Source organism: Rhineura floridana, chromosome 1 (genome assembly GCF_030035675.1).
Source record: "Rhineura floridana isolate rRhiFlo1 chromosome 1, rRhiFlo1.hap2, whole genome shotgun sequence".
Lineage (NCBI taxonomy): Eukaryota > Metazoa > Chordata > Lepidosauria > Squamata > Rhineuridae > Rhineura > Rhineura floridana.
The window spans coordinates 87,294,736-87,583,093 of NC_084480.1; the positions used below are offsets into that span (position 1 = coordinate 87,294,736).

Sequence of the window (288,358 nt, forward strand, 5' to 3'; positions counted from 1 at the left end):
TTGTATTCAACTAAGTCCTACTCAAGGAGATCCAATGAAATGAATCAGCCTAAGTTAGCATGTTTGTTAACTTCAATGGGTCTACTCTAAGGAGGACTTATATTAAATACTACCTATAAAATGGATGTACATAGACAGTAAACACAAAACAAAGAGTGTGCATATTTGCGGTGTAATATGAAATCCTAGGACTTCGCTTAAGTACATTTACATAAAAGTAGTTAACTAGAAACTGTTGTTAAACAATGCAAAATAATGTCTCCGAAAAACAAACTTGCAAACTTCTTGATTACATATGCAAATTGATACTGCATTATTCATGCCATGTATCTAATTTATAGATCAGCTGGAAATCTAGAAACTAGTTCAATTTCTGACATATGTTCACTTTGGTGAAGTATAAATCATTACTGCTATTTAAGTTGAATTATTTCTGAAAACAGTTGCCTTCACATTGGCAAAGGGCAATGCAATGGCAATAACAATGATGATCTCACTGTGACTGCTCTTTAAATACAACAACCTGCCTGCACCCATGGATTGCTTGTACTTGGATTTGGCTTGGGCATTGCAGTGGCTCAGGAACCAATACAGCCTGATGCAAGCTTTTATTTGCTGGCACAGCAAGTCTTGGCATTGGCCTGTAAGCCAATAATTAAATACAAAACATTTCCTTTGGACAAAAATCCTTCATAGAAATTTCCCCTAGGACACTGTTACAGTGTTCAATAAAGAATTTTAATTTTCCTTTCCATTTGAAAACTGGCTTGTTATACACAAAATAAATCAATATTTTAGAAGTTCAGTTGCTGAATGCTCTGAAAGCAATAATATGATTCCAGTATCACACCTGGGGCTAGTACCAGAAGTAGTAAGGAAATTGCACAACACAGTTGAAAGGTACACAAGGTCTAAACAAAAAGAGTGAGCAAAAAATTGAGGTTAGAGTTTTTAAATATGTGATTATTACATGGGAAATGAAATATGAGACTTGTGATGGATGACCCCAATAATTTATTATCTTGGCAAGATGAAGCTCACTTACCCTAATAAAATGGGTTGCTTTTCACGATGTCAGACCACCAACACTTGCATTTGATAAATACTGAGATCTAGGTAGCTCAGCATTATTATATTAGGCACACTGTATTATTTTGCAAATTCAGAGTTGTCAGAGATTTCTATTTTAATAGCTGTGTTTTGAGAGGCATGCTTAACTTCAACATCAATCCTCCCATAATCAATAGTAGCTAAGTGCAAGAAGAAACTGAAATTCTTAGCTACCCAAACTGAGCAAATGATGTGAAATAAGCATATTCTCAATCTCCAACACTTAAACTGATAGTTGTCTAAAGGGTAGGGCTCAAAAAAAACTTTAACAGTCCAATCAAAATTCATCTAAATCAAAGTGCACAGATTATAATCTAATGTGCAGCCTGGTCCTGTGTTTTGACTTCAAAGTAAGCCCTATGGTGTTTTAGCTGTACTTACTCCCACATGAGTGAGCAAAGTACAGCAGCCCTTAGGGACAAAGTAGATGTGACATGGGAGATCCATAATTAGAATTGCTTGCAAGGTTGTTGTTTTTACTGATTTTAGCCCCAAATGGCTGCTGAAAAGAACAGGCTGGGATGGTTCATTAGCAAGCACACTCATATGATAACCCTCTTCAGGCATTTGTTCCAACTGCATGAAAGGGCCTGTAGCAACAAGCAAGTCTGTCCCATTGATGATACCACCACATGGGCTGGCACCACACCTAAGCCAACATGTGATTGGCTGAGTCTGAAGGGGCCCACCTTCATTGTGCATAAGAGCATGAGTACTGGAACTGTAGGTTCTTCTCCCCATCATGTAAATCTTATGCACAGTGAAGGTGGCCTCCTTCAGACTTAGCCAATTGTGTGCTGGCTCTGGAGTGCTGCCAGCACATGTGCCAGCACCACTGGCACAGGCCTAGTCCTACTTGTTCCCACAGGACCCTTTGTGTATTCAGAAGGAAATGCCTGAAAAGGACTACAATGAGATCCTGATGACAGATGTATTGCATCCCATCTAGTCTGACCATTCCATTGATGTGAGCAGGACTGACATCAGCATTATTCCAAAATACTTCCACATACCCAAATACTGATCTCTTCACACTGTGAGCTAGAGATATCTATGCTCTGGTCTTAATTAAAGCAGAAAAGGCATTTGTTCAAAACATTTTTTTCCTGGTCTGGTATTTTGCCTAGCACAAACAGCTATAAACAAGCTGTTTCATTAATGTTCTGAAAGCAGAGGCAAATACTTCTACTATTTATACGATAGCTCTGATTTTTGAAATTTTTACTTAAGAATCAATACAGGTTTACAGCGTAGCTTTGATTTACTGACATCCTGTAAATGGAATACTCTCAAACCATGCTTGGCCAAATCCATCTCTCATTCTGTTTTTTATCCAATTAAATTGCTTTTCTGTCTCATGAAGATTCTCATATGGATGCAGTTGATTGGAAGCTGTATTTCAATATGTGATGGCCTCCACTTTCTACTGTGTCTGCTGGAGCAACCAGCAAAGGAGGATGAGCTCCTGTGCCTTTAATGGCCATGTAGAAGAGTTAATTTGAGCAGGGGTCTCATGCAGGAAAGAAAATATGAATACTACTCTAATGCCATCTTAATTTATCAACTATTTTTCAAAAGGGAGAAATTATAGGATAAGAGAAGAGAACCAACAGTGTTACTTCAAAAAGCATCTGGAGTTTGTTTACAAAGTTTCCAGATGCTTTTCAAAGGTGGTGGTGGAGGAGGAGGAGGAAGAGAGAAAGGTGTGTAAAGAAAGGAAAATTCCACCCTACAGCACCTTCCACAGCAAAGGCCTAGCTGCTCATCACTTTATGGTATAATTATGGGTTCCCCAAAGAACAGGTGATCTCCAAGCATCCAGTGCTATCTTAAATTCAATCCACTGCTTTACTGGCAGGAACTCCATTTCAGATGTCAGTATTTACAAAGTAAGATTCTCAGCATTATTTCTAGGCCTTCTCTTGAATGTATTCACAAGTGAATAGAGTGGTAGGGAAATGGGTGTATTTTAACAGCATTTATTGTGCTTATTTTTTAAATATCACAACATAGCTATAGCAACACATATTTAATAGGCACCTTTTCCTAAGCAAAGGAATTTGTGCCTTTGGGATACATATCTGCTATGCATTTTTAATGCATGGGTCTATACATTTCATTGTTTATATTTAAAAAATAGTCATTCAGGGCACAATCACGTACTCAAAATCTACCAGCAGAAACCCCACTTCAAAATTGTATTTGAATGGGAAGATTGCTTCCTGATTGATACAGGGTCCAGCCATTTAGTATTGTGGACAGTCCTACTCTGAGACAGGGTGTGTGTGGGAGGGGTATTTATAATTGATATTCACTAATAGGCAAAAAACTTTCGGTTTAAGAATGTACCTATAGCCCACAGATATTTCTATCAAACTTTAAAAAGCAAGGAAATTGGGCAGCTATAGTGAATGCACCAGGGGAGCAGGAGACTTGATCTCCTCTCTGAGATATTGGACTGCCCTACAAATTTGTCAAAATGCAAACATAATTTGGGTTGGTCTTTCATAGTCCAATCCATTTCCTGTGTAGCTTGGAAGAATTTGGTAACATGTGCCTCTGAGCATATGGTGACTGGTGGCAATACCTGCCATCTCCAAAGATGGAGAATTACATTTTTGTATGTTTGTCAGTGTTCTTCTTACTTTGCTTCATTCTCATGTTACTATTGTTTCTACAGAGAATCTAATCTAGAAAATTTTATTTCTCTCATTATTCATCCTAGAAACCTGTGTCAAATTTATTTTTATTAATTTCAAAGCCTTTTTATTGGTCAGTGTCGTATGATGGTGAATACATCCTTTTGTGTTTCAAATTGGAGGTAATGTTCTATTTCTATTTTGGGTGCATTAACCGTTGAATCTGAAACTACAGTTTGAGGTAAAATCAGACTGATTACAATATGTTGCTACTTCAGGAATGACTCTAGCTGTTGGAAAAAAACAAACTTAGGCTGCCCAAGATGAGTGTTTTCAGCCTGCTATGTTTAAACCACATCATTTAAGGAAAAGTGGGCACAGTCAATTAAAAACATAGAGCACACCTATAATTTTGCTAGAATATATTTCACCTCCCACTCTTTTATCTGGTGCAAACTGAGACACTCCTTATGTCCACTGGAGACTATTCCGCAGAATAGTCAGTGCCATTATTCCACAATTATTTTTGGAGTTTTTTAGTGTAAATTTTCCAAAGTGTTGCTGTACTTCACATATTCACAGAAATAGAAGCAAAAGAAAGTGATTTCCTATAGGAAACTTCACTAAAATTGCAAATTGTCTTAATAATGTTGCTTCCTCCCTGCTAAAACAAGATCAGCACAGCACATCTCTTGTTTCTATTCTTTGGGCTGATTGCAGGTGTTGCCAGGATTCCCCATATGGTTAGAGGCACGTTACCAAATTCTTCCAAGCTACACAGCAAGTGGATTGGACTGTGAAAGACCAACCCAAATTGTGTTTGCATTTCTGAGGCTGAGAGGCAGTGACTGGCCCAAGGTCACCCAGTAAGCGTCATGGCTGTGTGGGGATTCAAACCCTGGTCTACCAGGTTGTAGCCCAACACTGACCTGGGGCAGGGGCATGGAGGGGAGGAAGAAGAGGGGAGGAGATTGGATAGGTGGACACTGGGCAGAGGGGAAGCCCCTTTTCTTTCCAACAGGAAAATATTGCGAACAGTATCATTGCTTTTCAGGGTTTCCCCCATCGTTTTATTCTACAGCAGGCACATGTAGCCTCCTACCCAAATTTAAACCAAAACTGTCCCTGGCCACATCCACACCAGGCCTTTATTTCACTTTGGACAGTCATGGCTTCTCTCAAAGAATCTTGGAAAGTGTAGTTAGTGAAGGGTGCTGAGGATTGCTAGGAGACACCCTGTTCTCCTCACAGAGCTTCAGTCAGGGCGGCTGACTGTTAAACCACTCTGACCACTGGACCTCTGTCGGACGAATAGCAGTCTTCTCTCAGCACCCTTCACAGACTACACTTCCCAGGATTCTCTGAGTGAAGCCATATCTGTCTCATGTGAAATCGAAGTCTGGTGTGCGTGTGGCCCCCTGAATAGCCAAGCCAAGCAGCTGTGAGTCTGGCTTTTAGAACACTGACAGTTGGTTCTTACTGAGCATGCCCAACATTATCATTCAGTTCAATGCAAAATGTATTAAATTAATTAAACATTAGCCATGCATTTTTTAAACTTTTAAACTGCAGAAGATGAAGGTCAGAGTATGGGGCAAGGTCAGTAACAAGCTTACAGGTCCTCTGTGAACATGGCTGAATTTTAATGAATTTCAACACATTATGAGAACTCTCAGAGAAAAAAATCCAAAGGGGCTCTGGTTTTTCTCTCTCTTTCTTTAGACTTTGAACTCTCGATTCTCTCTGACTATTTTGTTTATCCCCATGAAAATTGAGAAGGTTGTTAAGCAAGTGTTTCTGAGTTCAGGACGATAGGTTTTGTAAGGTTTTGTTCTAAAATGAGCTTATGGGAAGCATCTGAATGGCATGGGGGTATTTTCAATTTAACATTGCGGAATGTGAAAAATCCATGCTGGCTATAATATACATCCACTCTCGTGGCTGTATAATAAGAGCCAGCTAATCACTGCTATGCAAACCCAGCTTCTCCTGAAATTGGGGGAGGGGGACAGAAAAAGTACTGGAGAATATTAGCATGTTTAAACTACACACTTGCAAAGTGAGATCAGCATGTCCATCCTTGTTATGCTTTTGGGAAGAAGGCTAATAAGTTGCAGACTCCCCATTACACCATTAATTGCCCAACTCTCCCGTGGTGTCAGAGGAGACCAAATCTCCAAACACTTTGCTACAGAATTGCTCCATTCACTTTAGTCTGACTACTAGAGACTAGGCAGTCTGAGGAATGTAGCCTTAATGTGTAAAACTCTCAGCTTTGCATCTGCACCCAAGTGCCTCATTTGCAATATCAAACTGATATTTTGCTAGGATATGCAAGGAAAACTGTATAGCTACAAGTGATGGTGGCCTTTCAGCAATGCTCTTTACAGCAAATGCTTTAACTCCCACTTTAAAAACAGTGTGCAGACATCTAACTCTGAGATATTTACCTGTCTCCTTTCGGATCTCAGAAGGAGTTTCTGTTCATTTAACTGTCAGCGAAAGAAGCACTGTCAGTGCTCTAGTCACTTTCACTTATTAAAAGAGCTTTATTTTCCAATGCCTGGTCTTACTGGGGAGTGCTGCAAATAATACCAACACCAACCATACATTCTTATTCATTTGATTAATGTTCTCTATGCATATAAATACACAATGGCAATGACAGTCAACCACAGAAACCTGATGAAGGTGGCAGTGACACATCACAGGACAACTAAATTCTCTTCCCAACATCATTTAACCACTTTGAGCTTGTATGCAAAAATGGTTTTTCCCTTGAATCTGTCTTCAAAATCAACAGTCTTTGCATTCTTTTGTACTAGAACAAAAACTTTAAACGTGACAAGAAAGAAAATATAACCTGAATTGAAAAGAATCAGAAAGTATTGCTGCCAATGATCCCCAAGATCTCCTAGTACGTGATAAGTCCCTGGAATGTTTCCTAGCCCTATTGCAAATGTTCTTCTCACACATTCACTGAACATACTGGGATTGGGGGTGGGGGGCAGGCGGGAGAAGGAAGTTGGACTTCATTGCTGACCATAACTCTGACCTACACACATTCAGCTGGATGCATGAAAAAGACCCATATGTGCATAAGAGCTTCCATACAGTGCATAATGCACAGATTCAGAACACCCACTGCCTCAACTAAACTTGATGGAAAGTAAATATAGATCTTTTTCCAAGTTCCACCAGCACTCACATATTCCGCAGGAGAAGCCAGTCATGCAGATGTTGCACAGCATACACCAGTCCTGGCCACCTATGTGGTTCAGTGAGGATCAGCACAGGCTAGAGCATCTCTCTCTCTGCGTACTGGGATCCAATGGACTGAAACCTTTCTCATTGCTTTTTAGTCAATTGGTTAATAAAACAAATAAATCTGTGGAAATTTGCACAGGAATAAATACAATTATTTTCAAAGAAGAGGCAGTACACTTAGTTTTGATATGGTGCATGCACATGTTGCAGAAGCTGCATCGCCTCCTGTGGGAGTTGAAGCCAGCCTTCTGAACTTTTTATAAGTGCTTGCTGCCAAGTAAGATCTGTTGCCCACTTAATTGGGGGCAATTAGTTGATCAAAAGGGGGTTAACTGATTAATTTAACAAATTAATTGACTAAACTTGGAAGCTGTAATACCCCCACCCCCTAAAAAGAGAAAGACTCCATGCCCTCGAATGAATTCTGATAGTACTTATTTCCTCCTCATTATGATAATGCTATCATTTATAAAGACAACGCAGTAAGTGGAACCAGTGTGATTCTGCCTGGGTCATGTAGATCCTTGGCCAATTAACTCTCTGTTCCCCTTTACCACAGCGCTGTCTAGTCCCCTAAATTGAATCTATATGGATATTCCGTAAGAACACTTAAGTGTGTACTGGCCTGCACCCAGTATTATCAGCATCAAATTGATGGTTGGTAGAAAAAAGAAATTCTGAATGATCCAATTAAATAAATGCATTTGGAGGGAATTTGTGCCAGATCTCCCAAGGACAGGACAAGGTCCTCTGGAATGCTACAATATATCTTGAGCATATTAGGCCCTAACTTCAAAAGTCACTGCAAGCAAGTTACAAAGTAACCCCGGTCACATGCTCACATGGGCAAATACCATGCTAACAAGGTGGTCACAGATATAATGGCCATCAACTTGGATGGCTTTAAAAGAGAATAAATTCATGGAGGATAAGGCTATCAGTGGCTACTAGCCCTACCAGCCATGTTCTACCTTCACTATTGGAGGCAGTATGCTTCTGAATACCAGTTGCTTGTAACTGCAGGAGAGAGTGCTCTTGCACTCAGGTCCTGCTTGTGGCCTTCTCATAGGCATCTGGTTGGCCACTGTGAGAACAAGATGCTGGACTAGGTGGGCCATTGGCCTGCAGGCCCCTTCTTATTTTCTTAATAAGCAGTGGTTCCTATGATTGCAGTCACATTCTTTCCCCAACTGTAGTACAGTAGGGCCCCACTCATACGGCGGGTTACGTTCCAGACTCCCGCCGAAAAACGAAACCCGCTGAAAAGCAGAACTCCAAATGGCTCCTGATCCCCCAAAAAGCCTTAAAAGCGGAACAAGCGCCATATGAGTGGGGCCTTACTCTAATTGAAAGCCACTGTATTAGTGGAACACTGAAAAGCGGGGCCGTACTGTAGTTACAGGGATCAAGGAGAGGGGCTGAGAGTAGAAAGGGTGTGCTTTGGACTGGCTGAGCCTCTGAGTGTTCTCTGCTTTGCTCAGCCCAACCTATGCACTGCTAAAAGGCAAAAACACATGTGTTGTTGGCCTTAGGCCCTAATCATCTATGGGTCTGAAGCCACTGAAGCAGTGGGCAAGAGTTGATGCTTCTCAAAGTGGTACTACTGGAAGCCTCACAGGAATATCATGATTGTCCAGCTAAGTATGTACCCGGGGCTGCTTGTCTTTTTTAAGGGAAAAAGTACCATCAATTGCTTTTTAATTTGCTTAGTTTCCTTATGTAATGCCTTCTACACTCAAGAGATATTGCAGCATTCTGAAGGATTTTGTGCTGTACTTGAGAAATGTGGCCCAAACTCATGTTCTCTTGTTCACTTATTTCACACATCTGTCCAACATAAGCTGGGGGGGGGTGTTCATATGAAACTGCTCTGTAATGATTCCCTGACACAGGACAAGTCACAGCAAGTTTCAATACACTGATACTTCTCTGTTGTCAGGTGCCTACACTGAACTTTCCCTCCCGTCCTCACACCAGTTAAGGTGTATTTGTTGCTACTAAGCTCCTTTAATACTTGGATATTCAAAATGCATAGTGTGCACACCTGCTCATTTTACAGAACACTAAGGCCGCTTCTACCAGGCAGTTTATTGCAGACTCAGGGCTGCTCATCCATAAAAGTCTTTTGCAGTAGCCACACAGTGTTATCCTTATCAAAATGCCATCCCATCTTTCGCCAAGCCCCTGCTATAATCCCTGGTTACCATTTCTGCAGGGTTTTTTTTACTAATCAGATTTTTTATTATTAAATTTATATTCCACCTTTCCTCCCAGAAGGAGCCCTGCAGAAATGGTGAACTTGGATTAAATGGGGAAATAATATGGGACAGCATTGTGATGAGGATGATGTGTGGACAGTGCGCAAAACTTGCATGCATGAGCAGTGAGTTCACAATGAACTTTAGTGTGGAAGCATCCTGGGTGGGGCAAATTGGATTGCAAACTCTTTGCTAATGGGGTCCCACTTCTTTATATCAATTGAAAAAATAAGACCATGCATTTTTGTGAGCATGCTGCAGAGACAGCCAATTTCATTGGCAAAGACAGAACTAGTTCAACCGTTCAGAAAACTTTGTGCAGGAAACCAACAGAAAGATATGAGGGCATATCTATTGCTTCTGCAATATGGGGTAGGGGAGCAGGGGAAACTTGTTTGGGGAAAAATGGTTCAGAGGAGGGCAACAAGGATGAACAGGAGACCAGAAACAAAGCCCTATGAGGAGAGACTGAAAGAAACGGGGGCATGTCTCGCCTTGAGAAGACTGAGGGGTTGTGAGACTCACAGACAAGGTTTTTAGCAGAGAGAGAGAAACCTGAAGCAGAAGGGTTAAACTGTGAGAACAGAGTTCCAGACAATCAAGGTCAGTGTGGCTAGCTGAGTGTGTGATAAGCTGGGAACTGGCAGGATCTCGAGTGTGGGGGAAGAATTGTCAATGGAGGAAGATGTCTCTAATGTCTTTGCCTAGTAAAGACTCTTACATGAAACTTGCCTGGCCTGTCTTATTCCTGTTCTAAACGGTTCTTGGATCCATACCACGTCTCACCTACACACGCAGTGCGCTACAGGGGTTATGGGCCCAGATTATGAGGCGTTGTAGCGGGTTCGAGAGCTGGTGAAGTGGCGTTGTTGCAGAGAGAAACAAAACGCAAGTGAGAGGCAAGTAAGAGTGAGCAACATGGCTGTAAATCTGTCTTCCGGGATGCCAATGGAGAGACTGAATGCTGTAAATTACTCCAGCTGGAAGTGGAGAATGAGAGCTGTTCTGATTAAAGAGGATTTAAATGATGTCGTGGAAAAAACCCCTCCGGCAGCTCCTTCAGCAGCGTGGCTGAAGAAAGACGAGAAAGCGAAGGCTTTTATTACTCTGGGGCTATCAGATTCACAACTGTTGCTGGTGAGTAATGAGCCGACTGCTAATCAGATGTGGGAAAAGTTAAGAGCTGCACACGTACAGCAAACTGCGGGAAGCAGGCTGTGTTTGGCACGGAAGCTATATCAGATGCGTTTTACTGATGATGTGACTATGGAAGAGCATTTGGCTGAATTTCATAGATTAAATGCTGAGCTCCAAGATCGAGGCGTCCATCATGATGACTTGCAGATGGTTTATCTCCTGTTATCTTCATTTGATCAAAAATGGGACGTGCTGGTTGCTGGTCTTGGAAGTCAACCAGACGGGACTCTATCTTTGGACTTTGTGGAACAGAAACTTCAACAAGAGTGGTGTAGGAGACAAGAAAACAAGAAAATGGACTTAAAAGAGGCTGAGACTGTGTCTGTACAACAACGGAATCAAAGAAGCAGGGAAGAGACTAAAACATGTTATTTTTGCGGGTCACGTGGGCATATACAGAGACATTGTTTAAAGAAGAGGAATTACAGAGACTTTGAAAGTCAAAGGGCAAGCGTGAACTTTGTTTCTAAAGAGAGCAATAAACTGATTAACTCTAAGTGGCTTCTTGACAGTGGAGCGTCTAATTGCCTAATCACAGACTCTAGTTTATTTTACACTTCAAAGCCGACGCAGGAGAAGCTTTATCTGGCTGACGGATCATCTCAGAACGCGACAGCAAGAGGAACGCTGAAGATGGGTAATTTGGGAATTTTAACAGATGTATTATTGATTTCTGGTTTAAAATATAACATTCTATCAGTGAGAAAATTGGCTCAAATAGGTTGTAAAGTTACATTTGAAGGGGATAGATGTTTTGTGATAAAAGATGGCGAAATATGCATGCAAGGGAAATTACAGAACAACATGTTTATAGTTGAATGCAAGATAGATAAAGACATGTGTGCTTGGATAGCAGTAAATAAAGAGAAACATGAGAATTGTGTCCATGAATGGCACAGAAAATTAGCACACGGACATTTTCAAAAGATACAAAACACCCCAAAATATAGTCAAGATTTGAAGTTAACACACTGTGAGCATGTGGATGAGTGTGAGGTATGTTATAAAACAAAAATGACTGTGAATCCAGTAAATAAGAGCTGTGAAAGCACGACTTCAGAACCATATCAGCTTATACATGTGGATTTAGCTGGTCCTTTTCAGTGCTCAAAAGGTGGAGCAAGGTTTTATTTAGTGATTGTGGATGATTTTTCCGATTTACACATGTGTTCTTATTGAAAAAGAAAAGTGATGCAGAAGAGAAGTTAAAGGCATTCATACAGAAAACAGAGACACAACATGGGGCTGTTATCAAAAATATCAGATCAGATAGAGGAGGAGAATTTACCAGTAATTCATTTCAAACATATTTGGAAAAGAAGGGAATAATTCATAGTCTCACCGCTCCCTGCAGCCCATCCTCCAACGGCACGGCAGAGAGGAGGAACAGGTCATTGCAGGATTCATTGAGAGCAATGCTAGCAGATGCTGATATGAATAACACTTATTGGGGTGAATGTATACTGTACACTGTTTATATTCAGAACCGCCTAATGCACAGAACAATAGGCATGTCTCCCTATGAGAAACTGACAGGAAGAAAACCCAGGGTGACACACATAGAACGTTTTGGGGCAAAATGCTGGGTACATGTAGTAAAACAAAGGAGACATGGCAAATTAGGCTCAAGAGCTCAAGCAGGACGCATTTTAGGATTTCAGAATTCATATTACAGAGTTTGGTTACCTGAGAAACAACAAGTAGTGTTAAGCAGAAACATAAAAGTGATAGATAAACCTTGGAGACACAGCCAAACAGTGATCTTAGAGAGTGAAAACAGACAGGAAGCTGCAGATGTTCCTTTCGGGCAGCAAATTCTATTAAAACCTGCATTAACAGATTTGATTCAGAGTGGCAAACGTACTGTTAAAAGACTGAGAGGTGAAGACATAACAACACATGATACAGAAATGCCAAGTACGAGTGCTGGTCCAACTAAAGTTGAAAGTGAGGAAGAAATGGAAATAGATAATGTCAGGAGATCAGAGAGAAAAACGAAAGGTCAACCTCCTCAGAGATTTGCATTTAATGTTACACAACAGAATAATGAAACAGATGAAATTCCAGTGGAATGGGAAAAAGAGGGGCCTATAGATAAAGAAACAATGGATCTAATGTGGAAGTATTGTGTTGAAGAATGAAATGTAAATGTATCATCAAATAAAAGCAAACATGAATCTGTGAAACTTGTGTAAATAAAGAATAAAGAGAAACTGAACTGAACTGAAACTGTAAATAGAAACTGTAAGAATCCATGTACTGAAATGTATTTGTAATGGAAAGTTAATGTTGTAGAGATGTAATAATTGTAACTTGATGTTTTGTGGTCTGTAAGTCTCAGGTGGGGGCTGTTGGTCAGTGACGCAGGTTGTGAGACTCACAGACAAGGTTTTTAGCAGAGAGAGAGAAACCTGAAGCAGAAGGGTTAAACTGTGAGAACAGAGTTCCAGACAATCAAGGTCAGTGTGGCTAGCTGAGTGTGTGATAAGCTGGGAACTGGCAGGATCTCGAGTGTGGGGGAAGAATTGTCAATGGAGGAAGATGTCTCTAATGTCTTTGCCTAGTAAAGACTCTTACATGAAACTTGCCTGGCCTGTCTTATTCCTGTTCTAAACGGTTCTTGGATCCATACCACGTCTCACCTACACACGCAGTGCGCTACAGAGATATGATAGCACTCTTCAAGTACATGAAACATTGTTGCATAGAGAGGGCCAGGATCTCTTCTTGATCATCCTAGAGTGCAGGACACGGAATAATAGGTTCAAGTTACAGGAAGCCAGATTTCCACTGAGCATCAGAAAAAACTTCCCAACTATTAGACAGTGGAACCAATTACCTAGGGAGGTCGTGAGCTCTCCAACACTGGAGTTATTCAAGAGGCTGCTGGACAGCCACCTGTTGGGCATGCTTTAAGTTGGATTCCTGCATTGAGCAGGGGGTTGGACTTGATGGCCTCATAGGCCCCCTTCTACTCTATGATTATATGAATGGTACTCCTCAAGGGCAATTTGGGAGAGGAGCAATTTGGGAGGGTATTATGCCACTTTTCATTAGGCTGTCACAGTTTTAACAAAAGTTAAAAATAGAGACCAGCAGAGAAGAATAAGGTCATCAAGAAACAGAGAGACCAAGCAGGGTCTCCATAATTTTATAATTTTATAACACAATGACCACCACCGCCCACACACCCCTACCTGTTTTGAGATGGGGAAAGATGGGGAAAGTCAGAGGATACAGCTTGTGAATTTTATTAAGGCACCCCCACCCCACATAATCTGAGCACTAGAAAGGGCCAGTCATTGCTAAAGGATACTTCACATCATGTTGCCTATGTTTCCACCGTGGGTGACTCATATTTTCTGTAATATTTGAAGGGCATGTGCCTGGAAACACACCTTCAGAAGGAATAATCTTTTACAGAAAAGATTCAGTCAGTCTCACTGAAAACACAGTGATCTTTCTTTTGCTGCAATGTGTGAAGTATCCCTCAGTGGGAAAACTTACTCCTCCCACACCTTCAGTTATGGTCCCTTTTGAAGTCCCCCCTCCGCCCCGAAGTTAACACTTCCATGCTGATTTCAAGAGGCAAGGAAACCCAAAGAATTACTAGTACAGTAATAGTCTTGTTCTGCCCTCAAGTGGTCAATCCAGAAAGTGCACAATCAAATATCCAACTAATAACACATCAAAGGGCTTGTCCACACTGGAGTTAACAGTGTGTCCTCAGCTGTTTGTATTCCCATTTAATTTGTGTAGTTCACATGACATTACCCTCAATCATCAGTCTCAACACTTTCCCTCTGTAAACTTGGTTTACCCGATACAGGGATAATCCAATAAATTGGGAGAAGTCAAGCTGAACTGCTCCACTCGGTGCACAATTTGTTTGTGTTTGGCGATGGGTGGATCAGTCATCACTCTCTGCTACTCCCCTTTCCATGCCCACTAATTCCTCACTCATTTCTTTTCTGCCAATGCTCCTTACTATTTCTGCTAGGCATACATATTTCTTTTGATCCCTCGGATTTGCACAAAACTACACAAGCAAACATTAAAAATTTCTAAAGCAATATTGCTGAAAAATGTGTGCTGAGAATTCACTATTGCTTTGCCATGCTGTTAACTACTTGTAGCACGCTCCTGAACAAAGGAGATATATTTCTTTTGATTCCCCCAGATTTGCAGAAAACCAGAAAACTGCAAAAGTGTGTGCTGAGAATTTACAATTGCCTGATGGTGTGCTTATGCACACTTTCTGGGCGGGGAAATCATTTCAAAACTAAGGTGCATTCAGCTATCTGTGGGCATGCTGTTGGTACTTAATCATCCAATGAAGAAGGCGAGGGCAAACTCAAAAGGAAATGCCTGCTGGTAACAGGAAAGACTAAAGTGACTCTTCACATACAAATTCAAATACCTGTAGGTGTGGACTATTTCAGTCAAATTCAACACAGGGAGAGTGGATTAACCGCTAAATAATGCTGAAATGTGGACACGCCCCTAATAAATCAGGGCAGGTCAATGGTAAGGTAAATTAAAATTTACCTCCCGTACAGAAATACATTATAAAGGGGCCTTCCAGACATACTGTATATAGCACTATAGCTTCTGTTCGTTCCTATGTTTTTTGTAGCAAACTCATAGCAAACGATCAACAGCACCAATCACGTCACTGTTGTTGTTAGAGTGACAGCGTTTTTTCCTGTTGACAAAGACAGAATGCATTCAGATTGAGAAATGTTTTGTGGCTGTAATCACATCCCTTCCATGCTCTTGTTTTCCCAACCAGTAAATCTTGGAATTAGGAGCATGCACTCAGGGTACTGATAACCCTTTTGCAGGGTCGGTTTCTTTTGTTTTGGCATTTAACACCCAATATTCCAGAATTCTTCATGAGGGAGATTAGACAGCAGGAATTTCTGAAGTTCACTCTTTTGGATAACCTGTCAAAAAAGCCTGTTTTGGGTGGGGGAGTTTGCAGGGGAAATTGCTCAAGTCGCACACCCTGAACGCCACATAAAATGTAGGAAATTGTGCATATCATCTTCCATACAATGAAAGTATTACAGAACCATTCCAGATCATTTACAAATGTCAGATTTATTTATTTTTATATTGCAATAGAAGAAGTGGTTTTATGACTGCAGTATTCCAGAATAGCAATGGAATGATAATGGCAGAAGCATGTAGAAAAATCCAAACAACTTTGTAACTATGGAGCTACAAACAGTATGTCTTGGAGAACCCAAAGGTAGTTAAGGGGAGACCAGCACAACTCTGACTGGAACAACAGACAAATGTGTTGGTTTACAGCAGTTTTAACAGTCAAATGGGCTATAGCTGAAATATGGCTCCACTACCTGGCCAGCATAATAAAATGCCTCTTGGATGCAGTACCACAAATCTTTGCTCTCTCCTCTACACATATACTAAAACCAAGAGTCATTTGTTTTTGTAAGACTTGTATCACTTTTCCTCCAAGAAGGTCAAGGCAGGGTTCATAGCTCCCCTGCTTATTTTTATCCTCCTAACATCCCTGTGAGGTAGGTGGGCTGAGAGACAGCAACTGGTCCACAGTAACCTATGAGCTAAGTGGGGGATTTTAACTTGCATCTCTCCAGTCTGTCTCACACTCTGACCACTGCAAAATAGGCTAAGCTTCTACTAGTTTTCAGTCTGTATTGTCAACTGATCTTCATTTTTATGCTGTTATTTGTCCAGTCTTTAAAATGATGTAATAATTTTGAAAAATATATTTCATATTCAGAGGCAAATGGTTTTGCAATACAGATTGTAGAAGCCCACAGCTTGCTTTCCTCCATTGAGAAAACTGTTGCTGTATCATGACCACCTGTTTCCAGTTACTGCTCAAGAGGACCTGTCCTCTTTCCCAAGGAAACATACCAGTTGAATGGTGCCTTTGAATAACTTTAGAAATTGAATTATATGTGTACTGTGTAACCCCTATCTGTGCTTATGTTAACTCAAAAGGTTGATGAGGCAGGACTTACCTTTTCAGAAGCCAAATTCTTCAGCATGATTTTTTATATGTTTAGTAATTCCAGCTTTAATCATGACAGGCAATACTTACCTAAAAAGCATACAATTTCTGGGCTCCCCGCATCCTTGATGCTGGTAAAACATTACATTGGCTGCTTTGCAATTATCCAGTAAGGGAGCTATTTCAGTGACAAATTGTATATTTTCATCACCATGTCAATTTTGCATTTGAGTTCTTCAAGAACTCAGGTGTATGATATTTAGACACGAAGTTCATTTTTTAATTTGTTAATTAACTTGAAAACTTAATTGCCATCTTAAGAAAGCAATTCAGGCATCGCTATTGATCCAACACCTTCTGCAGTGGTGCAAAGCATTAAAACAGAATTTCCAAATTATCTCACGCATCCTTCCTATAATGGTCCATCACTCTGTCCTGTTCCCTGCTTCTGAGGGACATGAAGACACTTTAAGGCTGTTAGCATCATGCACCTCAAACTGTTTTGCCCACCTAATTGTGAATCTGCATTTGCTTTGCCAATGTTTTGCCTTTTTTAAAAAATAAACCGTTCTTGACTCAGTTAACCAGACTGACATCATTTCAAGACTTGTTTGCACCTCTTCTAGTTTGGGTCCAAGTTGAGATTCACCTCCTATCATTGGTGTTATTAAATCCAAAGCACACTCATTTATCATATCTAAAAATGTGTCACCTTGTTGCCTAGAGGGATACTTCCAGATTGGTGGACATGCATTTGATTTGCCACAGTATATAACGGAGAATGTTTCTCTGAAACTGAGTTATTTAGGCTTCAATGATTTAAAACAATACTATTATCTCTGTCCATTCTGCAAACAACAAGGGTTGCAGTTACACACACCCCAACACACAGGACAGTTGTATACATTTTACCCTACCAGTAAACCTCAATAAAAATGAGAAGCTGCAACAGAACCAGGAACAATGAAGATATTTCTATGCTTTCTTCACCTTCATCTGTACATTTTTCAGTACAGAAAGAGCATGAACAATTTCATAAGCTAGGTTATAAGACCTTTTGGAGACAGACAGGTTTTTATCTTATTTATACACTGCCCTGAACATTACTAACAATTAATAGTAATAATGCATTTATGCAGTTAATAAATAATGCAGTCTAGGGTTGTACAGTCCAGGAAACTTTGTACTATTTAAGGCCTCAAACAGAAAATTAAAACAAAAAGCCCATCCTTTGAGCTATGAATTTGGGGGTCCTGAAGACCAGTGTATTTCAGCCATGACTTCCCCAAGTGAATCTGAGTAAACTACTACTGCCCAAGTCTCAGCCTCTCCCATTCCGTCTGCAATAGGGTATAACTTAAATTTCAGCCACAAGTTGATTATGGCCATCACCTCTACAGTTTAGCGGTATGGGGAGAGAACAAAGCATTTTCCATCAGCCTGCCTGGTCAGTTGGCAAGCCAAGAACAAACCTTGACTTCAAAACATAATTTGTTTGGAGCAAAACAGAATAAATAATTTGGATGTAACACTACACCAGGGATTGCGGTTCATTACTCCCACTTGCTAGTGGAGCGGGCAAAGCAAGAGTGCTTTCCACATTCACAGTAAACGATTAACCATTGCTCACCATGGCATGCAAATGCACCCCCGTGTCATTAGGGTAGAAGCAATCAGTAAACAAAATACTTTTCCATCCAATCAAACCTATCAGATCCCTCTAGTTCCTATTTGCTAATAGTCCATGCAATTAAAATGAATAGGACTAAATTACTTTCCCAGCTGCTTGGTAGGTCAGTAAGGCACTTGAGGGTTATATGGCCAGATTTTCCTGGACCCTTTCTATATGACTCCCCACAATCCCAACTGATAACCAAAGTAATATTCAGCAGCATTTTCCTTAGCTGTGGGCAAATGGGAAATTTTCCTTGAGCCAGGAAAAAAGAATCCTGTACTGAAGGAACTCACACAGATTCAAAAACCAATGATGCCATGGAGGCTTCAGGAAAGCCTGCAGCTCCAATTTAGGGGCGGAAATGAAATCCCTGCCCACTGCATTCAGTGAATGGCCTGGAACAAGACACTGCCTCTCAGACTTAGTAACTCTTCTGCAAAATAGTAATTACTCATTTCATAAGGCTGTTGTGAGGAAAGACATGATAGCACATAAAACAGAAAAAAGGAAAATGCTAAAGGGCTTCAGCTGCAGTAATGCTATAGATTGAAAGTACAGCAATTTTGCTAAAACTATGCAGACACAGAGTGGCGCAGAGTGGTAAGCGGCGGTAACGCAGCCAAAGCTCTGCTCACAGCCGGAGTTCAATTCCAATGGAAGGAGGAAGTCGAATCTCCGGTAAAAGGGGTTGAGGTCCACTCAGCCTTCCATCCATCCGTGGTCGGTAAAATGAGTACCCGGCATACGCTGGGGGGTAAAGAAAGGCCAGGGAAGGAACTGGCAAACCCACCCCATATATACGGTCTGCCTTGTAAATGTCGCAAGACATCACCCTAAGAGTCAGAAATGACTCGCACTATAAGTGCGGGGACACCTTTACCTTTTATGCAGGCATAGATCTAGTCAGTACCTGCATGGGAGACAACCCAAGAATCCTGTTTATGCCACCATGAATTTTATGAAAGAAAGGCAGAGAATTAATATATTGGAGTTCAGTGATGAAACCACTAGATCAGCCTTCCCAAATCTTGCACCCTTCAGATAAAGATTTGGACTACATCAGCCCCCATGAACATGGCCAATGGTCCAAAACTTTTGGAGGTCACAAAGTTGGGATAGGCTGCACTGGATAATGTGAAAGAACACAAAAAGATGAGTCAACATACTTGCAACTTTATTGGACAATTGTTGCACAAACTTTTATTGTACTCCACAAGAAAGCGAAGTAACTGAAGTTACTGATCCTGACTGGATTTTGAAACAGTTGTTCACTACGTTCAATATATTGTTTGGGGGCAATATTCTTTCTTCTGCACCTTCTTAACCTGGAGGCCAAGCTAACTGGCGGCCACCAAGAACATGAAGATGTACATGGTAGACAGACTGACCACCATCTGGCCCTTCATTCACCACCATTCGGTATCCCCTAGTCAAGCCTAATTCAGCTGCACATTTCTTGCCCACAATAATTAAGTGTCCGAGAAGCTGAAAAAGAAAAGAAAAGAAGTAAACACACAGCCTTTATAGAGTAGCCAAAGCAGAAAAATTCAATCAGGAAAGTTTCAGATATTCAGTTTTCCTCACAGCTAATGTGGATTCTCATCAAATGTCAATTCACTTCCGGTCAATTTACCACTTTTTAAGCAATGCTCAAACTAGGACTCATATAGATCTTGCCTACAGCTAGAAAGATAACCTTCAAAGTTTGATCTAGTAGAAAATTGTTTTAGGATTTGTTTGCAAAGCTTATATAAACAGAATTTATTCTTGGCTTTATTGAAAAGCCCAAAAGCCCAAGGTAAAAGCCTTTAGGCAATACTTACAGTTTCATCAGAATCTTGCACTTGAGATAACTGAGCGATAGGCTTCTTGGGGACCACTAAGAAATGCGTTGGTGCTTGTGGGGAAATGTCATGGAACGCAAGGCACTGTGGCAGGGGGGGATGGCAGAAGAGAAGGGGGAAATAAATGTCTTAAGACACTTCTTTTAAAAGAATATATAATAAATTTTTCAACCAATCTTGATTACTCCAGTACTAGAAGCTATGTACAGGAAAGCTATGTTTAAAGTGCTCCCTAGAGCTCATTATGGGAGGCTGGACTCTCTTCCTAAGGCAGTAACTTTTTTATTTTGAAACATGGTTATCAATTCAAGCAAAATTGTGTTATTGTACAGGCTAGAGATACAAAAAATGCTGAGGCCATGGAAATCTGGGTTTTTTAAAAAAAGACAATGAAATTGAAATTTTGGCTAAATAACTTAGCATTCAAAATTGTACCATTTGACATTTATAAGAAATTTTGGAACACTTTTATGTGTGCTTTCAGGAATGATACCCACTCTCGGTACCCACACAGGATTGCATCTCAAAAGTATAAATGCAATCCTAGAGCCGGGGACAGAAAGGCAATTAAAATGCCCATCCTAACCCCTCTCAGTCTTGCGCTAGAAGGGGAGAAGTGCAATCAGGGGAATATTCTTGTAATCTATCAGTTTTGCCAGGTTTTTCTTTAAAATATCCTTTCTCTCCCATTGGAAACACACACAGAATTGGACTGTTACGTGATTTCCATGATTTTGATCACCTTGATTTAAAAATCTATCTGCCTTACAACAGACCCAAATTCTGCAGCTAGATATTTCCTTTAAGAGAGGGCAGGTTCAAGAATTACCACCATCTCATTCTTAAAAGGAAATCATGAAAGAGAATAGTGACCTTCTCATTTCTACACAAAGGCTGCATGCAGACATCATGCTATGGAAGCCGCTTTGAGGTCACCTGGTGATGAAAAGTGGCATACAAATATACTAAATAAATAAATAAATAATAAATCATTGTTTATGATTAAGGGAATGACTCCACCCCCCCCAATTCAGAGAAACTTATTTCCAAGTAGATATGTAAAGGATTGCACAGATATTTCAGTATAGGTTGCTGGAAAAAACAGTTGGAGCCCATAAAGAAATTGCAAGCTTTGCTTAGAACAGACTTAGCATCATAAATGATGACATAAGCACTTGGTCTCCAGAAATACTACAGGCTATATTGAGATCCGGTTTCTAGATTTTTCACACTGTTATTTATTACTCTTACAGCTGGCAGACAGATAGTAATTCTCATTAGTACAGCAAGTTAATCCAGCCTCCATAACTTCCCATGGTTAAAAGGAAAATCCTTTTCATTTGTCTAGCTCAGTAAAATCCTTTCAGTGTGAGGAGAATGCAGATTAATTAGTGGAGGCTAAAGGACACTCCAAATAAGCATTCTAGAATAAACTTTCTACTTAAACACAGCCTATAACTTGATATTTTGCCTCTGCCAGACATACTACACACTTCAGTAAAAGTTCTTTACTTATGGTACAGTTGCATAAAAAATAATTTTCATTAATATGGATGAGCCATTTCTTCCAGTTACTTAATTGCTATGTATTACTAGTGCTACATGGTTTGTGGTTTACTGTTGTCATGTAATCATTGGTTTGAAAAGTTAGTTCACACAACTACTAAATTACATTTTACTCACATATAAAGCATAATTTGACACTGGCAACCCTACCCATAGCAGAGTTTGGCAGCGCGTCCTTCTTTCTCATTTCTGGGCCGGAGTGGGCGGAAAGAGAAAAGAAGTACAAGTAATGCCCCCAAAGGGCTTTTTAAAAGGAAAGGAGGCGGGTGGGCGAGCCTTTTCCTACTTGAGTTTGTCTCTTAAAGATTAGTCATGGTAGTTAATTAGAAACTGCAAGCGCAGAGGCAAAGAGCGGTAGGAAGGAAACAACGCAGGAGAGCCAATGCCTTTAACACCTTCGTTAGAACTTCCCAGAGACATCTGGCCAGCTACGACTGGGAGAACAGCCAACCAGCCTTCCCTAACCTGGGCCTCTCCAGAGGTTGAACTACAGCTCGCATCACCCCCCACTATTGGCTATGCTACCTGGGGCTGATGAGAGCTGTAGCCCGAATCATCTGGAAGAGGAAAGGTCCCTGGATAGACCTTTGGCGTGCTGTCATTGCGCCACTTCCCGCACAACTGGGGTCAGCCTTCCCCACCTTCTCGTCCTCGAAGATGATCTTTGCCGGGATTTCTTTGCGGATGATTTTGCTAAAGATGGTATCCCCGCCCGGCTGGGCCACCTGCGCTTTGCTGATCTCGTCAGCCATCGCTCCGACTGCTTCACGCCCTCCTAGGCCGGCGCGCGTTCTTCCTCCCGGTCCTACCCCTGTTCCCGCTCAGCCAATAACAGGCTTACGAAGCTAACGAATCACTCGGTTAGACTCCTGTCGCGTCTCACTGCTACAACGAAGCACTTTATTGGCACGCAGTCCTGTCCCTCAATTTCTTCCCGCCTTTCTCGCCGTTTTCTAACGAGTGCCAATCAAGCTGAGCAAGCGCGGCGATAATAAAACGGAACTTGTATGTTTCGGTCTTTGTATAAAGGGAGAGGGGATAAGAACACAAGTAGTTGCAGTAAAAAATAGCGGTGTTGCTCCTAAACTATTTTGGCCTATATTAACTGCTGTAGCCATTTCCTTTTCTGTTGCCTATTCATCCGTCCCTTTATACTCTACGTCTTTAACCCTTCCCTTTTTAAAAAGAATTGGTTTTACATCATTTTCTTGTCTAAACTACAACATTCAGGCATCCCAATCAAAAGTGACACCACAGCGAAGGGGAAAGCAGCGTTTAACCTATTTCCCCTCACCCCATAGTCCCTATGAAAACCTCCCTCCCGCTCAGATTTTGCAACTAGCGAAAGAGACCTGGCCATTCAGCTTTATAGTGTTCAGCTCTGTAGGTGGGGTGAATGGGTGCACCGCCCCCTCCAGGTGATGGTGCTGTTGATGGGCAATGTCAAGGCCTTTGCTCTCTCTTCTTGCGTTCTTTATCTTTTTTACCTTGGTCTAGGTCCAGGGTCAGAAAACCCTTCAGACAGAAGACTCCTTAAAATAGACGACTATCTTCTCTAACGTAGGACACATAACTATGCTCCTCTTTCTGGGGATGTGATCCTACTAGGTCTAGTAGGAGTGTAATGCTGCTTGCTTATATTTATATTCCACTTGTATATAAACCAATTTTTTTTTAACGCCGTAAGTCTCTATGCTTTCTTTAGTCAAAGGAAGCGTCAGTCGCTCTACAACTTTCTTATGTTTATAGACCGACAAGTCCCTCAAGCAAAGTTACTTGAAACAGTGAACCAGTCAGCTGTGTCTATCTTCATGTTTCTAGCTCTATGGCTCTCGAGACATACGACTCTACTGCGGCGTGCTGTATACTCCTTAGGAGAGGAGATCGCTCATTTACTGTCGTCCACAAGGGTAGAGTTCCTATTGGCTCATGGGGAAGCGGTGGCGTGTAATAGTGGGCGTGGCCTCGACGTTTTCATGCTATTCTGCTTGTTTCAAGGGGAGTTACTGTTGCGATGAGAAACCGGGAGGTAAATGTGTGCGGTGTGTTCGCTGGGTTAGAGGGAAAGGTATGGTGTTTGTAATGGGTGGTAGCAGGAGCAGCAGGGCTACCCTTAGAGGATGAGTAGGCATATGTTGTTTTATCCAGTTGCATTGCCCCTATTGAGATGGGTTGTATTGAAAACAGTATGTACACAGTTGGGCCTGGGGTCCGATATACCTACCGAGTTCAGTGGGATTTACTCTCAGGTAAGGATCCCCTTTATTTGCTGTGGTCAAATGAAAGAAATTGGTTAAGAAGCAGAAAGCAGAGAGTAGGAATAAACGGACAGTTCTCCCAATGGAGGGCTGTAGAAAGTGGAGTCCCTCAAGGATCGGTATTGGGACCTGTACTTTTCAACTTGTTCATTAATGACCTAGAATTAGGAGTGAGCAGTGAAGTGGCCAAGTTTGCTGACGACACAAAATTGTTCAGGGTTGTTAAAACAAAAAGGGATTGCGAAGAGCTCCAAAAAGACCTCTCCAAACTGAGTGAATGGGCAGAAAAATGGCAAATGCAATTCAATATAAACAAGTGTAAAATTATGCATATTGGAGCAAAAAATCTGAATTTCACATATACGCTCATGGGGTCTGAACTGGCGGTGACCGACCAGGCGAGAGACCTCGGGGTTGTAGTGGACAGCACGATGAAAATGTCGACCCAGAAAAAGGCAAATTCCATGCTAGCGATAATTAGGAAAGGTATTGAAAATAAAACAGCCGATATCATAATGCCGTTGTATAAATCTATGGTGCGGCCGCATTTGGAATACTGTGTACAGTTCTGGTCACCTCATCTCAAAAAGGATATTCTAGAGTTGGAAAAGGTTCAGAAGAGGGCAACCAGAATGATCAAGGGGATGGAGCGACTCCCTTACGAGGAAAGGTTGCAGCATTTGGGGCTTTTTAGTTTAGAGAAAAGGCGGGTCAGAGGAGACATGATAGAAGTGTATAAAATTATGCATGGCATTGAGAAAGTGGATAGAGAAAAGTTCTTCTCCCTCTCTCATAATACTAGAACTCGTGGACATTCAAAGAAGCTGAATGTTGGAAGATTCAGGACAGACAAAAGGAAGTACTTCTTTACTCAGCGCATAGTTAAACTATGGAATTTGCTCCCACAAGATGCAGTAATGGCCACCAGCTTGGACGGCTTTAAAAGAAGATTAGACAAATTCATGGAGGACAGGGCTATCAATGGCTACTAGCCGTGATGGCTGTGCTGTGCCACCCTAGTCAGAGGCAGCATGCTTCTGAAAACCAGTTGCCGGAAGCCTCAGGAGGGGAGAGTGTTCTTACACTCGGGTCCTGCTTGCGGGCTTCCCCCAGGCCCCTGGTTGGCCACTGTGAGAACAGGATGCTGGACTAGATGGGCCACTGGCCTGATCCAGCAGGCTCTTCTTATGTTCTTATGTTCTTAAGCGGCAGTTCGCAAGGTTACACAAATTTAAAGCACGATCCTATGGATGTTTCCTCTGAGTAAGTCCCGCTGTTCTTTTTCCTGCGTAAATGAGCGCAGGATTTTAGCTGAAGACTCCAGTCGTCAACACAGTCATACGTAGGCGTAAGCCCCATTGAATGCAGGTGGGGAGGGGCTTATAGCATGCATACGATTGGGCCATGTAAGTAGGGTCATTCTGTTGAAGAGTTGCTGAACATAGCACGAATACTGTCCTTGCATATTTGAAAAAGTGAATGGTATTACTTTATTATTTTAGTTTTCCTCCCCCTCACTTGGTAAAGATCTGTGATACTGCATTTTGCAGAGTACAAGCGGGATAAGAATTCTTCTGCTAATAGAACGTAAAAAAATAATTCTATTACATTTACAGGTCTTGAAGCTTTTCAAATCTTTGCAGAGGACAAGGCAACAAGTTTTCAAAAATGATTGTAGAGCCCTAGAAGGTAAAAAAAACCCACCACTTTGCTTTCTTGTTAAAAACAGCTGTCTTGTGGCATCTTAAAGACTTGACTTCAGTTTGTTATGGTATAAGCATTTGTGGGCTTTACTGTAACAGGCAAACATGATTTCCCCTCTGGAAGTTGTTTTCTTGGTGGGTTTGTGGCATCTTTGCCAGAATAACTAACAGATTTATAAATAACCCTGCAAAAAGGTACTTTTCGTAGCCCTGCTTGGGGGTGGCAGAAGCTTGGAATGGAGGAAGGGGCTTTCATTCTCTGGCAGCCCCCTTGGTTTCTGTGCTGGGTGCAGAGGAGGGACTGAGTGCTGTATCCCTGCTAAACAACCCACTCACTCATCTGTATGTGGTTTATTGTTGCCAGTGGCAAGTACAAATGCAAGACTGGTAAGGAGGTGACTTCTTTGATGAGCTGTATCTGATCCTGAAGGCATTTGTGCCAGTTTGAGGTAAAGCAGGATATTCCTTACCTTCTGACTTGAGGATAACCATTTGAGACATGACAGATGTACCTGATACATGGTAGGAATAACACAAGTGTGCAAATGAAGCCTATTTGAATAAAATAAATTTAAATATACAGGAATATAAATTGCTACAATAGTAATAGAGCAACTTAGGCCTCTTCACCTACACAAATGATGCACATAAGTAGTAAAAAGAGGAATGTCTAATTCCTTGTACAAGTTTTTAATTTTAAAAAAGCGTAAGCCCTAAAACAAGGATCTTTCATTTGTCATCAGTTGTTTCATCGGCACTATCCAGAAAGGCAGTGGCCTTGATAATGAAACTTGGTACTTGGTACTTGGTAATGAAAAGCCATTCTAGTTGGGAGACAATCATTGTTGGTGTGTCTGACAGTCATAAATACCTTGTGATGTGTTCAGACCTCATCTGCATCACAACAGGCATGCAGTTGAAAAAATCTGTAAAGCTGATAGGAAAATGAAAATCATTACTGTATTGTGAAATGGGCTTCAGTAACCCTTCTGACACAACATTTGCATGCATTTCAGCATGTGGGTCCTAAGGGGAGGTTTTGAAGAAAAACTGCTGCCCTGCCTTCTGAATATATTGTCAGCAGCTTATCACACTGGTGTTTAAGCTCTGAATGCGATGCACAGATATAATTCAAGATGCTATTCTTAACTTACAAAGCCCTAGATCTAGACCCTATAATACTGAAAAGACTTTCTTCTTCCCTGTATTCTGTAAAACGACTCAGTTGATTATGCTCTTCTTTATTTTGTATGCCACATTAATGCAACAGAGGTATATATATGGGCTCCTTCTGGGAAGAAGGATGATATATAAATGTAATAAATAAATATACAATGTTAAGCAGACACATAAAAGGTTAAATCGTGTAGCCCCATTCCACCCCTTTGCAAGGTAGTTACTCAAGGATATTTCCTAGCAACTTTTTTACTTAATTTGTACTGTATGTGGATGATGCTGTTAATAGATACAGGAGCATTACTCCAAAGTTAAGCTTAGGAACAAGATGATCTAAGGGCCATGTTATTCCTATAGCATGATGTCAGTATAGCATATAATGAAGCAGTGCTAGTGACTCTTTCACAGATACAGAACTGTGTTCTTCTGAAGCCTTGCCTAACAAGAGCATCTTGTTGGAAGTGTTAAACATTTTTATTTAAGCTGCAATTAGCACTAAGCTAGGGAGTATTTTAGCATACTGTTCTATATTTGTGTGATGTCTAACTGATACTTGATACAGTAGGGCCCCGCTTTACAGCATTCCGTTTTCCGGCGTTCCACTGGTGCGGTGGCTTTCAATTAGGGGAATTCCCCGTTTTAAAGCCGATTTTGCACTTTTGCAGCATTTTGTGTCATTTTCGCGCAACGTGGCCCATTATAGTCAATGGGTTCTGCTTTACGGCAATTTCCACTTTACAGCGGGGGCCTGGTCCCTAACCCGCCGTATAAGTGGGGCCCTACTGTACACAGTCTTTGTCGCTAACAGTTTTTATTTATTTAAAACTGTGTGGGATAGAACCAAAACAGCATATTCTTCTTAAATCAATGTATTCTTCAAAGACTCATTTAAATTGAGTAGGTTTTGAATTTAAGTAACATGACAACTTTGATTTCTAATACTTTCTTCTATAGGATGTTTTATGTTCAACTGCACAATGGTTATAGTTGCATGAATTGCAACATGCAGTGGAATCTAACTAGATTTAAATCTATACACTGTGAAGAGCAGCATAAGATCGTAGTATCTTATATTAGCTTGTTGGGAAATGAGCTACTTTTTACCCCAATTCCAGTGCATGCAAATATGGCTCTGGTAATAGAATTATGACTTTCTGAATATCTGTGTATGTTATTCTACTGTGGAATCAGGTCAGTGACTGAAATAATCTGTTACATGTTTGCAAAAGTAGAAACTGCATATGACAAAATGAAGAGACATTAATCTCCCCACTTCTCTCTCTTTCTCCAGCTGCAAGACTTAAGATAAATGAACAATTCAAAAATAATAAAGATGAGACTTCTTCTGAAAGAATAGCGGAGGTACTTTAATAGAGATCCGTTCCTACCATTGCAAGTTTGAACTGGTTTAAAAGACACAGGTCCCCCCTTCCTGACTGCCTCTCAATTTCCAGGCTCCTTTGGGGTATATGTAGTGGAGAATTCTGAGTAAAACTACAGTATGTTCAGTACCCTGCAAGGGGGAAACCATGGCAGTGAAATTTAAAGCCTATAGCATCAATGCAGTCTGAGAAACAGATGGGTTTTTTTGCTACTGGAGCAAAGGACAGCTGAATAGAAAAACAAAGCTAAATTGCTTACAGTATTTAGGGTCTCCTTTAGGTTGGGAAACACATTTTTTAAATAACTTACTACTTCAGTTTGCTAATGAATTAAACTCTGCTGAAACATGAATTATAAATGTTCCATTTTGCCACCTGTGAATAAGTCTTCGCGATTTCCTTTCAGAAAAGATTTTCCATTCACTGAACTATTTCCTTACAAAGGCTGCCATTTATAAATATGGGAGTTCAGAAAGAAGAACTCTTAGTCAGAATGGCATTCCTGAAGGTTCTGTTGAGGAGAGCAAAATAAACCTAAATCTGCCTCAACAATAATTTGCATGTAAAGCTAGGACAAGTACTTTAATATACATACAAGATGAGTAAAGTGATATCTTTCATTGAAAAAATATTTGTAAGAGTCCACTTGCAGAATTTGGGACAGTGGAAGAGATCACCTTTTATAGCTTCCTCCACATAGTAACAGCTGTGTCTAAAACCATTTAAGCATATATATTTGTGCTTTCTAACGTGAGGTGAGCGAGCTGGCTCAAAGTGAGCCCTTGAGGATGCATTTGTGAGTTTTAAAATCTTAGTATATTTTAAAAAATGAGATAAGCTTGTAGCCCATGTCAGTTTTGAAAAATGTGATGACAAAAAATGTTAAGATTGGAAAAAGAAGACCAAAGAGAACTTGTGCCTTGCATTTTCTGGTGTGATTCTTTCAGTCAATATATCAAGACAGTTTTAAGTACAGTAGGGCCCCGCTTGTACAGCGGGTTAGGGACCAGGACCCTGCCATAAAGCGGAAATCACCGTAAAGCGGAACCCATTGACTGTAATGGGTCATGTCGCACGAAAATGATGCAAAAGCACAAAATCGGCTTTAAAAGGGGGATTTCCCCTAATTGAAAGCTGCCGCATCAGTGGAACGCCGGAAAACGGAACGCTGTAAAGCGGGGCCCTATCGTACCAACTCATTTCCCCTTCTCACCCCACTCATATTTAAAGGTAACCTTTTGGATTTGAAGCGCAACATACCTACCTCATCTGTATAATTTTCATGAGGTTGATAAAATTGCAAATCTGGCTGTCTGGAACTAAAATAAGCCAATTACTGTGCTCTGTGCCAAACAGTATAGTTCTGCAAGTGTCTGAGTTGAACATATTGTCCACAAATGTATGAGGGATTTTTGTCTGGCAGTCAAGGAGTTGCTGTGTAACTGTGTCTTACATACAGTGTGATGGTGGTTTGCTTGCTTTTCTAATAGTAAGTGAGGTATGTACTACTTTACAAGTCTTTGTTTACAGATAATTGTGATTAAATTATAACCATGTGTACTCTTAAAAACTTATGGTCCTATTAACGATGTATGCTAAGGGGAAAAAAATTATGTATTACATGGTTATTGCACAGTGAGAGAGCGAGCTGTCATTTAAAAAAAACAAACCTGTTGGCATTTTGGAAATCCCAACAGATTACTGAGGGATTTAATTGGAAAGGGGCCTTTTTGTCTGGTCTGAAATGGATGTTATGGTATATTGTTCCCAAATGTGGAGCTGCTTGAAAGTCTCATGCCAATTCTTGAAAATTACTGAAAGTAACATCTTTTGAACGCACCAGAGATGAAAGATGTCTCCAAAAAAAGAACAAAAAAACCTGCGGTGCCATTCCATGAATTCTATTTTTTCTTCTCTGAACAGCTTATAAAAATAGGTTCAGATGTAGAAGTAATACTCAGAACGTCTGTTCTTCAAGGCGTTCATGTGGATTCCAACAAACTCTGTAAGTAAAGAATCTTTGCTTTGGAAAGTTGTAAGTGCTTCCTGTCTGCTTTAACACTAACTACTGTAAACGTTGTACAGAATATCATACTTGTTCTTGGGTACATACCAATGACATGTATTTAGAATTGCGTAGCCTTTTAAATCATGAAACAAGGTTTCACATTTGTGGTGGTTTTCTTCAGTTTTTGTCTTCAGCTCTGATTATTGGATTATCTTCAGAATTCAGGTTCATTTGGATTGAGCAAGCAGAGACGCTGATTGAAGCAAGCAAAGTTGGTTTGTTTGTTCATATATTTATAAGCCACACTTTCATAGAATTACATTTTTTTTTTATTTGTTTCATTTTTAAACCGCCCATAGCAAATAGCTCTCTGGGCGGTGTACATTGAGGTGGCTTACAACACACAGAGACACAGTAACATTTAAACCCAATAAAACCATCATTAAAAATAATAATTAATAAACGGCTGTGAAATCCAGGTAGTTTCTGACACTTCTCACCAGGTAGCTTCCAACACTTTTTATCTGAAATAAACAGTAGAATTTGGGAGAAATGCCAATGTAATTTTGAAATCATCTTTTACTTCCACAAAAGAATGCTTGGGTTTTCCTAGTTCTGCCTGCAATCATGATTCTCTCTGCAGTTTATAAATGCATATTTTTAAATGCATTTGTTTTGTTTTGTTATTTGGGAGTAGGGCGTTGCTGGGTTTCTTAATATTGACAGTTGTTATACTTTCCCCACCAATACCATAATCGAATAGTGGGTGAGAGCCAATGTAATGCAAGCGGGTGTCTGCTCACGCAAGATTTTTCATTCTCCTTGCCCCTGCATGAGACTCCAAATTCAATCCAGATGACTGGGAGACTCTCTGGAGCAGATTTTGGGCCATGCGGGATATTTGAGGAGGAAGAAGAGAAACCAAAAGTCCCATTGCACAAGTGGGTAGACATCATTGGAAGTCACCTATTATATTGCGTTCGTTAGCTAGACGTATCAAAAATGGCCAGTTAAAGGAGAGTGTACATGTTTGCTACAGATTTCTAACCTGTACTTTCCATTAACATGAGAGATGTAGTAATATCTTGCATTTTAAAATAGAAATTATCATGTTTAAAACAAAACAGCCCTTTCAACTTAAGCTAAATGGGCACAAATCCAACTATAGTTCTTCACCTGCAGACTTCCAAAAGAGCTTTGCACTGGCAAGTTATAGTATTTCAAATTAATGCAGGCAGATAGAACAAAATAGGGCCTCCCATCATACCTCAAACTCTGTAATTGCAAATCTTGCTGAGCAGATGCAAGTAAGCTTACTGAGAAGAAAACAATTGCACTAGTATGTGTCCTATGTAAGAAGCTGCCTTATACTGAGCCAGACCATTGCTCCATCTAACTCCGTATTGATGCTGACTAGCAGCAGCTGTCTAGGGTTTCCATTACCTTGAAATGCCAAGGATGAAATCTGGGACCTTCTGCATGCCAAAATATGTATTCTACCACTGAACTGTGGCCTGTGTTTTATTCTTGCTCATAAGACTTCTTCCGTTGGGATACTTTTGAGCATGAACAATCTTTCTTAGGAAGGAAGCAGCACAGCTCCTTTTGTGTAACAAAAATCAGTTTATTTGAAGGAAAAGAATGTATCATTTTGTGTTGCCATGGCCAATGTCTGGAGCAAGATTAATATAATGAAAGACTAACATAAAGAAACATAACATGCCTCTGGGTTATATAAAAACTTGGCATGGCAGGGGGGGATTATGTTATAAAACAGGGGAGAAGATTTCAAGTTTGCTTAGCGATCATGAAACTTGTCAGCTCTATAAGTCATCTTTTTCTCATTGAAAGCAAGGTGGCTACTTTTGGGAGTAAATAGTTCAGATTTACCAGGCCAAGTTATTATCCAGTAAAGTTTATTTAAAATTAATTATCAGGATTGGTGCTGGAGATGGGTACCCCAATCCAAGCATGTTTACTCAGAAGTAAGTCCCACTCATTGGAATCGACCTGTTTTTATAAGAGTGCTTAGAATTACCACCTTACAGTGCAATCATAACCATGTCTACTGAGAAGTAGGCCCTATTCAATTCAGTGGGACTCTCTCCCAGGCAAGCAGGATTAGGATTACAGCCTTAGAAAAGCAATGAATTTCCTGTCTCATTTCTTTGGGCTGCCAGATTTCTCTTTAAAGACTTGCCATTTAGTCTAATGGTGCTCTATCACTGGACTAAATGATCATTTTTAAATGATAATTTAAATGGGGATGAAGCTTTCTTAGTAAAGATAAGTGTTGTGGGCAGCATCTTGTTAAACAAGAGGATTGTGGGGAAGAAGGAGGTTGTTTAAAACAATGCTGCACAGATTGTCAAGTAAAATTATATGTTACTGCATGGGGGACACTGGCTATTCAGCTTGCTTCTGCTTGGCAGATTTAGCCATTATAAGTAGATATTTCCTCTGCAGTGTCTTACCATATGCAGAACATATGTTAATTATTAATTTTTGAGTGTCTTTTTAAAAATGATAAATGAATTGCAATATTCTCTGAACAGCCTTTTTTATTTTGTGAATCCATGTGTGTTCGGGTACATCTTCCTTGTGTTTATTTATTTATTTAAAATATTTATATCCCGCCCTTCTACCCTATAATAGGGCACTCAGGGCGGCTTACAATAAAATCGAGCACGTACATAATAAAACTGTACACAATAAAAATCACAAAAACATTAAAATAAACTAAAATACATAAAATGCAATTAAAATACATAAAATTATTTATTTATTTATTGTATTTGTATACCACCCCATAGCCAAAGCTCTCTGGGCGGTTTACAGTAACTAAAAACATTAAAACAAATATACAAATTTTAAACACATCTTTTAAAAACAATTTAAAACACAATTTAAAAAATGTAAAACAATTTAAAAACACATGCTAAAATAATATATATACATATACATACATATATGCATATACAGGGAGTGGTACTGAAGAGACTACTGAGGTAAAAATTAACATAGAAGGCATAAAATCAGTGTCAGGCTCTACCTTCAGTCCCTCTGTTTATACTTATGCAGTGCTTTCTTCTTGATGTGACTGTAATTAAGTTTCTGGATTATTTTCTGACTTTACCTGTTTCACAACAGATTTGTGAACTTCACTTTTAATCTAGAAACGTTCCTGACTGACTTTTATGCTGTCCCTTCCCATCACAGAATCCCTCATTCCATACATCTATGCCAGCCTCTTTTTAGACTGTTATTAATTGCTGGTGAATTGCATACCTGTGGTTATCACAAGAGGAGCAATAACATAAGTTGGCAGAGTGCATGCTTTGCACAGAGAGACACCACTTGTGCAGACCACTTCCTGAGAGAGCCAGAGTAGACAGTTCTAGACTAGATGGACCAGTGTCTGACTCGATGCAAGGCGGCTTCATATATTTTTGCCTCCTTTTTATGTGAAAATCTTTTTGTGCCATAATAAATGTGTTGGCCTGTCGTGCCACAGGATTCTTTATATTTGCTGCAACATACTGACACAGTTGCCCCTCTGGAGATACTTTCTGCTGTGTTCTTACTCTTCACTTTATCCCACTTTAAACATTTTCGCTTTACTATATAAACTTTCTAAACTGTTAGGTGCCCCGTTGTTGGATGGTAAAAAAGGTAAAGGTGTCCCCGCACTTGTAGTGTGAGTCGTTTCCGACTCTTAGGGTGACGTCTTGCGACGTTTACTAGGCAGACTGTATATATGGGGTGGGATTGCCTGTTCCTTCCCTGGTTGGATGGAGGCACTATCAAAATGTTCTTTTTCTCTCCCCGGTCCCATTCATAACTTTCACTACTCTTTAAGTTCTTTCAGTTTATTTTCTTACTGTTTAACTGTCAAGTTTTTAAAATTGCTGTCTAGTTTGGTCTTTAATGTCTCTTTTCCTATGTCTGTGACTAGCCAGTTAGCTGCAGTTTTTCCCCAGGTTATCATGCTGTCAAATCAACTGTCATTATTCCAGTGTTCTAACGATTGCTCAGATCTTTGCCAAACTTCTCTGCGTTGATGAACTAAGAGTGGCTTTCTGTATATGTCCTCACATTTTGTCCTTCATTTTCCAACACTGTCAGTTTTATTTATCCTTCCGCACATGTTCAGAGACAAGGCTGTGAGCATTCCTGATGGTCTGTTTCCCCCTTCTGCCCTCTTCCCCCTTTTTAATCTGTATTCTCTTTAGAAAATATTGTTGAGGCTCCATCTGCACTCCACATTTAAAGCAGTATCATGCCATTTTAAACAGTTAGGGCTTCCACCCAGAGAATCCAGGGAACTGCAGTTAGTTAAGGGTCCTGAGAGTTGTTAGGAGACCTCTATCCATCCAGAACTAGAGTTACCTGGAAGGAGGGATTGATTGTTAAACCACTCTGGGAATTTCCCCCTCAGAATACAGTTTTAAGAATACAACTAGAGGTATTCTCCTATGTCCCACAGATTCCAGCTTTCTCCCTGGACCTATGCAGCTGTTGCCGGAGAGCATTATTTCACTGCCCTTTTGGTTTCCCTTCATGAACACCTTGACTCATGTTTCGTTTAATTAAACTTTCATTTAACGAAAGTTGCACAGAACTAATAAGTTAGAAGAAAATGCACTTGGAAGTTCCTGCCAAAACCTTCAACTGAAATGGATAAGGGAGTGTCTCCTTCCATACACTGCTGTGGGACTTCCTGAAATCACCTGTTCTTGCACTTCTGAACTCCAGAGCCCTCTTCAGGCAAGCAGAACGGAACATTGAGCATGAAACTCTGAAGGGAGCTTCTAATCTCATTTTGCTGAATGCCCTTAGAATCCTCTTAGCATTAGTCGTAGTCGACTTGGAGGCACATAACAACAGCAGTATCTGGGAACCCTGAATATGGAGGTTTCCTGATCACAGGGAGGCTTCTGCATTTCTATGTTCTGTTGTCCCAATGCTTAGAATCCCCACACTTTCCCCCTGTGTTTCAGACTGAGCAAATGGAAGGAATGGTCTAACTCTTACCATGCTAGCTTCAATTCCCACTGTAATCCCCCGTTTGTCCTCTCTTCTGAAAGCCAAAGCAATCCACAACACAGCCTCCTTAGCACCATCACTTCTCAGCCCTCCCTTGTGTCTTTGAGACAGGTTTCTAAAATTAAACCTCGACATTGCCATTCTGTTTGCTTTCTCAGTAAAATTCTATTTTGGCAAAGCTCTGGGCTATTATTAGTATTAATTGAATTTATATCCCACCCTGGCCTTGTCTCTGTTGCTCTCCCCAATACTTTATGAGGGCATGCACTATCCAGATTTCGATTCAAAACTGTTCATGGTGTACTTCTTTGGAAAATGACTCAGGGCTGTGGAGTCGGTATGGCAAACCTTCGACTCCTCTGTTTTTCTACTGTCCGACTCCTTCATAAATGGCAAGTGTATATTAATTTATTAATATAAATAAATTACTATTAATATTAAAATATTAATTTTATTTTGAACCCGGAGTCGGTACATTTCTACCGACTCCGACTTCACCCAAAATTGCTTCCGACTCCACAGCCCTGGAGAATGTGCTAGTTTCTAAAACAGCTATACTGGATTGCCATCAGCCTGTCCTCTGGCAGAATAGAACCAGGATAGTCGTGGGGAACAGTTCCCCACCAAACACATAAGAGCTAAATTCCCCTTCCTCAAACAATTCATGTTCTGGAAAGGCTTAATCCCATCACTGAGAGATAATCTGCACATTTGTAAAGAGATGTATCCTGAGCAAGAAAGGTAGAACAGCAGCCTTACAGAGGCTAAACAAAATTGGGCTGGTGTGTGTTGGTTAGCCATCCAGACCCTTGTGTACCCAGTCTTGAGTTTTGTCATGGATATAAATGTATTAAATACTTGAAGTACTTGCTTTACTAATGAACTTTTCATCTCTTGATTTTATTGTTGCTTTCTAAATGGCCCTACTTGCCCAGTCCTTCACAATAGCAGCAAAATGGATGTGTGAGTCAGTAGTAGTTAGCTTGTTGAATTTATAAGGAAACTCAGGTGCAGATGTCCATTCAGTTCTGAAGTTTCCTGTACATTTTTGGTTACTCTGTGAGCATAACCTGCCTCACAGGCTGGTGGTAAGGATAAAACAGTGTTCTGAGTGTCTTGAAGGTAGAATGGGATTAAAATTAACAAAAACTCTATTCACTAATAGGCAAAAAACCTATGGGGAAGCCATGACTGGGTATATTGGGTGTACAAGGAATAAGAAAATAACTCAGTATAACAAGCATAAATAACTCATATACATAAAGTAGAATTCACATTATAGCTCCCATTTCTCCAAACAGCTGGTCGGTTACCCTCACTTTCTCAACTGCCTACTCAGACATTTCTCTCCCATCTCCTTGGTAACCAGCAACACTAGCTTCAGTTCTGCACCCCTCCCAACTAGCTACTCCCACATAAGGTTTACTACAAACCTGTATAAAATATGCCTTTTCCTTCTTTGTGTCTTTCTTTGGCTCCCCACCACCACCTTGTTCTTTGGGGGGGGGAACCACCACCCTAAACCAGAAAGGGGTGGGGAGGTATGAGCACCCATTGTGCAACTCAACTCAGCGTATGAGCCATGCCACAGCATGTGCAGTGTACAAAGCCCTATACAGCTCGGGACCAGGATACCTGAAAGACCGTCTTACCCCTTATATACCCCGTCAATCACTGTACTCTTGCAGGTGAGGGCTGTGATGCCCCTATATTTATAATACTGTAAATATGGTAAGTGCGGGTTTATTAGAGTATATATGGTAAGTAGACTGAGTGAGAGGGGGGAGTACATGGGCTGGAATGCTGGAGAATGTATTATGATTGGCTGAGCGTTTGCGTGTCTGAAGGTATAAATGAGAGGATAACAGTTGAGAGAGTTCTGTTGGTGGTTGTTCTGAGGGAGGTTGGAGTTGATTTTGTGGGTTAGATTGGATTAGTCGGGTAGTGAGGTAGGTCATTAACGGCTAGAAACATAAAGAGTAACACATCTGATGAAACTATACCCTTGTTAAACTATACTTTAAGTAATCTTGTTATTCCTGTGTATATAAATAAATATTTCTTGGTTTACCTAATGTTTGATCCTTGGCTGGGTTACACAGACCAGAAGGGTGGGCAGGACATATAGCAAGGTTGGGAAACAGTATCAGTGGTGGCAGCGATGAAGAGATAGTGTAACATCATCAAGTATCCAGAACAACCCAGGGCTGTATTCTTTATAGGCACAAAGATACAGGGGGGTTGTGGCCTGCAAGTGCACCCAGACACAAAGTAGCAATAAGCCAGGAGGAGACTAAGACACAGTCTCAAGGCAATATTGTTTTACAGGAAGGTCTGGTGGTGCTGCCTAGCAGTGGGATCTTGAGAGATCTTTGCTAGAGCCAGTGAGAGAACTGTTTAAAAGACCAGGACCCTGAGGTGGGACCGTGACAAGGCGGTGACCACAGGAGGGGTCCTCACAAGGGCCTCCTGCAGATACCATCTTATCAGGAGGTTCGTTCCGCACAATATAGGAAACAGACCTTTAGTGTGGTGGCACCTACGCTGTGGAATTCCCTCCCCTTAAATATTAGGCAGGCGCCATCTCTGCTATCTTTTTGACGCCCTTTGAAGACTTTCCTCTTTCAACAAGCCTCTTAAGTTGAGACCTATCCCAGTCTGCGTCTGTATTAGAATTGGTTTTAATATGTTTTCTGTAATAATTTTTTTAACCCTTTTTAAAAATGTTTTTAAAGCTTTTTTTTAATGTTTTTAACGTTTTGTTTTAATGTATTTTAAGGTCTTTTATGATGTTTTAAAGTGTTTTTAGCGTTTCTGTTTGCCGCCCTGGGCTCCTGCTGGGAGGAAAGGCGGGATATAAATCAAATAATAAATAAATGAATAAATACGAAGACTAACAGTAGAGTATCCTCCATATAGAACCTTTTATATAAGAACACAGGTGGTTGCCTTCTACCTATATTCCTATACGTGGATTACATTTGTTTGTTCTGTACAAGAGCAATGCTGTACCTCTAGTTCAAGAAACATAACAAATCTTCCTTCTTGCATCAAGACATCTATACCTTGAAAGTGGGTCATAGCATTACTGATGACCTTTACAGGGCCTGGTGCTCTTTAACTGATGTGTTTATGATACCCCTCAAGCTTAAACAATTGGTATCTTGAAATCTAGCTTATTCGCCATTTGGCTGTGTACAATTTCCTTTCTAAACTAGTTCTCTCCTCCATGCACACTGAATGTTAGGGAGGGATCTTCCATTCCTACAAAAGCAAGAAGCAATTGCAACTGGTCTAGCCATAAATGTCTGTCAAAGCTAATGTGGCACATAGAGATTAGGGATCTGGCTTATACAGAGTCACACCATTGGTCCATGTAGTCCAGTATTATCTACTCCAGGAGCCACCACTCATGGCTCCCACAGGCCCCTGTGAGTGCTTTTGCATGTTTCTTGGCACCTGCAGGGTTCCATCTCCCCACTCCACTGAAATTAGATTTGAAAGAAGCATTCTATGGCATCCAGTAGGATAGGCTGTGTGTGTGTGTGCCCATGACAATTTTTCCAGTTTGCAAACGTGCCCACAGACTCAAAAAAGGTTGGCAACCCTTGGAGTACACAATACTCAACTAGATAGATCAGTGGCCTGACTGTCAACTCCAGGGTGTTGGGCAGAGGTTTCTCCCACCACCTGCTCCCTGATCCTTTTTTGATGGCAAGGATTTAAGGTGGGACCTTCTGTAACTTGAAGATGCTTGTTCAGTAAAGTTAAAATTTGTTTTTCTTTTACTACAGATACTCCACTGCAGCAGCCATAAGTTGTCAAAATCCCTGCTAATTATTTAGTGCTGTGTCTAAAATGTGTAGATGGTCCTTCTAATGGGCAGGATTCTTTTTTAAAAAACCTGGCAAGTACCATAATGGGGTGGGTGGGAGAATTGCTCTAGTTCTGCAGTTTATGTTGTCAAGGTGGATAGACAATTGTTCTTTTTTTGTAAAGATCATGTGGACTCCTGGGAGGAAGGGTGGAATATAAATTCAATATATAATAAATATATAATAATAAACACAGGTAATCTTCTCTTCCAGTGCTTATACCGAGAAAAGAGCTGCTGTTGGACAACATAACCCTGAGTGACACACCAAAGCAGAAGTCATGAATTTGGGCGAATAAAGTTTTATGGTAACTCTTAACTGTTGTGTAACTTTGTTCCTTGTAAACTTAGATTTACTTCCTGCACTATTCATTCTAAATCACAGGTGGGGAATCTTTGGCCATAGACCTAATTAGGCCTGGGCTTCAAGACTGTTTCCCCCAAATCACACCCACCTGCCGCAAACTTGATGTCAGGCAAGGCTGCAAATGCACAGTCAGGAACCTTAAAGTGCACTCCTAATTGTGCATTGGCAAGGGAGGCTTGATTTCACAACCAATAACTTTCCCCACCCTACTCCAAACAAAGTCCTTAAAAACAAAAACTTTGTGTATTTGTGTTCAAACTAAATGCAGAAAATATTGGATTTTGTTGGTAGATTCAGGAAATTACTGCAATTTTATTACTTTATGGGGAGAACATATTTTTGAATGAATTGAAACTTTCCCCAAGCCTTTCCATACCATGTATCTCCACTGGAAAAGATTTATTTTTCATATACTTAGAGTAGACCCATTTGAAATCAATGGATTTCATGTCAATTCATTCCAGTGGGTCTACTACCTATGATTTAACTGGATACAATCACTATGCTCTTCCTCTCCATGAAAATATGTTAATAACCTTTAGTTCAGAATTTAAAACTGTTTATTTTGGATTTTGAAGCATGGGCCCTATCAGTACCATATATTTAAAACACTCTTATATCACTGAATACTCATGGCTTCCCCCAAATAATCCTGGGAACTGTAAATTGTTAAGGGTGCTTAGAAGTTTTAGGAGACCCCTATTCCCTTCCCAGAGCTACAGTTCCCAGAGTGGTTTAGCAATCAATCCTCCTTCCCAGGGAACTCAGAGAAATTGTACCTTGGTGAGGGGAATAGGGGTCTGGTATTAACTCTAAGCACCCTTAACTAACTGTACTTTCCAGGATTCTTTGGGAGACACTGTGAATGAAAATGTGATACAATGGTGCTTTAAATATATAGTGCAAATGGAGCCATAAGTATCATTTTGGGAAACAGTGAAATAAACCCTGAAATACCTCAAATTGGAGACGGGAATACTAGCGGCTTTCATTATCCCAAATTTGGGTTGTGAGTAACTAATGCTCTGGTTTACAATGGTGATCTGCAAAATACAAGAAGCACCTTTAGTGATGGCTATAAATATACAAGAAAAACCAAAAATATGGGCTGTATTATACAGCCACAAGAGGGGCTGTATACTACAGCCACAAGAGGGGCTGCATACTACAGCCAGCATGGATTTTTCACATGCCGCAAAGTTAAATTGAAAATACCGCCTCATGCCATTCTGCTGCTTCCCATAAGCTCATTTCAAATATAAACTTTACAAAAGTTATGGTCCTGAGCTCAGAAATGCTTGCTGAACAATTCTCTAAGTTTTCATGGAAGTACACAAAACACTCAGAGAATCCAGATTTCAAAGTGTAAAACGAGAAAAAATCCAGATCCCTGTTGGTTGTTTTTCTGTCACTGGTCTCATAATTTGTTGAAATTAATTAAAAATCACCCAAGTTCACAGAGTACCTGTAATCCTGTTACTGACCTGGCCCCATACTCTGACCTTCATCTTCTGCAGTTTAAAAGTTTTTAAAAAAATGCCTGGCTGATCTTTAATTAATTTAAGAGTTTTACCATTGAAGTTAATGATCAGCATGGGCGTGCTCAGTAAGAACCAACTGTCAGTGTTTTAAAAGCCAGATTCACAGCTGTTTGACCTGGCTAATCAGGTGGCCATGCCCACACCAGAAATTTATTCCACTTTAAACAGTCCTGGCTTCCCTCAAAAGAATCCTGGAAAGTGTAGTTTGTGAAGGGTACTGAGAGTTGTTAGGAGACTTCTATTTCCTTGACAGAACTCCAGTGGCCAGAGGGGTTTAACAGTCAGCCCCTCTTCTGGGAGTTGTAGCTCAGCACCCTTCACAAACTCCACTTCCCAGGATTCTTTGGGGGAAGCCATGACTGTCTGAAGTGAAATAAAAGTCTGGTGTGGACAGGGCTGTGGAGTCGGAGTTGGAAGCAATTCTGGGTGGAGTCGGAGTTGGACAGTAGAAAAATAGAGGAGTAGAAGTCGAAGGTTTGACGAACCGACTCCACAGCCTTGGGTGTGGATATGGCCAGGGACAGCTTTGGTTTAAATTTGGGTGAAAGACTACATGTGCCTGCTTTTCATGATTGAAACCCAAGGCGGCTTACATGTGGTTCCCAGGTGGTCTCCCATCCAGGCACTGACCACAGCTGACCCTGCTTAGCTTCAGTAGGGTGCTGGCCTTATGTACCTTCAGACCATAGCCTGGGATATATTAACTCTTCTCCAACCCTGTGAAGAACATGTAGCATAGGCTCAATCCTGACTACCCTTTCCAGCTTGCCCTTAAGCAATGGTGGAGAAACTTTTTGGCATAGATTTGGTAGGACCACCCAAGTGTCAGTCATCTGGCATGCAGAGATTTGCACCTGTCAAAGTTGGCCCGTGGGGGTGGGGGGAGATCATTCAAAGGGCTTGCCCAGCTCTGTGCACGGCACTTCCCAAATGTCCGATAACCAATTGCTGGGTGTTTGGGAAGCACTGCTCACAAGACTGAGCAAGCTTGGCAGGTCCAGCACTTGGGGAACACCAAGCACAGAGTTTGCAAAGTGCTTTGCACCATAGGTGGTTTTCAGGCCCCTGGGAAGTGCTGCAGACAGGGTTTTGCAGGCGCTGCCCCTTTCAGCCAATCCCTATCCTTACCTGCCTTACACCTGACATTATATGATGGCAGGTGTAGGGCAGGTAGGTGTGGATTGCCCCAAATGACATCACAGGCCAAATGGGGAGACCTTGCAGGTCACCTGTAGCAATTCAGTTTGTTAAAATTTGTGATGCAGAAGAAGGCTGTGTATGGACTTTGCAGTGGACTATTACATACAGTTCTAGACTTGATTCTCAAACTTTAAAGATGCCATATCTGACCGTTACACTATTCTTTTTCAGAAATTTACCTCATAAATCCATATTTTCACCCCTAAAATCTAATATGAACTTTTATAAAGGATTCTCTGAAGAAGACAGTTTCTCCTGTTCAGGAGACTTCCCACATTTCAATGTCTGAATTTTGGATATAAATTGTGGATATTAAAAAATGTGGTTAAACTGGTTCCCATCCAAATCATGTTATTAAATGTGGTAGCACTGTTATCATTGGGCTCCTCCAATCATTTTAAGTAGAACTTGAATTGCATGATGTACACTTGGCTCTTCTAGCCAAGAGGCAAAATGGTGTGCACACTAGTATAATAAATACCATTGATCTGATCTATAGTACATCTTTTTATATATTTTATGAGTTTGTGGACCTTGCTTGATTGTTCGCATCGTGTGTATACATGCTCTCTCCTCTCCCTCCCACCATCATCATTGTAGACTAAGAGCGGAAATCTGTTCTCCATTTATTATTTCAATCAAATTTATATTGTTTTTTTCCTTTAATAGCAACTGCCAAATATGTGTGTGCTTCTTGCTCTTAAGGTTGTGTGCACGGAGGGACCAATGAAGGTGTTTTTTTTTAAAGCAATAAACTTTAAACCTAGGCCTGATTTGAGGAATATTTATACAGTCACAAGAGGGGCTGTATACTACAGTCAGCATGGATTTTTTCCATGCTGCTAAGTTAAATTGAAAACACCATGCCATTATGATGCTTCCCATAAGCTCATTTCAAAACAAAATCTTACAAGACTTATAGTCCTGAACTCAGAAACATTTGCTTAACAACCCTCTCAATTTTCTTGGCGATACGCAAAACAGTCAGACAGAACCAAGAGTTCAAAGTGTAAAAAGAGAGAGAGAGAAACCAGACCCCTTTTGGGCTTTTTTCTGTCAGAGTTCTCATAATCTGTTGAAATTAATTAAAAATCAGCCATATTCAGAGTACCTGTAATCCTGTTACTGACCTTGCCCCATACGACCTTCATATTCTGCAGTTTAAAGGTTTTTTAAATGCCTGGCTGATTTTTAATTAATTTAAGAAATGTAACATTAAACTTGATGATAATGTTGGGCATGCTCAGTAAGAACCAGTGTTCTAAAACCCAGTCTCACAGCTGCTTGGCTTGCCTAATCGGGGTCACACCCATACCAGACCTTTATTTCACGTGAGACAGTCATGGCTTCCCCCAAAGAATCTTGGGAAGTGTAGTCTGTGAAGGGTGCTGAGAGGAGGCTCCTATTCCCCTGACAGAGCTCCAGTGGCCAGAGTGGTTTAACAGTAAGCCGCTCTGATTGAAGCTCTGTGAGTTTCAGGGCTTCTCCTACCAACTCTCAGCACCCTTCACTAACTACACTTCCAAGGATTCTTTGGGAGAAGCCATGACGGTCTAAAGTAGAATAAAGGTCTGGTGTGGATGTGGCCAGGGACAGCTTTGGTTTAAATTTGGGTAGGAAGCTACATGTGTCTGCTGTAGAATAAAAAGGTGGGGGAAACTCTGACAAAGAATGATACTGTTCACAATGTTTTCCTTTTGGAAATGAAAGGAGCTTCCCCTCTGCCCAGTGCCCATGCATCCAATCTCCTCATCTTCCTGCCTTCCTTTTCCCCTCCCTGCCCCTCCCCCAGGTCGGTTTCACCTATCCTAAGCGTGATTGCAGAGGAGTAAATCCCACTGAACTCATAAAGCATGGAAATGATCAAACCTGCCCTCCCCTCCTCCTCCCTCTTATCCCCTCCCTCTTGCCCCTTCCTTCCCTTCCTTCCCCTCCCCTATTCCCTCCTCCTTCCCCTCCCCTATTCTCTCCTCCCCCATAGTTAGTTTTACCTATTCTAGGACTATGACCCGGGAGACCAGGGTTCAAATCCCCAAACAACCATGAAGCTCGCTGGGTGACCTTGGGCCAGTCACTGCCTCTCAGCTTCAGAGGAAGGCAATGGTGAAACCACCTCTGAATACCGCTTACCGTGAAAACCTTTTCATAGGGTCGCTATAAGTCGGAATCTACTTGAAGGCAATCCATTTCATTTTCAAGCATGATTGCAGAGGAGTAAATCCCATTGAACTCAATAAGCATGCAAATGATCAGACCTGCCCTCCCCTCTTCTTTCCTCCCATCACCTCCCTTTTGCCCCTGCCCTCCCCTTTCCTTCATCCCTCCCCCTCCCCTTACAATTCCCTCCCCCTCCATCTGCTTCCCTCTTCCTCTTTCCCTCTACTCTCCCCTCCCTGTCATGTCCAGGTTGGGGCTCAGGAGCCAGACCAGTTGGTGAAAGCAAATCAGTTTTTATTAAAGTAATATCCAGACAAAGACTACGCCGTCTCATGAAGTTTCACTACAAAACATAACCTGCGACTTGGAAGAAAGTTGACAGAACAAGGAACCACTATTCCCCCTGTCCCTTAAGAAGGGAGCAATCGAGCGCGAATTCTCTCACTCCGCTTCAAAGTGCTCTCATCCACACCCCTCCTCTCCCCCTTCTTTTGCTGCCTCTTTTGCTGTCTCCTTGTACATGGTGAAGGGGGTGCCACTGCCCCCTCCCCTTCTGAGGACTCTGCTTCAGGTATGGGGGAAAGCGGGGGGGGGCAAGGCCTAAACCATCTGGCTCCTTGCTTTTCCCTCGATCAGGAGGAGGTTGGATTCCCCCTTGCCCTCCCTCCTTCTCCAACTGCTCTAAGCTCGAAGGGGGAGGAGGCGTGGGAAGCTCACGGGAAGGATATGTGTCTGTTGGACATTCAAGGTCTTCGCTGCCAGACAGTTCTATCTCTGAGCTTCCCTCCCCCTCCTCTGCGTCTTCTTCATACGGCTCTGGCCAAAGGACCCCCTCCCTCTCCTCATCTTCTGAAGCATCAGGGCCCCAGTCCTGCATCCTGACACCATCCCCTTTCCCATGCTGTGCTCCCCCCCCAACTTGTCGGCTTAGGACGATGAGGGAACCATTGATGAAAGTTTTTTACTAAGTCCGGAGCATGGACATCGCTCTTATTTTCCCATGACCTGTCGGCTGGTCCATAACCCTTCCAGTGAATCAAATACTGTAGTTTATTACGCCTTCTACTTGAGTCCAGAATGTCTGCCACTTCAAACTCAGTTTGCTCATCCGCTATTAACGGCGCCCCTGGAGATTACACCGGTCTTAACTCGCTGGGAGGGGCTGCTTTCGTTAACAAGGAGCGATGGAACACAGGGTGTATTTTAAAAGTATCTGGCAACTTCAGACGATAAGCCACTGGGTTGATTTGCGCCTCTATTTCAAAGGGCCCCACTCTCTTATCCTGCAGCTTCCTGCATTTGCCCGGCATCTGGAGGAAGCGGGTAGACAACCATACCTTGTCTCCTATTTGAAGGGGGGGGCCTCCCATCGATGTTGATCAGCAATTCGTTTATACTCCGTTTTGGCCTCGTCTAATTGTTGTTTCAGTACCTGCTGCACTGCCTGAAGCTCCTGCAGAAATTCCCCTGCAGCCGGTACAGGCATACTTCCTGTACTGCTAGGGAAAGCTTTGGGGTGGAATCTATAATTAGCAAAGAAAGGTGTTTGTCCAGTACTGGTATGCAAGGAGTTATAAGCAAATTCTGCAAAATGCAAATAAGAGACCCAATCAGTCTGTTGGTAAGACACATAACAACGTAAATACCTTTCTAGAACAGCATTAAGTCTCTCCGTCTGCCCGTCTGTCTGGGGGTGATGTGCTGAAGAAAGTTTTAACTCCGTCTGCAGCTGTTTCCAAACAGCCCTCCAAAATTTAGCTGTAAACTGAGTTCCTCGATCCGAGACTAGGCTATTTGGCAATCCATGCAGTTGATAGATTTCCTTTATGAACAGTTTTGCTGTTTCTCTAGCTTCTAAGGCTCCTGAGCAAGGAAGGAAATGAGCCATCTTGGTCAATGAATCCACTATGACCAATATTGCCGTCATTCCTTGTGACTTCGGTAAATCAGTTATAAAATCCATGGAAAGGTCCTTCCAAGGTTCGGTCGGCGTGGGTAGAGGGTTCAGCAACCCTACCGGTTTTCCCGTGTCTGTTTTCACTCGCATACAGACAGAGCAGGATTTTACATAGTTCTCAATGTCTCGGTGCATTTGGGGCCACCAAAAATCCTTAGCCACATTCTGAATGGTCTTAAAGATGCCAAAGTGCCCAGCCGTGATAGAGTCATGACATTGACGCAAAATTCTGAGTCTTAGGTCCCCCTTTGGCACATATCTGGCAGCTTTAAACCACAACAGTCCATCCTTCCAATGGAAATTTACTTCTGAATCCTGGTCCTGTTCCATTTCCTGGATATATTGTTGCATGCATGGATCCCCCTGCTGTGCCTTCCTGAGCTCCTCTTCCCACGAAGGCTGGCATAATCCCAACATCAGCTTCTCCGGCAGGACAATGTACTGGGGGGGGGGCTGTCAACTTCATCTCCTTTGTATTGCGGTTGTCTAGATAGAGCATCCGCTCTCTGATTTTTTGCATGGGCATGGTAAGTAATCCTGAAGTTAAACCTGGCGAAAAACTGCGACCAACATATCTGTCTCTGGTTCAGCTTCCTAGTTGTTTGCAGACTTTCCAAGTTCTTATGATCAGAACGTACTTCTATCTGATGCTGGGCTCCCTCTAAATACTGTCTCCAATTCTCAAATGAGTCCTTGATGGCTAACAGCTCTTTTTCCCACACTGTATAATTTCTTTCGGCATCCTTTAATTTTCTGGAGAAATACGCACAGGGATACAATTCCTTCCCGTCCATTTCTGGTTGCAAAAGAACCCCCCCTATGGCTAGGTCTGTAGCATCTGCTTCCCGACGAAAGGGCCGGTAGGGTCAGCAAAACGCAAGATAGGCTCAGATGTGAATTTCCTTTTCAGTTCCTCGAAAGCTCTTGCTGCATTCTCTGTCCATTGAAACTTTCCTTTTCCCCTTAAACAGTCAGTAAGGGGGGCTGTTAGCTTAGAAAAGCCAGGGATGAATTTTCTGTAGTAATTGGCAAATCCCAAAAAACGCTGTACATCCTTCTTGGTGGTCGGCTGGCCCCAATCCAATACACAACTCACTTTTCCTGGATCCATCTCCACTCCTCCTGCTGAGATTCGGTATCCAAGGAAGTCCAAAGATGACAAGTCAAACCCACATTTCTCTAACTTGGCATACAAGTGGTTATCTCTCAGTCTTTTCAACACAGTTTTCACGCCTTGATCATGTTCTTTCTGGTTCTTTGAAAACACCAGAATATCATCCAGATAACAAATCACATACTGATCCAAGAGGTCTCTAAACACTTCGTTCATAAACTTTTGAAACACGCCAGGGGCCCCACATAGCACGAAAGGCATCACCAAGTATTCAAATTGACCATAGGAGGTGTTGAAACCTGTCTTCCATTCATCCCCCTCTTTCATTCGAATCAGATTATATGCTCCCCTTAAATCCAGTTTCGTGAAGATTGTTGCAGAACGCAGTCGGTCTAACAATTCCGGAATCAGGGGCAACGGATAACTGTTAGGGATAGTAATTTGATTTAATGCACGGTAATCATTACAGGGTCTGAGTTCACCTCCTTTCTTCTTCACGAACAGCAAGGGGGCCCCTGCGGGGGATTGTGAGGGACGGATAAATCCTCGCTTCAGGTTTTTTTCCAAAATCTCAGAGCCGCTCTCTCTGGCTCTGTAAGGGAGTAAATTCTTCCAGCTGGAATGCTTGCTCCTGGCACTAAATCAATGACACAGTCATAAGGGCGAAGAGGAGGTAAGGACTCTGCTTCCTTTTCATCAAACACATCCCCAAAATCTACATATTTCGAGGGAAGGGCCACTTCCTTGACCCCCTGCACAGCTGCTGCTAGAGTTTTTACGGTTATCTCTGGCTGACAGTTCTCGTGACAGTACTGAGAAGTGAACCATACAACCGCATCCTTCCAGGCTATCTTTGGTTCATGCTTTGCTAGCCAGGGCATTCCCAGAATCACATCAAAGTTCGAGAGATCTGACACATACAAGGAAATTAACTCTTCATGCCCAGGAATTTCTAGTTTCAATTCCTCCGTGGCTCGTGTCACTCCACCTGATTTCAAAGGTCTACCATCAATAGTTTCCACTGACAAGGGGGTGTCCAGTTTCCATTGGGAGATTCGGTAACGTTTTGCCAACTTTGCATCAATAAAATTGGTAGAGGCTCCACTGTCAATCATCGCTGTAGAGTTAAACATTACTCCTGTGGAAGTTGTAATCCGAATTGGCAGCACCAGTACCCCTTTTGAGGGGGGCTGTGCTACTGGAGGCCCTTTGTACATAGCGGCCCCCAGCCCTCCGGCCTGCACGAGAGCTGGGTACTTTAGTTTCCTGATGGCTCTGTTTTATCCCTTTTAAGTCTGCATTCTCTAGCTACGTGGCCTGGCTTCGAACAGTAAAAACAGACGTTCCCGACAACGCCTTTCTTTTTCCTCTTCCGACAGCTTCGGACGAGCCCCTCCCTGTCCTTCGCCTGGGTCACCTGGCATCCCTGGAGTGGAAGGGATTTTACTGCGGGATGCTGAAGCTGAGTACCTCTGTACATCCTGTTTCTTTTCCAGGTGTCTTCCTTCCAACCGGTGATTGATTTGCAGGCACAGCCTAATCAGCACAGGCAAGTCAGTTGGGGGTGTAGTTCTGGCCAGATCATCCAAGATCTCGGCATTCAGTCTACTTCTGTACATAAACATCAGGGCTAAGTCATTATAACCAGTTTCCTGAGCCAGAATTTTAAAGGCATTAGTATACTCTGAAACAGTTCCTTTCCCTTGCTTCAAAGCGCCCAATTGCCTCGCCACAGTCTCAGCTCTTTGAGGGTCCTGAAACATCTCGGTCATGGCTTGCATAAATCCTCGATATCTTCCTAGAATGGCATCCTTTCTTACCAGATAGGGAGTGACCCACTTGGCAGCTTCCCCTTCCAATAGACTGATCACGAAGGCCACTTTGGCCGCATCACTAGGAAACTCTACATTCCTAATGTCCAGATACATTTCACATTGAGCCACGAAAGTGGAGAGTTGGTCACTCTGTCCTGCATATTTAGGTGGTAATCCAATCGGGATCTTAACCACGGCGGCTGAAGGGGCTGTCCGCATTTGGGCTATCATGGATTTCAAGGTTTGGTTGTCAGTTTTCAATGCCCTTACTGACGCCAACAAGGTTTGGACATCTGCCTGTAAATCTGCAACATTCGTCCTCAGCTGTCGCACATCCTCTGCCTCAGAAGTGGGATTTGTCCCCCCTGCTGCTCTCTGTTCCATCTTGTCACGTTCAAGTGGTAGAAGCTTTGAGGGTGGGGTAGGTGGTTCTGTCAAACTGTCGTGTCCAGGTTGGGACTCAGGAACCAGACCAGTTGGTGAAAGCAAATCAGTTTTTATTAAAGTAATATCCAGACAAAGACTACGCCGTCTCATGAAGTTTCACTACAAAACATAACCTGCGGCTAGGAAGAAAGTTGACAGAACAAGGAACCACTATTCCCCGTCCCTTAAGAAGGGGGCAATCGAGCGTGAATTCTCTCACTCCGCCTCAAAGTGCTCTCATCCACACCCCTCCTCTCCCCCTTCTTTTGCTGCCTCTTTTGCTATCTCCTTGTATGTGGTGAAGGGGGTGCCACTGCCCCCTCCCCTTCTGAGGACTCTGCTTCAGGTATGGGGGAAAGCGGGGGGGCAAGGCCTAAACCATCTGGCTCCTTGCTTTTCCCTCGATCAGGAGGAGGTTGGATTCCCCCTTGCCCTCCCTCCTTCTCCAACTGCTCTAAGCTCGAAGGGGGAGGAGGCGTGGGAAGCTCACAGGAAGGATATGTGTCTGTTGGACATTCAAGGTCTTCGCTGCCAGACAGTTCTATCTCTGAGCTTCTCTCCCCCTCCTCTGTGTCTTCTTCACACGGCTCTGGCCAAAGGACCCCCTCCCTCTCCTCATCTTCTGAAACATCAGGGCCCCAATCCTGCATCCTGACACTCCCCCATGGTCAGTTTTACCTATCCTAGCCATGATTGCATGGGAGTAAATCCTACTGAACTCAATAAGCATGCAAATGATCAGACCTGCTTTTCTCCTCTCCTCTCCCCTCCTCCCTTCTTCCTCCCCTACCCACTTATTTCTGTTCTTTGGGCTGATTGCAGGTGTTGCCACCACTCACCATATGCTCAGAGGCACATGTTACCAAATTCTTCCAAGCTACACAGGAAGTGGATTGGACTGTGAAAGATCAACCCAAATTGTATTTGCATTTTGACCAATTTGTAGGGCAGTACAGTATCTCAAGAGAGGTCGGATCTCCTGCTCCCCTGGTGCATTCACTACAGCTGCCCAATTTCCCTGCTTTTTAAAGTTTGATAGAAATATCTGTGGGCTATAAGTGCATTCTTAAACTGCAAGGTTTTTTGCCTATTGGTGAATTAAATTAGGTTTCCCTTGTCTTGGTTCAAAGGGTATACAGCAGCGCCTTTTAAAATATCTCTTCTATAGGCATGAACATTCATTCTTGCTATATTTTTCTCTCTGAAAAATGCTGGATTGGTGTCAATTTTGCAAAGCTGAACTACAAGGGTTTTTATTATATCTGTAAATAAAGCAATTTAACTTCTAGTACTGGCAGTTCTTTACACTTTCTTTGTCAAAAGGGGAAAGATATTGACACTGGAAAAACTAAATATAAGGCCAACCAACCTTTGCAGGAAGAGCAGAATCCTATTTTGCTACATGGGATGACTTTTTTCAAAAAAAATCCTATTTCTTAGCATAAAACAGTTCACTCTATTATGATGAATGGGACATGCACATGCATAGTCATGACTGCAATTTCATATCTGTGTAACCTTATTGTAGATAAACAGGAATTAATGGGTGGCATCCAGCGATATCTATCCTCTTGTGTAATGGGACTCTTTACACCTTGACAGAAGCTCAGAAGAGAGGGAGCCAACCAAATCTTTTTAGGAAGGGAATGCCACAATCTGGGCACTGCAACTAAGAATGCATTAGATTCAGCACTTAATTTTTATACATCAGTGAGTTATGATGTAGAAGCCATTCTTCTAACTGTCCTAAATCATCCAGGTGTTGAACATTGCCTGCCTAGCTCCATTGTAAAATGGGTTCCATTTTTCATCGCCTTCATTCCTAGATATAGAGCACATTTGTTCAATGTGTACAAGAGAAGTGTTTCACATTCAGTTCCAACAGCCATAACAAATCTTCCTTCTTGCATCACATATCCATACCTTTACTGAAGACCCAATACAAGCAACAAGATTTATGGCGGTGCTTGTTTATTGGAGTGTTGGATTATGATATTTCTCAAGCTGAAATAATTCATTCCTTGAAATCTAGTTGATTCACCATTTGGCCGTGTGCAATTTCCTTTCTGAACTAGTTCTGTCCTCTGTATATGCTGAACATTGGGAAGATCTTGCTTTCCTACAAAAGCAGAAATCAATCATAACTGGTCTAGCTGTGAATGTCTGTCATAGCCAATATGGTATATAGAACTTGGGAAAATGTCTTAGTCAGACTATTGGATCATCTAGCTCATAATGCCTATACTGACTGCAACTTCACTTCAGGATTTCCCAGAGTATTTCTCAGTTTTACCTGCAGAAGATAGGAATTGAACCTTGTACCTCTTGCATTCAAGGCAGTTGCTCTACCACAGAGCTACAGCGCCAAATAAAATTGTCACAGTGTGTCTTCCAGCATAAATTATATTTGTTTTCTAGCACTCACTTAGAACTGAAGAGGGGGAAACTTACTATGATCAAAAATATTTCCAGTAAATTTCTAAATTCTGCAGTAAAAACAACTAGAAGGCAAATGCAGTCCTAAAAAAAGGATCACCTGTTAGGCCCTGGCCGGAAAATGGCCAGTTTAAGCTTTGTGTGTATGTCTTACAAACCTTGAGATCTTTAGTGGAGCTCACTGCTGTCATGATCACTTGTGATCTAATGATACAAGATGTGTGTCAGCAACCATTTTCTCAGTTTTTCCCTAAATGCCTTTTCAAATTTAAGTGGGAAAATAGAATAAAAATTGAGTAAAATATGTTAACGCTGATGATGTATTGTGAATGGAAGCTCTTCTTGCAAAGGGTGAAAGATGCCCCTCAAAAGCAGACTAGCTTGAGTGGTTTCATCTACATCCTTCGTCTACCATGCATTGGTGGTGAAGAGGTTTTGATCCATTTTAACAGGCATAATATAGGGTACTAAAATATGCATGATAGTCAAATAAGACATTCTTACATTCAGACTGTACTTTTAAATTTTAAAAAAGAACGCAATTGGTTTTTTAATTTGGGTGTCTCTTAACAAGACAACATGACTGGTTTTGATTGCCTTATTGTTGGTCCACATGGATACTTTCCATGTTTTGTGTTGCCTGGGTTGTTTCTCACTGGCCAATATATAGCCTGAGGTCAACTCTTGTGGTTCAGATATGGTGCATGAAATTCCATAGATCGGAGGGAGAGAGGGGAAAACAAACCAGAAGTATTCTTCCACGTTTCAGAGAATGTCTTGAGACAAACAGAAAATTTGCCAGGCTGTAACTTCACCAGTTCAAATGTCTGTGCGCTATGGCACCTCCAGCAAATTAGCTATCATACGACTAAGAACAGCAACAAAGTTATGTCCTGAGCAAGAATAATACTGGGAGAAGAAAAAGAGAGTCTTGCTGTGCCTCTGGAAAAGACCCTTGCAAGAGTTTCTTTTTAATTGGCATAAATAGTTGAATTATTGAATATGTTTATTGCTCCAGAAACCATTACAAAGAATTGAACAAGCATTAAAACCAGCTGCTGTATAAACTGCTAGGGCCTAAATAGTCAAGTCTTTTACTTCTAGTATTTAATCCTCTCTGCAGTTCAAGATTATTTCAATCTTGATTTTGGAGATAGAAAGAGGCAAGTGGTTTGCTTTGGAAACTTCTGTCAAAGAGACTTCTGTCAACTTTGCTTCTGTCAAAGAGAGAATGAATGTGAGCCTTGGTAGTCATTGATTCAAAATGGGCAGTTCACCAAAGAAAACAGAGCTGTGGCATGAACAGTAATGCAAAACAAATGAGAACATGAATGAGGATGAGAACATTAACATTCAGAGAACAGGAAAACAAGAACAAACCAAAGAATGCAAAATAAAGCATTGTCATCATGTTGCTTTTATTTAAAGAGGCTGGCTGTTCTTTCTTTCTCTCCCCCACCCCTGGCCACTATCCTAATAGTGCAGAGTGTGAATAATTCTATGGATGTTTAGCCTGAAAATCCTCATCCTTCCCTTCCTTTTTGGTCTCACAAGTAGAGGAATAGTTTCTTAGGGTGTTTTCTTCATTGTATGTCTCTGTACTTGTAACAGCAGGCTAACCAGACATGACAGTTAACTCATGCTCCTTTCTGGATGAAATCTTTGAGCAGTAATCCCAAGCTATGGCCAGAGGTGCATTAATGACGCACAAGAGGCCTCAAATGTGCCATATCTCAGTGGTGGTGCATCTGCCTTACATGCAGAAGGTCCCAGGCTCAATCCCTGACATCTCAAGGTACAACTGCAAGAGAACCCTGTCTGAAATCCTAGAGAGCCACTGTCTCTAGATGGGCCATTGGTCTGGCTCAATATAAGGCGGTTTCCTGTGTTCCTGTGCCTTGAAATGTGAAGTCACCATGCTGGATAGTAGGATAGCTACTACTCATGATGACTATGCAAATACCAGTTGCTGGGGAGCAATAGCTGTAGCGCACTATTCCCTTACGTTTCTGAGCTTCCCAAAGTCTTCTGCTTGGGTGAAATAGGCCTTTGTTCTGATCCAGCAGGGCTTTTGTGTTCTTAAAGAGCATTCTGTGCACTTTAAAGTTGGGAGGCTTTGTGCAGTATTAATTTGTGCCCCTCTTCTACACAAACTTCATGCTACAATGAGAGGTGTAGGAAAACGTTAGAAGTATTGCCACTACCCAAAAAGCATGGTCCAACTCCCATCCCTCTTCCTTGACACAGTGGACAAAAGGGAAGGGTAGGATACCTGGACGCAATGGCCTAAATCCAGACATAGGTATGGTACGCCCATTTAAAGGAGATGGGGGAGAAAAGGAAGTTGGCACTGGAGTTTCTTGTTATATGCCTGCTTCCCCACACACACACTCCACCTGCTTGTTCTGTATTTGCCACGTAAACCAGACTCTCCCACAGTTGCAAAGAGAACAATTGCCCTTTGTATAAAAGCTGATATATTTGTATGTATCTTGTAAAAGTGAAGTGTGCTTCCAGCTTTAATTCAGGGAAACAGAGCTGTTCTCTGGGTACCAAACATTTGGGACTCTGTCTTAGAATAAGGGTAAACCAAAGGTTGGGCTAAGGCCGGGACCCTTCCCAAGAAACTATAATGGACTTCACATAAGCTAAAATATACCTTCCAATGTAATTTACCAGGATCATTACAAAAAGGGGGTACATGCATGGGTCATTGACTGCAAAAAAAGTTGAATAGGTTTAGTTTTTGAGGTTTGGATCAAGAAAGTAATATCATTGCATGAGAGAGATCAGGAAGATGCTTTGGATACTATAGTAATGGCTTTGCTATCGCTAAGCAGAGCAAGAACTATTCAATACCAACATTCTCTTCAGTTCCTTTTTCATGCTGCTATAAAAATGTTTATTAAAAATAACACTAAATGATTGAACTCAAACTACTTTCATTAGCTAAAAGGGGAATTGGAAATGACTTTGGAGGCTACATGATGTGGCAAAATGACAATCAAAATAAAGAAGACTTACATGGCTTTAGCCTTTAGCGGGCTATTAGGTGATGAATGCTCATTGGTAGCCTCTGGCTAGCTTTAAAAACACATAGCCAGGAACAAGTCATTTAGCAATACTTGATAGCATAGCAACAAATCATAAGATTGACTCCCAGTTTCCACTTTTGCTGCCTCAAGCAAGTGATAAATGCATGCCTACCTGGTGCAGTAATGATAAAGAATTATTTAGAAATACCTGCCATCTGGCAATCAAAAGCTGGTAACAACATTTGTTCAGATTATGATTTATGGCTGTTGAAATAAACAGATAAATATCAAACACAATTGTAGCAAAGTCTCACACAGCTGGGATTGATAAGCGAATTTGATATTTCTCAAGTGAATATTAATATTAAACATTAGTGGTCTCCCATTTGGTTGAAAACTACTTAGTTTAGTGTTGCAGCAATTAGGGTGTATTCTGTATTCCTGTTATCTCTAGTTCACACCCGGTTAACAGCATATCTTCCTGTGTGTATAATGCACCCACACCTATGTGTGTATACACATATCTTACATTTCTTGATCCACTTCATGCATCTGGGGAACCAGAATGCCACAATAAAGTAGTTTAACTTTAGCATTTTAGGTAGCAAGGAGTGTTGTATAGACTGGATTGCAACTAAAATGGTCTCCATGTTATTCTCATAGGAGACCAATGGTATGCAACATGAACAGCCAACTGTATTCCCAGGTACAACACCCATTTTTCAGATAATGGTTTAAGGTTTGTCAGTATATATTGCCAATGCAAACTCAGCTTTTCATGGGTGGTCAGGCAGCAACACCTAGTAGTAATGGGATAAGGGATTCACAATTATGCAGCACATGCCTCCAGACACTACTGTGGCATCATGTATAAAAGCCCCAAAGAGTGGAATCTCTCTCTCTTAAAACTTTTGAAAACCCTCAGCAAATTTTGTACTGCCATTAATAAAAATTTGGCAGGCTTACTAGGGGCCAGATAACAATGCCTCAGAGGCTGATCCAGCTATGGGCCACCAACTGGCCATCCCTGATTTAGACACTTTTCATCTGTTAGAAACTCTGGACAACGTTCCAACACTCCCAATATTTATACAGCAAGTTTTTGTACATACGGTCTTCCTTGCCTCCTGATTAATGGAAGCAAAATAGATGGAACTACTTTAATATTCTAAAACGGAGCAAGATAACATTTCCCATGGTTGGCCTAGCCACAGAGCAAGCAAGACCTGCAACAGACTGTTGCAATGTAGAGGCACCTGTTCAGGGTTCCAGCCAACCATGCCCTCATCTAGGATATTCCATTATAGTCCCCCTGCCCAGTTTTCTGTTTCCCCCCCAAACAGTCAGCATTTCATGCCCTGAAAGCATGCCCAGCCATTATTGGGCTGATTTATTGTAGGGGGGTCCATTTTTGAGGGGGAGGATCTTTTTAGAAATTGTGCTTGAGCAAACCCCTAAGCTTGCTGATATTTCCCTCTTGTGCATAAGATTGTGCTGTTTTGGCCATATAAGGATCTACACTCAGAGAATGAGTTCACGGTTAGTGTAGAGGCCTAGGAAGGTGCCTGATTTGCCAGAAAACCAAGGGACACCTGCTTCACTTATGGAAATATCTTGGACAAAGAGTTGCTTCCTGCACCTCTAGAAGACATACATAGGGGGAGCCCAGCACCTTGTTAGTTTGGCAATATCCCTTGTATTCTAGGATATGTGATTGAGGGCCTTGTGTCTCCATCCTCCAAAATTAGGGCATAGACAGGAGGAGGAAGTAAAGTGGTGGCAAACATTAAAAATAAGGAAAAAAAGAGAATCAAAATCAACTACTTTCTCTCTGCCTATCTTGGCTTCTTAGACATAGTCATAGGGGATTCACCGGGTGGGTATGGGAAGAGCTTGGAAAAGTTACTTTTTTTGAACTACAACTCCCATCAGCCCCAGCCAGCATGGCCACTGGATTGGGCAGATGGGAGTTGTAGTTCAAAAAAGTAACTTTTCCAAGCTCTGGGTATGGGGAACAGTGTTTAATTGGAGGAGGGATGTACTATTCACCTTGAAGGAGGTGGTGATACTTCCCATCCTTGGACCCAGAAGCATTAAACAATTATCATCCAGTGGCAAATACCCCTTTTTGAACAAGATGCCAGATGGTGGCAGCACAGCTTCAGGCATGTTTGGAAACTGATTATCTGGATCCATTTCAGGCTGGCTTCAAGCCCTGTCATGGCACTGAAACTCTTTGTTACCCTGGTTGATGATATTTCTCAGGAGAGAAATGGAGTGTGACCCTGCTCATCAGCAGCTTTTGATACCATGATCAACAGTATCCTGGAGCAGCTTGGAAAGGTGAGAGTTGGGAGTATTTCAGTGGTTTTGCTCCTACCTCCAGGACCGTTTCCAGATAGTGTGGGGGGAGATGGTGCCATGGGAATTGTTGTGTGGCGTCCTGCAGGATTTCATCTTGTCCCCCATGCTATATGAAGCCACTGGGAGCTGTTGTCAGGAGATGTGAAGTGAGGTGTCACCAATATATGGATAGCACCCATCTTTCTCTGTTCCATCTGAATCAGGAGAGGAATCAGAGGTGCTAGACTGGTGACTGCAAGCAGTGATAGGCTGAATGTGGGCCAGTAAATTGAAACTGTATCCTGAAAAGATGGAGTTACTGTGCGTTCCAAGTTCTTAAGTCCAGGAGGTAGGAAGATGACCTGTTGTGGATGGGGTTGCATTTCCCTGGAAGAAGCAGATCTGTAGCTTGGAGGTAGTCCTGAATCCAGTGTTGTCGCTGGAGGCTCAGGTGGCCTCTGTGGTTAGTAGTGCTTTTCCAGCTATGGCTCCTTTCGAACAGAAATGACTTGGACATGGTACTCTCTGCTCTGGTAACTTCCATACTGGATTATTGCAATGGAACTGCCCTTGAAGACGACTCGAGAACTCCAAAATGCAGCTGCTGGATTATTGGTGGGGTTCCATTTAAAACTCACATAATCCCATTTTTAAAATAGCTGTTTTGGTTTCCAATTTGTTTCCAAGCCCAGACTCTCTTGGATGTTAAGATTGGCACAAAAGCCCCTCTTGGTAGTTTCACGACCCTCAAAAATTTGGGGAGTGGCAGCCTGGGAGAGGGCATTCTCTGTGGCATTCCCCAAGTTGTGGAATTCCCTCCCCACAGAAGTGTGCCTGTAGCTTCATTACACAGTTTTTGTCATATGCAGAAGTCACATCTCTAACCTGAACACCTGATATATATATTTAAGGACCCACCCTAAATTCTTGAATGTAATCTGTTTAATTATTTTTAATTTTTTTAAAATTGTTGTAATTTACCCTGGGACCTCATGGGGAAGGCTGGATAAGGAAATAAATAAATATCAATCCTACTGTTAGGCTGGTCAGCTCATAATAAGATCCAGGAGGGTGCAACATATTAATTTACCTAGGGCAGCCCCAAGCTCCCCATTTCCTTAAGATATTTATTTATTTATTTATTTGTTACATTTATATACCTCCCCATAGCCAAAGCTCTCTGGGTGGTTTACAAAAATTAAAAACATTGAACATTAAAAATTAATATACAATAGATATGACCTTACATATCTTGCCTTTTGTCTGGGTGTGACAAAGTTTTCTATGTGTGCTCAGTGTAGAAACTACAGTCCTTTCCTTGTTTCTTCTAGCAACTGACTTTTCCTAGGGTCTGTCTGAGGTAAAGTTGGTATCCCGCCTAGTTAGCTGATGCTTAGCCTGTTTGAGACTGACGCAAGACCAACTGATACAGAAAAACAACTAAAGGAAATGGAGGAGGTTATAATTGCTTCCTGGACCAAGAGAATGCACCCACTTTTTGTTTCTCGGTGAATCAGTTCTGGCGAATATTTAGCTTGTTTTTTCACAATGGGCTGAAACTGATGAAGCTACATTCCATACTACAAGTGTCTTCAGAAACAATTGTGGCTTCAAAAAGAAGCAGCCCCTTAAATCCTGTGTTTTAATGAATGTGTATACCTAAACCCTTCCTGCCCTTACTCCACACAACTGCGTGTGTCTCTTTCTGTCCACACAGTTTAAAGAAAACTTGGTGGAAGGGCATTATGAGAGACCTGAAATTGCTACTCTTTCCTTGATTACCAGGATAGCCTATGTAGGGAATAATAATATGGCATGACTGGTTTTCTCCCACCGCACTTCCATCTAAGCTGGGGGTGGGGTGGCTCAAGCAGCATGGTCAGTGGTCAGGGACGATGGGGTAAGTCCTGTCCCCCTAACCTTTTGATGTTTTTTGAGGGTGTCAACAAGTATGTAGATAGAGGTGGTCCAGTAGACGTTGTGTCCTTAGACTTTCAAAAAGCATTTGACAAAATATCTTAACAAAGACTACTGAGTAAGCTTAGCAGTCACAGGATAAGAAGAGAGGAGCTTTTTATGAATCAGTAACTGGCTAAGAAACAGAAAGTAGGAATAAATGGACAGTTCTCCCAATGGAAGGGTGTAGAAGTTGAAGTCCCACAAGAATTGTAATGGGGAGTGTTTTTTACCTTGTTCATAAAAGATAAGGGCCCTGTTCACACATATTCAACAAGTGTACAGTCTGTGTACCCGGGTACACAAGTAGTTGGGCTGTACACTCGTACAGTTATTCACATGTAACATTCAACGAGTGTACGGTCTCTGTTATATACAGTAGGGCCCCGCTTTACGGCACTTCGCTAATGTGGCGGTCTCAGTTAGACGCAATTAGACTAAAGCCCCACTCATACAGCGCTTGTTCCACTTTTGTGGTGGTTTTCGGACATCGCATCATTCTATTCAATGAGTTCCGCTTTTCGTCGGTTTTCAATTTCAGTGCGGGTCCCGAACATAACCGGCCGTATGAGTGGGGCCCTACTGTACACATTTGCTGCCAGGGAAAGAAAATGTACTGTACACTCGTACAGTTATTCACATGTAACATTCAACGAGTGTACAGTCTCCATTATATACAGTAGGGCCCTGCTTCTTGGTGCCCTGCTTTTTGGTGTTCCGCTAATACGGCGCCAGCGGAGCGATAAGCTGGAGGGGGGGCTGGAGCTCCCTGCACTCCAGCTGATCGTGCCGGAGGAGGGGAAGATCAGCTGGAGCATGCTACAGCTGATCTTCTCTTCTGATGCGATCAGCGGATTAGGTTCCAGACCCCCGCGCTGCAGCTGATGCACTTTCCGGTGGTTTTCGCTTTCCGGCAGGGGTCTGGAACCTAACCGGCTGTATGAATGGGGCCCTACTGTACACATTTGCTGCCAGGGAAAGAAAATGGCTTCAATGACACTTATTAAATGTCCCATTGAAGCAATTCCCTGCAAGGTGCCTCCAAGTTCAGGGGTGGTGGCTTGTGCTGCATTCCACCAAAGTACCCCCAACCTTGCCATCTCTGTGCCACTCCCATTCTGCCCCCCCATGTATCATTGCTGACCTATGCCATCAAATTATTGGAAGAGTCCTGGCTATATTTCTCTATTTCTGTTTGTGGCGCTATCCTGAAGATTCGGTGTTAGGGTTGCCAGGCTCAGGGCCTGAGAATGATTCTGTATCTTTAAGAGAAGAGAAAATTCAGCCAAGTGCAGGTTTTCTTGCAATATTGTAATGGGAAAAACCACAAGGTGAAATTCTCCCTTCCCCCTGCACAACTTTTAAAGATACAGAAGACCTCTTGGAGACTGGGCCTGGCAACCTATGAGTAAGTCCTATTGATCTCTATAGGACTGTATAGACATGTATAGGATTGTTCCATGAAAGCCTACATCAAAAACCATACATAGGCAATGAAAAATGCAATATTTTAATAGCTATAATTATGATAGTTACAGGCTGCTATTTTCTTTTTAAAAGTTGGTGTTTTGATTTTAAAAACTTAAGAATCTGCAGGAAAAATGAAAAGAGTAAAACTACATTCCCATTTCTGCCAAAACTCTTTCTATTGAATGTACCCCTTGACAGGAAACAGTTTCAGGAAGTATAACAGACCCAGCATGCCTTGCCTTGTTGCCAGTAAAAGGGAATTGCTTCAATGGCGCATTTAATAAGTGTCATTGAAGCCATTTTCTTTCTCTGGCAGCAAATGTGTACAGTAGGGCCCCATTCATACGGCTGGTTAGGTTCCAGACCCCTGCCAGAAAGCGGAAACCGCCGGAAAGCGGATCAGCTGTAGCGCGGGGGTCTGGAACCTAATCCGCTGATCGCACCAGAAGAGAAGATCAGATCTTCTCTTCCTCAGGCGTGATCAGCTGGAGCGGGAGTCTGATCGCGCCAGAAGAGGAGAAGATCAGCTGTAGCACTCTACAGCTGATCTTCCCCTCCTCCGGCACAATCAGCTGGAGTGCGGGAAGCTCCAGCCCCCTCTCCAGCTGATTGCCCCTGCTGGCGCCATATTAGCGGAACGCCAAAAAGCAGGGCGCCAAGAAGCAGGGCCCTACTGTCTATAACGGAGACTGTACACTCGTTGAATGTTACATGTGAATAACTGTACGAGTGTACAGCCCAACTACTTGTGTATCCCAGTACACAGACTGTACACTCGTTGACTGTAACGTGTGAACTGGGCCCAAAAGACGTCTTTTTTCAGGGTACCGGTACCGGTGAATCACCCGTACCTGTGATTTGAAAAATCACCACGTGTAGACTCTTTCTCAAGAGCAGCTGTACCCAGGTACAGGGGGCTTCTACCTGGTTACAGAGTAATGTGTGAATACCCCCCTACAGTTAGGAGTAATCAGTGAGGCAGCCAAGTTTGCTGAAGATACCAAATTGTTCAGACTGGTTAAAACAAAGAGGGATTGAGAGGAGCTCCAAAAGCATCTCTTCAAACTGGGTGAATGGTCAGTAAAATGGCAAATGCAATTAAATGTCAAGTGTAAGTGGTGGGCTCTCCAACACTGGAGGCATTTAAGAGGCAGCTGAACAGCTACCTGTTGGGTATGCTTTAATTTGAATTCCTGCATTGAGCAGGGGGTTAGACTTGATGGCCTGACAGGGCACCTTCCAACTAAGATCCAGTGAGTGGCAGCTATGAAAAGGGTGAATTCTGTGCTAGGGATCATTAGGAAAGGAAGAGAAAATAAAACTGCCAATATCATAACACCATTATATAAATCTATGGTGTGACCACACTTGGAATACTGTGTATAGTTCTGATCACCTCACCTCAAAAAACAGTGCTTATAAACGGTACCAGAGCCAGTGTGGTGTAGTGTTTATGGTGCTGGACTATGACCTGGGAGACCAGGGTTCAAATCCCCACACAGCCATGAAGCTCACTGGGTGACCTTGGCCAGTCACTGCCTCTCAGCCTCAAAGGAAGGCAATGGTAAACCCCCTCTGAATACTGCTTACCATGAAAACCGTATTCATAGGGTCGCCATAAGTCAGGATCAACTTGAAGGCAGTCCATTTCCATTTCAGAGCTTGAAGAGGTTGAGAAAAGGGTGGCCAAAATGATGAAGGTATTGAAGCAACTCTCCTATGAGGAAAGGTTACAACATTTGGGGCTTTTTAGTTTAGAGAAGAGGTGAGTAAGAGGAGACATGGTAGAGGGATACAAGGTTATGCATGATGTGGAGAAAGTGGGCAGATATTTTCTCCCTCTCTTACAATACTAGAACTCAGGGCTATCCAATGAAGCTGAATGTTGGCAAGTTCAGGACAGACAGAAGAAAGTACTTTGGTCAGCACAGATAAAACTATGAAATTTGTTTCCACAAGGTATAGTGACAACCACCAACTTGAATGGCTTTAAAAAAAGGTTTAGACAAATTCATATAGATAAGTCTTATCAATGGCCAGTGTCATTGACATCTTTCTGGTGTCAGGCAGACTTACCTTTTTTCCCAGGCATTTGATAGGTTAAGAAGATGATGTTTGTACTAGTGTGTTGCCAAAGCTTTCTGTGGCTGGGTGGGGGTGGTTGTTGTTTTATTATTATTTTGGGTTTTAACAGTGTGGTAAGTCGCTTGGAGACCTTCAGGCAACAAGTGACTAATAAAGCTAATAATAATAATGCTATGGGCTTCTTCTAGGAGGAAGGGCAGGATATAAATTTAATAAATAAATAAATAATGTTCTACCTCCACTGTCAGAGGTAGTATGCCTCTGCCAGTTGTTGAGAATCATGGGTTACACTCAGGTCCTGCTTTTGGGCTTCCCCTAGGCCTCTGCTTGGCCATTGTTAGAACAGGATATTGGACTAGATGGGCATTTGGCCTGATCCAGCAAGGGTCTTCTTATGAGGTGTTGTTGTTATGTGCCTTCAAGTCGATTACGACTTATGACAACCCTATGAATCAGTGACCTCCAATAGCATCTGTCGTGAATCACCCTGTTCAGATCTTGTAAGTTCAGGTCTGTGGCTTCCTTTATGGAATCAATCCATCTCTTTTTCTACTCCCTTCTGTTTTTCCCAGCATTATTGTCTTTTCATGTCTTCTCATTATGTGTCCAAGGTAACCTCAGTTTCATCATTTTAGCTTCTAATGATAGTTCTGGTTTAATTTGTTCTAACACCCAATTATTCGTCTTTTTTGCAGTCCATGGTATCCGCAAAGTTCTCCTCTGTTTCAAATGAGTTGATTTTTCTCTTATCCACTTATTTCACTGTCCAACTTTCACATCCATACATAGAGATCGGGAATACCATGGTCTGAATGATCCTGACTTTAGTGTTCAGTGATACATCTTTGCATTTGAGGACCTTTTCTAGTTCTCTCATAGCTGCCCTCCCCAGTCCTAGCCTTCTTCTAATTTCTTGACTATTGTCTCCATTTTGGTTAATGCCTGTGCCAAGGTATTCATAATCCTTGACAAGTTCAATGTCCTCATTTTCAACTTTGAAGTGACATACATCTTCTATTGTTGTTATTTTAGTCTTCTTGATGTTCAGCTGTAGTGCTGCAATAGTCCAACAATATCCGTAGGGCCATAGGGTCCCCACCCCGACTGTTGAATACTTACCCACTATAAAAATACTGGAGGGGAAGGGTTGTTCCACAGTCTTAATCCATCTCATCAGCTTAGTCATTCTTCAGCTTTTCCAGTTAACTAGCTATACTGTCATTTTGAAAAATGAAGGAAAATCACAAGTTCAGCAGAAGGATTGACTCCCTTCTGGAGTTTCTGTCTACCCCAGAAAATTTGCCATGAGTGTCTCTGGTGCTAACTTTCTCTACATGTTGAGATGTGGGGAGGAGAAGGAATATTGAGAAATTAATGTGAATAAATCTCATTGTTAACATTTGTCTGTAATAGTGACCTAATAGAAACAAATTAGGGAAGTATTTTCATGCTAGGTCCAGAATATTTTTGTAAATGCATGGTCTTGTCATAAATATCTTACCACTTACCTAATCTTTTCCTTTTGATAATATTCCCTGTCTTGAGAGATCCCCCACCGCAATCAAACTCCCATCAAATATCTGAAACCCTTTGCTTTGCTTTAAATCGCATACACACCCTTCACAGCAGTTCAGTGACAGCCTGCATTTGAAGATGCAGCCCTTTCACATCATGTATAGTTCTGCCCTCAGAAGTTGAGAAACCAACATTGCACAAGTTAAGTGAGAGATCTTGTTTGAATTAAGCAAAAGGTAAAGTAATGTATCTTCAGAATGTATATATAAACAAGATATTATTGCCTGTATCTTGGGCAAACAGTTTCAAGGGCAACACACAATTTATTGCAAAATGAAATCCATCTATGACCATTGAAGCCAAGGGGATTCATTGGTGAACACCAGTTTTTAAGACCAAGCAGCAACATTGGTAGTGGTACCCCTTTGTGTATCTGAACCTTGGACAGTGAAAATGAAGGAGATTGTTATTTTTCCTCTGCCTTAATTTTTAAGTATAAACTATATTTTTGCATTGCATTTCTTAAAACCTATTTTATGCTCAAGTGAGGAGGATAGATATGTGGATGAAATTTAAATTTTGCATGATAAAATATAAAGTGCTCCTTTGCCTACAACATTAGTGACAAATCTTTGTTTTCACAGATTGCTGGGGGACGGAGGTGCTGAATGATTTCAGTTCAAATTGAGGTAAAATCCACCACCATCACCCTGCAACCTCATAAAATTGCTTAACGTTAGGAAAAAGAGCCCCTGGTCCCAGAATTAATTTTATTTGCAGCTATTGGCTGTTCTTTTTCTCATTATTATTGCCTATGTTTGTTTCCATGGCCTTGGTACTATCTTTCTCTTTTACAGGAGACATGACTGCTGCGCTGCAAGATTGAGAAAGAGATAAACTGTAGGGATGTTCCTCTTGTCACACTTTAACAAGAGCTGTCATGGTCATTTTACAAAGCACCACAGACACACAGCAGCATGTTTAATGCTTAGCCATATTGGTGGGGAGGAATTTGCCTACGGAGACAGCATCCTAATATTTTTGCAGTTCACAGAAGGAATTCTAGATATAGCAAATTTTGGCAAATTGCTTGCTAAAAGCTCCTACAATAAGATGCACAGCAAACACATAATACCCCCAGTGAACTGCAAAATGATGCTAACAGTCCTATGTTACAAATTAATATTGGAACATACATTTATTTTATATACTGTATACATACTCACACAAACCCAGAGTGGCTAACATGCGCATAAAAGTGAAATAGTAAATTTACTTAAATTAAAAATGAAAATAAAATAGGATTACAGTTGATTCTTGACCATTCCATGTCTTGTCCTTATCCTGCTCAGCATACATTAAGAGACTTGGGAGGAGCATGCTTGGATTTTTTAATGTATCACTGCACATGCTCACAGAGCCTTATTCAGTGCAGCATATCAGAAATTAAAGTATGCCAAAATCTGTATGTGCTGCTGACATCCTCATAGCTTCCTGAGTGTGAGCAACAGCTACCTTCTCATGCCAAAAACAATTGAGAGAATCAGCATGCAACAAGGCATCTCCAACTCTGTCCTCAAACCCCAGTGCTCATCTGATGTATATGTCTTTGTATACAGCAGGGATAGCCAGTATGGTGCCTCTGCAGCTGGTGGGGGCTGATGGAACTTGGAGTACAAAAACATCTGGAAGGCACCATGTTGGTTATCCCTTGTACTCGGGGTCAAATCAAAGGTCAGAGCTTGGAAAAGTTACTTTTTTGAACTATAACTCCCATCAGCCCAATCTAGTGGCCATGCTGGCTGGGTCTGATGGGAGCTGTAGTTTAAAAAAGTAACTTTTCCAAGCTCTGTCAAAGGTCCATCTAGCTCTGCATCCTGACAGCACCTTGCCAAATTCCTCAGAGAACTCTACCTGTTACTATGGTCCATGTTTCCTATTTCTCCAGCAAAGTTACCTTGAGATTTGAAACCATAATTTTGGTTTGTCCTTTCTTACCTCTAAGATGGGGGTTTCTGGGGTCTTCCAGATCATCTCACATAATCCCTGACCTTCTGCTGTCTGGAGCTGATAGGAGCTGGAGTCCAACAACATCTGTAGGGTCACAAGTTCCCCAGCCCTGCTCTAAGAGGAGCACTGGTAATTCACAATAATACATAGGGGGGGAAACTAAGCAGCCCTCTCCAAGCAGATTATAAAGCGGTCAGTCTGTAAGCACTTTGAAAACAATGCAGTGATTACTAGAACCCAACATGGATTTGTCAAGAACAAATCCTGCCAAACTAATCTTACCTCATTTTTTGATTAGGTAACCTCCTTGGTAGACTGTGGGAATGCTGTGGACATATTTCTCGACTTAAGCAAAGCTTTTGACAGAGTGCCCCATGATATTCTGATTAGCAAGCTAGCTAAATGTGGGCTGGATGGAACAACTATCAGGGAGATGACTTGGATGAGGAGGTACAGGGAATGCTTATCAAATTTGCAAGGGATACAAAATTAGTAGGGATAGCTAATACCTTAGAGGACAGAAACAGAATTCAAAGTGACCTTGATAGGCTGGAGCATTGGGCTGAAAGCAACAGAATGAAATTTAACAGGGATAAGTGCCAAGTTCTACACCTAGGAAAAAGAAACCAAATGCACAGCTCTAAGATACTTGGCTCAGCAATATTACATGCGAGAAGGATCTTGGAATTGTTGTTTGATCACAAGCTGAATATAAGCCAACAGTGCGATGTGGCTGCAAAAAAGGCACATACTATTTTAGGCTGCGTTAACAGAAGTATATTTTCCAAATTGCGTGAAGTATTAGTTCCCCTCTATTTGGCACTGGTTAGGCTTCATCTTGAGTACTGTGTCCAGTTCTGGACACTTCACTTTAAGAAGAATGCAGACAAACTGGAACAGGTTCAGAGGAGGGCAACAAGAATGATCGGGACTGGAAACAAAGCCCTATGAGGAGTGCCTGAAAGAACTGGGCATGTTTAGCTTTGAGAAGAGAAGACTGAGGGGAGATAGGATAGCACTCTTCAAGTACTTGAAAGGTTGCCACACTGAGCCAGGATCTCTTCTCGATCATCGCAGAGTGCACGACACGGAATAATGGCCTCAAGTTGCAGGAAGCCAGATTTCAACTGAACATCAGGAAAACCTCCTAGAGTGATACGACAATTGAACCAATTACCTAAGGAGGTGGTGGGCTGTCCAACACTGGACAGCCACCTGTTGGGTATGCTTTAATTTGGATTCCTGTATTGAGCAGGGGGTTGATGGCCTTATAAACCCCTTCCAACTCTACTATTCTATTATTTTATGTCTATTAAGTGTTATTGCCATTTACAAAAATGTTAGCACCTTTATATTAAAGCCAGCTGGAGAAGACTGGAAGAGTACATCAACAAACTGATGGACAAGTATCCTGAAGCTTACGTTATTGTGGCCAGGGACTTTAATGCCAGAATAGGGCCAAATGATGAAGCTCTGTACTCGCATTTCCACCTTTACCAGCCGTGCACGGAGATGGCTCATCTTCTCCTTGTTAGACAGTCCAAGGACATGGGGTGCAATTTCACTGGGCTCTGCCTTTTGCAGATGGTTAATAGACTTGATATGGTTATATTGAATTGGGGTGTTGTAGGTGACAGATATGGTGAATATACATTTATAACGAGCCTTGGTGCTTCCGCAATCGACTATTTCATTGTCTCCTATAATTCATTAAACTTAGTGTCTAGTTGTAGGGTAGGCAACCGAGGAGAGAGTGATCATCTTCCTTTGTCCCTTTCCCTTAATCTAGGAAATCAGTTGGTTTATGCAGCTTGTGAGCCAATGCTAAACCTGGCTGCTGAACAAAGAGCATCGTGAATTAGATGGAAACCTAAGTTAGCTAAGGCTTTAACCGAGTTCTTATACTCGGAAGGTGCCCTCAGGCAGCGCAACATACTGCTTTCAGCGAAGTCACCTGAAATTGTTTTAGCTCAATACCAGTAACTGATTCGGTCCTTACACAATTGTGGGAGTTATAACAGCCCGGGTAGGCAACCTGTCACCCTCTATGACTCCAAACCTTGGTTTGATCAAGAATGTGTTGCCATGAAGAACACTCTCTTGGAAAAATATAAGGCCTATAGAACCCTTGATCTTTCGACATTGCCCTCAGAGTATCTGGTATTAAAGAGGAGATACAAAAGAAAAAAAGAAACAGGCGCAGAGGGCAGCTTGGCAAAATCTAATAAAATAATAAAAGGGTTGGCAGTCTAATCCTGTTGGTATGGGTTATCATATACTGGTTAGCTCCTGGGAATCCTACTTCCGAGGCATTTATGTCAAGAGGCAAAGTAGTGTGTGTATGGTGCATGAGGAGATTAATACTCTCCCGGAATGGCCCCCGGTTTCAATCTCTGAAATCATTACTCTTATCAATAAACTTAAATTGGGAAAAGCTCCCGGGGGTGATAATATCCCGCCCAAACTTCTTAAGGACAACATAGATTGGTGGGCACCGATTTTGGCGGCCCTGTTCACCTGCATTGACCAATCAGCACATATAACCGAGGACTGGAGGCTTGCCATTATCATACCTATTTTTAAAAAAAGGGAAAAGATCTGACCCTGCAAACTACAGGCCTATCAGCCTGCTGAGTATTATCAGCAAGCTCTACGGCAGCCATCTTATTGAGAAATTATCTAGCTGGATGGAGGAAGAAAACATCTTAGCCAATGAACAAGCAGGGTTTAGAGCAGGGCGCTCGACCATAGATCAGGGCCTTGTACTTCAACACCTGGTTGAAAAATATACATCTTCCTCAAGGGGGACGCTATATGTGGCCTTTATTGCCTTTACGTCGGCATTCGATTTGATCCCAAGGGATAGACTCTGGGGAAAATTTGAGGACACTAATATTGATAGGATACTGTTATCTCTAATCCAGAGTCTCTGTGAGAACACTTGCTTAAGGGTTAGATGTAATTGCGCTGGCCATTTGACTGCTCATATTCCAACTTTTAATGGAGTTAAATGGGTGTATTCTTGTTCCAACCCTTTTTAACTTTTACATCAACTCTATAGTCAAATGCTTAGCAGAAGTAAACTCCCACCCCAACTTGGCGAATAGATGCTTGTCCATCCTTCTTTACACGGACGATGCTGTACTTTTGTCTCTAACAAGTGTTGGTCTCCGTTGCCTTTTAAGAGCGCTAGCTTCTTATTGTAAAGAGGAATTGTTGGAAATTAATTATGACAAATCCAATATTCTAGTCTTTACTCAGAAAAGGATCAATCACCGCTGGCAAATAAATGATCGCCCAATTCAACAGGTCACAGCTTATAGGTACTGGGGAATAATCTTTCACTCCTCCGGCACGTGGAAAGCACAAATTAGTAATGCCATCGTGAATGCCCAGAGGAGCATTAAGGGACTACTTTCTTTTTTCTGTACCAAAGGAGGTTAATATATCCCCTCGGCCACGCAGGTTTTTATTGCCAAGGTGATAGCCCAATGCTATACGGATCACAGCTTTGTGCTTACGGTATTTTTGCCCCTTTGGAAGCTATACAAACCAAATTCCTTAGAAGTATACTTGGTGTTCCTAGCTGTGTCCCCAACGTAGTCCTACGTCTAGAGGTTGGGTTACCCCTTATAGAGTCTCGTCCCTGGATGTATAGGATTAACTTCTGGTTGAAGATGTTATTTGTCCCCCTAGGACTGGCACCTTTGACGCTAACAGATCCCTTCCAGTCTAAATGGAAACGAGCCCTGAGCAATAAAATCCATGCTCTCGGCTTTTCGATGGCAGCTGTCATAGACCTAGGGTATTCCAAGGCTAAAGCAGCTATCCTCCAACGAATCAGGCACATCGAACTGCAAAACAACTTAAGTTGGGCCGCAACATATCCCAATTTTGGGTTGAATGGGAGAGTTCCCCCCCCGCGCGAATTATTTAGTAAATTCAAATATTGTTAAATATAGAAAAGCATTTACGCTGGCCAGATTTAATGTGTTACCCTGTGCACTGCTGGATGGCAGATTCAAGAGAGTCCCCTACTGTGAGCTGGTTTGCCCTTGTGAGGAAGGGGAGGTGGAGACAGTAGGTCATGTCTTACTGTATTGCCCTTTTTACCGTGATCTTCGTCATATTTTTATTACCCCAATCCTACAAGGGCTGCCCTGGGGTTCTGATGCCAGTTATGTGCACCTTCTGCTGGCGGATCAGAACCCACTGGTCACCACTAAGGTAGCTAGTTTCTGTGCAGCCACTATTGTCTGCAGGAGGAAGTTATTATGTAGTGCATGACTATTTTAATTGTTATTTTATGATTTTATTATGATGAGTATTTATTGTCCAGTGATGCAGTGTAAAAGTGTTGCTGCCTTTGTTTTTTGTACAGTATGTATTATTGGGAGTATCTAACTTATTACTGCTGGTCTATGACCGAATTGAATAAATTCATTTATTCATTCATTCATTCATTCACCTTTATATGGGCATCACTGCCTCTTTTTTAAAAATGCTCACTAAAGTTGTGCCCACATATTTTTCTCGCATCAAGGAAGCCTTGCTGTATTGATTGTCTCATTTTACAAAGAGGACAGCTCCGAATACAGTTTTTATGTGCCCATGAAAGGCTGTTCACATAGTGCACACTGCATATTTCATGTAAAGTTGTAATGTTTGAAGAGTATGTTTTTACAGACTTGGTTGTTATGAGATTGAGGGCTTTGTTGCAGGGCAGAGTTGATTCCTGCAAGCCAGTGTGAAGGCGGTCCTACCAGGCAGGCTGAGCACAGGAATCTCAGGTCTTTGTCCTTACTTCAGCAGGGGGTAGCAATCTGAGGCTAGCATATAAATGGCCAAAAAAGAGGATACTAGTTTGAATAAAATTTGCTTATTCTGGTGAATATGTATTTATGCAACTTCAGAAATAATTAATATAATTTAAAGAACAATACAATACAACTTCAAGACTTCCATACAATGTCCCCGCTTTTCCTTAGGGTTGTTTACAAGAAGGAATGCGGAGAGGGAACAAGAGAGCCCCAATGAAATAGTCCATTATTAGGACGGGCCTTGGAGTTTCACCACTTTGATCCCTAAAAGCTGTCTTCCTTTCTCCATAGGGGTATTTTCCATACCCATGTTTCATACATACATCCAGGGCTAGAACCAACCACCCATGGATCTATGTGTTGATCAAAACATTCAGTGAGAGCTCAAGGGTTCTTAGACTTCAGAGTGACCCAACCAATTCAGGCCAGTCACTGGCTCCTTCTAACCTGCAAGGACTATGAAAGCTCGCAGGTCATGCTGGAACTGTGTGGACAAAACCACTGTGTCTATCTTCTAATTCCGAGCTTATGACACTCTAGCCCCAATGCCTTACTGTAACTAAGCCAAAGTTTGAAATAATTACAGATTTTCCCCTGCTTACATTCTCCCCCACCCTTCCTGTGATGTTTCTTTGTGTGTCTGATTTTAGATAGTAAGCCCATTGGGGTAGAGGTAGACCAGTTATACCTGTTTTTCCTAAAGCCCATGTACATAGTTGGCACAAAATGAATAAATAAAAATACCTTGTCCTTGGCCCTCCTAGAGCCTAGCATCAACAAGGGACTGGTGGGGTGTTACTGGCAGTTTCTGTGCTGAAACTAGGTCTAAAACCAGACTGAAATAGATTACTGTAGATAATTGAGCTTATCCAGCTGTACCTGGAGTTCCACAGCAAACACTCGCTCAAGTATCTTGCCCAGAATGGGAATATTTGTGACCAGCCAATAGATATTGTCATCTCAGGGGTCCAGAGAAGGTTTCTTTGAAAGTGACATCACAACTACCTCCTTCAAGAACTACTCCCTCTTGCAAAGAGGTATTCATCACATTCTGAAGCCAGCCAGCCAGCTGTTCTAAGCCAAGAGGGACACAGGCTGCTCATACAGGTAGCAGACTGCCTTCCAACAAGCACCTTGTCCACACCCTCTGTCTGTCTTGATCTCTCTAACCACATCATCTGCTCTTCGTCTGTAAGCAAAAGATCCATCCTCTGGCTTTACAGTAGGCTACAGGAGCTCAGTCTTCTAAAGTTACAGGTTACAACCAACATCTAAGGCCAGCCTGAATTATTTGATCAATGGGATAACGAAACATGGCTTTCCCAAAGGATCACAGTGATCTCCAGCTAGAGGTTATGCTGAAACCCAACATTCAGGATGGATTTTCATGTTACAGAAACAAAAGATTTCCTTAGAGGACTGCTACAATTAATCTTCGCTCTTCGCCATAATGATATAGTAAAGTATATGCTTCAGCACTAAGATAGAAATGTTGGAAAGCTTTAGGCATGTGTACGATTAGCTGATTGCCTTTGGCTCCTCCAAGCCAACTTTGCTCAGTCAGCAACTGGCACAAATGATTAGCCACTGTGTTTCTGGATATGGGTTTATTTTCCTCAAGGCAGCCCTGAACGCATTCATATTATTAAAGCTTATGATTAACATTAAAAATAGCTTTGTTAGCCTTTTATTAAACTATTTCAGAGTACATGTGGTGGAGAATGTATTTTTTACATAATAAAAATTTCTGACAAATGACGAGACATGAAGGGACCTTATTCTATTTTAACTCTACTAGTCTAACTTGCTCACCTTCAACAGAGGGTTTGATATGGATGTATTTATTTATTTGTTGCTTCTTGTTGTATCCCTCTGGAAACTTCAGTCCTAGGACCAAACCCAGACATTATAAGGGAAACACACTACCCCTATTTTCTCCTCATATGGAGTTGGGAGGCATTTGTAGGGGAGAATCAGTGGGGCAGGGTATGTAGTCCTCTCCCCACTCTAATTATTTCCTACAAATGCCCTCCCCCTGCCATTTAAAAAAAACCCTTCCCCCAGGTGGGGTTTGAAAACGCAGATGAGGTAACTAGAAAGAAATAATACTTGGAGCAGAGGGATTGTTTGCAGGAGAATGTCAGCCAGCACAAGAGGGTGAAATATTTATCTTCCTACCCAGTGATTCTCCCTTATTGTAAGTAGGGATGTTGGAGAATATTGATGAAAACAGAAAAGGAAGCAGAAAATGCTTCAGTCTGCATGTTCATCTGTGATCAGGAATGAAAATTGCTCAAGCAAATATGATTGGTATTCATTCACACCATTGTTGCTGTTTTTAAGTCCACAAACGATATGTAATTAATGACTTCGTAAACAATTTTTTACATTTCCTTTACATTAAAATGGATGTTACATAAATAGTTATGTAACTTGTGTAAATTACATAACTTACGTTAAATAGTAGACAGTGGGATGAATAACATAGTATTTGATGGAAATTGAACTGCAGCACACAGCACTGATTGTGACAAACACAGGTCAGAACAGAAATTGCTGCCTTCCTACATCCCTACCTACATCCCTAGGCTGCTACCACCATCACCCACATTCCTTATTATTTCAGCTTGGGACCATGCTTGTCAAGATAACATCCAGTAGCGCCCTCCTTCACCATCACACTACTTCACCACCACAATGTATTCTTTAAGTAATGGTCTCTTTCACAGTTCTATACCAATAAGCATATTGTTTATGATTGTGGCACCCCCTCCAACCTTTTGCTGGTGCTCAAAGCTCTTCCCCAATTCTGCCTACTTTAGTCATTTCTCTTCCATTTACAAAGCCATCAGTCCTGCCCAGCCAAGCTCCTTCCACCTGCCTCTCTGTTCACTCTGCCTCTTTCATCTGCTATTCTCAATATTGTCTTCTGTAGCCCATGAGTCCTTGGGCTGTACTGTATGTGCAAGAATCTGTCCTCAAGCCAATTACAAGCTGTGCCACCCTAGTCAGAGGCAGCATGCTTCTGAAAACCAGTTGCCGGAAGCCTCAGGAGGGGAGAGTGTTCTTGCACTCGGGTCCTGCTTGCGGGCTTCCCCCAGGCACCTGGTTGGCCACTGTGAGAACAGGATGCTGGACTAGATGGGCCACTGGCCTGATCCAGCAGGCTCTTCTTATGTTCTTATGTTCTTACAACCCTGTCATCGTAGATCAGCAGCCTGCAGCACATCATGCACAAGTGGACCATCTGCTCATCATGTCTGCTGTCTTGTAATGTCTTGCACTATTTTCATGTAGTGTCGCTTGAGCAGTATAAGGCCTCTAGCCATATATATTAGTCTTCTCCCTCCACCTGGGCAGTGCCATGCTGCTGCTGTGCAGCAACACACTTGCAGATAACCAGTGACTGAGAAGAAACTGGGAGAGAAGAAACCCCAGTGGCTTAGCTATGGCCTATATAGCGGAGATGGAGAACCTTTGGCTCTCCATATGTTGTTGGACTCCAGCTCCAATCAGCCCCAGCCAGTATGGCCAATGGTCAGGGATGGTGGTACTTGTAGTCCAGCAACATATGGATGTCCATGGGCTCCTCACCCCTGTTATATACCTTGAGGCACCCACTCCTGACCTATGGTCCATCCCTGCTGCCTGTCTCCTTCAAACCTCTTTAGGACAGATATGATAGTTGAGGGTGTAGCGTGTTTTTTCTATTAGACATTTGGCGAAATCACCAATAAAAATGAGCGGATGGGTTTAAAGTCTACAGTAAAAAGATTTGCTGGGCACTGATGGAAACTCATGGTGGTTAGTGTCAGGTTGATGGTACAAGAAATAGGCTTTCTTACTGGCTGTGTCTATCCAGTATAAATAGATGTCTTGGTATAATAACCCTGGCAATTATTTGCACAATCTGCTACTAAAATTGCACTAAAAAGGAGGTGCAATCCACACTGCATCCCATGACATGATGTCATCTATTGTTCCTATTTAGTGCTCTGAGTCCTCAATTCCTTAAAGTACAACATAATTTCCTCCAATTGTTCTGGGCAAAAGTCCTAGGCTTTCATGTATTAACCTGGGCCTCCCTCCTTCACTGCCTTTAGTTTATTTCACATGTTGTATTTGTGCTATTGCAATAGTGACAGATTCACCAAGACACCTTAATTTCTTCAGCTATTTTTTGTTTTAAGCCAGGGTGGGGAACTTCCAGTCCTCCGGGTGTTGCTGTACTCCATCAGGCTCAGTTAATATTTCCAATGGTCATGAAGGATGGGAGTTGTAGTCCAGTCACAGGTTTCCCAGCCCTGCTTTAACCAGAAGCCATACTAGTTGTCACCTCCTTCTGACTATTATGTATTTTTATTTATTACATTTATACCCCACCTTTCTTTTCATAATAGAAAGCCAAGGCAGCTTACATATGGTTCCCAGGCAGTCTCCCATCCAGGCACTGACCAGACCTGACCCTGCTTAGCTTCAGCAGGGTGCTGGCCTCATGTGCCTTCAGACCATTGCCTGGGACCATCTGTTTCACAATCTCATCTCAGCCCCATTTCATTTGGGAAGCACTTTTTTTTTGGCATATTGAATTTCATTTGTTGGGCCAGACCTCTAATTGTAGAAATTCAGTTCTCGATGAAGGACAATATATGAGTGGAAAACACAAAAAGAACTACTGGGACAGCAAGAGACAAAATGGCTGGACACAACCTAAGGGCACAACTAGATGTGACATGGAAGACCCATAATCAGAATTTCCTGTCACAAATAGGCCTGAATCAGGTTCGGATTCTGGTGCTTGTGAAGGAAGCTCAACTCTTGGCCCCACCCATTTCTGATTTATATCATCCCCCCCCCCAGCTACTCTTTGTCCCATGGAAGGAAACATATGTGTTCATGTCAAGTATGCTTAAATACTTTTTAAATTGAAACGGGTTAACATGTTCTTTGGCAAATTCAGTATTTTAAATCTTTGTTGCAATTATACTCATCCAGGAAAATAGCGTGTAAACAAACTTTCTGCTGGTCCTATTGCATTCATATGTTTCTGTTGCAATGGAGAAAAATGTGCCTCAATTGTTGATTAGATGCACATGATAGCCTCAAGCAACCCATGTTTATTCCAAGTGGGTGCTTAATTTCCTTACCAAACCTTGTCTTCCAGACTGCTGTACTAAGTGAAGTGTGAAAGCCCCAGGGCCATTGAGCAAAAATGATGAAACAATTGACTTGTTACTATTATTGTTGATTTGGGGAAATTCAGAGAAGCAAACTCTTCTGGATCTTCACATACGCAAGTGAAACTCAATATTGGAATAACCAGTGTGGTATCCTCGAGATGTTGATAAATCAGCTCCCATCAGCCCTCCAGAATATCCAATTGTGAGGGATGATGGGAGTTGTAAACAACATCTGGAGGGCTACAGGCTCCCCATCCCAGATGTAGATGCTTAAACTAATCACATGTCTAAATTATTTTTCTAAAATCAAGCAAATCTTTTCTCAAGTGTGGCACAGGCTTCACATTCAATAGAATATGGATTATTTTTACATTAGTACATGATTAGGTTCGGCCCATGAGTTGGGCTGCTAGTACAAAAGACCAAAAGGTGTTAAGGAAATTGCCATAACTCAGTGGTAGATCATCTGCTGTACTTACGGAAGGTCCCAGGTTCAATTCCCAGCATCTCCAGGAAGGGCTGTGAAGGAACCCTGTCTGAAGTGCTAGAGAGCTACTGCCAGTCAGTATAGACAGTACTAAGTTAGTATGACCAATGGCCTGACCCAGTATAAGGTTTCCTATGTTCCTATGACTTAGACAAAGAGTCAGTGTCATTGTATATAAGAAGAAAGCCAGAAACCAAACTGGAGTGAGAAGCGAAGCATTGCAATTGGAGGCAACCTGGGGTCAAAACACTGAGTTTGAGGAACTGCCTCTCAGAAAGGCAGGCAAAAGAGCTGAGATGGAGGAAGATGGCATTAGGTATCATGGCCAATGCATGTTCTCAAATCTACATTTGCTGCATTAACATGAATTGTGGGGGGAGGGAATATTTTCCCCACAACTGAGCTCATTGCTGGTTTTGAAACCTGGCTGCTGGTAGTAGGAAGATATTAAAAATGGCTAGGGGGCATTTGCACTAGAGAATTGGTCAGCAGAGGAAAGTTTATGCCCTGCCCACCTGCAAATTTTGCTCTGTAAGTGCCGCCTCATCCTGCAACTGCTCAATAAGAAAAACATGGAATGCCCCACTTGATATTTTCTTCATAATAAAGTTCATTGTTCAAGCCCAAGGGTCAGTTCACATGACTATTTTAGCATACACCATTTATACAAAAAGCCTTGCTTGTCCTTGCTTCCAGCTGTGTTAGGCTGCCAAGATGTATCTGTTGGGAAACCTGCCTTCCACAACCTGGTACCCTTCAGTTGTCTTGGGCTACTACTCCCCTCAACTGGCCCAGATCTAGATGGGAAAGAGTGTGTGATACACTGGGGGTATACCTGCAAATTTCACCTTTATTTAAGTGGCCAGGATGAATTGCATGTATCCTTGATAATGCAACAGATGAAGGATGAAAGCAAATAGCCCAACTGTTCCAACACCAGAGGTGGATGTTGAATCTGAAATGGAGCTCCCAAAGGTGCATGAAATATGGGCCAGTTAGGAGGAGGAATCACTAATAAAACACCCAATATGGACTCCCCATCTGTCCATCCAACCCTCCATTCTAACCAAGCATTATATTAAAAGAATAATCCCCCTTTCACTTCATACTTATTACCTTTGATATCTCTGACATTTTTAGATATTTTATGCTGTGTGAGTATGATTGTACCTTAGAAAGAAGTACTGTATAACTTTTATAGTTGTTAAAAAAGAAAACCATCTATCAGCAGATGTCTCCCTAGTACACCTGGCCAGCAGCAGCATGTAGACAGTAACAACAAAATAGGAAGGATATAGTAGAGAGTGCCACTGAAACAGAGGGCTTATCCACATAGGAGCATTTCTTCATAGGAAATAGACAGCTTTTACCATTGTAATAGATTTACAAGGTCCACACTTCATGCTCAGTGGTAGCTTCAAATCCATTGTTTTCAATTCACACAAGTAGGCAATCCTTCCAAGAAGGATTTGTGTTGCTGTTTCCTTGTGGCCTCGTCCTCTAATTTTACATTTTTACTTCCTCCAGTTGCTCAGTTACTGGGCATGTGCAAATATTTTTGACCTGAGCAATATTTCCACTCCCTCCTGCCCTGCCCACTTCCTAAAGTTTGGTGATTGAAAAGACATGTGATCATCTGCCCCCCTTTCTCTGATGCCCCCTGCTTTTTCTGAATTAATTTTTCCCCTCTGGAAAAACAAATCAACAAAATATCATTTTAAATATATATATATTAATACCAATATTTTTCAAAATATCAATATCAATATTCATATTTTCTGGAAGTATCAATATTGATATCTTTTCTTTTTGGAGGCAACTTCTTTTTAAAAATCCACTTTAGATTTTTACGAAACAAAAGGAGTGAAGGAAGTTTGCTTGGAGAGAAAGGAAGGAAAGAAGGCAGGGCTGCAGCAAACTGTGAACGGGGGAGGACAGAGCAGTCAGAAGTTGCTGGATAAACCACCAGAAACAAAATGGAATTCATGAGAGTTAGTGAGCAGAGAAAGGAGAATAGCTGAAAGTGACGGTTCACCTACCCACTAAAAAGCATCAAAGCAAACCATCTGCAAAGACGTGTGGAGTGGAGTAGAGCCTTATTGTTCTAAACTTTTTGTATTATCAGCAGATTGGGTTAGTATGGATTTACAGGGTGGAAACTGCACGATAGCTTTTGTTTGCCAGTAACATCATGTGAATCATGTGAATTAAAAGGGGATGCAAGTAGCACCAAACACACACTAAACCGCTGTGTAGATGAGCCCACAGTTACCTCTTCCTCATCAGTCTCCTTGTCAGGACAAGGTCACGTAGGATTCTACCATATTTTTCCTTGAGCAAAGAAAGCATTAAATGAAAGCTGGCTTTTGGAATGCACAGCCTTAAACTGCTAGCAGCTTGTGGCCTTATAAAGACAGTGATCTCTCCTAACACCTTCTTAGTTATTTCTCTCTTGATAGCAAACTTGGCTGTAAATCAAGTATACACCACGATTTGCAGCTTGCTTGGTGGTACAATAAAGAGAGTATAGTAAAAACTAAAGAGAATTTTTAAAACTAAAATTGTAGCCATGCTTACATAATCTGGAAGGTGTGGGAATTACTGCCATTTATATCATATTGCATATGTAGTTAATTAAATACTTTCCCCTCCTTTTTCCCTCCAAATGGTGTTTGCATTTTGACCAATTTGTAGGGCAGTCCAATATCTCAGAGAGTAGTTCAGGTCTCCTGCTCCCCTGGTGCATTCACTATAGCTGCCCAATTTCCCTGCTTTTTAAAGTTTGATAGAAATAGCTGTGGGCTATAGGTACGGTCTTAAACCGCAAGGTTTTTTGCCTATTAGTGAATTTCCCTGCTTTTTAATCCGGGAGGTAAGAAATGGGATCCTGTGCAAGTTTGCTGAGAATGGATGGATCATTTGCATGCTTATTGAGTTCAATGGGATTTACTCCCCTGCCATCATGCTTAGGATAGGTGAAACTGACCACAGAGGATGGGGAGGGGAGGAGGAGGAGGGAGGGGAGGAAATGCAGAGGGGAGGACTGGGATGGGAGCAGGCTGGATGGGGAGGGGTGGAGGACAGGTTTGATCATTTGCATGTTTATTGAATTCAGTGCGATTTACTCCCATGCAATCATGCTTAGGATAGGTAAAACTGACCGGGGGGGGCAGGGAGGGAGGGCTGGAGTGGGCAGGGGAGGAGGAAGAAGGAAGCAGGGAGGGGAGGACGAAGGGAGAGGATAGGGGAAGGAGGGGAAAAACAGGTCTGATCATTTGCATGCTTATTGAGTTCAATGGGATTTCCTCCTATGCAATCTTTGTTAGGATAGGAAAAGCGGACCATGGGGGAGGAGGAGTGGGAGTGGGAAGAGGGAGTAGCATATTGGAGGGGGGCAAAGGAAGGGGGAGGGGAGGGCAGGTTTGATTATTTGTGTGCTTATAGAGTTCAATGGTATTTACTTCCGTGCTATCATGCTTAAGATAGGTAAAACTGATCATGGGGAGGAGGAAGGGGAAGGAGGGGATTGGAAGGGGAGGGGGAGGGGTGGGGGCCAAAGGAAGGGGGAGCGAAGGGGCAAGAGTAGGGTTGCCATATTCCAGTTCCACAAATCCGGGCAGGTTAATTTGCATATTATGTAAAGTATTTGCATATTATGTAAATTATTTGCATATTATGCAAATATTTGCATATTAATACTTGGATTGTCCAGTTGTTTTGTTTTTGTGCCTAGGAATTACCACCAAAAACTGGGGAAAGATGTGAGAAATCTTTTTTTTAAAAGCAACATTTTTAGCCTTAAATGCCTAGACTCTAGTTTCCAACACTATGGAGTATTTATTGATTGATTAAGAGAATTTATATCCTGCCCTTTTGCTGTTAAAAACAGAGCTCAGCACACCTTACAAATATAATAAAAACAATAAAAATACACAATCAATATAAAAACATAATAAAAACACAAAATAGCAACAAACATAAAGTAAGTCAGGGCAACAGTACGGTTAACCATATACGATATATTTCAAAGATGTGGTGGGTGGAGAAAAACAAGAAGCCAAAATGTTAGGAAAAGGAGTCTTTCATACCACATGCTCAGTTGTACATACTGTTGCAGCAAGCTTTACAAGTTCCTCCAGTATTCCACTGGTGCAGGCACTCAGACATTCAAAGTATCTGTATGTTTCTTAGGTTTTATAAAAGCAGACTTTTGCTTAACTCAAAATTTCTTCTCCCTTTGATCAACCACATCTACACAGGTTCCACCTCCATACTCAAAATGAAACTGGGCCTGGAAGTGTGCAACAACCCCACACATACCTTGCTAATTAGATTACCAATGCCAGGATGTCTGTCTTATGGACTACTCTCCTGCTCCCCCCCCCCCGGGCATCATGAAAGACCCAGTCCTGGGCTCAGAAAGAAAATAAATATCTGGTCCTCTTCAAAGTATTGATAAGTCTCTTGTTTTAATTGAAATAATAATTATAAATTCTTGTTCTTATCACTAATGGGAGTTAATTATCTTGCATATGCTGCTGTTGCTTCTATGGCTGTAACGGAGTGAGGTTAAAGATAAGTGAAATGCAAATAGGAAAAAAACAACACAAAAGGCAGTAACACTTTCCTAAGTGTAATACCATACCAACCACAACAAGATTCCTATGAGTAAGGCAGAAAACTAAGCATCTCACAACCAAAAATATGATAAATGAAGAAATATTTATATAAAAGCATGACTATCAAATATATTTATTATTTACACAAACTGTAACGATATTTATAGTGCAATCCTAGGTTTATTTATTCAGAAGCAAGTCCCAGCGTATTCAGTGGGGCTTACTCAAACAGGGACAGAAATGCAACTTCAAGTGATAAGCAACTTCATTCACACAACCCAAAACTCCGAATCATGCCACTTTACGCTGTTTTGCAACTGTTTATACTTGTTTTTATGGTTATTGGATTTTAAATGGCTTTATTTCTTGTTGTGAGCTGCCCTGGTTTCCAACCCTACCTCACAGGGGTGTCAGAAAGATTCCATACACGCACATGCAGACACTGCAGATGTACAAATACATACAGCCCATATAATAGTTTATTGTCAAACCAGTTGGTCATTGCAGAAAAATCAGTATTAGTTTTTAAAAAATCAGTATTACTTTCCTACAGAATAAAAACTGTAATACCTAAGTAAGCCCTGCCTACTTGCTTTAAAATAGGACTGGAGGGCACAAACACAATTCTTTTTTACATTCACTCCAAAGTCCCATTGATTTTCAGCACATTCATAACCATGTCTACTCAAAAGTAAGTCCTATTGAATTCAATGGGATTTACTCTGGGCATATGGGATTAGCATTGCTTTTACAAAAAGCAAGCATTGGGAAAGTTTTCAAAACACTGCCCAAGATCTGACTCTTGCATACAAGAGGAAAAAAAACTGAAATGTATATACTTACCCAATTTATGAGATTTTCAGATAAACAGGGGGTGAAACCACCATTTTGTTTTCTAGACACTGCCTAAGGTCAATGAAACTGAAACACAATCCCTGATTGGCTGCAATCCTGAACGGGCGGGGTTAAAGCTACGAAGTGCTATACAGTACTGTTTAAAGAAAGATTTAACAGTCGGGGGGGGGCGGCTGACGTTTTTATGTATATCTCGAGAACCGGACCACCTAGAAACTTAATTTTTTAAAAAAATTAAAGCTGAGAATCCGGGCCACCTAAAGGGCTAGTCAGGCGCCGGGTGGCATGCATAGAATCCGGGTAAAACCCGGCTAACCGGGCAATATGGCAACCCTAGGCAAGAGGGAGGGGATGGGAGGGAGGAGAAGTGAGGGAGGGTTTGATCATTTGCATACTTTTTGAGTTCAGTGGGATTTATTTCTATGCAATCATGTTTGAAAATGGAAATGGACTGCCTTCAAGTCGATCCCCACCTATGGCGACCCTTTGAATAGGGTTTTCATGGTAAACGGTATTCAGAGGTGGTTTCACCATTGCCTTCCTCTGAGGCTGAGAGGCAGTGACTGGCCCAAGGTCACCCAGTCAGCTTCATGGCTGTGTGGGGATTCCAACCCTGATCTCCCAGGTCATAGTCCAGCACTGACCCAGGGAAGGGGCAGGGAGGGGAGGGGAGGGGGAGGAGATTGGGTGGGTGGACACTGGGCAGAGGGGAAAACCCTTTCCTTTCCAAAAGGAAAACATTGTGAGCAGTATCATTCTTTTTCAGGCTTTCCTCCACCTTTTTATTCTACAGCAGGCACATGTAGCCTCCCACCCAAATTTAAACCAAAGCTTTCCCACATCCACACAAGGCCTTTATTTCACTTTGGACAGTCATGGCTTCTCTCAAAGAATCCTGGGAAGTGTAGTTAGTGAAGGGAGCTGAGAGTTGCTAGGAGACGCCCTGTTCCCCTCACAGACCTTCAATAAGAGTGGCTGACTGTTAAACCAATCTGGCCACTGAAGCTCTATCAATGGAATAGCAGTCTCCTCTCTGCACCCTTCACAAACTACAATTCCCAGGATTCTCTGAGGGAAGCCATGACTGTCTCATGTGAAATCAAAGTCTGGTGTGGGTGTGGCTCCCTGATTAGCCAAGCCCAGCAGCTGTGAGGCTTTTAGAACACTGACAGTTGGTTCTTACTGAGCATGTCCGGCATTATCATAGGCTTCCAGCCAAAATTTCTTAAATTAATTAAAAATCAGCTAGGCATTTTTTTAAAACTTTTAAACTGCAGAAGATGAAGGTCAGAGTATGGGGCAAGGTCAGTATTAGGATTACAGGTACTCTGTGAATATGGCTGATTTTTAATGAATTTCAACAGATTATGAGAACTCTCAGAGAAAAAAGTCCAAAAGGGCTCTGGGGGGGGTTTCTCTCTGTTTAGACTTGAACTCTCTATTCTCTCTGACTGTTTTGTGTATTGCCATGAAAATTGGGAGGGTTGTTAAGCAAGCGTTTCTGAGTTCAGAATTATACGTTTTATAAGGTTTTCTTTTGAAATGAGCTTATGGGAAGCATCAGAATGGCATGGGGGTATTTTCAATTTAACACTGCGGAATGTGAAAAACCCATGCTGGCTATAGTATACAGCCACTCTCGTGGCTGTATAATATATCTATATTATAGAACTAGAAAGCGTTGGTGTTCTGAATTTGCTTGTCTTCCTCTTTGCTCCTCATACCATTTTCCTTTTGAACTATATCTTAATAGGTTGTAAGACTGAGGAAAGGGTAGGGCCTATTATTTGTTTATTTATTTATTTATAATTAAAATTCTTTGTACAGCATCTAGACAGTGTTAGGCACTTTATAAATAAATTATCATTGGAGTACTAAACATTCAGGAACTGAAAAAAACAATTTAAAGTGCAATGGTATAAATTGTTTCAAACAATCTGAAAGTAAACATTTCAGACTATACTCTTCTTTTTTGTTGTTTGAATATTTAATATTTTTATATATTTTATATACTTTATAACTGTATATTCAATCTGTAGCAGATTTTAAAATGTTATAAAAGGGGCGTGTTTTACTTATTTCAGGGCAAGTTTCTAAATCCATTATTATTCTACACAAGGATTCCCTGCAGAATCCTTTAAAGCAGTATTAGCAGCCGCAGCACAGTCCATGGCCTTCAAGTATCTTGTGTTTGTTAGTGTGACTAGTAGAATAACTCCAGTGACTGACCAGTTCAGATGCTGGCTTTTAATCTTGCAAAAACATTCCAAGGTATTTAACATTTTCAAAGCTTTAGATGGCTCAGATGCAATACAGAAGTCATTTTCAACCTGTTTCTAGGCAACTTTGGGGTTCCTTGGAAACCTACCAATAAAAAGATCCAGATATATTTTTATTGGGATTTTTTTTATCTCACCCAGAACTGACAAAGTTCCAAAACTCCAGTTCTAAAACTGACAAAAGACAATAATTCTGGGAAAACCAGAAGGGAGTAGAAAAAGAGGAAGACCAAACAAGAGATGGATTGATTCCATAAAGAAAGCCACAGACCTGAACTTACAATATCTGAACAGGGTGGTTTATAACATGCTATTGGAGGTCACTGATTCATAGGGTCGCCATAAGTCATAATTGACTGGAAGGCACATAATACACACACCAGTTCAAAAGGAAATGTTCAAGATGACTTATACAGTTAAAGCCAAATTATAAAATAAAGTCAGAGAAAAGAGACATAAATGCAATTGTAAAAACAACAACAAAAATAAATTACCAAGGAGCAGCAAAGAAACAACATAAGAGCCAATCAATAAAACCAAAATCAATGACTGAGCAGCAGATAAATCCCATCAGCAACCTATCGAATTACTAGTATTGCCCTATAGTGCTTAGCCACAGAAGAGTGGTGGGTATATTCTTGGGTCACACATGGCTTCCCCCAAAGAATCCTGGGAACTGTACTTGGGATGCCATCTAAAAGGTTTAAAAATATTTAAATAAATAAATGGGCCACTGTGCCTCTCTTCCAGGGTGAAGGAGACGGGGAAAGATAGACCTCATCCTCCCTGCTCACACCATCATTGCTGGTGTTTGGGAGAAGGGAAGGTAATCTTAGAATTCTTCTCCAGATCAGATTTGAATCTCAGCTAGGGAAGATCTTAAGGACTGTAAAACTCACCATCCCCAAAAGGCAGGCTTTTATAAGCCCTTGGAGTTCTTTTCCAAGTATGGCTAAGGAGATAATATTGCCATTTAGTTTACACAAGATGGTAAGGACCAGCATCCTCAAACTGTCCCCTGTGCAAATTGTTTATTTATTTATTTAATTATTTGATTTATATCCCGCCCTTCCTCCCAGCAGGGGCTGGAGCCGTGTACTATGGTTCCATGGGAGATAAGTTGGCACCGAAGATATTTCCTGAAGCAGTGTTTCTGTATCCTTACAACTATACAGAATACAGACGTTTTGCAGATTCGATTTTTATCTCCTTTGTATGAGAAGCTTCACCTGCATTGCAGTGACTAGGTTTCGGACTGAGGCCTGAGCATCACTGATAAGCATTGGCAGGAGGAAAGAAGGTAGAAAGTTCATCCATACACATTTTAAAGTAATGAGATTGCCCTCTTGAAGGCCGTCTTTTCAGATTAGTCACAGCATGGATGTTTTAAATTTGTGTTTCTTTACAGTGATATATTTTAGAGGAGGGGAAACCCTACTATTGACTTATGAATATCACTGTAGGTTATTGAGTTACACCCAAGAATGAACTTTGCCCCATGTCAAAGCTGCTGCATAAAATGTGTTTATCTCATATTGGCTGAAATGATTCACTAGACTCTTTAACACAGTGTTCAAGCTCTGGGCTTCTCAGTTCCCTAATTAGAAAGAGGCGTTGCAATTGATTCAGGGTGGGGGTGGGGAATCTGACCCCAAACACACATAAAAGAGCCCAATCGATCAGCCTTGAAAATGGGGCATGGGGGCAGGAATCATGTATGATAGTTGATAGAGAAGAAAAGTCTAAACGGGGAAATGTTTATTTATTGATATATTTTTATTTCTAAAAGTATTTTTATACTACCGTCTCATAAAATACCAGGATGGTATACAGCAATAAACACACACACACACACACAAAACTTATTAAAAACTGTCCAAAACAATCATTAAAATAACTAGCTACCCAAGAAATTTTTAACAACTGCATAGGCCTGCAGGCATAAAAAAGGCTTCAAGAAACACCAAAAAGTCAAAAGCAAGAATGCCTGCTGAATTTCTGCTGGAAGAGTGTTTCATAGAATGGGACTGGCAACACTAAATGCTCAACTTCTAGTTTAGTCCAGCTGGGCCTCTGTAACATGGAGGGCAACTAGAGATGTGAAGGCCGGGGGGGGGGGAAGGAAGGGGGAAATGACAGGGAAATGTTTTTTTCCAGGTTTCTCCCCGATTTTTCCTTTTTTCCAGACAAATTGAAAAAGGAGGGGATGGAAAAAAACTCTTTTTAATGTTTCCATTTTTTTCCTCCAGAACTTCACGTCTGTAGGGATAACTAATAGCACTCCTTTGGATGATCTAAGTGATTGAGCTAGGATATAAGGGTTCAAGACTGAGGTATTACTTGTGGGAGATAAAAGGAAGTTAGGAATTACTGACCTGATGCTTGATGGGGTAAGTTTACCCCTGAAGGACCAGGTCCGCAGTCTTGGGGGTCATACTTGACTCCCAGCTGTCCATGGAGGCTCAGATTACAGCAGTGAGCCGGGCAGCTTGGTATCAATTACATCTGATACGGAGACTGCGTCCCTATCTTCCTGTTCACCTGCTCCCTCAGGTGATACATGCCCTGGTCTCCTCTCGCTTAGACTACTGCAATGCGCTCTACGTGGGGTTACCCTTGAAAATGGTCCGGAAATTACAGCTGGTACAGAACGCGGCGGCACGCTTGATTACGCATAGCAGTCGCTGGGATCATATCACCCCAGTGTTATTAGATCTTCACTGGCTGCCAGTTGTCTACCGGGCCCAATTCAAGGTGTTGGTGTTGACCTTTAAAACCCTATACGGTTTCGGCCCAGTATATCTGAAGGAACGGCTCCAGAATCACTGATTGTGCCGCCTGACGAGATCAGCCTCACAAGACCTTCTCTCGGTCCCACCGGTGAGAACAGCTAGGCTGGTACGGACCAGAGAGAGGACATTCTCTGTTGTGGCCCCCACCCTCTGGAACTCTCTCCCTTTCGATCTCAGACATGCTCCCTCCCTGTCCAGCTATCGCCAAGCCTTGAAGACCTGGCTGTTCAGGCAGGCCTACAAGATTGGGACAGATTAACTTATGTTACAATTGAATTAATGAATGGTTTTTTAGCTTAAAATTTGATTATGTTGACCTATATGTATTGTTTTTATTCTTGTTTTTCGTCGCCTAGAGTGTCCCTAACCCGGACAGATAGGCGGCTGAAAAATAAAATTTATTATTATTATTATTATTTCAAGCAGTCCTTAAGGCATCCTGGGCCCAAGTTGTTCAGGGCTTTGTATATCAACACAAGATTCTTGAACCTGGCGCTGTTAACATATGAGCAGCCAGTGCAGATGTTTTAGCAAAGTCACATGCTGTCAGCTATCTGTCCCATCAGTAGTTTAGCTGCAACATTCTGCACACACTGACCCTTCTGGACCAGGCCCAAGGGCAGCCCCACATGGAGCACATTGCAGTAATCCAGTCTCAAGATTACCAATGCATGGGCAACAGTGGCCAAGTCATCCCAATGCAGATATGGCCGTAGCTGCTATACCAGATGAAGCCAATACTGTAAAAGGCACTCTAGCCACAGCAGACTCTTGGGCCTCGGGCCCCAGGAGCACCTGGATACAAATCCCACCTTCACCGTGGGATTTCCTGGACATAGCTACACTGTAAACGTCTACTTCTTTTGTAGCAGTTTAAAATGGTTTCATCCAAAGAATCCTGGGAATTATAGATTTGTGAGATTGCTGAGAATTCTCCTTTCAATACTTTGGCTCTCCTCAAAGAACTACATTTCCTGGGATTCCCTGGGGAGCAAAAATGAGAAGTATAACATTGGCCCTGCCAATATTTTTCATTCATATAAACATGTTCTAAGCCAGTGGTTCCCCAGCTTTATCCCCATGGACCACTTGAAAATTGCTGATCGTCTTGGCAGACCACTTAATAACTTTTCTACCTGTTGTAGCGATTATAATACACTGTGCTAGATGCTGTAAGATTTTTAATTGCATTTTTATTGTTTATTTTATTTCTTATATTGTATTTTATAGTATTATAGTTTGTATTCCATAGAATTCAAATTGTACAACAATATAATACAATATAAGAAATTAAAGAAGCAATAAAAATATAATTAAGATCTCTATGAATATTTAATGGGGACATGACATGGACCACCTGAATGGAGTCCACAAACCAAAGTTTGCGAGCCCCTGTTCTAAGCTATGTGGAACAGCACCATGGGATATCTGTTTACACCCCACTGTGCACACACATGAATCAGCCACTCATCAGCCTATGGTATCACTGCTGAATTTTCTGACACCATCTCCCTCTGCCTTTGCACCAATGCTGCTAAAAATAAGGGACTTTTTTCAACTGCCTGCCATCTGCTGTACATCCAGAATATCTTGTTTGAAGTGATAGGCAAAGTGTAGCAGGTAGAAATATAATATGGCAGCTCAACAAAGCATTTGCCTTGGATAACAATATTGTTCATATAGCACGCAAGCAGTTATTTTCCCATACATCTCTCTCTCTCTCGTTTTTGTTTTGTTTATTCAGAAGGGAACCCATCACTTTTGGTAGCTGAAAATAAAAATGACCAAAATTAGCCAAAATTTGGCTGCAAATCAAAAATGCCAGCAATGTCTGAGTCACCATGTACTGTCAATGCATGTGGCAGTCCAATAATTAAGGAACAGAACAACAGAATGCCTTCACCAGGGCCAAAATATATTTCCCAGCCAGCTTCCAATGCCACACATCCATTAGCTAAATCTAATTTTGTTTGCAAGTTTATAAATTAAATATCTAATTAAATTAGGTGAATTAAATTACAGCTCCAAGAGTGAACAGAAGAAAAAGGAAAGTCAGTGCAGTTTGGCGGGAAAGGAGCTGGGTTAGGACTCGGGAAACCCAAGCTCAACTCCTTGCTCAGCCATAAAGCTCACTGGGTAAGCTTGGGCCAATCACTCCCTTCCAACCTAACCTACCTCACAGGGTTGCTGTGAGGATAAACAGGTGGGGAAAATAATAAGTGCTAGATTATACTAAATGGCCATCTAATGGAGCATCGTGCTCTCGCAGTAGCCCATGGAAGCCCACAAGGAGGATCCTGAGTGCAACAGTACTCTGCCCACTTGTGATTGCCAGCAATTAGCATTCAGAGACACACTGCCTTCAACATAGGAGGTAGTGCATAGCCATCTTGGCTAATAGCCACTGAAAGGGGTATAGTCATCCAGGGTCTTAGACTCCTTACTTTTTTGGGAGCAGAGTCCCTATGTCTCCAGCACCCTATGAGCCAATCAGCATGAAAGGAGAGTGTGTTAGGCACTGAGAAGAGCCTTCTAACATGCTTCCTTGTTATTTCCTGCTGATTCAAGCCAGAGTAAAAGCAGATGAGTCAGCCACTGAGAAGACTCTTTTCAGTAGCTAACACTCTCTTCTTTCATGCTTCTTGGCTCCTAGGGACATCTGTTGTTGAGGGAGAAAGCTTTAACAAGGATCTCATTCTCAACCCAGCAACAAAAAAAGAGGGGGAGGGGCTGTGGCTATGACTAACATGAAGGGACCGTGCACTTCTGAACTTGCCACTGTGTTACCGGCCACTGATAACTTTATCCAGTACTTGCAGTAAGGGCCAGGGATAGAAAGTAAAAAAGCATACATAAGAGCATTTGAAGAGTTTGGTCCATCATGGTTTGAGAGAACAAAGTGTATAACAAATTGTTACATCTGCTGAATTTCCCTCTTCTATACAATTGTTAAAGGTGCAGGGGCCCTCTCCTTTTTTCCATCTGGCCACCCTAGTGGCTCATCCTAATTAGCTTTTTAGTGCATGCTTGCGGAGGGATAAGATGTCGAATTCACAGTACTGAACAGACTTTAGGATAGCAGTTACTCCTATCCGGAATAAGGAGGAGCCCTTCTGCTTATGAGCGCCGCTCTTAAATGACGGGATTGGAACGCCGTCTCCTACTTCTGTTCCGGGTCTCTGCGCCAGGGGACGCTTCACATCTTTCCTAGTCAGCTGTATGCATAAGGAGCATAATCATCAGGCGGCTGTTTGAAACCTTTGCGGCCATGAAAGGAAGCGTGAATGGAGATTTCTGCGCGAAACAGAAGGACTGTAGCATAGCCAGCTCGAGCGGCAGTATCTGCGTGGCCTTGTTTCTGTTTCCTACTTGGTTTCCTACAATAACTACCGAGCTAGCCATACCATTCTCTTCTCTGCCAGAAGAGACTAGAGGGCAACAGAAAAGTGAACCCGCGCAACCACCCCCGCGCAGCCTTGCCTGCTTCTGTTAAATAGGAACAGAGGACGCTTTCCGGTGGCGTTAAAAGCGGCTTTGGTAAACGTTTATTCACATGTGCATGTTATTCATGTGGGATGCAAAACTGGTTTTATAGGATTGTTCTCACGTGACACTAATACCTCCGTTTTGTTTTATCGCCATGTCTGTTATTCGAGTCCAAAACAATAGCATTAGCGTCCTAACTCTTTCTTGCCCTACATCTCTGGAACATTAGATCACCTAAGTCACAGCACACCAGGGCTATCTCTACCACTGGGCAGTGTGAGGCAATAATCTCTCCAGCCATTCCTCCTGAGACCCTAGCTAATCCCTTTGGTTGATGCTCAGAGCTAAGTGTGTCTGAGGCTTGTCATCAGAGCTTGGAAAAGTTACTTTTTTGAACTACAATTTCCATCAGCCCCAGCCAGCATGGCCATTAGATTGGGCTGATGGGAGTTGTAGTTCAAAAAAGTAACTTTTCCAAGCTCTGCTTGTCATATACCCCCTAAACTAGCCTACTGCCCTCAGATGCACTTGAAGGATGCTATCCTGTAGCCAGTGAGAAGTAAGATTCAACTGCCAACCCAGTCAGCTTCTCTACATGAAATAAAGAGGGGTGCCATCCTGTCCTTTTTGCTTCAGATAGCAAAATGTCTTGGGCCAGCATTTCTCTGTCTACAAAGCCCCATTGGGACACCCTTACAGATCAGCCAACAGCATAAAGAGAAGGAAGGAATGACGCTCACAGACCAAGGAAGTTATCACAAGAGCAAAGAGGTTAGATGAGGGGGAAAGTGCAAGATCATCACAGAAGGTTCATCTAGTGGCATTCTATGAGATGCTTCCTATAATTTGTCTCTGAGATTTATATTGTCACCATATGATTGTGTTTTCAAAATGGGCATGGATGTGAATATTACAGTTTATATTAATTAGTTTGATTGGTCACTGGTTCCTTCCTTTTCAAACTGTGCTTCACTCTGTCTATCTACTTCCCTAAAATTGTCTACTTTATGTCTGTTTGATCTCTATGTAGTGCCTATTCTAATTTGTATGGATTGCTATATTGCCTTGGCAGTGAAGTATCAGACACTGATTGGACAAGCTATGTGGTGGGATAGAATGTTCAGCTGCTCAGGGAATTAAAACAGTCCAACTTCTGTAAGAAAAGGAAAAGTTGGCAATTTGGTTGGGTTTAAAACATCACACAGGGGCAGGCTAAGGACTGGAAAGATCTCAGGCTGAAGGGAAGTAAAGGGACAGGGAATCCTGAAGTTAGCAGGCTGAGTAGAGAGCTGGATTAGAAAGAGCAATCTGAAAGAAGGGTAAATGGCTTGAAGAAAGATGCAGATGTGTGACAGGCAACAGAGGCAAAAAAAGAAGAGGGCAAAGCAAAGAGGCAGTGGGAGTACTGTAAATGTCAGGAGGGACTGTATGGAGGGTAGAATTAAGAGAGGGAAATGCTAGGAAGGCTGGTCAATAGGTAGGGTGGCTTAAGGAAGTGGTTGCCAGGTGTGTACTTGGGATTCTGCCAGTTGTGGCTTATACTATCACTGTAGCATTAATACCTGACAATCAAGAGCGCCATGAGGCAATGGAGAAACAGGACTGGACAGGCTGAATTTCGCATATTAATTTAAATGTTATTTGTTTGTTACATTTATACCCTGCCTTTCTTTCACCATGGAACCCAAACGGCATACATGTGGTTCCCAGGCCGTTTTCAATCCAGCACTGACCAGACCCAGACCTGCTTAAGCTTCAGCGAGGTGCTGGCCTCATGTGCCTGAAGAAACAGTAGGTAGGTTGTGAGTCATACCACAAGAGACCATGTGTTCATATTTAAAGCGCCACAAACCATTTGTTACCTTTCCACTGCAAACCTTGCGTTTTCTGACAGAAACCCTTTCCCCAAACTACAATTCCCAGAGTCCTTTGGTGAGGGGGGTTGGTAATGACAACTAAAAGCCCGCTTAAGTTCGTAGTGCAGACGTCTCTCCGATTTCCCTAGTCACTGTCGTTGACAGGACCGCCTCCCCGTTGTAGCCGGTCGGCCTTGCACCGAATGCCCCGTCTTTGGCGTTCCTTTCTCCCCTTGGGTCTACCAAGGCCGCTCATGCGCGGTCCTCCCTCAGTTTTCTGAGGAGCTTAAGCATTCCCGAGCCCTCCGCGCGTCCCTAGGGGCATTCGCTCTGTGTCATCGGGCTTGGTAGGTTCCGCCCCTGTCCTCCTGCCGGGGCTCGCAGACGGAGACTGAAGGGGTAAAGAGTCAACAGGAGCCGCTGCCGCTTCATCCATCTGCCACCCGGGCTGCTCCCTCCGAGCGGAACTCGCCTGCTGCACTCAGGCAAACCAAGGCCGAGCGGAGCCGAACCCGGAGCGAGCGGCAGAGCTGGCTGATCGCTGTACAGCCAAGTGAAAGGAAGGGGCTGAGGACGACGCCGGCGACGCTTCCCCTCCCCCGGCCGCCCAACTGCGTGCCTCTGAGCCCGCGTAGGCTCGAAACAGTCTCCTCTTCACCATCCCCAGAGCTGCGGGGAGGGGACTCGCTCTCCCGGGAGCCGAAACGAAAAAACGCCGGTGCAGAAAGGAGCAAAGAGGAAGCCAGACAAAGGAGGAGAGAAAGAAAGGCTGCTACGGGTGGGGAGGTGACTGGCAGGCGGAGAGCAGCGTTTAGAGAAGCTCTGAGGGTTTTTCTGTCTTTCTCAGTCTAGCGTTTCGTTGCATATGGAGAGTCGTGTCGGTGAACCCAGGTAAGCTCCCCCTCGCTATTCTGCTACCGTCTCCTCCCCCCACCCTACCCCCCGCTGCAGCAAGAAGCCACTGATGGAACGGTGCGTCCTAGCTCCTTCCAGCTGAACTGGGGACGCTGTAGAGGTGGTATTGGGGAGGATCGTAGCCGCAAGAATCATCAGCACTTGAAGAAATAAGGTGTTATTGGGAAGGGGGGGTTGTCCACCTCTGCATGTACATACCAGTCCGAGGCCTCCCTGTGCCTGTCTGTAAATGCATCAGAGTTGTTTCTTGAAACCCTGTGTTCCATTCTGGGGAGAAAGTCTGGGTGTTTTTTAAAATCCATTCTCAGCTCCATGGCGCTGCCCTTTCCTTCCAAGGGAAAGGAGGGGTGCTGAATAGGAAATGACAAGAACCTGAAGTCACAAGTACACCCCCCACGCGCACACACCCCACAACAATGCAACCACAACAGGGAGAGCATCAGGAATAGGAAGCGTTGATTGATTTTTGGGTGCTTTCCATTGATGAACTAGCAAACAAGCAGGAAAGATCTTGCAGTGGCATGGAACAGGACTGGTATCTCTGCCGTCTTCAGAAACCAAGGCCCAACTGATTGATTTTTCAAATATGTAAATTAAAATATACAGATTTTTTTGAAAATATGCTGATTTCTGTCATTCGGAATTCTGCCATTTCCTTAAGTAGAGAAGCAAAAGCCTTTGTTTGCTCATTCCTCTCACTCAAATATCATAGAATATGACCAAAATTAGCGCCTTGACATTTTTTCTTATGGGGTTAAAGCAAGAGAAGGTGGAAGGCATGGTTGCGTTTTCGTTTCTTTCTCTCCCCCCCCCTTTTTTTTTATACAGTGGCTCAAGATGCTAGATTTGTTCAGTTCTCCCCATAGTATAGGTTTCCTTGTGAAGATGTTGATTCTCTTACAAGAATTGCTGCCTGGAAAATGGGGGGGAAATAATATTTTAGTAGTGAGTGTGCACCTGATGGAAGTGGACAACCTCAACAGTTGTACATTTTTTAATGGCTTGTTCTGGGTGAACATAATAGTCAAGCAGGAGGTGGTGGTAGGTACTGGCTGTTTAATGCCAGTATTTCCTGTGTTCAAGGACAAATGGAGGCTTTTTTTCTTGTATGTTTTGTGTGTGTTTTGTTTGGGAGAGAGAGGGTGTGGTGGTAATGGCTCTGTAATGCCGCACTGCTAACAGTACATGCAAGCAGGACTCTTCTGCCTCTGCATGTGTAGCAGAAACATTTCTTTATCTCTTCTAGCAGTAAGGTAGAAATGTTACCTTGGGCTTAATTTCTGGGGCTTCCAATGTCACAACCAGGTACTTCTAAGACAAATGTTAAAAAAAGAGAGGATTCTACCTAGCAGTATGTGCTAAACATCCTCATAAAAATTAAGGATATGTTAGGCCCTACTATATTTGATTCCAGGATTTCATATATGAAGGACTTTGAGTTTAAATATATTATGAACATTTTTCTCTGTTGGCTTAAGACCCTCAATCTTCCGTCACACTTTTATCAGCCCAATCAAATGCATATTTACCCAGAAGTTAACTGTCTGAATTTAGTGGGGCTTAGTTCCAGGTAAGGCTGCAATCATATATTCATTTACTCGGGAATCTCCACTAAGTCAGTGGGGCTTACTTTTGAGTAGACATGTCTAGGATCAAATTGTAGGTATATAAGATTGAATTGTAGGTAGCTTTAGGATTGTGGCCAAAATCTATTGGGACGCCTTTTGTGTGATGCGTTTCCCCCCAAAATGTTGATTTCTCCAAGCGGCAAAATGTATGGATTCTAGATTAAGAATGGTCAATTTGATGTAAATTAAAAGGATGGTGCATTGGTTGAAGTGAATACGCTTTTAAATCAAATTTCTGCCTTTACTTAAAGAGGTGCAGTTTAATGCAATGGCATAGGAATATCTTCAGATAATTAAAATGTACCTTTACTCATTTGAAAACTAGATGCAGCAATTGTTTATGAAACGGGTATATTTGGACATGAACATGGCTGTACCAGCATGTGTGTGTTTCACTCTCTCTCTCTTTTTGTCCATTATACCCAGTGGGTAGCCATTTCAATCACTTCTATTGGGCAGGATGAGAGGAATGCATTGGTGTGGCCATTCTCATGTTATAATATACACATATTTGGCCTGCACAAAAATGAAACGTGGATTGGCTTACAGTTTGTAGTAACTTATTAGCCATTATTGTAGCTCAAAATTTCAACAGTGTCATGTTGGAGTTGTGTTGTAACAGACATTTTAAAGCTTCTCATAGCTAAGATGTGATGATTCTTAAAGTTTGCTCTTGTCCTGTGGTCAGACAAATCCAAGGGGAGGGAAAAGGGCACCAGAGAGGCAAAAAGACCCTCCGTGTCAAATGTCATTTAAAAACTTGGTTTTAAATATTAGGTATGTATTGTTGCACTTATGCAAGTGATTCCATCATGTCTTCAGATTGCCATTTTGGTGAGTCATTTTCTGTTGAGCCCTCCTTCCACCTCTCTGACCCGTGCTTTGTATAAAACTGCTACACTGCATCTGTTGCTGACATGGAATTATTAATTTGTGCTTATGTGGTGGTGCCACATCCTGGATTCTCCCAGGAACTTAGTGCAAGCCCCTGCAAGGGGCTGCAGTGGTGCAGCAGGCATGCCCCATCCTAAATGTTCATTTTGTCATTCAGTTGTTCAACTGGTAAAGTGGAGGACTATAGAATATCAATCACTAGCCTTAGGTTCTTGTTTGATTTCAGCTCAAAAGATAAGGTGTTTATCCTTCTGTTTTCAGCCTTCTCACCTCTATCCAGAGCTTTGCCAGGAAAAATAATTCACCTCTCTAGTCAGTCAGTTCACACCAAAACCCCAGTCCACCCTTCAACTCCTATGATGGTTTTCTATAGGCATCCATTAAGGGGACAGCACCCCCGAGCCATAATCGCCAGATCTCCACCTTTCATTTCTTTAAAAAAGAACAAGCTTCTAGCATTTGTAGAACTTGAGATACGAGGCAAAATGTTCAGGCACTATTCTTCCCATTTTTTGAGAGAAACTAGCCTGCTCTTATAATTCAGTGTTTCAATCCCTTTCCTCCCTTCCTGAAAAATTTCTGCAGATGCGCTTGTTTCTGTCTGTCCTGGATGCAGCATAAACTTTGTTCTTACTCTCACACCCTTTTATGACCTTGCCCCTCTTAGCACTCTGCCCATATCCCAACATATTCCTACCCCCATGACTCTAGGTCCACCACCCTCATCTGTCCAAAGATCTGCCTCCTTAAACATTGTTTGTCCTTTCCTCCCAACTTATGCCTTATATTTATTTATTATTTATTTTGTATCCCGCCCTTCCTTCCAGCAGGAGCCCAGGGCAGCAAACAAAGTGCTAAAAACACTTTAAAACATCATAAAAACAGATCTTAACATATGTTCCTTATGCCTGGACCTCTCTCCCAGAGCACTTACATGGTGCAACCTTTCTTTAAAACTGCCTCTTCTGTGAAGCCTTCAGCATGACCCCTCAGTTCTCATCGCCTAGTAAAACTAAACAAAACTACATATACTAGGAATGGGCAATATGTTAATTTTTCTCTTGATTTCTCATTTTTCCGGTATTCTTAAGGAAGGTGATTGAGAGGGTTGTGGCACAGCAATTGTATGAAACAGATTATCTTGACCCATTCAAGTCTGGGTTCAGGCCTGGTTATGGGACTGAATCGGCTTTGGTCACCCTGATGGATGACCTTTATCAGGAGAAGGACAGGCGGAGTGCGACCCTGTTATTCTTACTTGATCTCTCAGCGGCTTTTGATACCATTAACCATGGTATCCTTCTGAGCCGACTTGGTGAGATGGGTATTGGAGGCACTGTTTTAGAGTGGTTCTGATCCTATCTCCAAGGTTGTTTTCAGAGAATAGCATTGGGGGATTATCTTTCAGCCCCCTGGCAGTTGTGCTGTGGAGTGCCGCAGGTACCTTCTTGTCCCCATGCTGTTTAATATCTATATGAAGCCTTTGGGAGCGGTCATCAGGAGATTCGGGGCAACGTGTCAGCAGTATGCTGATGATACCCAGCTCTATTTCTCCATAATATCTGAGGCCATGCAAGGCCTGGACCGCTGCCTGGACTCGGTGGTGGGCTGGATGAGGGCCAGTAAACTGAATCTGAATTCTAGAAAGGTGGAGGCGCTGTGGGTTGGTGGTTCCCGAGTTTAGATAATTGGTCAGTTGCCTGCTTTGGATGGGGTTGTATGCTCTGAAAGAGCAGGTCGGTAGTCTGGGGGTGCTCCTGGATCCATCTTTGTCACTAGAGGCCCAGGTGACCTCAGTGGCTAGGAGTGCCTTTTACCAGCTTTGGCTGGGAAGACAGCTGCGGCCGTTTCTGGACCTGGATAGCCTGACCACTGTTGTCCACGCACTGGTAACCTCTAGGAGGGATTACTGTAATGCTCTCTATGTGGGGTTGCCCTTGAGGTTGGTCCAGAAGCTGCAGCTGGTGCAAAATGTGGCGGCGAGACTGCTCACTGGGGCAGGGTATTGCCAACATGTCACCCTGCTGCTGAAAGAATTGCACTGGCTGTCCATTTGCTACTGGGCCAAGTTCAAGGTTCTAGTCTTGATGTACAAAGCCCTGTACAGCTTGGGACCAGGACACCTGAAAGACTGTCTTATCCCTTATATACCCAGTCAATCCCTGAGCTCTGCAGGTGAGGGCCTCCTGCAGATACTATCTTATCAGGAGGTCCGTTCTGCACAACATAGGACATGGACCTTTAGTGTGGCTGTACCCACCCTGTGGAATTCCCTCCCCTTAAATATTAGACAGGCGCCATCTCATCATCTATGTAACCATTATTTTTAGTAGACATGCATTATTGTTTAATATAAACCTAATACATATTCAGAGGTGTAGGTTTCATTAGAAGGCAGTACACACTAAACAATTCCGAATTGTTTTCAGATCAATTTTAATGAAAAATGGGATGATGATTTGATCATTGTAGTACTAAAGCAGAATGAACTTGTGAAGTCATTAGGAGATGAACCACCTTCAACTGTTCAATTAATCATGATATTTTTGTCATGATGTGCCAGAATCACCACCACCAAACAGGCTTTTAAATTGTACTAATAACATTGTTTATTCTTCTGGTTAGTTTTCTTCTTCAACAAACAATGACATTAACAAAACACACACATGGATTTTTGAATGGTTAACTATTTTAGTTTTTAGATAAATGTAAATTTCTTTTAAAAAATTAAATTTATCAATCAAGTCATCATGAGTATCTTAAAATATTGGGTGATACAGTTAATTCAGTCTTCTTCATCTTTATCTTTCTTGTTCATTGTCTGGAAAAGAAATACAAGCTTTCCTACTTTTTCAGTTACCATCTCATTTCTCAGTTTAAAATGAATTAGTCCAAAGGAAGGACAAATTCTCTCGACACCTGAGGAAGAGGCAGTACTGCTGTTAAGAGCTGGATTACCTCTTCAGTGGTCTCCTTCTTGTTCAGATCTGCCCCATCTCCACAAATATTTTATTAATTGACCTTCCCTGTCTTTGCACTTAAAAGAGAGGCAAGGCCGAGAGAGTGAGAGACAGTGCACTTCATGTATACCACCTGCAGAATAGGATTTATCAGATTTTTCCCCATCTCCATAAACTGCTGTTAACATATTCATAGAATATAATTAGATGTTGTATAATTAGTATTCATGATGATATCTTTGACCTTTTTTACTAATTGTTTTAAGAAAATTTTGAAATTTGATTTAAATTCTTAAAAATCCAATTTAAAATTTAAAAAATCATTAAAAAAAAGCCATTGATTTTTATCAGCTCTGTTTATTTTCCACTACCTCAACTGCTCCTCTGTAGCAAATTTTAGATCGGGAGCACCTTGGGCTAGGGACCTTTGTTTTCTTTTTTGTTCTGCAAAGCACCATGTACATTGATGGTATTGCATATAAATAACAATAACAATAGGATGTGCTCATAAACTTGATTCCTGGACCATTTTGCCAGTTCAATTCCCATCCACTTAATGGAGCTTTATAGGCTGATCAATATTTTATAACTGCACATACATCCATAATATCTTGTTTAATTTTTTATTATGTAAAGTAGGACAAATTTTTATCAGATTCACCTTAGTTTCAGCTAGTCTCTTACAGCCAGTGGAGGCTGGTCTGTTAGGGCATATGGAGTAGTGCCCCACTAAGCTCAGTCTTCCTTCAGCAAACCTCCACCTGTCTACCTTCTTACTTCCTGGGGGTGGTCCTGCCTGTAACCTTCCTCTTCCTTAGTGTCACTGTTGACTTTGTAGAAGGCAGCAGGGAGGAAGACGGGGACAAAACTAGAACTAGTTGTCTTTGCCTATTGTTGGCTCTAGCTTTGCCTGTCAACGTCTCTGGCTCCATCTTGTTTGGTCTCCCTGCATTCTTCCCCACGCTGTCGTTGGGCACTGGCCACCATTGCTTACAGTACAATCCTAGCCATATCTACTCAGAAATAAGTTCTGTTGAATTCAGTAGATCTCACTCCAAAGTAAGTGGGGTTTGGATTGCAGTCTCAGCTGCTATTGAAAGTGCCTCTGATAAATACTTTTCTCCATGTCTTAATTACTCTACAGCTCTTTGCTCTCTGTGCCATGTTCCTTGAATTTTCAGTGATATATCCTCCTCTGCTCAAACATGCTGTTAGAGATAAGTGTTGAAGGGTGATAAGGCTGTAAGTCATGACATGCTTCCACAACAAGTAGTTTTATTATTTTTTCTAGTCAGTTCACTAGTATTATTCACTACCATTTTAAGTATGTAAATAAATACTTCTGGGTCTGGGTCCTTATATATCACTGACTTGTCTCCTTGGTTGAGAAGCATTAGCTATTCTGCTGACAGTAAATATATTTATTGACTTTAGTGCAAGAGGGGAAAACTGTGACCCTCCAGATGTCACTGGACTCCAATAATCCCTGACTACTGGCCATGCTGGCTGAAATTGATGGGAATTAGAATCCAACATCCTGAAGGCTATAGGTTCCCCGCTCTTTGTTTATCCCCACAGAAGTTTCTTACAGAACAATCCTATACATGTTTACTCACAAGTGAGCCCACTGTGTTCATTGAGGCTTATTTCTATGTTGATGTGTTTAGGATTGCAGGCTTAAAATTCTTCTGCAGTTGGACAATGTTGCCACTGTAGCACTGGTTTGCTGCTCAAACTGCCACTATTTCTGGTCTCAGAAATTCCCTGTACTAGTTCTGTGTTGTTGGTTTAGCTTTTTGATGTCTCAAGGAAACTAGATGAAAAAATCATGAAGACTATCTTATATTCAAAGTAACTATTCCCCCCCCGTAGTTTATTTACAGAATGCTGCAACTTCCACATTTTCTTTCTTGTTGAAAGGGAGTACAGAATAGCCAATTATCAGCAAAATATTCAGAGAGAGAAATTGGGGCAAATAAATACTTTCATCTGGAAAAACTATAGGAGTTAGTAACTATTGTAACTATCTGGACAGTGACGATCTCGCCTCTGTTGTTCACGCTCTGGTAACTTCTAGATTGGACTACTGTAATGCGCTCTACGTAGGGCTGCCCTTGAAGACCGTTCGGAAACTTCAGCTAGTGCAAAACGCGGCAGCCAGGTTGTTGATGGGGACCCATTGGTCCGCGCATATAACACCTGTCCTGGCCCGCTTGCACTGGCTACCTATTTGTTTCCGAGCCAGATTCAAGGTGCTGGTTTTGACCTATAAAGCCTTACATGGTGTGGGACCGCAATATCTGATGGAACGCCTCTCCCGCTATGAACCTACCCTTTCACTTCGTTCAGTATCTAAGGCCCTCCTCCGGGTACCAACCCATCAGGATGCCCGGAGGATTGTTATTAGATCCAGGGCCTTTTCTGTGGTGGTCCCCGAACTATGGAACAGCTTACCTGAGGAGATACGCCTGGCGCCTACGGTACTTTCTTTTAGGCGCCAGGTTAAGACCTGGTTATACTCCCAGGCATTTTAACGTTCATGTTTTATATTCAATGTTTTTTACTCTACCTTGTTGTGACCTTGTATGTTTTATTGTAACTTTGTATTTTAACTCTGCTGTTCACCGGCCTGAGAGCTATTCGCTATGGGCGGTCTATAAATAAAATAAAATAAATAAAATAAATAAATAAGAGGATATATATATGCTCTGGAAGTAATACCAAGTGAGAATTTCCTCCCTGAAATGCTGGTCAACTAATAGAGAATATCTTTGTCAGCTTTACAACCAATGCTGATAATCCCCTGTGCCAAAAATAAAAATCTAAGTGTATGCCAAGAAAACCCAAATGTTCAGAAATAAGACAGTTCATGCCATTTTGCATAGTTTCTTAGTCTGCACAATCTGTTTGCAGTATAATGCGTAATACTGAATTCTGTTGCAAGGACTTGTATAGACAAAAATCTGCTGGTCTGAGAAGTCCATCCCTCTTATTTCTTAAAAAGCTTCCTTTTTAGTTTCTCATCCTTCAGTAGATATTAGCTACATATCTTTGAACTTCTCTTCACAGCTATGGCTTCTAGAAAGTTAAGATATTAATCTGACTATTTTAATCTGTATATTATATTTAATCTGTATATATTAATCTGTATATTTTGGTACATCTAATTGGCTTAAGTATGAATAGTGGGGAAGGATTTTGGCCTTAAAAAGAGTTCTAGGGTTACCACATGTTTGTATTAGATGTACAAAATACAGTACAGGCAACTTTGGCTTGGCACAGAGGCTTATAAGTAATTTCATAGAAAAGCCCTACAGCAAGAAAAAACAATGTGTCTAGTAGCCTTTCAGTAATTCTGACCCCCACGTTACTTGTCAGAGCTCTACTATAGCCTGCTTCACTTGAACTGTAAGGCTCCTGTCATGTCATGACAGAAAGACAGCAGGAGATTTTTCAACATCTTGTCATGGCATTTCTTATCTGTGACAAGGAGCAGGGGGAAGTTGCACTGAGCAGAGAGAGAAGAGCAGGCTAAGTAATCAAAGGAGGAATACAGCAAAAGAGTTCACAGTGACTATGGGTGATAGCCAATACTAGTCATACTTAGAGTAGACCCTTTAAAATCATTGGGTCTACTATAACTAAGTTGGATATCACCTTGTTGTTGTTCTTGCATTTCTTTGAAGTGGCATGTGGTTTTGCTGCTACGGAATTTTAAAAGAGAAATTATTTGGCAATAAAGTGTGGGAAAAATAATATTAAGTGGAAGTATTACAATCAGTATAATAATGTAGCATTTTCAAGAGTGAGGACCATATTAGTCCCTGAAAGCATGTACTGGAAAATGGATTGTGGACTTAAAATCAATTCACCTCTGCCTTGTAAATAAATTGCTAATTGTGATGGAGGCTGCTGGTTATCACCCTTGTTGATAATTGGCTTCATTTTAAAAATATGATTTCCACTCCCCTTCATTCTTCCCTGCTTTGGTTGTTTGTTGTTAGAATCTAAAGTCAAGGATAACTTCATTTAATCATTTGGAAACTGGATCAATACTGTGGCATTTTTCCTACTCTATTACGCTTGTTTGTATTAGAATTTTAAATGAGATTTGCACTGACATTTAAAGCAGTTATGGTCTTCTTTCTTTAGAAGTGATTAATACATCAGGATTAGAAATGAAGTGTGAGGTTGATGAATTACTATGTTGAATAAAATTATCACTTGCATGTTGGTGTACCCTAGAACTATATTCAGTTTTTTAACGATAGCTTACCACTTCTCCTTGTACCATATTTACTTTGAGATTAATTTGGGACCACTTTTCATGGTGGCAATGTGGTTCATGCTGTTTCATTTTTGACCTACTACATCAACATACTTCTAGCATTACTGCTAAGCCTTACACTCAGGACAGTTAACAAAACCTAATGTAATTTAATAGAGAGGGGTGTGCAAATGTCGTCTTGGCTGTTCACTGTGGCTAAAACATGTGAAGTAGTCCTGAATGATAATATGTATGGCACTAGTTTTATGCTGAAACCTGTGTAACTTGACTTAAAGGGCTGTCTCGGGGGTATGAATATCTGGCACATACCTAGTTACATCTGCTGTTCCCTAGTGGCTCTTTTTTGTAGATGCAATAGCTGGAAAATGTGCTGCCATGCTCAATGAATTGCCACAAGGAAGTGATACCTGCAGTTGTGAATGTGGTGGGGATAGCCAGTGTTTCCTCCAATCAGCAGCATCCCCTGACTGCTACAGACTTGCAAATGTGTGAACCAGCCCAAAGTCATGATAATTAAATGGAACAATTTGAAAGAGCAGTTGATGTAGGAGGGTTTAGAACTGTAGTTAATTAGATCACATTGGTCAGCATTTGAATAAGATTATAAGTGGCAGTCTACAATTATAATTTTACATAGTGTGTATGTATTGTATCCATGTTATGTTTAGTGCTCTGGCAAATGGGTTATGTTATATTTAGTTTTCACTTTTAAAATTTAATTTGTCTTTGCATATTTATATATAACCATTTTCTCTGTCTATTTCATGCATCTGATGAAGTCAACTGTTAACCTACAAAAACTCAAGCCACAAATAAACTAGTTAGCACTAAGATGCCCTAATATGATGATGATTTCCGCTACTAACTTAATATGGCTATTTTTCTGGGTTAGCTTGAGTGATTCCTTAGACCTCAACATGATTGATTATTGCTTGTTCTAAATCTTATCTAATGTATCTTCACAGTAGAGCAGGGGTGGGGAACCTTTGGCCCTATTGCTGAACTACAACTCCCATTATCTCACTCTATTGACCATGCTTGCTGGGACTGACTGGAGTTGTAGTTCAGAAACATCTGGAGGGCCAAAGGTTCCCCATCACTGTAATAGAATACTTGTAGGAGGGATGAAATATTAAATTCTCTGCAACTATTTTAGGGCAGAACAATGAGCTATTTGTGTGAATAAAACAGGATCCAAAGACAGCAAGCTATTTGTTTGCTAAATAACTGGATATCACATTTGGCTTCTAAACATACTAAAGTATTATAAGGTTATAATTAATTTTATAATTCTTGTTTGAGGATGAATTTCTCCTGCTCTTCCTCTCAGGTTAATTTTTGATAGCAACTCAAATTTGTGAGGTGCATAACTCTCCTGAGAGGGAGATGGTGGTGATGTCTGCATGTGTATATGGGTTGTTGCACTGTATCTATCCATTTTAATATAGGTGTATGCCATGGGGTGCATGCACACATGCATGCGTGACTTTATATAATTCAAAATCATATATCAGCAAAATCATTCCACTTGTGTTTTGAAATCTGTTGAAGACAAACTATTGTGTGTTTTGATTTTTTTGAACTAAACACAATACTCTTTTGTAGCTCTTTAGACAGATGAAAACTAGCTTGTTCTTAAGAACATTGCTGTTGTTTCATGTTTATGTATTGTAGAACATTTTATTTTTGTTTTATTGGAAGAGAAGAGAATATCTGACCAATCATTTTAATGATTGTTTTGCATTGTTTTAGATGTTTTTATGTTGCTGTACACTGCCCTGATGTTTTGTGAGAGGGCAATTTAGAAATACTTTTATAAATAAATAAAATAATAAAATAAGCTTTTCTCCCTGTATCACCCAGCTAACATAACAAAGGCAATACTTTACAAATTCAAGACAGTCAGTGGCAACATCTATGGGTTAGACTGATTTATTACATCTAGTGGTAGATCACTCAGTCATTTGCAGTAGATCTGAAAAGGTTTCTGACCCCCAGTAGTTGACCAATCGTAAGTGAACTTTAAAATAAAATAAAGAAATAATAAAATCTCTGGGATGGCTGACTTTGTGCTAATCACTTCTCTCAGCCTCAGTGTTCCTTACCTGTAAAAGAAGCATTAGTCAGATGTCTTTGACCTAGATTTGGTGCAGCTTTGATGTCCAGTTTTAGAGTTTTATGTTAGAATCCCCATTCTGTAGGAACTCAAATGTAGATTTGCACTTTATATGCAAGTTGTTCCTGTCTGTGAATCATGGCTGCTATTTGCATCTGGCTCCACCCTCGTAGCCACAATTTTGCAGCTGACTCTGGTTGGTGGGTCTTAGTGTTCCGATTAAAAAGAAATAGATCACACATGCCTGAAGTCTGCCCTGTGGTACAAATGATACAGTTGCTCAGTATCCAAGTTAAATTGCATAGATGCAGGAGATTTGGGAATGAATCATTTTTGTAATCCAGATTAAAAGTCACTAATGTGGGCAAAGGCCTGGAAAGTAACATTGTTCTCTGATAATTGCTTCCTTTATCATTATTACGACTGTTTTTTGCTCTCCTAGTGTTGATACATAGTACTAAAATTCTGAAATAATGGGTCACAGTAGCAAAAAAGTAAAACTGTCGGCTTCCTTGTCTGATGCTTGATAATCCATGCTGGACTATGCATTACTCAAAACCAATAACAACCTCCCCCATGGTTCCTTTGCATTGTTTCGTATACCAATCCCAATTGTATGACGCTATTGTGCTCTAAATTATTTTACTGTTTTTAAATTATTATTCTTTGCTTTAACAGATTGTTTGTACCTGCATTTTTATTGATCTATATAAAATCATTCTTTTATTATGCTGTATACCACTCTGGGTGCTTTTAGTAAATGAGCAAGGTGTAAACATGTTGTTGGTGTGATTTAGAACTGGGCCAGCACTCCCATGAAGTAGAGTGAAGCGTTGCAGTGGAATATGGGCACAATTTAAAAGCTGTCAAATCCTCATGTTTTCTTTTGTTAATACATTTTCTGTGGGTGAGGAATTCCATTTGGATAAATAATTTACTTGGGCAGGGTGAAAGAAACTATTTATTCATTGGCCCAGTTTGGATGTAACACTAAATCAAGGGTAGCCAACATAGTACCTTCCATATGTTGTTGGACTATAGCTCCCATCATCCCCTGCCAGCATGGCCAATGGTCAAGGATAATGGGAGTTGTGGTCCAACAACATTTGGAGGGCACTACATTGGCTACCCCAGCATTAGGAGAATGAACTACAATGAGCCTCAGGATTGTGAACTTCACCCTTTTCCCTCATCCAGTGTGGTCGCAAGGAGGCATTTGGAAGTCTTTGCTTTTGTTTTTTGATTTACCACAGCTTGCTTTGTCATCTGAACCTGACAAACTGTGGTTAATCTTAACTATGGTTTGTTGAAATGAGCCCATTTCAAACCATAGTTAATGAAGTTGGCTTGTTTCAATAAAGTCACCTTGGTAAAGATTAACCACAGTTTGAAGTTTGGAAAAATGCTAAACTGTGGTTAATTAACTGAGAACAGAAGCAAATGCTTCCTATCTCCTTGTGTCCATGCTTGTGGGGAGGCAAGTATGAGTCTGGTGGAAAGTTGTTTGTTCCCACAATGCAAAGCATGACCAGTATCTTAGTTCACCTCTGAGTTGAATGGCTGAATTCTGGGTTCTTGATTTTTGAAAAACCAGCTTACTGTTTGGTCATTTAAAAAATAAAGGCATCTTTAATTAATTGAAATTAAATTTCAAAACATCTCTCATGGATTCTTTTTCTCCTATGAATAAGAGATGTCTCCCATTAGGGGGCACGCTCAGGTGTTATGCTTTGTAGATGCTGCGGGAATGTTTGAGAACATAGCTATAGAGATGTTGATGTTTAAGACTAACATGGCAAGTTTAAATATAATTATTTGTTTAGGTTGCCTAATGTAAATTATGTAATTGCATGTAGTTATAATATTTGTAGGAATTACTAGTTATATTACTCCATGCATTCATTACAATAATAAATAAAGTGTTATAAATTGCACTTGCGTAACATAGCTCTTCAGTGTCACAGATGTGGACTAGAGGTTTGTGTGTGTTTAAATCTAATTTCGTAATATGAGGCACTTAATTTTCTGTTTGAAAAGCAGCTGTAGTTTTTCTCATAAATAAGAAAAGTGTTAGTTTGTGAATAGCTTTCCTTGTGCTCCATTTGTGAATGTCATTTTATATTTACTCAAGCAATGTCTCCGGCACTTGACATAACTGATTTCTTTTCCAGTAAACCTTAAAAATAGCATCTCTCCTCTTTAGAAGATATTGATTGAACTCTTTTCCTGCACCTGTTGTCCAGACTGTAATGTGAATTGATTATATGACTTTCATATAGGCCATGGGAAGAGGTGTAGCTTTTAAGGGACTTTGATAGCTCTTAGTTCTGGTTGTTTTTATTATGCTGATATCTAGTCAAAATGGTATCTGAGCCTGTGGAATGTATAGAAGCCACTTTAATTTAGATAATGTGCTTAGTTTTTATTTTATTTTATTTGGCACTTCTTTTCAAAGCCCTTCTGAGCCCAAGCCCACACAAAAGGGACACTCAAGTTTAATAGCACTTCTCATAATAGAGGTGCTGGCAAAGTTTAGTTTAAAACCTGCTATTCATCACTTGTAAATTATGACTGCTTTCAGACATGGGGCTTAATTGCATTAGTTTAACAGATTAAAATGGTAGCACATCTGTCCCAATTTCTAACATTCCTTTCACGCTGCAATACCTGTTGCGTTAAGGAACAGTAGCTTTTTCAGCTGATATACCAGCATTTTGCGCAAATGTCTTTCACACGGCTGCAATGAACAACATCTTGTTTTAGTCCCTCACCTGTTATACACATGTGCACTGTAGTTTCCCACTATGTGTGTGTGTGTGTGTGTGTGTGTAGATTCAGTTGTATAAACACAGGGGAATGTGTGGGAAATGCTGCTGCTACCCACGCCTATGCCAGAATACTGGTACAATTTTTGTCAGGCAAAAAAAAAAAAAAAGCGCACCTAAAGGGTGGGAACACACTGCATGCTGGGATGCCTGTCACATGAGCAGCTGCAGCTAGCGGAAAAATCCCATGGTTTTCCGGGTTCCCACGCTTGCAAATGGATTATTTCTGGTATCATTTATCACAAAAATTTGCACTACACTTGCACCATATTACACTAGAATTCCAGAACTAGCTTGTACGTCGTGTGAAAGATAAAATATAATGCACAAATTACCAGGTAAGAAATCATAAGAATAAGTGCAGTGTGAAAGCAGCCTATGCTTATTTTGACTTTGGAAAGCAGACGTCAGCTTTACCCATTTCTGTATCTACAAGCACAGTTCATGCATTATGAGGACAGCTCTAGGGACGTATTTAGGTGCCAGAAAACTCATGTGTGCTCACCTCAGTTGAGCTCTCCTGTCTATTCTTCCCACTCAGAAAATAAGATATAATAAAATAAATGAGGAATGTGGTAGATTTGATAGGCCTGGCCGGCACTCCTGTACTAGGAAACAACTTGGGGTTTATCTAGATCCAAATGAAGCCCTCTCTTTCAGCCTGGGAAGTGTCTTAGAGAAAGGCAGGTAGCTTCTTCTCTGGAACAATCTACATGGTGAATATGGGAAGCCAGCTGTGGAGATAGCACAACCTCCTGTACTGGTTCTGTTGTTAAACACAAGTTAGGGGCTCAAGCAGTCCACATGTCTGAGTTTTGGTGAAAAAGTTCTGTTTTGGTAAAATAATAGCTGTATGGCCCAGGATCTTGAAAAAATGCATATTATGCTGCATGCAAGTAGATGTCATTGCAGTTGTACAATTCTCTTTTTAAAAAGAAGAGCATAGAACAGCCTTCTCCATGCCCTCCAGATGGCCTGACCTAGAACTCCCATCAGCCCCAGCTAGGATGGTCAAGGATTCTGAGAATCTAACAGTGGGCTCCTTTTAGGAGGAAGAGCAGGGTATAAATTTAATAATAAATAATAAAACAGTGTCTGGAAGGTACCATGCTGGATATTCCTATTTTATTTGCAAGTAGGTGTCATTGCAGTCGTACCTTTCTTTCTTTCTTTCTTTCTTTCTTTCTTTCTTTCTTTCTTTCTTTCTTTCTTTCTTTCTTTCTTTCTTTCTTTCTTTCTTTCTTTCTTTCTTTCTTTCTTTCTTTCTTTCTTTCTTTCTTTCTTTCTTTCTTTCTTTCTTTCTTTCCTTCTTTCCTTCTTTCTTTAGGAGAGGATAGGAGAATGAAAGAAACCACTCAGCCAGTCTAAGTAAACACAAGATGCACTTTTAATTAAGACCTCTTGGAAGGAGTGGGTGACAACATATAAATGCAGTTTAAGCATGTTATTAAAGCAGTAAATAAAAATCAGCCAAAGTGCAGAGATTACCTGAGAATTGTTATTAGAACATAGTATATATTCAGTGAATCCCCTGGTCACTGGAATCTTTTTTATTTCAACAATTTATATGCAGCTTAATTATAGTTGTCTCTAAATGGTAGAAGAGAGGAGCTGAAATGCTCAGTATAGATAAAACAGAGTTCATGGATTACACTGAATATAGGTTGGGAATTATTTTAGTGTTTAATTTAGTTTAATTAGAGAAAATGTTGTGAAGGGGGAAAACCAGATGTCATTTTTTTTTAAAAAAATCATAGGTATATTAAGGTACAAGGTAGGCTTCCCTAGGGATGTTTTGGGGGTTGTCAGGGAATGTGTGTAATATCTGCATTATGACATGACTTGGACAATGAAACAAGTGTATACATTGTGCTCAGCAGATACAAATGAAATGGTGGAGTTATCAGAGATCATTTCCCTATCTTGTTAAATGAATTGCTACTTTTTGCCAGAAACAAAAAAAAATCACCAAATTTGCTGTTTTTTTGTTTTTTATTATATTTATATCCCGCCATTCCTGCCAGTAGAGCTCTTGAAGCATTAATATACATCTTTGGAGGAAAGCTCCTTCTATATGACAAACCTCCTCCTATATCTGAAAGAAGGCTTCATTTTTGCAGAAAAATAGCCTCATTTTGACATTGTGAGTTCTAAGTTCAAATTTTCTTTTAATTTCATCTTTAATGCTGCCATTTTAAGAATTACTCAGATCACTATCTGAAAAAATTCCTTAATTACAGAGTTTTGATGTAATTGGCCATTTGTTGTTGTTGCATAGCGCACATGCCTTTAATAAATTCCCCCTTTGTTAAAAGATACAGCCTATTTAAACTATAAGCTAAGAATAGCTATTATTTCTTCCCTGAGAATAAATTTTATAGGAAACCACTATGGGTGGGTTTATCTCATGCAACCAGGTTGTAGTTCCTAGAGGAGGTGATCTTTTTAGACAGTGAAAGCATTTGTAAGCTCCTGATTTATTAAACGCTGCACAATCTAATTGTTGAGTGATGATACTGCTCGGATAACATTTGAAATGTTTGCCAAGACTTTTAAAGGACATTTAAAACTTGGAAGCTTTTGTGGTGACAGCTTTGAATAATAGGACACTGCTAAGTAGGGGAGCTCTCACTTTTACCAAATATGTGGGGAATGTTTGTCCCAGCTATGCTATTCCAGTCTGAACATGTACAGAATCTGGGATAGCACCTGAGCAGACAGGATTATTTTGAGCAGGGGTGCTTAATATTTCAGAGAGGTGCTCATACTCATGAATGAAAGGAAGTTACAGCAACTAACACTGAAGCCTTTCCCTATAAACCTTGATGAACTGTCCGTTATGATGTAGTGGTTGTGGGCAGGCCAGACCAAGAACTTTTGCTCGACCCAAGCAGTTTCACTGCATGAGCCAAGAGGTGCACGCCAGGATACCTTTCAGTGTTTTAGGGGGTGCTCAGATGAAAATCTCAGATCATGTGCTCTTGCCCACATTGCAGGATTTCTGCCTCAACATCCTTTGTGGCATTAAGCAAGATCCATAGGTGCACCTCTCCAGCTGCACATATCTTTACTCATGTCTTAAAAATATTGCTGTCCCAAGCAACTGGGTTCCTTCTGCAGTTGAGCCAGCACTGGATGAAGAAGAAGGAGGCACTCCATTGTCCACACATGCTCACTGAAGCTGGGTTGGATCCAGTTTAAGTTAGTTGTGTTTAGTTCCTATTAAAATCAGAAGGCTTTCATTTAAGACATAACTTGTCCCATTGATTTCAATGAAAAGTAAATTTAACTAATTTGGTTTGGACCCATTCCACTATCTTGATTACTTCCCTGCTTTCTAAGCTGAAACTAACCTTATGTAGGATAGCTGCAATAATATAGCACAATCCTGTAAATCAGAAGAAGAAAATTGGTGGCCCCTCCCCTAAACTATCTGGATTATTGTAGCAAGAGATTTCATAGGCTGCAACCCAATTCTTACTAGTCTCATTAGAGGGCAGGGAAGCGCTATGTATCAACACCAGGAGGACAGGGAAGGCATCAGAGGAGAAGGAAGGTATACATTGACTCTGTACATATGCACAAGTTTTAGGGATGCACAAGAGCACTGGTCTTCAACTGGTGGATTGGGACCCAGAGGGTCATGGCCTAATCCAAGATGTGTCACAACAGCACACTAGCACCATACAAATATATGGTAAAATGTTAAGAAATGGATCCCCAAAAGGAATGTTTGGGGATGCATGTCTGGGGGTCCATGTCCTGGAACTGAAAGGGTTGAAGACTCTTGGACTAGAAGATAAAGCAGTTCAATAAGGTGAGAATGACAGATAACAGGAACACAAAGTGTGCATGTTTGTAATCGTGAGAATTACAGTCAAACATAATGCAAATTTTGTAACCTTCTACTCTAAATTGAGTATGTGATTATTATTATTGTTCTTAATATTTAAACTTTTGGAGGCAAATTAGATTGGAATAAATGAGCCCTACAAATAAATAATCAAAAGTTGCCTGTTTACAGAGTTTTGCTAGCCTGTCTGCGGATGAAATCTACATCCTATATAGGGATTTCCTAGAGATGATTGTTACTTGCTAAAACTGTTGAAGAGAACATCCTAAAACACTGACTCACTGGAGTTCTAATTAGACTTCCTTCATTACCTGCAAGCCCAGATGTTAAGATAATCTTTCAAAAGTAAAAAACAAAAATCCATGTTTTAAGTATCCATAAGCTTCTCTTCCCGCCCCTCACATAGTCTATTGATTGGTATGTCTTTTTTGTTTTGTTTTGCAGTTTATTCAGATTTTGCTTTAAACTTATATTTTTGACCTTAAATATTGAAATCAAATTTGTTTGTCACAAGACACAATCACTCTTATGGTAGCTTGCTTAAACTACTGTGTATCATTGCAAAGTTCCCCTTTCCAGTTCTCTAAAACACTTTCTGCTGTAGCAGCATGCCATAAATCAGCGTATTGTTGCAACACTTTAAGGAAATCTATGACTTGCCTCCTAATTTATATTACCTCTGGAGCATATTTCCCTTGCTGACATATTAAATTGTGCATTTACTGCGTATTTATAAAGTAGTACATAGGTTATGTGTTTATAAAAAGTGCTTAATGCTTTCCCACACACACACACCAACATTGGGAGGGGGGGTCACTCTGAGTGAAATGCAGCAAACAACTGTCTTTGCAGAATGCAGATGAGATTCCACTGAGTTGAGGTCCTCAGTACTTCTGGAGACTTACTTCACCTTCAGTGGAAGATAAGTTAGGGAGATAAGGAAGGACCATTATACACGGAGGCAGTCCTTATTTTTTGGTGTGGGAGCCAGAGTTGACTGTTCAAGAGTAACTGCAGACTGAAATTGCAGGGTCAAGCTGGTTGGGTAACTGGAGCAAGAACAAAGGAAATCCCTGAAGCCCCCCTCTGCCCTAAATGGTTATAGAAGCTACATGTCACATTAAAAGTGTTTTTGCATTTGCATGTGTGTTTAAATAGTATCCACAGATAGCTTAGTGGCAGAGCATCTGTTTTGCATGCAGAAATTCCCTGGTTCTGCATCTTTAGGTAGGGCTGGGAAAAGAATGTGATGTCAAACCCTGCAGAGCTACTGCCACTCAGTGTAGATAATACTGACCTAGGTGGACCAATGTCTGACTTGGTATAAGGCAGTTTCCTGTGGTTCTGTAATTGGGACTACAGTGGAGGGGGAGGGAGGCTTAAACTCCCCCCCTTCTCCACACATGTCCCTGAGGAATATTCCCATGTCCCAAAGACACTATTTGCACTAAGAAGGAAGCTGCTAGCAGTTCATTGTTCTCTCTTGTTCTCTCACCCCACCCCCAAATGATAATACCCACATGTGAGGTAGGGTAAATTGAGATCAACCATTGCATTTCATTTCTCTTTTTCTCTAAGGCCAGTACTATCCGCAATGCCATGCCGGTTTCATGGATGTAAAAAATGACCAAACTGGATAACTGACAAGTATAATTGCCTGATACTTAAGATGGAAATACTTAATACTGTAAAGTAATGCAGAGAAACTTTATTTCCAAGTACAGTAATACTGTTTTGAAGAAGATGGCAACCTTGTATCAACAATTCCTTGGCCCCGTGTCCATGTTCTCTCATGGAGACCCACTTTTGTCAATAATCATGCCTACATAGAAAGTGTGAAAAACCAAGCCTTTGCCACTCTTTTAAAGAACTGTGATTGGATTAAAAGAAGGTGGTTAAATTAATCCAAACTGCGTAAAGCATAGCCACTTTATAGTAATCTTTTCAGAATGGTTAGAGTAACAAAAAGGTAGATTGAGAACTGCAGCCAGAGGGTGAGAGGCAGGAAGTGTTTATTGTGTGACTTTTGGTTTGTCATGCAAGATGTCATCCTGAGAAAGTCTCTCTGCACTCTTAGCAAAGAGGTTCATCACCAGAAAGTATTTTTACCACTGTGAGTACAAAATCTTCCAGGAACAGAATGGTGGGAATAAAGCTGAAATAGAGCCAGCAGGAAAGTGAGCTTGGATCCAGCCATCTGATTAACCTAATCCACTTTGAGTGATCTCATATATGCATTCAGTACTCTAAGAGTGCTGCCAAATGGCTCCTTCCTGCTGCAGTGGAGGGATATTTGCTACCATCCAGCATCACACTTTCTATCACCACAAGAACCTTTCTGCCTTGTGGTGCTAAGTACACTCTGTGCCACATTTACAATAGGCAGGAATCTCTTCCCAAAATGGGAAGGCCCATTTAGACCCAGCTTTGGCAAAAGAAAAGACCAACCTGTGCTTTTTGTTTTTGTTTTAACTTCCATTTGCAGGAGTCCTCCCTCCCAAAAGATAGAGCATCTATATAAATGACTGAAGTCAAGTGTTATTTGAATATATTGTTGCTGGGAATTTAGTAGTTTTTACTTATTTATTTATTCGTTGCATTTATTACCCATGCTTCATCAGCAGTCCCAGAGTGAGTTATACAATAATAAAGCAATGCATTATATATAGTGAAAACAGCTTAAATCACCCCATCATAACCAATATAAAATCACTAACAGCAGGGTGAACAACCTACGAAACATTTTCAAAAGCCTGGTTAACAAGGTACCCAAGGTGCTAATCCATTAACTACAGAGACATGATAAACACCTCTGTTCAAAAAATATTCATGTTGTATCAGATGCGGACCACTTGCAATGAGCAGTTACATAGTGTTCCCTGTGTGAACACAGGTGAGTCCTGCAAATAGCGTTCTCGTGAATAGCACTGACTTCAAAGAGGAAGCTCCGCTACTCATAAACTACATGTTTATGCAAGATTCAGTGGCTTGGTTGCTCTGATGCTAGCAGCGTCCTGGAACATCTGGAGCCTATGAATATGAGTAAGGGTTTAGTGATCAATTTGGTTTCACAGCTTGCTGAAGTGGGAGAAAATAGTGTGTGTGTATATTATGCATGCACAGCATGCATGTACAGCTATGAAGTATTGCTTCTTAAAACAGGGTTATATTCAAAATAATATAATGTTCGTCTTTGTATTATGCATCCAGCATCCTTTCTTCTTTTATCACCCTTTTTGAAAGCCATTAAATTATATATAAAGTCCATGAGTGTGAACTGGGAGCCTCATGGTATGAGGCTGGAACTTGACCTAGTAAGCATCTTGGATCTGAGGATGCTCAACGTTTAGTGTCCTCTTTAGGCACAGATGGGCCTAGACATGCACAAGATCATCCCCTGTGCTTGACTGACCTGGTATAAATAGGACCGTCCTCCTATCCTTACCTGGTCAACAGAGCAGTACGTTCTGCCTGCCACACTTTAGGTTCCAGCTCTTTATCCCGGCTGAAGCTATAACTCGAGCAGCTGAGCTTGACCCTGCTCCAGCTCTGTATTTGGGTACTGCCATTGTGACCTCAGCTTGGTGCTAACATTTCTCCTCCAAGTCAAACATAGTCTGTTCCTCCAAACTTTCCTCATACAATTTGATTTTGAGTTCTATTTAGAACCTCGTAGTGGCTAGTGCTAGTTTATTAAACTATTTTTTTCAGTACTTCCTTACAGTATGATTTTAAATAAAGAATAATCCTATCTCTTTACTAAACATTGTTGCCTGTATTGGGTGTTTGGAGGAGAAGAGTGCCTAAGTATGAAGCCAGGCAACCAGAAATCTATCTATTTGCTTTAAACCCTCCAAATTGTTAGGCTAAATAGGAAGAACAGATGGGGAAGCAAATTCATCATGGTACTATGCTCATTAAAGCATGACAGGGAATTTAACCTTAAATAGATTGGATCTGGTTTCATGGAGTTCTTTCATGAATTTCTAAACAGCATTTGAAGTACCTCTCTGGTAATAAGCCTCTGAAGAGCAGTACATTGGAATTATGATATGCAAATATCTTTTGTTTCCACAATAAAAACAGACAAATTAATATTCATACATAATACAAGCTAACTTTGACAGAAGGTCCAGGTGCTTTATGGCCCTCAGTTAATTGAGTAAATTATTTTTGACGGTAATTATTTCTCCTGTAGTCCCTGCTGGCATTGGTATTTATAGTATCCAGTCTACCATTTATTTTAAAATGTTCTACTTGGAAGTTTCTGATTTGATTATTCTTGCTTCTCTGGCATGGGAACAGCAATCTATATGACAATGAAGTTCTCCTTAAAATTACCATAAAGGGGAATTGTTCTGTGGTAAAATACTTTAATGTTGAAACAAGTTAGATGTTTACAGTGGACAAAATGTGTTAGATTTAGGTTTGAAATTTTCATGTAATGTGGTACATAATCTTCCATCTAGAATATGGAATGCTAGGTTTCTGTGGTTTATGAGTATCACATAGAAGAAAAGAAAGCTGGGCGGGGGAGGAAACCTACAGACCTTCTAGCAGCTTCTTTTGAAGAACCACTACCAATGATTGACAATTGTGTGAGAGTTTTCTTTTATGAATACTGCTTAAGTATTTTCCCTAGCTCTTTATGTGGAGCACTAAAATTAAATTTAATGTGTATAGTCTGCATGTACTTCAAAAAGGTGGCAGCTGAGGAATTATGACCATGTTGAAAATAAAACTTAAAAGTGCTATTTTTAATAAATGAAGCATTTTATTAGAAGCAGGAGTTCGTGTATGTCAATAGATTTGGGTTAGATTTGCCATATGGCACAGAAAGCTAGGTTTGCCTACACTCTAGGCATGTCACCCAGTGACCATTGAGGTTCTTAGTTTTTCCTTTTTTGAAAAAGTAAGTTTCTAGTATTTGTAATTTAGGTTACATGAGGAGAAATGTGTGGACAGTATTTTGCCCAATTGTCCAGTAAGAAGCATGCTCCTGCCTTTCCAGTGTTGTAGCCACAGTCCTGATTGTTTTATCCTCATTGATTAATTGCACATCAAACAACAGCTCAGTTGGTCTAAAGTCTGCTGAAGAGAAACTAGGAAAACTTGTGATCTGGATTAGCAATGGTGTGTCACTCAAAAAAAAAAGTGAGCCCTCAAAATCTTTATATAGTAATTCTGGAGTAATTTGAAATGATTTTTCTTGCAGTATCTTCCTCAGGTGCATTTACAACATGTTGACATCATGCTGTGGTTTTGGAAGCTTATGACTTTGTCTTTGGGGAGTTGTGCTGCCTGGAGATGACCTGGGGTGAGATGGCAAGGGGCCACCTGACTGAGGCAGACAAGCTTGGACTCTGTTCTGGGCTGGCTTTCTTGCACAGCAGCTGACAGTCTAACATGCATGTGTGTATTTGAACCTAATTTTACATAAGTGTTGAAATATGGATACACATCTTTAAATATCAGTGTACATTTGTCTAAGTCCATGTTTCCAATATACATACGCAATGTTTTTACAGACTGTACTTCCACACTTTTGTACAGTGGTATAATGCTGGGGGTTTGGGGATATGTAACACTACCCTGAGGCTCTGTACTAAACCAAAGAGTTTGTCATACAGTTGGCAGTTAAGTTTCATGTAAATTAGTTGAAGACTTAGGTGTAAGGCTCCATGAATGTAGAGTGAAAAAAACTGTGGAAGGAAAACCCTCAATGTTTAGATTTTGTCACACAGGTAGATCATATATCTTGTCCAAGGTGCCAACAAAATTAACACTGTCTCTCACACACTGTTAAGGGGTAAGTTTTAATTTAAAAAAAAATTACAGAAGGCTTCAGATATGCACATGCATATGTTAAGGTCAAAAGTCCATTTATTTCACTTCTGTTAAATGATGGTTGTTAGGTCAATTGATTTTTGTTGTTGAAGGTCCATTAGACTGCTAATAACATGCAACATCTGTAACACAATCCACGGGGATGTTTACAATCATCTATACTAATGTTTGTAGCAGGGCTATTGCACCCACAAGTCAATCATTCATTCATTATTTATAGTGTTCAATATTTTACCTTTAGTGCAAAAATAAAGTGACAAAATCTATTGCCTGTGCAGTTAATTAATTTATGACCCTATGTATATATTCCATGGTGAATCTTATAAAAAATAAAAATTGCTGTTGTGTTAAAACATATTGTAGCCTATTTTTTTATAATCACTGGAATCATGTCAATCTTTGCTGTACGTTTGTTATTACTTTTCCTGTAAATAGACAGCAGTGCTGTGTCATGGTGTTTGATTCAGTTGAGTCTTAAGCTGTGTCTTATGTGATGTGCACAATTAAACCGATATTTCTCAGTTTTCTTCCAAATAATATTCATTGGTCCTTCCTTTGCATCTCTGTTTCACCCTACCATGCTTTTCTTCCAACCAAAGTTTGTTTTTGTTATTGATGGAGCCAAATATTAAATACATGTAGATCAGTAGGAATGTAAATAAACTTTATGCTGATAGCTGTCCAGAAACTAATAATATTATAGTTTCTTGACAACTATGGGATTACTGAATAGGGATAGTCTTTCAACACATTATAGTGGGTGTTTGTCATTTGCTACTGCAGGATTTAAGTCTGTATTGATAGTGCTCTGCATTTTCAGAATGCAGGAGCATCTTGAAAATGTAGCTGTAGACCTTCCTCAGCACCTACCTGATCAAAGACAGCTCCCAAGCCATGTTTGTGGTCTTGGGAACCTTCATTTCAATTAGTTTAGTCCCTCAATTCTTACCTTAGTCATTTTCTGATCTAGTAGGAACCAGTCTGCAACATGTTCAAAAATGAGTGGCCTAAATCCAACACAGTGGTTTCATTGGACTTAAGCATGCCTAACTCTTTGTTGGATCTAAGCCAGTATTTTCATCTTAGATGTGGTCCCCCTGAAGGTTTGTGAATGTCTAGTTCTGTGTTGATGTTGAAGGGAAGTTCTCTTCTCTATATCCTCTCTGAAAATGGAGGAGAAATTACCATAATCAATATTTTTCTTTAATTAAGAAAGAAACACCATCTCTTTCTTCTAGTCTTTAAGGATCATTTACTCAGTTTCATTTAGCCAGTAATGATACTTCAGATACTAATATTTAAAAAGTTGAGAAATTGTCACACGAAACTAGATTTTGGCTTTAAACCAACAATAGTAATATATGATCTTATTGTCTGAAACAGTTTTGGGTTAATACAGTTACAAGATGCAATCATTTGTCCCAGTGAAGAAAGATGTTCGCATCAAGCAGATTATATCACTATATCAATGAACCATAGTTATACAGTATTGAATGAATTAATATGAAATTTATGCTGTCACTTGAGCATACTACCATTTCATCCTGCTTTATTGCCCCCTATTCTTCCCACTCTTTGTCTCCCCATCCTCTCAAAATTTGCCCCATCCATCTGCCTCTGACGCTTACTGTTACTACAATTGAAAATTTGCTGGTTCTACTGTAAATGTAAATGTACTGCCTTCAAGTCGATTCCAATTTATGGCGACCCTATGAATAGGGTTTTCATGAGGCTAAGAGGCAGTGACTGGTCCAAGGTCACCCAGTGAGTTTCATGGCTATGTGGGGATTCAAACCCTGGTCCAACACCTGTAGGCCAGTTCAAATTGACATTTCCTGATATAATACTATACTATGTCACTTTTTTGTTTTAAGCAAAATATCATTTTGGTGCCTGAAACCAACCAATTCCTTTGTGAAAGCCTGTGATTTTGTCAACAAAGACTGAATTCCTGGATCATTCCACTTCATTGTCTCTCATTACATTTTATGAATGATTTCTTTTCAGATGTATACAGTTTTGCCAACAGCTCTGCCTTGTGTAGATGAAAAACACTATATCAACAAGTCCTAAGGTTCTCTGAGTTTGGAAAGTTTCAAGAGCTGGAGTTTTTTTCCCCCAGTAACACTATAACTTGTCAGTTCCTTTTTGCTATTTATCACATGCCTAACTTTGAAAATTTACATATCATTCAGAGTTAAAACCATGTTTTGAAAAGTTATTGGATTCTAAATGAATCATCTTGAAGAGCATTTTGCTTTCTTGGAACAACTTCTGGCAGACACATGTGACTTGTGAAGTTTGGGCTGGATTCCCTGCATGACTCTTCATATGTAAATAGTCATGATTGAGTGGCTGGGATTGTTCAAGTGGGAGGGGGCAGCAAGAGCTCTATTCTCTCTGTGTATGTGCACTGAAAAAAGATAATGAAGCCCTTTGTACCCCTCCAAAGACCTGCATTTCAGCAGAAGTTGGCCGTGCAGCTGCAACCCTGGCAACAAGACTTAGCAGAAAAGAATTAGGGCAGCCTTCCAAAATGCAAGGCAGAGAGAAATTTGGAGATGACTGAAATGCCAAGCTTCTACAATAAGCAAGAGCACCACCTTCTATGGCAGAAGGGTAGATTTTTGTTTTCTTTATTTGTTTGAAACAACTAAATAGTAACTGTCTGATTGCCATTGCTAGTTTTTATATATACAGTAATGCTGATCAACTTATAAAAATGGTGAGCTGGAGACTGAAAACTGTAGGACTGCATGAAGTAGATTTGCAAGCATGGGAAACTTTTAAAATCCTTAGTCAGTTTCAGGTCCCCCCTTCCTGCCCACAATTCACCAGGTAGCATAGAAAATGCATATATTATTACCATGTATGTGACATTCATTGGTAAGAATGAGATTCTTGATACTTTAAAGCATAGTGTAATCTGTCTGTTGATGTATCTTTTTGCATAAGGGGTGTGTGTGTGTGTGTGTCTGTGTGTGTGTGTGTGTGTGTGTGTGTGAGAGAGAGAGAGAGAGAGAGAGAGAGAGAGAGAGAGAGAGAGAGAGAGAGAGAGAGAGAGAGAAGCGACTATTATAGCATAATCCTTTGAAGGAATTAACTAGAAATGTTTCAGTGGAAATAAGATATGTGTCATGTGATTTGTGTTTGCATAAGCGCTGGTTTGATCAGGATAACAGTGCTGATGTGAATACAATAGGCTTTATTAATTACCCAGCTGTTTAATGTGATTCAATGAGCAGAGTAGCAATACAGGCTTGGGGGATGGGCATGCCATTTTTTTTTCCAAAACAAAAGTCAAATGATTAATGCTTCATGCTAAATGATCTGTGACTGAGTAGCACACAAACAGAGTTTTTTGGGACTAACCATTGAATGTGCATGAAAATGTAGACAGCATCCCTAGAACATAAGACACCACACTACAGCTCCTTCTGACAAGCAAGGAGTTTTGAATGTGGCTATGCAAAAGCCATATTTTTAACACGCACCACCTCTATATGTAAAACTGTGATTAGATTTTTTTGGAAGCTTGGGTTAATGCAAATGACCTTTTTTTGTATCTCTTGCTGTAACTTCTGGCAAAAACAATAGCGCAGATCAATGGTGGTCTGTCCAGATTCTTTTTATCTGTAGTAAAAATCCAGTGCAAAGAAGGTAAGAGCTGGGCAGGGTGTTTGTCTGTTGACCATAATAAATTGATGATGATAACTGCTGCCAGTTGTCTTGTACCCGTCCATAGTTTTAATAGGAATGCTTCTGTGCACATTGTCCTGTCCAAGCCCATTGAAGTCAGACGCAGATATGAAGGTATGCTTTTCTTTCATAGGTTTAATGGAGAATTTCAGTTCAGCGCTCTTCATAAATTAGCTTATAGGTTACACAGGGTTCAGCATCGCTACAGTGCATAACTAGACACAACTACACAGAGCTAAACCATTGTCACAGCAATTAGACACACCCCCTTACTAAGTAAGTGTGGGTGGGCTCCTTCTACTTGCATGGGAAAGGTGTCATGGATGGAAGCACACACACATGTGAGCACTCTTCCTCAGTGGGATTACTTGGAGCCTGCCAGCACAGTACCCTACATGTCTGAGGCGAGGGCGATGGAAACACTTCAGCTAGGTCCTCCTCCTCAGAAGGAGGGGTGCATGGCAGCAATGGCAGGGCAAGCGAGGAAGGGAAGGTAAAGAGGCAGCCTCCTGATCAGACAGCACCTCATCAGTTGTAATTGGAGCTATGGGGGTGGAGCTTTGGCCTCAACCCCCTCTGAACACTAGTCACTTGAACCCTCCTCCAGTTTCCATTCCAGCTCCTCCTTTTCATCCTCATCGCTCCAAGACTGTTCCATGGAACTCATGACACACACTAACACAAAAGGCAGCAATGCAGTGGGGAGGGGCAGAGCACGTGGCTCAGAGGCAGAGCACATGCTGTGCACTCAAAACATTCCAGATTCAATTCCCGATGATCTCCAGCTTCCTGTGTTCCTGTGCTATTCAATCAGAGCCTTTTTTCAAGATTCGCAGAACTAGAATGATTGGGACGGGTCTCCTCAGTTCAGGAATAGAAATGGCAATTATGCCTTGGTGAGTGCCTCTTCTAAGTGGTATGTAGTAGCGGTGAGGGCAGCAAAAAAGAGATATTTTGCTGCCACAATTAAGGCATCTCTCTCCCGCCCGACGGAGCTCTTTAAAATCGTTCGAGGGCTTTTACATTCTGGCCCTCGGGACATTATAGATTCATCTGTAGCCCGCTGTGATGAGTTCGCGAGGCACTTCCAGGATAAGATCGCATGCATTCGCCGGGACTTAGACTCCAATATTATGGCAGTGGGATCTAATGAAGCATCCAGAACACGGTCTTGTCCTTGTTTATTGGATGAGTTTCAGTCTGTACAGCTTGAGGATGTTGACAAGATCCTTGGACTGGTGCGGGCGACCACATCTGTGCTGGACCCTTGCCCCTCTTGGCTGGTGAAAGCTGGCAGGACCGGAACCGCTGGCTGGGCCAAGGAGATAATAAACGCCTCTCTGAGAGAGGGAGTGGTCCCTGACTGCCTGAAAGAGGCGGTTGTGAGACCGCTCCTGAAGAAACCCTCTTTGGACCCAGATAACCTGAACAACTATAGACCTGTGGCGAATGTTCCGTTCCTGGGCAAGGTGCTAGAACGGGTGGTTGCCGGCCAGCTCCAGGGGCTCTTGGATGACACTGATTATCTTGATCCATTTCAATCCGGTTTCAGGCCCGGTTTTGGCACCGAAACAGCCTTGGTCGCCCTGTATGATGACCTTTGTTGGGAGAGGGACAGGGGGAGTGTGACTCTGTTGATTCTCCTTGATCTCTCAGCTGCTTTTGATACCATCGACCATGGTATCCTTCTGGGAAGACTCATTGAGTTGGGAGTTGGGGGTACTGCTTGGCAGTGGCTCCGCTCCTACTTGGTGGGTCGCCACCAGAAGGTAGTGCTTGGGGAACGTTGCTCGATGCCCTGGACTCTCCATTGTGGAGTCCCGTAGGGATCGGTACTGTCCCCCATGCTTTTCAACATCTACATGAAGCCGCTGGGTGCGGTCATCAGGAGTTTTGGGGTGCGTTGCCATCAGTATGCTGATGACACGCAGCTCTATTTCTCCTTTTCATCCTCTTCAGGTGAGGCTGTTAACGTGCTAAACCGCTGTCTGGCCGCGATAAAGGACTGGATGGGAGCTAACAGACTGAAGCTCAATCCAGACAAGACCGAGACGCTGTTGGTGAGTGCCTTCTCTGCCCAGATGGAGGATGTTCATCCTGTTCTTGATGGGGTTACACTCCCCTTGAAGGAACAGGTGCGTAGCTTGGGGGTTCTTTTTGATCCTTCCTTGTCACTTGAGGCCCAGGTGGCCTCGGTGGCACGGAATGCTTTCTACCATCTTCGCCTGGTAGCCCAGCTACGTCCCTATCTGGACAGTGACGACCTCGCCTCAGTTGTTCATGCTCTGGTAACTTCTAGACTGGACTACTGCAATGCGCTCTACGTTGGGCTGCCCTTGAAGACTGTTCGGAAACTACAACTAGTCCAGAATGCAGCGGCCAGATTGCTGACGCGGACCAGAAGGTCCGCTCATATAACACCTGTTCTGGCCCGTCTGCACTGGCTTCCTGTTTCCGGGCTAGATTCAAAGTGCTGGTTTTGACCTATAAAGCCCTACATGGCATGGGACCGCAATACCTGGTGGACCGCCTCTCCCAATATGAACCTACCCGGACACTGCGCTCAACATCTAAGGCCCTCCTCCGAGTGCCATCCCATCGAGAAGCTCGGAGGGTGGTGACTAGATCCAGGGCCTTTTCAGTGGTGGCCCCCGAACTGTGGAACAGCCTCCCTGATGAGGTGCGCCTGGCGCCGACGCTACTATCTTTTCGGCGCCAGGTGAAAACCTTTTTATACTCCCAGGCATTTTAAAGTGTGTTTTAATAGCATTTTCATCATTATTTGTATTTTGGATGTTGTTTGGTTCTTTTATTGTTTGTTTTGTTTTCTTGATTTATTGTATTTATTGTATTTATACATTGCTTGTTTTTTTATCTTTTTGTACACTGCCCAGAGAGCCTTCGGGCTTACGGCGGTATATAAATTAAATTAAATAATACATAAATAAATATTATTATTATTATTTATTACATTTGTATACTGCCTCATAGCTGAAGCTCTCTGGGTGGTTTACAACAATGAAAAACAGATATACAAATGTACACATTTAAAAACACATTTTAAAAAAACAATTTAAAAACACATGCTAAAATGCCTGGGAGAAGAGGAAAGTCTTGACCTGGCGCCAAAAAGATAACAGTGTTGGCGCCAGGCGCATCTCGTCAACAGAATCATTCCATAATTTGGGGGCCACCACTGAGAAGGCCCTCTCCCTTGTTGCCAGACTCCCAGCTTCCCTCAGAGTAGGCACCCGGAGGAGGGCCTTGGATGTGGAGTGTAGTATATGGGTGGGTTCGTGTCGGGAGAGGCGTTCCATCTGGTGTTGTGGTCCCAGGCCGTGTAAGGCTTTATAGGTTAAAACCAGCACTTTGATTCAAGCTCGGAAACATACAGGCAGCCAATGCAAGCGGGCCAGAATTGGTTTTATATGTTTGAACCGTCTGGTCCCTGTTACCAATCTGGCCGCTGCATTTTGCACAAGCTGCAGTTTCCAAACCGTCTTCAAAGGCAGCCCCACATAGAGTGCATTGCAGTAATCTAACTTGGAGGTTACAAGAGCATGGACAACTGAAGCCAGGTTATCCCTATCCAGATAGGGGCGCAGCTGGGCCACCAACCGAAGTTGGTAGAAGGCACTCAGTGCCACCGAGGCTACCTGAGCCTCAAGTGACAGAGATGGTTCTAGGAGAACCCCCAAGCTACGAACCTGCTCCTTCAGGGGGAGTGCAACCCCATCCAGGACAGATTGGACATCCACCATCTGGTCAGAAGAACCACCCACTAGCAGCATCTCAGTTTTGTCTGGATTGAGACTCAGTTTATTAGCCCTCATCCAGTCCATTGTTGCAGCCAGAATGAAAAATGCAAAGGCAATTTAAAAGCTGTATGATGGAATTTCCAGCCTTAAATTATTACCATAATGCTATCTGCATGGGACATGATCCATAGGACCACCAAAAGAAGTAACAATACCACTCATGCAGATCTAAACACAGCCCTTGTACAACCGATGTGCACAATTTACTGAAACTTCTGCCAGGAAAGGAATTCATGATGCAGCTTAATTTTCCTCATGCAGACAACATGGTCTGGAATCAGGTTTTGCATATAGAAGGAGGGTCTCTGGATCCTGGCCATGTAATCCCTGGTGTCTCCAAGTAGGGCTGTGAAAGACTCCTGCCTAAAACCCGGGTGAGTCACTGCCAGTCAGTATTAACAATACTGAGCTAAATGGACCAGTGTTCTAATCTACTGCAAGGCAGTTTCCTATGTCCCTACAATCATAGCATTTCTCTTTCTTTTAGTTGGTGTACTGTGTAAATAGCAGACAGAGCTATTTACATGTAAATAGCATGTAAACAGCAGACAGAGCTTGGAAGAAATTAGTTACAAAAATGAATTACTTGTAATTTATTACGTTTTTGAGGAACGAGTGGGTAATTCCTTTACATTTTGATTGTAATAGAATGAGGAGTAATTTTATTACTTTTGAGGAGTAACTGTAATGTTTCCAGCATTACTTTGGGGCATTACTTGGGTGGATAGAGCAGGGGAAGTCTTGTGCTCCTCTGATTTGTGAATAAAAATCATGTGCCTCAAACTGGGCTTCTGTGCAGCATCGCTCTTCCCTCACGCTCATTGGGTGGGTAGGAAGTGACGAGGGAGGAGGTGGAGAGTGAGATGGCTGTGGAGTGGAGAAAACAATTGTTTAAAAAATGGACGGTGGTGGAGAAGAATGGAGTGGAGGGAGAAAGGACACAGAGGGCAAGAACATGGATAAAGGAGGAGAAGGAGGCAGCAGTAGAATGGAGATAAAGAACTGTGAAGGTGAAAGATGACAGTGTGTGTGAGTGAGTGAGTGAATACTCTGTTTGCACTTGGCACGCAAAGTGGCCTCCACCACCCTCCCTGGCTATTTTGCTGCATATGCATTGTTATAACTTCTTTGCATCCCAGGGAAAAATGTAACAAATGCTTGGGTGGATGTCCCTTAGTTGTGGCAGGGCAGGGTCCAGGAGGTGGTTGAGTGAGAGAGATTATGCTTGGTGGCTTAGTGTGTGTGTGTGTGTGGGTGCACTTGGTTTGATGTGCAAAGATCTGAGCGGTGGCCTCTGCCTCCCTTCCCACCTCCCTTACCAGCTGAGAGACCACCACTGCTATCTTATCGATAAAAATAATTATTCTACTACCTCTGTGTGTGTGCGTTTATTTTTAACGTTGTTTTATGAGACGTAGTGTGCAGTAGCCAAGGCCAGCACCTTGTAGGCACTCTAGGGTTTTTTAAAGTAATTTAAGTGTAATTTGGGGCCATGTAACAGTAATTGTAATTTATTCCTTTTTAAAAGTAATCTTCCAAGCTCATCATGTCCTTTATGCTTTACTGGCAGATCTACTAAGTTTGAATGCAAGCACTTTGGATTTTTGAATGGCCCTTTCAGCCAATGCCCGCCTATGTCATCCCATGTAGTAGGTTTCCCTTTTATCTCTCTCAGCCCATACCACAGGCAGTGGCTCTTGCAAAACCCAGCCTGGGCTAAGTAGTCTGCAAAGGGGAATGTGTGCTTTGCATCCATGAGAACAGATCTGTCTTTGAATGCATCTATTTGGATTACTTTCCATATCTCTGGTTAATCTTAAAAAAGTTATCTGAACATGCTCCTGCAGCTTTCCATATGCATCATAGTCCTGCAACAACTCCTTTTTCAGCAACTGTAATGGGATTTCACATATGATAGAGGCAGGGTGGGATACAGCCTTGCTGCAGAGTATAGTTGTACTGCTGTTGTAATTCATGCTACTTAAAACCCAGCTAAATATGTGCTTTAGTGCAGATGACAAAGGCCCTGCATTGGCTGAGGCTTTTTGGTTTTTTTGCAGAATATTTAATTTTACCATTAAAAAGAGTGCATCAAAAAAATGTCAATTTCAACAAGACAAACAATGTGAGACTGAACACTGCAGAAATTTATTGTTGCAGTAGATTACCAATCCTAATGCATTTCTTAGTAAACTGTTTTGCCCGATCTGACTTTATGGTTCCTTGTGTCAGCTTCAGCCTTCATCTCTGGTTTCCTTGCCCCTTGGCTTTCCTACAGCAACCATTTCCCAGTCCTAGTTTTCATGTGCTCCTGTGTGAGTTTTTAATCCCAGCCAAACTGACAACTTTCTCTTGCTTCACAAAAAATATTCCACTAACTGCTGAATTCCTTGACCAACTGAACAGTCCTTTCCATGACATCAACTCAGTTTATTAGTGTCAAAGGTTTCACCTTCACAAGCACACTACAACATAAACTTGTTTCCTTATTCAACATCTATGTGAAACCGCTGGGGGCCATCATCAGGAGTTTTGGGCTGCAGTGTCACCAATATGCGGATGACACTCAGCTCTATCTCTCATTTAAGTCCTCACCAGAGTTGGCTGTGAATACCATGTCCAAGTGCCTGGAGTCCGTAAGTGGATGGATGGGAGAGAATAGGCTGAAGCTAAACCCCGACAAGACCGAGGTGTTGCTCGTGGGAGACAAAAGAAGGTTGGGAATTACAGACCTGGTACTTAATGGGGTGAGTTTACCCCTGAAGGACCAGGTCCACAGCCTCGGGGTCATTCTTGACTCCCAGCTGTCCATGGAGGCTCAGGTTTTGGCAGTGAGCCGGGCAGCGTGGTATCAATTACATCTGATACAGAGACTGCGACCATACCTTTCTGTTCATCTGCTCCCACGAGTGATACATGCCCTGGTCTCCTCCCGCTTAGACTACTGTAATGCGCTCTATGTGGGGTTACCCTTGAAAACGGTCCGGAAGTTACAGCTGGTACAGAATGCGGCGGCGCGCTTGATCAAGCATAGCCGTCGCTGTGATCATATCACTCCAGTGTTAATAGATCTTCACTGGCTACCAGTTGCCTACCGGGCCCAATTCAAGGTGTTGGTGTTGACCTTTAAAACCCTATACGGTTTCGGCCCAGTTTATCTGAAGGAGCGCCTCCAGAATCACCAATTATGCCGCCTGACGAGATCAGCCTCACAAGACCTTCTCTCGGTTCCACCAGTTAAAACAGCCAGGCTGGTGCGGACCAGAGAGAGGGCATTTTCGATTGTGGCCCCCACCCTCTGGAATTCCCTTCCTTTTGATCTGCGACATGCTCCCTCCTTGATAGGTTTTCGCCGAGCCTTAAAGACCTGGCTATTCAGGCAGGCCTATAGGATTGGGGTGGATTCGTTTTATGCTGTATTTAAATTGAAGGTTGGTTTTTAGATTAATTATGTTGTTGTTTGATATGTATATTATGTTTTATATTATTGTACGTCGCCTAGAGTGTCCATTTACTCAGACAGATAGGCGACTCAAAAATAAAATATTATTATTATTATTATTATTATTATAATATGTGTCCTCTCAAGAAACCTACATGTAGAAGAGCCCAAGCTGCAGAAGGTTATGAGTTGTCTAGGCAACTACTTTTACATTAAATATGAAATGTGCCCTATTGCAGAATAAACAAATGGTTCTCCAACATCTTATTCTCTTGTTCTGAGATGAATAAAATAAATAATATTTTATTTATTATGTTTCAAGAGATCGTCATTATAGTATAACCTACAGCTAAAATTTCATTGCACACCAATCAAGTTTCCCAGACTTTTGTTTACAGTGGTATTTTAAAGATGCATGTATACTGGCATGTGAAATGGATACATTACATGCATTTTGTTAGAAACATTGGTGTTAACACTGGCCTTTCTGCAGTGTTTATAATGTGTGGAGCTGCTGTGAGTCAACAGTTCTCCCCAGAAAAACTGTAGTACCATAGATAATTTACTTCCCATAAAATAAAAAAAACTTTGCAGTGTCATTGAGTCAAGCACTTATCCATTGTTTGACATCTCATCCTTGAAATATTATACACTAAAACTAATATCCCATTATTATAGATCTAGTTTAGTTGCTATGGTTTGTTTCAGTGTAGCTGAAGAGGCAGCAAATCCCTGGCAGCTCTGTTCTTTACCATGGTAACTCTGGGCCCATATATACGAGAGAGAGAATGGGGGAGGGAGTTGTTTCGTGGGCTTTTGTTTGATCCTAGCAGGCTTTTAGCCACATGGATTCCATACTGCAGGCCCTTCCATTGCCCCTTGCCTTCTTTTTGTGCGGTGGAAGACTCTTTTCACCACTGCTACATTGGAAGCAAGAGACAGACTGCTGGGACAGATTGCACACAAAACTGAAGTTACATTTGTGCATGAAGTATTCCCATTTCTGCAGTTACCTGTGTACATAAATTTCCCAGCAGTTGCAAGTATTTTTTTTAAATACCCACTACATTGTTGCTGAAAATCTGTCCATTCATTCTTTTAATTCTATTGTTATTATTTTTCTCCTATTTGGTAGGAAAGTATGTTCATTAAACTTTTTTTTAAAGAAAATACTGTTTGTATAAAAGCCTAAATAAATGACAAACCTATTTTGGTTCATGCATTTGTTGTGATATACAGTACCTTGCAAAAGTAATCAGACCCCTGACCAATGCTCTCATATTACTGAATTATAAATGGTACATTGTAATTTTGTTCTGTATGATATTTTATTTTGAAACACAGAAACTCAAAATCAGTTATTGCAAGGTGACATTGGTTTTATGTTGGGAAATGCTTGTAAAAAACATAAAAAACTGAAACATGCTGCTTGCTTAAGTATTCAACCCCTGTGCTGTGGAAGCTGCAAGTTTACACAGATGAAAGAAATTGCCCTATCGAGGACACAATTACCATTGGCCTCCACCTGTGAACCATTAAGGTTGCTGTCACATTGTCAGGATAAAAAACCCACTGTTGAAGGATCATTGGTCAGGCTGTGGATCTGACGGAAAATGAAGAATCAAGAGCATTCAACAGAAGTGAGAGACAATGTAATAAAATACATAGATTAGGAGAAGGGTACAAAATAATATCCAAGTGTTTGAATATCCCAGTGAGCACAGTTGGATCAATAATCAGGAAGTGGAAGCTGCATCACCACCCAGGCACTGCCAAGAAAGGCCATCCCTCAAAACACAGCACTAGAACAAGAAGGAGACTTCTGAGAGAAGCCACAGAGAGGCCAACAATCACTTTGAAGGAGCTACAGAGTTCAGTGGCTGCAAGTGGAGTAATAGTGCACCAGTCAGCCATATCAAGAGCTCTGCATAACACTGGCCTGTATGGGAGGGTGGGGAAAAAAAGCCATTACTCAAAAAGTACCATCTGAAAGCACATCTGGAGTTTGCCAGAAAGCATGCAAGTGCCCAGCTGCAATGTGGGAAAAGGTTTTGTGGTCAGAAGAGACCAAGATACAGATTTTTGGCCAAAACTCACAGCGCTATGTGTGGCGCAAACCTAACACTGCCAATGCCTCAAGACACATCATCCCTATAGTGAAGTATGGTGGTGGCAGCATCATGCTGTGAGGATGCTCCTCATCAGCAGGGGACTGGGCATCTTGTTAAAATTGAAGGAATAATGGATGGAGCAAAATACAGGGAAATACTGCAAGAGAACCAGCTTCAGTCCACTAAAAAACTGACGCTTGGGAGGATATTCGCTTTTCAACAGGAAATGACCCCAAGCACAAGACCAAAGCAACATTGGAATGGCTCAAGAACGAAAAGGTGAATGTCCTACTGTGGCGCAGTCAAAGTCCTGATCTCAACCCCATTGACAATCTGTAGCGCTCTTTGAAAATTGTGGTCCACAGACTACGTCCAACCAACCTGAACGACCTGGAGCAAATCTGCCAAGAAGAATGGGCCAAAATCTCTCCAACACTGTGTGCAAATCTGATACATATCTACCCTAAAAGACTTAAAGCTGTTACTGCAGTGAAAAATGGTTCTACCAAATATTAATGGGGGGTTTGAATACTTATGCAAGCAATATGTTTCTGTTTTTTATGTTTCTTACAAACATTTCCCAACATAAAACCAATGTCACCTTACAATAATTGATTTTGCGTTTCACTGTTTCAAGATAAAATATCATACAGAATGAAATTACAATGTTCTATTTGTAATTCAGTAAAATGAGAACATTGGTCAGGGGTCTGATTACTTTTGCAAGGCACTGCATTATGAACCGAAAGGTATAATGCATTCTTTAGGAATTGAAGAAGTCTTTTGAAAATAATTTGTAGAACCTGTATACTGTAACAGTAATGTAGATGCGTTGGCAATAAAGCAGTTAACTACCAGAGATACTGGAAATTAGTAGCTCTTGTTCTCTGTTACATTGTAATATGAATGCACCATGGCCATGCCACAATGGCCGCTTGTCCTTTTCCAGTGGCCCAGTCCATAGCCTGGTGCAGAAGAGGCCGCTATGTTCCTTTCCCCATGCACTTCGAGGTACAGATGGGGCAGTATGGACAAATCTCAATATTCTTGATAGCAAGGTAGGGGCTTGCTGAGAAAAACTTTGTCTTGGGTCCACACTCTTTAATTAGAGTTAATCTGGAGAAAAAAGAATTGAGGAAAGGCAAGATCCTCTCAAGTCAGGCATCTAGGGTAGAAGTGTGGAGGTGGAGGCAGGGTGAGAACTGCAGCAAATGTACCTGACAGCAAGGCCACAGTCTTATATACATTTACTTGGTACTTGCATTGAACATAGGTGGGACTTGGCCTGTTTGTTCGTTTTCAGGATTGGGCTGGAAATAGCCAGGAAATACAGTGATAGTGTAAATGATGGATGGAACAGACATACTGTAGACTATATGTCTTTCATCCCAAATTGGAAGAGGGACTGAACTTCAGAGGTATATTTCTTAAACCTTTTGGATTTTTAAAATGAAGGTTAGAAACCCTTTATATTTATTTATTTTATTAGATTTCTAAACCGCCCTATAGCTTTCTAGCTCTCAGCGCGGTGTACAAAAGGTAAAAACAGATTAAAATACAATAAACATGATAACACTACACTGTAAAATATAGAAACAAAATCAAGACAAAGACAAATTAAAATTAAATTAAATTAAAATTATATGAGGGACATCTTAAAATTCAGGATGGACTGAAACTCATGAGGATTATATAGAAATGGTTCCAGATAATGAAATGAAGCGATAGTTCATGAAGAGCTGATTGATCATCTTTCGAAGAAGCACAAGTTATATTACTGAAGAATATCTTTTTAATTGCGTTCTGTGGAACTGGGAATGTGCCATATAACATGAATGTTGTGAAATGAAGGTATATTTCTTACAAATTGTACTATTCCTGGAAGATGTCTTGGCTTTGTGTATTTTAGTGCTAGTTTGGCTTACAAGGACAAATTTTGAATGGTTGTCCCTATGGATAGGGCAGTTCAGAAGTATGCTCTGAAAGTTGGGGTGGCAGAAATATTTGTAAACTGATGAACATTAATAATTAATAATCTATATGTTCTGGAAACATGATGAATTATAAAAGCCAGCTTGTATCATTATTATATTTTAAGCATACCACCACTGGGTCCTACCTGTCACATTTTTAAGTTGCTAAATTCTTCAGTATCCTTCAGGGTGATGCTGCCTATATAATTGAAGACGTATTGTGGACAGTGGAATGTATTATGCTTAAACTTCAGCTGACCTTTCACTCTTCCTGAGAGTTGTCTGAGTGCCTGGCTAAGTGCTTTTTCTTTATAAAATTGTTAACATCATAACATTTTACTAAAATGACTGCTTGCTGCTGCTGCTGCTGCTTCATGTTGGTCAAGAATAATTGCACTGAAACCATGCTAGCACAGGTACTAATTTCACTAAAATCAGATTACTTTATATCTTTCTAGCTATTATCATGTGCATTTCAGTCCTAAAGAATATACTGAGAGATTGCTCCCCAGAAATATATGCTGGCAAAACAGAAGGTTAACAATCCATAGTAAGAATGTTATATTTAATATATTAGCTCACTGGAGAAACAATTAGCTTTGTTTCATATTGAAGTTGTTCAGGACAAACATTAGAGTAGGAACTGCTTGGTTAACAAGCAAGTTGTAGATTGTGAGGTTGCAGTAGAGGCAATAAAAATGTCACATTTAAATCTTCTTTACTGCCGTCATACATGCACACATAGTAGATTTACAATGGTACTGTGCCTTCCCCCTCTGGAGATTTGCTTGTGGTGAATGATGCTGAATTCTTATATGTAATGTCAGCCACATCTCAAAGCAATATTTATCTCATGTCCTCCAGAACTGGGAAACTACAGCAACATGGCCAGACACTACCTTTCTTTGAAAAATAAGGTAAGGAAATGTAGTGTATTGGCCCTCCAGGCTTGCCATACCAGGAACAAAAAATTGTGATTTTCCTTAAATGGAAAGCTTAGATTTAGTTGTATCCCATTATTAGATAAGAAAAAAACCTCAAGAGTACATAGAGGAGATAAATTAAATAGTAACTGTACCCATTACTGTTAGTTTTGAAAAGTGACTGTATTGCAGGCAGGATTTGGTTGAACTGTTTCCCAGCTTTGATATGCTTCCTGAGCTTTCCGTGCTATTACTTCAATATACTAAGCCTGTTCCTTCAGTAATCCTTATAGCATGCAAAAAGCAAATCTGAAGATGACAGAAACTGGAAGGAATACCTAACACCATAGAAAACAGAATCAAGATCTTGACAGGCTGGAACACTGGGCCAAAACCAACACGATGAAATTCAAGAGAGATAAATAATAAATTTTGTTTACATACAAAAACAACAAAGACATATATAGGATTGGGACGATCTGCTTTGATAGCAGCACATGTGAAAAGGTTCTAGTTGATCACAACGTGAGCCAGTGCGATGCAGCTGCTAAAAGAGCTAATGCAATCTTAGGCTGCATTTAACAGAGGCATAGGCCTCACTAGCCATTTGCGGCAGATTTGCAGGGTCCCAGGCCCAGTTTTTAAACTGAACCGTAAAAGTTATCCATGGATTTTGCATTCAGATTGGAAAGCAAAAATAAGTGTGTGCCAGTTGCAAACAACATAAACGGGTTTGAACTCTTCCCACACCCACCCAATACTTGTATAATAATATGCATTAATACCAAATTATGCTTTAGTTTTTTATTCTGAATGTTAAAGTTTTTCCCCATCTTGAAGGTTTTACTTTGTATGTAAACCAAAATGCAGAAATACCATGTGGAAATAGGTGCTTCTGACTTTTTGTGCTTTTGGCATAAATGAGCTACCATAGTTTTAAGCAGGCATTTCCCAATTTTGAATTGGCGAATTCCAGGGCCACAATTAATCCTAATACTTTTCTCTTATAGGTGCCTACTTTTATAATAGGATTGAAGCAACTCTTCTCTAAATATCATTGTGTATGTGCATGCAATATAATATACTTGTGATTGATTCAGAGCAGATCTGGAAAATGCATTTGAGCAGATAATGTGTTTTAATTGAAACTTTTTCAAAGTTTATTTGATTTTGATTTAATATTTGCTGTAAGCAAAGGTGGTGAGTATTGAGAAGATACAGCTTTTATTATGATACATGATGTCTATCTCTGCTACATGAATGTGCTATAGATGGAAATGACATAATCGAAGTTTTTCCTGCACTCTGCGGTCGAAATGTGGCTCAAATATATTACTCTCATTACGTAAAATAGCTCTTGGTTTAGGTTTACCACTCTCAGCAGCTGACATTTTTTCATGTTTTGTAAACTAGACGACCCTTCTGGGAAACTGAATTCTTGTGTACATGGTGGGGTCAAAAGCTGTTGGGGGAAAAAATAACCCAACCTTTTTTTCCCAGCAGTACTGTGCCTGAAAATGCAGTTCTATACTGGATTGCAGCATTCTGTATCTTAGAAATTTGGGTTACGGTTCACTTAGTAGACTGTTAAGAACAGAGGAGCAAACATGTTTGTGAAATGGAGGCGCCACACAGATTTCTGATGTGCTCCACTTTCTTTCTCTCACATTTTTGTACACAGTGATTACCTGAGAAGGGCTGGGTGGTCTCAATCCTACCTGGAATTCATACGGACAGACTTGGTGTCCTTCATCCATTGAGTGGCTGATGGACAAGATTAGGGACCAAGGGAATAAGTAAATAAAAGAGGAGCCTGGTTCCTACACATTTTATTTATTACTTTGTATCTATCATCTATCTGTCTATCCTAATTCTCCAAGGAGACTCAAGGCAACTAACAAACAGTAAAAAGCAACAACACAGAGATATAATCCCTAAAAAAAAAAAAAACATTGCAGTATGCAGATTAATAAACTTACTCTTTGTTTTTAACAAATTCCGGCTGCACAAAAATAACATAAGAATCAAGCCAGCAAAAATTACATAATTAACTAAAGGCCTTTTCAAAAAGCCAGGTCTTCACCAGTCTTTGAAAATAGTATGGTGCTGGAACCTTGTTGACCTCACTCAGCAAGGCTTTTCATAAGGTAGGAACCACAACAGAAAAGGCCCTAGCCCTACTTCATACCATCCTCGCCTCCTGAGATTGAGGGCTTTGCAGCAGAGGCCTGTATGATGATCAGAATGTGTGGGAAGGGACATATGGAAAGAGGCGGCTCCCAAGGTACTCAAATCCCAAGCTATTAAGAGCTGTAAAGGTGAAGATCAGCACCTTGAAGACCAGCACCTGGAAACTAACCAGCAGTCAATGCAAATCAAGTAGAATCAGTATGACAGAATCAAAACACTTTGCTCTCATCACCACTCTGGCTGCAGCATTTTGCATTAATTGAAGCAACTCATGAGGGGGGAGGTAAAACCTGCTTTCAGACTCTTCAGCAGCCACCAGAATTTCAGCACCAATGATAACTGGATGCCTGGATTTTGTACCCCGAAGCATTTTTGTTGTTTCCTCATTTGTATAACCACAATTATCACTTTGAAGTACATGTGGATTTAAAATAAAAATATAGTCTCCAAACTTTGATTTGCTTTGCTATAGTATTATAGCAAATGATGGCAGCAAAAAACAAGGTTCCTAAAGCTTTTCAAGTACTAGATTATTTATTTGTATGTTTAAATTCAGGAAAAGCTGTCTTATATATGATGTACCCCTTCTATGCTCAGCTGATGTATGATTTGAGTTGTTTTTAACTGTATCAATAAAAAGTTATAAATTTTTTAAAAAACGATAGCAATATTTAGCCACTTCGTGAGAAACTGATCAGATGATTTTTTTTAAGTTTCAAAGGGAAGTGTATTGTACATGTTTTTGTGCTGCTGAAATAATGTGGCAAAGGAGCAGCCTGCATTTCTGATGTTCAGTAGTTTGACATGTTATGCGGTGCTCACATTCATATGCTCAGATAAAAGTTAAGATAAATGAGTGTCAATGTTCTTCTGGGTTCTCAGATATGTTAATTGGGCTATTTGGATAAACACAGTTCAGGGATGGGACTGACTTGTATTATCTTTAATCCAAGTACGCTATGCACAGTAACTGATGAGGGAGACTATATTAAGAAAATTATAGGGTAGAGAAGAAAATGTCAGTTAAAAATTCAGCTCAGATTTTGTATTAATGAATGTCTGTTTTCATCTTATTCAAAATGGTATGGTGTTAAGGGTTTTCTTTAATTACATGACTGATACCATGTGTTGTGTTCAGATATAAATTGTTTGAATCATGTTAAATCTAGGCTGAAGCCAGAAGGAAGGGGAAAAAACTAAAATATTTTTTAGGTGGTGCAGATTAAGAAAAAAATAATCTCATAGTCGTGCTTTGGCTAGTGCTGTAACACTCACAAAGAAGCAAAAATCCAAAAATAACCACATTACTTACAAGACCTTAAATAGTCATATGCCCTGTTAGCTACAAGAGGAAGTGGTGTGGGAGTAACTGCAGCATGATGTAGTTTATGAAAGAGAAAATATATATAGAGAGATATTTAAAAATATATAAACTTCTAGTTAATGATTAATGTGGGGAACTTGTATGTTCATTTTGTTTTCGAGTGCAGGAGCCAGTCTAATTCAGACAGTTGTGATATGTAAGCAGTACAATATAGTTGTAATATATATATAGAACTATTTGTATATTATGTTGTGTTTTGTGGGGGAGAGTTTCCACGCTACTGCTGCCCTCACTACCAGCAAAGATAGAGTAATGGTTTAGAACTCTATGGTATTTGAGGCGCTGCAGTGGTATTGAAGCAGGCCTACCCAGCTTATGAATGGGGTGGATGGAGTGGCACATGATGTAGTCTACAAAGCCAAGTACTATGATTAGTCAGGTACTGTTTTTGCAGACTGTGTAGCCTCAGTGGGAGAAAGGATCAGAGGAAGACCTAAGAAGGAAGATATATAAGGGTAATACATATATTATACAATACTATGGTAGCTTCTCACTTTGCTGTGGTAACATCTAGAAATGGCTGAAAGTGAATTACATGACTCCTTCCCATATCAGCATGCTCTGGAACCTTGGGGAAATGGATACTGTTGTATAAGAGAACCAATTTTTGAAACAACAGTTTTCTGATTAACTGTCAGGCCTTGAGTGAGGTCTAAGGGCAGTGCCCAGTACAAAAGCTATATTCCCCATTGCATATTCGTACTATTCCCTTTCTATCGAGAAACATCTATATGTTGTATTGAGCCTCCAAGGCTGCAACACAGTCCAGCTATGCCACAGTCCAACACAATCATGCCACTATCAGAAAGCAAAAAAAAAAAAACTTACTTGCAGAGCAGATGGCTAAAGAAAGTGAATCAAGTTGCAGACCTCCCTGTAAAGGTGCACATTTGCACCATACAGAAGAGTTAAACATGTAGGAAACATTCTAGAAAACATTTACCCATTTCCAGATTCATCTCACATCAAACACACAATGCTCTCACATATTTCTATATTCTACAAATATAAGAAGCAGAAATATTCATTCATTCACAGACAGATATACAACAGAAATAGTCAATGGTGCACATACTCAAGATAGTGGTGGCCCCTGGCCTGTGACTTCTGACTTGTTATTTTCATTATTGCCAGAGCATGAGATCGAGGCAGGTGCAGACTCTGAAATAAATGTGCCCACCGACTCTCCTCCACCAGTCCCACATACAACAAGGGTGCCCAGAGGAAGCTCGAATGAATAATAATAATAATAATAATAATAATAATAAACTTTATTTCTACCCCACCCTTTTCCCAATAGGACTCAGAGCGGCTTACAACTAAAAACAACACCATTAAAACATACAGAGTATATTATTAAAAAAGAATTAAACTATGAGAAAAATTAAAACCATAAAATATAGGTTAAAAACAGCGGACAATTTAAAATAATAAAATCATATAATGTAATCACCAAACCTATGACACTTAATCCTGGTCGTTCTCTATCCCAAATGCCCATTGAAATAAAACAGTCTTTACTTGTCGCCGGAAAGACGGCAAGGAGGGAGCTGATCGCACCTCACTCGGAAGGGAGTTCCACAGCCTAGGGGCGGCCACCGAAAAGGCCCTATCTTGTGTCCATGTCATATGTGCTTGCGAAGGTGTGGGGAACACAAGAAGGGTCTCACCTGAAGATCTCAAATCCCGGACAGGTTCATGTAGGGAGATAGGATCTGTCAAATAGTCTGGACCTGAGCCATATAGGGCTTTGTAGGTCAAAACCAGCACTTTGAATTGTGACCGGAAACAAATTGGCAGCCAGTGGAGCTGTTGTACCAGGGGAGTTGTATGGTCCCTGTAACCAGCCCCGGTTAGCACTCTGGCTGCAGCTCATTGTACCAATTTAAGTTTCCGAACAGTCTTCAAAGGCAGCCCCACGTAGAGCACGTTACAGTAGTCTAAGCGGGATGTAACCAAGGCATGCATCACCCTAGTCAGATCAGGTAGCTCCAGGAACGGGTGCAGCTGGCGCACCAGTTTTAATTGGGCAAATGCGCTCCTGGATACAGCAGCAATCTGGGCCTCCAAATTCAAAGCTGAGTCCAGGAGTACACCCAAACTGTGAACCTGAGACTTCAGGGGGAGTGCGACCCCATCCAGCACTGGTTGAATCCCTATTCCCTGATCTGCCCTCCGACTGACCAGGAGTACCTCTGTTTTGTCAAGATTTAATCTCAACTTGTTTGCCCTCATCCAGTCCATCACTGATGCCAGACACTGGTTTAGGACCTGTACGGCTTCCTTGGCTTCAGGTGGAAAAGAGAAATAGAGTTGAGTGTCATCAGCATACTGATGGCACCGCACCCCAAAACCCTGGACAACCTCTCCCAGCGGTTTCATGTAGATGTTGAATAACATGGGGGACAAAACGGAACCCTGTTGGACCCCATAGGTCAATGGCCAGGGGGTCAAGCAGGAGTCCCCCAGTACCACCTTCTGGGTTCGGTCCTCCAGGAAGGATTGGAGCCACTGTAACACAGTGCCCCCAAGTCCCATCTCGGCAAGGTGGCCCAGAAGGATACCATGATCGATGGTATCGAAAGCCGCTGAGAGGTCCAGTAGAACCAGCAGAGACACACTCCCCCTGTCCAGTTCTCTGCGTAGGTCATCCACCAAGGCGACCAAAGCCGTCTCTGTCCCATAGCCAGGCCTGAAACCAGATGGTTCAGGACCTAGCATTTGCATAAGCATCATGAACCTATACCTATGCAGTAGCAGGGAACAGAGCTCTCCTATCCACATAAGGCTGCATTCAACTAAATCCTAGTCTGAGTAAACCCATTGAAATTAATAATTTCAATGGGTTTACTCTGACTAGGACTTAGTGTCTGGTCCCCACTACTGCATAGTAGTGACTAACTTAGATTCGTCATGCCTATTAACTTCAGTGGGTCTGCTCTGAATGGGACTAGCATTGAATACAAACAATAATTGACAGTGCGTGTCCATGCGTTTGTTTGCACGCATGCAAGCTATGGGTCTTTCAATGTGTATGTGTGTACTGCCGTCAAGTTGATTCCAATTTATGGCGACCCTATGAATAGGGTTTTCATGAGGCTGAGAGGCAGTGACTGGTCCATATTTTTTTAAACTAACCAGTATGGGGAGAGAATGCCTTGCTCCACACATATCTGGCAAAAGACTCAAAAGTAAGAGAACCTGTCAGGCCCTACATGTCATTTGCACTGTCCATATGTTTCCTGCATCTTCTAGAAACTGCGGCTCTTCAGAAGACTGTTGGACTCCAACTCCCAGCACCTCTAGCCAGCGTGCCCCCCCATCTCAATGTTACTGGAGGGATACTGGAGGGATACTATGTTGAGTTTTTCATGAGTTGAGAGTGAATTTGGGGTTAATCTAAATCATGGCTTCTTATGAATTGTTGGCTTTTGTGGAACTTTCTAGGAGGATATAGAGATCAAAAACATGCTTGTCTTCCTGACCTACTGTCAGTTCCAAGAAGCTGATGCACAATTATGACAAAATCTCTAGAGGGGTAGCTGTTACTCTTTTATTGTTTTTGCTACAAGAGGTTATGGTGGCACCTTAAAGACTGATACATTTATTATGGCATATCATATACACCATTCATATCAAGCACCCTGAAAGCATATTTTCCCCAAAGAATCCTGGGAACTGTAGTTTGTTGGAATGCTGGGAATTGTAGCTCTGTGAGGGGTTAATCACAGTTCCCATGATTCTTTAAGAACATAAGAACATAAGAAGAGCCTGCTGGATCAGGCCAGTGGCCCATCTAGTCCAGCATCCTGTTCTCACAGTGGCCAACCAGGGGCCTGGGGGAAGCCCGCAAGCAGGACCCGAGTGCAAGAACACTCTCCCCTCCTGAGGCTTCCGGCAACTGGTTTTCAGAAGCATGCTGCCTCTGACTAGGGTGGCACAGCACAGCCATCATGGCTAGTAGCCATTGATAGCCCTGTCCTCCATGAATTTGTCTAATCTTCTTTTAAAGCCATCCAAGCTGGTGGCCATTACTGCATCTTGTGGGAGCAAATTCCATAGTTTAACTATGCGCTGAGTAAAGAAGTACTTCCTTTTGTCTGTCCTGAATCTTCCAACATTCAGCTTCTTTGAATGTCCATGAGTTCTAGTATTATGAGAGAGGGAGAAGAACTTTTCTCTATCCACTTTCTCAATGCCATGCATAATTTTATACACTTCTATCATATCTCCTCTGACCCGCCTTTTCTCTAAACTAAAAAGCCCCAAATGCTGCAACCTTTCCTTGTAAGGGAGTCGCTCCATCCCCTTGATCATTCTGGTTGCCCTCTTCTGAACCTTTTCCAACTCTATAATATCCTTTCTGAGATGAGGCGACCAGAACTGTACACAGTATTCCAAATGCGGTCGCACCATAGATTTATACAACGGCATTATGATATCGGCTGTTTTATTTTCAATACCTTTCCTAATTATCGCTAGCATGGAATTTGCCTTTTTCACAGCTGCCGCACACTGGGTCGACATTTTCATCGTGCTGTCCACCACAACCCCGAGGTCTCTCTCCTGGTCGGTCACCGCCAGTTCAGACCCCATGAGCGTATATGTGAAATTCAGATTTTTTGCTCCAATATGCATAATTTTACACTTGTTTATATTGAATTGCATTTGCCATTTTTCCGCCCATTCACTCAGTTTGGAGAGGTCTTTTTGGAGCTCTTCGCAATCCCTTTTTGTTTTAACAACCCTGAACAATTTAGTGTCGTCAGCAAACTTGGCCACTTCACTGCTCACTCCTAATTCTAGGTCATTAATGAACAAGTTGAAAAGTACAGGTCCCAATACCGATCCTTGAGGGACTCCACTTTCTACAGCCCTCCATTGGGAGAACTGTCCGTTTATACCTACTCTCTGCTTTCTGCTTCTTAACCAATTCCTTATCCACAAGAGGACCTCTCCTCTTATTCCATGACTGCTAAGCTTCCTCAGAAGCCTTTGGTGAGGTACCTTGTCAAACGCTTTTTGAAAGTCTAAGTACACTATGTCCACTGGATCACCTCTATCTATATGCTTGTTGACACTCTCAAAGAATTCTAATAGGTTACTGAGACAGGACTTTCCCTTGCAGAAGCCATGCTGGCTCTGCTTCAGCAAGGCTTGTTCTTCTATGTGCTTAGTTAATCTAGCTTTAATAATACTTTCTACCAGTTTTCCAGGGACAGAAGTTAAGCTAACTGGCCTGTAATTTCCGGGATCCCCCCTGGATCCCTTTTTGAAGATTGGCGTTACATTTGCCACTTTCCAGTCCTCAGGCACGGAGGAGGACCCGAGGGACAAGTTACATATTTTAGTTAGCAGATCAGCAATTTCACCTTTGAGTTCTTTGAGAACTCTCGGGTGGATGCCATCCGGGCCCGGTGATTTGTCAGTTTTTATATTATCCATTAAGCTTAGAACTTCCTCTCTCGTTACCACTATTTGTCTTAGTTCCTCAGAATCCCTTCCTGCAAATGTTAGTTCAGGTTCAGGGATCTGCCCTATATCTTCCACTGTGAAGACAGATGCAAAGAATTCATTTAGCTTCTCTGCAATCTCCTTATCGTTCTTTAGTACACCTTTGACTCCCTTATCATCCAAGGGTCCAATTGTCTCCCTAGATGGTCTCCTGCTTTGAATGTATTTATAGAATTTTTTGTTGTTGGTTTTTATGTTCTTAGCAATGTGCTCCTCAAATTCTTTTTTAGCATCCCTTATTGTCTTCTTGCATTTCTTTTGCCAGAGTTTGTGTTCTTTTTTATTTTCTTCATTTGGACAAGACTTCCATTTTCTGAAGGAAGACTTTTTGCCTCTAAGAGCTTCCTTGACTTTGCTCGTTAACCATGCTGGCATCTTCTTGGCCCTGGCGGTACCTTTTCTGATCTGCGGTATGCACTCCTGTTGAGCTTCTATTATAGTGTTTTTAAACAACTTCCAAGCATTTTCGAGTGATGTGACCCTCTGGACTTTGTTTTTCAGCTTTCTTTTTACCAATCCCCTCATTTTTGTGAAGTTTCCTCTTTTGAAGTCAAATGTGACCGTGTTGGATTTTCTTGGCAATTGGCCAGTTACATGTATGTTTAATTTAATAGCACTGTGGTCACTGCTCCCAATCAGTTCAACAACACTTACATCTCGCACCAGGTCCTGGTCCCCACTGAGGATTAAGTCCAGGGTTGCCGTCCCTCTGGTCGGTTCCATGACCAACTGATCTAGGGAATAGTCATTTAGAATATCTAGAAACTTTGCTTCTTTGTCATGACTGGAACACATATGCAGCCAGTCTATGTCCGGGTAGTTGAAGTCACCCATTACTACCACATTTCCTAGTTTGGATGCTTCCTCAATTTCATATCTCATCTCCAGGTCTCCCTGAGCATTTTGATCAGGGGGACGATAGATCGTTCCCAGTATTAAGTCCCTCCTGGGGCACGGTATCACCACCCACAACGATTCTGTGGAGGAGTCTGCCTCTTTTGGGGTTCCGAGCTTGCTGGATTCAATGCCTTCTTTCACGTATAGAGCGACTCCGCCACCAATACGTCCTTCCCTGTCCTTCCGATATAGTTTATATCCAGGGATAACTGTATCCCACTGGTTTTCTCCATTCCACCAGGTCTCGGTTATGCTCACTATATCAATGCTCTTCTCTAAGACCAAGCACTCCAGTTCTCCCATCTTGGTTCGGAGGCTCCTAGCATTAGCGTACAGGCACTTGTAAGCAGTGTCTCTCTTCAAGTGTCTTTGGCACTTGTGGTTAGGCCTGTGGTAATTTTGCTCTTCTGAATTTATATCCTGTGCCCCTGCTCTCACAACGCCTACTTCTAGGCCTACCCCTTTTAAAATTTCATCATTTCTTTGGTTTTTATCCCAGGGGGGAGGTTTATTCCGAACCGGACCTTTCTCAGCTCCTGTCGGGTTTCCCCCCTCAGTCAGTTTAAAAGCTGCTCTGCTACCTTTTTAATTTTAAGTGCCAGCAGTCTGGTTCCATTCTGGTTCAAGTGGAGCCCGTCCCTTTTGTACAGGCCCGGCTTGTCCCAAAATGTTCCCCAGTGCCTAACAAATCCGAACCCTTCCACCCGACACCATCGTCTCATCCACGCATTGAGACTGCGAAGCTGGGCCTGTCTGGCTGGTCCTGCGCGTGGAACCGGTAGCATTTCAGAGAAAGCCACCTTGGAGGTCCTGTCTTTCAGCATCCTACCTAGCAACCTAAATTTTGTTTCCAGGACCTCACGGCTGCATTTTCCCCATGTCGTTGGTGCCAACGTGCACCATGACCACTGACTCCTTCCCAGCACTGTCTACCAAACTATCTAAACGATGGGCGATATCCACAACCTTCGCACCAGGCAGGCAAAACACCTTGCGTTCTACACGCCCATCACACACCCCACTGTCTATGTTCCTAATGATCGAATCACCCACTACAAGGATCCCTCCACCCCCTGGAGATATATCCTTGGCACGAGAGGATAGCTGCTCATCCCCCAAGGAATGGGTCCCTTCTAAGGGATCGTTTCCCTCTTCCTCAGCTGGATGCTCTCCTTCCCCGAGACCATCGTTCTCCATGATAGCAGGAGAGCTATCATCGTTGGAGTGGGACACAGCTATAACGTCCCTGAAGGCCTCCTCCACACACCTCTCTGCCTCTCTCAGCTTTTCCAGGTCCACCACCTTGGCCTCAAGGAAATGAAGTCGTTCTCGGAGAGCCAGGAGCTCATTGCACCGAGAGCACACCCACGACTTCTGTCCAACAGGCAGATAGTCGTACATGCTGCAGGCGGTGCAAAACACTGGAAAGCCCCCACACCCCTGCTGGCTTCTTACCTGCATAGTTTTGTTTAAGGTTTATTACGTCAATGGGTTGGAGACTGCGGTTTAGTTGAGGTCAGGGAACAGACGGGCAGAGTGGGGGGCCCTGGCCTCCTCGCCCTGCTGCCGAACTCGCTCTGCTGCTTAACTCGCCTTGACGCTTTGTCTGCTGGGGCCTTGACTCCTCGTCAGCTGGGGCTCCCTCTAGCTCATGGAGCAAGAAAAATTATTTGAGAAAAATAATGTGCTTTCAGTGTGCTTTAAGTGTAAGAGTATGCAGTCAAGCTCCCTTTGTCAGATGGAAGACACAAATTATAAAAAGAAAACATGGTTGCATCTTTCAGAGACTGTACCACTATCTGAGCATAAACTTAACTTTCAGTGAAGTGATTTGCTCTCGAGTATCAGCTTTGATATGAGATACAGTACCTTGTATAACCTAGTTGGAAGTTTTGCACATACTGTCTCTTTCTCATTCCCTCCCCCTCAAAAAAAACAAAAACAGTTTTCTAAACACAGGCGAGAGAGACTCTGGAGACAGAACCCTTATGATGCATTAGCACCTGTAGTCATTCTTCCTCTGGTTTTCTGTGCTCTTTATCTCTTCCTCACAATATTGAAACAGCCCCATTACCACATTTCCTGTCTGAAGTTGCAGCAAAGAAGCGAGAGAGTCAGAAGGCAAGAAATGTTGATCCTTAAAGTGAGCCTTTTAATATATATATATTTAATGGGGGTTCTGTTCTTGGGTGATAATTACTTAGCATTTTCATTCAAATATGTACTTCAACTGCCTTTATATTCAGATAGAAGACATTAGAGGGAGGGAGGGAGGGAGATATACAGACAGATCTGGATCCTGACAAAAGCGTTGTTTTTCTCAGATTTCTTTTTTGGGTAATGAGAGTGTATTAACATTCTTAATTTAAATCAAACTTCTGCTGCCATTCTAAAATCATCCTGGTTCCAATCCATTCACTCTGAGCGATGGTTTCACTTTTCCCTGCTTCAGAGTTATAGCTGATATGTAACCTTTTTTCAGTTAGTAACTTCATGTTCTTCATTGTGGTAATTCATTATGGTGTTTGGTTAGGGGGTGGTGGGCAAATGCCATTCTTGAGAGACAAGCCCTCATTCATTAGAATTATGAGTGTGTATGCAGTTTGATAGCTTCTTTGGAATTCTTAGGCCTGGGGCTCATTTGCTGCCAGCTCCTTGGCAGACTTTGGGATGCATCCAAGTAGTGACTATATAGAGGTGCCGTTTGACTCTTTGGGGCCATATATGCAGCAAGTGGGATTTGCATGCATGTGGCAGCACTTTGCCAAGCCATTGTGACTGCATAAAGTGTAATGGCAGCATGTGGAGCCACCATATGGAGGCATCATTTCTAATAATCAGTGTGTGGCGCATGTTGGTCAGCAAACCTTTGTGATGCACTTACATATGGGCTGCAGGCATGAATTGGCTCTCTTATATTTTATAGTCTCCAGCTAATATCGTCAACCTGCCCATGCATTAAAATTGGTTGGAGAGGCATCAAACTGCAATTGGTTGATCCATGTCTCCTCCCTGATATTGCCTCATGAAGCATTCTTTATTTTGATGAGAATTTAGCCTGAAGAGTTGTTGATGTCATATGCTCCCTAGCATTTCTGATTGAGGTTGCCCTAGTGGTATTAGTATTATGGGGTTTTGTTGTTGTTGTTTAAAAATATTGCTATAGTGTTGTCTTTGGCTAAGTTAGTTGTGTTGATTCGCATTGAAATCAATGAGAAGTCAATAATTTAATACCCTGGATCTAACTAGGTTTATCTTGGTTGGTTGGTTGGTTAAATGATGTATATTGATACTGTTAGCTGCCTTAAGAACAGAAGAGCCCTGCTGGATCAGCCCAAAGGCTTACTTATAGTTCAACGTCTTGTTTCCCACACTCATCAACTAGATTCCTCTGGGAAGCCCACAAACATAAGAGCAATAGTCCTCTCCTGCTTGTTGTTCCTCAGCAACTGATATTCAAAGACACACTCCTGTGATCCTGAGACAAGTGCACAGCCATCATGACTAGTAGCCATTGATAGCTTTATGCTTCTTGAATTTGTCTAATCCCCTTTTTAAACCATTTAAGTAGGTGGCAATTACATCTTGTGGTAGTGAATTCCATAATGTTACATGAAGAAATATTTAAGTAATGGATGTCAGAAGCCTCATCCTGTAAACCTAGATATACTTATCTTAGGTGTCAGTGGAAAGGTAATAAACCTTGGGTTATTGCGTATTATCCCTTATTGGAAAAAATTGTCCTATGAAGGCCGCCCTCCTTTTTCCCCGTTTTCCCACAAATCCATCTATTCCTAGTTGCAAGCTATAGAAACCAAGTGAAAGCGTGGGCTGGTGGTAAAGGTAGGCAGGAGCACAGTTTCAGTGGGGAAATAGCGTGTACTTCAGCCTTGGTTAGCCATCTATAAAATGGGAATAATAAATCCTCTGTCTCCATTAAATACAGTTGTAGGTGAAGAAGATAAAGATCATCCATTGTGAGCTATAGTACTAGCTGTAAAGCTAAGTTCTTAATAAATTCATCATTCTTCCTAATAAGATTAGGGATATAATATGATTAGGAATGCATTGTAGGAGTCTCCTTTACCTAGAATGCCATTGTTGCATTACGTATCACTCAATTTCTAGCCAATGAAAAATATTGGTTGTCTGCAACTGTACTTCAGTCTTGTTTAAGAGGATAATCTCATGAGCTGTCATTAATCTGAGAAGGCAAGTATTGTACTACATCTAAGAGGGTTTGTCTCTCAAAATGCAGCATAAAGATCTTGATCTTTTTCATTGTACTGCACTTTCCAAATATTATTAATTATATTATTTGTTTAAGGTGTTCAGCATCTTATTATATCTATGTATAGACAAACATATTTAATATTTTTCATATAATCATCTTAGTGGCCTACTTTACAGAGGACAGCCCTCTGTTTGCAGGGCTTTGCAGTCCAAGTGCAGTTTAAAGATTAAGAACTGTAAGAAGGGAGAGCAGGGCCCTTGAAGTTGCCCATCGACAGTTAGCATCTGGACAAGAAACTGAGCATGGAAAACAGACTTTTCCACTATGTTTTGTATTGCATTTCTTTTAAATTATAGTAATTTGCATCTATACATGTAAACTAACTTGGAAATTTTATGCAGACGTGCACTCGTTTTTCCTCTTTTTGTGCTAATACATATCTTCTTTTTTTGGCAATGCATAACTGGCCACCCTAAATCACACAATATTTAATTAAACCAGTAACTTGAAAATACTTGCTCCAGCTATGTTTGAGGCTTCATTTTAATTTGCTTCATTTTAATTTTATTTTGTTGGAAAGATTATGGTGCATCTAACCCTTTGGTTGCAAGACCTCTGCATTTACATTACATTTGGAGTTTGCTGGTAAAATGAAACACTTTTCACACTAGCATCACCATTGTTATTGACCTGGAACATAGAGGTGCAGCTGACAATTCTGGGTATTTATTGCATAGTGCCTTTGATACTGATGATATATAACACCTTCCAAAGCCTGCACAATATTTGTTTTGTAATTTTTTCCTTTATCAATTAAAAATTAAGCAGCATTTCAGAATTCAAATTAAATATTCTGCAGTAGCAAATGTTTCTGAATTTTATTTTATGTAAACCATTACAGCATTAAAAAAATTCATATCATAAAATATACGTTTCAGTCTTCTCATATTTTACAATGTATCAGATGAATATTTTAGTTACAGCAAACATGCTAAAAGTTCACAAGTTCAAATTTACATAATTCTTGAGCTCCATCCTTTCCTCCTTGATGTCGTGCTAAGTATAGGTTAGCCAGGTAAAGTAAAGAATATTCTGCATCCTAATTAGCTGATCTGTTTGTTGTTGTTGTTTTAAAAAGTTTTTAAATAATATTTTGCAGACTATTTTGACCCCTAGTGTCTTATGTGCATGGTTTTTCAGTTTTCTTTATCATGGAAATAGGGGTAGAATTGGCCCCAAGAGCTGTATGAAAACACATATCAGTTGTTCACTAGATTTAAGAAACACTACATGGTAATTCAAACCTCATAATGGCTGAGGAATCACTGGAGCATGGAGTTGTAGAACACATGCATAAAAAGTTATATGAAATAATTATTGGCACTGTTAGTGTAGATTTGATCCGAACTATCACCCAAGGGTTAAAGGTTGTATTAAACTAAGCCCTACTCAGAATAGATCCATGAAATGAATGAACCTAAGTTAGCCATGTCTATTCTTCAGTGGGTCCACTCTGAGTAGGACAAGCATTTAATACCACCCTAAGTTGCTTTTTAGGTTGCTCATGCCCGTTCGTTCCTGAGCTCTGTCATCTACCCAGCTCTCCTGGTTACCATGTGACATATCTGGAGCCTGATGTTTACAGCAGATTGGGGAAGCCAGTGGACACAGAATCAGGAGAGGAACAGATGAGAGAAGCCCTGTGGCATCTTCCTCTCCTTCTGCAGCAGAGAAACTCAAAAAAGGATAAACATGTCCTCCAGCTTCAACCTAACAATGCTGGTTGTTGTTGTTTTGTAAATTCTCTCCAAGCTGAGCACTTCTCTGTGCTGCTGAAGGAGCACTCATATAACCCTTTTAAAGAAAAAAAAGTAAAACAGGGCTATCCTCTCTCCTGCTGTAATGCCCCAGCATTTTCAAAACATTTTCCTCTTCCTTCTTCAAAGAATATGCACTCTTCCTCCACTCCCCACCCCAGCATTAAAGCCCCTATATCTGATTGTTTGCTTGCTTTTCCTCAGTGATAACACTTGCCCCCCTCCCCCTTACAATTAGTGTCCCTGCTCCTTTAAAAACACAGCCTAATGCCCAGAAGATTGTCAGGTAATGCTTCTTGCCACCACTTATCCCTGTGCCAGAAAAAAGGCTTAATCTACTAAATGTTGTGCTTGGCAGATCTCACAGGACAAGGACAATAAGAAAAGAAGGGGGGGGGAAGGATGGCATGAGCTCACTGCATTCAGATCTTCCCACTTGCTTTTTAAGGAGTAAGATTTCCACCTGACTCTGCATACATTTGTGTCTGTCATGCAATTATTAAAAGCCTAGAGCACTTTTTTTTTTTTTAAGAGAGGGGGCTGACAAGCCTGCTGAGGAGGTTGAGAGACATTATTTATTAGGAAGTAAATGTACAACAAAGCCTTAGCACTGCGCATTCAATGTGGAGACTAAAGTATTTGTGAGAGTGGAGGAAATGTTTAGTAAGTGTTCAGGTGCTTATTTTGTTCTGCAACTGAACTTTTGAATAACACTGTTAAAAGGTAGATGGGATAGGCCTTTTAGAACACAGGCTCTTGTTTTCTATAGGAATTGTCATTTTATCTGAAGAACAAAGATTTCCCTTCTTGTAATCTACATGCAATGTAATATATCTAGGCCAGTAAAATTTAACAAACTTCCACACTGGGAAGCGTAACAAGAACTAGTGAGGAACCCATCTGGCTTATTTTTACCTTGAGGACCTTCTTACATGATGACTGCAATCAGTTTCGTACACAAAATACAGAAATGCCGTATTACCCTTCTTTCAAGAAACTCAGAAATGCAGGATGTGATACTTGATATGTGTATTGTACTCGCACACACTTCTGTCCTCAGTAACAACCCTGTGAGAGAGGTTAGGCTGAGGAATGGTGAATGGTCCAAGGTCACCAAGTCAGTTTCAAGAGTCATGACTGAGTGGAAAACTGAAACTCACTCTCCCAGTCTCGTCATGACACAGCATATGAATTGCCCACCTACAGCATGGGCGCTAAAAGTGGCACAGCGAGAGCTATACAACATGTGCTTGTGTTATGGCAGAGGTAAGGACCCTGTGGCCCTCCAGATGTGGGAGGGATGCAATTTCTGCCAGGATGCTTTTTGTTTTCTGAAAATATAATGCTTAAAGACATCCCATAAAATAGTGCTTACTTTGAGCTTTGCATAGACCTGGATATTTTTTACTAACACGAAGTTTGCCTCAAATGTCTGCAGCCCCTCCTCTCTCACCCCTGCAAAAAGGGTAGCCACTGTCACCTTACATGCTCAGACCCAGAAAGTTTCTAATTCCTTTTTCCTTCCCATGAACTGCTTAATGTCTGCATTTCCAAAAACAATAAAGATTAATTTTTAACTAGAGTAACTTGTTGTGCTGTCACAAGATTCTTTGCTTGAGATCTGGTAAAAATTATATGCCTGACCTAGCTTAATTATAATTCACGTGATAAACCTGTGTTTTTATAGCATTATTATAAAAGAACTTCTAGAAATGATTGGAGTGCCTGATCTGCAGGTGTTGGAACCTGCAGATGAAATCACACACTTTTGTAGGCAGTGTCTCAGCAGTGTAGTGGCAAATCCAGAAGTGCAGGGTCCCTTCATGTTAGTCACAGCCATGGCCCCCCTTTTTGATGCTGGGTTAAGAATGAGATCCTTTTTAAACCTTCTCCCACAACAACAGACATCCCTAGGAACCAATAAGAATCAAGGGGAAGAGTGTTAGCTGCAGAGAAGAGTCTTTTCAGTGGCTGACTCGCCTCCTTTCACTCCGATTGACTCCAATCAGCAGGAACAGAAAAGGAAGCATGTTAGAAGACTCTTCTCCATGGCTAACACACTCCTCTTTCATGCTGATTGTCTCATAGGATGTTGGAGACATTGGGACCCTGCTGCAAAACAAAAAGGGGGTCTGAGACCCTGAACAACTACACCCCTGCAGGGTTCCCATCTCTTACATGAGTTGCCAAAAGCTTTGATCCATTTGCCAGAAGCAAAACGCAATCTGGGCCATGAAGGGAATGTGGCTGGCCATACATTTGGCAGTTGTGCGAGCTGGCCCTCAGCCTCCCAAAGTGTAACCATTGTTAAGTCAAAAGCCAGTCAGGCACGGGCTTTCTCATTAATATGCAGTCAACAGACTGAGCCTGGTTCTCAGTCAGAGTGAAAAAAAGAACCACAAGCTTTTTTCAGAATTGCACGGGCCTTAAAACTATCGAGCAGGCTTATGTCATTCCTTCCCTTCTCACAGCAGGAGGGTTGTGTAATTGCCCTTCTCTCCTCACAGTCTCACACACACTCTACATTTCTCTATTTGTGAACAAAAACTTGCCACTCCACCCACATTTCTGATCTGATGGGGATGTTGGGTAATATTTATTCTCACTTCAAAGCAGGTGCTATAGGCCACCAGCACCTCATTTTACCATATGACCGCGACAGCATGTTACATCTTGGTAAATGATTCTCTGTAGTATTCACCCTCAATCATGCCTTCTCAGGAGAGGAGGAGGTACCCCTTACACCTGTCATTATTCTTTTTTTTATCATTAATTTTTATTCAAATTTTCAAAGACAAGAAACAAAACAAAACAAAAACAATTAAACAATAAAATAAAATGTTGACTTCCGATTTGTCGCAGATCAGTTATAGGTCTACAATATATAACAATCCTATCTCTAAAATTATATTATAAAATCACTTTCCTCCAGTAGTTATCTTAATTAATCATCAAATCTCATAAACATTATTTTATTCTTTCCACAATAAGTCAAAGAGAGGTTTCAATTCCTTGAGAGAGATATCTTTCAATTTTTCTCCAAATAAACATGTCGCTTAATCCATTTGATTCAAATCTGTTAGGCCCAATAATTTCAATAGCCATTCTTCCATTATCTATGCTAGTTCCATCTTCCATCTTCAATAATCCTGTTAAGTCCAGTAATTTCAATAGCCATTCTTCCATTGTCAGTAACCCATAATAATCTTGTTGTCATAGCCATAGTCCAAGTAAACAAATCAATTAATCCATCTCGTCAAATCTGTTAAGTCCAATAATCTTCCATTATCAATATTAATTCCATCTTCCATCTTCAATAGTCCTGTTAAATCCAGTGGTTTCAGTATCCATTCATCCATTATCAGTATCCCATGATGATCTTGCTGTCATAGCCATAGTCATATAATAAGAGTCTGATGGGAATTTCCCCCATCACAAATATGTCCTTGCCATCAATTCTGAATATGTTGTTGAAATATTGTTGTAAAGTCACATCTCTGCTTTGGGTGCATCTCTGCTCTGTCACATATCTGTAGTTAATTCCATAACTTTTTTCTATGTCAAGCCCCATCACATCATTCCAGTCAAGAAATCTGAATATGTTGCTGAAATATTGCTGCAAAGTCATATCTCTGTTCTTCTTTTTTACAAAATGCACTGGCTCATCTCTTAAGAGTTTCTCCACTGTCACATATCTGTAACCAACTCCATAGATTTTTTCTATGTCAGACTCCATCACATCATTCCAATCCAGAAAATTATCCAAAACATTGATAACTTTACCACCAAAATCTTCATTAATTTCTTCAGAGGCAACGTTGAATTCCAAACAGTAAACTTTATTTCTAACATCCATAAACTCCAAATCTTTTTCCAATTTCACATTTGTTCCACTCTCCAGGTCTTGTAGCTTCCCTGTCCCATCAAACTCCTCTCTCACAAAATCCACTATTTCTTTAAACTCCTGCGCCATTTTATTAAATTCAATTTTCATCTCCTGTCTACCCTGTCTCAGGGTTTGTTTCGTTATCTCAATCTCACCCATTATTTTCTGAAACATAAATTCTTCCATGGTCTCAATCACTTTCCTGGTTGTCATTCTTAAAGCCACAAAGACAAAAATTATTTCAGCCACAATTGGGTTAATATTCCAGGCTCTTATATCAGTGTAGACAGTACAGCCTGCCTTATCTCTATGTATTCAGGAATACAAAACAAACTTAGTTCCCAACATCAAAACAATTAGTGGCATCGTGAACAAGCAGATTCGTCAAAATGAAATAGATAAAAAAAAATTAAAAAAAAATTTTCCCCTCCTCGAAATAGAAATCCCTCTTCCGTTAGTATCTTTAGAATGCACCTCCAGGACAGCTTTTTGCGATAAAAACAAAGATAAGCTTTTTCGATTTCTTTCCTCCTTAATTTCGTTAGTGAAAGAGAAAAGCCATAACTCACCTAGAAGTTCTTCACAGCTGATTCATTGACAAATCTCTTTTTTGCTACACCAATTTAAACCAAGTGAAAAAAGAAAATAGAAAGAAGGATGCTTATCTGCCTGTTGAAGTCTGTTTTTCTTTAAAGAAAAGATAAACGTGTCGCTGTAATCAGCTAGAGCTTGATGAAAGTCCGTCCGGCATTGCAGTTTGAACCTTCTCTCATAAATAAATGAAATCCAGTCCTCCCCACAAAAACAGGCTTTGTGGTTAATCTCTACGTTTTTCCCTGACCGGGAAAAAATCTTTACCAGTCAAAAAGAGCATTGTGACTGATTTTTAAGCTGAAAAAGCTTCTTCTGAGACGAGAGCTCAGACTCAGAGGTAGCACAGGCAAAGCAACCCTTCCCGGAAGTCCACACCTGTCATTATTCTTAACCCCATAAGTCAAATGTACATCCCAAACAAAATGTATCCGAGTCCCTAACATGAGTTCTGTTCAGAGCCTTGTGGCACTATTTAGGTGCTTGCAAAGATGGGAGAGATGTTTCAGAAGTGGGGTGAAGGGACATTTTTTTCTTTTTCTTTCCTATCCTCCTGAAATTTTCCACACAGTGGTATACAGTGCTAAATGGCTAGCTGTCAACCTAAAATCTTTGGTGGATGGGTGGGTTAGGGGCAGGAGTGAGCATCTTTTCTCATTCCTCCTTCATGAAATCTCACTGTATAATACAGAAAATGATTTTTAAAAATCTCATAGTACATATCTGTCCAACCCCAATCCTCTCCTCCCGCCATCCAAGCTACTACAAACTGTCAGGGCTTAAGCAGACCACCCACCTTTTCCCCCCAACTAACATCCACAACATTTCATGGCTCAGCTGGTCTCAACAGGTTCTGGAAGGCAGTGAGCCTAGATCTTGGTCAGACTGTTTTTGTTTTTTGTTTCTTACATTTTTAATTTACAAAATAATCTATACTTCTGCATGCCTGGGAAGTTCACTGTGTATGCAGAAACAGCTACCTTTTTTTTTTAATGGGCCCAGATTACATCAGTTTCACAAAGGGCTCATAATTGTGCATGTTCTATACCTTTCTGTATGACCTTGATTTCCCAGGTAAGCCTGGGAGAACAGGTAATATGCCAAACGACCAAAGTAAAAGTACTAGGATAATGCTTCATTACCCTTTCAAAGTATAACAGCTATATAGTTTCAGGTTAGAGATTAGCTAGCCCTTCAATTTTACAAAAGAATGGATAGAATCTTGTGTCTGTCAGTTTTTCTGCTCTAGGAGCTTAAAACCTTTTAAGGTAACAGCTCATTCTTCAAATATTATTTTCCATTTTAAAAACATTATTACTTAGAGCAACAGGATAAGAGCAGTAGATTATGTTAGTCTGACAGTATGCAAACGTGAACACCACCAGGTTGTTGAAACACACATGAAGTTGGATTATTTAACAGGCTTGCAGCATGAACAAACAGTGGTGCTGTGGAGGGGATATACCCTCCCAGAACCTGAATTGTGTTAAGAAAAAAGGGCTACTTTTAAAGATGTGGGGGGACTTCATTGCCCTTGTCACATTGTAAATGTTAATTTATAATATTTATCTGGCCTTTTTTTTGGCACCACTGAGCCCCTAGAGCTTATGGAAGGGGAAGAAAGGAAAGATAATATGCATACTCTGATTTTCAACATTTATTTTCTGTTGAGGAAACATGGCTAGTGTGTAAAGTTGTAGAACCTACTAAGTATTAAGCAACAGGTTTCAAACTAGTTAGAAGCTATTTAATGAGCACTGTGACACTTTCTTTTTCCTTTTTCTAGGTTACTACTTGGAAGTTAATAACTGAAGTACAACATCATTTTTTGTGATGCCGGGGCCAGTATCTTGAGAGAGAAGAAAGAAAAGGCAGCTACTCTGGTGCCAGCTTGAACTGTGTTGTGAAGGGGAAAGTTTGAAGGACGGGTTTTATTTACCCTCTGTGGGACCTGTGCACGTTGACTAAGTACTAAGGGGAGACACTGTCTCGCAGATTTGGAGCTTTGTGTCTTGCTCTTTACCTCTGTATTTGCACTTTGAACTGTTAACAAAAATGAGTGAGTTCTGGTTGTGTTTCAACTGCTGTATTGCAGAACAGCCTCAGCCTGTAAGTATGAATTTTGTTTTATTTTTCATTGTTTAGGAATGTTGATTATATTTAGCACTATTCGTTTTTTCTTGTGTGTTTTCACATTATGTATACTAGGGCCACTTTCAAAGCATTCCATTGACCTAACAGGCGGTATCAAGTTCATACTTTGTCCGCTATCTGTTGCTTTTACTGGTCCAATTTTTTTCTCCCAAAAATACCAATATTAATACTGATATTTTGAAAGGAAAGTGGATTTGTCTCCTCCTTCTCTGTGACTGAGGTTGGTCAGTTTTCACAATAGCACACAGAGACCTGCTGTTTTCCTTTGGAAAGGAAAGGAAGAAAGCAGTTTCAGTGTCTCTCATCCTGCACTATTCTGTCTGCCCATCAGTCCATCCATCCTCCTGCCCACCCTTCTGCCTACCCACCCTTCTACCTACCCACCATTCTTTCCTCTCTTTCTGCCTGTCCATCCCTCCATCCTCCCACCACCCATCCCTCAAGCTTCTCCCTCACTTTCCTGTCCCTCCATTGTTGGTTGTGGCTAGCCCATATGCTGCCTGGTGTCAGTCTCTGTTGGCTGTACAGGAGTGATTGATGGTACAGTAAAACAATTACCTGGCAGCTGGCCAGGCAATGGCCAGTTGCAAATCTGTCTATGTTTGGGGTTAATGAGGGAAAGGAAGGGAGGAGCAGGAGCTGAGGTCTTATTCCAAGCAAAAGTACTAGTTGGGTTAGTAAGAGAAGGCCAGCAAGGCAGTCCAGGGCCCAAAATAGACCAGCAAGGCAGTCCAGTGTCCAAAATAGTCAAAAGGGTCTGGGTCACTGGCAAGACTGGCAAAGGTCCGATGGTGGTGTCTTGACGTTGCTTCCAGCAGAGGGCAAAAGGCCTCTCACAGTCTTTTGAACACCACTCCTTGGTGCAAGTGAGTTTTCTGGCTCCCCATCTTAAATGCTCAGAACACCTTCATTGCTCTACTATCTGTTGGCATCTTTGCTCTGTGGAGGCCTCCTGTTCACTCCCTGAATCTGACTGAGGTACTGCTACTGTGTCCTGCTCATCTCGCAGCGGTGGGTGGCTTTGAGCTGCATCTCTGGTGAATCTGCTAGTTCCTTCTCTTGGGTCTGCTGTGGCATGCCATTCTTCTTCGTACTGCTCTGAAGACTCATCCGAAGGAGGCATGGTGCCTAAGGTATGCATCTCCACTGCCTGTGACTCAGTCATTTGCTGCTGCCAACCACTCACTGTCACCCCTCCCTGCTGAATGAAGCTCACACACATGTGCACACACACTCATATAAATACACAGTACCAGAAAGGAGGGAAATAGCAAGCAAAGACAGGCAGATCAGTTTCTCCCTCCCTTCTCCTAATCAAGTTCAATTAGCAAGCAAAGTGGCAGACCAGTTTAACTTATATTTGATGTGATAAAAATCCGGTGTTCAGAAAAGCAGTAGAAGTTCATGGGTTTCAGGATCAATCCACAAAGATAGCGGTCCTGCAATTATCAGGGAGTCTAAATTCTTGCCCATACCTAGCATGTACTAAGTTGTAGAAGGAGTTGGACTTGCTGCCTTTTGCCCAATATGCTGTTGACAGTAGTGTTCTGAAATTCTGCTAGAGCCATGGAACAGGTCCTTCTGATGCATCAGGTTGGACAGTCCTTTGAAATGACAAGTGACACTTGACTGTACACCAATCACACCTCTTTCCATTTGTAGTGTGCTTCTGATTTGCAAATATAGATTGGTGTGTGTGTGTATATAATTTGAATGTTTTTATTGTAGACCAGTACCCTTCAACTTTACCTATTTAATTATAATTCCTATTTTCTCATTATGCCTTCTAGTTGCTTGCTTGTAATAATTTGTACCTAAGGAAAGGCGTACATATTTCAAACATACCTCTCAGGCCACAGGCATACTGTATTTCATTTCTTGCTCTAGTACTATATGTGGAGTTCTGAATACTACTATATTATAGATACTAGATTTTTATAGTGCATATTGTGTAATTAAACTAGTCAATGTAATATTAAGCTGACAAAGGCTGTCATCTGTCGTAGCAACAGGGGGAAAGAGAGACACATATTGTTTTTAGTATTTATCTTTTGCTCTTTAAAGACACTCAGAATCTCTTTGGCACATCTTAATACATGGGCAGGCTGTGGAAGAAAATGGCCATTAGCTACCCCATCCCCTTATTAAGTGTGCAGGTTAAATAGATCACTGGAAGCATAGATGTGTCTACTACATCCTGGGGAAAAGGATGCAGAAGACAAAATGAGGACTGTAAAGGCAGTCATAACATGAATGGTTACATTTAGATAATATCTAGATAGCCTTTGAACTGTTTTTAGGAAAGTCTCAAACCTTTGCAAAAACAAAACTTGAGCTACATGGCTGCAACTGTCAAAGAATGCAGCTTTGAAGATCCTAACAAGAAATATTCTAAAAATGATGTAATTGATGCTGGGCATGTTACTCCTCCACAGTTCACACTGTCAAAGTGACCAAATGCCAGCATTAATTAACAGAATTTGGGAGGACTTCATGCCTTGGATACCAGAATGGGGAATTAGTACATCCCTAAAAGTAAAGTGAAAGTTGTGGAATCTTAGGGCTGATTTAAATGCTCAGAGAAAGTATATTGTGCAGTCCTCGTAGAACTGATTACTTCATCGTGCTAGCAGGCAGTGTCACGACTGAGCACACAGAGATAACATGCAGATCCCCAACATAAAATCCTCTATATGCGTGATTGAGTTCCAGAAGAGCAGTACCACATGTTTGGGGTTATTTTATTTTATTGGAAAGTACAAACTGGGTCTTAGGCTCAGTAACTTTTCGGTATGTTCAAAACAATGTGTTTGAATGTGAGTAAATGTGCTTGGGTAGTAGCTCATGAAAACATCCTGAGAAAAATCCAAAATCATTTCCATAATCTTTATTGTGAGAGCTATAAAAAGGTTGAAAGTAATTTTCTTGTCATCCGTTACATATGACTTGATGAGACAAAAGACTTAGTTGGGAATGCAATATGCAATTAGTATAATACAGAATGGTAGTATTCCTCAGAATATGGGTGATGACCTGAAAAAGATTATATCTGGACGGTAAGAAAATCTAAGATTTCACCCATTCTTCTCCTGTCACCCTCTAGTAAGAAATAAGCAGCAGTCTGGGATTTTGGTGGCCCTGGTGCAGATAATGGGGCATGGTGGTAGGAAGCTGCACTCGTGTTATGTCCTTGGAGCCCTACTTCCCTCCTCCCAATTAATTGCTCAGGGCAGTGAACATTCTTCAACCATATTGTTAGATGGCTAGAGGGATGGAAGGGGGCAGCTGGACTATGCCTGACCCTTAGTTTTTGCTTTTCCCTGCCTAACAAATGATGAACACTGTCAAAGCTGGCAATACTGGTAATATTGTGGCGAGATATGCACAGTGCCAGATGCACCTATTTTTATGAGAGATCAGCAAGTAGGATCACGCTTACTGAACTGAGGTGTAAATTTTGTATTAGCCTCTGTGTGTTTATATGTAGCATTTATGTAACTCTTCAGAGTGTTCAAAGCATATAGAGAGCTTGAGGCTAAGAGATAATGGCCTAAGGACCTTTTTACCTATTCTTGGCAGAGGCAAAAATTGAACGAGGGACTTGATGATTCATAGTTCAGTCTGTTAGCCACTACACTACAACACGCCAGCTCTATTTCCCTTTTTATCTTTTTATCACATACCACTTAATTATTCCCATTTCTAAGCAGAGTTGTTGTTATGTGCCTTCAAGTCGATTACGACTTATGGCGACCCTATGAATTCAGCATCTGTCATGAACCACCCTGTTCAGATCTTGTAAGTTCAAGTCTGTGGCTTCCTTTATGGAATCAATCCATCTCTTTTTTGGCCTTCCTCTTTTTCTACTCCCTTCTGTTTTCCCCAGCATTAATGTCTTTTCTAGTGAATCATTATGTGTCCAAAGTATAATAACCTCAGTTTCAAGGCCCTCCACACTGCACAGCTTCAGGTCATTACAAATTGTTCATCTGAGCCCTTGATGACCACCAAAGATCTCAGTGGTCAGATTAGGATGTAAAGGATCAGGCAGTCCTTAAGATATCTAGGGCTCAAGTTTTTAAGGGCCTTGTAAATTAATACAAGAACCTTGAACCTGGGTAGGTAACATGTGGGCAGCCAATGCAAGCTTTTAAGCACTAGAGTTATGTGCTGGTGGTAGTCTGTCCCCATCAACAGTCTAGGCACAGCATTTTGCACCAGTTGGAGCTTCCAGACCAGGTGCAAGGGTAGCCCCACATAAAGCACATTAGAATAAGTGTTGAGGTTACCAATGCATGAATCGCCATAGCCAGGCTCTTTCTGTCCAAGAATGGTGTAGTTGGCAATCCAGCCATAGCTGGTAAAAGGCATTCCTAGCCACTGATGCTATCTGAGCCTCAAGCGACAAAGATAGATCTAGGAGTATCCCCAAACTACATACCTCTTCTTTCACAGGGAGAGTAATCCTATCCAGGACAGGCAACAGGCCAAATTCCCAGATACCGGGACTAGCCACCCATAGTGCCCAGGGTTCATTAGCCAGGGTTATTAACCCTCATCCATCCCACAACTGCATCCAGGCAATGTTCCAGACCATATTCAACCTCTCCTGATTCAGAGGTTATGGAGAAATAGAAATGCGTATCACCAGCATACTGATGACACTTTGACCCCAAACTCCTAATGACCACTCCCAACAGCTTCATAAAGATGTGTCCTGCAGCACACCATAGCACAAAGACCATGAAGCCGAGACATAGTTCCCCAAAGGTGTTCTCTGGACATGGCCCTGGAGGAAGAAACAGAAGCACTGTAAAACAGTGCCCCCAATACCCATCCCACAGAGCCAATCCAGGATGATACCGTGGTCAATGATATTAAAGGCTTCAGACAGATCAAGAAGCAGGAGTAGAGATGCATTCCCTTTGTCGCATTCTTGATACAGGACATCCATCAGGGCGACCAAGGCTGATTCAGTCCTCAAACTGCACCTGAACCCAGATTGACATGGATCCAGATAGTCCATATCCTCCAGGAACTCCTGCAACTGCTCCGCCACCACTCTCTCCACCATCTTGGCCAAGAAGGGAGCATTCATGATCAGATGGACATTATTGTAGACCATTGTGGACCCTCAACTGCTTGTTTAACATTAGCAGGCACCACTCACTCATGTAAAGACATATTCACTACATCCTGGACCCACCCAGTCAGCCCTCTCCGACCGGCTGTCACTATCAGGATGGTCGGGGTCAAGACCGCAAGAGTCCTGTGCATATCCTCAGCACACATACACTGAAATCTATCCCATAAAATATGGTAAGGTGCTACATTGGACACTTGGGACTTTCAAAAACTGCTGCATCTAAGGCAATACAGAACTGAGCAACTTTATCCTTGAAGTGCCATGCAACTGTTCACAGCATGCTACCGAGTGTTCCAGAGGACCACCCACCACTTCTGGTACAGTTAGCCTCCAGACCACCCAAAATAACTCTGCTGGACAACTTACCGAGGATGCAATGCTGGCAGCAAAGTAAGTGACTGGCCCAAGGTCACCCAGTGAGCTTCATGGCTATGTAGGGATTCGAACCCTGGTCTCCCAGGTCGTACGTAGTCCAGCACCTTAACCACTACACCACACTGGCACTCTCTAATTGCAGTTAAGGGCCCTTAATTTATTAAAAAACCTAGACTTGGCTTATTAGCCTAATAAATTCCTTGCTAATGTCCCCACATGGATTCTGTTGAGAAATAAGTTTGTGTACCTCTATGAGATGGGTCAAATTGTTTTTTGACTCTCTTTTTGACTCTGATGAGACCACTTCAGTCACTGGAAGCTCCAGTAATTCAAACTTGGCTGTTCAATGAGATAAACTGTGATATCATACAGTGGGGTATCAATATGCACACAGTCTATATTATATAGCATTGGTGGGAATGATAACTAATTAGAGGTATTTGATGGCTCATATATGTTCTAGCAAATTATTAATGGATAAATGCTGGCCAGTGTGTAAATACAAATGGAATTTGTGGTATTTTTTTTGAGACAAAAATGAACATAGAAATGTTTTGTATGCAAAATGATCCTAAAATGTTATGCTATCAGTATGCTGTTTAGCAGTCCTCAGAATAGTCATACAGTGCAGAGTTGCTGACTTTTTAAAATGCTGTGCTTGCGAAGTGGGGATGGTTGCCAGGTTTTGAAAAATCTTTGATATTTAAGCAATCTCTAATGATCTAATAGATTTTGGGGTGCCATGCCATGCTACTTGCAGCTCGTCATCAGCTTCAACGTATGACCAACCCATCCAGAAGTAAGCAAGGCCATGGCGTAAGTGACTTAGTGCTGCTGATGCCAACATGAGGACACCTGGATGCGCATTCTCTGAGACTGTAAAGGCAGCCACAGGGCTGAGCAGGGGGAGAAGCAATAGAAGGAGGAAGGTTGCTGAGAGGACCTGGGCAATAGTGGAAGGCAAGCCAGCGCAACTCCAACCATTTTCGATAGGCCTCCAATTTAGGTGAGATGAACTAGATGTTGGTAAAGAGGAGACCGTCAGTGAAGGAAGGTGAGTGCCTCACTCTGCCCAGCAGAAGAAGCGGACAGGAACTTGGGCACCCAGAAAGCAACAATTGGGCCAAAACATTGCCTCCAAGGCAGCACTAGCAGACCAAAACACACCGATTGATTATATCAGCTAAACAGTGTGCTATTCTTCAGCCCACCTTTTGGCTTAGAACTGGTTAAATAAAAGCTGTTACCTATCTTAGAGCATTATATTCCACCTTTCTTTGTAAAACCAGGGCCACATCCAGGTACTGAAACAATGATTGAGACCACATGCACACTGGGGCTTTTCCGGAAGGCCTTTCCCATTGCATCGCACCATCCACTGAGAAGCTGCTGCTGAAACTGAGAGGCCCCAAAGAACAAAACTCCAGTGCAGTTTGAAGAGATGCGGCCAGAAGCAGAAATTGGCTCTAATCCTTAAAACCAGTTGTCTTGGAGAGGCACACACTGAAATGAACAGGATTTCTACCTGACAGGAAGTTTTAATGACTCTGTCCTCAAAATTATCTCTGGAAAAATCTGCAGCAGCTGCCTTGCAGCTTGTCACGTTGCTGCTTCTGCTGTTCTCTTAAAAGTCAGGCTAGCCAGTGGCAGCCTGCAAATTCCTGGGTGCAGTGGGGCCAGAAGCTCTGGCAAGTGGCAGAGAAGGAAGCACTCTAGTGTATGGCAGCCGGCAGTGGAAGCAAGCAGCAAGCAGAAATTTGTCCCCAGGCTTGGGCAGGCAGTTTGAGCTTGCCCACTGCATGGAGGGTCAGGCTGGTATCTGTGCAGGAAAAAGGAGAGCTCACAAAAGCTCTCTTGCCCACAGTCCATAAAAGCCTGGAGCCAACCCTAGATTTAGGTTATTCTTGTTGGTGTTCTGTACTACTTTTAACCATATAGAACTAGTATTCTCGATTCGCTATACATTTTTAGACAAATCAGTATCTTCAATATCCTCAGATTTCCATGCTTTGAGCTTACAGATAGAAATGTTAGATAGCTCTAAAAGCTTTCCCAAAGCTTGAAACATCCTTTCAGATGCATTATCATGCAATAATGTATGGCCTTTATTTGAAGTGTTCCTTTTAAATGAGCTGTTTTGTGAATCTGAAAATCAGTGAAGATCTGCCATCATTTCTTAAACCATTTACAGTGTGAATTCTCCCTTATCTTATATTGTGTTTGTGGCAGTGAAGCTTCACCATGACCCATGAATTAGTGTAAGAGGAGGAAGAGAGCCAGAGACAGACAGTGAATGAGTGCATGTATGGAAGGGGGGAGTCAGAAAGAGAGTGTATGTGGGTAGCATGGACAGCATGCATCAGGAGAGCAGGGATGTCTGACCAGCTAAGCTGTCAGCCAGAAAGAAAGCAGAGTTAGAGTAGTGAGTGAACACCACGTCAAGAGATGCAGTTTGGACTGTGTTCCTGTTGCCAACATAACTCCTTGTTGGTTTAGCAGGGAGTCAAGAGTATGGCTCTCGTGAAGGAGGAAGAGGTAACGCAGTGCATTATTCCTAACCACTTGCCTTTCGCATGAGGCCAGTACCTCAGGGGTTGCAGTGATGGCCCCTCGTTCGTCAGAGAGAGAAAGAGAGCAAGCCATTGGGGACAGAATATGGATTGCAGTAGGTCCATGTAAACCAGCAATTCCCCCCCTGGGGGGCGTTACAGCCTTTTAGGGGGGCGTTGGCGTCACTACAAACTTTAGGGGGCGTTTGGGTTCATTAGGGGGGTGTTGACGTTTGGCAGTCTGAAGTTGAAGCATTTAAGTTTGCCGTCCACAGATAGAGTAGAAAGAAGGGAGGAAGCACAGCGTCATTCTTTGCCCCACACTGACCTACCACAGCTAAAGTACTGAAACATAAGGAGGATGTAGCCAATCCAATCCAGGCTTACTTAACTGTACCTGCAGTCACATGTATGCTACTTCAGAGTAAAGCGGGTCATTTTGCCAGTAACATCGATGGTGGCTATAGATATGTTTGGGGGAATGGAGGCAAGGGTTGTCTCCGGGAGTTCTTGAGTTGTAGGGGAAAGGCCCCATGATCTGTTTATATCCCCAGACACAAAAGAAGGGAGACTGTAGGCTCGGTCTGGTAAGTAACCTACAGATTTCTTTGGGCAGGGTGGAAAAAATGAGGGGGTTCTATTATTACCTTACGGTGTTGATTTTGCCCTGTTCTTTGAGGTAGGTTTCTCTCCTACGTTCTGATTCGCCCTAATTTAAATATCCTCATACCCTCACTCCTTCTATGAGGATTTAATTAGAAGCCAGGATAAGAAGGCATTTCAAAGCTGAGAAAGCTGTGTCCTTTTGGAGGGTCCGGGTGAGGAGAAGTATGTTTATTTATCTGCTTTGGAGCTGTTTTCAAAACGTCTCGCCTTCTCAAGACATGTAAGCTGGAGGCTAGAACTACAGAGCTGTGAACTCATCAACATATGAGGGGGTCTGAGTCAGATGGCAAGACCCTGCAGGAGCAGCATGCGTCTTTGCAGTAGGAAGTTTTTGCGGTACACAGTCTCTTGCCGCTGCAGACGCTTGCAAATCTTGCAACTCACGCACCTCCCTCTGCCTTCCTCCCAGGCTTGGTAGCACTAAGTCTAAGAAGTCGTTACTGTGTCTGACTGACAAGGCAGTATTTGCCCAGGCTGTTGTAATTCTGTCTGTATCATTGTGCCCTGTTTGTGGCAGTGAAGAGACACGGCGCTCGCTTTGCTTGTGTTAGCAGGTCTTTCCTTGCCCCCGTGTGGATTTTTCTTCCCGGGAAAGGCCTTATATGTGTTCAGGTGTCTCTAGGTCAGCGATTCCCAATGCTGAATAGCGGCCAGTGTCATAAGTGTGGACTTAATTAGTTTTTGCTTATGTTTTTAGGATTTGTGAAATAAGAAACAACTCCTATATCTGCAATTTGTTTCTTGCGTGTATTTTATGGATATTTTAAGGGAAGAATAGGAAGCGTTGGCATATACTTAATCTGAGGGGGGCACAAAAAGATTTTGCAAAGGGGTGTTGGGTCAAAAAAGGTTGGGTAACGCTGATGTAAACATTATGAGTAATAGACAATAACAGACAATTTTAATCAATGATGCATCTAATTCTCCTTTAAAGCCATCTACACTTGTGGCCATTATATTGTCTTGTGGCAATGGATTTATTTATTTATTATTTGATTTATATCCCGCCCTTCCTCCCAGCAGGAGCCCTGTGCGGATTCTATAAACTCATTGTGTGTTATCTACGGATGGGGGAGAAATTTGATTCAGTTTGCATTTAAAACCAAATTTATCAAATTTGCACTTTCTGAAACAATATGAGAACCAAAACAGAGCCATCCTTCAGAATTTACATCCTTCAAAATTACCTGAATTTTGCAATGTAGTTCTCCAACCAAGCAATGTTTACAAAAATGCATATGTTAGGGGAAAGTATGCACAAAATGAATACATTGGTGAAAACAACAGACAAAAATGCATTATATTAGGATAAATTGCTTGCAAAAAAGTGTACATTAGTTAAAACTGCATACAAAAATGTATTAGGAGAAATTTCCACGAAAATGTTGAAGAATTTTTATGAGGATGTTTTTTAAAAAGTAGCAAATTTCTTCAGAAATGTGGAGAACAAATTTAAGATTAGAAACATGAGAAACAGAGAGAACCGAAATTGGCATCATTCCATTCCTAGTGTTACGTGAAGAACTACTTTCTTTCGTCCTGAAACTATTGCCACTTTCATTGGATTACTCCCAATTCTACTCCTATGTCAGAAGGAAAAAAACTCTCTATCTACTTTCTCCACGCCGGGCATGTTTTTGTACACTTCAGTCAGGTTCTTCCCTCCTCACTTGCCTTTTTTAAAAATACTAAATAGTCTTTCCTTGTAGCGAAGATGCTGTAAGCCTCTGGCTGTGTCTTCTGCTCATCTTCACTTTCTGACTACAACCTGGGAGACCAGGGTTTGAATCCCCACATAGCCATGAAGCTCACTGGGTGACCTTGGGCCAGTCACTGCCTCTCAGCCTCATGAAAACCCTGTTCATAGGGTCGCCATAAGTCGGAATCGACTTGAAGGCAGTACATGTTCATTTTTTACATTATTCAAGATTTAAACAAATTGAAAATAAAGCATGCACCAAAAAAACTGAAACAATTTGAGGATTTTAATTGGACTCTAATTCATTTTGAGATAAGCAGTAAAATATATAGTAGTATATAATGATAACATTATAGATAGCATCATTGCAGTCTCTGTCAAGTAAATAGTGATAAAGATGGCAGTGGATGAAATAGGATTATCATACGCTAATGTCCCTTGCTTGGCCAAAAATATTATTTCACCTGAAAGATAATGAGAGCACAAAGCAAGAGAACTGATGGGAGACCACGCATTAGTTCTGAATACTGCATGCTCTATTTAAAGTGCTGCTTTTTGCACAGAATAGCAATCAGAAAAAAACTGAGGAAGCACCAGTTGCTTAAATAGGTGAGCACCATTTCCAAGACGTGTCTACTTCTTATTATATGTGCTGCCAAAGCAAGCACAGAGTTTGTCTATTAAGGTAGTATCTGAATTCAAAAACAAAATGTTATGAAAAGCATCAGACAATTAAGATTTTTCCTTCATATCCATAGTTGGAACAACGATGTTCTGCATGTTGTTTCAGTTGCAACTACTAGGATTGGTGTTTTGTATAGTTGGGGAAAACATCAACATTTTTTCCCCTGGATTCGGATGCTACACTTTGGATTTCTTCTTAGTGTTGTTTAAGACAGTAGCATGTGCCAACAATGACACTGGCACTTGGAGACCTCTAGGTAGGTCCTGCAAGGAGTGCAGACATTTGAGAATGATATGTAGGTCAAAGACTCCCTCAATTCTGGTATTATCTGTACACTTAGCTGTTTAAATCCCACACCCACACCCAATGTTTAAAAGACAAACTCACAAACAGACTCCATTGCCTCAGAGACCAAAGCAATGTGACTTTGTGCAGGCAAAGCCATTGCACAGATATGCTGCTATTGTACCATGTCTTCCAAAGCTGGGCTGTTCTTTCTGACTTGCAGTCCTTTCCTGGAGGAAGGAATTCTTCACCAAAGTGACCTACAGTGTTTTCATATCCTTGCTGTAAAATTAAAATGGACAAGTACTGTATATGTCCAGCAAGTCACTTGGAACAAATCTTGTTCTAAATGTGTTGCACCCCTTCCTAGTGAATTAAGGCAATTTAATTCCTTGTCTGCTAAAATGCAGTGAGTGATAAACCAGTTCTAAAGTGGGACATTAAATTCCCTCTAGGCACATACTACAAAATAAATCTGTAAGAGTGCTCTAGATATGCTACACCTCTCAGCCTTATTGAGCCATTGACACCAGTACATGGGCATTTTCCTAGCACTGAATAAATATGTTTTGTGTACTATATCAGTGTCTCAAATTCTTAATTCATATATTCAGCTAGTTACATGGTCACAGGAGAAGTTAATCTAAAATGAGTCATATTCTCACATCAATAGTATGCTGTCTATGGCACAGTAATACCTCAGTGTGTGAACGTCCACAGCCTGCACTAGATCTTATATGGTGCCTTTTCCACCAAAGAACCATGAGTGGAAGGAAAAGATATATTGGTGCTGTTCCATGAACTCATGCACATGCTAGTGGAACCATTTTTGGAGGGCAATGTCGACATGTATTACAGTATGAGAAACATAGTAAATAAGTAAGATACAAGTTTTATAATAAACGCTCAAGTGAACTATGAAAAGGTCTTGAAAGAAAGTCAGTTTGCAAAAATTGACAGATTTTCCTGGTTTGGGGGCTGCTTTTCTCACTGTGCTGGAGTGAGCAGGTAGATGAGGCAGAGGTCTCCCTCCACCCAGAATAGCTCTGCTGGTGTGGAACTCTCTGTATGCACATCAGAAAGCTCCTAAATGGGGTGTTAGGGGGCATTGAACTTGCTCAGGATCCCCTGGGCCCTGAGTTGGACCCACTGTCATCCTTGGAGAGGATTGGGAGACCAATAGCTATGGCAGTTCCAGACCTTCTATTCCTCACCAGCTGGCATGACAACAGGGCTGTGGATATAGGAATGGTTATGTTGCTCCATCAGTCCCCATCACTTCCTGGCCAGGGTTTGGATTGCTCTGTTACCTAGTTTCAATTTATATAGTTAGCATGTGTGGATGTGTGTATTTTTTTTTAAATTGCTTTTTAAAAATATGTTTTTAAATTTGTATATTTGTTTTTAATGTTTTTAATTGTTGTAAACCGCCCAGAGAACTTTGGCTGTGGGCGGTATATAAATGCAATAAATAAATAAATATTAAAGCCATATTGGCATCCTTTATCTCAGAAGAGTAAAAAAAATTTTTTTACTACTGAGTTTAGAATGGGATTCTAGATAGATACTTAAAGTGGTGTACTCCATGTGTGAATCTGTATTTTATAACCTGTCTAGAGTTGCTGAACAATCACAAGATTATAAAATGATTGTCTTTTCCAAGATGAAAGTCAAACACCATTAGAATAAGTTATTCTGCCTTTGCTGGGTAGATACTTACAGCTTTGTGTATACATGAATCTTTGAAGCTGCCAAATATAAAAAGGAATGATTGGTTGGCCAGAAGGGGAAAGACATTGACACAAAGTAGGTTCCTGGGCAGTTTCTAGTCCACTGGTATGATGAATAGCCATGGATATCAGCAGCGAAAACCAAATTCAGGTTTATGAGAGGTTGGATACTAGTTCATTTCTTCAAGTCAGCATGGTCTGTCTCCTAATCTAAGGAGCAAGCCTGGCCTTGGCCATAAAGCAGAGTGAATTGGCTGGCTCAGGCAACAGATGCTGGAAAGCAGGAAGTGGTGGCAGTGTTTTGGTGGATAAAGCTGTGTGTGACATGTGGCCTGCTCTATGCCCCCCAAACTAGCCTGCTTCTCTCAGGTGTGGTAGAAGATGCTGTCTTGTTGCCAGTGTTGAAATAAGATTAAACTGCCAGCCCTGTTGGCATTAGTACATGGAATGGGACGGGATGTGCCATCTTTTCCTCCCTCACAGACAGCAAACTATCTTGAGCTGGCCCTGCTAAGAAGGAAGATATGTCTCTTTGACACCTACCTGGGTGGAGTGATAAGGCCTCAGAGAGAACAGTTTCTGGGGAGCTGTTACATGAGAAAAAATGGACAGAAGGAAAATAGAGAACCTGGGACTGAGAGAGCCAACCAAAGGGGAAGTGTGAAAACGGGCAGCAGTGGCCAGATCTGGTTCATCTTCATTCAGTCTACAACTTGACAGCAGTTCTACAGTTTCTCAGTAAGTGACTGAAAATTAACTATTTTCTTCCGTGGCCTTTTCTTCTTTTGCATAGAAAAAGGCTTTAGTTTAGAGGGTTATGAATTAAGCTTTAAGAGAGAAGCGTAGAGTTCTAATGTGAATTCAGATTTCATTTTAAATAAAGTTATTTATTTTTAAAGTCACACTTTTATTTTTTTATATAGTGCGACCCACTTATATGGTGCTTTGCAAAGAACAGGTTTGAGAAGTACTTTCACCAAGGTGTAGGAATGGAGGAGTGGTTGATTTGGTCCACATTTTTAAGTGAACTGACCTATTTTGCACTTCTCGAACACACACACACACACACATACATTTAACATACACATTAATCAGAACTAGACGTGGGATAGAATTTCAGTTCAGTTCATATTTAAAACCAAATCTGTCAAATTGCACGTTCTGAAACAATATGAGAACCAAAACAAATCTATCCTTCAAAATTTATATTTACGTGAATTTTGTAATGTAGTCCTTCAACCAACCAATGTTTACAAAATGTATATATTAGGGGAAAGTGTGCATAAAATGAATATAAGTGAAAATAACATATAAAATGCATTATATTGGGAGAAATTGTTTGCAGAAATGTATACATTAGTCAAAACTGCACACAAAATGTATTTATTAGGAGAAATTCACACTAAAATCTAAAGAATTTTCATGAGGATTTTTTTAAAAATTAGCAAAAATTAGTGTAAGTGTGAAGATCTGAATTTAAGACTGGAAAAATTAGAAATGGAGAAGACCAAAACTGACATCCATTCCTAATGAGAACATAATTATCCTTTGGATTTTGCACTTCAAAATTTTGCAATTCAGTTCTTAAAAAAAGTACTCAAATGCATAAAATAATGCATATTTTAGGATAAAATGCACTTAGAAATATATATTGAGATGAAAATATGTGTTTGAATACATATTTTGGGATAAAATATGATTTAAGTTTGAATTTTCCACAGATGATTACAGAAATAGATGAAATTGACTTATGAATAAATGCATGCAAAATTGATGCAGATCAGAAATAATGATCTGTACATTCCTACCAAAGGGTTTATAATCTATAATTGAAATTTTAAATCCCAGTATTTGGATTATCCACTTGATGTGTCAAGATATACATAGTTATGGTGGTGAGCCACCTGTGAAACCATACTGAGATCATTTTGGTTGGATATACAACATTTTCTTAAGCATTAAAAACGGGGAAGCACATTTTTCATGTTTGTCACTGAAGGGGCAGTAGCCCTTGAAACAATCACAAAAACATCTCCATCTTCCCCATCATGATCCAATTGTCATTTGGGGCACTATTCCAAATCCCTTAAGGAGGTGAGGCTAGTATTAACTAGGTCCTTTGGGGATTTTCCCAACCCTGAAAGAGTCTTTCAGGAAGGATCTGGAATTGCATTGCAGCCCAAAGCTGTCACTGCTCTTTTACCCAAACACTACTTTTGAAAAAACAGACACTTAATAAACAATGGTTTTATTTGCAGATTTAGCATTACAGTTACACACATACATGCGTGTGTGTATACACACATAAACAAACATTCAACCCACATTTAGTTATTTAGGAGATGCATAAACCATTTGATCAAAAAGCTCCCCACGTGGTGTATAAACAAAATTTTAGATAAAACATAGCTGAAATCACAAACCAATGAAAATATAAATATACATAAAACGATCATGAAACAACGAGAAAATCAACAAAACGTTTAAAATGCATATAGGCAACTAAAATATGTGTGTGTGTGTGCCTCTTTATATGGTCACTCTTTCAACCTCCCACTAATTAATCTTCTCCTGTTTAGCAATCTGCTGTCATTTTATACTATGATCACAGCTACTGTCTCTTAATTTTTCTTTTATTTGCATTGTCAGGTATAAAGTGAATGCTGCTTACAAATGTCTGCTTCCACTTTACTTATCTTGTGTCATGAAGTGGCTTGCATGTTTTAAAAATGTGTATAGCTTCTCTATTTAATTTCCCAGTTCAGTGTGCTTTGAACAATAGGTTTACATAGGAAAGAGGTCTATTTAACTTGCCATTTTTGTTGGATTTCCCCCCCTCACATGTAATTTTCCAGGAGATCTCGTATGGATACCATTGTATCTCAAAGTTACAGCGGGGGGTGGGGAAGGAAGAGGAACACCTGTGTGTCTCTTGTAGGAGCTTTGTTGCGATCCAGGAATGAAAAGTAGCTCTCTCAAAAGCCAGTTTGTACACTAAATTGTTTCTTCTTTTTTTAGTGCGTCAGTGAGATGAAAAAGCTTCAAATTTGAGGCTTAATAACTAGTGAAGACTCAGATCACAACCGAAAATGATAGGATTGTGGTTGTCTGTATGAAAAACAATTTATTTTGATTGTTTAAAGGTGGATAAACATCTGTGTTTCTCAGCTATTATGTGAAGCCATGAGGCAACCATATATTTTCTCTTGTAAATATGTTCCCTGGTATCCTTGTGAAATATTGCTGCTATTTTGTTGTTTAGAATAGGTACAAAGGTACTACTGTTCTGTCTACTGTTCTGTCTGATAAGAATCAGCTAGTTCAAACTTCTAAAATAAGGGCTTAAAGTATGAGCGCACAACTCACACGGAGAAAGGCTAAGGCTCCACAGAGGTAGCCAGCCTGGTACCCTCCAGAAATTTGGGACTACAGCTCCCAGCCTATCCAGCATAGGCAATACTGTCATCCACAGGACAGCACCACATTGGCTACCCCTGCATATGTTGTCCCTATCCTGGTTTTCATGCTCAGTATGTGTTCTGGCCACACATACCCTCCACATCTTGGAGTATTCAAGTGGAGCAGAAGTACCCTCCTATATTGCCTACCTTTCTGTTTGCAGTCACAGGTGAGGTCCATGCTTGTTCTTCATATATTTGACTACTGCTGCATCTGCTTAGCTAGTGTTCAAAGTCCCAAGGCAACATGAAGCTGCTTAGAAAAGGATTCACTAATAGGCAAAAAACCTTGTGGTTTAAGAACATACCTATAGCCCACAGATATTTCTATCAAACTTTAAAAAGCAGGGAAATTGGGCAGCTACAGTGAATGCACCAGGGGAGCAGGAGATCTGACCTCCTCTCTGAGATATTAAACTGCCCTACAAATTTGTCAAAATGCAAACACCATTTGGGTTGGTCTTTCACAGTCCTTCCTGTGTAGCTTAGAAGAATTTGGTAACATATGCCTCTGAGCATATGGGGAGTGGTCCAAAGATGGAGAATTATATTTTTGTATGTTTGTTGGTGGTGTTCTTTCATTGCTTCTTTCCTGTGTTACTAATGTTTGTACAGAGAATTTTATTTCTCTCATTTTTCATCCTAGAAATCTGTGTCAAATTTATTTTATTAATTTCAAAGCCTGTTTATTGGTCAGTGTCATATGATGGTGAAGACAGCCTTTTGTGTTTCAAATTGGATGTTATGTTCTATTTCCATTTTGGGTGCATTAACAGTTGAATCTGAAACTGCAGTTTGATGTGAAATCAGACTGATTACAATATATTGCTACTTCAGGAATGACTCTAGCTATTCGAAAAAAGAGGATGCATGTTTTCAGCCTGCTGTGTTTGAACCACTTCATTTAAGGCAAGGTGGGCATGGTCAATTAAAAACATAGAACACAACTAGAATTTTGCTAGATTTCACCTCCCACTGTTTTATCTTGTGCGAATGGAGACACTCCTGATGTCCACTGGAGACTGTTCTGCAGAATAGTCAGTGCCATTATTCCACAATTATTTTTGGAGTTTTTTAGTGTAAATTTTGCAAAGCATTGCTGTGCGCATATTCACAGAAATAGAAAGAAAATAAAATGATTTCCTATAGGAAACTTCACTAAAATTGCAAAGGAAATCCGACATATTTAAAGTGACCATCTGAACTATGTCAACTGTCTTAATAACGTTGCTTCGTCCCTGCTAAAACAAGATCAGCACAGCATGTCTTCTTTCTCTTATTTGGACTGATTTCAGGTGTTGCCACCACTCACCATATGCTCAGAGGCACATGTTACCAAATTCTTCCAAGCTACACAGCAAGTGGATTGGACTGTGAAAGACGAACCCAAATGGTGTTTGCATTTTGACAAATTTGTAAGGCAGTCCAATATCTCAAAGGGGAGGTCAGATCTCCTGCTCCTCTGGTGCATTCACTATAGCTGCCCAATTTCCCTGCTTTTTAAAGTTTGATAGAAATAGCTGTGGGCTATAGGTACATTCTTAAACCACAAGGTTTTTTGCCTATTAGTGAATTTCCCTGCTTTTTAATCCGGGAGGTAACAAATGGGATCCTGTGCAAGCTTGCTGAGAATGGATTGAGCATGCTTATTGAGTTCAGTGAGATTTACTTCACTGCGATCATGCTTAGGATAGGTGAAACTGACCACAGGGGATGGGAAGGAGGGGGATGAAGGGAGGGAGGAAGGGCAGAGGGAAGGAGGGATATGGGATCAGGCAGGAGGGGGAGGGGAGGAGAAGGACAGGTTTGATCATTTACATGTTTATTTAGTTCATTGGGATTTACTCCCATGCAGTCATGCTTAGGATAAGTAAAACTGACTGGGGGGGGGAGGGCTGGAGTGGGCATGGAAGGAGGAAAAAGGAAGAGGGAAGGGGAGGAGGAAGGGAGAGGAGAGGGGAAAGGCAGGTCTGATCATTTTCATGCTTACTGAGTTCTATGGTATTTACTCCTATGCAATCATGGTTAGGATAGGTAAAACTGACCATGGGGGACTTCCGGGAAGGGTGACTTAGCCTGTGCCTGCTTTTGAGACGGGCTCCTGCCTCAAAAGAAGCTTATTCAGATATATCAGTCAGTTTTTTCTTTTTTTTTGACTGATTAAACTTCTCCCGGGTAGGGAGAAACGAAGAGATTAACCTCAAAGCCTATTTTTGTTGGGACGACCAGATCTCATTAATTTATGGGACGAGGTCCAGCCGACGAAGGTGGGACGGATTTTCAACAGCAAGCTCTATCTGATAAAGCGAACGTTCACCTTATCTTCTAAGAGAGAACGCACTAACAGGCAAGCACCCTTCTTTCTATATTTTTCTTTTACTTGACTTAAATTGTTGCTGTTTAAAAGAGATTTGCCAGATTGATCGGTTTTTGACATCTCACTGGGGAGCCATAACTTCTCTCTGCTACGCACTAATTAATAGCTTATCTCTGTTTTTGTTGCAAAAAGCTGTCCTGGATCTGCATTCTAAAGATATACACAGAAGAGGGATTTCTATTCCAGATTTTTATTTTGAAGAATATTATATTGTCTGAGACTACTCTCTTTTTGGTCTATTTTATTTTGACGAATCTGTTTCTTGACGACCGCCATTAATTGTTTCGATCCTGGGAACTGCATTTTGTTTACTTAAGTATGGAGAGATAAGGCTGTCTGCTCTGTTTATACTGTGATGTCACCAAGTTTGGAGTATTAACCCAATTGTTGCTGAAATAAGAAGTGGTTTTCCTATACTTTTCTTTTAAAATGGCAATTAAGAAAGTGGCTGAGAATCTGGAAATAACTATGTTTCAGAAAATAATGGATGAGATTGAGATAACGAAACAAAACCTGCGACAGGGTTGTAAGGAGCTGAAAATTGAATTGAGTAAAATGACGCAGGAGATTAAAGATATAGGGGTCCCTGTGAGAGAGGTGACCCTGGAAGGGGTCCCTGTGAGAGAGGAGACCCCGGAGATTGGAACAAACGTGGAACAGGAAAAAGATTTGGAGTCTATGGACTTTAGAAATAAAATCTATTGTTTGGAGACACAGGAGATTAAAGACATAGGGGTCCTTGTGAGAGAGGAGACCCTGGAGACTGGAACAGGGGTCCCTGTGAGAGAGGAGACCCTGGAGACTGGAACAGGGGTCCCTGTGAGAGAGGAGACCCCGGAGATTGGAACAAACGCGGAACAGGAAAAAGATTTGGAGTCTATGGACTTTAGAAATAAAATCTATTGTTTGGAACTCAATGTTATCTCTGAAGAAATTAATGAAGATTCTAGAGATAAAGTTATCAATGGCATGGATAATCTTTTGGACTGGAATGATGTGATGGAGCCCAATATAGAGAAAATCTATGGAATTAACTGCAGCCATGTGACAATGGAAAAACTTTCAAGAGATGACCCAGTGTATTTTAAAAAAAAGAACAGAGATATGATTTTACAGCAGTATTTCAGCAACCTATTCAGAATGGATGGCAAGAAAATATTTGGGATAGAGGTAATTCCCATCAGACTCTTACTATATGACTATGGCTTGGACAGCAAGATTATTATGGAATACTGATAATGGAAGATTGGATACTGAAATTACTGGACTTAACAAGACTACTGAAGATGGAAGATGGAAAATGGAACTAATAGGGATAATAGAACAATGGCTACTGAAATTACTGAACCTAACAGATTCTGATGTGATGGATTAATTGAAATGTTTATTTTGACTATGGTTATGACAATAAGATTATCATAATTAGTAATGAGATGGATTAATCGATATGCTTATCTGGAAAAAAAAATTGATAGATATATTTCTTAAAGAATTGAAACCTCTCTTTGACTTTTTGTGGAAAGAATAAAGTAATGTTTATGAGATTTGATGATTAAGTAAGATAACTATTGGAGGAAAGTGATTTTATAATATGACTTAAGAGACAGGATTGCTATATATTATAGACTTATAACTGATCTGATCTTTGACAAATGGGAAGTCAATATTTTACTCTTTATTTTTTATTTTTATTTTTATTTTTATTTTTTATTTTTTTGTTTAACTATTTTTGATTTTGTTTTTTGTCTTTGAATGTTTTATGATTTCGTCTTGTATGTTTTATGAAAATTTGAATAAAAATTATTGAAAAAAAAAAAAAAACTGACCATGGGGAAGGAGGAGAGGGAGAGGGAAGGGGAAGGAGCAGATTGGAGGGGGCAAAGGAAGGGGGAGGGGGCAGGTTTGATCATTTGCATGCTTATTGTTCAATAGTATTTACTCCCGTGCAATCATGCTTAAGATAAGTAAAACTGCCCATGAGGAGGAGGAAGGGGAGGGGGAAAAGGGGGAAGGAGGGGATTGGAAGGGGATGGGGATGGGCAGGGAGGGACAAAGGAAGGGGGAGGGAAGGGGCAATTCTCCGACTTTATGTGGAAAAACCTGCAAGATAGTGTAATAATTGAGGGATAGTTGTATTAGTCTGTTGTAGCCAAAAAGAGTTTTGTGGCACCTTAAAGACTTGACAGGTTTACTGTGGCATAAATGTTTGTGCACTAGAGAACAGATGCAGAATAATGCTTGTCTTGGCATTTGAGGAACAAACTAGACAAAATGAGGTGGCTGTCCATATATGTGCATAAGCAAGGCAGGAGTGTATTTTACATGAAGATGGGACTGTTCAGGGAAGGGAAGAAAGACACTCCCCATGCCCGCCTGTGCTCTACTGCTTTAAGGACTTTTCTACCAGCTGGATTCCAGTACTAGTTTCACTCCCCATGCATTCACTTCGTGTAAAAATAGACATCTCACACTATCTCTTTTATATGTAAATAGGGCAGATGCATGAATAAAAGCCATGTGGCCCGACCACCACATCTAGTGTGTCTCTAAGATGTCTGTTTTATTTTTTTTTAAGTACAATGCAAAACAAAACACATTTGATTAACTTTTGAATATTTGCCAGCAAAAGATGTCCCCATAGTCTGTGCATGGGTATTTAGTGGCTGAATTGTTTATCTATAGGAACCACCAGAGTTGCCTATAAATCAACCAAACTACAAAATAAAAGGAAATGATATGAAAACTAGAAGGAAGTTTATTCTGTCTGATAGACTGTAGGTTCTAGCGGAGATCTTTTTTTCTCTATGGCCACCTCTCTCTGCTTTTTCCCTACTCAACTGGAAATGACATTTATTTGGTTGAATAGGAAGGGTTTTCATGTTGTAACTACTGACACACATCCTGTCACAGAGTTGTAGCATTTCATCATGTAGATTGACCTCTCTCCAAATATTTCCTGTGTTAGTTTCAAGAGGCTCAGCAAGTGAAAAATAGACTCTTCCCTCTTTCTTAATTTATTTCTTGCTGCTATTCTTTGTTTACAAGCAACTATCACTTTAGCAACTGCCAGTGTTCTTTTATAAGTTTTATTTTATTTTAGAATTTCTAATAATTTTCATGTAACTGTAATTTGCTTTTGGCCTCAATGCCTTCTGGGTTTGTTCATTTGTTACTTGATTCCTGAGAGTCTACCTGGATTGAATTGGAGAACAGACTTCAGGATTTTCTACCAATATCTATCTTACAAGATCCTGCATTCAAATAAACATGGGATCTTGTGATGACCCAAGGACCAGGACCCATGAACAGCCACTGTTACTGTACACACCATACATTTAAAGCACATCCCCTGCCAGAGTGTCCTGGGAACCATAGTTTGCACCTATCAAAGCTACAGTTTCCAGCACCCTTAACAATTATAGTTCCCAAGATTCTTTTTGGGGGGATGGTGTTTTAAAAGTATAGTGTGTATGCAGCAGTTCTGTATCTCCTTATTGCATGTACTTTATCCTGGGAAGAGACCATAGAAAACCCATGCCACACACTTAGGGAAGGTTTTTTTTTTTTAATTAAAGAAATAAATAAAATCCTGCCTTCAAATAACGTAGATATTGGTGTCTTATCATCTGACAAAAGAGCAGCCTCCATTTTCTGATATGAATTCTAAAGGTCCCAAGTTAGTAAAAAAGATGTATATATCCCCTCCACACAAAACAGTTTTCCTGTTACGTCCTGTAGGAGCATCAGTTTGGAAGGGGCTTTTCACTGCACCATAGATGTCATCAAGCACTGTTAATTTTGTCTTGCCTGTCATTCTTACTAGTGCCTATGCAATCTTCAGCTGCCCAATGTTTCCAATATGGCAGCCATTTAGCCCTTCCTTTGAAATACAGGCAATACTGCAGGCTGCACATTTAATTTAACATATAGTTGGGCGCTGAGAGTTGCTGAACACCATTTAATGGTTTTTAAATGGTTTATAATAACAATATTTTTGTTACTATATGATAATCTGATAAATTAAGGTTCCAGTTTGCCCTGTTGAGGCAAAGTGCTTTTTTGTGCTAGTTTTATATAAGTAAAATACTTGTATTATAGGATAGCATTCACTGAATATTTTTAATGGAGCTTGTGCAGAGTAGTTTTAGAATGGAGGATGAATTATTTTTCCCTGCCACCTAGTCTAAACATGCTTCTTGAAAGAACTATTATTTTCAGGAACCATCTGACAAATGTTTCTGTTGGTTTAAGAAGCATGCCCCAAATTGCTAGTTTTATCATGTGATGAGTAACACTACCACAGTATAATGGCATATTGGGTTCTCAGTTTAGAGGTTGCATTCTTTACAAAGATTGCTAAGGTGATGGTGTGCTAAGACAGCTAAAAAGAAAGGTTGTGATCAAGCAGAGCAACATCACTGTGTGAGGTCTTTACTTCCAAAGTATGATGATTAATTTTGGTACAAAATCATGATCTGTTTAACAATGACAACAAAAACAGCAACACCCTCTCAAAAAACACAAACATACAGCATATTTCCCCTACCTTCAGACTAATGGGTCAGCTTGATCTTTTTGTGCTAATTATAAAAGAGATACCCCGACACTTCCTTCCTGTATGTCTTGTGAACTCTGCTCTTGTAACTTATGCATTCATTTTCATCTTGCTTGGAGGCCTCTATTACTGACTTCATGTCTTCCTGCCTCCTCCCCTTCTGCCTCTCTTTTTCTTTCCTTTTCTTTCTACTTTATACTGCTTCTTGGTAGCCTGTTAGTTTTTTGCACCTCTCTTGTATGAGAGGGTTGGATATAGATATAGATTATTTTTTTGTAACGTTTTTCATAGTCAATATAAATAAATAATAAAAAGGGTGTGTTACACATGGAGAATAACTTGGGATTCAGCACACAGAGCAGTCAACCCAGCCCTGAAACCAGTGTGGGATGAATGGGTGCACCACCCCTCTGAGCTGTGCTTCCCCACCCCAGATTTTGTTTTGGAAAATTTATCTTTTTATTTTGTGACATGAAGACAATGACAGCCTCCAAAAAATGACAGCTTGTTTTAAGAACAGGAGTAATTTAAGAATAGGACCCTATTGATGAAGAGATTGGAGATAAAGATATTATCGGTTCGAAAAAAATCTTGGACTGGAAGGATTTGATGGAACTTGAAATGGAGAAAGTTTACAGAATTAATCCCTGTTTTGTGTCAATGGAAAAACCTTCAAGAGATGTGCTAGTGTATTCTGTAAAAAAGAGGAACAGAGATGCGACTTTGCAACAATACTTCAGTGATACGTTCGGAATTGATGGCAAGGAAATATCTGTGATAAAGGAAATTCCTATCAGACTCTTATTATATGACTATGACAGCAAGATTATTGGGTGCATGAAGATGGAAGATGGAACCAACACGGATAATGGAAGAAGAGCGATTTGAAATTACTGGACTTAGTAGACTTGATGAGTTGGATTAATTGACATGTCTATCTAGAAAAAAATTGATGGACATATATCTCAAGGATTGGAAACTTCTCTTTGACTTTTTGTGGAAGAATAAAATGATATGATGTTAATGAGATTTGATACCAACTAAGATAACCGCTGGAGGAAGGTGATTTTATAATCTATTAAGAGACAGGCTTGTTATATATTATAGACCTATAGCTGAACTACGACAAATCGGAAGTCAATAGTTTTTTTTTCTTTTTTTATTGTATTAGTTATTAATTTGTGTTTTTTCTTTTTGTATTGTTTTGGTTTTGAAAATTTGAATAAAAATTAATTGAAAAAAAAAAGAATAGGACCCTCTGAACAGTGCAGTGAATAAGGAAGAGTGAGTGTACAACAAAAGAACAGGACTCTCTGAACAATGCAGTAAATAAGGAAGAGTGAGTGTACAACAAAAGCATAATGGGAGCTGTAGTTTGTGAAGAGTGATGGGAACTATAACTGAGGGGGAAACTACACTTCCCAGGATTCTTTAGGGGAAGTCATATGCTTTAAATGCGAGTTGGATATGCTTTAAATGTATTGTGTGGATCTCCATTACTTCATAAACTTTGCCTCCTCTTTGGATGCACACCTTAATGTGGTGAGGGGGTTTGTGTTGAAGAAGCTGAGAGCAATGCCGTCAGGAGTCTAGACCAAGAGGCTAGACTCCTAGCAGGGGCACCCAAGGCGGAATGGTCAAAGCTGAAACATCAGACTAAGATGCATCCAAACTCAGAGGAAGGCAATGGTAAACCACCTCTGAATATCTCTTACCACAAAAACCCTATGAACAGAGTATCCAAAATGCAACACGAGATAGTGCTGGAAGATGAGACCCCCAGGTCAGAAGGCACTCACCGAGCTACTGGGGCAGAACAAAGGACAAGTACGAGTAGCGCTGTGACTAATGAGGCAGCTGGGTCAAAGCCAAAAGGAAGCCCAGAGGCTGATGCGCACATATGCGAAAGGAGAGTCCGGAGTTGTATGACGCACACAATAGGAATATGGAATGTGAGAAGCATGAGCCAGGGAAAGTTAGAAATTGTCAAGCAAAAAATGGAATGCATCAACATCACAATACTTGGTGTGAGCAAACTAAAATGGATGGGAATGGGACATTTCCAATCAGGCAACTACAAAATATTTTATGCAGGAAATGAGAAATTAAGAAGAAATTGGGTTGCTTTAATAGTGAGAAGTGATGTAGCAAGAGCAATTAGGAGCTACAACACAAGGTCTGAGCGAGTGATATCAATGAGATTAAATGGAAAACCTATCAATACAACCATCATCCAAGTCTATCCTCCGACGGCAAACACAGAAGAATTGGAGAGATTTTATACAGAAGTACAGGAATAAATTGATCACACACCAAAATAAGATGTGCTGATAATCATGGAGGGCTGGAATGCAAAAGTAGGGAACAGAGAAGAATTAGGTATTGTGGGGAAATGGGGCCTAGGAGACAGAAATGAAGCAGGAGAAAGACTTATTGAATTCTGTGAAGCCAATAATTTGTTTCTTGCGAACACATTTTTTGAACAACCGAAAAGACGACTATACACGTGGACATCACCAAATGGTCAATATAGGAATCAAATTGATTATATAATTGGTAGCAGAAGGTGGAGAAGTTCCATGCTTTCTGCAAAAACAAGACCAGGAGCAGACTGCGGTACAGATCATGAACTGGTTGTATCAAAAATCTGAGTAAAGCTAAACAAAACCAACAAAGCAATCATAATGCCAAAATACAATTTAAATAACATCCCAGAAGCATATAAAGATCAAATAAGGAACAGGTTTGAGTCTTTAAACTTAGTTGACAGAGAACCAGAAGAACTATGGAATGAAGTCAGAGACGTTATCAGAGAAGAATGCAAAAAGACAATACCTCTAGTTAAAAAGAGAGAAAGACCTCAATGGATGACTGAAGAAACTCTTAAAATGGTTAAAGAGAGAAGGAAAGCAAAAGCAAAAGGAGATAGAAACATTGTTAGAACCCTAAATGCAACAATACAGCGACTAGTATGTAGGGACAAAGAGAACTATTACAATAGTTACTGTATAGAAATAGAAGAGGACAACAAAATGGACAGAACAAGAGCCCTGTTCCAAAAGATTAGAGAAATGAAAGGGAAATTTAAACCAACAGTAGGGATGTTGAATAATCAACAGGGAAACACACTAACTGATCGAGATGAAATAAAAGGAAGATGAAAGCAATAGACTAAAGTAATGACAACAGATAATAATGCTTGGAAAAACAGAAGGGAGTAGAAAAAGAGGAAGGCCAAACAAGAGATGGCTTGATTCCATAAAGGAAGCCACAGACCTGAACTTACAAGATCTGAGCAGGGTGGTTCATGAAGCTTTTCATAATAGGATTTAGGTACCTAAGGCATTCAACATTATAGTAGGGACAAACAAAGAGAACGTGAGACAGTGATTCGACGTCTACATATAAGCAAGAATGTCAAAGATGTTTATTATTTACACAACCTGTAAAGATACTTATAGTGCAATCCTATGCATGTTTACTCAGAAGCAAGTCCCAATGTATTCAGTGGGGCTTACTCAAATAGGGAAGCTTGCACAGGACTGCAATTCAGTGATAAGGAACTTCACTTACCCAACCCAAAATTCGGAATCATGCCACTATAAGCTGTTTTACAATCCTATGCATGTTTACTCAGAAGCAGGTCCCAACGTATGCAAATCTCCTGCACAGAGAAAGTACTCTTGGTGCTGCTGAAAGCTATAAGTTTACTGAATTCCTGACATGCATACAAGCCGGAAAAGGAAACTGTTTTCAGAACTTCCAATGGGTTTTAGTTATTACCTGAAGGTCAACAAATCCCTTGTTAATCACAACCCTGACTTCACGTATTGGTTAAAAACCTGAAAGTGCAGGGATTAGAGCAGTCGGTACTAACAGAAATTGCAGAGGTGGCTGAGATTTTGGTGTATAACTCTTGAATCAGACCACCTGAAAACTTAAAAAAAAATTTTTTAAATGAAAGCTAAGAGTCCAGAGGTTAAGGTGATTCACCCAGAGACCCAGAGATGACCCCCAAAAACCAGAGTCTCCGTGCAAAAACCGGAGACCTGCTAGTATAGAACCACCAACCTCTGTCTTATGAAGAGCCAAAATACATTATACAAAGTCCAAATTTAGCATGATGGATCAAACATTGCTGATAACATGTGAGTCAGGATTCCCGGCCAATAAATAATTAAACAAAGGTTTGAAACAAGTATATTTCACCAGTGTACATTTGTTTGTTTTTTCATAGATGTCATTAGGCTTCAGTAAATCATTTGTATTCCAAATAAACAATTGAAGACCTGCATCATTCCATGCATTTCCTAACTTCATGGGTGAGTGCTGATGCTTTTGTAGACAAAACAGCATGAACCAGCACAAGAGGAAGGCCTCTGTATGCTCTTGGGTGAACCCTTAGGTTTGCACATTTTTTAAAAAAAATTGCAGTTACAAGTTTTTTTAGATTCCCAACTAACACAGAACACACACACTCACACAAACCCAATCAGGAAAAATTAGTAGAACTATGCAAGTGTGTGTTCATGAAGGGGGAGAGGGGAGGGACAGGACAGGAGTGGATATTGAATGTTGAATTGCTGAGGCAGGTCTATGTGAACACTACATAGTTCAAACTATGGAGGGGAAACAATTGCACTGTTTTGGTGAGGAATTAATAATTGCTGCTTCCTACCAGGCTTACCATGTTTCACAGCCACATGAGTGTGACATTTTCTGCCAGTCTGTTTTTGTATATCTCCTTTCCAACCCTATTCTTTCTTCCTACCAACAACTTTACTGCAAATATTTATTTATTATTATTTATTTATATATTTGTAAATATATTTGTATACCATTTAAAAACATCAAAGTGGTTTAAAAAAACTTTTTAAAAACATACGGTAAAACCCATTAAAAATACAGTAAAAACAAAGGTTAACTATTGCAAAAAGACATCTTCTTAATTCCCTGCATAAGCCTGTCGGAACAGAAAGGTTTTCAGCATATAGAGTGTGATGCCCAGCAGTGGCGTACCAAGGACGGAGCGGTGGGAGCGGTCCACCCGGGGTCACAGGCAATAAGGGGATGCATTGTCTGTAGAGAATTTTGGACCAGCCACCAGGATAAAAAGCATATGGCTACATTGGTAGAGAGGCCAGAGCTTCTGGCAAATGGAATAGCAGAGACACAACGGGAGGCAGAGTGGCTTTTGGTTCAATGGCTCCACTTCCTGGTCTACGTCACAGCACCCGCCCCGCTCTGGGAGAGAAGGAGGCAGGCAAAGCTGTGGCTTGGAGGGCGTTCCGTGCTGGTGCCGAGGGAGTTAAGCGGCTGGCTGCCATGGGGGCCACCTCTCAGCTCCACTTGACTCCACATCATTCTGTGCTGTTCTGCCTAGAGTCGGGGCTCACTCTGCCAGTGGGAAGATGGTGATGGAAGGAGCAAGTGGGGAGCCCGGCTCCAGGGATCCAACAGCAGCAGTAGGTGAAACACGGGCACAGGGTGCTCTGCTGTTGCTTGGGAGCTTGCTTCGTGCCTGCTAGGCTAAGCTTCACTCTCTCTGCCACGGGCTGGCTTTTGAATGGGGCAGGAGGTGACACACTCTGCGCCAGCTTCCAAGGCTGGGAAAGCGGAGCGCATGGCTGAGGGAGGAAACGTGGGCCCAGCATGTATTGGGGGAGAGTGTGGATATGGCATGCCTTGCATCGCTGGGCTTACTTTAAGGATGGAGGGGGCTGTTCAGTGTCTGCACCTCTAGGGCCAGAGCACACATACCTTGGGCACAGCAAAACCCGCAGTCCCAAGAGTATCTCTTGGCTCAATCTCAGCCTAATAGAGATATGAGGGGGTGACTTTGGGGTGCACGGACCCTGGAACTGAGTGGAGAGGTAATCAGAGGCACCGTAGCCCTGGTGCACCCTTGATAGGGATATTTATTTTTTAATTTTTAATTTTTTTTACTGGCATGATTATATATACAAAGTTCAATGAAAGAAAAATTTCCTTGTCTGCATTTCTTTTCTGGCCATTATTATTATTCGTTTCATGATTATTACTGAAAATAATTTTGTCGTATAGAGGAGGGGGGTGTTAAAAAATTATCTGCTCCGGGTGTCAAATACTCTAGGTACGCCGCTGATGCCCAGGATAAGAGGCCGAATGGGCGACCTGCCTCCCTTCAAAATCCATTCTTTAAAATAGGGGGTGGGGAACCTTAGCCCTGGGGACTGAATGAGGCCCTCATGGCCTCTGTATCCAGCCCTTGGAAGTCTCTCTAGGCCATGCCCCCTCACCAGCCCTGCTCTACACCCTCCTTGAGTATTTTTGTCTGGCTGGAATGTGTCCTTGAACAGTAATGCCTCTTAATCCTCCATAAAGGATAGGGAGAATCTGTGACCACACAAGGAACCTATGACATGTGTTTGGCTAGACTGTAGCCTACTGTACAAACGTAAAAATCACAACCATTGCCCTACCCACTTTTGCCTATGGCCTTGCCCACTACTGACATCCCCTCCCCCCGGAAGGCTGACCATGAGGGAATTTAGCCCTTGGGCTGAAAAAGACTCCAGAGTTGGCCTTTTTGACCTTAGGAATCTCACATCTGAGGATCTGAGAAAGCACTGAGAGTTCTTACTTATTGCTGCACAGTTATTGCTAAGTTATTCTAAGGAGTGGGAAACTCTTGAGGGTATTTCATTGGATAGATGCTATGGAACTGTGTGGCATCTTGCACTGTTGGAAACATTATTTCAGAAATTGAGGGTGGCATGGGGTCAAAGTAAATGGGACACTTTTTCCATGTGGTTTGATTTTATTGACTACACCAGTCAAAAAAGAGGTCTCCACCATCTGCTTACATGAGGTTATGGATTATGTTATTTTCACCCTCTTCTGCCTCTCAGTGCTTTCTTCTTACTTACCTGGACTTTCTCACCATCCTTCAGGTACCTGCAAGATACAACAGAGATAAACAATGTAAGAGTTTCAGAATAATTGTGCTAAATTTGGCTTATTTCACCTTCCTACTCTTGCCAAATGTTTTGCCTTCCTTTTCCCCTATTTTAGAACTCTGAATTGTTCTTCCCTTTGTAATTGGTCCTGTTATACTAAATCCTTCATTAAAATTATTAAAACAACAAAGGGTTCTCGAACCCTGTTTTAAATGCTACCATGGGGTGAGCCAGCAGCAAAATGGGGAAGGAGGAATGGTCTCCTGGTGGAGGGCATGGTTAGCTGGCTGAAATGCTAGACAGAACCACTCCACGCTACAACTTTTTGTTGCAGAGCTCCACTTGTTTATTTTCAAGGAAGATCACTGAGTAGATTCCCTCCCCAACTTGGAGCTCTCTATACAAATTGCATGTATTAGCTTTTTTGCATTCAGTATTTCATTAAGGTTTGTAAGGCACAGGAGCTATGGTATGTGGAGTCAAACCAATTACTAGCTCAGGAGTAGTCAGTACTTGTTCTCCACGGTCTTGGTGGTGGTGAAGGTATTAGTAATAGTGATGCTAGTGGAAAAACTTGGAGACTGCTATTTGCAAAACCTGCATACCATGAAGCTATGGCTACTTCCTATAATTTATGATAATCTTTGATAGTTGCTAGATTGAAAGACTTCCCAAAAATTCTTCGACCTTTTTGTAGAGCCCTACCTTCAAGAACATACGAAGTCTGTGTGACTGTTGGGCAGCAACAGAGAGAATATGTGACATGTATTTTAAATTAGGGCTCCTTCAGGTGACCTATTTATTAAGCATCCTGACTTGCTTGTGCAAAGTTTATGCAGAGGTTAGATTATATCTGGTTTTGAGTGAGCATTCTTTCTGATTTGTTTGCAGGGAGTTATATGACAATAAGCATTTGGCGTGCATTCATCCTGATTTGGTTGTGAGGTGTTTATACATCTTCCTGTTAGTCATTCATTCATCCCACATTTTTCAATGCATTTCCCTATCACTTTTCTAACCGCAAAAAAATCTGTTTTTTTTAATGGATTTTCATTCTAGTGTAACTGTTATGAGAAGTGTAATTCGGAGACATCAGTTAGAGGTCCTAATTCTCCAAAATGACAGCTCCTAGGGTTCCCTATGGAAGCAGGAATAACTATGAAACTAGTTTGTCTATAATGTAAAATGCTCTAAGCATGGTGTAGAAAGGAGTGCTGTGCAGAGTTTCCAGAGAAGTTATTTTCTACTTAAATACCTCTTTTTAATGTGCAGCTTCTACTGAGGTGCTGGCATCAGTTTTCTTGGTAGCAGTTGTACTGTTGATACTCCTCCACTTTGGTAGCAGATAAGGGAGATAAACTAGAGTTGCATTGTGAAAGATGCAGAAATAACTGAGAAGTAGGAAAAGGGTTCACACAAATAAACTGGGCAAATAAAGGCATGAAGAGAAGTTCATGTCGAGGTTATGTGAAAGTTTTGATACTGCTAATCAGAGAAATAATCCAGCCTCCAGTCATAATACTTCAGAAGGTAGATGCATTCCTAGCCGATCCATAATTGAGCCATATCTGTATTTGCAACAATTAATGATTAAAATGCTATAAATAAGCTTTTGAACCCTTCATGACTATTTTTTCCCAATGGAAATTTGGAGAGGAAAATGTAGCTTGATGGGACAGTGTTTATCCAGCCTTGCCAAACTGGTAAGTGATGGACTGTAAAATATATTTTATTTTACCCCAAGGTGTGAATTAGTAAGTAGATGTCTTTTTTTCATATTTATGTTATTTTTATTTTTATTAATATTAAAATCAATAAAGATGGGTTAAGTAAGTAGGTAGGTAATTACAGCACTATTACATTGAGAACTGCGCTGCATAAAATGGATTTCCAATATGGATATTGCTTGTAAGTAGAAAATGTGATGGTCTGCTTCTCATCGCAAGGAATATCCATATTGGAAAATGTGATGGTCTGCATCATACATTGCCCATGCAACGTCTTGCAGAGATGAGAGATCTGTATAGGAAATCTATCTTGTTCTAAGTGGCCCCAAATTAGAAGGGAAAGAGTGGGAGTGAAAAGGATACAGATAAAAAAAAAATACAGCTGCTTGATCCTGTACATATTCTAGCAGTGCTCTGTGTGGGTGTTGCACTTGTGCTTACCAGCTTTAAAACATGAACAACTTCAGCTAGTGCCTTAGTTGTCATAGTAACTGTGTCCTGCAGTTTCAAAGGTTCACCTTTTGAATGAGTAGAGAAATTACAAAAAGGTTTGCAACATGGCTTAACTCCATGTTTTGAAAAACAAATTTCACAGGGAAGACCTATTTATTTTTACAGTTTTGTTTGGTTTCTGTATGTGATTATGTGAGTTGAAGAGAGGGCAAAGTGGTTAAAAAGGGTGTGCAGTTACTCACAGTGCAAAAAAAATGCATCACAAAAAACTGCATAAAATTTGCATATATTAATTTAAACATATAGGTGCAGTTTTAGAAATAATTATTATTTATATGGTCATTATTTCTAGTTTTACATCTATAAATAGAAATGGTTTGTTCAACAACCCATGGCATAGCATTATGTAGGAACCAGGCCAAGAATGAGGTTTTGCTCTGGTAATGATCTTATTCATGTCTGTGAAACTTTACTAATTAATAACAGTGGAAATACTTTGGCTTGGATCTAAAATAGCACAAATTCCATTTCCGCAATGGGACTTTGTCTCTCTCCAAAGACACTCCTGAGGATTGGGAGGCCCTCCAATGGCCCAGGATGTGGCAGGTAGAAAGCTGCAGCAGTCGGAGAATTGGTGGAAATCAGGGGTAGACACAAGCACTCCTATGAATTTTAGTCAGTACACAAAAACAGTTCAGTTGTTTAATTGTTTTCAAGATGAGACAGCCATTTTTATTATTTTTGTTGTTTTATGTTATGTTTGTTGTACCTGCATATGTTGTTACACAGTGCATTGATATTTTATATGAGTGGGTAGCTTATAAATAAAATGAGGCTTGATTCGGAGTAGACATATATAGGACTGGACTCCACCAGAATACATTTCAGCATTTCAGGGCTGCACTTTATTAATGCTGTGCCACTTACAACTACTAGCTTCTGCTTGTGTACATATATTGACTCAGCCTAAGCTACTGCACAAGATCGTTGCAAAGGTGAAAGGGGGAGGGGAGGGCAATGTACATTGGACATTCTGGAGGTGTGGCAGAGGTGGAGCTGAGGGGAAAGGACTTCTGCTATATCCAAATTAGTACAGCTTCGCTTCAACCAGTCCTTATCTGACCTAATTAGTACAATCCTATGTCCAATTTGAGTTACCTGGGAGTAAACATAAAGAGACTTACTTCTGAGTAGACATGCATTTCTTGTACTGTAAGTTAACAATGATTTTTAACACATGCCTGTTTGAAGTTCTTTGAATTTGCCATGGGGTGAAGGATTTTTTAACATCCACGCATACACTGTGTAGTAGTATTTGCACAAAATAGTTCCCAGAGAGTATCTGCTTCAGATGAAGATACATCCTGGTTGTTAGGAAGAAAGGAGGGGCAGGAAAGAAAACTGGAAGCAACAGCTCTTTAGGACCCTGGCTACTTGCTGCCTCAACTTCTGCCTGTCTGCTTGGTGTGCACTTGTCCCTTGCTTGCCCTGATCTGCACCTCATCTCTCCCATGAATCATTGATTTTAATTCTTTGAATCTGGTTCTTCCGGAGGGCCCCTTCCTTGTAGACAGAATGTGGTCATGGGGAGAAGAGGAAGACATGGGTGGGGGTTTGTTCCTCCTGGTAGCAACTGGAGCTTTTGGCTCTGCTCCTTGCTCTCTCAGCAGCCCTGCTGCATCTGGGTGGCTAGTGAGTGGCTGTGGTGGCGGCAGAATCAGGTACGAGGCACTGTGGGCCCTCTGCAGTCCTGGGCCCTTGGCCAGTGCCCCACCTGGCCAAGCGCCAGGCCTGATGAGACTCTCTAGCCTTGCCTTCTAATCTCTGTAGTGCTAACCCATTAAATGATTAAAAGGCAAGCCTAGAGATTAAAACATCTCACCTACATTTAGGATTTAGGCTTGCTGAGCAGGAGGTGAGGGAGGGGGAGTGCAGTGAAAGCTGCTTTCCTCCTTTCCAAAAGGAAAATTGTGCGTCTCTGCTTGCTAACGTGAAACTGACAAGCCTCCGTTACAATGAAAGAGGAGGTGGTTGTGAAGCCATTTTTCTTTATCAATATTTCCTTTCAAAATATCAATATTTAGGGGAGAGAAAAAATAGGACTGGTAAAAGCAGCACATAGTGGCCAAAGAACAAACTCAGATAGGTCAATGGAATGCTTTTGATACCAATAGATACCATCTCTAGCTTAATGGTAGAGCACTTGCTTTGCATGCAAAAAGTCCCAGGTTCAATCCTTGGTTTCATCAAGTGGGGCTGGGAAAGACTGTTGTTGGAAATCCTGGAAAGCCACTGCCAGACAGTGCACAATACTGACCTAGATGGTCTGACTTGGGGTATAAACACACTAGTAGCCAGATCAAAGAGTTTACATTGGCCACATCTAGAGGGGGAACAGATTGATCTGCCGATCAGTTGCAAAATCTCTTTGAAGCTGAATTTAATTTTTAAAAATGCTCCTGCTCCCACCAAGTTTTACAGTAAAAAGAGGTTGAGGTTTGACTAGCATTTTGTGCCCCCATTTTCAGAAGAGAAAGGTGGAGACACACTCGAAATGGCTGAACAGTGAGTGTGTTTCTACCCTTGGTATAAAGCAGCTTCCTGTGTTCCTAATATCCCCAAAGAGATAACAGGTTAGAAAACCTTTCTTTCCAATATGATTGGTTATTTGCTGTTGCTAGGAAAAGGTCCAGGGGATTGTGAGCCTCCTATCTAGAGCAGGATACTGTGTTTATGGAATTCAATCCCACAAGAGGTAGCAATGGCCACCAATTTGGATGGCTTTAAAAGAGGATTAGACTAATTTATGGAGGATAAGGCTATCAGTGGCTACTAGCCACTAAGGCTATATTCAGTCTCTGCTGTCAGAGGCAGTATGCCTCTGAATACCACTTGCTGGGAATCACAGGTGGTGACAGTGTTTTCCACTCAGGTTCTACTTTCAGGCTTCCCATGGGCATCTGGTTAGCCACAGTGAGAACAGGATGCTGGACTAGATGGGCCTTTGGCCTGATCTGACAAGGCTCTTCGTATATTCTTGTGTTAGTGTTCATCCATATGATATTTTTGTAGTCATGCACACCTCCAGGTTGATTTTCCCACTCTCTCCAAGTCAGCAGGAAAAGATGCCTGGAAGATTCCTCCAGCTGTGTTGATGCTTGTATCTTTGTGAACTGTTCTCTGGGCATTAGCTTCAGTAGTCTAGTATGGGTTTTTAATAAACCACTGTCTTTTGCCCTAGCCCAGTTGATACATTTCTTGATAACATTTCACTGCAGTGGCTAAAGTGGACGATGGGAATGGGCTGTAATGTTAAGCACCCAAAGAAGTAAAATCCATTGAAATTGATGGGGGCCCACATAAAAATACATGTGTTTAGGATTACTGTCCCAGCAGTTGTTTTTTGTAGATCTGGCATGCTTTTAGGAGCTTAACAATTGTGTAAAAAAAAGTTCAGTAATCCTGGTGTGTTAGTTATCCACAAAAGGCAGGGTGGGGTGTCTATGAAAAGGGCATGTGTGTTGTGGGCTCAAGTTCATTCCAAACATAACTTGCGTTTACGGGCTATGGCCCACGATGTATTCTCAGCTGTGCCTTTGATTTGCAGTGACTCAACTGGGACAGTGTTTGGACAGCAAAAAAATCCTGCTGATCAGATGTGTAAACTCCCACCCAGAACAATAGGTGGTCTTACCATCTCCTCACATACCATGAGTAGGAGGGTGCTGATCCCTTTAAATGTGTGATGGAGAAAACGTTTATAAAGCTACTAGCGAAGGGGTCAAGAAATCTCTTCATGGCAATTGTGTAATGTTTAATTTCATTTTTAGGCTCTTTTTTAAAACAAAGGCCAATGCCTAGAACTATATTATTCAAAGAAGACATTGCTGTTTTGTTCCTGCTTCACTGATAGGCATGGTGATATTATTTAGTGGATGCTAGAATGACTATTGCAATTCCATCTTGCTACATAGAGATTTCAAGAGAGAATTTTTTTAAAAACGTTTTGGGAAAATCCAGTGACTGGTTCTCTTCTCTGTATTAAATCAATAGGGCAACCACAGCATAAGGGTGCTGCATTTGCTGCCTATTATTAGGGATGGCATCAGCTGTGTTTAGCTCAATCTTAGGAAAAAAATTAAGCATCAGATCCTTCTGAAGCTGACAAGAGAATAGTCTAATATGCTGTGCTTTCTCTTAGAGAGCAAGCTGTTCAAATAGGTGTTTTAAGTGATAATTAGACATGGTAATTGGCATGTTAGGACAAGAATTATGTATCTTGTGAAAGCAAATTAAATGCACACACAGAAGTCTTTTTCCAGACACATGCTTGTAACAGACATAGGATTCATGAAGGGTTTTTTTTTAACCCTCTGTGCTAGACAACTGAGGACTTCTTTTCGTCATCCATTTGAGAAGTAAGTCATATGTATTGAAGGAGAAAGGAGTGGAGTCAGGCAGAAGAAACACTTCACCTAGATTATGAACAGAATTATATTGACTCCTCCTAAATGTATATGTGCTTTCTCCTGTTTTGCACACCCATCTTCTACTCACATTAAAATATTTTTAAAGTTATCAACTAAGGACTAGTAGAGGCCAGTGAGATATGTGGGTCTACTAGTGGGTCTGGGCCTTTGGAATAAGTGTATGACTTAATCAACCTAGATGATATTTAGAAAACTTGTTTGTTTTTTAAAAACCCCACCATAGATAACTCATGGATTGTTTCAAGAATTTGGGTTCTGAATTCAATACAATAAACTTCCTGTAAGCAAATTAATATTTGGTCCTTCTTTTGTATTTAAGTCTTGTTTCCCTTGATATGAAACTAGTGTCTCTTTTCTCCCCTTTCAGAAAAGACGGCGGCGAATTGATCGGAGTATGATTGGTGAGCCAACAAACTTTGTTCACACAGCTCATGTAGGTTCAGGAGATCTCTTTAGTGGAATGAATTCGGTAAGTCATCCTAAATGAGGGTGTTCCCAGGTCCAACTGAAGTGATGGGATCATTCCTTCTCACCTGTTTAGGGAGCCTGGATAGGAACATTTAATATAGCCTACTTTCTACTGGCAAGAAGGGTTTAAGTGCCCTCAGGCCAGACTAGTCACCAGAAGGCCATTGTAGGAAGAAGGGAACCTAGTGTTGTGGAGATGTTAGATGGGAGCACTCATGAGTAAGATGCCCCTGAATGCTGCAGTTCTAAACACACTTACTAACGGACTAAGCCCCATAGAACTCTATAGGACTTACTTCTGATATGGTTAGGATTGTGCTGTTGGTAAGGCTTGACTAGGGATCCTCTGCAAAGCAGGACTGGGAACTCCCTGCCTGGAATGCCCTGCCTGCTTTTTAATATGGCTGCTCCAAACCTGTTTATACACTTAACCCTTCACTGCAGAGAGAGGTTTGGGAAATGAATAAGAGTTAAGGAGATTCTCTACCCTTTCCTGCCTATCCTGTGGGCTGCTATAAACTCCCTTTGACAGCCAATCCAATTCCAGTGAGTAATAATTAACAGAGACAAAACACACTTGGTTTGGTCTACCTTCACAGTTAGTAGCTTGGAAACAACAGCAATTGAAGCTACATTTCCCAGTATGTGAATTCTCTTTTACTACCATTGGGCAAGAAACAAACCATCATGCAAACAACAAGGTACATCATCACTGGGTGTAAGGGGGTTGAGCTGAGCACATGGAACCACTGTTATTGCTTTTATGAATGTAAGGGAATGAGGTCAGAGGTAAATGAAATCCAAATACAAAAGAAAAACAAAAGACAGTGATGATTCCCTACATGCAATACCATACCAACCACAACAAGATTCCAATGAGTAAGTCAGAAAACTAAGCATCCCACAACGAGTCAGGGTTCCTAACCAAAAACTAAACCAAAAAAACTTGTAGCCAGTCAGCTAAGGTGACAGAAATCCCCATGCAGCACAACCTGAGGGGGGGGGCTGCAGTTAGTGCAGAATGCTGTGGCACAATTGCTGACATGACTGAGACCCTGTCAGCACATAATATCTGTGCTCTGAAATTTGCACTGGTTGTTGATTTGCTACCAGGCCAAGTTTAAGGTATGTTTTCCATATTACGGGTACCATATAGTACTTGTTCTGCTCTTATAAGAAATCAGTCCTTTAGGTGACAGCATCTACACTTTGGAACTCTCTGACATTAGGCAGGCGTCTTCATTATAGTCTTTTCGACACCTGCTAAAAACATTTTTGTTTAGGCAAGCCTATCCAGGCATGTAGAAGCTATTTTGTTTTTTATCTGTTTTTAACTCATTGTTGGTTTTATTATTTTGAATGTTTTTAACTACCTGGTCTTTAACTGTTTTTGCCAATAATTTTGTTTTAATTCCTTCCGTAAACCACTTTACAATAAAGTGGTATATAAATGTTCTAAATAAAATACATAAATAAATTTCAGAGTCACTCTGGCCCTTGGGTCTCTTTCCTCTTTTAGGAACAAAGGATTCTCTCATGGATGACAGAGGTCTCCACGTGGGTACTGCAGCTCCCTCTACAGCTCAGAGACAGGAAAGTCCTCAGTAAATGTTTTTGCTCCTCCCTTGTTGCTGAGGCTCAGTTTTATTTCCTGTCTCAGCTCAGAGCACATCCTGTTTGGCTGTCTTCCATTCTAGGCTAGCTTCTTTCCTCTCTGTGGTGTCTTTTCACCCCTTTTGTGTTTCAGTTTCAATCCTTTTTCCTCTCTCTTTATTTTACGGTTCAATTAAAAAAAGAAGAAGAAGGAATACTTACCTCCTAGCCAAATTCCTGCCTTGGTTTCTTTACCATCTTTCTTCCCCTGTCCTCTGCTCCCTGCAAGACATGGAGAACAAGGCGAGTTATTCTTCAAAGAAGAAAAAATATTCAAAGAAGACAGGGCAGTACTCAGCTGCAGCTGTAGTTGGTTCCCGCCCGCTCCAGATTCCCGCCAATGCTCAGCAAGCACTGCTTATTGGCGGAGATGACCCTCTAGAAGGGATGTCTTCACGGATGGATTCCATCGCTCCCCGCAAGCCTCTCCAGGACAGTGAATCATCCGATTGTGTCTCCTTATTACCGGGGCCTACAGCGGAGCCGATTTTGGCCAGTCGCAGCGCAGTGACCGCCATTTTATTTGATGAGCATGATGTGGCCGCCATTTTGGATCAGCAGACTCCTGCTATTTTTGAGAGGCCTACAGGCCGCTTTCCGCAGCAGTGGCATTTACGGAGGCGGCAGTTCTAGCCGAAACCCCCCGCTCCTGCCTATTGTTAGCGCTATTGCCCTGTCTAGCACACAGCCTGTGTGATCTCCAGAGCCCCCCCCGCCTTCTTCCTATCATACCTAGGGAGCTGGAGCGCCTTTCTTCGGAAGATGAGGAACTAAGAAGGTATGACTTTCCAGTTCAAACCATGGGTATTAACCCCTCTGGGCAACCTGGTTCAAACGCTTTGCACCAACAGCCACAGTTTACGCTGTCTGACCTGCTTTCTCCTGCAGTGTTGCAACAGCTTAAAGAAGCCATGATTGGGGATCTGGCTGTGGAATTAGCAAGTGGCAGGGCACCCAAAAGACCTTCTCCCTCCCTAAGGGAAGACACAGAGCCCCCCCACTCTCTAAAAGGCCCTCAAATATACATCACGACCACGATAGAGAACTCTCCCCCTCCCCACGTTCCATAGCTAGAGGCCACGCCACGCAGCAGGGACTTTCCCTGCAGGGCGCCCAGTCCGATGACAACAGAGACCCAGATCTTGAAGAAGGGGAATAGAGCGAGGGGTCAGACAAGGATGACTCTGAGTCTGCCAGGCTATTTTTAGATGTTCATTTTGATCCTCTATTTTGCAAAGTGGTAGCAGCATTGGATTTAAACGTGATGCAAAAACAACAGGGACCACTGTCTAAGAGTGCACTGGTACTCCCTGTGCCATAACCCTCCACTAGGTGCATGCCATTGCCAACCTCATTTAAAAATATTATGAGGTTAGAGTGGGATCTGCCTCTCCAGTGCAGGAAAGGTATTAATTATGCCAATAAGTTTTATGTCCTAAATGCTGATGTCATGGACCAACTTCACATTCCAGCCGTGGATGGGCCCATTTCTGCTCTACTTTCCCATGCGCTTTTGCCACGGGACGGAGATGCGCAGCTAAAAGATCCTATTGAACATAAGTCTGATGCGGCTTTAAAGCGTTCTCATGAAGCTAATGCGCCTCAATACAAGCTTCCACTTCGGCTTCTGTATTTGCCAGAGCAGCACTGCTATGGGTTGAGGACCTGATTGATAATGTTAACACAGACCCTTCTAGACTCAAAAAGACTCTACTAAAGGTATCTAGATCACTGGCATTCATAGCTGATGCTACAATGGACTCTTCCCAATTTTCTTACAGAGCAATGGCAGCAGCAGTAGTGGCTTAACCACTGGGACGTAGACACAGCTTCACGTGCTAACTTAGCCTCAGTTCCTTTCTCAGGCACTAAGCTTTTCGGAGATGATGCATTGAATGAGGTCCTGATCGAGACCAGGGACAAAAAGAAAGTGATGCCGACCCAGAAGAGAGAGGATAAACATATTTTTAAATGTTCTGCCTCCTCCTTTCACACATTCCAGTCCTTTCGTGGCTCCAGATTCTCTACTAGGGTCCGTGACTTCAGGTCTGGCCGCTCCTACTGGAATAGGCAGAGGTTTCCACAGAAGTCCCAGGCCCCTTCCGCCAGGTCCTCCTCCACTCAAGCAAGGCAAGGATGCCAGAATCAACAATGTTTCTGACTCACCACTGGGACAGCAAGTGGGGGGGGCATCTGACCCAATTCGCTTCCAGATGGCAAGATACTACCCAGACAAGTGGATGTTAAGCATTGTCAGAGGATACAGGATAGAACTTTTTGAGTACCCGCCCGCCAGGTTCCTTCCTTCCCCCATAGCCAATTCCAAGGAAAAACACCAGACAATCCTGAACGAAATTCACCACCTGTTAGATATCTCCGCCATAGAGGAAGTGTACTCAGGAGAGCTTTTCTCAGGTCTTTACTCAATCTTCTTCTTGGTCGGGAAGAGAGACGGATCCTGGCACGCTGTACTCGACCTCAAATTCTTAAATCAGTTTGTGACCCAGAGAAGGTTCAGTATGGAGACCCTTATGTCTATACGAGAGGTTCTGCTTCCACAAGACTTTCTGGCATCGGTAGACGTAAAAGAAGCATACCTCCACATTCCTATATCCCCATCACACCGACGGTTACTCTGCTTTTGCTACAACAGACTCCATTTCCAATACAAGGCTCTACCATTTGGCCTAGCGTTGGCTCCACAAGTGTTCACCAAGGTCATGGTGACGTTAGTGGCGAGTCTACGCATACAAGGGATACACATTTACCCATATTCAGACGACCTCCTCATCCGCTCCACTTCTTTCCTTCACACTCAACAAGACGTGCAGGTCACATTGAGTTACCTCAAGGATCTTGGCTTCTTGGTAAATTCCCAAAAGAGTCATTTAAACCCCTCCCAGCAGCTTCTTCACCTGGGGGCAATGATAGACATGGCACGTCAGTACATTTCCCTGTCACCAGAGAGGATCCAAAAGACTGCCACTCTAGCATCCATCCTGTCATGCCTTCGATCAGCAGATGTGATGTTGCTTGCCAAGCTCCTAGGGATGATGGCATTAGCAATAGGGATTACTCCATGGGCACGCTTGCATTCCCGCCCACTCCAAAGTTTCCTCCTTCGTTTTCAATCCGACATCGCATTGTGCTCCCACCGTCTTGTTCTCCTTCCAATAATAGTCAAGCGCTCGCTTTTCTGATGGACAGAGACAAAGAACCTAAAGAAAGTTCCACTGCAAGATCCTTCTCGAACAGTCATTACCAGTGATGCAAGCCTCCAGGGTTGGGGAGCACATTGCCAAGGTCAATACGTCCAAGGCCGCTGGACGCCAACAAAGGCAACCAAGAGGATCAACTGGTTGGAGCTAAGGGCAGCACATCTGGCCCTTCGTCACTTTGCTCCCATACTGACACTCCCAGACATCCTTATACGCACCAACAACATGTCGACTCGTGCTCATCTGCTGAAGCAGGGAGGCACTCGCTCGAACACTGAACCTCGAGTCAACTTCAATGCTGCTATGGGCAGAAAGACACTTGTCATCAATTTCAGCAGACTATATTCAAGGTCACCTGAACACTGTGGCAGATTGGTTGAGCAGACAACAGCTCTTTCCAGGCGAGTGGGCCCTAAACGTGGAAGTGTTCCAGTCCCTCCAAGCGAAATTTGGCAGGTTCCACATAGACCTATTTGCGTCAGATGACAATCACCAGACAAAGAGGTTCTTCTCCCGCTTTCACAGTCGCAGAGCAGAGAAGCAAGATGCACTGGTGGTAAGTTGGCCATTAGGCCTACTTTACGCCTTTCCACTGACTCCTCTGTTGTCCAGAGTACTGAAGAAAATCAGAGCAGAAGCGGCTGAAGTGGTCCTGATAGCGCCCTATTGGCCAAGGCGTCCCTGGTTCTCAGACATAGTCCAAATGGCACAGAGCCCCCATTCCATCTTCTGGTGTGTCAAGACTTACTCCATCAAGGTCCTCTAATACATCCAAACTCACAATGGCTCAAGTTAACTGCATGGAGATTGAGCGCAATAACTATTAGTGCTAGGTATTTCGCCCACAGTAGTGAATACCATCTTGTCCACAAGACGCCCGTCCACTATTCAAAGCTATCAGTCGACATGGAAGGCCTTCTCCTCCTGGTGCGTTAAACACAACGCGCCTCCTGAGTCAGTGGCAGTTACACAAGTCCTTCAGTTCTTGCAAGAGGGCCTACAAATGGGCATGCGACCAAACACTTTAAAACGGCAAGTGTCAGCTCTGTCATCTATCCTGCTTCCCAACACTGATACATCTCTGGCTGCACATCCTCTTGTCAAAAGGTTCCTTCGAGGAGCCACTGTTTTAAGCCCTCCGGTAATACATAGATTTCCGTCATGGAGCCTACATACTGTCCTTAGCACTCTCCAAAAACCACCCTTCGAGCTGCTTGGGTCTGTTCCTCTTAGAGTCCTTTCATTTAAATCGATATTCCTGGTGGCTATCACCTCGGAACGCAGGGTGTCCGAACTACAGGCCCTCACCATACAGAAACATTTGTGTACATTTCACAAGGACAAAGTAGTGCTGTGAACTGACCCAGCCTTTGTTCCTAAAGTCAGCTCTGCCTTCCATAGGGAGCAGGAATTCATTTTACCTTCCTTTTGTCCTAATCCATCTCACCCTAGAGAGAGGGCGTGGCACTCCTTGGGCGTCAGACGTGTTCTAAAAGTTTATATTGCTAGGACTAAATCCTTTCGTAAATGTGATTCCTTATTTGTCTCATTCCATCCCCCTACCTTGGGCAAGAAGGTGTCACGAAATACTTTGGCAAGGTGGATTAGAGCTTGCATCTCTATGGCATATGAAGCCTTACACCGGCCTACTCCGTTGAATCTTACTGCTCATTCCACCAGGTCAGCTGCTACCTCAGCGGCCTTTTCCACTAATGCCTCCATAGAAGAAATATGTAAGGCGGCCACATGGTCGTCTCCTTCTACCTTTACATGCCATTACAGAATTGACCTCTACGCATCAGCAGAAGCTTTCTTTGGTCACAGGGTCCTGCAACAGGTCCTGCCTCCATTTGACCCACCCTAGGTCATAGCTTTGGTACGTCCCACGTGGAGACCTCTGTCATCCATGAGAGAAGGAACAGTTTGTTCTTACCATAAACGGTATTTCTTCATGGATGACAAGAGGTCTCCACGGCCCTCCCTACCTTGGATGGCTTATGGGACAGTATTACTGAGTGCCATTGCTGCTCAGCCACATGGGCCTTTCTATACTTGTTTACTGTATACTTTACTGTTTACTTCTCAACTGCTGTTTTGCTTCTTTATGTGTTCCGTTTCTCTGATAAGTTGAGGATGTTATAGGGGCTTTACAAGAATGAAAACTGAGCCTCAGCAACAAAAACATTTACTGAGGACTTTCCTGTCTCTGAGCTGTAAGGGGAGCTGCAGTACCCATGTGCAGACCTCTTGTCATCCATGAAGAAATACCGTTTATGGTAAGAACAAACTGTTCCTTCTGCCTTATACCAACTCAGGCCATTTGGTACCCTCTAGCTCAGTACTGATGACATGGACTAGCATTGGTTCTTCAGGATTCCAGGCAATAGTCTTTTCCAGAGATTGGAGTTTGGATCATATGCCCTACCACTGAGCTACAGCCCTTCCCCTGTTTAAAAATTATCTTTTAAAATTGCTGCTTTCAATTTAGATCCACACCATTCATTTAAAGCACATTCAACACACATTTGAAGCACAAGAATCCTACCACAGAATCATGGGAACTGTAGTTTTTTAAGGGTGGTGGGAACTATAACTGTGGGGGGGAAGTAAACTTCCCAAGATTCTTTGGGGGAAGTCATGCACTTTAAATGCAAGTTCGATGTGCTTTAAATGTATTGTGTAGATCTGCATTACTTCATGAACTTTGCCTGCTTATAAATCATTTTAATTATTTTTTTAAATGGAAACCAACTACAAAGTTTACTTGGTGACCATGGACTACTCACCATCTCTCTGCTTTATCTGCCCCTCAGAGTGAAAACAATGGAGGGGCACCATGACCACCCCAAGCAAGAAGGGCACACTTAAAATATAGAGGAAATAATAATGTACAATCGTAATGTGAAATCAGATACATATTGAGACATAGTATGAAGTATTTATATAAGCATGCATGTCAAAGATGTTTATTATTTACACAACCTGTAAAGATAATTATAGTGCAATCCTATGCATTTTTACTCAGAAGCAAATCCCAATGTATTCAAACAGGGAAGCTTGCGTAGGATTGCAACCTCAAATGATAAGGAACTTGACTCACCCAACCCAAAATTCAGAATCATGCCACTTTAAGCTGTTTTGTAACTGTTTTATACTTGTTTTATGGTTATTGGATTTTAAACGGCTTTATTTCTTGTTGTACGCTATGTTGGTTTCCAACCCAATCTTACAGGGTTGTTGGAAGTATTTCATATACACACACACTGGAGATGTAAAAATACATACACCCTATATAATAGTTTGTTGTCAAAATCAGTTGGTCATTGCAGAACTTTTTTTAAAAAAAAAATCAGTATTATTTTCCTACCAAATAAATGCATTGACCTTTGGGTGAAGGGCGGTTAATACATTTTAATTATAATAATAATTCTAAGTAAGCCCTGCCTAGTTGCTTAAAAAAACGAGTGAAGAGGGAGAAAATTTTTTACAACACAGTCTTTTGCTATGTTCACTCAAAAGTCCCATTGATTCACAGCACAATCCTAACTGTGTCTCCTCAAAATTAAGCCCTACTGAATTCAATAGGGTTTACTCCCTGGTATGTGGAATTAGCATTGCAGCTTTACACCCAGAAAAGTGGGTAATGGATTAAAATTTCATATTGGGAAGGTTTTCGAAACAGGCTATGAATTAGACAAATAAACTGCCCTCTTCAACAGCCCAGGAAAATTTAAGCTTGTTTGACTCCTTATAATTAGAAAAGTATAACATGTACACTCACTCAACGTTTGATGTACAGACAAACAGGAAAAGGAAACTTTTCAAGATTTGCAATGGGTTCTAGCTAGTACCTGTAGGTCAGCAAATATCTTGTCAATCACAACCCTGACTTCACTTATTGGCTAAAAACCTGAAAGGGTGGGGATTAGAGCAGCCGACTTCTAACAGAAGTTGTGGGGGGGCAGCTGACATTTTGGTGTATATCTCGTGAACCAGACTATGTAGAAACTTACTTTAAAAAAAAAAAAAATTAAAGCTGAGAGTCCAGAGATTAAGGTGAATCACATGGAGACCCAGAGAAGACTCCCAAAATCTGGAGTCTCTGGGCGAAAACCAGAGACCTGACAACCTTATTTACATTTTAAAGTAAAATAGGTTTATTTGCTACTGCTATAAATTATCAAGTTTTATCATGATGGAGCCAAAATTAGGCTAGATGCCTTTTGGCTATGCAATTTTGCAGCTCTGACATTTGAACTGAAGAACAAGGAAATTTATTTTCAGGAGGGAATGTATCAGTACTGGAAGAAAAAAGAGAAAAGGAAATCTCAAAGGTACAGAGGAATGGTTCATCTATTAAGGGCTAAACATTTCTAATTAGGGGCAACTAAAAACCAAATATATGATATATACTTGCAGTGCATTCCTATACTTGTCTATGTAAGTCTCAATGAGTTCAGTGAGGCTAATTCCCAGTAAGAGTGCATAGGACTGCAGCCTTACTGTACCATATTAAGAAAGTTGTGGATACACTTGTATCTTTAAAGCACAAACATGTCTGTTAAAGTAAACATAATTCATACAAATGAAATATGATAAAGCCTGCAACGTGGAGAAACTAAATAGTATACGGACTGATTCAAAGCAAAGGGAGGGACACAGTATAATAAGCATAGCTTTATTTCTTTTATTTCTAGGAGCAAACAGAAAATGTAGCACTTTTTCCGCAAAAATATGTTAGAATCTGTAATAAAAATGCATGTGAGAACACAAGACAGCTATAGCCTCCTCCTTTTATTTATTTTAAGGACACTACTATTCTTTGGATGGATTGACCTGAAGGTCAACATGTTTTCCAAGGGCGTTCTGAAGAACATGTATAGTCCTAAGTAGAAAGCCCCAAAGACACACATTTCTCTGTTAACATAGTTTGCTGGAAGCCAGAATGCAAAAAGCTTCACATCTGCATTCAGGAGGGGAGAGATAGTATATGCAAATCTATGATTATTATAATGCAGGCTAGTTAAGACATAGGGTAGATTTGGGATTGAGAATTGAGGTTTAAGTGCCAGAGGTAGCACTTAAGTTGCACATATCTGAAAGCAACTTTGGATGCTAACTTGCTGCACAGGTACAGGGTGAGTAATCTGCCTGTGTTTTTTGTTCCTCCAGCACAATATCATATCTAAAATACATAAAAGCTACTTACAAAGATGGAGGAAGCCCAGTCAATTAGTTAGATGGATTTGGAGCTTCCTGCTCAGGAATTGTATCACTGGGGGCAGGACTGGGAGGAGCTGCTCTGAAGTCACAGACCCAAAATCCTTTAAATCAGTGTTCTCTTTCATTCAGTCATTTTATGCTGCTTGGGTAGAGGAGACAGCATTTTTGAAATGTTTGCATTTGGACGTCCGAAAAAGTCCTTAGTGTGGTCTCGTGTGCATATCACATCATAGTCTAGTGTGAAGTGCATGAACAGAAAGGAGTCACTGCAAACCTCAGGCTCACATGATTGCCCCCTTTCCTCTCTTCCCACACAGGGTGGAGGGGACTGGAAGCTTTTAATTAACCACAACTTGTGACATCCACATCCAGAACTGTGGTTGATCTTAAAACAAGCCACCTTCTGTAACTTTAGTTTAAAGATGGCTTGTTTGAAACAATATTTAATGTATTTAATGTTAAGAATTTTTTGCCAGTCCAGATGACATGGCAAATTATGGTCAGATACAAGTTTCTGAATTCCTTGCTGTGTGGGAAAAGGAAAGCAGAAACATGCAAGCTTGAAGCCTATTACAGATCATTCCTGCTCATGTACTTGGTGCTAAACTATGGTTTAGTGGACAATGTGCCTGTATGGACTAGTTTGTATAACCTAAAACAATAATGCCTGTGAAAATATATATTTTGGCATCAGGAATCTGATCTTCCTGATGTATGTATTAAGACCAGAATACATATTTGAATTTTAAAAATGGCAAAAATACACAAATTTGAAATTTCATCTTACAAAAAAAGAAGATGCTAATATCTGATTTTAAAATATAGGTAACATTCCTGCATTATCAAAAAAAGTTCATGTTCAGTATTATTGTTGTCATAGCAAAGTGACTTCATGCTCCAGCTTTTTTGCATCTTCCTTGCACAAAGAGTTTTTTGCAAGCTTCCTTAATAAGTTTTTCCCTCCTTGCAGGAGTTTTGATTTATGATTTGCCCATCACAGGGAGAAATGTCATTTAGCTAGTTTTTTATGGATAAACGTTTTGAGACCTTTTTATCTCTATTTATTTCATCCTAGAAGTATTTATTTCATCTAACAGAACTGATATGTTAACATTCCATATAATAAATCCCTTGCTGAGAGAGAGTAGGAGCTGGATCAGGTGGAGGAAAAAAATCATCTTCCCACCAGGCTACTCATTACCGGATGGATTTTTCCCCTTAATTCAGAGTCTCCACTATCTGCTCAGGAAGCAAATTTATACACATGCCTCTGTTTGTATCTGTTGACATAGTTATGTGGAACTATTTTTTAAGACATTACTGCAATGTGCATATCCTGTGTAAGAATTTTTGGTCTCTTTTATAATATACACATTTTTATTTGCCTCTCCTGAAAAATCTGTTTTGAAGCCATATTTATAACTTAAGTTCATGGATGCTTGTCAGTCGGTTGCACCATCAAATGATGTACAAAATATTAATCACGACAAAACCATTCTTCTCATGTGATGTTACCTCAAACATAGAGACCATTCACACTGCAGCTGTAAGTAACCAAAGCCCCCTTCATGTGTTCTTCCCTCAAAGCGGTACTCATGTGACCAAGGAGTCACACAGCTTTCCCCCGGACCGTTGACTATGCTAGCTGGGGCTGACAGGAGTTGTAGTGTAACAACATCTGGAGCTGGAGGACCACAGGTTCCACATCCTTGCCTTAGGGACAGCACTGGAGTCATAGAGAGTTATTATTAGTCTCATGAAAACCAATCAAGTTTCATGAAAAGTAAACGACTACAGGAAAAGGACTATCTATATCAAATGTTTTAAAGTGCCAGTAAATCCACAATCTGGGAATGATCTTGCACTGATGTAATGAACTTAAGAAACATCAGTTCATGGCTGCCTGCACACCTTACTTTCCCATCCTTTTCCTGTTTGTCTAGGTGAGTTCAATTCAGAATCAAATGCAGTCCAAAGGAGGCTATGGAGGAGGAATGTCTGCAAACGTTCAAATGCAGCTTGTAGATACAAAGGCGGGATAACTGGGGGACATATTTCCAGTAAGTATTATACGATTTGCAAAAGCTGTTGTCTGCTTCTCCCTACCAGTGACAGAAAGCAAGCTGCTTCACTCCTTTTAAATGATCCCCTGTAAATAGCTAACTCATTAAATTTGCTATCTGAAAGATCTGTAGTAGCCAGGAGCCGGATACAAGAAAGATGTGCAGGTAAATGTGTGTTACTTATTATGCAATGAGTGATATGGTCAAGTTTTTCGAGTACCAATCATTTAAAAAAAAGATTTTGTTAAACTGATTTCACACACTTGTCTGTCAAGAGTTAGCTTTAGGCATTTTGTGCTCTTCCTGGTAGGAAATATTTGCCCTTGAATTTTGCAACAGTACCAAAATCAAGAGTTAAATGGGGGACAACGGGAAACACTACAGTAAAATATGACTGCATAAATAGGACATGAGTGCATTTATTATTTCTGATAATAATATGTGGTTTTATCACATGACCACTTAAAGGGGTGGGTATTATATGACACACAGTTCTCTGCCCCCACTGCACGTTATTTATAGCTGCTGGTGGAGGTGAGGAAACGCACATTGCAGTGATGTCACAACATGAGACAAGTTGTGCTACGTGTCACAGTCTGAGAGACCATGGGCTGCAAGTGCTATTTTCAGTGGCCACTGCTTCTAACCTATATTTCTGCCCTCATTCTGTGAATGTTGTTTTGCTTGTTTTATTCATTTGTTGCTATGTTCTTCACAGGTCCTTGTGAATTTCTGTACCTTCTTTCCTGTGTTCCTCTCTCTATGCCTTGGTGACTGCTTCCTGTGCTCATGATGAGAGGAGTTGATGGTTCGTCATCCACCCCTTGTGATTAAGCCATTGAAACATTCCTTTTCTGCTGTGAGGGTGACATTTATCAGACTGATCTTGTCATGCTTTTTAAGTGACAAGCATACATCTCACTGCTACCAAAACATCTGTGGACATAGTATTGGTTGAATTATTTGGGGGGACTTTTTTCATTTATTCTCAGCATTGTAAAACAATATTTTTAAGCAATCTAAACATGTAGTTTGGTGTTGGGTTGACCCTTTTTTTGTACTTCCTTTGCAAAGCCTTGTTTACAGCATTCTCATCTGTTGGTTTTTAAAATCTGTATTTCCTTCTCTGTAATTAGAAGCAAGCAAGTTCCTATTAATATGTTGAACCTCTCATTATTAATATAGTTTTTTTTTAAGGTCTGGGACCTGCAAGCACAATATCATTTCATACAGACAGAAATCATCAGAATATATGAATGCATGCTTTGTGAATTTGCTTGGTATGGTGGCCTGTTGGGTGCCAAAAACATTTTTTTAAATGCCTGTTCTTGCAGATGGATTATACTGTTGCTGATTAAAAAGTATTTCAATAGCCCCAAATTGTGCTAATCTGTGGGGGGAAAGGACTTGTAACTTTTAGCTGCTTTGGAAATACATTGTCTTAGTTTTTTATCCAACTGGTCTTGAAATAATAGAGAGCTTGCATTCATAAGGCATTTTGTTGTAAATGTTCAGTATATTTATATTGAAAGAGCTGACCTCAAGATTGTAAGCCAGTGTAGTATCGTACATACTAAATGTTGTGGTGGCGCTTTTGTCTGGTTAAAAAGGCATTATGTTGGCTACTTTTTCTTTACTTTAATTTTCCTTTTTTTAATGCTTAATTTTAGGCCATTCCAGCATTGCCAGTAGCAGCATGTTGAACTGCCTGCAACAGTATAGCTGGAATTTAGTTGACCTCTCTAAGTAGTTGGCAGTTTCCACGTACTAAATATTTAGGGGCCATGTAAGTTGCTGAAAGCAACATAGTAATCTGGCAGAAATGGATGCCAGCAAAAATAACACACAGGGTGGCTTTTTGGTATATTGGTAAAAAAGCCTTTTGCTCAGGTTCCACAGCATGTTCCTCTTTCACAAAGTGTGAAAATTGTGTTTTTAATATTGCACTGTTCTTGAAATATTTCTGTAAGTGGTCCTTTTCTTTTTTTTTGTTTTCCCCACCCTCATGCCCCCTTGGTCATAAGAAGCTGAAGTCACTTGATTAAACACTAGCAAAATATTTTTTAAACCACATTTAGAATGCTCCTCATGCATTTTTAACATCCTCACTGGCAAGTGGTATTACTGAGCCTAATTGGAGAAATTCTTAAAGTGACAAGCACACACACATGCACGGAATTGGCTGCATATGCTCCATTCATTTCAACAGGGTTCATATAGGAACCTTATGTAATTAGCATTGTTTTGTAGTATTTCTCTCCATTCCCAATGATAATTTGTTGTGGGCAAACATCAGAATAAAAGGTAATCACATATACACCTTTTTAAAATTCCCTGGTACTACTCAAAATATTAACATTTTTCAAAAAGGCATCCATTGGATAAAGATCCAATTATCCAGGATAAAGATCCTGCTGCCAAAGTCCCAATCTGTTGAGGAAATCATCTGTGTAAACATCTCTAAAATGAGTAGAAGCAGTGGTTGTGTGCATCTGTGCAAGCTATTGCTCTACTCTACTCCATTTCAATGAGCTGAGTCCAGAAGATGATCCTGTTTGATTCCCCATCAAATAATCTTCACTAACTGGAGATGCTGATTTATGAGGCTCAGTCTACTTTTGTCAGTTTTGGTCTAATATATGACTACCTAATGAAAGCTATCTTAGGAGTTCAATTGTGTATGTTCCCAAAAATGCTCTTCAAAAGGTTGTAGGATTTCAGAATTATGTTCACCTTTGTCCTTGCTGTCTGAAAATCAATTTTACAAAGTATTTGTTTTGTCCGGGGTGGGGGAATCTTCAGCTCAGTCACCAGAAAAAAGAGACATATTTTTATAACAAACATCCTTTTTTTTGTACATTATGTTCATTCTTAAATAATGTACGTTCAGTGTTGTCTTGTAGATATTAAAAGGAGAATATTGACTTTTGATTCAATAAATGTTTTCTTTCAGTTGCTGGTTTACCTATTTTTTATCATAACTACTACCCATTTTTTTGGGGGGGGGGAAACCTACTGGCCTAGAAAAAACAGTATTTTCATCTTTTCAGTTTTAGTGCTTTATTGGAAGATAAAAGTGCGTACCGCAACTTTGTAGATTCTCATTCATATCAGTATTTAAACAAATGGGTCCTGAAACAAAATATTACAGTCTGAAGTGCTGCTGGAGTGCTGCCCTGGCTCTGTCTGCCTTAGACTGCAATCCTATGCACAAGTTGCTTGAAAGTGAGATTTGCTCAGTAAATAAACATACACACAATTTGGCTGTTACAGGTATTTCAGGCAGCTTCACCCTTTTCCATTGGTCTAACTGAGAAACCATTTTTAAAAATGAAATATGCTCTAATGGTGGGACTATAATGCTTATGTATCATCAGTAGTAATACTAGACCACCTCACGTCAAACAGCTACGCCATGCCCCTTTTGAGTTTGACGGGTGACATCAGCGGAAGACCCACCGGAAGGCCCACCCCGGAAGACCCACCCGCCATTTCCGTTTCCCTTGATGACCTCACCGGATATCCTGTCCCCCAGAAGCCCCAGCCCTCGTGCCCCACCCCGGAAACGGTAGCCCTGTGACCCCCCCAGGAGCATGTGGTCCTCGCTGGACCAATGGGCGTATTTTTACTCAAAACGGGGTCCCAGATTGGTCCCTATAGGGGCATGTGACCCCTCTATGAGCATGTGGTCTCCAGGGGACCAATCTGAAGATGTTTAAAACCCCAAAGGTGAAAGCAGGGTGTCAGAAATGCACCCCAAAGGGGTGCATTTCCACCCCCTCTCTGGACCACCCCTATAGGGGCATGTGACCCCTCTATGAGCACGTGGATGCCTGGGGACCAATCTGAAGAGGTTTAAAACTCCTAGGTGAAATTAGGGTGCCGGAAATGGACCCCAAAGGGGTCCATTTCCACCCCTCCTCTCCAGAACAGCCCAATAGGGATAAGTAACCCCTCTATAGCGACATCACCCATTAGGGGGAGGTTTTGAATCCCTAACCAATCAGGAGAGGGGACGGAGAGACCTGGTACAGAAGTGCATTTTGCATGCCCAGACACGCTCTGAGGATCGAACATGGAACCTGCGTGCGAATCAGCATTTGGGCTAGTAGGTTTTTCCTATCCTCTAGCTCCTTTGAAAATGCGCTCAAAAAGGCGGGTAAAGCCTAGGAGATTATCGTTTCCACCAGCGAGTATAAAAATTAGCAGTGGAAGGGAAGAATCAGAGCATTTAAAAAAAAAAGGTTCTGTTTCAACAACAAACTTACCTGTGGCGGTGTTCACTGCCGGACAGTATCCAGACCCTGAAACCTCATTCCAGGCAAATTCTAGTGAATCCATGTCCGACACAGAGTGTGATTGTGGGTGTGATCTGAAGGCTCATTTCCTGAAGGAAGAAGAACGTATGAAATCTGCTGAGGTTGTGGATGGAAGTGTACTTTTTAAACCCATGGTGGAAATGGAGGTTGAAGAAAATGAGTGGCTGGAAGATTTAAATGAAGGCACGGAGCAAGGGTGTCCACAGGTAGGTGCTTCTGAGCTGTATTTTTATTAGTGTGTTGTTTTTCCCAGTTTGGTGCAACCCCAATGCTAAAGTGCCTCTCTTTTTTTTTCTATAGGAAGATGTGATGCATGATGGTGATTTGGAAAATCTACACATTGAGAGTTCGCAGGCTGTTAATATTTCCTGCATTTCATGTGTCTGTCCGAAACCTGAACCCTGAAAGCTTGAAGCAGGAGTTTTTGTACCAATAAAAATAGTTTACTTTAGCCGACGGTGTCCATACCTGTATCAACCAGCAATATGGGGGAGCATGATGAAATTCTAAAAACCACGTATTACACACCTGAGGAGGTTGGGAGCTTTGGGGGAGTGAACCATCTATTTCAGGAGGCAAAAAAGCACAGTAAAACACTAAGAAGGAAACATGTTATGACATGGCTTTCAGACCAAGATGCTTACACGTTGCATAAGCCAGCCAGAATCCATTTTAAAAGAAACAAGACTATTGTGTCTGATATCGATGCCCAATGGCAGGCTGACTTAGTAGATATGCAACAATTTTCTAAGCACAACAAGAACTATAGGTACATTTTAACAGTCATAGATATTCTGTCTAAGTATGCATGGGCATTGCCTTTAAAAGACAAGACAGGCAAAGAGGTCTCTAAAGCTTTTGTTATATTCAGTCAGAGTGGAAGAAAGCCCCGAAAGCTCCAAACAGACCGAGGCAAAGAGTTTCTAAACAGAGCCGTAAACGGCTTGTTAAAACAGCATGGAGTTCACCACTTCGTCAGCAATAATGAAGTAAAAGCTGCTGTTGTTGAAAGATTTAACCGTACTCTGAAATAAAAAATGTGGAGGTATTTTACAGCTAACAACACCTATAGTTATATCGATATCCTGCCACAACTCTTAAAAAGTTATAATCATAGTTTTCATAGAACTATCAGAGCAAGGCCTATTGATATTAACCATTCTAATGCCCTGTCGGTATGGAAAACCATTTATGGAGACTGTATTTACAGAAAAGAGGTATCAACGCTGTCATGCCCGCCCGACCCTCAGGGTCCCGGGATCATGCATCAGGCTCAGACCCCCACCCTTAGGGAAATGAGACTGGAACCAAAAGCTATTACTTCACCCTTGCCAAGGCTGTGTACGCTCACAACAACCTTGCAAGGTAGAAGGTAGGCTGCCACCACCCCTGTATACTGGTCCACTCAGAGCCAGGGGATCTCTGAGCCCAGAAGGTATATAAAACCAAGGTCCTAAAAGGCAAGAGTCACAGTTACACTCCTTGCCAGGCACCTCTGGTTTAACACTTAAAATCCAAGCTTTTAACTTCTTAACCCTCTTTGGTAGTGAGTGACTGAGATCGGGTCAAAACACTGAATTCAGAACCACCCCTTCTCTCAAATGAACACACCAGGTTAAATAGAAGTAGCTTTATTAAAATATATAAGTGCACATATCATATAGCAGCAAGTAATCCTTTAAGACCATTCACCCAACAAGGGTTTAGGTTCTTACAAGAGAATTCATACACACAACAAGAAAATAACAAACTATCTCACCTAACTACTTACATACGAGGTAGTTGGTTGCGTGGCACCTCTCCTAAGAGAAATGGATGTTCAACATAAAGCAATGGAACCAGACTTAGGTTGCCTTCCCATAAGCAACTCCAGGAACCATAAGGCAGAAAAGGTTTGGAACTCTGGTGCCAGTCAGCATAGGCAGAGAACAGAGAACAAAGGCTATAGGTCCCTAGCCCTATACTTAAGGGAAAAGGATCCTAACGGTCCAAGATTAATTGACCAATCAGGAATTGACTGATGTAACTTTCTTCTCGATGTTTCTCACATTTTCGCGCCTTCAGGCCCCCCTCCCAACGGTGTTTTCCAACTGCATAGGCCAAGAATGACCTTGGGTGCCAGGCACTTGCTAATCAGCAAAGATAACCAGGTGCAGCTTGTTAAGGCTTCTTCTAACCGTCTTCAGCTGGAAAATGAAACTTGACTTTACAAATTAGCAAAGGCTTGTCTTTTCTAACTGTAACCATCTCCCAGAGTCCCTTACTGGAGCCAAAGTATTGTTATCAGATTTTTAATAACTCATGACCATTACAGGTTCATGACAAACGCTGTTCAGGAAAGGAGACCACGTGAGGATTTCTAAAAGCAAGGGGGTATTTGTCAAGGGGTATGAACAAAATTTCACCACGGAGCTGTTTATAGTGGATCAGGTCATCAGAAGAGGAAGGAAACCTGTCTTCCTGTTAAAAGATTATGCTGGGGAGCCTGTAATTGGTTCTTTCTATTCTGAAGAGTTGCAGAAGGTTAATGACAAACAGGACAAGTTGTACAGGATTGAATCAATTCTATCAACAAAAGGCAGGGGTAGGGAAAAGTATCATTTAGTGAAATGGTTAGGCTGGCCCAGTAAGTTCAACAGTTGGGTACTTGCTTCTGATCTTTGTGAACCTGCACAGAAGAATGGGGGATAGTGGTTTTTACATTACTCTGCCTAGCAATGCCTGTGTAACTGTTTTTCCGCAGAACACTAGCTCAGCTTTTACTATTCGCCTAGCAAGGCCCCTGGATCTACCAGGGGCATGGGAAGTAGGTCTGGTTGAGATACAGTACCCACACAGCTGGAACAATCTAACATCTGATTCCCGATTTGAAATTGGTAATGGAGAAAAAACATGGTCCTATCGTCTGCGACGTGGTTATTACTCAAGCATCCCTGAACTGCTGGAAAACATGAACAGCCTTATACTAGACCAGAGCAGCGAGCACCCCGATATGGTCCTACACTATGACCAAGTGACTAGAATGGTTAGACTTAAATCAGATGATGGTTGCACGTTTAAAAGCAGCGAAGAACTAGCCCACATATTAGGGTTGTTTCCCAACATCCATGTACGTCAGCTGCCTTTTACAGCAGACATTACAGGAGGCTTCAACACTTTATACATTTACACCAACATCGTAGAGCATCAGATAGTTGGGGACTTCTATGTACCCTTATTGCGCTCTGTACCAGTGAGTGGACAGAATAACGAATGTGTCAACATTGTTTATGACAAACCACACTATATTCCGGTGAGTAAGCATCATATTGACACCATTAATGTTGAAATAAAGACGAATCAGAACAAAAACGTACCATTTCGTTTTGGAAAGGTGATTGTGAAGGTACACTTTCGCCCACGCAGAGGTTTGCCATTTTAAATACGGTGATACTGAAAACCTACGGTGACCCAACCCTTTACCGGAATTATTACAGGGCCCAGGCTGGAAATGCTCTTCTGGGGTACCATGGTACGCCTGTTATGTATGGGGCAGGAATCGGGAGGATATTCAGGAGCCTTTTTCAAAAAGCCGTACCACTTTTGAGAAGAGGCCTAGAGATTATTAAGCCACATGCTAAAACAGCTGCTAGGAATATCGCTAAAGATGTGGTAGGGCAGGTTACTCAGGCAGTTTTGAATAGAGTTAATCCACAACCCCAACAAGAGGGCTCAGGGCTGATGTACATTAAAAGGAGAAAGGCCTTGAAAAGAAAAGCATCACGGGTACAATTAACAGGCCCTCCTCGACCTTTTAAAAGAGCACCGCCGTTGAGGAAAAAGCCTCAGAAGCAGAAAACTTCAAGAAAGAAGAGGCAAACAGTACCGGCCCGAAAAAGAGATATATTTTAAACCAGCATGGCCTTCATCCATTGCAGTTCTGAGGAATGCACTAAATCTGAATTAGATCTATTCCAGATTGGGCCTACCCAGACCAGTACTGAGAGGAGCCTATTTATCGAGGTCCCTCCCTTGGCAGCGCTAATGGAAACTGCACCACTAGAATTCTACATTGCAGGAAATGGCGAAGATTATATGGATTTAAACAATACAATGCTATATGTGTGCTGCAAAATTGTGAACCATGATGGAACAAACCTGGCCAGAGATGCTAATGTGGGTTTAGTGAATTATCCGCTGGCCTCCATCTTTAGTCAACTGGATGTGACCCTGGGAGACTGACTCATCAGTCAGAGCAATAACTGCTACCCTTATAGAGCCTTCCTAGAATCTGTGCTGAACTACAGTGATGATACGCTAGCCACACAATTCTCTGCAGGGCTATTTTACAAAGACACACCTGGAGAACACGAAACAGCAACCCTGGATGGGGATAATTTAGGATTTGTTAGAAGGGCTGCACTGACAGCTGAAAGCCAGAAAATAGACCTCCTAGGACATCTCCATGCTGATATGTTTTTTCAAGAAAAATTGCTTTTAAACGGTGTGGATGTGAAAATTAAACTGACACGCAACAAAGATGCTTTCTGCCTGATGACAAATGATGCAAACAGCCGCCACAAATTGCAAATTTTATCAGCTTCACTTTTTGTAAAGAAGGTGAGAGTGGCACCAGGTGTCCAGTTAGGACATGCAGAGGCATTGTTGACATCCAATGCCAAATACCCTGTGGATCGTGTCAGCATGAAAGTGTTTAGCATCCCTGGAGGAAGCCGTGTCAGCAATCAGGAGAATCTGTTTTTGGGCCAGCTACCCAAGCAAGTAGTTATAGGGTTGGTGGATAATGATTCCTTCAGTGGAATATACAATAAAAACCCTTTTAACTTTAAGCATTATGACATCAGTTTTGTATCTCTGTACATCAATGGTTTCCAAATTCCCACAAAGCCTCATCAGCCAGAATTTGAAACCGGGAACTGTGTTCGAGAATACATGAGCCTGGTGCAAACTGCTGGCAAACATATGAAAGATAGGGCTCTTTTAATTAACCGCGAGGAGTTTGCAAGAGGCTACACTCTTTTTGCTTTTGACCTGTCTCCAGACCAAGAATACGGGCATCACTATTCTTTGATCAAAACAGGGAATCTGAGAGCAGAAGTACAATTTGCTAGGGCTCTACCAGCTACAGTCAACATGATAGTGTATGGAGTTTTTGACAGTGTGATAGAGATAAATCACAGAAGAAATGTATTGTATGACTATATGTAAACATGGACAGCGTGCAGTTAACACGCATCCTCTCTTCAAACCCCTACACGCAAAAACCTTTCTACGGTGTGTTTCCCTGTGACAGACTCCCCAAAGAGAGATTACTACAAAGACCTGTGGGGCTAGTAGTCAATACCCATCCAAACAACATGCCTGGAGAACACTGGCTAGCCATCTACCTGAGAGAAGATAACAGTGGTGAATTTTTTGATTCCTATGGACATCCTCCAGACCACCCGCTGATTCCCAAGACCATTATAAAATTTCTAAGGAAAAATACCTCTAGGATTGCTTTTCAACCCCGACAATTACAAGCCCCAGATTCTGTCGCCTGTGGCTACCACTGCGTATTTTTTCTACAACAGCGTTGTAAGGGTTTAACATTTAAACAGGTTCAAGAACTGTATTCTTATGATTTCGAGAGAAATGATCAGATGGTGGAACAGATTGTAAACAAGAGAAATATGCCCAGACCTTCCTCATCTGTGTTTCAACCATTCCAGAGCTGTATATCCTGCAATGATTTTCATAGCCGTGTTTCCCAATAAAGCACCCCTAAGGGTTTAAATAATTTATACTGTTGTGGTGGTTTTTTATACCTGTAAAACAATCAGACACAGTCAGCATATAAGGTTAAGCACACATTTGAAAGTTTTATTTCTTTATAAAACATTCAGCAGAGATACTATAGGTCAAGCCATGCAGCAACATGTTTTTTAGAAGAGATAGAGGGGTTCTTTAACATGTCTAAAGATTCCCTGTTGGCAGCATTGCCCACAACAGATGTAGGAATGTTTAGTTCAGCTAGGGCTGTCATAAAAACATCCCAACCTATGGGGGGGTGTTTTACAGAGAGGGCGCGGGACTGCGTGATTCCTTTAATCAGGTCCAATATATTGGATCCATCTATAGCTTTGCCCTTATACACAAAGACACCATTGTCGTTCCACGTGGAAACACTCTTGTTCTGTAGCATTTTGTTTAACAACAACCTAGCATGATTCTTACATCTAGCAGGCAGACTGTCCAGTATTTCTTGAATGATTGTATCAGAATTTACAGGGGTTTCTGCAGATGCCTGTTGGGTCTGTGGTAGAAACAGGTTTAGTTTTTCTTTCTCTGCCTCCCTATGTCTTACATGAATTAGATATCTCTGAAGCAGGGCATCATAACGTCTGGCTTTTTCATACTGAGATAAATCCGACCTGTGAAGAATTTCCTTCATTTCAGTATCGAGTGAATAGATTGTGGCTTTTCTGATGTCTTCCTTCTTAGGAGGGGTTCCTTTCAATTGTTCTAATTGATGGCTGGGAACAAGGTACATCTTTTCAGCATACTCCATCACTGTTTAGTTAACAGTCCTGTTATTAGAGGGATGGCAAAACTTAGTAGCGGTGCGAGAAAACCCCCAGACTGTTTCACTATTTGTTTCTTCCTTCTTATTGAGACTCTTTTGTTGCTGAGGCTTTTGATAAGGCTGCGTTTTTTTCTTAATATACGCAGCTGGCGGGGAGACAGAGGAATATTGCCTTTTAAAGTGTTGAGGGCTATCTCTGAGATTGCAGCAATGAGATCATCTGATGCTGCACATAAAATGGCTTTCCTCTGATGTGGAGGAGCCTTAATAAGAAGATTTAAGAGAGGGAGGTTTCTTTTTACGCGGCTGGACATGTTGGCCAACTGGCTAACCAGACTCAAAGAACACAGAGCGGTTAAGCTACCGCCTTTTGTAACCACGAGTGGCCTTTTTCATAGTGTATACAACAGGCCAGTCTGGAGGGAAAAGCCCTGATCTTAATCTGTAAGATTCAGGTGTGGATGCATTTAAATCAACAACCAGGTAACCATAAGGTTTTTGTGTTGCATCTGCAAAAGCTTCCATGAAGAACTGTGCATTTCTAGGGTACATCTGTCGTGCTAAAGTTGCAATCTGTAATTTATCTCATTCTTAAACAACACCATATATTTAGCGTTTAGGCTGATGGTGCGGTTGCTTTTTCCCTTGCAGAAAATATTCTGCGTAATGAAAAAAATACTCAGATTTCTATGATGTACATACTGTGTAAAAGCTTTTTCCACTTCTTGATCCTGTGAGGCACAATTCATTAAATCATCAATAATAACATACTTTCTTTTATTAGGAGGCAGCAAATTGTCATCATCAAATTTCTCTGGCAAACCCTTCACAAAATTAATAAAAGGGTATTTACATAGTAATTCCTGGTACAACGGTTGCCAGACATTGTAAAACCATACAACATTATCAGGCATAGCTGGAAGTACGCTGTGAGCATTGTCCATCATGTTTTTTATAAAAAAACTTTTACCGCAGTTACTAGGACCTGCTAGAATGGCCGAGAAGGGATGGTGCCACCGTGTATCCATTTTAAAACCCGTAAGGAATGGTTTTAAACCCTTTGGTAATTACTCCCTTGTCATAGACAACTTTCTGGGTTTTCTTGAGAGTTTTAGTTTCAAGAGTCCAGGACCTTTTGTTTCAAACAATACCCTGTTGCTGCACTACTATTTCACGCTGCGGCAACTCTTTACTGTCTGAGACATGGGCAAAAACTAAGTCCTTCAGACTATTGAAATTAATTTTTGTACAGTTATCAGCCGTCAAGGTTATTCCTTTGACCTTCAGGCATGCAGTCCCTCCTGACAATTTGTAACCATACGTTTTAGGACCTGCGGAGACATACTCTGTGATATATTGACCTGCAGGGATTTCACTTGTGAGTTCCCCTAAAAAATCACCTAGAGGTGGAACCCATTGTCCCTTCTGACTCACAAATATAACAGAGTCTGTGTCATGATACAGGCAATGCTCCTGCAACTTGTCAAGCAGGCTGTAGAGTTCCAGGCATGCATAGGCAGTTGTAAAACATGCTATGAACACATTCTTCCCACCTGAGACTGTCATACGATCTTTTGAATGTTTCCAAGTCACATAGGCAGCAGCATCATCAATAAATTCACACATCGAAACCTCAAAAGCATCAGAAAACAGAATGTTAAACAAGTCATCAGGATCTCTCAACACCTGGGTGTTAGCCAGATTGGGTTTCTGAGCAAATTTTCCCCACAAAGAATTTAAAAACAGTTTGGCAATATTACGCTTTGCTTTGTTTTCAGAGATCAGTTCATGGTGCAAGAACACCCCCTCTTTTTTGAGAAAGTCATCTACATATTTCTGTTTATCGTCTCCACTGACACACCATTCAGGGTATCCTGATGCCTCCTGTTTCTGATGAAGGTGCGTGTCTATATATTCTGAAAACAGCTGTGTAGATGTCCTTTCAACATGCCACACTTCATAGATTTCTGCCACCCTGTAGCCCTTCTCTATAGCAACATCCAGTTCCACTGTACACCACGTTCCTATCAGAGCCCTCTCCTCATCAGAATGGTTGCATGCTTCCATGTGTGCTTTTGCACAGGTTGCACAGAGGGGAAACATGAGTTTTCCATTCATCTTAACAGGTAGTACAGGGAAGAAAAGACCCCTGGGAGGGTACACCTTTACCTTCGCAATCCCAAAATAATTAGAGATGGGTTCAAAGTTCTCATATATTACCTCTGGATGTGCTAAGGGATATTTTTTATTTTTAAGGACAAACGGATACAAACTGCAGACGTCAAAATATTCTATCTGTTGTTCAGCATTTGGTGTATAATAAAGACTGATAGCATTAGTGCGTCCACCATAGAGAGCATCTCTAGGTTCTAGAGGCTCAGGAAACCCCGCTGAAGTCAGAAAGTTTTTAAGCTCCTCATCTGATTTCAACATTTGCTTCCATTCATGCTCCCATATGCTCCTGACCTCATACCCCAACCCTCGAAGTTCAGAAGTTTTTTTCTCTGTAGAGTTGTAAAGAGACTCGTAAGATTTACCCATCAAAGGATTCCTATTTTCTGGAGGATAACATAGGACACAGCCGTGCCAAAAACACCCATTAAATTCAAAAGCCATTTTCTTATTGTCTATGACTGCATAGCCATCAAGAAAATAATCACCAGCTTTGAATTCACCACCCTTTAGGGCATGCTGAATCTGGATATTTTCTTTATGTTCTAAGTATGATAGCCATTGTACTGAAGAGGTAGAGAATCTCTTACACTGTCTGTGATAGTTGTCTGGTTGGGGTAGGGCTATGGTGTCCTCCTTCAGAAACTTAAACCGGAACATTGCTAGACTCACACTAGCCAGTGTGAGGTATTGGAATGGATCTATAGCACGCCATTCAGTGCCAGACTTTGCTGCTTTCTGAGCCTTGGTCATTTCTATGATTTCATGTCTGTACTTGGTACAGCCTTGCACCAAAATTGCTACATCCTGCTTGCAATAAAATGCCAACTCTTTCTGCATGTCAAAAATGTTTGATTTGTTCTTCTCATACCAAATTAAAAAATTCTCCCTTTCCTCGGGCATCATCTGATGTACACCATAGTCCTCGACTCTGGGCATCGGCCCCACATAATTCCAGTTCTCTGGAGTATTAAAATAATGGGGAAAATAGCCCTTACAACCCTCAAAACCCAAAGCAGATGGAAATTTAGAGAGGGCCATGGGTAAATGACTAAGGGAATCAATGAATTTGATACCTAGCCTGTTTACTGTCACACACAGAGCAGTTTCCCCCCTTGAGCAACAATATCTACATCCAATTTTTCCTTGATCAGTTGACTAATTATAAAATAACAGTCGTAACCTTTAGAGTTGTGAGCTATAAATGTGCAGTTGCTGAACTGGCTATCCTTAGTGAAGGTGTTTATAAACTCAGCAAGGCATGACTCACCCTTAAACTCCCAAGATTTGCCTGCAGGGGGCCACTCATTCTCTTTCTGGCTTGGCTTCTTCCTCTGTTTCTTTCCCCCATTCTTTTTGCAATCCTTGCGCCTATCCTTAAAACATTCCACAGTTTCCCCTGCAAACGCTTGTGCAAAACAATAATTTGGAATGTGAACGCCTGTTGACTGATGATACTCAAAATCATAAAACACGTATTTTACAGACACTTTAGGTTGCTTAATAGGTGCCATGTAACACTGATGATTCTTGTCCAATGTGATAAACCCCCAGCAAACACTACATTGTCTTCCTTTACATTTTTGGTCATCATGCCCTGGATTCTGGAGAGAGGAACACTTTACACAGTAGATTCTGTGCTCACATTTTACACTTTTCTTAGAGGCCAATTGTCTGTGTCTAAATAAGCAGGATGCAGATCTGCAAACCATCTTACAATTATTGCATCTCTGCAGTGTACCAACATTACTAGCACATTCTGTACTCAGACAAAGCCTGCAGCGATACATACAATTATGCATGTGTGTGTATAACGTATTGCAATACTCACAATAGTTTTTAGATCCAAAAACAGCTTTTACATTGTGTACTCCATAATAATGTTCATCATGGAGAAGCATAGTATGGTTTTGGGGTATTTCGGTCCTATTGTGTGATACAGATTCCATCCCTTTTTTTATTGAAGTGGCCTACTTGGATGTTGACCTTTAAAAGGTCTTCAAAAAAGGAAACATCATTAAGGGCAACTTTCTTTTGATCACTCCAGCCTAGTTCCTTATGCAACTCCCCTGCTGCTGTCAACAATTCGGTATCTGTACAGGTCTTCTCAGCCATAACAGCTAAGAGCCCCCCAGCAAAACAGAGATTGTTACCCATGGAGTTTAAATCTACCAGATATTATCTTTTTTTACTGATGATTGCACTGTTGGGTATAGAACCTATTGCCCTATGGCCTCCACCATTTGGAGGCCTCACAATTGTAACAACCAAACGCAGAGAGACATCTGCAAGTATTTGTGCATTGCTCTGCAAGAGGTTGCTCATGTGCGTTAGAAAGTCCTCAGCATTCAGGGCATCCCTATTCCTTCTGACTGAAAATAGTGAATCTGATAGACCCCCACCCTCTAACCTTATTTGAACATAATCCTCAGGAGCGATTCTACTATTAATATCTTGTAGAACCATCTGGATGGCATTGTATAATTCAGATACAGCATGGGCATATGATCTGATACGGTCTAGATTAATAAACCGGAATACCTCAGTAACGCGCAATGCTTGGAAGCCTTCAAAATGTCTTTGGTATGTGGCAATACGTTCTACACATACCAGCCCCTCATGATCATTGGGTGCACATTCACCTTCACTATCCAGGGGTGGTGTAGATGAATGTGAGACAGTCCCTATAGGCTCCACATCCTGAGATGGTGTAGACGTGTGTGAGCCTGAAGACCCTGCATCCTGCGGTGTTTGGAAATGTTTTAGAACAGCTGTGCCTAGAGGTGGAGTATTTTTACAGCCTTTTTTACCTGAACGCTTATGGCTTTTAGAGGCTGAGAGTGTTTTTTTAGCCATGCACAGTATTTTTTTAATCCTCCTTCTCCAGTACAGCTGGGACTGGGTTGGTTCGCTTTTCCCGAACCTTTTTTTGGGTTTACCACCACCCCTTTGTACATGCTTAGCAATACTATTAGCACTGCAGTGATACTGTTGTTGTTATTTAATCTCTTTAAGAAGTGTTGTCAGGGCTGGGGAATCAATACAGCCCCCTCTACAAAACTGATTTGCAGATGTTTGATACTGTTTGGCATTCATCATCATCATGGTAGCTTTTTTAAACATATTCTTAGCTTTTTTAACCATGTTCTCAATAGCTTCATATGTATTTGATACCAGTCTATACTGCTCAACACAATTATGTAGATCTTGCTCCTCAGGCCCCTGTGTGGGAATCCATAACTTTAGGGATCCTTGTGATGATTGTAGAGGGCTGTCACACCTTCTCTGTATAGGTTCTGGATCAGGAACAGCCTGGATCTCTGTGTCTCCACACCTTTTATCTGTATTGCCACATACAGATTCTAAAATACAAAAGAATGGTGTCATGTGCAGCTATGGTTATGGTTATGTTTACACACACACACACATACACACACACATACACACACACACACTTCTTACCCGGTCCTGTGCCATATGCCCCTGTAACTTCTGCTGTTGGTGGTGGTTTGTTGCTGTTGTACACTGTGAGGAATAACAACCATATTAGCTCTTTTGATGGTTTCCTTATTGAACTTAAATGACCACTACAACTTGCAATATCTTATTTACCTATACCATCTGAGGTCTGTGGTACTTCTATGTGGTGCGTTTTCTTTGTTTTTTTAAGGGACGATCCTGCCACCTCAATTTCCTGAACCCTGTTACCTATAGCCAGAAAACATATCCGCGTTACACGCTTGAGAATTTTACTGAAATTAGAAATTGTTTCTTTTCATAGTCCCTTTATCATACCATTAATGTCATTATTAATTGAGATCCTGGAAGGGGTGGTACTTATCTTTCTCTTCAGTTTAGAAACATGTCGAAAGCTTGGACCTGGAGATTCTGAAGATAAGGAATACATGTTGAGACCTGCCCCCTTGGAACCAATACATAGCATAACTAGGGTTTAGCAGCACATTCAGAAAAGATGGAGAATCATACATTCATCATGGTTCAAATCTCCTTAAATTTTGTTTGTGGGAGAACAGTACCTAAGATACAACCATTCAAACCGGTCCTAGTTTTTGAAAATATTGCCCGCCCAATTCAAGATGAGATTGAAGAAAAAATAGCCCCATTTTTGAACTCTCTTGAAATTAAATCTACAGAGGCAGCATGCAATACTTTTGGCAGAGTGGCAGAATCAGTATTTGCTGATGGAAAATCAAATTGGGGTCGTCTTTTAACAACCCTTCTGTTTGGCGGTATTATCGCTAAAAAATTACAGATGTGTGGAGTTCCTCTGACACAAAGCAATGAGGATCAGCTTATACATTACATCACAGCATACATCACAAGTACAAAATCAGAATGGATCTTGGAAAATGGAGGATGGGTGAGTATGACAAAAATATATTGTTCTTAAGTTTGAGAAATTAGCTGCCTTCAGCCATAACAATAAATACTCTCTATCTTTATTGCAGGAATACGGTTTTGTTAAGCATTTTGAGAGACCTTTCCACAATGTGAAGATCAGAATCATGGACTTATTCAAGAATTACTATTCGTTGTTTTGGTTAATATACCCTGTTTAATATACCCTGTATAATTTCTAGCTGAGAAATAAATGTACAAGCCCCATAACATTCAGAAGGTCTCCTATAATTTATGCACCGGTCTTTAGACCTCGTGCCTGATTTCTTTATATAAACAAGCATTAATTACCTTCAAACAGATTGGATAAATTTTGCTGCATTGTCTTTGATGCTTTCCCACCCTGAAGAACAGAATCTGTGGAAAAAAGGGGGAATTCTTCACATGGGACCAGAAATAAACTATATGTTGCAAACTTGACGAGAAAAAAAAGAGCTTACTTGCAGACATTCTCTTATGATGCTGGGGGCTTTTTCTATACTATATTTAAAAAGAAAAGTAAATTTAAACCATGTTATCACAGCAGAGCGCTAACAGCCACACGGCCTCAAACTTTTTAAATCGTGCTAGGAAACTGTACATACTTCCAATTAATAGCTAGGGACTATTCTATACTATGTTTAAATTATGTATCATATTAATGAAATAAAACTATGTATCACAATAATGAAATAAACAAGTGTCTTATAGAAGCTCAGAGAGTGTTTACTGAGAGAAATAGCCCAGTGGGGAAAAAAGGTTTTTTAACAAGAATTTTAAAAAGGACTAGAAACAGCCACATGGCCTCAAACTTATTAAATTGTGCTAGGAAAAAATGTACATCCTTGTAAATAATTGTTGTGGACTTTTCTATACTATGTTTAAACTATGCATCACATTGATGAAATAAACAATTTACCTTCTAGAAGCTCAGAGAGTGCTTGCAGACTGCGGGGGGGGAAGAATTTAAAAAAGAATTTTAAAAAGTGCTAGGGAAAAATGTACATATTTGCAAATAATTGCTGTGGGCTAATCTATACTATGTTTAAACCATGCACCACATTAATGAAATAAACAATTACCTTCTAGAAGATTAGAGTGTGTTTGCAGACTGTGGGGGGGAAAGAATTTTAAAAAGAATTTTAAAAAGTGCTAGGGGAAAATGTACATATTTGCAAATAATTGCTGTGGGCTAATCTATACTATGTTTAAACCATGCACTACATTAATGAAATAAACAATTACCTTCTAGAAGATTAGAGTGTGTTTGCAGACTGCGGGTGGGAAAGAATTTTAAAAAGAATTTTAAAAAGTGCTAGAAACAGCCACATGGCCTCAAACTTATTAAATCATGCTAGAAAAACAATAGAGGGTACTCACCGATGCCTGGTAAAAGAGAGATCCTGGGCTGTGTAGGCTCTTTTATATCACCACACCTAATGTATGCAGACCTGGGCTTTGTGATTGGTTTACACTACACCCTGGAGAACTGCTATTTTTTCTACCTATAGAGAGCGGCCTGTATTGGCCAATCCAATACCATGTGATCACAGCCAATTTTCTCATGGTCACAGCCATTTTTCTGGCCCATGTGGTCACTGCCATTTTTCCCAGGACCTTACACTGTATGGCTGGCTAGTTTCTAGGGTGCCATGCAAAAACCATGTGTTTTACAAAAATAACCATGGATAACTGCATCCTGAAAAACACTGCTAAACTGGGTATCTTTGATCTGTGATTGGTTCCACAATATTACAGGTATGTTGCAAAGTGGCTCTTTTTTGTTGTTGTGGGGGTTGCTATAGCTCTCTGGTAAGCCTGAATTTAACACAGTTCATTCAGATTATACAGTATAAAAACCCTACATCTTACAAGCATGCTGCATGCAGGGGCAGCTTCTTTAGCTCACAGGTTACCCTATATTTTAGTTTTCAGAGATTTACCTAGAGGGATATAAAAAACAGATCCTGTACATTTATTCTGTTTAAACAGTAATCTCCCCAGTTTGAATTAAGACCTAGGAGAAACTGACCATATAGGATTAAATCCTAGGAAGCTGCTCATGGTCAGCATCCAATATATTTATTTACTTTTGGCATTAAAGCAGAAATGGTGAGGATGATTAGCTCACCACCGTGAGCCCTGTCCTAATTTAATCATTCATGTGTTCCACAGGAGGAGTCATGTATTTACATCTTTATTTTTAAAAAAGAAAGAAAAACACACTATGTTTCCAAAAGAGCGTTTTATTCAGAAGATTCATTGAGAGATGTAAGAAAAGTTTTGTAACTTCTGTTCTTAATAACATTTAAAATGTGGCTTAGATATGACTGGTCAGTGTCTCTCAGTATCTTTTCAACAACTTTGACAGACTTTTGGGAACGGCCTAATCTGGTAACAAGGCTTAATACTTCATCAACAGTTTCTTGTGTTAGAACAAGACAATTCAGACTGTAAGCTGTTAAGATAACAACATGAAGCACACTTTTAAAACAGATCTTTCCACATATAATTCTCAACATTCTAGAAAGGACAGGATTTGTCCAATTCAGACATTGATGTGATTTCTGCCCTGGGGCCTGAATTAGACATCCCTCACAAGTATCATACATATTTTGCATTAAACAGTGCTTCAAAATGGCATACACAGTTGCTCTGACAATGCATTTCATTGCTGCCTTCCGTTTTCTTGGTAAAATATTGACTGATTCATGGGGTTGAATGCCAAGAATGCTTCTAAGGATGATATGCCTGGGATGATTTCTTGTCAGATCTGGAGAGTTCTAAAAAAGAAAAGAAAAAATTAGAAAAATCAAACACATACCTATACCTCTGTTTGTTTTTATAATACACATGCAAATAATCACTCTACAAACCTGCATGTGAATGTTTCCTGTTGATACCGTCTTCCACAGGGCTGTTGGACATGGATGGGAACTAGCTGCAGCAGAGTTTTCAGTTACTGAAGATCCCTAGAAAAGTAAGGACATGTTTTCACATTTTTTTTACCCCCTCCTATATTATGCAGTTCTCCATGCATGTAGTTTACACTTAAATCTTACCGGCATTACAGTGTTATCTGTTGCAATGGCCTCCAACATGCTGGTCCACATTTGGCTGTTCTCTTCCTCTTTTAGCAGTTTAGTTGGTGAAAAACATTCATCTTCATTAGAATTTGTGCTAATAAAATGCTTTCGAGGGTTAGGTCTCTCTGTAGGCGGCGGCATAGTTAATTCCGTAGGACTCGATGGGGTGCTGGCTGGTTCCATGTTCGATCCTCAGAGCGTGTCTGGGCATGCAAAATGCACTTCTGTACCAGGTCTCTCCGTCCCCTCTCCTGATTGGTTAGGGATTCAAAACCTCCCCCTAATGGGTGATGTAGCTGTAGAGGGGTTACTTATCCCTATTGGGCTGTTCTGGAGAGGAGGGGTGGAAATGGACCCCTTTGGGGTCCATTTCCGGCACCCTAATTTCACCTAGGAGTTTTAAACCTCTTCAGATTGGTCCCCAGGCATCCACGTGCTCATAGAGGGGTCACATGCCCCTATAGGGGTGGTCCAGAGAGGGGGGTGGAAATGCACCCCTTTGGGGTGCATTTCCAACACCCTGCTTTCACTTTTGGGGTTTTAAACCTCTTCAGATTGGTCCCCTGGAGACCACGTGCTCATAGAGGGGTCACATGCCCCTATAGGGACCAATCCGGGACCCCATTTTGAGTAAAAATACGCCCATTGGTCCAGCAAGGACCACATGCTCCTGGGGGGTCACAGGGCTACTGTTTCTGGGGTGTGGCATGAGGGCTGGGGCTTCTGGGGGACAGGATATCCGGTGAGGTCATCGGGGGAAACGGAAATGGCGGGTGGGTCTTCCGGGGTGGGCCTTCCGGTGGGACTTCTGCTGACATCACCCATCAAACTCAAAAGGGGTGTGGCATAGCTGTTTGACGTGAGGTGGTCTAGTATTACTACTATCATCATAATATGAATACAGAAAGTTCTGCTTTCTTTGTTAAGAACAAGACACACATTACAAATAGTACCACATTCAACACAGAGTTGTTGGCAGTATTGTCAAAATTTCTGAAGGGGGGGCACTCAAGAATGAAAAGTCTTTATAGTGCAAATGAATTGAACTAGATACTGCACTGCACTTGATTATTGTTGCAAGTTACCAAGGTTATTGGTTGCCCAGATGACCAGCAAATAGGGGTATTTGTGACACATCCATATAGTAGCTGCCTGTGCTCTTGATTGAGAATTGTTGATCACACCTGGGACCATGAGAGTCATTGCAGGAACAAGTACCTTTTTCCACAGCCACCCTCATATTCACATGGGAAAGCCAACTGGGATGGCTTGCTTCAATCATCTCCATAAAAACTGCCTAATCAACTCAAGGGCCACCAGTAAATTAGCATGTAATCTGAGAAATGTGGTCCCAGAAATGTTGCAGAAGATGCTAATGATGGACACAATCCACCCCTCTTGATTCAGTATATGAACATAAGAAGAGCCTCCTAGATTAAGCCAATGGCCCATCTTGTCCAGCATCCTGTTCTCACAATGGCCAACCAAAGGCCTATGGAAAGCCCACATGCAGAACCTCAGCCCAAGAGCACCCTCCCCTCCTGCAATTTCCAGCAACTGAATTCCAAAGCATACTGGTTGACCATGGGGTCAGAGCATAGCCATCCTGACTAGTAGGTGTTGTTGTTGTTAATTGCATTTATATACCGCCCCATAGCCAAAGCTCTCTGGGCAGTTTACAACAATTAAAAACATTAAAAACAAATATATACCTTTAAAAACACATTTTTAAAAAACAATTTAAAAACACATGCTAAAATGCCTGGGAGAAGAGGAAAGTCTTGACCTGGTGCCAAAAGGATAATAGTGTTGGCGCCAAGTGCACCTCATCAGAAAAATAATTCCATAATTTGGGGGCCACCACTGAGAAGGCCCTCTCACTTGTCGCCTCCCAGCTTCCCTCAGAGTAGGTGCCTGGAAGAGGGCCTTGGATGTTCAGCATAGCGTACAGGTGAGTTCATGTCGGGAGAGGCGTTCCATCAGGTATTGTGGTCCCAAGCCGTGTAAGGCTTTATAGGTTAAAACCAGCACCTTGAATTGAGCTCGGAAACATACAGGCAGCCAATGCAAGTGGGCTAGAATAAGTTTTATATGTTCAAACCGCCTGATCCCTGTGACCAATCTTGCCACTGCATTTTGCACAAGCTGTAATTTCCGAACTGTCTTCAAAGGCAGCCCCACGTAGAGTGCATTGCAACAATCTAACTTGGAGGCTACCAGAGCATGGAAAATTGAAGCCAGGTTATACCTGTCCAGATAGGGGCGTAGCTGGGCCACCAACCGAAGTTGGTAGAAGGCACTCCGTGCCACCGAGGCTACCTGAGCCTCAACTGACAGAGATGGTTCTAGGAGAACCCCCAAGCTATGAACCTGCTCCTTCAGGGGGAGTGCAACCCCATCCAGGACAGGTTGGACATCCATCATCTCGTCAGAAGAACCACTCACTAGCAGCATCTCAGTTTTGTCTGGATTGAGCCTCAGTTTATTAGCCCTCATCCAGTCCATTGTCGCAGCCAGGCACCGGTTCAGCACATTGACAGCCTCACCTGAAGAAGATGAAAAGGAGAAATAGAGCTGCGTATCATCAGCGTACTGATGGCAACGCACTCCAAAACTTCGGATGACCACACCCAACGGTTTCATGTAGATGTTGAACAGCATGGGGGACAGAACTGACCCCTGCGGAACCCCATACTGGAGAGTCCTGGTTGCCGAGCAATGTTCCCCAAGCACCACCTTCTGGAGCCGACCTGCCTAGTAGGAGTGGAACCACCGCCATGCAGTCCCTCCCACTCCCAACTCAGCCAGACTTCCCAGAAGGATACCATGGTCAGTGGTATCGAAAGCCTCTAAGAGATCAAGGAGAATCAACAGAGTCACACTCCCCCTGTCTCTCTCCCGACAAAGGTTATCATACAGGGCGACCAAGGCTGTTTCCATGCCAAAACCAGGCCTGAAACCCGACTGAAATGGATCCAGATAATGGGTCTCATCCAAGAATGTCTGGAGCTGGTCTGCAACCACTCATTCAAGGACCTTGCCCAGGAATGGAACATTTGTCACTGGCCTATAGTTATTAAAATTTTCTGGGTCCAGAGAGGGTCTCTTCAGGAGTGGTCTCACTACCACCTCTTTCAGGCAGCCATGGACCACTCCCCCATGTATAATCCTCTTGTAAAGCCATCCAAGTTGGTGGCCTTCACTGCCTCCTGTGGAATACCTCCCCCCCCAGAAGCATGGATGGTTATGTCACTGACCCAGCATGGGCTGAATCTTCCTAGGAAAAGCCCAGGTATTCCCCAAGAATTCTTCAAAACTTGGGAAGACCAACGCTAGAGGAGCTTTTTCACCACCAGCAACATTCTTGCCAGTATACCTCTCAATCAGCAGCACCTCTCTCCTAAAATGTACAAGTTGTATTGGGGAGAAGTAGGAGAAAAAAAGGTAACTTATAAAATCAAGGAGACTACCAGAGTTTCCAGGTCCCTGCAATGGAACTTTTCCAGCATACTGACGCTTCAGGGCATCAGCTCTAAGGATTTTGGTGTTAGGGTGAAGGCTGTTGGATTAGGACTTGGAAGACCCAGGTTCATATCCCAATTGAGCCATGAAGCTCAGTTGAGCCATGAACTTAGGCCAGTCACTATCTCTCAACAGAAGGGAGGAGAAAAAGAGGAAAGCCAAACAAGAGATGGATTGATTCCATAAATGAAGGCACAGACCTGAATTTACAAGATCTGAACAGGGTGTTTCATGACAGATGCTATTGGAGGTCGCTGATTCATAGGGTCACCATAAGTTGTAATCAACCTGAAGGCATATAACAACATGTTATTGATAGCCTTCCATTGCCTACTTAAAAAGCAAATTTGTTTATCCGGCCTTCTAGATGGCTTGGTTGATTCTGCTCTTGAGTTTTAGTATAGTGCAGTATTGCACTGCTACTGGTTTTAACGTTTGAGCTGTTGTGGTGTTTCACTATTTATTTTTCTAATTGTAAACCTCTTTGGGAACACTTTGGAGGTGAAAAGTGGTTCATTAATTTTATAAATAAAATAAATATGATAAAAGGGAAATATGTTTTACTCTTTGTTGTGTTAATAGCCTTGCTGCCTGTCTACATGACAAACCTTTATTACTCATAGTCCTGTTTAATGGCCATGGCTTGCTCCATAGTATTCTGGGAATTGCAATTTGGTGAGAGATGGTAGTGAAAATGCTACATCCTAAGGTCTGTCCCCTTGATTCCCTGAAGAAGAGGGAATAACTGTTAAACCAGTTTACAGCTGCATTGCAGATACACCCTAGTTTCATATTGCATCCTAGTGCATGGCACATCATTATCTTAAGGTACATCTAGAGAAGCTCTCATTTCAGTGTTAATCTTTCAGTGTTCTATGCTAATAGTCTATATTTCCCATACATTTATGCTTCCCTCTACCAGAACTGCAGGCCTGATCCCTAGTACATAATGCTGAAATAGTACAATTGCTCCCATATACATTTTGCTAAGGGAGTCATAATTAGCTACAGTATTTTCCCCATATAAAGACATATACAACTTCAAAAATGTTATTTTCTGGTGTAACATGAAATAATGGTAAAAAGTTGTGGGAAGGGAACAACCTGTTTCTTTTTTCTGCCTCTGCCTGAGACATTGAATTATGATGGCTTTTTGGATCTGTCCTGCTTCTTTGCTTACAGGGACTCTTATCAAATTGTTTTTTGCTTTCCCACACAAGTTAACCAGTAAGAAAACTTGCATGGGTGTTCATTTGATTTAAAACTGATTTTATTAGTCCAACTAGAATAAGCATTTCATACATTCTATGCAAATGCAATCTAGATTTTGTGTATATCAGGAAAAAATGTTAAATGGCTTTGTTATTTTTTGAAGGAGGATCTTGAGAAAATATTGGATATACATTCTTTGTTTATTTGCCTTGTCTATTCAATACTTCTCAGCTAAGCAGTTGGAAGAATGAATTAAGTTTTAAAATATATCCAACAAATAACACAACTATCATCCAAATTAAGATTTAGAAAGGATTATCAAAGAGAAGGCATTCCAACTTTCCAGTGTCAAGATCTTGCTGAAATGTTAACACTGTATAAAATACATTCTGAGCCTATTTCTGTGTAATGTTATGTGTAATTTATGTGTAAGCTCATTGACATTATTTCCTCTCCCTCTTTCCCTCCCACCTCTTTTTGTTTGTTTGAAAATTCTCCTCACTTTACCTGACAATTTCAGTCTCTTGTCTCAAGCTGCTGCCATTCAGACATTTGTCTTCGCTTGTACCTTGTACAAGTGTCAAACCTAGAAGGAGAGCATTCCTAATTGAAACAAAAATGTGCTACAAGAGCTCAAGCTTGTTAAACATTAACAGCCAAATTGTGGAACTTCAAGCTATGCTGGAAAATAAGAGCTCTGTTTTGCAGACATGCCATCACAAGCCTTGATGTTAAGTGTTACTTCTTCTAAAAGCTTGGGCAGATGCTTCATTTGTATACAGGCATAAATCCACCTGCAGAATCCACAGCCTGTTGTCTACCATCATTGAGTCATGCTGAAGTCTAGTTTGGCACAGTTAGGAGTGGTTACATCACATCACACTGTTCTTGTAAAGAGCTGCCCCATAGAGTCATATCATTATTCCTTCTTGCTCAGTTCTTTCTACAGTACATAATGGCATTGCAAAGGCATGAGCAAAGTCCTTTCTCAGCCCTGCTCCGTGAAAGTCTTTGAACCAGAGAACCCACAAATAGATGAGAGTAGTTTAGTGATCAATCTCTCTTCTCAGTGAACCCTGGGAATTGTAGCTCTGAAAGGGGATCAGGGATCTCCTAACAATTTTCAGCACCTTCAGCAAACTACAGTTCCCAGGATTCTTCGAAGCCACATCTGTTTAGTAGTATGATAGTGCTTAAAACTGCCAGCGCGGTCTAGCAGTTAGAGTGTTGGACTAGGACCTGGGAGACCAGGGTTTAAATCTCACTCAGCCATGAAACTTGCTGGTTGCCTTGGTCCAGTCACTGCCTCTCAGCCTAACACCTCACAGGGGTGTTGGAAGGATAAAATGAAGAGGGAGGAGAACCATGTTTGTTTGCCACCTTGAGCTCCTTGGAGCAAAGGTGGGATAGAAGTGTAATGAAAAATAAAAAATCAAATCATTCAGATGGAGCCTAATTCATGGAGGACTGCTGCTAGCTTCAATGACTATGTTCTACCTCCATCGTTGGAGGTAATATGCCTCTGAATGCCAGTTGCTGCGAATCCCAACTGGATAGAGCACTGTGACACTCATGTTCTGTTTGCAGGATTCCAACGCATCTGGTTGGCCACTGTAAGAACAGGAGGTTGGATTAGATGGGCCTTTGGCCCAATCCAACAGGGCTCTTCTTATGTTAAGATATGCAGATGATACCATACTACTAGCAGAAACCAGTAATGATTTGAAATGAATGCTGATGAAAGTTAAAGAGGAAAGCACAAAAGGAGGATGACAGCTGAACGTCAAGAAGACTAAAGTAATGACAACAGAAGATTTATGTAACTTTAAAGTTGACAATGAGGACATTGAACTTACCAAGGATTATTAATACCTTGGCACAGTCATTAACCAAAATGGAGACAATAGTCAAGAAATCAGAAGAAGGCTAGGACAGGGGAGGGCAGCTATGAGAGAACTAGAAAAGGTCCTATTACTTTTTCTTGCTTTTTTAATGTGTTCTCTGTTAAACCAGTGTAGAAGAGACTGGTGGTGGGGAGGGTGTGTGGTGCATGCGTAGTTCCTGCACAGGGTGGGAGCCTGTGCAGTGAACTGAATGATAGGAGAAAGTCGCCAGATGCCTTCAGAGTGAGAGTCTGTAACTGGCAGAAGGCTGGCCCTCCCTGGGTGTGAGACAGTAGGGGGAGTAGATAGGCCCTGTGTGAACAAGTTTGAATGGGTGTGACTGTTCCCAATCCTCGTAGAGGCCTACTAGGATAATTCACTCTGGCAGGCTTTGTTGGTGGACTCGTGTTGGTCCCATATTAGGTGTTTAGGAGGAGTCTTAGTACTGAGGAACATGAGTGATGCCACCCCAATTTCAGTGATTATGGGTAGAGGGAAATATAGCCATGGGGGTGTGGTGAATTACCATAGAAGGCGAAGGCAAGGCTATCTGCGCCTTCTTCCTTGCTGCCACTCCTCTCATGGATGGGTTCCTCATTGCTCATCTGCTGTGCCCACTGGTCTGTGTGTGTTGTTTAATGCCAGATCGGTACATAATAAGACCACTCTCATCCATGACTTGATTGTGGATGAAGGTGCCAATTTGGTGTGCATTACCGAGACCTTGGTGGGTGAGCTTGGAGGAGTTGATCTGTCCCAGCTTTGCCCACCTGGATACTCGGTGCAGCACCAGCACAGGCTGCAGGGACGGGGGGAGGGAGGAGTTGCTGTGAACATAAGAACATAAGAAGAGCCTGCTGGATCAGGCCAGTGGCCCATTTAGTCCAGCATCCTGTTCTCACAGTGGCCAACCAGGTCCCTGTGGGAAGCCCGCAAGCAGGACCTGAGTGCAAGAACACTTTCCCCTCCTGAAGCTTCCGGCAACTGGTTTTCAGAAGCATGCTGCCTCTGACTAGGGTGGCAGAGCACAGCCATCACGGCTAGTAGCCATTGATAGCCCTGTCCTCCATGAATTTGTCTAATCTTCTTTTAAAGCCATCCAAGCTGGTGGCCATTACTGCGTCTTGTGGGAGCAAATTCCATAGTTTAACTATGCGCTGAGTAAAGAAGTACTTCCTTTTGTCTGTCCTGTCTGTTAATAAAATTAACTGATAAGAGCCATGCCAGTGAGAAGGAAAAAAAGACTTGTGTCACTTCCATTTCCACTATAATTCCACCGCAAAAAAACCTTGCGGTTTAAGAATGTACTTATAGTCCACAGATATTTCTATCAAACTTTAAAAAGCAGGGAAATTGGGCAGCTATAGTGAATGCACCAGGGGAGCAGGAGACCTGACCTCCTCTCTGAGATATTGGACTGCCCTACATATTTGTAGAAATGCAAACACCATTTGGGTTGGTCTTTCACAGTCCAATCCACTTCCTGTGTAGCTTGGAAGAATTTGGTAACGTGCATTTGAGCATATGGTGACTGGTGGCAACACCTGCCATCTCCAAAGATGGAGAATTACATTTTTATATGTTTGTTGGTGTTCTTACTTTGCTTCATTCCTGTGTTACAGCAGGGCCCTACTCATACGGCAGGTTAGGTTCCAGACCCCTGCCGGAAAGCAAAAACTGCCGAAAAGCGGATCAGCTGTAGCGTGGGGGTCTGGAATTAACCCACTGATCACACCGGAGGAGGAGAAGATCAGTACTTCCCCTCCTTGTGCGCGATCAGCTTGAGCGGGAGTCTGATTGCGCCAGAAGAGAAGATCAGCTGTAGCACACTACAGCTGATCTTCCCTTCCTCCCGTGCAATCAGCTGGAGTGCAGGGATCTCCAGCTGATCGCCCCGCTGGCACCATATTAGTGGAACGCCAAGAAGCGGAGCCCTACTGTACTATTGTTTTTACAGAGAATCTAATCTAGAAAATTTTATTTCTCTCATTCATGCTAGAAATCTGTGTCAAATTTATTTTTATTAATTTCAAAGCCTTTTTACTGGTCAGTGTCATATGATGGTGAAGACAGACTTTTCTGTTTCAAATTGGAGGTTACATTGTATTTCTATTTTGGGTGCATTAACAGTTGAATCTGAAACTGCAGTTTGATGTAGAATCAGACTGATAACAATATGTTGCTACTTCAGGAATGACTCTAGCTGTTGGAAAAAATAAACTTAGCCTGCCCAAGATGGATGTTTTCAATCCGCTCGAGGACGTTGACAAGATACTTGGACAGGTGCGTGCAACCACTTCTACATTGGATCCTTGCCCCTCTTGGCTGATAAAAGCTAGCAGGGTTGGAACTGCCGGCTGGGCCATGGAAGTGATTAATGCCTCATTGCGAGAGGGAGTGGTCCCTGGCTGCCTGAAGGAGACGGTGGTGAGACCACTTCTGAAAAAATCTTCCTTGGACCCAGAAACTCTTAACAATTACAGGCCGGTAGCGAATGTTCCATTCTTGGGCAAGGTCCTAGAAAGAGTGGTTGCGGATCAGCTCCAGGCACTCTTGGATGAGACCGATTATCTAGATCCATTTCAATCGGGGTTCAGGCCCGGTTTTGGCACAGAGACAGCCTTGGTCGCCCTGTATGATGACCTTTGTCGGGAGAAAGACAGGGGGAGTGTAACCCTGTTGATTCTCCTTGATCTCTCAGCAGCTTTTGATACCATCAACCATGGTATCCTTCTGGGGAGACTCGCTGATCTGGGAGTTGGAGGTACTGCTTGGCAGTGGTTCTGCTCCTATTTGGCGGGTCGTCTCCAGAAGGTAGTGCTTGGGGAGTTTTGCTCGGCACCCTGGGTCCTCCAATATGGAGTCCCACAGGGGTCAGTATTATCCCCCATGCTTTTTAACATCTACATGAAGCCGCTGGGTGCGGTCATCAGGAGTTTTGGAGTGCGTTGCCACCAGTATGCTGATGACACACAGCTCTACTTCTCCTGTTCATCTTTCTCAGGTGAGGCTGTCAAGGTGCTGAACTGATGCCTGGCCACGGTAATGGACTGGATGAGAGCGAATAAATTGAAGCTCAATCCAGATAAGACTGAGATGCTGTTGGTGGGTGGTTCTCCTGACCAGATGGGAGAACCTGTCCTGGATGGGGTTGCACTCCCCCGAAGGAGCAGGTTCGTAGTTTGGGAGTTCTTTTAGAACCATCCCTGTCACTGGAGGCACAGGTTGCCTCGGTGGCACGGAGTGCTTTCTGTCAACTTTGGTTGGTGGCCCAACTACGCCCCTATCTGGACAGGGAAAACCTTGCTTCAGTTGTCCATGCACTGGTAACCTCAAAATTGGACTACTGCAATGCTCTCTACGTGGGGCTGCCTTTGAAGACGGTTCGGAAGCTGCAGCTCGTGCAAAACGCGGCGGCCAGATTGGTCACAGGAACTCGGAGATGTGAACATATAACCCAGATCCTGGCCCGCTTGCACTGGCTGCCTATATGCTTCCGGGCTCAATTCAAAGTGCTGGTTTTGACTTATAAAGCCTTACACGGCTTGGGACCACAATACCTGATGGAGCGCCTCTCCCGATATGAACCTACCCGTACACTACGTTCAACATCAAAGGCTCTCCTTTGGGGACCCACCCAGAGAGAAGCCCGGAAGGTGACAACAAGGAAACGGGCTTTCTCTGTGGTGGCCCCCGAATTATGGAATTCTCTCCCTGCAATTAAAGTTTTTTCTGCAAAGGTAGTTTCTCAGCTACTTTATGGGGTTGAAGTTACCACTTTTGAGAATTCTTCTGTTTTGGAATCGATTCAAAATTCTTTTTTGAGAGCTATCTTTGCGGTTCCTAAATGCATTCCTAGTTTTATCCTAAGACTTGAGGCTGGTCTACCCACTATAGAATCTAAGATTTGGGCCTTGAGAATTTCTACCTGGCTTAAACTGAAATTTAACCCTACTGGGCTCTCCTCTGACATCTTAAGAGATCATTTTCAATCCCCCTGGGTGAAATTGATAACGGATAAATTACAGACCATGGGCTTTTCTATTTCTGTGATCCAAGAAATGGGCTATTTAAAAGCTAAGATGAGTATATTACAAAGAATTAAGGATATAGATTTTCAACATCATTTAATGCAGGTTAGGAAGCACAGATATAATCCAAAATTCTTAACCCCAATGCCTTATTTGTCCTACCTTACTATTCCTAGCTACCGCAGGGCTTTTTCTCTCGCAAGAATGAACACTTTACCTTCAAAACTCCTAGAGGGTAGATTCAATGAAATCCCATATTGTGATAGAAAATGCCCTTGCGGTGAGGATGAGGTTGAAACAATTGCTCATGTCCTCTTACGATGCCCTTACTATTTAGACCTTAGAAATCAAATAATTAAACCTATTCTTGATCTTATACCTGGTAGAAATGAAGAAAGGCTTTTGGATTACTTACTTGGAGATCATCAGCAATTAACTACGGAGCAAGTCACTAAATTTTGTACAGCTGCTATGCTCTGTAGGAGAAAATGGGTAAAAGATATCTGAAAATAAATTTTATTGGTTCAAGTTATAAAGTTTTATATATGCCGGACTGAATTTAATTAATGTTTTAATTAGCCTAATTAACTTTTATAATGCAACTTGCATTTTTATAATACTTGGTCTATTACTGCCTTAAATATTAATGAATAATGAATACTTCACATAGATTTGGAAACTGATTTTAATTAATTTTTACTGAATATGACATTGTTCTAATAATTGTAGTTATGATGTTTTATCCTTGTTTCGTATGCTGGTCTTTGACCGTAATAAAACTTGACTTGACTTGACTCTCCCTGATGAGGTATGCCTGGTGCTAACATTGTTATCCTTTCAGCGCCAGGTAAAAACCTTCTTGTTCTCCCAGGCATTTTAACATTTTAATATCTACTTTTAACACCTACATCTATCACTCACAATCTTAATTTTAGTAATTTTAACATTAACATCTTAAACAGCTTCATATTTTAACTGATTTAATACGTTTTTATACTTAACATTTTAGGATTGTGTCTGTCATGTCCATGTGTTTAACTATGTTTAGTTATTTTGTTATATTGTTTCAATGTGTTTGATATATGTTTTTAATTGTATACTGGATGTTTTTATGCTGTAAACCGCCCAGAGAGCTTCGGCTATTGGGCGGTATAGAAATATAATAAATGAATAAATAAATAAATAAAAATAAACCACTTCATTTAAGGCAAGGTAGGCATGGTCAATTAAAAACATAGAGCACACCTAGAATTTTGCTTGAATATATTTCACCTCCCACTGTTTTATCTTGTGCAAACTCAGACACTCATGAAGTCTACTGGAGACTATTCTGCTGAATAGTCAGTGCCACTATTCCACAATTATTTTTGGAGTATTTTTTAGTGTAAATTTTGCAAAGTGTTGCTGTACTTCACATATTCACAGAAATAGAAGCAAAAGAAAATGATTTCCTATGGGAAACTTCACTAACATTGCAAAGGAAATCAGACATATTTAAAGTGACTATCTGAACTGTCAACGGTCTTAATAATGTTGCTTCCTTCCTGCTAAAACAAGATCAGCACAGCACATGTCTTGTTTCTATTATTTGGGCTGATTGCAGGTGTTGCCACCACTCACCATATGCTCAAAGGCACCTGTTACCAAATTCTTCCAAGCTATACAGTAAGTGGATTGGACTGTGAAAGATCAACCCAAATGGTGTTTGCATTTTGACAAATTTGTAGGGCAGTACAATATCTCAGAGAGCAGATCAGGTCTCCTGCTCCCCTGGCCCAATTTCCCTGCTTTTAAAAGTTTGATAGAAATATCTGTGGGCTATAGGTACATTCTTAAACCGTAAAGATTTTTGCCTGTTAGTTAATTTATCTGCTTTTTATTCCAGGAGGTAAGAAATGGGATACTGTGCAAGCATGCCAAGAATGGATTGATCATTTGCATGCTTATTGAGTTCAGTGGGATTTACTCCTCTGCAATCATGCTTACAATAGGTGAAACTGACCACAGAGGATGAGGAGGCGAGGAGGAGGAGGGAGGGGTGGAAGGGCAATGGAGAGGAGGGGGATGGGAGCAGAAAGGAGGGGGAGGGGAAGAGAAGGACGGGTTTGATCATTTGCATGTTCATTGAGTTCAGTGGGATTTACTCCCGAGCAATCATGCTTAGGATAGGTAAAACTGACCAGGGAGGAGGGAGGGATGGCTGGAGTGGACAGGGAAGGAGAAAGAAGGAAGAGGGGAGGAGAGGAGGAAGGGAGAGGATCATGGTTAGGATAGGTAAAACTGACCATGGGGAGGAGGATGGGGATGGGAGAGGGGAGCAGAAGGAGGGGGAGAGGGAAGAGCAAAGGAAGGGACAGGGGAGGGCAGGTTTGATCATTTGCATGCTTATTGAGTTCAATGGGATTTACTCCCATGCAATCATGCTTAAAATAGGTAAAACTGACCATGGGGAAGGAGAAGATGAAGGAGGGGATTGGAGGGGGAGGGGCAAGGGATTGGAGGGGGGAGGGGCAAGAGGGAGGGGATAGGAGGGAGGGTAGGTTTGATCATTTGCATACTTTTTGAGTTCAATGGGATTTATTTCTGTTCAATCATGTTTGAAAATGGAAATGGACTGCCTTCAAGTTGATCCCGACTTATGCTGACCGTGTGAATAGGGTTTTCCTGGTAAACGCTATTCAGTGGTGGTTTTACCATTGCCTTCCTCTGAGGCTGAGAGGCAGTGACTGGCCCAAGGTCACCCAGTCAGCTTCATGGCTGTGCAGGGATTCAAATCCTGGTCTCCCAGGTCATAGTCCAACACTGACCTGGGGGAGGAGCAGGGAGGGTAGGAGGTGGGGGAAGGGAGTTGATTGGGTGGGTGGGCACTGGGCAGAGGGAAAGCCCCTTCCTTTCCAAAAGGAAAACATTGTGAACAGTATCATTGGTTTTCAGGGTTTCCCCCACCTTACATCAGGCACATGTAGCCTCCCACCCAAATTTAAACCAAAGCTGTCCATGGCCACATCCACACCAGGCCTTTATTTCACTTTGGACAGTCATTACTGGCACTCTGTGAACATGGCTGATTTTTAATTAATTTCAACAAATTATGAGAACTCTCAGAGAAAAAAGTCCAAAAGGAATCTGGATTTTTTCTCTCTCTCTTTAGACTTTGAACTCTCAATTCTTTCTGACTGTTTTGTTTATCGCCATGAAAATTTAGAGAGTTGTTAAGCAAGCGTTTCTGAGTTCAGGACTGTAAGTTTTGTAAGGTTTTGTTTTGAAGTGAGCTTATGGGAAGCATCAGAATGTTATGGGGGTATTTTCAATTTAACCCTGCGGAATGTGAAAAATCCACGCTGGCTATAGCATAATAAGTAAAATACCGTGAGCATTGTCTGCCTAGATGAATTCACAGCGAGCATCTGTGACTCATGAACACTTCTGGCCTACTTTTCATGAATCTTGGCCTACTTCCGACAACCTCTGTCAGGTACCACTAGAGAGAGAACCTAGTTTGTCTGTGCAGCCTGAATGAGGTGCTTTGAGTTGTTCTGAGAATTGCTGCGTGAGAAGGAGAATCCAGAATAAGCTGTTGTGGAATTTTCTCCTTAATGGAGTCCTTGTGCAGGAAAAGACACTGAGGCAGGTTGAAGCTTACAGCTGTTTATTATACTTACAATTGCAAGGAGTCCCTGCTAGCATGTGCTATGGAGGGAGACTGCCTTCTTCCTCAAATTGAGGGTCTTTTATAGGTTTTTACAATGTACAGTCATGTGTTCCAAGGTACCCAATAAGGGGCTTTACCTGTTTCCTGCTTCCACCTGGCTCTGTGATTCGTCAGGTAATTCTCCATTAAGAGGAAGTATGAACGCACATACTCATCTTTTGTCCACCCCATCCTGTCGCAACATTTGTCCCCTTCAACCTTATTTACATACTAATACCAGCGACCCCTGAGAGTGGAAAATACCACTTCAGTCCCTCCTTTGGACATATCAATGACGTCCACACTCATCAGTTTCATAACTGCACTTTCCGCATCATTTCTACCCAATTCCATTTCTACATACATCTGTCTTATCTCAGCTTTAGTCATGTTTTGCGTTCTGGGCTTCACAAGCTCTGTACACATACCACATACCACATACAATGGAGATACAGTTCATCACACAGCAAAATAACAGTCCTATACATACAGTGATTATTCCCAAGATTACCATTCCTTTTAGTAGATTCCTTAGCCAGGTTCCTACATCAGGTAGCCAGCTCCAAACGTCCCAGTTGGCCCCTTCGTTTTGAACCTGATCAACCTGTTGGGCCAGGTCATAGATGTTGCGTATGGCCCCTGTGATATTGATTTTTCCAGCAGCAACGTGAGTGCAACATTCTTGCCCAACTAGTCCGCACACAACTTCCTTGGGAACTGGGTGAATAATCTTGAGCCAAGTGATTTTGGAGGGCAACCTGCCTGGTTTGTTATAGTTTGATATTTACAAGGGATAAGGCAGAAGAAGTTTCATTCAGGGAACTTTTGAGCATGGCACTGAGTCGCAATGCTTGCAGGTGGTTTGCCCCTGCTCCATAAGAGGGGGGGAAAGCGCCCTCAGCCAAGTTTCACCAGTGGCGACTACTGCATCTCCTATCGATTGGGAATCAATAGCTCAGTAATTCCACACTCTCCCTTTAGGAGGAGTATTCAGAATTCTGATGCCTGTGAATACCAGACCCAAGTAGCCAGAGCCCTGTGCCCCTGGGGGTAGGTGCTTTTAGGCCTTATGACCACAGATTCACCACCATGCACTGCAGTCTCTCAGGGTTTTTAGGGTTCCTCATACTGGAACATGGCCAGATTGCTTGATGTACTTCCTTTGCAGGGGCTGTTATGCACTTTCTGCCATTCCTGTGCCCAGCTTCCCCACCACACCTGGTATAACCATGTCACAGAACCTTTTTTCTTCCAAAAAAGTATCCAGCTGTCTGCCATTAGTTGCAGAGATTGCTAGCGCATACTGTCTCCCACTAGAGTGCCATTCCCTGTAAGGTTGAGGCACAGAAGGCCCTGCGGCATTCCAGAAAGGAAGATGTACTTGGGCGTGTTAAAAGGTCCGTCAGCAGTGAGACCCACGTCTCCTGCTAGACCGATGGCATTTAGAGGCACCCCTGTGGAGGGTGTAACTCCCTTATGGTGTGTGGGAGTATGGACACACACCCAGCAAGTGGTTTGGTGCAGTACAGTGGCGGTTTCTACCAGCAACTGTAAATTAGTGTTTTGATTTCACTCAGTGGCAGCAAGGGTTGTGCATAAGACTGAGGCAATCATTGTTCTTATCCAGTTCTTGTAGGTTCCCATCGAACCCATGATGTAAAAAAAAAAAGGTGTCTACCACTAATATCAGATCACCCAGTCACCCCTTCTGTGAGGGTTACGCATTGTTGGTCCCACAGTCACCTTAGAGATTGATTTGGCTTGCTCTCTCTTAGAAGCACTCTTCAGTTTTGGTTGTTCACCTTCTCCCACTGGTCCGTTTCTCTGTCCCTCCTCTGTTGGAGCTGGTCGATGGGGGCGTTTCTTCCCAGGGTAGCTCCTTGTAGCTGTGTCACTCACTCAGCAGGCGAGGGATGCGTGGATCTAAGTCTTTTGTTCAGCAACCCGAATGGCTGTGGCAGTGGAATCTCCTGGTTGAAGCATGCGAGCAGTTGCAACCCAATATTTTTTCCCCCAATCCCCTTTGCTGCTGCATCCCTCCTTTGGACAGGTGACCCACAGAGTGGATCGCCTGTGCAAGACAGAATAAGAGGGTTGAAGGAGCAACAAGACGTCCATCAGCAGAGCGCTAAACACAGTCAGGGTGCTTGGAAAGAAAAATCACTTCCTAATTAAAATATTACAAATGCCTCCATTAAAGAAAAGTTGATGAAGATGTACAAATACCATTGCTCATTATTACACACATCATCACACATCCACTGACTTGACACACATTGACTGGGCTACTGGTTGCCTCACACAAACACACACACATTCATTCCTTTATATTTTAGAGAAAGCAGTAAAGATAAACAGTAGGATAACCTTCATCATAGCATTAACAATTAATAGTCAGACCATTGACATTATGCCAAACCCAACACAACATATACAAATCTGATCTTTTTCAATATCTACAATATCATACATCAATTATGACAAGAGCAGTCCTTTCAAGCTTGGAATTAAGTTGCCTTTTAGCACAAAGTTAATCCTCAGAAAATTGAATGCTTCTGTTAAGTGAAAGCTGACTTGGCCTGTAGATCAATGTTGGAAATGCAACAAGAACAAAAAACAACCCCTGTGTGACAAAGAAGCATTGCAAGCTTCATTTTTTAAAGCTGTGAAACATATAATCAAACAGGGAGTTGAATCAGGAGTACAGGAGATCATGGTACCAAGTGAGCAGGAACATTCTTTGGCTTGGATGGCAATTTAGGAATTGGAAAACTTTATACTTCATCTGCATTGCTGGCTATATGTAGAGTTCTACATCTTACAAATGCCCCCAAAACCCCTAATTTATAGCTGCCACCAGGGTTCTGAATCCACTCTGGCTTCCCAATAGTTGGACAATTTAATGCTGGGACGCCAGAATTCCAGCATCTTCACTTGCTTCATTTCCATTTCAAAAGAAAAAAATAACTCTACACTGTATTTGCACTTTTATACCATTATTGAACTTCAAAAAGAGAAAACCCCTTTCACAATATGATGACCCATCAACCTAGCACAGAAGGAAACCCTCCTATATTGCAACATGCTGGCAATTCGGGTGGATTGCTTTCAGGTGAGGGGTATACGTGTTCTTAAATCAAACCACAGAGACCTTTGAAACTTGCCCCTTTGTCACTATGCTATGCTAAGAGTGCTGACTTGTTTCCTGTTCTCTGCTGGAGAAAAGGGTTTATAAGTTTCAACAGTCATAGTGTTTCTTTCATGAATACCTTTTGCTAGTAATGCAAAACAGGGAAATGTTAGTGGCACAAATAAATTAGGTTTTGTTCCAAATCAGCAGGGAGTTCCAGTGGTGCGCATCCTGTAAGCAAGGCAGTTGTCTTAAGTGTCTGACAAGGAACAAATGCACCAGCGTGTTAGAATTATGAACAGCATTTTGAAGGGGAAAAAAACTTCATGAATAACAGTGTGGTTTACATGCACAAGGTATGACAATGAGGAAAGCATTTCCCTGTTTAATTCAGGGCTCACAGTTGAAAGTCCTGGTCCTGGACAGCATCTGGGGGTGAGATTCTGTTTTGGAAACAAAGTAACATTAATTCCCAATGTGAAATCTAATATAATGTAGACAATTGCTGTGGCTGGAAGCTCTACATGTTGGTCCCCATTGGTCAAAAAGTGGCTTGCTGGCAAAACCCCTTTTTTGGGGGGGATATTCATTGATGGAAAACTATGTCTTGATGGATCCAAAGAAAACAATTAAATCAAGCTTTCAAACTTAATAATATTAATATCAATAATAACAAGCTGTTTAGTTTACAGTGTAAAATCTTATCTGTAATGACCTTATCTAGTCACTAGAGGGCATAGCATTAGATTTAAACAACAAGGTGGCCTCAGTTTTCCTTATCTAGAAAATGGGCAAATCATACTCTTTACAGACAAATTTAAAACAATTCTCTGGGATTGAGCACTTTCAGAAAAGGTTTTATTCCCCTTATGAAAGAAAGAACTTTCAAGAAGTTCTGTTGTTAACCTTCACACACACACACACACACACACACACATTCAAGCACAGTGTCATACGCATCCTTTCTTACCCAGGCAATACAACTCAGTACAAACAGTTAGAATCATAGAATCATAGAGTTGGAAGGGGCCTTGTAGGCCATCGAGTCCAACCCCTTGCTCACAGCAGGAAATCCACAGCTAGAGCATCTCCCGCAGATAGCTGTCCAGCCTCTGCTTGAAGACATCCAGCAAAGGGGATCCCACCACCTCCCTAGGCAGTCGGTTTCATTGCCGAACTGCCCTTACTGTCAAGAAGTTCCTTCTAATGTCCAATCTGAATCTACGCTCCTGCAACTTAAAACCATTAGACCTAGTCCTACCCTCTGGAGCAGCAGTGAACAAATGTGTACCCTCCTCTATGTGACAGCCCTTCAGGTACTTAAAGAGTGCAATCAGCCTTCTCTTCACCAGACTGAACATGCCAAGTTCCTTCAACCTTTCCTCATAAGACTTGTTCTCCATACCGGCTATCATCCTCGTCGCCCTCTTCTGAACCCGCTCTAACTTGTCTATATCTTTCTTAAAATGAGGCGCCCAGAACTGAACGCAGTATTCCAGATGAGGCCTGACTAATGCAGAATATAGTGGGACTATTACTTCCCTTGACCTGGAAACTATAGCTCTGTTTAAAAGACATGAGCGCAGGAGAGCCAGATTTTTTTTCGTAGTATTGTGACCTGGGTCTTTATCAGGCCACTTAAGAGCAGCGTTCCCAACCCCGGTGCCAGTTTAAGTAAACAGGGCTTGGCGTTGCTCAGGGGAGGGTAAAAGTCCCGCCAAAATTTGATTCACATCAGCCCACGTGAGGTTGTACACATCAAAAAGTTGTCCTAATTTTTCAGAAAATTCTTGGGGGGGGAAGGGGGAAAGGCTGTTGCCAGGGGAGAGAGTCGCCTCTGTCCCCAGACAAAAGAGGGGCAGGCAGGGTAAAAATGAAGAGGAACAACTGAAACCAAACACCCCAAACCAGCTCCGTAAATGGACGAGGGTGAAAGAGGGAGGGGAAAACAGCTGGGACAAAAACCCCAACAACCAATCTCTAATATCAACGTACTCTCTCACACATTTCTGGTGACTTATAAGGGAACAGCAAAAGGGAAAGTGGCATCAGGGGCAGGAGAAGGCGAGTCAGGAGGGGCAGTGGGGAAAACTGATCTATTGGGAGTTCCAGGGTTCATTATTTGAGACTCCAAGGTGGGAGGCAACAGTGCCCAAGAGTCCAAGGGGTCATCAGGTGGGACAGCAGGGCGATAGGGTGGGGTGGGCAGACAAAACAGGATACAAAGACTGCAAGGGTTGATCAATCCTTTATTTCTCAGCCGTTAATTTAGAGCCAGATTTTAAGGGATTTTAATTCTTGCTTTTCCCCCTCTTCTTTTCAAAAGGACCAGTAGTTTATCTGGTGAGGGTGCGGAGTCTCTAGAAAACCCCTGAGATTACTTTAATTTGTCCAAATCAAAGGTACCAGTATCACGAAACTGCAGTTCAGAATATTTATTATTATTATTATTATTATTATTATTTTATAGGTATACCCATTCTAGCGGTGTGCTAGCGTAACCAACTTTTGTCCAATCTTTGGACCTAACCTGGATCCATAATTCTTACACATATTACCCAAGGGTGTTCCAGAATTGGGACAGGATTGTCCTAAACCCATTTTCAGGTGGGCGGTCTGATGGGCAAAGGAAGGAGAGGAAAAAAAGAGGTAGAAACTGGGCATCCCCGGAAAATAGGAAAGCAGCAGACAGTCCCCCAGACCTTTTCCATAAGGGAATAACCCACGCCTAGGCCAGCATCAGGAAGCCAGTTCCAGTCAGAGAATTTGTGGGGAGCTGGCTTCAGTCAGGAATCCGATTTCATCCAATTACAGGAAATCGGATTCAGTCAGGAAATCGATTTCAGTCAGATACAGGAAGCTGGTTTCAATCAGAGAATTTGCAGGAAACCAGCTTCAGTCAGGAATTCAGTCAGGTACAGAAATTTAGATCAGAGGCTGAATTAAAGCTTTGACAGCTGCCTAGTCGTTTCGTACTTACCGCCACCAGGAAGAGGCTCACGCTTGAGACGACCAAGGGACCAAATGGTCTCTACTGATGTAGCGCGCTGTCTGGCCGCTGAAGCAAGAGCTGCTTCCCAGCGAGGAGCCTAGAATCCTGCTCACAGCGCCAGATTGTTGTGGAGTTTTCTCCTTAATGGAGTCCTTGTCCAGGAAACGACACTGAGGCAGGTTGAAGCTTACAGCTGTTTATTATACAATTGCAAGGAGTCCCTGCTAGCATGTGCTATGGAGGGAGACTGCCTTCTTCCTCAAATTGAGGGTCTTTTATAGGTTTTTACAATGTACAGTCATGTGTCCCAAGGTACCCCATAAGGGGCTTTACCTGTTTCCCGCTCCCACCTGGCTCCGTGATTCATCAGGTAATTCTCCATTAAGAGGAAGTATGAACGCACATACTCATCTTTTGTCCACCCCATCCTGTCGCAACATTTGTCCCCTTCAACCTTATTATTAGTATTACATACTAATACCAGCGACCCCTGAGAGTGGAAAATTCCACTTCAAAGCTATTGTTAATGGTACTCTCCATCTAATTTCAGACTCATTTCAATTTAGATCAACCCTAGTGGATTGTTTTATTATGCATAGCTGTGTGTCAGCTACATTTTTTATGGCCACGGGGTCCTAAAATTAGAGAAACAATGGTTGCACAAACTGTGGGATGTTCTTATACCTGAGACATTATCCTATCATATCCAAAGGACAGAATGTTAATTCTGAACTTTTCCTTCAAATGTGGATACCATTTTTAATATATACAGAGGAGCTGCTTAAGGCACTTGCTAGCATTCACCACAAATCCCATCTCTCTGGAATTATTTTTAATGTGCAATAAAAATGAGTTATTATCACACCAATGCTGCTCCATAGAGCGGCATGGCTAGAATTAAGATGAAGCATATTTCAGATTCATTTAAAATATTATAATGGGTTAGTCTAAGCATGTCTCCTGTTACCTTATGGAATTGTTCTGTAGTTGATTATTTGGTTTTATCTAACTAAACAGTTCCACTAATGCAAGATGCTATAAAGCTGGACAGGAGGATCAAATAAACATCTACACTTCTGTAAACATGCATTAAAAACAGGATTTCAATAGAATTGCCTTTATTTGAATTGATATATAAAGGCTTAACGGTTCTGACCTTGTGCACACACAGGTCTAAAAGCTGAGGCCAGTATCGTTTGCTTGGGGTCAGTTAGGAAACCAAGCCTGAGCTGCTGTTTAGTGGAAACTTGTGTAATCCAATAGTCTGCCATAAATTCAAATGGGGGGGGCAGAGAAAGAGAGAGAGAATCAGCACTTCTTCTCCAACATCTCCCTACACTTCTGTTAAGACAACTTTTTAAAACTTTGAAGAGTTGATATGAGCATATTCTGGGAACATCATCACCCATGATCTTGATCACTCTGAATCCCCAACATCTCCCTTCCTGAAGAAGGGACAGAAATTATGGGACTTCCCGGAAGGATTGCTCCGCCTGTGGCTGCCTCTGAGATGAGCTCTGTCTCAGAGGAAGCTTTTTTCAGTTTAAAATCAGTCAAAAGGGAACTTTGGTATAAATGTTCTCCCAGGCAAGGGTGAACTGAAGAGATTATCCACAAAGACTTTGTTGGGCTGTTGGTGGCTAGAATTGATCAGGAATTCCCTGGGAAAAGAAGGCATACCTAGCAGCCGAGGACGGAGTTAGGACTTCCAGCAAGCTGGGCTGAAAAAAGCGAGATGTTTTTTCTTTTAAACGATCCACAACGGGTGAGCTTTCTTCTGTCTAATCTTATCATTTGGCTTAAATTACTACAGTAAAAGAGATTTGTTTAAGAATCAGCAATTAAGATACCTGGGTGAGTTACACTTCTCTCTTTTATACAAGGAATTAAGGAGGAGGAAAGAAAATTTAAAAAGCTTATCTTGTTTTTTATGGCAAAAAGCTGGCCTGAATTTGGAAACTATAAAGATTAAAACGGATGAGGGGCAACTTACCCAAAGAGAAAATCTGATTTAGATGATTATTTGATTGATATATGTCTGGGACTATTTTTTCTTGGACTACTTTCTTTAGACGAATCTGCTGTTCGTGTATGTTACTAATTGTTCGGCGCTGTGAACCACATTTGTTTTCCATTCTTGGACGTGCGGGAGATAAGAACTGTGCTGGGCAGATGATGTCAACAGGCCTGGAATATTAACTCCCTTATTGCTGGAAAAAGAAGCAAATTACTCTTTGCTTGGGAATTGTGGCTATATTGGAAATTTGAAGGGTTTTTTCTTCGGCTTTAAGAATGACAATCAAAGAAGTGGCAGAGACCCTGGATGTACCCCTGGAAGGGTTTTCCCCTCTGGATATGTTTCAGAAGATAATGGATGAGATTAAGATAACGAAACAAGAACTGGGACAGAGTAGACAAGAGATGGCAACTGAATTTGGTAAAGTGAAACAGGAGTTGAAAGAAATAAAGGATTATATGAGAAAAAAGCAGATGGACAAGCAATAGAAGATGAAAAAGAAATTAAAGGGAAGGAACAAATTCTGGAGATTGGATCAGATATATCAAATGTGGAATTGGAAAAAGATTTGGACTTTATGGCAAAAATTGAAGGGAGGATGCAAGTCCTGGAGATTGGAACAGTTATATCAAGTGTGGAACTGGAAAAATATTTGGAGTTTGTGGATCCTGGGGATAAAGATTACTGTTTGGAATTCGGCGTTGTCCCTGGAGAAATTGATGAAGATATCAGAGATAAAGCTATCAATGTTTCGATGGAATTTCTGGACTGGAATGATTTGATGGAACTTGAAATAGAGAAAATTTATAGAATTAATTCCAGATATGTGACAATGGAAAAACTCTCAAGAGATGTGCTAGTGCATTTTGTAAAAAAGAGGAACAGAGATATGACTTTACAACAATATTTCAGCAACACATTCAGAATTGATGGCAAGGAAATATTTGTGATGAAGGAAATTCCCATCAGACTCTTACTATATGACTATGACTATGACAGCAAGATTATTATGGGTGCAAGGATGGAAGTTGGAAGATGGAATTAACACTGATAATGGAAAAATGGCTATTGAAATTACTGGACCTAGCAGACTTGATGAGATGGATTAATTGACATGTTTATTTGGAGAAAAATCGATGGATATATTTCTTAAGGAGTGGAAACCTCTCTTTGACTTTTTGCGGAAAGAATAAAGTGATGTTAATGAGATTTGATGATTAATTAAGGTAACTACTGGAGGAAAGTGATTTTGTAATGTATTAAGAGACAGGTTTGTTATATATCATAGACCTATAACTGATCTGCAACAAATCGGAAGTCAACATTTTATTTTATTGTTTAATTTGTTTCTTTTTTGTTTTGTTTTGTTTTGTTTGAAAATTTGAATAAAAATTAATGATAAAAAAAGAAATTATCAATATGAGCAAAGAATGGTACTTGAGCATTGTTGTGAGACTATGTTCATAACAGAATATGATTATATGGAGCAAAGTTAGCAGGAGGAAACAAGTACTTTTTTTGGTCAGGAAAGAGCTGGAAGAGGAAAACTGTAAAATAAAATAATGAGATGTATAAAACTGCTGATTCATTACTGTGAATCTGCATTTCACAGCTGCCATTCTCCTGTTTTAGCACAAATGGGAAACTTTGCACAGCTTTTTTTTTTAACCACCGCAGCCAGTTCTGCTGACATACCATATTATCTGTCTCTAAACTTTCAGGTTTATATATATATATAATATATCCTTTGTGGGAGCTTTGAGAATGAAAAGCAAGAGGGAGGGAGGGTTTACTTAGAAATTCATTGCTACTGTGTTTCCCACCTGAGATTACTTTAACCCTTTCATGCTGAATGGCATCAGCATCATATTCACAAGGGATTATACAGAATAAGCAGTGGGAACTAATGAACTTAAAAATCCAGAATCTTTTTTCATGCAAACAAGCTTAGCCATAAAGAATGTGGGAAAAGGAATGACATATAACAGTTGAAAAGAGTGCATATACATTTTCAGTTACTGCTCTACCTCCTTTTACATCCGTTCAGCCAAATAGGTCAAGTTCATCAAAGGGAGAATACCCTCTTTTTATATGTCAGCAGTAGAAGAATCCCATTTGAATCATCACACCAATAGAATTTTGCTACATTCATCATGCTTTGTTTTGCATTTCTGTAGCTTCTGGATGTATCAAATATGTGTAGGTCCTTGAGCCTTGGATTGAAAACACTGAAAAATTAATATAACTGGTTTTGGTTTTGATAATATCATGGTACCCAAAGGAAAGATCAACAGAGATCTTCATGTAATAAATATAGACAGATATTTCACAGCTCCCAAGATTGTTGCACATTCCATCTCTTCTCACTAAGAAACTGACCCCAGGAATATATGCAGATATATCCTTAGTCTGATTGAAGTCCATTTGCTTAGGCATGTGTAACTGAGTACCAGTAGATCACAGCCCTAAATCTTTCTCATGCCTATGACAAACCCAACTGAGCAAGAGATCATTACAATTCTCACTTTGCAGATGGCAGGTGTGAAGTTAGCCTGTACCATGCTATGCACTAGTTCGCCATCAGGGTGTCCTCTATCACGGACCACTGGCAGACAATAATGATGGTGGCTTGTGGTGAGGTGGAAACTCACCATGCTGTAGAGGAGATGCTGATAGTGAATTGCTATACATGTGTGGTGTAGAGGTTAGAGTGTTGGATTACAACCTGGGAGACCAGGGTTCGAATCCCCACACAGCCATGAAGCTCACTGGGTGACCTTGGGCCAGTCACTGCCTCTCAGCCTCAGAGAAAGGCAATGGTAAACCCCCTCTGAATACCACTTACCATGAAAACCCTATTCATAGGGTCGCCATAAGTTGGGATCGAAGGCAGTCCATTTCCATTTATACATGTTACAGCCAGTATGTGGAGCAGCTCCAAGACAGAGGCTACTGGAAGTAGACTTCATAGATGTGGATGTCATAACATGTCAACCAGTCTGGAGTAGTAGTTAGAATATTGGACCAGGGCCTGAGAGACCAGGCTTCAGATCCTCACACAACCATGAAGCTCACTGCATGATCTTGGGTCAGTCACTATCTCTCAACCTAAGCTACGTCACAGGGTTGTTGTGAGGATAAAATGAGGGGAGAATCATGTGTGCCAACTTGAGCTCTTTGGAGGGAAGATAGGATATACATGTAATCATAAATAAAATAAATTAGATCTGTTCCAAGACAGGGTGATTAATCTACGTCTGTGTCTGTGTTGGAATTGCTTTTAATATATTTTTTTTAAAAAACATGTTTTTAACCCTTTAAAAAAGATTTTTAAAGTTGTTTTGTTTTAATGTATTTTAAGGTCTGTTTTTGTGCTGTTTTGACGTGTTTTTAGTGCTTTTGTTTGCAGCCCTGGGCTCCTGCTGGGAGGAAGGGCGGGATATAAATAAAATAATAAAATAAATTCCTCCTCTTCGGATGCACACCTTAATGTGGTGAGGGGGTTTGAGTGTGTTGAAGAAGCTGACAGCAATGCCGTCAGGAGTCTAGACCAAGAGGCTAGACTCCTAGCAGGGGTACCCAAGGCGGAATGGTCAGAGCTGAAACATCAGACTAAGATGCATCCAAACTCAGAGGAAGGCAATGGTAAACCACCTCTGAATATCTCTTACCACAAAAACCCTATGAACAGAGTATCCAAAATGCAACATGAGATAGTGCTGGAAGATGAGACCCCCAGGTCAGAAGGCACTCACCGAGCTACTGGGGAAGAACAAAGGACAAGTACGAGTAGCGCTGTGACTAATGAGGCAGCTGGGTCAAAGCCGAAAGGAAGCCCAGAGGCTGATGCACACAGATGCGAAAGGAGAGTCCGGAGTTGTACGACGCACACAATAGGAACATGGAATGTGAGAAGCATAAGCCAGGGAAAGTTAGAAATTGTCAAGCAAGAAATGGAACAATACTTGGTGTGAGTGAACTAAAATGGACGGGAATGGGGCATTTCAAATCAGGCAACTACAAAATATTTTATGCAGGAAATGAGAAATTAAGAAGAAATTGGGTTGCTTTAATAGTGAGAAGTGATGTAGCAATTAGGAGCTACAATGCAAGGTCTGAGCGAGTGATATCAATGAGATTAAATGGGAAACCTATCAACACAACCTTCATCCAAGTCTATGCTCCGACGGCAAATGCAAAAGAAAAGGAATTGGAGAGATTTTACGTAGAAGTAGAGGAAGAAATTGATCACACACCAAAACAAGATGTGCTGATAATCATGGGGGATTGGAATGCAAAAGTAGGGAACAGAGAAGAATTAGGAATTGTGGGGAAATGGGATGTAGGAGACAGAAACGAAGCAGGAGAAAGACTTATTGAATTCTGTGAAGCCAATAATTTGTTTCTTGCGAACACATTTTTTGAGCAACCGAAAAGACGACTATACATGTGGATATCACCAAATGGTCAATATAGGAATCAAATTGATTATATAATTGGTAGCAGAAGATGGAGAAGTTCCATACTTTCTGCAAAAACAAGACCAAGAGCAGACTGCGGTACAGATCATGGTCATATCGAAAATCAGAGTAAAGCTAAAGAAGAAGAACAAAGCAATCATAATGCCAAAATACAATTTAAATAACATCCCAGAAGCATATAAAGATCAAATAAGGAACAGGTTTGAGGCTTTAAACTTAGTTGACAGAGAACCAGAAGAACTATGGAATGAAGTCAGAGGCGTTATCAGAGAAGAATGCAAAAAGACAATACCTCTAGTTAAAAAGAGAGAAAGACCTCAATGGATGACTGAAGAAACTCTTAAAATGGTTAAAGAGAGAAGGAAAGCAAAAGGTGACAGAAACACAGTCAGAACCCTAAATGCAACAATACAGCAACTAGTACATAGGGACAAAGAGAACTATTACAATAGTTACTGTATAGAAATAGAAGAGGACAACAAAAAGGGTAGAACAAGAGCCCTGTTCCAAAAGATTAGAGAAATGAAAGGGAAATTTAAACCAACAGTAGGGATGTTGAATAATCAACAGGGGAACACACTGACTGACCGAGGTGAAATAAAGGAAGATGGAAGCAATACACTGAAGAACTCTATAAAAGAGATGCAAGGATGACAGCTTCATTCACGGAGGAACCATATGATGAAGAACCAGAAATTTTAGAATGCGAGGTGAAAGCTGCTCTTAAAATACTTGGAAGAAACAAATCACCAGGAATAGATGGCATACCAATAGAGTTGCTACAGCTACTGAGACTGAATCTGTCCAAATTTTCACAAAAATCTGTCAAGAAATATGGAAAACTAAACAATGGCCCACAGACTGGAAGCGTTCCATATACATCCCAATTCCAAAGAAAGGGGATCCCAGGGAATCAGTAATTATCCAACTATTGCCTTAATATCCCATGCAAGTAAAGTAATGCTCAAGATTCTACAACAAACGCTCTTACCATATATGGAGCGAGAAATGCCAGACGTCCAAGCTGGATTTAGAAAGAGAAGAGGTACCAGAGATCATATTGCAAACATATGTTGGATAATGGAACGGACCAAGGAATTTCAGAAGAAAATCACCCTGTGCTTTATAGATTACAGCAAAGCCTTTGACTGTGTAGATCATGAAAAACTATGGAATGCTTTAAAAGAAATGAGGGTGCCACAGCATCTGATTGTCCTGATGCGCAACCTATACTCTGCACAAGAGGCTACTGTAAGGACAGAATATGGAGAAACCGATTGGTTCCCCATTGGAAAGGGTGTGAGATGGGTGTATTTTATCACCCTATTTATTTCATCTATATGCAGAACATATCATACGGAATGCAAGATTGGACCAAGATGAAGGAGGTGTGAAAATTGGAGGGAGAAATATCAATAATTTAAGATATGCAGACGATACCATACTACTAGCAGAAACCAGTAATGATTTGAAAAGAATGCTGATGAAAGTTAAAGAGGAAAGCACAAAAGCAGGACTACAGCTGAACATCAAAAAGTCTAAAGTAATGACAACAGAAGATTTATGCAACTTTACAGTGGACAATGAGGACATTGAACTTGTCAAGGATTATCAATACCTTGGCACAATCATTAACCAAAATGGAGAGAATAGTCAAGAAATCAGAAGAAGGCTAGGACTGGGGAGGGCAGCTGTGAGAGAACTAGAAAAGGTCCTCAGATGTAAAGATGTATCACTGAACACTAAAGTCAAGATCATTCAGACCATGGTATTTCCGATCTCTATGTATGGATGTGAAAGTTGGACAGCGAAAAAAGCTGATAAGAGAAAAATCAATGCATTTGAAATGTGGTGTTGGAGAAGAGCTTTGGGGATACCATGGACTGCGACAAAGACAAATAATTGGGTGTTAGAACAAATTAAACCAGAACTATCACTAGAAGCTAAAATGATGAAACTGAAGTTATCATCCTTTGGACACATAATGAGAAGACCTGATTCACTAGAAAAGATAATAATGCTTGGAAAAACAGAAGGGAGTAGAAAAAGAGGAAGGCCAAACAAGAGATGACTTGATTCCATAAAGGAAGCCACAGACCTGAACTTACAAGATCTGAGCAGGGTGGTTCATGACAGATGCTCTTGGAGGTCACTGATTCATAGGGTCACCATAAGTCGTAGTCGACTTGGAGGCACATAACAACAATAAATTAAATTAAATTAAATTAAATTAAGCTGTGCCTTAAAGTCTGAATTACAAGAGACGTGGGAGACACACAAAGGTCTTATCTGAATGAGGTTCTTACAGGATCTCCATTGAGAGGATTCTTACACTAGCCCCCTCACATGCAGCATCCTCATCTGGGTATGGTTGCACTCGCTTTGATAACTCAAGCTTTCAGCTTTTGGGATGATGGATGTGCTTGGATCTGTCACCACAATTTGAAATTCAGAAGTGTTTTTACCATCTTAGGCTGCTTTACTAGTTGCACCCTTTCCTGGAGAAGAATAACCCACTTCTGGGCACAACCTTTTTAGTTGTGGTAGATGCATGTTCCAAGTGGCCAGAAGTGTTTCCAATGGCTTCAACAATGTCCATGCATACCATAGAGGTATTGTGAGACCTCTTTGCAAGAACAGGTGTTCTTGAACATCTGGTGAGTGACAATGGACCGCAATTTGTAACTGAACAGTTTCAGACATTCCTGAAAAAGAATGGAATTAGACACATAACATCAGCACCATTTCATCCAGCTACAAACGGACTGGTTGAAAGGTTTGTTCAAAGCTTTAAAAATGCTTTGCGAGCCATGTCAGGGGGAAAACATCACACTGAACCAAAAGCTTGCAATTTTTTTATTTGCATATCACAATGCTGTACATGCAACAACAAACCAAGCACCTGTTGTTCTTGAGTCGTACTTTGCGTTCAAGGTTGGATCTTCCCAAGCCCAATTTGAGAAGTGTTCAGGACAAACAACTGAAACAAGTTGAGCAATCTTCTCATGAAGAAGCATGACACTTCTCAACAGGACAACCTGTTCTAGCAAGGGACTACAGAGGAGAACAGAGTGGGTATCTGAGACAATCAAGAAATGACTGGACCACTCTCTTATACTGTAGAGATTACTCCCAAGAACATTTGGAGATGACACATTGACCAGTTGAGGAAATTAGGGGAAGAGAATGAAGAGGTAGCACCAGACATGACTGGAGTTCCAACTGCAATTTCTGTGTCACCATCAGCACCTGCCCTCAAAGAAGACATTCCACCAGTGGTTGCTCTGCAGTCACCAGTACCACCAGACACATCAAGTGTTTCTGCCTGTGATGACAGGCGCTATCCCACTTGAATAAGAAGCCACCACAGTGCCTAAATTTGTAGAGATAATATGGGTTTATATCCAGCGGGGAGTAGTGTAGTGTATTGGGGCAGGATTATTATGTCTGTGATTGTCTAACTATGTCTTAATCTATTGTTCTGCCAGTGATTATTTAGGGATGCCTGGAAAACATATTTAGGCATGCCCTCTGTGGGTTTTTCTCCCTGTTCTTTCTTCTTGTTCTGGAATGTTCAGTAAAAGAAAATGCTGGCAGTAGAAAACTCTGACTCTTGTGTCTTTTTGGGTAAAGAGCAGGAGGAGGACTTAACAGTACCAATAGCCAACAGTTATTTCTATTAAACGTTAAAAAGCAGGGAAATTGGGCAGCTATAGTGAATGCACCAGGGGAGCAGGAGACCTGACCTCCTCTCTGAGAAAATCTGCTGCCCTACAAATGTGTCAAGATGCAAACAAAATTTGGGTTGGTCTTTCACAGTCCAATCCACTTCCTGTGTAGGTTGGAAGAATTTGATAACGTACCTCTGAGCATATGGTGAGGAAAGGAGGGCAGGTTTTATCACTTGCATGCTTATTGAGTTCAGTCGGATTTACTCCTGTTGAATCATGCTTAAGATAGGTAAAACTGACCATGAGGGAGGAGGAGGGGGAGGCGAGAGGGAGGAGGGGGAGGGGGAAGGAGAGAATTGGAACAGGATGGGGAGGGAGGGGCAAAGGAAGGGAAGGGGCAAGAGGGAGGGGATAGGAGGGAGGAGGAGGGGATGGCATGTTTGCTCATTTGCATGCTTTTTGAGTTCAATGGGATTTACTCCTCAGCAATCATGCTTAGGATAGGTGAAACTGACCTGGGGGAGGGGAAGGGTGGGGAGGGGAGGAGATTGTGTGGGTGGGCACTGGGCAGAGGGAAAGTCCCTTTCCTTTCCAAAAGGTATCATGGTTTTTCAGTGTTTCCCCCAACTTTTTATTCTACAGCAGGCACATGTAGTCTCCCACCCAAATTTAAACCAAAGCTGTCCCTCGCCAATCCTGGGAATCCTGGGAAGTGTAGTTAGTGAAGGGTGCTGATAGTTGCTAGGAGATGCTCTGTTCCCCTCACAGAGCTTCAAACAGAGAGGCTAACTGTTAAACCACTCTGGCCACTGGACCTCTGTCAGTGGAATAGGAGTCTCCTGTCAGCACCCTTCACAAACTACACTTCCCAGGATTCTTTGGAGGAAGCCATGACTGTTTAAAGTGAAATAAATGTCTGGTGTGGGTGTTGGGAAGATCAGACGGAATGCTCTCCACCGCACTCTTGGCAGGGAGTGCTCTACGTTATCTCTTCCACTTGTTACTCCCATCTTTTTGATACATTCACTATCCTGGATGTTGCGATGCAGCATTCAAACAATCTGAGACTATATGCATAGTTTTATTTTCTTGTTCGTAACTGGAATTTAGCTTTTTCCTTTGTTATTCCTATGCATGTGGATTGTTGTAATTCTGAAAAGGTTATATCTTACTGGATTCCTCCTGCGATTGTTTGCCCAGTTTTCCTGGCACCAGTCCATTGCTTAGGGTATCTCTTTGTACAGAAATGTATTGTGCCTGCAAAGGTACGGGTAAAGTGGGCATGCATCCCATCCCTTTATCTGTGTTACATTTAGGCCAATTAAATACTCTCTACCTTTCCAGACACTGATCTCAGTCAACTCAAAGTATTGTGCAGTATTCTTTGAGTGATATGGGAGGGGCAGAGCTTGGAAAAGTTACTTTTTTGAACTACAACTCCCATCAGCCCAATCCAGTGGCCATGCTGGCTGGGGCTGATGGGAGTTGTAGTTCAAAAAAGTAACTTTTCCAAGCTCTGGGGGTGCTTTTTAGTTTACATACACAGACAGAGCACTTTGAACATTTCAGAGCAAAGAATAAGTATGTGGAACTATTGAACCTCTTCCCTTGGCTTTCATTTAATATCTTGCACTGTGCTCTTTGAATCTGCTCCATTTGAAACCTAGCATTCTCATGTTGTTCCAGTTAAGCAGGCAAAACTCTGCTAAGTTCTGATTTTACCTGTCTAGTTCCTGTGATTCTGAAAGGGAATCAGGACTCCAAAGCCAAGTATAGTTACCTTAAGTTTACGTGGCAGCTGAAATAATGCAGAACTGTAACTTTATCATTTCCCATTCATCAGTAGTTTGGAATAAAGAGTGGCTACTATGTTGTTCCCTCTAAATGAACAATACAAAATAAGAATGAAGTGGTCCTTTTGTTTTTTGACTGATTCTATAAAGGAATGGAGAACCTGTGGCCCTCCAGATATTGCTGGACTACAACTCCCATCAGTTGCCTGGCATTTGCTTTAATATCTTTTCAGCACCTGGCAAATGCCTTCTCATTCTTCCATGCTATTTTAACATCTCTAATTTCATCTTTGGGGTTTTTTTTAAACTTTTCCTGAGAAGTGATTGGAATTTATCTCAATGAAGCAAGGAAACCCAATGTACTATTTTAAGGAAAGGAAAGTATATTCATAAGTTGAAACCAAAACAAAATTTCACACCAATTCAAGATTCAGCAAGATTTAAGAACCCACATTTGATTCCAAATGCATTCAGATTTCACATCCAAAAGTTTGCTTGGGGGAATACTTTGTTAAAAAACAATTTCATGGCTAAAACATTAAAGCACTAACTTGCCAAATTCAATATTGGCCACTTTGGGGGCCCTAAAACCCTGACACCTAACAGTGTCTATCATCAGATGTGTTTGGGAGCAGGGTGGAGACAGAGAAGAGAAAGAGAATTGAATTAGAGGATGTATTTAAATTTTTGGAAGCAAAGTTGAGCAAATAATTTGCTTGAGACTCTTTTCCCCCACTAGATAGTTAGCTACCTATTCTGATCACCCATAAAGCTGCAAAACTGTTTTGAATGCCTTTCGTTTAAGATAGAAATCCTAAATAAATCAAGAGCTATTTTAGGCATGAGAGCAGAAGCCTAGGCTTTTGATTATCTGTGTACTGAATGGAAGGTGAGTTATCACTGACACCTACAAGTGGTTTCACAAGATAACTATCAAGCTATTTGAGACAAAGGCTTAGTTATCTGATTCAAACAGTACACACTGGATCTGCAAGTGCTGGTCAGCCGGGTTAACTGACAATTTGTGACTGGCTGGACCATTGTTGTCTCAGGTTTGCATTTGAAAGCCAGAAATATGCAGAGGTCAAGAAGTCAAAGGACTTGTAGAAACATTACTGAATTGTTTCAATTCTTCTGTCAACAGAGCATTGGAAGTGTTTAGCTTTGTGAGATTTATTATCACCCAGATACTGTTAAAAAACTAGGAGCCCAGGAGCTGGAGACTAATTTTAAACATGTAGCATGCTAGTGTTTTGCAGTGCCCTTCATCCCCCATTGCCTGCAACTCTGCTCTTCACCTAATTACCATATGTACACTTTTCCTTATTTTGGTATTGCGGGGATTTGTGGTTGGTATTTTTTTATTTAAAAAAATATCCTAAATATGCACATATCTGTGCACACGTGTGCACACACACACACACAGAGTTGTGAATCCCATTAACTTTCATATAGCAAAGACGGAAAAAGAAAATAAAGTACTGCATTTAAAGCACATTTCCCCTCCCCAAAGAATCCTGAGTCTACCCCTCACAGAGCTACAACTCCCAGCTGCCTTAACAAACTACAGTTCCCATAATTCTTTGGGGAAAATCACATGCATTAAGGTTGTGGGCACACTAGTCGCTTCAAAAGCAGGGAGAATGGTTTTGCAGCGACTCTACCCTCGACTGGACACACGTCCCTTCCCCATTGCTGACTTCAGACCTTTCAGGACCACCCACATCAAAGTATTGGGCCAATCACTGCCTCTGCCTGAACCTACAGCAAAGCTTTTCCATTAGCCACACCTAATCAGTTGCAAAATCTGTCTGAAGCTGAATTAAAAAAAAAACATTGGAGTTGATCTGACCAGGTTTTAGAGTAAAAAGGGGTGGCTTTTGACTAGTGTTGTGTGCCCCCATTTTCAGAAAACAGCTGGAGACACATTGAAACTAGCACAAGAGTAAGTATGTCTTTACCTTAGATGTGCTTCAAATGAATGGTGTGTGTTTGAAGCCTTCATGCGATTCTGAAGCAGCGATGGGTGTGCAAAATCAATGACAGCCATGCTCAGTCCATTGCAGTCAGCATGATTTCAAAAGTGGATGGATTAACATGAGGAAAATATTTTTTAAAAAAATTATTTTAAATAGGCACAAACAGTGCTCAAATTACAGGAGGAGGGCAGATGGGGCCCAACCTTCTTATCTTTTGTTGCAGCGCTGTTAGGCTTTTGGGAAATGGTTGACAGAGGAGTCAGGGGGGCATATGGATTTCAATAAAGGACCCTACATCCTCCCCCAATTTAACACTGAGTAAAGGCGCAGAGTGGTAAGCGGCGGTAATGTATCCGAAGCTCTGCTTACGGCCGGAGTTCGATTCCAACAGAAGGAGGAAGTCGAATCTCCGGTAAAAGGGGTCAAGGTCAACTCAGCCTTCCATCCATCCGTGGTCGGTAAAATGAGTACCCGGCATATGCTGGGGGGTAAAGAAAGGCCGGGGAAGGAACTGGCAATCCCACCCCATATATACGGTCTGCCTAGTAAACGTCACAAGATGTCACCCTAAGAATCGGAAACGACTCACACTATAAGTGTGGGGACACCTTTACCTTTTTTAAAAACTCTGATAATAAGGAAGGGGAGGTGGAACACTGGTCATGATGGCTCACATCTTGTGATACTGTTTTGCAAGGGTTATTGTTATTATTTAGATGTTTTCCTTGCAAAGCAATCCAAAGCGACTTACAACAGTAAGATTAAAACCAATTATAACAAACACACTAAAATAACAAATGCAAGACAACCTAAAAACAGATCAGTACAAATAAATACAGGTCTTGCAAGACTAGCCACATTAAAAGATACCATTGTTACCTAAAGCCCTTTAAATTAAGGGCCAAAAGCCTGGATAAAAAGGTTTTTGCCTGGCGCCTAAAAATAGATGATGATGACACCAGGCATACCTCCCTGGTTGCTCTTCATGGGGTACTAACTTTCACAGAAAAAGAGCAAACTAAAGACTCATGATGGAAATTTATTTGATCACATTGAGATCTCACAAGCAGTATTTTCTGTGGCAAGCAAGCCCCATGAAAAAGCATCCGATTTGGACAATCAAGCCATAAGAACACATAATACTAGCCTAGGTTTAGACTCTCAAAATCATTCAGTATAGCCAGCTGCCACTAAGGAAATGATGCCCATAAACAGGAGAGGCAATATCTCTTAGGGAGCAATCCTGAGCTCAGGAGAAGCATCTGGGAGCAGAGTATCTGGGAGGCCATTGGTGGAAGCCATGGGAAATTATATCCCAGTGAGAAAAGGGAGGAGCTAGAAGCTCCCACACACCTTCTGCCCTGGCTGGCTAGGGTCCAGCAGGACTTAGGAAGTGGTGGTTCTTCCCTTCTCCAGAGGATTGCTCTACCCTATATCTAACTTCTGGACCAGGAGTATGCCAATCTTGTCAACTTCTTCGACAGAAAATAACAAAAATGTGCAAATTAATTATAGAAACTGGTGAAATAAAGAGACTGTGGCTGGTGTGAGCAGGAGAGTTAAGAGTGCTCACACCTACTAATATGAATGGGCGTAAGAGTTCCTTACTCTGAACTGGAGTTTGACCCTCTTCTTTCCCAGTCATTGTAAAGATTTGCAGCACATTCTTATAGCTTGTCATGAGTCCAAAAAGAAGTAGTGCTGACATGGAATTACATCATTTTTAAAATAACCAGAATGGGAGATAGACTGGTAAGAGTTGGAACAGACACTTTTGAGAACATTGTCTTGGAGAGTAAAGGAGGCACACTTCTTCTGTTCCCCAGTGTTTGAGCTGCTGCTCATATCTAATGTAAAGGCACCTGTCCAAACCTGTTCCTTTGGTATGCCAAGAGGAATTCGCAGAAGGAATTCCACCTTGCCAGCATTTCTGTTGATTCTTGTTGAAGTTCTTCCAATCCAATCCCTTCCCAAGAATCTGCTAAAATAAGCTGACACGGTTGCATGTTCTTTTCAGACATATTGAAAAATCTATTAAGCATATGAAACAGAAGAGGTCTTTCCTAGGTTACAGGGAATGGGGCAATGGCTGCTATGTGAATTGACAGAAGAGGCAAAAGGATTAAACTCGGTGAGTGGGACTGGGAAACCATGTTGCCAATAGTTATGCTTCCTGGATCCCAAAGTCATTGGGGCTAGCCAACACACTCCATATGGTAAAAGGTTATGAATATCAGGACTCACCTGAAGTAAAGAGGTGATTTTTTTTTAAAAAGCAGAATATATCTAAGATATCTTTTGTAAAGCTCTTAGAGATTTTAATGATTAAGCAGTATGTAACTCTTGTTAGAAAATAATCAGCCACAACTTGGGAAAAGCAATCCGTTTCACACAATAGTCAGTCCAGGAAAACTTGGATGAAATGAACTCGGGTGTCCTTGGTGCACAGGTGACCTCTGAAGTTTTCTGCCACTTGGAATCTAAATGATACTACATACCCAAATGACCTTGGTAAGAATGGTAAACGTCTGGATGGTTAATCTCTGTGTACAATACATCAATGAGAGCCAGTGTGGTGTAGTGGTTAGACTCAGTATTGGACTATGACTTGGGAGACCAGGGTTCGAATCCACACACAGCCATGAAGCTCACTGGGTGACCTTGGGCCTGTCACTGCCTCTCAGCCTCAGAGGAAGGCAATGGTAAACCACCTCTGAATACCACTTACCATGAAAACCCTATTCATAGGGTCGCCATATGTCGGAATCAACTTGAAGGCAGTCCATTTCATTTTCACAATACATCAAATGAAGCATTTTAAACTGCTGTGTTAATATATTATACTGCTGTTTTGAATTTTTAAAATGTAATTTTATTATTGTGGGCCGACAAGAACTCCCTTTGGGAAGGAAGGGTGAATTATACATTTGAAATGAATGAATGAACTCACAATTTGCATTTTGGGTGTTCTCAAAAAGTGAAAGCCTTCTGCTCTTTGACCTGCCTTATTAATATTTAATCCGGCTGAGCATTTCTAAGGCCAATTTCCAGTAGACAAAGCACTTTGCCTGCATTATTGCCATAATCCTTACAAGAGTCTTCCTGTAAGGGAAAATGATTCTCCCTTGCAGATGGGGATGGGCTGAGATGGGGAGAATGGCAGCTTGCCTAAGGACATCCACAGAAGGACAGGGCATGCCACACCAACTCCTATAGCATGTACCCCACTTCCAAACCTTCTCCAACTGCTATAATGGTGTCTTCTGGGCTGGACTTTGGGGCAGATGCCCACTCCCACCCGCTCAGCAGAATGAGCAGGAGCACCCCGAAATGCAGCAGGGCTGGCTTACCAGATTTTGAAATAAGTCACTTAATATGCATTCCCATATAAAGGAGGGGGGTTCCCCTTGAGGCCATTAAATCCAGAGTAAAAAATGACCAAACTGTACCACTGCGTATCTGCAGGGATTGAGTATAATAGATTAGGTCCAAACATTATGTAAACCCAACTGATCTTCTTCCAATTTGCTGTAATCTTCTGCTGCTCCCCCCCCCAAAAGCCTCTTTGGAGGGTCAGAGATCCTGTCTGAACAATGTGGCTGTGTTGTGTGAAGCTGCAGTGGGAGGGGACACTGGCCCAAACTTGAGTTGAGGAAACCTGTGTGAGCTGAGGTGTGTCTGTGCACACACAGACAACTTCTGGGGGAGAAGGTGAATCAGTTGTGTGAGCAGCCTTCCATTTGTGCAACCACTGGATCCAGCCCAAATTTCTAGAAAAGGGCAATTTTTCTATTACCGGTTTCACAGTTGGTCTTGACTCCCACAACCATTGCTTAGAATTTAAGTCTTGTCAAGCAGTTGGCAGTGGCTAAAGCTAGAGACACACTTGCAGCTGTATTGGTTTTGGCACATCTCCACCTCTGATTTCTGAAACTTGGGGGGGGGCATATGACATTAGTCAAACTCCATCCCTGTTCATCCCCAAATCTGTGAAATTGGAGATTGAGTGCGTTTCACCTTGAAGTCAGGTCCGCACAGACTTCAAAACTGACTAGCCATCAACCTCGCTGCCACTCCAACGTGTGTCCAATCAATGGAAATTCTTTGCTGTAGGCTCAGGCAGACAATTATTTGCCCAATGCTTTGCTGTGGGTAATCCTAAAAGGTCTGACATCAGCAGTGGGGAAGGGAGATGTGTCCAGCCATGGGCAAATACATCTCAAACCGCAGCAGACAAAACGGTCTCCCTGCTTTTGAAACAATTAGTGTGCACATAGCCAAATACTCTTCTGTGGTACATTCTGTTCCAGCATCTCCTTCCCAGAGAGGCTGGAAGTTCCAGACAACAGTTACAAAGTATTATTATTTTAGTGAAGACAATAAGGGGTTTAACAGAAAAAAATGGCAAAAAAGTGTTACTTATACCAAAATGCTCAAGGCATTGTGCTCTATCACATAAGAAAAGTCTCCTAAAATGACATAATGAGAGAGAGAGAGAGAGAGAAATCACCTTTTCTGATGGAGCCCTCTTTGAAATGTTTCTATCTCTTTATATATAATACAGTATCACTTGAAACAAGTAAGACAGCAGAATCAATTACTGTCTGAAAAAAACACATCTCAAGCTTTAAATTAATATATAATACTTCAAATGTTATTTAAAACCTATGATGTGCTTTGGTCAAAATCAATCAATTTTCTTTGTACAAATTACAAAATTAAAGTTTAAACACTAACACTTGGAGATTTACGGTGTCTTTGTAATAATCTTATTTCACACACATACAGATTGAGCAGGATGACAGGGTGCAGAAACAAATGCATCACTATTAGGCAAACAACAGCATCCTGAAAGAGTAGTAGTGGTGTTTAAAAAGAAAAAGAAAACTCTCTTCTCAGCAGCTCAGCCAGACTTTTGCATGGCAGTTTATTGTGGGCTTGGTGCTGTTCATTCATGCAAATTTTGCACAGCATCCACATGACAACATCCTCATCAAAATACTATCCCATGTTCCTCCCCCCCCCACCAATTTAATCCAGTTACCATTTCCATTAGTTTTTTTCCTTACTGGGTTTTCTGCCGAAACGGTAAATCTGTGTTAAATGGGGAAATAATATGGGATGGCATTTCGATGAGGACAATGTCACGCGGATGCTGTGCAAAACTTGCATGCATAATCAACACCAACCACAGTAAACTGACATGTGGAAGCACCCTATGTGCCTATCCAAATCTACAGTGCCTTTTCTAATGTTACTGTCATGAACTTGTCAGAATGGTTCAGAATGGTTCGATGTAACATGGCTCTGATGCAGGGAATTGTGGGGATTTCATCTTGTGCAGAGATGGGCCTCCAAGTGAGTGGGAAAATCCCAGTTTTGTTTCTCAGCTGCAGTTAATTAGGAGACCCGAGGAGACTGAGGAGAGCCTGGTACCAAGGTCAAACAGGCCTGAGAACAAAGGGGAGGATGGGCCTGATAGGTGCGAAGACTGGAGAAGCCTTGAGAAGTATTACCTCATTAGAAAGCCCCCTGATTGGTGGAAATAGTATGGTCTGTTGCTAGGATCTTTTCCTTAAGTATAGGGGGTGAAACCTATAGCCTTTGTTTCCCTGGGTTCCATCTAGACTGGTGGTTACCTGAGTGGGGTTCCACTGCCTTTCACTACCCAAACTATGCCTCTGGGGATAGGTGAGACTTTCAGCAACTACCTCTTCAAGTAGGTAATAGGTTAGTTAGTTTTGTTATTTTGGTTTGTGTCTGAACTCTCTGTATTTTACCTAAGCCCCTTTTTGGGGTGTGGGTTTTAAGGAATATTTTGCTGCTATTAATTGTGCACTTATATTTTATTCAAATAAAGCTACTTCTTATTTACCCATGTGTGTTCTTTGCAGGAGAGGAAATTTGGCTCTGAATCTTGTACCTTGGCTACTGACCACTGACTACCATGCTTTGGAGTTGCTTAGGGCTCCAGGACAAGGAGTGCCTGTTTGGCTCTTGTCTTTGGGAATCCCTGACAGAACTATTTCTGGGCCCTGGGTTTCACCTGAGTCAGACAGGTTACTCAGATTAAGGGGTGGTGACAATCTACCTTCTACCTTGCAGGGTTGTTGTTGGTTTGCTCAACCTTGGCAAGGGGGGATAGTTTGCCAGGATCAATTGTCCCGGGTTGGGAACTGGGTCCTGGAAATGCAGCTAGTGCCTGTTGGGTGGCACTAGGGCATGACAGTTACCTCTGAGAAGTTAGACCATTGGTCCATCTAGCTCAGGATTGTCAACACTGACTGGCAGCAGCTGTTCATGGTTTCAGGCAAGTGTCTTTCCCACCTCTGTTTGAAGACATCAGGGATTACACCTGAGACCTTTTTTCATGTCCTACCACCAATGAACTGTTCCTCAGCCACCTACCCCAATCTGAAGCAGTTCTTCCAGTGGTCACCATTGACAGCTGGAGGAACATTATAGCCTGGTTATGAAGAACCATCTTATTCCCTGGGCAGATCTCCAGAGAAACCATCACTATCATAGCTGGAACTGAAATCTATGCTCAGTGCAACACAGCTCAATCCACTCTGCAGCACTTAAATGCACATAGATATTTAAGAGGTTGCTGTTTGCAAAAAGCACTGTCCTTTAGGTGGCTTTTAGACTGGTTGGTCATGGTGTGCTATGTTAAGTTTTTTAAAAATACATTTTATGTTTGCATTTTTATTTCATCTGGCTTCTTTTATCTCTCTTGCCGCAACCATCTGATTTCATTAGATTGTGAATCCCTTAGGAAAAGTACTATTAAAATTCAGAAAAAACTGCTTTTAAGCTGGTCTGAGTGCATGTGACAGAGCAGGATATAAATTAAATGCAGTCAATCAATATTGTACACATGCCGAAGCCTTAAGAAAGTGTCATTTCCTATAATGCCACAGTAATGCTTATTGTGCCTGGATGTGGAACTTCCTATCAGTAAAAGCTGTTCAACAATGGAACTGATCTCAGGAGGTAGTGGGTGCTCCTTTGCTGGAGATATTTAAGCAGAGTTTGAAAGATCATCTGTCAGAAGTGCTGTATACATTTAGCAAGGGGTTGGATTAGATGACCTCCGAAATCCATTTGAACTCTAAATTTCCAAGTCTCCTACATCAAATTTGTGAAGCAGCTCCCCTTAATTTGTATTCACATTTCTTATTCTCTAGGAAAAGCACAGCAGTCACTGTCTAAACTGAATTATTATTATTTTGTAAGCTGACAAGGTAGATTTATAAATCTGACAAATGACCAAAATTCCTTTCAGACAAGAAATAATCCCTTTTAGTGTTCCTTACAGATACTGTAGGTCGCTCTGAATTCCTATGTAGATGATAGGATATATACATATCAAAAACCATAACTGGATATCATAGTCCTAACATTTGCAAAGCTAGCAAATAATTTTTGAGGGTGGTTTAAGACTGCCACTATGCCAGCTTGCATCCTTAACTGCCCATTGAAGTTTCACTGGCACTGCAGAAGGTAAAGTGCTCCAGGGCTGAGCTGCTCCTTCCAAGGCTTGGCACTGACAGGCCGGCACCAGATATGACTAGGCTCTTGGGCACCAGCCTGCCCTGGGCAGGCCCACAGTGCCGTAGCCCAACACTGCCCCAATACAGTTGGTGCAGGGCTAATAAGCCCGCCCTTGCACCCCACTTACTTCTCATATCATGTAAATGACATGTGCGTGTAGCATGCATGCATGCCATTATCCAAGATGGCAGGAAGGACATCACCCCTTAGGGAAGCCCCCACTGCCATCTTGGGAGATGGCAGCAGAGCTTGGAAAAGTTACTTTTTTGAACTACAACTCCCATCAGCCCCAGCCAGCATGCACTGGCTGGGGCTGATGGGAGTTGTAGTTCAAAAAAGTAACTTTTCCAAGCTCTGGATGGCAGGCATGCATGCACAGCACGCACAACATTCACACTGATGGGAGAGGTAGGTGAAACATGTGGGTGGGCTTATTGAAGCCCATGCTGCCTGTATCGGAGGGGTGCCTGGGAGCTCCCTCTCCAAGATCTGCGGCAGGCTCCATTTGCAGGACCTGATGCTGTTGCAGATCATGAAACGGGAGCACCATCCTCCCACCATAAGGGCCACAGAGGCCCTCAGCCAGGGCCCAACATAGCCACCCTCTAGCACCAGCCCTGGGCACTGAGTAGCACAGTCTTACCACAGTGTTACCGGGATTTGTAACATTACATTATGTAAAGTCTTGGTTTCAGTAGCTTTATTGTAAGAAGTGGTATTTCGACATTGTTTCTGGCTAGAATGGTGCTGTCTGATGTGATTCAGACACAAAGCTTCAGGCAGCACAAAATAAACAAAGCATTAAAATAAAGGGTCAGTGGTTTTTTCACTTCCTGCACAAAATTCCACACTCTGACTTCTGCTCCTCAGGCTACGCTAAACTGTCTTTAGTTTTAACCTGCCTCCTAAATCTTCAGCCAGAACAGAAATTGTGTGTGCCCTGCAGGTTAGCATTTAGTCTTGAAGGAAGGAAGCATTTATAAACATCCATTCTGGGTATTGCTGATCCGTCACACTTGACTGAAAATGCTCTTCAACCTGGGTTCTCGGCCCTTTATGCAACACACACACACAGCTTTGTTATGACTACTATTTAAGTTTTATTGATTTGTCACTGATCTGCAACCAATGGTGGCTGGTGCCCATTGGGACTGGTGGGGCAGAAGGCAGGGAGCCCAACAATAGATGGAGCCAGAGCCAATGACAGGCAGAACCAACTAATTCTAGTTTTGTTTTCATCCTCCTCCATGTTGAGTTCTACAACAACAACACTGAGACTAAGGAAGAGGAATCTGATAGGCAGTGCCACTCCCTCGACCAGTTGCAAATGAGAAAGCAGGCAGTCAGGGGCTGGCTTTGGGCAGTGCCCCATTTGCCCTAATGGGCCAGTCACTCCTTTCCAAAACAAGCAAACCAGAAACCAAGCCCCGCCCACACCTGTTCCTTCCTCCTTCCAAGCAACACCGAAAACATCTCCACACTTCACAGACATTCTGCACTTTCCTCCAGAAGATCATTATTTTACGGGATTGATTCAATCACATACCAGAAATTTAGGTTTGCAGAGTTAAAGTGGATTAAAGCACTCTGTCACTCTGGTGCAAAAAATCTACTTTTGAAAAAACACAAGGTGTTGCGTTTCCAGGCTGTCACTATTTTCAGGTGGGATTTGATCACATCCCGGCAAATTTAGCCTGCACAATTATAGCTGATTTAAAGCTCTTCCAAAACAAACCCACTACCCCAAAAGATCAGTCTTTTTTGTGATAAGGAAAGTGATGGGAAAACATACTGGAAAGTGTGGGACTTGATTCAACATTATCTAATCTCCCCACAAACACATCAGGCTGAATTCTCATTCAGCACATCATCTGGAAGCGACCAAAGTCTTTTTGCAGTAAGGAAAGTGATAAGGAAATGCACTAGAGATAATGATGAATTGATGGGATGACCTATAACCTCCCTGCAAACAAATCAGAATAAATGGTCATCATCATATAACCGCTCTGCAAACAAATTTAAAAAATGCTTAATAAAGAGAGGATATTGTATAATCTTGGTTGCTTGGAGCAAGAAAATCAGATGAATGCTCAGTTATCAGGTTGTCTGGAACAGTCCTGTGAAAGATGGCATAGGCTGGTTTGTTACAGAGCTTTGTGGTCAAAATCCAAAGAATCATTCATTATTGGGTTAGGGCTATGTTCTTGTTTTGTTAACTTTAGGTGTTTTGCTGATTTTGGCACAAGTTGAGGGCTCTTTAATATTTGCAAGCATAAACTAGAATAAATCAGGAAGACCTTGTGATTCCTTGGACATGCTACATCTTACATGCTAGAGAATATTAATTTTTCTTTATGTCCACTGTCCAGTCAGTGGCCAGGCACATAGGCAATTACAATGACAGCCTTGGGTTGCTTTTCTTGTGGGTGGGTATGACAGAAATACAAAGACACCCCAAAATAACCATTCAACCCAGAAATTGGTTTATAACTAGTATTAAAGTACATTTTACTAATTCAAGAAGTACAAAGTGAAAGAGAAATTTAGTAAATATGGATTTGTGGGCATCAATTTTCTTTTCACATATTCTTTTTCAGTGAGCTTAGCGACATTTGATTTCAAGCAATCTATCACAAAAGAGCCAGCTGGTGTCATTAAATTTAGATTTGTTGACAAATTGAAGTCCTGGAAAAGAGATCCGTTTCTGCTTGGTTCTCCAAAAAAAGAGTTTGATAGGTACAGGACAGGTGAACTGGAACAGATGATGGGTTCCTCCAAAGTTTAACAATCTGCTTATTCAGCATTCATCCTGATTTGCTGGAGGTAGATTATGGAGGGTAGACTATGTCCAGTCTTTATTGAGCATTCACCCTGATTTGTTTGCAGAGAGATTATGTAGAAACACTCACTGTTCTGCCAGTTCCAATGCGTCTCCACCTCTGTCTTCTGAAAATAGGAGCACATAACGCTAGTCAAACACCATCCCTTTTTACCGTACAACTTGGTTTTGCAACTGATCAGCAGATCAACCTGTTCTCCCTCCAGGTGTGGCTAATAGAAACACTTTGTTCTGGTGACTAGTGTGTTTACAGCCTATGTGACAATGAGCCATTCATCCTGATTTGCTTGTAGAATGTTTATACATCTTCCTATCATTCATTTGTTCATCCCACACTTTCCAGTGCTTTTCTCCATCCATTTCCTAACTGCAAAGCTTTTTTTTTTTAAGCTTTAGGCTGGGGTGACATAGCACATTAACCCACTTTAACTGCAATAAACAAAAGTTCTGGTATGCGCTTGAATTCTTCCCACAGAATAGTGACAGTCTGGAGGCACCCACAGTTTGATTCTTTAAAGAGCCAAGATAATATGCCACTATGGCTGTATATACAGCATACATTTAAAGCACATTATTTCCCCCCAAAAAACCTGAGAACTGTAGTTTGTTAAGGGTGCTGGCAATTGTAGCTCTGTGAGGGGTAAACTACAGTTCCCAGGATTCTTGGGGGGAAATAGTAAGCTTTAAATGTGTGATGTGTATGCAGCCTATATGTTTGATTGAATACTAGAAATATAAAACAGGTAAAGGTTTTTTGATGAGATTTTGTTACAGAAGCGAAAGATTTCCTCAAGCTTTCCTCTGAGGAACCAAGGACTACTGTATCAATGTCAGGATGTAGGTATTGTAGCCACAGACTTGTCTTATCCCGCTAGCTAACTGTAGTCTTTCCTGGAAAATTCAGGACTTACCTTGCTCATTCATGCTACAGTCACTTCTAGGATTTGCACTGTAAGATACAAGTCTTCACTATAAGGCACTTTATATGGGGCTGCCCTTAAAAACATTCTGAAAATTTCAGTTGGTTCCGACTGCTTTTTTCTGGGATGGGCAAGACAGACAATATTAGGTCAATTTTGTTCCAATTTTATTCAGTATCAGATTGTTTCTGGCTCAATTCATTGATGATGGTTTGACCTTAAAAGCTCTAAATGGCCTTGGAACTGTGTATTTTAGGCATCACAACTTCCCATAGTAGCCTGTTCAAGATCTGCAGTCACTTTCTGAGGTTTCTTTACCAGTGGAAGTGCACTTGGCTGGGACAAGGGAGACAGTCTCCCCCTCACCCACACACACCTGCCCAGTACTGGTGCCTGGTATAGAATAGTCCTAGTGCCCCAGGAGGGTCATTTGGTCCCCTCCTTACCTGCTTTTACCCTGGCTTTTATTTTATTCTGGCAGACATTTCTCAGACTAATATAGGCTGTGGGCACACTAGTCACTTCAAAAGCAGCGAGAATGGTTTTCTGGCTGCCTTTTGAAGCAATTCTGCCCTTGGCTGGACACAGCTCCCTTCCCCACTGCTGACTTCAGACCTTTCAGGATCACCAACAGCAAAGTGTTGGGCCAAACACTGTCTCTACCTGAGCCTAAAGAACAGCATCGCCATTGGCCATGCCTGGAGGGGCAATGTGTTGATTTACCTATCAGTTGCGACATCTGTCTGAAGCTGAATAATAATAATAATAATAATAATAATAATAATAATAATTAATAAATAAATAAATAAAAACACCGGACATGATCTGACCAGGTTTTAGAGCAAAAAGCAGCAGAGTTTGACTAGCATTATGTGCCTTCGTTTTCAGAAGAGAGAGGTGGAGACACACTGGAACCAGCACAACAATAAGTGTGTCTCTACCCATATTTTGGGTTGGATGCAGAGTAGGAATGGAAAGATCTGTCTGTTTCGGTTCTCTCCGTTTCTCATTTTTCCAGTGTTAAATTTAGTTTACATTTCTGCAGCAATCTGCAATTTTTTTAAAAAAAATCCTCATGAAAATTCTGTGCCATTTTAGTGCAAATTTCTCCAACACAATTTTGTAGTTTTGACAAAGGTACACATTTTTGCAAGCCATTTCTCATCGTTTCATGCCTTTTTGCATGTTATTTTCACTAATGTATTCACTTTTATGCACACTTTCCCCTAACATATGCATTTTTGTAAATGTTGTTTAGTTGGCGAGCTGCATCCCAAAATTCTAATAAATGCAAATTTTGAAGGATTATTATTATTATTATTATTATCTTTATTTATACCCCGACATTTTTCCAAAACTGGAACTCATGGCGGCTATGTTTCAGTTGGCTGTGTTTCAGTTCTTATATTGCTTTGGAAACTGCAAATCTGATCAATTTTGCTTGAAACGCGAACTGAATTGAAATTCTCACCCACCCCTAATGCAGAGACAGGCAGATGGAATGGGGCTGGTGGGAGCTGACTTCCCTATCCCTCCCTCAGCAGAAGCTGTCCACTCGGCTCCTTCTTATTGGGCATTGACCATCAGAAAGATTACACCTTCAGACAGAGGCCTGTCCTCTGTAAAGTAGGAGACGTGATCCCCACAAGGAAGGGCCTACACTGCTGAAGCTCCCATGTTCATTATGATGGTCATGTAAACAGTGACCCACAAGAGGGCCTTCAGTTCACACAGTTCCTAAATGGACACACACTTTTTAGGTTCATTTAGACTTGGAAATGTTAAAAGGGTGCTTCCTGCAGCAGTTGGCCCAGTTCACATATGGAGCACTCCACGTGGATGGGTCTAAGTGTGCATCAGGTTTATTCGGAAGTGCTTTTAGAGAAGGATGCTGTGAATGATTTAAATTAAACAGATAGAATAAGGCCTTCTAAATCTCTACATGTGGTCTAGGACAGGACAATTGATCTCATCTACCAAAAATACACACACAAAACTAGATTTGACTATTTTCTTATGAAGAAGATAGTTGTTGCTCCTGTTCTTTTTCTTAATTCATGAGATTTTAACACTTTCTTGTGATATATAGGAAAGTAACTAAATGTATTTCCTGCTAGATGCCAGAGGGCTAGAGTCTATCCTTGCCAAGAAGATGGCTTCATCGTTAAATAAACAGTGCCCTAGGAAACACAATCTGATATTTTCCTGACATTAACAATGCAGTCTTTTTGAAATTCTTGGCTTACCAAGCTCTCCTTAGCTGAATGCCCTCATGCTGGGTTGCTGCCAAACCTTCCAGATGTGCAAATTTCAAGAATCAGCTGATGCACAGGATAGGGCTCTGGAAAACATAGGACTTGCTGTGTTCAGGCCCCTGCCCCCTCCCTGCCGATACCGCATGACACCGAGGTTTTGTGCTCTCTTTGGCAAACTCACAGCGTCCTAAGGAAGCAGACTAGAAGTTGTGAAAAGTGGGTTTGTGCTGAATCATAGCTGAAACTGAGACATGTGTCCAGGCGGGAGGATATCAAACTTCTAAAAGATTTCTAATTATAGGCTCCAATATCCTTGGGATTGTAGTTTACCCCTCACAGAACTAGAATTCCCAGCACCTTAAAAAACTACAGTTCCCAGGATTCTTTCAGGGCAAGGGGATGTACTTGAAATGTATGATGTGTAATCACAAAGCTGGAAAAGGAGGAGGGGTTTTACTCTTTAGTTTCCATTCAAGGTAACACACAGTGCTAATTATATGATGTGTGGGGACAGCCCATAGCTCAGTAGTAGAGTGTTGCATGGAGAAGGTCCCAGATTCAATCCCTGGCATGGCCAGGAAGGGCTGGCAAACACCTCTGCCTGAGACCCTGGAGTGCTACTGCCATAGATCAGGGCTGGGAAACCTCCATAGGAAGAGCTAAGTTCTGTGGCAGAGCATCTGCTTTGCATGCAGACAGCCTCTATTTCAATTCCAGGCTTTTCTGAAAAGATGAGATCCCCTGGTACAGGGAAGGATTGAAAGGTTGTATAACATTTTAGGGGAAAACTAAATAAAGCCTAAGAGCCTGGCTGGATCAGTCCAAAGGCGCATCTAGTGCAGCACTCTGTTTTCAGATGCCTACAGGAAGCCCACAAGCAAAACCTTTACAGTTTCCACCATAACAATTTTTTTTCCGTTGGGACCATTCCCTGTTTTCTGTTTCCCTGTTAGCATCTAAGGGTGTGAGCATACCAGGCGCCTACCTCAACACTTTTCCATTAGCCACACCTGGAGAAGAAACGGATTGAACTGCCAATCAGTTGCGCAATCTATTTGAAGATGAATTTAAAAAATAGCACTCAAGCTGCTCCCACCAGGTTTTACAGTGAAAAATGTTTTGTGCCCCTGTTTTCAGAAGAGAGAGGTGGAGACACACTGGAACCAGCAGAACAGGGAGTGTGTTTCTGCCCAAACATTCACTCATAACTTGCAAAGCCAGAGGGTTTCTTCCCTCCAGATGGAAAGTGATCCAGCACATCTGAGACCCACCAGGGGGCTGTGCCAATCCTCATGCCAACTTGCTCAACTGCTGCCTGCCTGCCTGCCAACCTGGTTTAACTGCAAGGTTGACATGAAAGGAGAAACAACCTTTTCAGATGCAGGACCCACCTTTAGCCCAAGCATGCATTTGGGGATCCAGTTCTTAATCCCCCCCAATATATTTGTATGGTGATGGTGCTGTTGCAAAACAATCATGGGTCCCAGCCTACTAGCTGAAGATCAATGGAGGAGAAGCAACACAGATCTCATGATGTTATTTTGATTCTGGATCAAGTTAATCTCAATATTGAGAAAGAGATGTTATCAATTAAGAGACGTGATCCAACCAGTCTTCTGCTTTGCATGGGTCAGGCTGTGAACACACTAGTTGCCTACAGCAGAGTGTTTCCACATCCGGAGAGGGAACAGGTTGATCTGCTGATCAGTTGCAAAATCTCTTTGAAGCTGAATTTTAAAAATACACTCAAGTTTCTCCCACTAAAAAGGGACAGGGTTTGACTAGTGTTGTGTGCCCCCATTTTCAGAAGGGAGAGGTGAAGACGCACTGGAACCAATAGAACAGTGAGTGGGTTTCTACCTTCAGTCCTGCAGTTTTCCAGGAACGTTCCCAACAGGCAAGTATACAAACAGCCAAACTGGGAGTAGCAAGATCAGCATGGAGACAATTGTCCAAAAGATCCATTGTGATGCATGGGCACTAGCTGGCACTTCTTGCATTAGTACCTAGTACCTTTCACCCTCTCCTTCTAGCTGAGAGTACAAAATTAGGGAAGCTGTTCACTGGAGAAGATCAGCTGAGAAATAATATGGAAATGTGACATAAACACACTCTTAGAATTGTCCCCGATACTTATGTATACCAAAGGGCTTTTTAAGGACCACAGTCAGTTCAGTATATTTCCCTTCCGCATGTTCTATTTTATGCTTGTTAAAAGACTTATTAATGGATTCCTTCCACTTATGTAGCTCACAGTAATCAGTGTGCATTTTAAACAATCATTTCTAAATGTTTTACACTGCTGATTCCTATTTCAGGAGTACATTACCAAGTCTGAAAGCGAGAAAGCTCCAAAGGACAATTTGCTTCTTTATAAAGCCCAGAACTTCCATTGTAACCTTCCAGAGCAAGAATGTACTTTGCAGTTGAGGAAATCTAACGTGGCTTACCTTACTAAGCAACCACACTGATTTTTCTCTGCAGTTACATAATTAAATACCATGCCTCTTTACTAACCTTGATTGCCACTCATTAAAGCTTGCCTTGCTGTGTGTGATGTTTTAAAAAAACTCTCTCTCTGGACTTCCCAATGTCTTTAGATCTCCCTCTACTGGTAGCATAAAGGCACTCCACACATTCAGAATGCACATACTGCTGTATGCACTCATGCACATGCCTTGACCTGATCTAATGGCCCATTAATGCAGCCTTCCCCAACCTGGTGGCCTCCAGATGTTTTCGACTCCTATCAGCCCTAGCCAGCATGGCTGACGATCAGAGATTATGGGAGTTGTAGCCCCAAACACCTAGAAGGCACCAGGTTGGGGAAGGCTACACTAATGAAGGAATAGTGCTTACACATTTGTTTTACTTAAAATATTTATTTGTGGTATTTTACATGAGGATTCCTTTCTGAAGTAGGTGCTATGCACGTTGTTCCCACTGGCAGATCTCTCTACATCTAGCACACTTCATATAGTCTCTATTGCTGTGTTAAACACCACCCACACAACAATGAACAGATGCTTGTCACTGTTGTGAACGTTAACCTCTCTTGTGGAAGAACTAAATCCAGCATCTCTATGCACCTAGTATATGCTTGTTTTAATCCTGTGCATGGATATATTTTTTTACAAAAATGTGTATGGATATGGTTTTTTTCCTGTCGGATAAGAGAAAAATCAACTCATTTGAAATGATTCACTAGAAAAGACAATAATGCTGGGAAAAACAGAATGGAATAGAAAAAGAGGAAGGCCAAACAAGAGATGGATTGATTCCATAAAGAAAGCCACAGACCTGAACTTACAAGATCTGAGCAGGGTGGTTCATGACAGATGCTCTTGGAGGTCACCATCGCTGATTCATAGGGTCACCATGTCGTAATCGACTTGACGGCACATAACATAACAAACATGCTCTAATACAAACAATGAATCCACAGTCTTCCTTTCCACCCAGACAGTGTTGACCACTAAAGGAAAGGTTATAATCTTCTTGTAGTGATGCAGTCTTCCTACATATCTTTCTCCTGAAAGGCTGTGACCACCTATGATTAATTCATGCTATCAGGAGCTGGCATATGTAAAGCATGCCTCTAATTCTCTACCAGTTGAAAGGAACACACTAATTAACGGCAGGAGGGAAAGATGATTTGAAATATCAAAGGCCTTTTGAAGCTAAATATTAATGAATGCAAAATATGCTTCCCTGGGTGTAGCTTAGGGATATGAAGCAAAACCAGCTCCCTTTCATCACCCTTGCCCGAGCCACTTCACAGAAACTCCCAGAACAAAGTTCACTTCAGGCTGAGAGGCTGGAGCTGCTCTAAATTGCCCTGGAGTGTATAACTTCCCAAGGTGCTTTTATACCAAGGGAACAGCCCTTTCTGCTGGCAAAGAAAGGGGAAGACAGTGGGTGGCACACTGCCAACCTTGCCAACTCGTGTAGCTGTTTAAGGAAATTTCATTCCCCCTTTGGGCTCCCATTATAAGACCAAAGGAGTCACTACATGCTATGCATTGCTGCAACAGACTAACACAGCCATCCCTCTGGAAATGCATACTCCGAGATCAATTAAAATGAACATATTTACTCTTTCACCTTCAAGATGTCGACTGAGTCCCAAAATGAGTGGTAGACAACTAGAATAATTCCATGCTTGTTCAGTAGTGGTACACCAGTGGGGAGGAATGTCGGGCCCAGAGGCCAAATGCAGCCCTCCAGCCCTTTATATCTGGCCCTCAGGATTCTCCCCACACCACACCCCTCCCACACCACGCCCCTCTCACACCACGTCCCTCTGTCCAAGCCACACCGTCTACTGGCCCTGCTTCATACCCTCCTCGGTGGTCTTGCCTAGCTGGAATAGTTCCATGAACTCTGCTAAGGCCTTTTGCTTGCTCAGGTGGACAGAGAAAGGTGTGTGAGTGTGTGCAGAAACTAACTTACTATACAAGATAAATTGTACACTTGTTCAGCCCAACTGTTGTTTCTGGCTCTACCCACCACTGGCATGTGGCTCCCAGAAGGAAATGTGGCCCTAGGACTAAAAAAGCTTTCCCAACTCTGAGCTGCACAATTCACTTTTGCCAGTCGATGAGTGGAATATAAATCCACTGCACTCAGAAAGAGATAACTGTTATTATTAGCCAGCATGGATTTTTTGCATTCCACAATGTTAAATTGAGAACAGCCCCATGCCATTCTGATACTTCCCATAAGCTCATTTCAAAACAAAACCTTACAAAACATATAGTCCTGGACTCAGAAACGCTTGTTTAACAATCCTCTACATTTTCATGGCGATACACATAACAGAGAGAATCAAGAGTTCAACGTGTAAAAAGGGAGAGAGAAAAACAGACCTCCTTGGGACTGTTTTCTGTCAGTGGTCTCATAATTTGTTGAAATTAATTAAAAATAAGCCATGTTCACAGAGTGCCAGTAATGCTAGTACTGACCTTGCCCCATACTCTGACCTTCATCTTCTGCAGTTTAAAATATAAAAAAATGTCTGGCACATTTTAATTGATTTAAGAAATTTATCATTGGAGTCAATGATAAGTCTGGGCATTCTCTGTAAGAACCAACTGTCAATGTTCTAAAAGCCAGACTCACAGCTGCTTGGCTTGCCTAATCAGGGGGCCACACACATGCCAGACATTTATTTCATTTTAGACAATCATAGCTTCCCCCAAAGAATCCTGGGAAGTGTAGTTTGTGAAGGGTGCTGAGAGGAGACTCCTGTTCCCCTGACAGAGCTCCAGTGGCTGGAGTGGTTTAACAGTCAGCCCCACTGATTGAAACTCTGTGAGGGGAATAGGACATCTCCTAGCAACTCTCAGCACCCTTACTAACTACACTTCCCAGGATTCTTTGGGAGAAGCCATGATGATCTAAAGTGAAATAAAGGTGTGGTGTGGATGTGACCAGTGACAGCTTTGGTTTATATTTGGGTAGGAGACTGCCTGCTGCAGAATAAAAAGTCGGGGGGAGAGCTGAAAAAGAATGATACTATGCTCAATGTTTTCCTTTTGGAAAGGAAAGGGGCTTTCCCTGTGCCCAGTGCTTGCCCACCAAATATCCTCCCCTCCTGCTCCCTCTCTCCTCCTCCCTCCCTGCCCGTCCCCCAGGTCACTTTCACCTATCCTAAGCATGATTACACAGGAGTAAATCCCACTGAACTCAAAAAGCATGCTGATCAAACCTGCCCTCCCCTCCTCCTCTCTCCTATCCCTTCCCTCTTGCCCCTTCCTTCCCCTTCATTTGCCCCTCCCTCCCCCATCCCCTCCCAATTCCCTCCTTCCTCTCCCCCTCCTCCTCCCTCATGGTCAGTTTTACCTATCTTAAGCATGATTGCACAGGAGAAAATCCCATTGAACTCAATAAGCATGCAAATGATCAAACCTGCCCTCCCTTCCTCCTCCCTCCCATCACCTCCCTTTTGCCCCTTCCCTCCACCTTCCTTCGCCCCTCCCCCTCCCTTTCCATTCCCCTCCCCCCTCCACTCTCCGCTCCCTTCCTCCTTCTCCTCTCCCCTTCCCCTCCTTCTCCCCCATGGACAGTTTTAACTATCTATCCTAACCATGATTGCACAGGAGTAAATCCCATTGAACTCAATATTTATTTATTTATTATTTTCATTTATAGACCGCTTACTATCTAAAAGATCTCAAAGTGGTTTACAACAGAATACACAAGATACAATAAAAAAAATTAATATACAAAGCAAAATACATAAGCAATATTAATATACATAAACATATACATAAACACAGTATAAAAGTCAGAATTCACCAAGGGTATTTAATTTATATCCTGTCCTTCCTCCAAGTAGGAGCCCAGAGTGGCAAACAAAAGCACTAAAAAAGCTTTAAAACATCATAAAAACAGACTTTAAAATATATTAGAACAAAACATCTTTGAAACTATTTTTTTTAAGTTTTAAAAACATCTTTTTAAAAAAGGTTTAAAAGCATATTAAAAAGCAATTCCAACACAGATGCAGACTGGGATGAGGTCTCAACTTAAAAGGCTTGTTGAAAGAGGAAGTTCTTCAGTAGGCGCCGAAAAAATAGCAGAGATTTAAGGGGAGGGAATTCCAAAGGGTAGGTGGCACTATACTAAAGGTCCATTTCCTAAGTTGTGCAGATAAGATGTATCTGTAGGAGACTCTCAGCTGCAGAGCACAGTGATCGACAAGGACCTCCTGATAAGATGTATCTGCAGGAGCGCAGTGATAGATTGGGTATATAATGGATAAGTAGGTCTTTCAGGTATCCTGGTCCGAAGCTGTATACGGCTTTGTACACGAAAACCAGAATCTTGAATTTAGTCCGGTAGCTAATAGGTAGCCAGTACAATTCTTTCAGCAGCGGGGTGACATTTTGCACCGCTGCATTTTGCACCAGCTGCAGCTTCTGGACCAACTTCAAGGGCAGCCCCACATAGAGCGCATTCCAGTAATCCAGGCTGGAGGTTACCAGTGCATGGACAACAGTGGTCAGGCTATCCCGATCCAGAAATGGCTGCAGCTGTGTTTCCAGCCAAAGCTGGTAAAAGGTCACCTGGGCCGCTAATGACAAAGAAGGATCCAGGAGCATGCCCAGACTATGAACCTGCTCTTCAGAGGGAGTACGACTCCATCCAAAGCAGGCAACTGACCAGTTATCTGAACCCGGGAATCACCAACCCACAGTGTCTCTGTCTTGCTAGGATTCAGTTTATTGGCCCTCGTATAGCCCACCATTGAGTCCAGGCAGTGGTCCAGGCCTTGCACAGCCTCTCCTGATTCAGATGTTACAGAGAAACAGAGCTGGGTATCATCAGCGTACTGCTGACACCTTGCCCCAAATCTCCTGATGACCACTCCCAAGGGCTTCATATAGATGTTAAACAGTATGGGGGACAAGATGGTACCTCATGGCACGCCACAGAACAACTGCCAGGGGGCCAAAAGATAATCATCCAATGCTATTCTCTGAAAATGACCCTGGAGATAGGATCAGAACCTCCAATACCCATCTCACCAAGTCGGCCCAGAAGGATACCATGGTCAATGGTATAAAAAGCCGCTGAGAGATCAAGTAAGAGTAACAGGGTCGCACTCCCCCTGTCCTTCTCCAGATACAGCCATCAGGGCGACCAAGGCTGATTCAGTCCCATAACTAGGCCTGAACCCAGACTTGAATGGGTCAAGATAATCTGTTTCATGCAATTGCTGTGCCACAACCCTCTCAATCACCTTCCCTAAGAAGGGGGTATTTGCAACCGGTCGGTAATTGTCACAGACCAGTGGGTCCAGGGTGAGCTTTTTCAGGAGCAGTCGGATCACCGCCTCTTTCAGGGCGGCTGGAACCACTCCCTCCCACAATGATGTGATGACCACACCCTGGATCCACTCTGTCAACCCCCCTCAGCAAGCTTTAATAAGCCAAGAAGGGCAAGGACATGTTGCTGGCCGCATCATCACAAGCACTTTGTCCACATCATCAGGCTACATCAACTGAAATCGTTCCCAAGATGCAGCAGACATTGCACTGGACACCTCACTGGGGACTACAGTAGATCTGGATGGGGCATCAACATTGCTACAGAGATGAGCAACTTTACCCTCAAATGTGAAGAGTTTGACTAGCATCATGTGCCTTCATTTTCAGAACAGAGAGGTGGAGACACATTGGAAACCAGCAAAACAATAAGTGTGTCTCTACCTATATTTAGGGTTGGATGCAGAGTAGGGATGGAAAGGTCTGTCTATTTCGGTTCTCTCCGTTTCTCATTTTTCCAATGTTAAATTTGGTTCTCTACATGTTACCAAATTCTTCCAAGCTACACAGAAAGTGGATTGGACTGTGAAAGACCAACCCAAATTGTGTTTGCATTTTGACAAATTTGTAGGGCAGTACAATATCTCAGAGAGGACAGGTCTCCTGCTCCCCTGGTGCATTCTCTATAGCTGCCCTTTTAAAAGTTTGATAGAAATATCTGTTGGCTATAGGTACGTTCTTAAACAGCAATAGATTTTTTGCCTATTAGTAAATCACAGCTTACAGCTGGTATAACACAGTGGGGAGGAGAACCCGGCTGGGAGTCCAGAGTCTGTAAGTTCAAATCCCCACTCGTGTCTCCTGGGTGCCAAGGGCCAGCTAAAGATCATCCCCACAGGGAGTGGCTCAGGGGTTACGTGCCCTGCCACCTGTGCAGCCGTGGGCAAGCTGCATAGTCCCAAGGAGCCCAGTTGTCCTCCAGCTGGTCAAGCTGAGCAGGCCCTAGCCAGCTGGGGAGGACTAGCCTCAGAGGGAGACATAAACCCCCTCTGAATACCACTTACCATGAAATCCCTATTCATAAGGTCGCCATAAGTCGGGATCAACTTGAAGGCAATCCATTTCCATTTCAAACCACAGCTTACATTTACACTAGTTAAACCCATTAGAAAACTAGGCCCTATTTCTCCTTGCCTAGGAATTTAATTTACCCACACACGCACCCCTGAAACATATGCACACAAGATATGAAAGAGTGCATAAAATATATTAGCACACCAACATTGTGCAACTTCAAAACAGCAGATAATATAAAATAAGAGAAAACACGGCTACCTTCTCAATCTACCAGTTGGCAATCATATAGAAAGCAGTTTTCAGCCATCCCATTTTGTTTAATCCTTCTGTTTAAAATTCTATATGGAAGGATCAGCATAATAAAGGGAAATCCTTTTGAAAAATAAACTGGGCTTCATTAGTAGAATTTTAAAGTTGCCTTAATGTTTATTTTTGCACCTTCACCTTCATTCAACACATGCACATGCTGCAACACTCAGTCCTAGAAAGGCTCAACTAGCAATTCATTTCCAGAATCTATCACAGAGGGCCATAAGTCATATTAAGTCATATAAAATGGTTTAGTTGCCAGTAAAGAAGTCCTGACATCCCAACTGTTGTGCCAGCATAAAAAATGAACTTGTACCAACACCACAGGAGTACAAATGTTCAGGACCAATCAGTGTGCCTGTTAAGTATGATAACACTAAATGTGTGCTATTTATTGGATACTACTGGAGTTTATTATGTGGATGCTGACATTTTAAAAGTTCATCAGGTCTGAGTAGAAAATACTCAGCACCTTAAGGTTTGTACTTTTTTTGGACATTTTTTATTTTTCAAGTTTACCTTCAAAAGGAGGACTAATTTTCAAGCAGCGGGTCTTTGGCTACAATGTGGCGTAGTGGTTAGAGTGTCCGAATGGGACCTGAGAGACCAGGGTTCAAATCACTGCTTGGCCATGAATCTCACTGGGTGACATTGGGCCAGTCTCTGTCCCTCAGTCTAGATTACCTCACAGGGTTGTTGTGAGGATAAAATGAGGAGGGGGAGAATCATGTTTGTACAGCACCTTGAGCTCCTTTGAGGAAAGGTAGAATATAAATGTAATAAAAATAAATAAAAAGCCAACACTGCCCAGACAATTGCAGAATAGATGGGTGTGTTATCTGACTGTGGTATGTGAGAATATGTGGTGTGTAAGAGACATAAGACAGAGGCCGGTTACCAGAAAGTTTGGTGCTCCTTTGTGGATCATTAAATTTAGATGAAGAGCCTTTTGATCTTGATAGATCTTTATTGTTTATCTGCAAGATGTTCACACATGCTGAAATTCATTGACGTATCTGTTTAAATGAGAAGCACGGTTTCTCTTTGCTCTCCCTTCCACTCCATCCTCCATCGTTATGCTTTTCCTCTTTTTTTACCTACTCCACTTTGTACCCCACCCTTCTTCCAGACTGGAGCACAGGGCTGTAGATGTATCTTTCCTCCTGTCCGTACCAAGGAGAAATAAGGTGCTTCCTCTCCTGTTTTCTTGGGTGAAGGTCAGTGGTGGCGGCTGGTGCTCGTTGGGACTGGTAGGGCAGAAGGAAGGTAGACCCACAGTAGGAGTCAGAGCCAATGAGAGGCAGAGCCAACTAATTCTAGTTATGTCCCCACCACCACCTCCCTGCTGTTCTGTAAGGGCAGCACTGAGACTAAGGAGGAGGGAGCTGACAGGCACTCCTATGGATTGGTTGTAAGCAGAAAGGCAGGCAGGTGGGGTCTGGCTGAGGACAGAATGAGGTTGGTGGGGCAAAGTCCCATTTGCCCTAATGGGCTAGCTTCCACTGGTGAAGGTTGGTGCACATGAAAATCTTATTTGTCACAATAGCTTTATTCCTGAGTTTTGAATTGACTATTCCTTATACACACACAAGCCAGATGCTGAAATCCTGTCCACTGCCTCTCAAAGAAGGTTGAGTGATGTTATGCTGATCAGCAGCTTCTGCACATGGGGAACAATTTAGAAGACGATCCCTTTGTCATGAGTAGGCAGCAGGTGCTACCAGCACAGAAGAATGAATGGCAGCTAAAAGCAAGAGAGTCCTCTGATGGTGCTGAATTTTGTTCACGGGGCTAGACCTATTAAGATATCATTGCCTTTGATTTATCTGAATGGTTACATGAAATGAAAGCAATGAGTCTTGAGAGGCATTTCGGGTGAGACAAAACTGCTTAATTTTAACTGTGGAAAACAGCCCTGATTTGCCTATGAAAAACCAACCCTGATTGACAGAGCTAATTATCTGCTGAAATCAAAGGCTGAGTGAGCTGCTGAGTGGCCCTATGTGACTTTGTGGTTCGGAGAGACCAGACAAGCCACTCCCACAAGAAAGAAGCCACCCTCCCTAGGAGTGTATGTCTCATATCTCCCGCAGGGGAAGTGATCAAGTAATCAGCCCCATTGGTGTGTTCTGCCTAAGGCAACCAGATATACTTAATTCTACAGCTCCCCAGGCTACTGGCATCAGATCATGTCTGAGAAAGAAACTGAAGCTGCTTTGAAAATGGCAGGACTAACCTAAGATGGTGCTGACAAATGTTGCACCAATATGCCTCCAATGCCAGCTGAAGCCCAAATTCCTTTAGCCTAAGAAGAATGCAATGGAAAGAGAGTAAGGCTTCAATCCAATACTTATCTACTCAGAAGTGAGCTCCACTGGATTCAATGGGACTTACTCCCAGGTAAGTGTGCATTGGATTGCAGCCTAAGAGGTCAAGGAGCGGGGCAAGTGAATGAAGTTCTTCTACCTCTACTGAGGCAAAGTCTACAGTCATAGCTGCTGCCTTGGCTCTTCTAGCCTCTACCCGTGAAGGCCGCTGAAGAGGACTGGCACCAAGCACAGACCTCAGCCATCTTAAATAGGCCTTAAATTCTAAAGCTACAAGTTTGCAAATAATTCCAACAAGGAAGCCAGTGTGGCTTCACAAAAAGCTTAGAGATGACCTAAAAACAAACAGACAAAAAAAGAAACATACAGGAAGTGGAAGGAAGGCCAGGGCACAAAGGAAGAGTATGGACAGGTAGCACGGAATTGCAGGGATGGCATCAGGAAGGCTGAAGGTGAGAATGAGCTGAGGTTAGAGAGAGATGCTAAAAGCAACAAAAAAGGTTTCTTCGGGTACATTCATAGGAAAAGACAGAAAAAAGAAATGGTGGTACAGCTAGTCTACTCGATGATGGCAAAATAAGATGACAAAGAAAAGGCAGAAGTGCTCAATTGCTACTTTGGCTCAGGCTTCTCCCAAAAGAGGGTGTTCGACCCTCCTGGCAAACGTGAAGTTGAAGGGGCAGGATTGCAGCTTTAAACTGATAGACAAATGGTCAAGGACAACCTAATTGCTTCAGATCTCCATGGCCTGATGAACTGCATCCTAGAGTATTGAAGAAACTGGCTGAAGAACTCTCAGACCCACTGTCTATTATCTTTGTGAAATCATGGAGGAGGAGTGAAGTGCCGGATGAGTGGAGGAGAGCTAACGTTGTCCCTATCTTCAAAAAAGGCAAAAGGGAAGAAGCTGGGAACTACAGACTAGTCAGCCTGACATCAATCTGCGCAGACTGTATCTTCCCTCGTGATCTGTGTTAGGAGGCACGAGGGAAGAGGTGAATAGGCAGGGCCTGCTAGCATCTGAGAGGAAAAAATGGATGCCGGAGGAAAAAGCCAGGGCAAGGACAATGGAGGAGAAGGCAGCAGCAGAATGGCGAAGAGCTGTGGAGGTGAGTGACGATGATTTGTGTGTGTGTGTGTGTGTGTGCGCGCACGTGCGTGCAGCCCCGCAGCCCCTTCCGCCCCCCTGTGGCATTTTTGCCCCCCCACGGCCCCTTCTGCCCCCCCACTGCCTCTCCTTGCCTCATTGCCGCCCCCTCCATCAATCACAAGGCACTTCTGAAACTTCGGCCTATCAGAGCTTGGAAAAGTTACTTTTTTGAACTACAACTTCCATCAGCCCTAGGCAACATGGCCACTGGATTAGGCTGATGGGAGCTGTAGTTCAAAAAAGTAACTTTTCCAAGCTCTGGCCTACTTCTCTTCCTTCCCCCCCTTTTTGAACTCTCCCCCTTGTTCCCATGCATACATACCTGTGTGCTGTATTTATCCAGACAAAGCACTCCTGCCTTTTAAAATGCCGGCTAGCTTTTTATTGTATATTTATTTGAACTCCATCTTTCTTTTTATTTGTATTTTTGTCCTGTTTAATCACAAGACTGAATTGTATGTGGGACAAAAACTGTCTCAGTAATAATAATAATAATAATAATAATAATAAATCATTAGGCGTATAATAAATGGCTTAAGGCTGATTTTTTTGTTCTTGGCAGAGATGAGGTGAGAAGTAGGGTCCCTGCAGCTCCTCCTCTCAGTCCCCCAGCTCTCAAACTCATATTCTGTGAGAAAGAGAGAGATTCCCAGTCCCAGAGAGAGATAGACTGTTGACAATCTCTG

General features: G+C 41.6%; 3 protein-coding genes across 11 annotated transcripts; 2 read left to right on the plus strand and 1 right to left on the minus strand.

Annotated features, from left to right (window-relative positions):
* Nucleotides 1–19,303: 19,303 nt before the first annotated feature.
* On the minus strand, nt 19,304–22,885 carry HINT1 (histidine triad nucleotide binding protein 1). Its single transcript, XM_061625589.1, has 3 exons — nt 22,202–22,885; nt 19,974–20,078; nt 19,304–19,635 (listed from the first exon to the last, which is right to left on the minus strand). The coding sequence occupies exons 1-3, from the start codon at nt 22,310–22,312 to the stop codon at nt 19,471–19,473; spliced, it is 381 nt and encodes a 126-aa protein (XP_061481573.1). The 5' UTR covers nt 22,313–22,885; the 3' UTR covers nt 19,304–19,470.
* A 366-nt stretch (nt 22,886–23,251) lies between these two features.
* LYRM7 (LYR motif containing 7) lies at nt 23,252–65,700 on the plus strand. 6 transcript variants are annotated; one of them, XM_061625527.1, is made up of 7 exons: nt 23,253–23,470; nt 25,435–25,507; nt 27,989–28,059; nt 30,003–30,084; nt 39,222–39,315; nt 65,068–65,112; nt 65,281–65,700. In XM_061625527.1, exons 1-5 carry the CDS (start codon nt 23,300–23,302, stop codon nt 39,290–39,292), a joined length of 468 nt encoding a protein of 155 aa, XP_061481511.1. In that variant the 5' UTR covers nt 23,253–23,299; the 3' UTR covers nt 39,293–39,315; nt 65,068–65,112; nt 65,281–65,700. The 6 variants fall into 6 exon arrangements, with proteins under 6 accessions (XP_061481531.1, XP_061481511.1, XP_061481521.1 ...); XM_061625564.1 differs by lacking the exon at nt 23,253–23,470 and adding an exon at nt 23,483–23,628 and having other exon boundaries at nt 65,281–65,697; XM_061625575.1 differs by lacking the exon at nt 23,253–23,470 and adding an exon at nt 23,483–23,589 and having other exon boundaries at nt 65,281–65,691.
* A 24,959-nt stretch (nt 65,701–90,659) lies between these two features.
* CDC42SE2 (CDC42 small effector 2) lies at nt 90,660–209,476 on the plus strand. Of its 4 annotated transcripts, XM_061625622.1 has the most exons (6): nt 90,660–91,002; nt 92,662–92,746; nt 156,399–156,721; nt 194,267–194,368; nt 206,405–206,521; nt 207,243–209,476. In XM_061625622.1, the coding sequence occupies exons 3-5, from the start codon at nt 156,668–156,670 to the stop codon at nt 206,501–206,503; spliced, it is 255 nt and encodes an 84-aa protein (XP_061481606.1). In that variant the 5' UTR covers nt 90,660–91,002; nt 92,662–92,746; nt 156,399–156,667; the 3' UTR covers nt 206,504–206,521; nt 207,243–209,476. The 4 variants fall into 4 exon arrangements, with proteins under 4 accessions (XP_061481606.1, XP_061481597.1, XP_061481588.1 ...); XM_061625613.1 differs by lacking the exon at nt 92,662–92,746; XM_061625604.1 differs by lacking the exons at nt 90,660–91,002; nt 92,662–92,746 and adding an exon at nt 92,878–93,698.
* The last annotated feature ends 78,882 nt before the right edge of the window (nt 209,477–288,358 follow it).

Bases quoted from the DNA above. Each gene is read 5' to 3' on its own strand.
- HINT1 (XM_061625589.1), bottom strand. From the start codon at position 22,312: ATGGCTGACGAGATCAGCAAAGCGCAGGTGGCCCAGCCGGGCGGGGAT. The intron at 20,079-22,201 runs GTGGGGAAGGCT...CCCCTGCCACAG, and splicing joins TCATCTTCGAGGACGAGAAG to TGCCTTGCGTTCCATGACAT. The intron at 19,636-19,973 runs GTAAGTATTGCC...TTTCTTTTTCAG, and splicing joins TGCAAGATTCTGATGAAACT to CTTCTCGGACACTTAATTAT.
- LYRM7 (XM_061625547.1), top strand. From the start codon at position 23,300: ATGTTTATAGACCGACAAGTCCCTCAAGCAAAGTTACTTGAAACAGTG. The intron at 23,471-25,434 runs GTAGAGTTCCTA...TTACATTTACAG, and splicing joins ATTTACTGTCGTCCACAAGG to GTCTTGAAGCTTTTCAAATC. The intron at 25,508-27,988 runs GTAAAAAAAACC...CTCTTTCTCCAG, and splicing joins TGATTGTAGAGCCCTAGAAG to CTGCAAGACTTAAGATAAAT.
- CDC42SE2 (XM_061625622.1), top strand. From the start codon at position 156,668: ATGAGTGAGTTCTGGTTGTGTTTCAACTGCTGTATTGCAGAACAGCCT. The intron at 156,722-194,266 runs GTAAGTATGAAT...CTCCCCTTTCAG, and splicing joins TTGCAGAACAGCCTCAGCCT to AAAAGACGGCGGCGAATTGA. The intron at 194,369-206,404 runs GTAAGTCATCCT...CTGTTTGTCTAG, and splicing joins TCTTTAGTGGAATGAATTCG to GTGAGTTCAATTCAGAATCA.